Source organism: Tachypleus tridentatus, chromosome 9 (assembly GCF_004210375.1).
Source record: "Tachypleus tridentatus isolate NWPU-2018 chromosome 9, ASM421037v1, whole genome shotgun sequence".
In the NCBI taxonomy this organism is placed as follows: domain Eukaryota; kingdom Metazoa; phylum Arthropoda; class Merostomata; order Xiphosura; family Limulidae; genus Tachypleus; species Tachypleus tridentatus.
Genome location: NC_134833.1, coordinates 107,587,433 through 107,835,745, shown reverse-complemented (window position 1 = coordinate 107,835,745; position 248,313 = coordinate 107,587,433). Strand labels below are relative to the sequence as shown.

Below are 248,313 nucleotides of genomic sequence, written 5' to 3'. Positions count from 1 at the left end.
AAATAAGCTATTTAACGACAGGTTGATTGAGCACCGTTTGTAACGAGAATGATGAACAGAGATAAAGATATAGGTTTATTTTTAATGGAATAAAGTTCGCCCTACGAAAAACAGTAATAGATGTATTTTACTACTTAACACAAAAAGTCAAAACCTTCGGTATTATTCCAGCCTAAAGTAGTAATGATAAATAACGTTGAAGATGATTTATATCATCATTATAAAGTGCAAACAATATGTTAAGTTTGTTGTGAGACAACGCAAGAGTTAAAATTAATAAGTTACTATCATAACACTCACAAAGCAACAAGTAATGAAACGTTGACAAATTACGTAAAATAATGAAAGGTTAGTTAATTCTATTTGAGCAACGGTACAAAAACCGAAGCTACGTTTTTATTGGTTTTTTAACCTGTGGAACTTGAAAGAGTAGATAAATCCTATACAAACAGTGAATATGCTTAGGAGTGTTACTTAAATTCTCGTCCACCCACAGAAAGAAAAAACAAAATAGTCGTGATGCGAGCCGATACCTGCCTGCTATTTGCTTACTTTGACGCCTACTTTTGGTGTTCGTTGTCATGTTTCTTTTTAAAGCTTATCACCTTGTGATTTGTTATACGTTAATCATAAAATTAAAAACAAGTTGTTTGAATACTCCGTAGAAGTATAAGAACTTTAAGTTAAAAATCGCATTCAAAAAGAAGAAACAAAAGCAAAAAACTGAAGCTATATATAACCAGTATAGGGCCGATTTTACAATTTTTAATTGCTTTACTGGAGTGGTAATTGATCCTACTGCTGTGTAAGTTGACTAGGTACAGTAACGCAGCTTGCAAGTAACAACAATGAACTATGACAGTGCATATACAGTTAAAGTAATATTTTGGTTACAATTAAATGAGTTAGTACGTCACAATTATTTGAGGATAAAACTGTAAAATAAATATTAATGTGTTATTAAAATCATATTTACTGAAACACATAAATAGAGTTAATTGTATTAAGATAAAAAATGAAACAATGAAGTAAAAAAACGACGTAAAATTATAAGTTTAGGAACAAGACTTGGTTAGATGTTATCAAAGAACATGATCTAAAATCAAAAGTACTAAAATATTGTGAGAAGAGTAGCCGTACTCACATTTACTACAGTTACTGAAGTGCACAGTTAGAATATTTTGTGACTTATATCACTGCAGTCACTATTTTTGAATTGCAAAATGTTTAAAAATTCGTAACCATAACAAGAATTTTAATTCGTGATAACGAAAACCCACTTGAAGTAAAAATGTAACTCAAGACGACTGGTATGGGTATTAAAACTTTTATTAAAATAAAGGTTAGCCTAAAGATGACCTAAGAAGGTCGAAACGTTGTTTTCCACTTTATTTTAATAAATGTTTTAATACACATACTCGCTGTCTTGAGATATAAGAGTTCTAATTACCAAGTCAAATAATAATTACCAAGACGCCAACCTGAATAAACCACTGCTACAAAGTAACACAAATTGCTATTTACACACTTTCCTTCTGAGGTATCGAACCCCGGTTTTAGTGTTTTATATTCTTTAGCTGAACCACCCGGGAGCTAAGAATGGAGTGATAATTACTGAAAGACAAGACCTTGATCTCAATAATCAACTCACTAAAACACAACTGCAAGGTTGAAGTTATAATTACAAAAGTGACGACTTAACTACCAAGTCACAAAACTGATTGTAGTGCCCCCATTGGCACAGTTGTATGTCTGCGAACTTATACCACTAGAAACCGGGTTTTGATTCTCATGGTGGGCAGAGCACAGATAGTCCTTTGTGTAGCTTTGTGCTTAATAACAACAATAAAAAAAACTGACTGTAATTACTGAGCTTTAAACTGTCAGCTATGATTTTAAAAATGCAAGGTATAGTCTTCACTAAACAAGTACAAATTATTGATGAATAGAAACCCACTTAAAGTAAAAATGTGTCTCAAAACGATTGGTATGGGTATTAACACTTTTACTAATAAAGCAGAGAACAACGTTTCGACCTACCTAGGTTAACAAAGTGCTCACAAGACTGAAGTCCATATTGCTTAATCACAAATTTGGAAGCTGCAGTTTCTAGAACTGAAATAGAAATAACCAAAGTAAAAATATTTTTTCTTTCTTCTGCGAGTGCTTTAGAGACTGTTTATGTGTGGTAAGACGATCATCCACGTCCTGTGGACTATTTCACAAGTATAACTTTACGAATATTCAAAGTGTAAGATGAAGATTACAGTATCTGAATTTCAAAATTAAAATAACAATAATCAAAGTACAAGACTGGCGTTACAGTTACTGAAGTACAAAGCTGGAGCTACAGTTACTGAAATACAAGACAGGAGTTACAGTTACTGAAACACAAACTGGAGCTACAGTTACTGAGATACAATACTGGCGTTACATTAACTGAAGCACAAAACTGGAGCTACAGTTACTGAGGCATTACATGTTAGAGTTATGTTTGAACTACAATTCTTGACTCGATATTTGTCAAACATTAATCGTTCACATTCAGTAGTGAACATGATACTAGAGATGTAGTTACTATTGTTCTTGTTCTTAACGCAGAGTTACACAGTGGGCTGCCTGCATTCTGTTCACCGCGGGGAATCGAACCCTGGATTTTAGCGTTGTAAGTCCTTAAATTATCACCAATCCACCGGAAAGTTAGTGAAAGCAACACATATGTCAAGGCCATTCTTTCGGATGAACTCAAAATTATAAAGTCGTGGTTGCAAATTATGAAACTGGTTTTGAAATTTTGAGGTAATACATCAAAACGTTATCAAGATTGTAGCTTCCTTACTGGCTATAAAATATTTCGACTGATTTGCATATGATATAATTTCATAAAAAAACAGTCTTATGAGCGTGTTGTTTGAAACATGACACTGTTTTATTCAATTAAAATCCTAAGTACGTCATTATTGTATTTTGCACATGCTCCTTGAAGCGTGTGCGCGCGCTAACTTCCGCGGGCTGGGCATGTGCACGACAAATGACATTTTCCACCCACACATGTAAGTACAACATACCATGCTATATAAATCAGCGTTTCAGAATTGCGTACAAAAGAATCCCAAGAAGTTTGAGACCACTCTTGGTAGGTTTTGACAGAGAGAGAGAGAGAGAGAAGACCAGAAAACAACTTTAGAAAATAAACTACCGCTAGACCACTGCAGAATATATATATCTACATATTATAAAAATAAGGGAAGACATTGCTGACAACACGTTACTGTTACCGAGTTTTTACGGTAAGTTGTTTTCTTTTTTTTTACATTTTCTCGTTGCGACACATACCAATGTCCCCTAAGCAAAACATATTTCCAAGTTTATGAAATAAACTAAATCAATAAGAACCAACTTCAAGACAACTATAAGTCAGAACTAAAAAGGAACGTATGAAAAATTAATAGAGTTAACTTTACGTAACATTGAGATTTACTGTTCACTGAATCTTGTTTCGCTATGCTTCTGTTTGAACAGAATCTAACTTCACACAAGTAAAAATACTGGTTTTTACCTACAAACACGTATTGTATTGGAATTTTATAGACGAATGTAATTAACAAAAAAATAACAACATACTATTTAAATAAACTATTCTCGGAAATTGCGACAATGTCCAAAAGAAAAATGAATTGTTTCGCCTTTGATAAAAGTTAACCTATATATAACTTTATGCTCTACAGAACAAAGGTATTTTTCTTTTTTGAAGATTTTTCCCATATGGTATTGTAAAATATTATTCTGTGGTAACTGGAGATTCGTGTAGCACGTGTAATAGCATTAATGGTTCAATCAACCAATTGTTTTGTTTTGTTTTTTACTTTTGCGTAAACCTACCAATGGCTATCTGCGCTAGCCGTCCCTAATTTAGCAGTGTTAGACTAGAGGGAAGGCAGCTCATCATCATCACCCACCGCCAACTCTTGGGCTACACTTTTACCAATGAATAGTAGGGGGGGTTGACCGTTGCATTATAATGCTCCCACGGCTGAAAGAGCGAGCATGTATAGTGTAACGGGGATTCGAACCCGCGAACCTCAGATTGCAAATTGAGCGGCCTAACCACATGACTAAATCAGCCAAAAGCGTACCATATATTGACTAAAACAACTCCAGTGGAATAGTGGTATGTCTGTAGATGTATAACGCTAAATATATGATTTCAATACCCATAGTTGGCATAGGAAAGATAGCCTATTATGTAGTTTCGTGCTTGACTGCATAAAAATTTATTATCTGAAATACGACAATATATATATATATATATATATATATATATTTTATAAGATATTTATCACTGGCACACATAAAAGCAATAACAAGGACTGCTATGCAATGTCATGTATTTAATGGTAATGGCTAGATAAGAGACTAAGAAATGATAAATGTTATAGCTCTATAACAAAATGATGTATGGTTGAAAAATTATAACATTAATATCATGGTAGTAAAAGACGCGAATATATCAGAATATATCATATAAATAAAATTGAAGAAGAAAATATAAACTTGTATAAAACCATTTAAAAAATCAAAAATGGCAACTAAAATGCTTTAAGACAAAGATGTAGTATGTTTTTGTATTGAAATTAGCAAGAAAAGTCTGTGTTTGGACCTAAGTTTCACCTTTATGCAATGTAAGGACGATTTGCAAAAACACCGATAAGAATGTTAAACAGTAGCTACGGTTACGTCTGGTATACGCGCTAGTGATAGATGAAATGAATTACTAAAATCAGAAGGAAAGTAACAAGAAGAAATATGTTCTTGCTAGGACTTAACAGTCTTGAATCTATAATGATTTCATTTAACAGTTATGACAAAAGGGTTAAGGCAGGTAAAGGAAGGTAGCTAGCCATCATCATTTACCGCTAACTCTTGGACGACTCTTTTAACTAACGAATAATTGAACTGACCGTCACTTTATAACCCCCAACGGCTGAAAAAGCGGACATGTTTGGTGGGACGATGATTCGAACACGTGACCCTTAGATGGCGAGATGAGTTCTTTAAGCACCTATCCATGCTAGGCCTTTGACAAAGAATTTCAAGGTTCCTTCTTTTATTTCCATTTCTCTAAAACACTAGAAAACAATTTAATTTTTCTTAAGTTAGCCCATCTTTCTGCTTTTGCAAGAATTATAGTTTATATACCCAGGAACACTATAAATAGCTAGTTTTGATGCATTCAGTAAATATCACGATTTTATAACATTATTGTCAGTCAAAAACTTTGTATCAACTTTTCGTTAATTTTCAACATCTGAAAGATTTGTTTGTTTTGAATTTCGCGCAAAGCTACTCGAGAGCTATCTGCGCTAGCCGTTCCTAATTTAGCAGTGTAAGACTAGAGGAAAGGCAGCTAGTCATCCCACCCACCGCCAACTCTTGGGCTACCATTTTACCAACGAATAGTTGGATTGGCCGTCACATTATAACACCTTCACGCCTGAAAGGGCGAGCATGTTTGGTTCGACCGGGATTCGAACCCGCGACCCTCAGATTACGAGTCGAACGCCTTAACCCACCTGGCTATGCCAGGCCTCATCTGCACGGTCATTTGTAATTTGTGGATATGGATATCTCATACTTTGATGACCACCATGTAATAAGTTAGGTACAATATATGTACTAATAATTCAGATACAATCCATATACTGACAGTTTCTCCTCCTAGTAAATAACTTACGCAGTTAAATAATAATTTGCATCTTACGCTTTAATTTAGAACTTTAAACGAAATCAACTCCGTATTAATTAACAGTATATGAGATTTGTATTGAAAATTAATTTAAATTATATCTAACAGAACACTTCCCTAGACACGAGTTTAAATTATTCTTTCCAGCACAGTGGAGCTATCATCAGATTTTACTCTATATAACTCGAAGTATGACAAAACCTATGAATTAAACTTTCTTTTCACTAACTATGATTGAGATGTTTAGTTCATAATAGTCAAAGCAGGGAAACGATTTTAGCTTGCTCCATGTAACACCTGAGTTTTAAGCAGAACTGACAACGATACTAATACTTTGCCTTTAACGTTAAATTAATATTTAATTTTTCGTCTACCACCTGGATTTACAAAGCTAGGGCATGCAGTAAAATTGTAAACTAATTTAAACATATTAACACTTGATTTGTGCAGTTAAATTTATAATAACATTTCATCCTTAAGAACGAGAAACATGAAATTACACTGGCTTTCAGTTTCCTCTTTTTACTTCGTTCTGTTTGATGTCAGTAGCATTTACGTCTCCTAGTGCTACAGGGCTGAATAAAAACAAGTGGCTCTCTCTGAAAAGTTGTTAAATTGTTATATCTTTTATTGGATAACAGAAAAATATGTAAAACTATATGTTTTTAGAACGCACTCTACGAGATCTGTTCAAATATCAGGTCATCCTTTATGTAACGTCCAATTTTGGGTCAGAAAAAGAGAAAGGATTTTGAACGCTTTTAATGTTATTTAATCAATAATGTATGTTCCATTATTATTAATTACTTCATGTCATCGATTCACAAGCTTCTGAATGCCACTTCTATAAAATTCTTGTTGTTTGGAAGGAAAAGAATGTAGAGAGAGTAGTTTTGATATCTTCATGTGTTCCAAGCTCTTTTCCATCAAGATAGTTCTGTAAACTTCAGAATAGATGATAATCAGATGGGGCAAGATCTGGAGAATAAGGAGGACGTGGAAGTTTTCCCAGTCTAGATCTTCAATCTTTGCAGATGTGATCCTTGCTGTATGTGGCCATGTATTATCCTGGTGTAACACGACACCTTTATGATTGATCAAAGCAGGCCTCTTTTCTTTCAGTGCAACATTCCAGCGCTCTAACTGTTGAGAATAGAAGTCTGATGTAATCGTTACATTGAGTAGCAACAACTCAAAGTGGATCACACCAACAATATCTCACTAAACGCTTAACAAGATTTTCCTAGGGTGGAGGTCCATTTTGGGCTGTGCTTCAGCCAGTGTATCTACACTGATCCATTGTCTGCGGCCCTTAACCTTTTTTATAAAATATCAATTTTTTCATCTTCAGTCACTAATCTGTCCAAAAAAGGTGAGTTACTTTACGAGAGTGCAGAGAAGTGCAAATGTCCACTTTTGCTCTTAGGTAGGTTTCTGTCAAATCATGAGGGACCCATTTTCTAAGTTTCTACACCTTTCCAAGTTGTTTCAGATGACGGTGAACTGTCGGATCGGTTGAATTAAGCTTCTTTGCTAGTTCTTCAAATATTACAGCACAATCTTCACCAAGTGCAGCCAGCAGCAAGTGATAATTAAACTCAACAGGATGATCTGAACGTGGCGCATCACTTAAGCTGTAGTCACCTGATATGAAATTCTGAAACCACCTTCGACATTTTCTTTTATTGAGAGACTCCGCACCATAAACACCTTGAATGTTTCGTGTAGTTTCTGCTGCACTATTGCCTTTTTAAAACTCATAAAGCGTTATATGCCTAATGTGTTCCTCAGACACATCCATCTTCATAAGGGTTTATTTGATTAATGATCTGAAAACAGTAGTGTTGGGTTAGTTTCTTTCATTTATATGAACATTTTTATACACGTCCTACTGCATATTTTAGTCACTAAGGTCTTCTACAAAGACAAAAATAATGATACATTTCTGTATTAAATATTCAGACATTACTTATGGGATGACCTGATATGATCTTAATTAAGTCCTATTTTTAACACTGGTTTTTTTAAATACCTCAAGTTTTCATGATTTTAGTTACATTTTATCCTAAAAAGTGTTGTGCACCTGCTGTAGTTTCTTAGATCTTGTTATTCCAATAAACCTACAAAATGAACAAGTTTCTCTGCAATAATCGAACAGGAAAATGAAACTCAAAATAACACAAACCAATTTCACAAGTTAATATTTAGTCGGCATTCTCTTGGATTTCAGTACTGGTTCACATCGACGTGGTACGCTGTCAATGAATTTGTGCAGATATTCCTGAGTGATTGACTGCTATCTTCTTTGAGTACTTCAGAAAGTTTATCTTTCGTGTTTGGCTTGAGAATCTTTCATTAATCGGTTTAATTCAGTCCCTAAATTTTTTATCTTATTGATATCAACTGATTGATCCAACCATTTCATAACATCACTTCTCTTATTTCTAAGCGAAACTTATGTAATCATTTCGTAGGCTAATTGGAACTAGAAGATCTAAGACACTACATTAGGTCCACAACACTTTTCATGAGAAATTATAACTAAAATCATGAAAAGTTCAGGTAGATACAAAAGTCAGTGCTAAAATTAGGACTTGAGATCATATTTGAACAGATCTCATCGAGTACGTTCTAAAAACATATAGTTTTACATATTTTTCTGGTTTCTAATAAAATATATAACAAAGTAGCAACACTTTCGGGAGGAGGGCTTTTTTGTCCACCCCTGTATATGTCCCGAGCTCAGAAGTTGAACTGATAAATAATTTCTTTTTATGTGGCCTCAGACTTATACGACTGAATCTTAATCAGCTTAGATGGAACAAAAATATTGTTTGAAGTTATATAAAGTTGGTGGAAAAAACAAGAGAATGTTGAAACACTGTTAGCAGTTTTCTTCAAAATAAGCATGTGCGTCATCGGTTAATTGCTATCAATAAATAACTTACTACTATAACAACGATTTTAAGCACGTACTGAACTTCGTGTTCTGGAAAACTGTGTGCAACGTTCTCTGGCTGGTCATTCAACTCCGATTTACTAATCCTATAATTCACTTGTTTTTATTATATACTTGTTAAAGCATCCATTATTTTTGTGACAATTGTTTTCGAAAGGTGAGAGTTTAGAAAGTTTTTGTACAAATTTCATGTGCGTAAGTATTTCTATCAAACAAAATCCTATCGCATTATAATGAAACTGTTAAGGATGAAAATAATCGTAAATTTAAGTGGTTTGAATGAACACCTATTCTGGCGTCAATATAGTCTTAACTTAATTCTCTGAAAGATTTTTTTTACAAGTAGTACAATGAACTGTCTCTGTTTATAGAGCCTCTAAGCTGACGTCTATTGAGCTATTGTCTAACGTAAACTTGTAAATGCCATATATTGAAGCGTAAGCTTTTATGAACTACATAAAACATTCTAGTACGTAAGGTTATGAGATGCTATAGTATGGAATGCATGTATTAATGACAAGATAAACCTGGAAAATCTGAGAAATGTCATGTATTTTTCTCTTTGTTTTTTATTGCTGTTGAAATATTAATCTAACTGATTGTTTTATACATCAATCTAAAGAGAATTGTAATTATGATTTTATCATGTATGTATGTTAATCGGAAGGAAGTGGCGCAGCATGGCCAGATGATTAGAGCGCTCGTCTCGTAACCTGAGGGTCGCGGGTTCGAATTCCCGTCGCACCAAACATGCTTACCCTTTCAGCCGTGGGAGCGTTACAAAGTTGTAGTCAATTCCATTATTAGTTGGTAAATAGTAGCCAAGGAGTTGGCAGTGAATGGTATAAACTAGCTGTCTTTCCTGTAGTCTATCACTTCAAAATTACGGACGACTAGCGCAGGTAATTCTAAAACAAACAAGTCATTTACTTTTTCTGAATATGATACACCACCCTAGAGATCATTTGCAAACACAGCGATATTTATTTTCGTCTCAAAATTTTGTATTAAAGTTTGTTTGAACCACAGAGAATTTCGTTTGTTTTGAATTTCGCTAGTCATCACCACCTACCACCAATTCTTGCACTACTCTTTTACCAACGAATAACGAGATTGACCGTAACATTTTAACGCCCCACGGCTGATAGGGCGAGCATGTTTGGTGCGATGGGGATTCAAACCCGCGACCCTCGGATTACGAGTCGAGTGCCTTAACCACCTGGCCATGCCGGGTCACCACTTGTTGCTTTTAAGAACTCTTTAATTGATATACTGGTTGACTTAAGGATTATCTACGCAGCACTGTTACACTGCTATAGAATAAAGTGAATCTATACGCAAAATTCAACATGATTTGAAAAGTACGAGTGTGGAAAATAATCAAGTATTACATTCTTTAACACAACATTCTTCCTGCAGTCTTTTAGCAATTTTCAAGAATTAGAAGAGTGTATAATAATAGTTTTCTAATCACATTATATTTGTCGTACACGCTGCCGATAACGCGTTTCGCTCAGTCCAGAGCTCTTCAAGCCGGTTGGAATAAACAAACACTGCAGTGGTCGGAACACTATTTATATAAGCCATTTGATGCCACAACAGTTGTTACGTTGTGTACGCCTTTTACAAACTGGCGAAGAAAAATTAAAATTATACATGTCTAATTCTGTAACCAAAAATTTGCTTATTAAAAACCGGTTTAATATAGCATATTCAAACTACGTAAGCTTCAAAAATGCATGATCCAAGTTTATCCATATGAATAAACTGTCCTTCTATTTAAAAAAAAAATGCCCCAACTTTCTTCAGAAATGTTTCTGTTTGTTAAAAAGTATCCTATCCATAAATCTTAGAGTAATCTTATTAAGACTCTAACCTTGAGGGCAAATAGCTGATCTAAGCATTGCAATGAAGCTGTAAATTCTAAATGCGCCTCAGTGCACTCAGGTATAGATTAGATAGGTTGAATAATACGAAATTGTTTTTCCCTAACCCTTACAATGAAATTAACATTAACAACTAAAAATTTGATACGTTTTCGATTTTTTTTCTTAATTTGAACTAGCACCGACACAAAAAGGAGGAAATGTTTGGGTTTAATTGTTCAGCGTTGATGAAACAGGTTTTGTTTTCTTTGTGAAACACCAGGTTTTGTATGAAGGTGTTTAGACTAAAATTACGTAAGTTTTTTTTTTCTTTTCTGATATCAATTTTTAACGGAATATTACGAAATGTACAGCTACAACGAAAACCTCATAAATAATTGTACACGTAAACACAACAATTATACTTTTATTTAGATTATATTATATACATAAATATCTTAAGTGTTATTGTTTTTTTGTATTAATCAATTTATACAGCATGAGTTTATAATTTATTGTACAAACCGAGTGTTAAAAACGTGAATCCAAGCTCACTTAATACCGAATTATCTGCTAGACAAATGTAAAAAGTTGATGTTTACAGAGCCTCCGGTTTGTTTTGAAATGTTAACATCGAACAACGAGTGAAATGAACTAAATTAACCTCGATTTTAGTTACTTTTGGTAAACTTTATGACTGAATGAAATCTAGACATTTTACTATTTATTATACTTTGTGTATTTTATGTGAGTGATTTGAAGAAATATTAAAATTGCCAAGATGATGTGATCCCAACTTTCGTTGCGTATTTTTAATGTACTCTTGTGCATCTAAAAATAGGGATTTAAAATGAAAATCTCAAATCGATGCAACTCTCTAACGGAAACAAAATAATTTCCCTCCCCCAGTGAAACATCGGTATGTCTGCGCTAAAATCCGGGCTTTGATACCTGTGGTGAGCAGAGCAGAGATAGCCCTTCGTGTAGTTTCGCACTTAGTTACAAACAAACAAATAAATACAAGATAATTTTGAGATGGCAGTAGCATAATAACGTGGCGAAATAATAGCAGAAATAATATTGTTGATGACTTGTTCAATGTATTTCTTTCTAATTCCATGCATTATTAAATAGCATTGCGAAGAAAACCATTTAATAGCCATTAATTAAAGAATAATATTAAAAAGGATATTACTTTCAAAGAAATGGAAGTATATTCAATGTTCACGGTAGCTATTGACAGAGAGCACCATCGTTAGGAACTTGCTCCATTTGTTTTGTTATTGAGCACAAACCAACACCATGGGGTAACTTTGCCATGCCCACCACAGCTATCGAAACACAGTTTTTACCATTATAAGCGCTCAGACTTACTGCTAGCTCCCCAGTGGTTCAGCGATACATGTGCAGGCTTACAACTCTAAAATATAATTTCGATACCCATATTACACAAACAACTCATTGTTTAGTTTTGTGCTTAGTTACAAATGAATTTGCCGCAGAGCCAATGGGAGGTGGGCTCTTTTATTTTATTTTTTTTTACACGAATGCTCTGTTGTTTAGTTTGATTTTTTACGAAACATATTTAAGTTAAATATTAAATGAGTGAAACTGTATAACTAACAAACTCATTTTGTTTTTCTAATACCGCTATACTAGCTTACCCACTTTTGGGTTGTTAAATTAATCACATTTGGTCCATACGGAGGTTTCGTAATTAAGTACAACGCTACACTGCGTTTTGCCCACAACGGGTATCAAGAAACCCGGTTTTCGAGCTAATGAGAAGGGATATATCAATACATAAGTGTACAACTTTAGTGTTTTTGTGTTCACCATAGTTTTATGTAATAGTAAACATATTTTCATGTTTTTACTTTTGTCAGTATTCAGCCTGAACTCCTAATATTATTACTGGATATGACTTCTTAGCTTGTTGCGCGAATAGAAGTATTACTTGTTGGAGCTTGGAAAGCAAAACCTTTCTACACAATACGACGAGAAAAACAGCTAGTTTAACTTAATTTTACCTAGACGTTATCAGAAATACTGAATCCCATTAAACTAGGCTTGCTGTCACCAGTGGCACAGCAGTTTGTCAGCGAATTTACAACGATAAACCAGTTTTCTATAAACGTAGTGGGCAGAGCACAGATAGCCTGTTGTATAGCTTTGTGCTTAATTCCAAACAATCAATAAATTAATCAAGACTGGCTGTTACGTGATAAGCATACTAAAATAACAAACACCAACAAATTCACATGCTGATTAGAAATAGAAAAGAAAACACCAGATAACCTGATTCTCACTGAGTTTTTCGTTATGCCATCATTTCTTTGCAGACAAATATAAAAGACCCTCCAATGATTTCTCCATATTCACAAAATCTATATTGCAACGCTTCATTCAGTGTCTACAATAATGCAGATACCAAACAGTATTTGATGAGTAAAAAAAATAACAACAGCTCCTGCTTTTACCATTTAAGAGCTGTTTCATACCAGTTAGGTTAAATAACTTGAAACCGATAAAACTCAGAATTTGTATGATGAATAAGTATCAGTTATAATTCTTATAATAAAAGAACTGACCATGACCTTTGAGCCTTGTGTTATTTGAAACAGATTTAATATTCTACATTTATTTTAGTGCCTACGTTTGTTTGTTTGTTTTTGTGCGTGTGATATATATTGTTGGATATGTATTGCGCAAGTCCTGCTTGTTCTCTAAACTTGTAGATTTTCAAGAGAAAGAATCAACAACATGTTGTTTACGAAAATACTAGCGTGTTTTTGAACATTGTTGAACGTTCGAGAATCTCGCCTAAAACTATATAAACTAATGCGCAAAGAGATATTATTATTTTATCAGGCACAGTGAGTATACTGTAAGCCTTGGAAAATATAATTGCGATTAAGGCTTATAAATTAGAAAACTACAGAATTTGACCATTAACATTTATAGATTTCGAACAATACAATTTGTTCAACTTTAGTTAATTAACTTCGGACGTTATTATTTCTACAAGGACATTAAATACCATCATCGGTAAAAGTAAGCTGTGTAAAGCCAATTAAGCTAGCTGGTTTCCACGAGACGCGTAACAATATCAACTCAGAATTAATTTGCTTGTCATGGATCTGAATCGTCGATAAATTATTAAGCTCTATATCAGGTAGAAAACTGAGTATTGCTTTAGAACTCTTGTATACATAGCAATATTTTAATAACTATTTGCAATATCTATTATTATAAATTATATTGTTGTTTGTACATTAAAATTATTTATGTTAAGAAAGAAAATTGTGTTCCTCAGTATTGTTGATAAAAATAAATTTGATACATGTTGATATTCAATTATAAATTAAAATTAAATTTTCCGGTTATTTGAAATCGTAATACGTAACGTATGGAACATAATAAATCGAAGAGTTATTTGAAATAAATTATAATACCTAACATATTTTATTAAGGCTATGGGTTAAAATAAAAATAAAATGAAAGACCTCGCCTGATTGTCTAATTCACCAAACCGTAGTAGCAAACAAAATGGAAATACGTGTCATTGTATGTGATAGAGTTCAACAAGTATCTGCTTTCCTAATTTGATTATTACTTATCCTAATACGTGTTAATAATGGTTATTTGTATTTTATAACCATCTCTAAAAAGCCTGAAAATTCTGCTTATTGAAGATATTTTCCAAATGCGAAATGGTCTGTGGTTAAAATTTTTATTAATTAATTTATATATTTATATTGAATTCGGCATTGCTTTAGTTTGCTTTACAATAATTTTCGTTGCAGGTTACTGAAATATATATTTTAAATGAATTCTAATGCAAGACAATAGGCCACATTTGTCCCAAAGACATGCACGTTCACATCAAGACTGGTAAAACAACAATGCATATACTTTTGTGTATCATTATACAAGTTTAAATACTTATAAAAAACAAAGCAAGTTTACGAATGAATATTACCACGATAACATATTAAGGATTTTGATTATTCTAAGCCGGGAGTAGCTACCGGTGGAAAACAGTCCACGACTTACAATGTTCTTAAAGTCCTTTGTTAATCGATAACCTGCTGGTGGTTTGTTTGTTTCAGAATTAGATTCTTTGCGCAAAGACACACAAAGAGCTGTCTCCAAATAACCGTAGATAATATTTAATTGATGAAAGGTAGCTATTCAGTAGCATTTAACGATACCTCTTACCTGAGTTAATATTGGGATTTGATTACCACCTCAGAGAGTATCTACGGCTCCTTGGCAGGGAACGCATTTATGTGTCAGTAAACTATGAATCATTGACTTTGGGTCTCACAAGCCAAGCGAGCTTAGTCACTTTAAAATACACTGCTTTCCTGTTTGTTATTATTATCTTTATAATACTTTAAAATTGGAGATATATACACACAAACCCAACCATTTGATGTTTAAAAGAAAAAGATAAATTATATCACTCATAGTTGTCACACTATCAGGTATCATTCGTGATGACGAGAAACCCACTTGAAGTAAAAATTATCTTAAGACGACTGGTATGAGTATTAAAACTTTTATTAAAGTAAAGTACAGAACAACGTTTCGACCTTCTTAGGTCATATTTAGGTTGACAAAGAGAGAGTTTGCAACTGACCGTTGCTGGGCACATGTCTTAGGGATGAGGTTTTAAACGGGTACGGGATTGTAGGGTTCGTTGCAGTTACATGATGGGTTAGGAATTAGTATAGGTATAAAGGTGTTTCTTTATATTGGTTTTAATTGTTGTATAAGTAAGGGCTTGTTTGATTTTGCGTTTGTTTATGTTTATTTCTCTACTTAGTATCTAGGTGTTTTCTATAGTTATGTTGTGTTTATTTGATTTGCAGTGTTCAAAAACATGTTAAGGTGTTTTTGTTTCTTTGAATCTGGTTTCCTTTTTTCTGCTTGTTTCTCCAATATAGAAGTCGTGGGAGACGTAGTTTATAAATAATGTTGGTATTGTGTTTATCATTGTAGATTTGTACTTGTTTTTTGAATTAATTTGGTGTTTACTAGAATATTGTGTTTTGTTATAAGTTTTTGTTTTCCAAGTGTTGGTTATTTTTTACCTGATGTCGATAATATATAGTATGCAGTAGTATAAGGTTTTGCAGTTTGTTATATCTTGGGATTTATTGTTGTTCGTTTGTTGTTGATTGTGTCGTTGATTTAGATGTGTGTGTATAATTTGTTCAACGGTTTTTGTAGGAAATTTGTTGATGTTGGTAAGGTATTGTTTTATTTTTTGATTTCATCGTTAATTTTATCGGGTGAACGTAGTTTTATGGCTTTGTTTATTTGATATCTTAATATGTTAAGTTTTTGTTTTGTTTTATGTGCTGAGTCCAATATGGGTGATTTTTCTGTTTTGAATTTTGTATCGGTTTTGTGATCTTCAGGTTAAGGAATGCTATTTGGTTAGTTTTTCTTTTCTTTTCACAGGTGATCTTAATGTTGGGTGATGCGGTCCTGCGTAGTTAAGGATAAAGATTTTCTGAGATTGTATTAATCAAGCACACCACAACTATACGGCATCCCCAAACCTCACTAACCCGATTGTTTACTACGACCCATAATGTCGTTTAACTACAACTTTGATAAATATATAGTGTGGGCTTTTCTAAATATGTTACATCAGCTGGCTCGTTCATCAAAGACTCTTTTAACTTTAAATCTATTCTTAATCAACTAAATCATAAAGCCTTAATGGTCAGTTACGATGTAATTTCCCTCTTCACAGAAGTCCAAACCACTGAAGCTTGCAAGACAGCTTTAGAACTTTATATTGAAGACCCCAACCCATTGATGCACATCCCAGTAATCAATTAGCAACTCTTATGGAATTCAGTAACACCAAAACTAACTTTAGGTTTAATGACCAAAACTACCTACAAATAAATGGTCTAAGTATGGGCAATCCCGTATCACCAGTTCTAGCCAACATTTCTGTGACATAGATTAAATCTGAAACGATCAATTCAATTTTACACCTACCACTATGCTGGTATAGATATGTTTATGGTAAAATTCTGGATTCACATCTGCAGATTTTTTTTAAACCACGTTAACTCTAAACTCCCCAACATTAAGTTCACCTGTGAACAGGGAAAAAACTAACCAAATAGCATTTCTCAACCTCAAGATTACTAGAACCGATACACAATTCAAAACAGAAATCTGCAGAAAAATCACCTATACTGGACTATACATTCCCTGGGACTTAGCACATCAATCAAAATAAGCACAGCCAAAAAACTATGTTCACCCGATAAAATTAACGATGAAATCAACAAATTAAAACAACACTTCATCAGCATCAACAAATTTTCTCAAAAAACTGTGGAAAAAATTATACACACACACGTAGATCAACAATACAATCAACAACAAACAAACAACAAATCCCAAGATATAACAAATTACAAAATCTTACACTGCTGCATACCATATGTTCCCGACATCGATGAAAAAAATAACCAGCATTTGGAAAAAAAAATTATAACAAAACACAATATTTTAGTAAACACCAAATTAATTCTAAAACCAGGTACAAAACTTAAATCCATACTACAGGGTGGCCCGTAAGTCCCTACCCATCCATATATTTTATGTATCCAGTGTATCTGTGTGCTGTCCCTCATTCTCGCTGCATAATATTATGCGACGCCATCTTCTGTGAGACATTCTCCTCAACATAGCAGGTGTTATTGTTCCAAATGCCGCGGTAACAGCTGCTTTCAACTCATCATTAGTATTATAACGTTGTTTAGACACAATGTGGATGGGTAGGGACTTACGGGCCACCCTGTATGTAAAAACTACATTGACAAAGATAACACCAACAGTGTTTATAAAGTACAATGCAACACTCTGCCACGACTTCTATCTTAGAGAAACAAGCAGAAAAATGGAAACCAGATTTAAAAAACAAAAACACCTTCACACGTTTCTAAACACTGCAAATCAAATAAACACAACACAACCATAGAAAACACCCAGATACTGAGTAGGGAAACAAATACAAATAACTGCAAAATCAAAGAAGCCCTACTTATACAACAACTAAAACCAAAATTAAACCAATATAAAGGAACACCTTTATACCTATTCTAACTAATAACTTAACATCTAACTGCAATGCCCCTATAATATTGTACCCATTTACACTCTAGTCCCTAAGGCATGTGCCTGCAACGGTCATTTGCACACGCTCTCTTTGTCAACCTGAAGATGACCTAAGATTTTACACAGCTTGTTTACCAACACTTTAAACTCAGGCTCATAAAGAGCCCTGAATAAAATGCTGTTTGTTGTAATAGAAAATTATGGAAGATTATTTGATGTAACAATGACTGTTGAAAAGTGTTATAATGGGTGTTGATAAATTGTTATTTGTGGTGTAATAATGGACGTTGATATGTTGTTACTTGGAATTATAATGAGAGTTGATAAATTGTTGTTGGTGTTGATAAAGGGACATTGATAAATGCCATTTGAGTGTTGCTAAATTATTACTTGGAGTTATACCGAGCACTGATAAGTTATTTGTTGTAATAATAAATGTTGATAAATTGTAATTTTGTTTGTTTGTAATTAAGCACAAAAGTACACAATGGACTAGCTGTTCTCTGCCCAGCGCAGGCATCAAAACCCGATTTCTAGCATTGTGAGTCCACAGACATACTTCTATACGACGTAACTGGGTATGATAAAAAGTGTTTAAATTGTAATTTCGTGTGACAATAAGCGTTGATAAACTGTTATTTGGTGTGTAATAATGGGCGTTGATGAATTTTACTTAATGAGAGTTGATAAACTGTTATTTGGTGTGTAATAATGGGCGTTGATGAATTATTACTTAATGAGAGTTGATAAACTGTTATTTGGTGTGTAATAATGGGCGTTGATGAATTTTTACTTAATGAGAGTTGATAAACTGTTATTTGGTATGTAATAATGGGCGATGATGAATTTTAACTTGGAGTTATAATGAATGTTGATAAATTGTTATTTGGTGTGATAAAAATGTGGATAAATTGCTACTTGGTCTGAAGAAAAGCATGGAGGGTCTGTTATTTAGTCTCATAAAAGGACTAAATAGGCTGATATTTGGTGTTACGAGGTCGTGAATCGATTCTTATTACTGTGATAAAGAGTATGAAAACGTGTCATTTTGTAATAATAAAAGGCGTAGAATGTGTATTATTTATTGTCATTAAGAAAGCGGATACAATGTTATGACAAAATACTTGAATAAACAGTTTTGATACACATAGGAAAGTATAAGTAAGCTGTTACTTAGTGTGGTAAAGGGCTGCTGTTTGTTCTAATATTCAGTGTGGCTAAGCTACTATTTAACTACATAAATAACATGAATAACTGTTATTTATATTGTAATATTTTGGACATATATCAATTTAACTTTTATTTCCTTAGGAAGTACAAGTTGACATTTTTGTTTTTGAAACTAATCCTTTTAAGGAAAATAAATATTTTCTATGATTATCGGTGATTTATTTTCCGGAAAGATCAGCCGTTTCTTTAATCTGTATAAATAACTTTATATGACTGACATTCCGCAAGCCATTCAGATGAACTGTGAGAACACATCAACAGGTGAGATTCCTTATATTTTGAATGAAGGTTTTCTTTTTTATTATATTTTACGAAAAGATAACTTAAGATATTTTACTGTCGTTTTAACGTTAAAATTATTTCGTTGCAGTATTCATGTTTAAAATTGTGTAACTTTAACGAAACCTCACAGTCAAACTTAATAAACCGCATAAAAAGTAAATATATTGCGACATGGTACAGTCTATATGCACACTTTTACATATTGTGTATTACGTAAATATATCACAACTAATAGTAATAATAATCCACGCGTTATAAAAGTTAGATTAATCATAAAATAAGAATCCCGACAATCCCAGTGTAATCGGATAGCGGACAATTTTTTGAGGGGTGAACTGGAAATAAATAGGATGCGCAAAGTTTGGAAATTACTAAAATGACCTTTAGTAACGTCATCCATATGGTTTAGTAAATTACCATAATAACCATGGCGGTTCCAGAGGGCGGATTTATTAGGCCTTCAAATCGTTTTAAAACAATATTTACAAAAACTATTTAAAAAGTATTAGCAGTTATATGTGAACTATAAAAAAGTATTTAAATAATCTAAACTCTTTGATTTAGCGAGTGAAAATTTTTGAGGTTTTACAATTTTTAACATTTATTTAAAATAAATAAATATAATATAATATATCAGAAAAAGGGTTGATTTATCAACAGTAAATAACTGTCACCGTTTTTTTAAAAAACAGATTACACCAGGAGATAGCTTATAAACATTCAAAAAAGGCAAAATATAGTCTACTTTTAATGGTGGACAAGTCGTAGAATAACATTATATTTATTTGGAAATATATTACTATGTTACTTGAAGTCGTTGAAATAGACGTTTCACATCTAATGAACCATAGCACTTTAATAATTATGTAATATTTGCGCTTCTACACAGAAAAGAACGCCCAAGGGTAAAATTTCACATATTAGGACGACTTCCAATAATTCCCGGAAGCAGTAATTCACATTATAAATACTACTATGTAGAGAATTTCACATAGGTAGAATAATTTGAACCAAGTTAAAAGATGTAACAATGAAGTTTAACCTTTTATGATAAATTGGAAAACTATATACTTCTGTATGTACTTACACACACACAAATAAAAAAAATTCAATCATGTCCTAATTTACCATTTTAAACACTTAGTGATGCTTCGTGTAATTAGGTCATGTCCTTCTACAAAGTTTTGAATTACCTAGACACAACATGCGTGAAAGCAGACTGTTTTCGGATTAGATTTTATCGATTCCAGTAACATTGGTTGATTTTTTAAAACATATTCAAGAGTAAAAGTAATACAGGCTTGCACAAGAACATCTGTGATTACTACGGAGACAGCCGCTGAGTCAGAGCAAGCTTTTTGATAGAACTGGAATTTTCAACCTAGACGACACCGTATGGGCACATGAGTTAAAAGGTCAGGTAAGGAATTACTAGTTTTCAGCTATAGCTGTTGTAATTTTGAGCTGCTGACCATATCACACTAACAGACAGCTTATAAATAGGCCACATCTAGCCCATTTTCCTGTTATGATCAAATTTTGTCTTACCTTGATTTGGTAATAAGAACCTTCGTTTCTTGTTAATTACTAGACAATACAAGTAAGATATAATGGGAAAAAATCATAATTTATTTTTATGTATAGACTAGACACTGCAGTTAAGATATAAATGAAAACCTACCTAATCTTATTCCTAAAGAGACTAAACGTTATAGTTAAAATATAATGAAAACCCATCTAATATTGTCCCCACATGAACTAAACAAACTACATAAACTAGTAAAGATTTAATGAAAGCTCACCTAATTTTTTTCCTGCAGAGACTTAGACACTATAGTTAATATATAATGGAAACCTACCTAATTTTATTCGTGCATGGACTAGACATTACAGTAAAGATGTAATGAAAATCCACCTAATTTTATTCCTAAATAGAATATACACTAAGGTCAAAGTATAATAGAAATTAACCTGATTTTATTCCTGCTAACCAATACGGTAAAAATATAATTGAAATATATTAACAACCTAAGTAACATGCACACGCTAGACAAGTCTGTTTGGTTATTATTCACAAAGTACACAAAGGACAATCTATGCTCTACCCACCATAGATAGGTATCTAGTAGTAGACATCCACAGACATACCATTATGCCATTAGGGGCACACGCTAGATAATACGGTGAAAATATAATTGAAATATATCAATTGCCTTAGTAGCATGCACAAGCTAGACAATACAGTAAAGGTTAGATAGGAATTCATTGAGATTTCTCTATTACTTTGCACAAAGGCAAAGTACTTATATAGTACCTTTTAAAGAGCTAATATCTGTAATAAATATGAAAAATGAGTGTTAGACGTAACTAAAAGACAATTAATCATTTAGTAATCTCAGCATTATTATTTCTCGTGTGTTCAATTTGTTGTTTATTAGTAGTAAAGTTCAAGAAGACGATTTTACGTTCAGATAATTATAACGTTTATTTTAACCGACGTTTCTCCTTTTGGTTTTATGTTTCCTAGTTTAACTAAATTTGTTAAACAGAGCAGAGTTTAAATTGACGTTAGAATTTCGAAATATAGTTCCAAAAAATAAAATATCAACTTAACAGCAGCTTATTTTATAAGTTATGGGCCTACTGGTTAGTTACTTACAAAAAATGAAAATGGCTTATAAAAACCTATAATAAGGTTACATATTTGCAATATACTAGTTAGAAACCTCTCTCGTTAACTTGTGAAACTTGCGTGAAATTCGAATTAAAAAACTACTAGTTTCGTTTTGTACAACAATTCTGGCTTTCTTTTCCAATCCACAATATATTATAATACGATCTATTCTGGAAAGTAGGCAAATTTTGTAATTCTACAACACATAGAAAATAGTTACCACAAAATGCCACGTTCAGTTTTATTCAACATTTCTTAATACTTTCTATACTCCCAATTTAGTCGAATGCGTATTCATTTTCAGCCGAATTCAGTTCCCACAAATTTGAACTATAAATTATTTGTTTGGCGAAGCCAGATGGTTATGGCGCTCGACTCGTAATCTGAGGGTCGCTGGTTCGAATTCATGTCGCACCAAACATTCTCACTCTTTCAGCCGTGGGGACGTTATAATATGACGGTCAATCCCACTATTCGTTAGTAAAAGAGTAGCCTAAAAGTTGGTGGTTGGGGGTGATGACTAGCTGCCTTCCTTCTAGTCTTACACTGTTAAATTAGGGGTGGCTAGCGCATATCGCCGTCATGTAACTTTGAGCGAAATTCAAAACAAACGAACTCTTTGTCGTAGCATCTAATGCAAAATAACACAATCTTTTTTTCTTTTTTTTTGCCAGTGGCTATTGAAATCCTCTGTGGCTTACAACTATTTAAAACGTTCCACAGTTTTAAATACTATTTCCGGTAAAAGCAGAAATTGCGTGTGTGCACTCTCAACTACGGAAGCGTGAGTTTTGAGTCTCCGTTTTCTTTCTTTCAAAACGGTCACGACTAGCGCAGTTGCATTTGACCAGAAAAACTCGATACACAAGAGGCGACAAACAAATGGGAATAGCAATAAAAATTTGAAAGTTATGATCACAAATCCCTGTCACAATAAACATCCTCACTATTTCAGCCGTGGGTACGTTATAATATTACGGTCAATCCCACTATTCGTTAGTAAAAGAGTAGCCCAAGAGTCGGCGGTGGGCAGTGACGATCAGCTGCCTTCCCTCTAGTCTTACACTGCTAAATTAGTGATGGCTAGCACAGATAGCCCTCGAGTAGCTTTGTGCGAATTTCAAAAAACAAACAATTAATTTTGAGGGATGCAAAAAAGACAACTTTTTTATTCTTATTAACATATTTATGGATAAATAGATCAAATGGAAAATTTGGGAAATAAAAATCAAAGTTTTGTTTACGGATAGAACAAGTAATATGTTTTTAAAACTTGCTATTGGTTTGATCCATAAACAAAACTTTATGTAAAGAATTTATATTTACAATATCCAAGGTTTTGTTAGTTATTTTTCATGAGATATATTCTCATTTATGAGAAAAAAACTGTTGATGACATATTTTTAGTAATTATAGAATTATAATTATAGAAAGAAAATATAGTTAAACTAAACTAACATTCATAGACATGTACACTCATTAATATAAGTCATACTTAATTTGTGGCACGTTTATAAAAAAACAACAACACCTGTTTCAAGGTACAACGATTTTTAAACGACATACATCATGATGTCAAGGTTTCTCCACAGATAAGAAACCTAATAATTCCCTTCTTGAAATCTGTGTATTATTTAAATTCTTTTTTCTTCTAACATTTAAAGCTTTATTGAAAGTCACGAAGGTCGGTGATAAAACAAATCTTATTCCTTCCAAGAATTCAGAAAAGTTTGACATATATACGAAAATATAGCAGAGCGTATCTAACGAAAAGTGACAGCCTGTCAGTTATAAAAAGCAAAAATAATTAATTATGATATCTTCTATATAGACAAAACACATCCAGTAGAACTGCTGGGACTGCGGACTTCATTTCACGGATTCAACTCGTTACGTTGCATTTTTTCTACAGTAATCACACTATAACGTATCAGAAGAAACCCCATGTTTGACTATTGTGTAAAACATCACCCATTCCCTGAAATGGAAATGTGTTACCATTTGTGAAAGGTTAGATGAGCTTTGTCTGTTTGTACACTACATTAACTAATAAACCTTTCAGAAAGTGTGCTTGTATATCACATTAACTAATAAACCTTGAATAAAGTCGATTTTGATAAAACATTATATAAAATCATCTTGAAGAAAACTAGTCTTGTAACCACATTAAACAACAGAACTTGAAGACAGTTGGTTGCGATACCACATTAAACAATAAAATGTGAAGAAACTTGGTTTTCACTTAAGATTACTTCACTAGCTTTAAAGAAACATACTACGTTAACTAGGATTTTTGAAAACTTTAAGGATACCAAACATCCCATTCACTTTATAACCTGCCTTTATTTAAATCTGAACACTAAAACACAAACGTCTGCCTCTCCCTTTACAAGATTTATATTAAATATCAGATAAAGTTTTCATTTTTTGCAAAATAAATCCTGAAATTTTCTAAAAGTCTGTCTTTTGATTTTAAGACAGTCTGCCTTTATAAAAAAGAAGTGTTAAACTCAGAACGTAGGAGCGGTGCTGTTGGGACTAATAACAAAATATTCAACAAATTCTCAAAGTTGTGAATTGCGACAGCAAATATTTAAATAATATTTTAGAAGTTTCTATACACTTGATGGATCTGGCATAGATCAGAAACACTAATCATGAAAACAGAGCCTTCTCACATAATTAGCAGCTTTAGCAAGAGTCATAGAAGAGCAGTCGAAATTCTTGCTGTAGCTAGTATTAGGAGAAACACAGCAAACAAAATTGTATCCTTAACGCATAGCGATGGAAAGTGGATGAATCTTTAGTCACCTAAATAATCGAGGAAGGTATTTAATTATCAATGCAATGGATTAACGTTTAATTAATGATGTGTCGTGCCTGCATGACTTTAAACAAAGATGTTACTATCATGTTAATTAATCATACTGTAGCTTTACTATAATTTATTTAATTCACCAAACATGTAAACATGTCTAGGTTATATTAACTGGTTGATTTCACGACATTGAACTTTATTTATCTTAACTACATTTTCTATGTGGTTTTGGTCAAGAAAATAAAAGCCTGGCATGGTCAGGTGATTAGGGCGCTCGGCTCGAAATCTGCGGGTCACGGTTTGAATTTCTGCCACATCAAACATGCTCGCTCTTTTATTCGTGGAGGCGTTATAATGTAATGGTCAATTGTTGGTAAAGAGTTGTCCAAGAATTGGCGATGGGTGATGATGATTTGCTGTCTTCCCTCTAGTCTTACTTTACTTAATTATGGATGGAGAATGCAGATAGGCTCTCGTGTAGGTTGGCGCGAAATTAAAAAACAAACAAACCATTAAAGTTATAAAATACGTTTATATTCGCATTCCATACGTTCAACCAACACATGTGTTAACTGCTAAAAATTGGGTTTCTATATCCTCGAGGGAGAAAACCAAAAAACACGGACAATCCATTGTATAACTTGGAGGTTTGGCTTAGTTTTGTTAAGCACAATCTTTTAACATCTCTTTCAATATTGTTTCTTCCTCAAAGATGTTTCTTCTCTATTACATTTTTTTTTCATAATGGGTTAAAAATAAAAAGTTCAAATGAAATATTTTATACCTTTTAGCACAAGTGCTAAGTGCTCGTAGTAAACATATATGTTTACTACACATATCTATACAATTATCATAGATGAAAAAAATGAAGTTTGAAAAAAGGAAGTCTTTCATTTTCAGGTCAGCTTCCATTTTTCATCTTCATTTCGGTAAGTATTCAGCTTGGACACCAGGGGTGTTCAGAAATTATAAGTTTTATCGACCATCTCTTGCTGATGATTTGAACTTTTTTTTTTATCTTTGTTTTGATTTGACCGTCAGCAATTTCTGAAGGACACTAAGACGTCCGAAGGGGCGAAGACAAATGTTGGCACAATTTGATTTTCTTTATTGGTTGAATCTTTCTATTGGACGATCAAAACGACGACATGAACTTCCCGACGTTTTGATTTCGTGTCTGTGCCAGCTCTAAGTAAGCTTTATATTTTTCATTCAAAAAAGAAACAGTGATAGCAGAGCTGTTGCTAATTTAATTATTAAAAAAACTCGGATGATGAATAGTAATACTAAAATAAATGGAATCTGAGGACCCTACAAATTGTAATTATTTATTAATTTTGTTTTGAGTTTGAATTTGGTGTGTGTTGGGGGCAATATGTGTTCCCCGAGAAAAACTGGTCGGGTGTCTAATAATCAACTGGATAAGTAGGTGCCTGCAATACCATAAAGAGTCTTCCTTTTCACAGCTCCTCCAGATTTATTTGTTTGTTTTTTAATTAAGCACAAAGCTATACAATGGGCTGTCAGTGCTCTGCCCACCATAGGTATCGAAACCCAGTTTTAGCAGTGTAATTCCACAGACATACTACTGTGTCATCCTTCAGATACCTCGTCAGTTTACATTTCTTTTCCTGGTAGGTATTTGGATAACTGAGAACCCGGAATGCTCGAAGATTGAGCGATCCTCCTTCGTCCCGATCGTAGCTGAAATTAAGTTATTAACTAAGCAAAAAAAAACTTAAAAGTTTTAAAAAGTGTTTTCCTGTGTAACTGAAGAGAGATAGGAGACAAAAAAGCAATTGTAAGAACAAAACGAGAAACAGCCTTTCTTGCTGTGAAGGGAAAAAACGGAAACACCGCGAGAAAATCACTTTCAATGATCGGGTGCCGAATATTCTACCCAACCACGTCCCGTGTTATGTACCTAAAAGCGGATAGAAGGATTATTAATTACAGTCACGTAAATGGTGCCCAAAGAACTATCTAGTCTTAGCAGATGGAAACAAGGAAGCTTGAAGAGTCTTCATGGTCATTCAGGAAGGAAACCTATATACTAAACTCCACTTCACATGGGTAAACGATGGAATAACACTTTGTCGGTGACTCTTCCTTCTCATGCTGACTGTGGTCTGCGGCTGCTGATTTAAAGTTATTGTATTTTTTGCTAGTCGTTCCCATATATTTTGTTTCATTGGTGTGTTTGGATTTGTTGATCCTGTGCTTGTTTCGTCTTCTTGATCTGGGTTTGTGTGTGATAATCCTTCATTGTTGTATATGTCGTGCAATGCCAGGTGTGGTGTGTTCTTTTGTAGTGTCGATTTCTTACGTGGTTTCTCTGTCCTAAAGGGAAAAAGGTATTAAAAAAAACAACCATTAGTCAAAATGTGATCTTTAGTCTTCCTAGATGTAGTAATGACCTTCATGTACTGTACATGTCTTGTTGTTTTACTGAAATGGACTCTATTAATTGCATGGATTTTGATGTTTGTAGAAACCTTTAGAGACTGTTGGATATCCTCAGCTGTAATGGATAAGTTCACATTCTTAAGTAATACAAAGATAAAGGTTAGTTTTGCTTCGTGGCGGTGAAAGAATACAAATAGTTGAAACCTTCAAATGTTTGGAGCTTCATTAAAGTTTCATCCCAACGAAACGTCCTGGGTTTGGTAGGGTCGATGATGGCATTTGGTTCAAAATTCAGTGTGAAGTTGTAAACTTGCCGTCGATGATCATGGATGGGATCGCCGGCGTCAACGTTAATGGTGCGCGGAACTTGGTGATGTTCTTCTCGTCGTGGTTGAAGTGAAACAGCTTCGTGGTCAGATGCACTCTATTACCCGTGGTAGTTAACCAAATAATTTAATTCAAATTGTCAAACCATGGATTGTGAGTGGTTGTTTGGTCTCTTTTCTCCTCGCTTGTGGGTTTTAAATTTGCTGAAATGACTCCGTGATAAAATATTTTTTTCTTTTTACCATGATGATATGGTATATTTTTATGTGAAAGAAAGTCTGGAAGGACTGTTGTTTTCATCTTATTGCTATGCTACCTCATGAGTTAAATTCAATATAGATAGATTATTATGATAAAAAGTTAAGGTGAATGTGATAACAGGATTCTACGCTCTAATGGTTAAAAAAAACATAAAGGTTTATGGAATTAAGAATTTGAAATTAACGTTAAATTATTAAATGATTAAGTAACTAAACGATTTCATTTCAGGATGGCAGGGTCTAAGAATCCAATGCTGTCTGTCCGATCTGTGATAGTTATTCAGATTAAAATATCTTTCATATACAGAAGGGGTCTGAAATAAACCACGGAAAACCACTCATTCAAGAACATGTTGACTCGGGCGGCGTTGTAGCGGAAAGTAAATCACACGTCTGGTCAGATTGGCTACTAAAAACCGAAGAAATCCGATGCCAATCCAATCCAATCTTACTTGTCAGTCGTTTATGTTTTTAATTTCACAAAACCTAAAGTGAGTTGCGAGACAACCAGGGGCGCTCAGAAGTAAATCCATTGCCAAACGCAAACTAACGTGGCAGGGGTTTAGTTTAGAGAGGGATAATCAGGAGGATAATCCATTGTCTAATTTTTTAGGTGTTTGTATACTATCTGTAAGGATTGAGATGGACGTGACGTGATTGGTTGATGGTTCTTGTACTGTGATTGGTAAAAGTAAATGATGATTCGACCAATAGTAGCCATAAACTGTTGATTTTTAGGCGTGACTTTCTGTTTAGCAATGGTTCCATCATGTTGATGTAAAAGTATTCTTTGATTTTTCCCTTTTTTTTTAAAAAAAAGGTTAGTCCTTCGTTTTTTATCCACAAGTTTCACACTGTATTAGCCGTGTGCTGTCCTTTTCACCTTTTATTCGTCTTTTTTTTTCTTTTTTTAGTAAGTATAAATGCACGTCATGAATGGTAGTTAGTTTTCGTATTGGATAGATATTGAGCAATATTGATATTTTCTTAGTTTATTGTGTTTAATGTTGAATACGAGTTAATTCGATAAAATGATCCAGTTTTCAGTAGTGTTGGAATAGGTAGAGTAAATAGAGCAGATACCCTAGGACCAAGACGTACTGGGCTAAAAAGATCCACTAAAAATTATAAACTTTTATCTTTATTTTGTTAATAATAACAAGTAAAATGATACAGAACCATTTGGAAATGATAAAACGTAATGATGAAGTTTTTATTGTGTTGTTCAATACTTAATGAACAAGCTTTCAACTCCCCTCTTGTAACCGTCTTCAGATAAATTGGTTCATAACACGAAGAAATATTATAATTAATAAAGTATTAAGATCAGTAATAATAATATATGATTTGACATTAGACAATAACAAGATCGATGAATTTACTACAATTTGGATGTATTTATAATGAGATTTTTCGACAGTAATGATTACTTACGTATAGAGTCAAACTCACACAAGGATGTAAAGCATATCTGATTACGTATTGGGAATAATATATGCACAATATAATTTTTTCTAAAGTCACTAAGTTTCGATGCAGGAAAATATCTCGCCAATTTATTTTAGTATTTAAACGTCTTTGTGTAACTGAAGGGTTTCAAAGTTAAAAAATGATATTTAGTCTTAAGAATTATTATAGATAATACGTGTTGGGTAGGTGATCGTTAAAACAAAGAATAACAAAGGTTCAAAAGTTAATCTTTCTTGAAAATGTTCAGCTGAATATAAATATACTGGGGACTGGTCATGAACTTTACTTTTGTGTTGGGGCCAATATATACTACGTCACTGCAGTAGGTCAGTGTAGAGGTGAGTCGCAATGAACACCATAAACCTAAAATAAGTCGTTCAGTTTTACCTTCGCTGTATAGTTTGAATTTTAAATAAAACAACAAATCGAATTATGGGGCTTAAAATGTAATCGTGTGAATTTATTGTGGAATCTTTTTCTAAACGTATAATTAATATTATAGACGTTTTTTGGAGGTTTAGATCGAATTTTGAAAAAAAAAATCCTATTTGTTTGCTAATATCATCATTAAAATATTTTAATTATTTATAGATTTTTAAAATAATATAAGTTTTTGAAGGATATAACAGCAGGGAAAATTATTTTTATCGGTTAATTTGTGATGTTTTTTTTCCGTTGACGGATGATTAAACATGTCGAATGAACTTGTGGTTACATTGTGGTTTCTCTCTTAGGCCTTGAAAAACAGGTGTTTACTAAAAGTAACTCCTAACTGCAGTGGTCAGTTCGAGTGCGGTCAGTCTGAGCTTCGCTTGTCCATCTCGTGTACTCACTGATAATTAGTGAATTTGAAAATTCTCCCACTTAAAAAAAGGGGGGAAGTGAGTTGGTCAGCATCGAAGTTTTAAGATATTATTTTGAAGGCCTGAAGATCAAGAGCCCAGTCGCTAAAACAAAAGTGGGAAGTAAGCTAAATAAAACATCTCAGAAAACACAAGACAGAAGAAAGTGGACTTTGACATCCGTGACCTTGACCTGCTACAATAGTAGCCATGACAACCAAAGTTACAGTTTTTGTAGTAGCTGGTTTACTTTTTCTCACAAGCAGCGTATCCAGCTTAAGACTTTGTGGAACCCATCTGTCAGAAGCTTTGGCTTTGTTGTGCAGAGCTCACGGAGGCTTTTATTCTCCACAAACAAAACGTTCAGGTAAGCTTTTAATTTTTACTTACATAATCCTTTTAATGAAAATGTTGTGAAACGAATTAAAATTAGTAGTAAAATAATGTGACACGTTAAAGGGAAATTATTAATATTAGTTTAGAATAATTCGTATTTTGTAGAATTTAAAATGAATGTTTATATAAAACTATTTATCATAAAATTTCGTCTCTTGAAAATCCAAAGTTCTGTTTGTAGGTGAAATGGGATGTATCATACTTTTCTGTCCACTAACATTGATAAAATAATAATTAGAGTTAACGTAAAATGTGTTTAAAAATGTACCTGAATCGAACGGTTTTATTGAAAACACTCAGTTTTATTTGTTCGTGTTTCAGGGTAAATCGCAAGCCCAATTTATATGTAGTATAAAACATTTTGTTATTTATCTTTACCTGTCTTCATGTTCCAATAGTAAAATATACAAAATTACTAATTCTAATGGCCTTCTCGTTGTGAAGAGTGTAAGAAATATTTTTATCATAAAACTCTCTTTTCTTCTTTCTTTCATTACAATTAAATTACTGAAAATAAAGAAAGTAGAAAACACACATATAAAATATAAGCTCTTGTTCATTCTCAAGAAACAACAACTTATTTCATTAATGATTCCCGGTCCACCTTTCGAAAGCGCTCGAGTTATAGGGTTTTTATTCATTTCTATCAAGAGTACTTATTTTTCTAACATCATGAATTATTTCAATAATGTTAGACCAACAGTATTTTAATAGACAAAAAATAAATATTTTATTATTACAGCTATTTCAAGGTACATGTGTTAGGAAAAAAGTACTGACTGTAAAACTAATGAAAGCAGATTATCTTACAAGTTTCAAATCCATTAATTAAAAAAGAAATCCTTAATATTAAAACTTTGTTGCATTTAATATTACCTAATTCATTCGTTGATAATAGGCTATTTTTATATTCTACAGTAAGCTCACTAGAGTCTGTGTAGTCAACATCGCAATTGAACCCAAAATTTCATAGACCTTAAAAGATCGAAATATAATAATGACGTTTTCTCCAATATTTAGCAGCTGAAACCGAACAGTTTAGTTTAGTGATAACTGAGGTCATTAAACATCGTTTTGACCTTTTTTTTTTGTAAGTTCCTAGAAGAGTTTACCAGTTACCAAGGTCACAACCATGTTTATTCTTGTTCGTTCTTCATTCTTGAATGATATAGCGATGTTCACAGTTTGGGTTACTGAAGGACACGATTTTGTAACATACATCCTAATAACTACTCAATACTTTAAACTGTAGGCCTGACTGAAGTATAGTTAATACACATGGACTGTAGGGAAAGGAAAAAACAACACATGCTATTTCGGTATTTCAAGAGTTGATACCCTACATCAATACGCGTGCTAATCAAATGTTTCCATTACAGATATAATACCAAGCTAAAGCTAAGTACTTTGTTATTCTATGTTTTATCAGTAAAACTTTCTGTATCATTAGAAACTGACAATCATGACAATCATATAAACAAGTTTATCGTATATTTGCCAGCAATACGACACCTTTAACAATCTAATTCATGTTGAACTTCGCAATTTTTAAATGCTTTGCGGCCTTTTTAATGTTGGTTTGATTTGAATTTAGTGCAAAGCCACACGAGGGATATCAGCACTAGCCGTCCTTAATTAGGAGGTGAAAGACTAGATGAAAAACAGCTATCAACACCACCCACCGCCAACTCTTGGGCTACTCTTTTTCCAACTAATAGTGGGATTGACCGTCACATTATAAGACTCCTATGGTTGAAAGGGCCAGCATGTTTGGTGTGACGGGGATTCGAACCCGCAACCCTCAGCTTACGAGTCCAGCAACCCTAACCATCTAGCCATGCCGAGCCTCCAAAATGTGTAGAATCACTTATCTTCGACCCGGCATGGCCAGGTGGGTTAAAGCGTGCGACTCGTAATCTGAGGGTCGCGGGTTTACATCCCCGTCGCGCCAAACATGCTCGCCCTTTCAGCCGTGAGAGCGTTATAATGTTACGATCAATCCCACTATTCGTTGGTAAAAGAGTAGCCCAAGAGTTGGCGGTAGGTGGTGATGACTAGCTGCCTTCCCTCTAGTCTTACACTGCAAAATTAGGGACGGCTAGCGCAGATAGCCCTCGAGTAGCTTTGCGTGAAATTCAGAAACAAACAAACAATCACTAATCTTAAGTTAGAGGACTAACAGGAAGAGAGCTAGTCACAACAACTGCTGCAAAGTCTTAACTATTTTTGTGTGATTGAACCTTACGTTTTGACTGTCACCCTACTAACGCACTCATGTTTCTGCAAAATGCGTTATTTTCAGCAACTGGATGTGAATCATGAACATTCGGATACACAGTCCACCAAGCTAATTTCTAGTATGCGTCCGACCTTTCTTTTTAGTGTTTTATATAATGCGTGCTTGAATACTTTAAAGTTCTGAAATAACTAAAAATAAATTAAAATTGCATTGTTGTAGTAATGTTTTGTTTTTGTTCAAGAACGATACCCCTCTCCTCTCCAGTATGTGTGCAAACTTATACCGCTAGAAACTGTGTTTCGATATCCCTGGTGGGCAGAACACACATAGCCCCTTGTGTAGCTTGTTTGTTTTTGTTTTAATTTCGCGCAAAGCTACTCGAGGGCTATCTGCGCTAGCTGACACTAGTTTTGTAGTGTAAGTCTAGATGGCAGCTAGTCATCACCACCCACCGCCAACTTTTGGTCTACTCTTTTACCAACAAATAGTGGGATTGACCGTCACATTATAACGCCCCCACAGCTGAAAGGGCGAGCATGTTTGGTTCGACTGGGATTCGAACCCGCGAACCTCAGATTACGAGTCAAACGCCTTAACCACCTGGCCGTGTAGCTATGTGCTTAATAAGAAACAAGAACGATATTTTCGTCTGTTGATTTTTGCTTAACTGACATATGCGGAGGGTAAATACTCACCCTTACAAATGGTAACCCGGACTTAAATGTTTAAGAACTTCTCACTCACCTAAAGGACTATTTTATTGATGAATGTATTGATAAAAGAAAAAAAATACTTTGTTGATTAAAAGGAAGACAAAAAATTAGAATTTAACAACTCGCTTGTATTGAAGAATATAATGGGTCCATTTGGTAAGTAAAAGTGGTCTTTGTATTAAAAACAAGTCTCACGTGTGATACGTTTATTGCTTACTTAGAACAGTCCTGTAGTAGATCAATAAATCAGCACAGGTATATCTAACCAGTGGTGCTCTAATTAAATTCTAGAGTGGATTTCTGTCGTTTTCCATATTATCGAATCTCACAGGCGGTCTATACTCCTATCCTATCGCTATTCGTTTTGAGTTCTGACCATCTGTGCTTCTATGAATGCTGATGCTCTGATGAACTTACTTTAGATATATATATATACCACAAACATTATCCCGAAGTTCCTGTAACATTTATATACAATAATAATCACCTCGTTATACACATATATTTAGTATTTGAATCAGCACGTGCGCTGTTCAAACACAGTATCAATCAGTATAGTCCTATCGGCCATACTTAAAATACATAATTACAAAAATATTCATGAATATTACAGAAATTTTCTTGAACAGAATTATTTACACGAAGAGCATATTTTACAAATACAACACTGAAGTTTAACGATTAATATAAACTTTTTTTTTTCTCCAGCTTCTCTGTCATTCTTGGAACGACTAAGGCGAGACTCAGCAACTGTTGACCAACAAAATACTCTAGTGAACAGACAGTTTGGAGTGGCAAACGAGTGCTGCAGAAGAGCTTGTTCTCTACAAACTCTCACGAGTTACTGTGCTTTCCCTCATGCTTCGGAAGAGTCTTCTACATTACGTCGTATCACCAATGTTGGCAGGCAGACTGGAGGAATTCACGTTATTGTAAGTACTTCTGAACGCTAGTGTCTTACTATACGTAAGTGTTCGTTTCGAAAGACTTGGGACTTTTCTTTTTCTTTTATAACGCATAAAGTAAATCTCGTAATACATCTGTGCATCACAATGTCCGGTTTGGTTTGTTTGTTCTGAATTTCGCGCAAAGCTACACGAGGGCTCTCTGCGCTAGCCGTACCTAATTTAGCAGTGTAAGACTAGAGGGAAGGCAGCTTGTCATCGCCACCAACCGCCAACTCTTGGGCTACTCTTTTAACAACGAATAGTGGGATTGACCGTCAAATTATAATGCTCCCACGGCTGAAAGGGCGATCATGTTTGGTATAACGGGGATTCGAACCCGCGACCCTCAGGTTACTAGTCGAATGCCTTAACCACCTGGTCATACCGAGCAAATATGTCTGGTGTCTTACAAACTTCTTAAATGTTTTTTATTAATTTACTTTTAAAGTTTTTATTCGCAATAAGATGCGTTTTTTTTTTTATTTATCAAAAATTTTGTCTCTACTTAAAAATGATTTACGGTTACTGGAAATTGGATGTTTGTAAGACGCACCTAGTTCAACTTGGAAAATTGGAATGTTTATGGTTAATATTGGTTTCACATTATATCAGTTTAAAGTTACTGAAGTTCTCATTTAAATACCAGGTTAAAAATATGGCAGTATAAAACTAAGAGACAGACGTTTTAACGTCTTCAACGAAGTTTCGAGGATAAGTTCTTCAGCAGTTAATGAAAAACCATACTTTTTGAATGAAATATTAATACAAAAACTGTGAAACTAGCTTAGACACTTTCATGGCATGTTTTATTAAATAGTCAATTGTGAATGTTTGTGGCACGCTTTATGCGAACTACCTAAAGATGTACTATGATGAAAGAGGAAAGGTTTGTAAGACTAGGGTTATGGAACACGGAAATATATTCTTGAGGAATTGCGCTTCATAATCTATCTAAAAATGCTGTTGCTAATTCTAACAATAGTGGCATTATAACTAAATAAGTCTTCGGTTTGTGTAGAGCGTTTTGATAAATTTCTGTATCATATAATAACGTGAATCATAGTCTTAGAGTACAGATTTTTAAAGAACGTTGCCCTCTGTTATTTCACGTCAAGCTTACGGGAATCAATGGATGGTCGTAACTGAAATGACCTGCCCTTTGGTCTTAAACATTATGTTTGTAGTCTTAGTTTTAGGTCAGCATGTCCACAGTTTTCAAGTTAAGCGCCATCTCGTCCCTTATATTCTTTAATTTATTAAGATTTATGTAGATGGTGGGGAAATTAGCTTTCGCTTGACTTAGTCAAAATTATGAAAGCAATTTAAGTATGTTAATTACAGTAAAGCAATAAGTTATAAATTGATTAACGGAGCTAACCTTATACAACACACTGACGAACTAATATTTCACGAGGTTCGGTTAGCTTAGCATACTTAGTTCCTCATCAATATATTAAACTAACAACAGAGAATAACCTTTATAGATATAAACATTACTCAGAAAATATATTAAAATTCATTGTTAACAATACAATTCTTAAGATTTAATGAAACTAAAAGTAAAGAGGAATGAAATAGGTTGGCCGTTGCATGGAAAAAAACACCAAATATTAATTATTTTTCTTAATATCCACATAGCCTACTAAGGCACGACTTGTGAATGAATATATTTGCAATTGTACGTATCCTATAAAACATGTCATGGAAGAAAACAACAACCTAGCCATGTTATGTAAACGTCCTAAATATAGTAAAACGTATCATGAGAAAAGAAAGATAATGAGACTTTTACGCAGTAACTTACTGGTTGTAGTCCTAATAATGTCACAAATAATGACGGACCCAATGCTTGTTAGAAAAAACATTTTTGCTAATAATGACAGTTATGGCTCCCAATGCAAAATTATTCCAATTGTTTAACTTCATATTTTATACTATCGTAATTCGTATCTAACGCTTTTGTGTTCAGATACAATATAGATATTTAAAACAATAAATTATTCTATTAGAAATGTGTAAGAATAAAGTTTAACCAGTAAAACTAATGAGTTTAGTGTTAAATAATTAAAATAAACTGTCCTGGAATACACAATACTCAGGTATGTATAGAGACACAAATTAAAATGTAAATGTACAGAAACACAATCTAACATTTATATGTACAGAGACAGTAATTAAAATTTATATATAGAGAAACACTAGTTAAAATTTATGTAAATATCACTGTCTGGAAAAAAAATTACGCCATAATGCATGGTTAATTTTATTTGAAAGAAGCAGAGCATTTCACTATGAAATTACAACATGGAGGCTTTAATAAATTGAAAGTTGAAACGTGGTTTTGAAGGACGTTGTGTTTTTGAATTCGATGTTTATTCGTAACTATTCACCTGTCTTCAAATAATCCTTAATAATATTGTGAAAACATTAGAATCTGTCAGGGCTTACTCCCTGCTGATTTCCTAACTAGATGTCTGTTGACAGCTGTTATTTTTGCTACTCGTTTCTTGTTATGTTTTCAGATGAACATGACTTGTTGTTTACACCTTTCTTTTACTGGTTTTGATAGATTGCTTATGTCATAATGGTTGGTAAAACATTTTATAAATTACGTTGTATTATTGTGCCAACTCAGTTAAGAAGGTACTAATCTAGCAAGTATGATTGTCACATTGACAGAAATGAGAGTACACTTGGCTGTTATGGATATCAACTTTATATAAAATATACAGTGATTAATTTGAAACGTTACTTCTTCAAAAAAAAACAATAATAAAATGTATTTCATTATCAAAGTTTGAGTTTTAGGTTTAGCTGCTGATTCGAAAGAAGTGGAACTTAAGATATTGTTTGTCTGTGAGAATACCCACACCACAGGAGAACCAAACCTTGGTATTAAAAAACAAACTATGATTTTTGGAAATAATGTTTTTGAATGTATAGTTTATTAATCGAAATTTATTTTTAAAAGCAATATTTATCCATTTCTATAGGAGCATTCTTCTCAGAAGATGGCCTCACAGATCACTTCCTCAGCAGCAATGACATCCCAGAATGATAAACCTCAGAGATTTGTACAAGCAGCACAACGTGAAACTTCGGGTCTAGTTGTAAACCCTCGGACTGAAGAGTACATCCTGGTCTAAACTACTTTATCTTCCGAGAGTGAAAAACTTCACAGCAGACTTGGTGTTTATTTAATTTCGGTTTTTAAAATAGACATTTTATTTACAAACAAAAGTGTTTTCTGTACAGATGTAAACGCTGTCATCTGATGTAAGTTTTATTACGTATGCTTCCTGAATAAGGTTTTAAATCCCTTTTTTGTATATTCCAAACAAAATTTGTTTCTATTACTCTGGATAAAATACACATTTAAGTTGGTGAGTTTCATCATATTCAGGAACATCTTTAGCATGTCTGAAACATGAAACTTTTTATATGCTTATTTGATTTCTTAGAAAAATTAAAGACGATGAAAGTTTGTAAGCACTAATATCTTATAATGATTGAACACTGTGTTGTTCAGATTAGTTGAGTGTAAGACGAAACATCTCAAAATCAAGAGTCTGATTTATATCAAAGAAAATGTTTGCATGCTTTACAAAAACAGAACATTCCTTCATGTGATATAAGTTTGTACAGATGAACCTACTTTGTGTGTGTTGTCTCTTCGCAAGAGATAGCCTGTTTATTTATTATTAGTTGTATGATAAAAATCACTAATTGTTTTTTATGTTTGACCAAACATGGAATGGAAAATATAAAAAAGATTAAAGTCCGTTACATTTGTTGTTTTTTGGAAGTGTTTAAGGATTTATAGTTATGCCCCCGGATCATTTGTTACATTTTTTTCTCTATATTACAATAAAACGAACTTATATTTAGGAGATTTTGGTGGTTATTTCTTCTTATTAAAATTTCAAATCGAAGATTTGAAAAGCTATAGCTTTTATATTGTTATTCGAGTGCCTTCATGAACTCTAAATGGCCCAGCATGGCCAGATGATTAGAGCACTAGATTCGTAATCTGAGGGTCGCAGGTTCGAGTCCCCGCCACACCAAATATGTTCGCCCTTTCAACAGTGGAGGGTGCTATATGTGATGGTCAATTCCACTATTCGTTGATAAAAGAGTAGCCCAAAAGTTATCGGTGGGCGATGATGACCAGCTGCCTTCCCTCTAGTCTTGCACTGCTAAATTAAGGGCAGCTAGCATAGATAATGCTGATGTACCTTTGCGCGAAATTCAAAACAAGTAAACAATACATACTTTGGTTTACGAAAGTACAAGCTGTCAGCAACAGCAAAGATACTATGTCATAGTAGAGTTTTGACTTTTAATAAACTTATGTACACTTTTCTAACGTTATGTTGGTATTATTGGATGCTTCGCACTTTCAGCATTGACGTGTTTTTAGACAGATAATTAACTCCATGTCTCGGTTAAAATTAGCCCATCTGAAAATTATAAATGACGATCATTGTTGTTTTTTTTAGCGAAAGAAATTTATCAGGAAAACAATCAAATGTAAATGATTTTTGCTATCGAAACCAAGTGTTTAGGAGATTATTTCGTTATTATGATCACAATATAACAATTACTAACTTTGTTCTGCTTTTTTAAACTTTGCCAAACTATTTAAATTTCCCATTTCCTCAATGAAGTTTTGTGAACTATAATTTGACAGAAAAAAAACAAAAACAACTCCACCTCTACTGCACAAAATTAGCCTTGAGATTTATGACTCTACTTTTATTACAATATTTGAACCGTGTACTAGAGAGGAAATCAAGTTGTTTGACAGGAACAGGACTTAAGTTGATTCTATTCAAAACTCTACCAACCTGAACACGAATCTATAAGAAAAAATGCAAAGCAAGGCAATATAATATACTTAAGTAGTTGTATACCATGCAACCTATTTAATCAGTTGTATTTAAAATTTGAACTTTTACAAATTAAACACTGGTGGAATTCTTGTCAACATTAAATGGTCAGGTAGTTAAGGCACTCGATGCGTAATCTGAAGGTCGTGGGTTTGAATCTCCGTCGCAGCAAACATGCTCGCCCTTTCAGCCGTGTGAGCGTTATTATGTGACGGTCAGTCCCACTATTCGCTGATGAAATATTAGCCCAAGAGTTGGCGGCGGGTGGTGATCACTAGCTGCCTTCCCTCTAATGTTACACTGCTAAATTAAGGCAGCAAGCGCAGATGGCCCTCGTGTAGCTTTGCGCGAAATTCAAAACAAATAAACAAACCAACACTAAATAAGTATAATTATAACAGTTTCGTTAAAGTAGCTTTAAAGTAAAGCTCTAGCAGATAAATAATATATCACTGATAAAGATATCGAAATGGAATAGCTTTTACTTTCGCTAGTATGGTAAAATTATGTTTCCAAGTTTTCACATTTTATGCATATTTTCTAAAAGATCTATACCACTCAGCGTCAGTTGTAAAACCCTTTATTAATAACATAACTTAATACTGTACTATGTCTGGTGGCATTTTCAAGTCCTTTTTCCGTCAAAAACATCATTTCTGTACAAGGAGGTGGAACATAAAAATTTAAAGCTAATATGTCAAAACGAAGAGTGACCTACGTCAGGTGTAATTGATGTCCATGTTGTTCTGTAATTACAGAAACACTAAAAACAAGTTGTATTGATTTGGGACATAAAGTGTTTTCATTCATTTTTAAACTGTTGTTTTTTAACTCAAAAACTGCTACGCTTATAAAATGAAGCTTGTCTTAGGACAAAATAACTACAAAATACATGAACTAAAACAAGAGTTACAATGCCAATAACTACTGCAACAAATATTAATAAACACAGGCCCGTACGCAGAATGTTTGAAAGGATGTTTTAATTTATTAAATTAAAAGTTAAAACATGTTTTTCAATGTACAGTTAGCATGCTAATGCTACGTTAATCAAGAAAATATGTTTTCCATAAAACTGTAAAAAAATATGTTATGAGGTTAAACCTGAAAGCAAGTTTGCATTAAATATAGCATAAACAATTGCATGGATGTTCATATAAAGTCCAGAAATATTCAATGAAATATCAGCAAGTCATCATTCTGTTGTATCACTGTGTGGAGGCTGGACTTAAATTACATAAATACGTATTTTATATTATAGTAAACGACATCTGTATGCAGAGTAATTGTTAAATTTTATTACTGATTTAAACAATTCTATACAGTAATAGAGACCCGGCATGGCCAGATGGTTAAGGCACTCCACTCGTTATCTGAGGGTCGAGGGTTCGAATCCGAGTCACACCAAATATTCTCGCTCTTTTAGCTGTGGGAGTGTCATAATGTGATGGTCAATCCCATTGTTCGTTGGTAAAAGAGTAGATCAAGAGTTGGTGGTGGGTGGTGATGACTAACTGCCTTCCCTCTAGCCTTACACTGCTAAATTAGGGACAGCTAGTGCAGATAGCTCTCATCTAGCTTTGCGCGAAACTCAAAAACAAACACCAATAAAATATTAATATTACCTATTTCAATGAGTTATGTTCGTATTATAATTTGAAATAGCCGGAAAATTGAAATTGAACTTAGAAGTTAATTGAATGTCTATATGTATAAAATTTACAATATTTACCAACAAGATTGATACATACAATTTTCTTTCTTAGCACAAATATATTTTAATATACAAACAACAATAGAATTTATAAAACGGTTAATATAAATACTTACTACAAATAATGTTATATATACAAAAGTTCTACAAACGTACACACAATACTGAGTCTTCTATCTAGTTTGGAACTGAATATTTTATCGACGGTTCACAATGAGTGAATTAATTCTGAGTTGGTATTGTTATACTTCATTTAATCTCTAGTAAGCTCTCTATTCTTAGCTGGCCTCTCGCTGTTTAGAAGCTGACTTTGCTCCGACTAAAATATCTAATGTTTTCGTAGAAATATTAATGTCCAAAGTTGATTCATTAAAGTTAAACGGGTTTGTAATTGCTAGAAATCTATAAACGTTCATGACCAAGTATCTGTAGTTTTCCGATTAATAAGCGTTAATCACAGTTATAACTTACGAGATGTATTGTATACTAACTATAGCAAACTAACAATACATTATTCTTTCTCTCAGCGAAGGGGATTTACTAAATTTTAAGGCGAGGTTCTCGAAAGTTCAGTCACTAATAATACTTAAAGATACGCTAATGCTTTCGTGAAAGATATATTGCTGATTCTTACACTTGAAAATCTTCTACAAATTTAGAGAAGAGATATAAATCACAAGCATTTCAAATACATATCTAACTCAAACAGGCACGAGTATTAAAATGAACAGATTAGTAAATCCATTGGATTAGCTATTATATACACTCTGCACTACATCATACACTCTTACATATAGTTTCAATATTGATGGCATTGTCTGAATAATTATGTGTTAAAGCTAGACCACTCAGCCTTTCTTCAGTTTGTGCACACCTAAGATAATTATTCAGCAGGCGGAAAGCAGATTTCGAACGTTCACAGAAGATTAAATTGGTAACAGTATTTTATTACATCATAAAAATAACGGGTTCAGTTGAGCCCCCTCACCTCACCCCACCCCTGTGAAACATATGGCAATTAATTAAACTTCGTACACCTCCATGTAACAACGAAGCAAACAAATTGCACTTTTATGGTTCATGCAAATGCCGTTAAAATCATTAATGAAGAGAGTATTTAAACAACATTGAAAGATGAATTAACTGTTTTTACTTTTCTGGAGAGTGAATTATAAGCAATCGGACGTGTGAAATTACTCTATAATCCATAACCCAACTTATCTTTGCATGGCTTGAAATATTTAGCTTTACTGTATTAGAAGTATTTTATATTTAGATAATGCCGTATAAAAAATTTCAATACCCCATATATTCCAACCTCATTTTGTTATATTCCATAAATATAAATAGTCATCATGACATAACAAAGAAATGAGTGATATAAAAAGCCTCAATTCACGTTGTTTACTCTATCTTACTTATGTTCAAAGAGACCTTAAACTATTGAAAACAAGTTCATTAAATATACATTTTACATATAAACTCAAATGTTTTAAAGGAACACTTTACAAGAAAATACAAATTCTTTAAATGACTTTTTTACAACTAAATACAAGTTACATAAATGACTATCTTACAAATAAACACAAATTCTTTGAAGAAGACACCCAGTGGCACAGCAGTATGTATGCGGATTCACACCGCTAAAAACCTGGTTTCGATACCTATGGTAGGCAGAGCACAGATAGCCCAATATGTACCTTTGTGCTTAATTCTAAACAAACAAAAAATATTTAAAGAAACACTTTACAAGTAGACATAAGTTCTTTATATGAATACTTTTCAAGTAGACACAATAACTTTAAATGAACGCTTTACAAGTAAACCCAAATTCTTTAAAGCACCACATTAGAGATAAACAAAAGTTCTTTCAATGAACAATTTACCAGTAAAATCTCTTTTACTACTTATTCTGCTACGATAATTTGAATGGATGGTTAACATCTGAAAACAAGTAGGTTGAAAAGTTTCTTAATAATTACAAAACAAGATCTAATAATTACCTTACCAGCACAAACAATTTATCTATAATTGATGAAAAGAAGTATGTTAAAGGGGTTAATTGTTTCGATTTTGCAGATTTTAAAAATGCCAGTGATTGATGTTGCTATTGGCCTGTTTGTATGGCACATGTGATAGATTAAACTAGTGAACAAGAACTTGTAAATGTTTAGGTAGTAAAATAGGCTAATGTATAGTGGTCTAAAGAAAGGACACATTGAAAACTGCGTAATTATGCGAAGAAAAACACGAAGAAGGCTTTAACATTTGATTGCCGTTTATTGATACCAAAATATACTATAATGAATGAGATGAAACGCAAAACAATGTTGAGCAAAGCGATTATGAATATACAATTATAAACTTATAATTTAATTGCTACATAATTATAAACATAGTAATTCAATTTCTTAGCAAGCTACCTACAGGGCTTATAGCCCTAAACACAGAGGTTCGATCACTTCGATGATCACAGCGCTAATAGCCCACTGTGTATTCTTAGTATGACAAAAACTGTATTCATCCTACTTATGAAATATTCTAAAACGTTATAATATACTTTAAATCAAAGACAAAATTGAAAATCCTTAAATATTTAGTAACTTTTTCTTAATTAACAAAAAAGAGCGTTATATTTTTCTGTTGTTGTATTATTATTTAGAAACTGAAGAAAGTAGTCTAAAGATATAAACACATTTTAACATTTGGACTTGAATACTGGTCATAATGTGTTATATACGCAAATTACATTCAGAACGAAGTATTTTGTGTTTGAATAGATAAACAACCAACTTATCTAAAAACACCACCGTGAATTTATTTTTCCGAGTTACATATACTTTGTACAGCATATACATAATGTGGAGTCTTCATACCTATGAAATGTCTCCTATTTATTTTTGTGTGTTATGAATAAGTTCATATCTCATTGATAGATGCACGAATTTTGTTTTCTATATATGTCAAATAATTTCATGTTTTCTATATATATCAAATTATTTCATCAAAACTTAAAAGAATGACTTTTCCACGCAAAAAATGTAAATCTAATGTTTTATTTATAAAGAAAGTTGCTGTACGAATAATAGAAAAATCGAACGTGATATACATGTAATATGATTTTTTCTGACGTCTGTTTTGCTGTGGGCTTCAATGGTTTCTTGTCATATTTGGCATGGCCAAGCGCGTAAGGCGTGCGACTCGTAATCCGAGGGTCGCGGGTTCGCGCCCGCGTCGCGCTAAACATGCTCGACCTCCCAGCCGTGGGGGCGTATAATGTGACGGTCAATCCCATTATTCATTGGTAAAAGAGTAGCCCAAGACTTGGCGGTGGGTGGTGATGACTAGCTGCCTTCCCTCTAATCTTACACTGCTAAATTAGGGACGGCTAGCACAGATAGCCCTCGAGTAGCTTTGTGCCAAATTCCAAAACAAACAAACAAACATATTTCTTTCACGAGTGTCTATTTTAATTAAACCAGTAGTGCTTCTAACATTTAATTTAAATAAAATCTTATAGAACTCAATATGCAAGTCATAACTGTTTCTTCTGGATTTGAAAGAATATTACCAGTAAAACAATTTCCTAAACAGTGCAGAAAGATCAATTTAAATCTTAACATGTACTCTCTGTTTTCTGTGCTTTTTTTGTTAGCTAACACTGTCATCACAAAAAAATTAAAAGAATGAAAGGTTATGAAATGTACACCCAACTGCAATTCTACAAATCAATGTGCGTTTAGTCAAGTGCGCGTTTTTCATTTCTTATTGTGAAATTGCCAGCGATTTCGGCGCATTTTCCACCTGTTACCTGTCTTAGAAATCGAACTTCCCTCTTGTTCTTCAGATTTGATAATCTGTTTAACTGTTGTTTTGTGATTGCTTCAATCTTCATTATTGTTTCCATACAAAAGTGTAATATTTGTTAGTTGCCGATGGCAACCATAACTAACTGTACATCGTGGTAAATATCAACTAACATTATGATGGTTGAAACAATCGTGAATTTCATCCTCCTGTTACTAGTATATAATGTAGTTTTATTCAACTAATATTATATTTGTTTAAAGTTTCTTCTATTTATTCCATGTAATTAATCACATCTATGGTGACCGGATATCTCAAGGTCGTAAACATATGCTAACCCTTTTACACAACTAAAGGCCACATATTGCAACCTTTGTTCTTGAACCTTAAGCTAGACTTTGGCATTCCATTCCAAACTTTACAATGGCATTCAGCGTTGGCTCGCCCTATTCCTAAACACAACTATGGCGATTGTCGAATTGGGGCATTGCTTTAACGTTGGCTCAACACATTTAAGGCACCGTTTTAAAATATATATTTTACTGTATTTATCTCCTAGCGTTTTGCGAATTCCAATTTCTATAGATTTTTTTTCTCTCTTTTGCCTAATATGCATCTTCAACATGACAATAAATTCAAGACATTGTTGCATACTGTCATCTGGAGCATAAATAGCTTTCAACTTTTGCAACAGATTATTTGTAGATTCTCACCAATTACAAGATGCCTTACTTTGCTTATCACATTTGAGGGCTATGACTTGTAACAGATCTGTTTCTGGATGGTCTTGTTGCCTCAAATTGATCCACACCGATTTGTTTTCCAATACTATTAAGTATAACGAATATAAACATCATAAAATATATATTATAAATCACAGATCTGAACCTATCTGAGTGTACGTGTATTTTGCATTAAAAAGGACTGTTGCATACCTTTCAAAAAAGTAATCAGTTTTCAGTGGCAGCATATTACCTACGTGATGTCAAACTACGTCAAAGTGTAATTTTGATATACGCTATTCCATGTCGAATTTATATCGGTTGTGGTTGTCATCTAACTTGCTGATTTCTCGATATATATGTGTTTATATGTATGCGTGTGTATATGTGTATATGTGTTTTATACAGCTTTCATTTAACGTTTTTACAGTTTTCGTATTTTTCATTAGTCTTCGGCTTTTTCATTTTAAGCTTAAAAACAACACAATTTAGATGTTGAATCTTGTCCATTAAAAATTGTTTGATTTAAAATATATAAAAATAGAAGTTAGCGTCACAATAAATTAAATAATCTTTAAATAAACTAAAAATTGTATATGGATTATTTTATAAAAATGTAAACCCTATGTAATTCTATTACAGCTCTGTAATATACTTAAACTTTGCGACAAACTACAATGTTAAAAATTATCGTTTACACAGATATTACAACATTTGATAAAGTTCTTATTTTGATGTATTGGAAGGTTCAATACTGATGTAATGTACAATAAAACGTTTGTTTAAAACAAGAAAGAAATATTACTTCACCTAATAAACTCTTTGTCTACGGATTTAAAACGCTAAAATCAGGGGTTCGATTCCCCTCGGTGGACTCGGCAGATAACCCAATGTAGCTCTGCTCTAAGAAAATCACATAAGCACACCCCTAATAAACTCCATCTGTAATTTAACACTAACTATTTTTTCGAGAAGGCTTTAGAGTGTTTGATTTAATACCTTTCATATTTCATACTTAGTATTTTATTGTTACATGTACAAAAATAATACATTTTTAAAATGTTATTTTCAAATTTTAAACTGTTTATTAAGAAAATGTTAAGATGTGCTTTAGCTGGTAACAGGATTAAATGTGGATTTCTCGGGTGTTATTTATTTAGATTTAAATTTTATGTTTCCCACACATATATTTTTCTACACGTTATACAATGTAGGACGTAAATAATATATATTTTAAATATAGTTGAAAATAGAAGTTAAAAGTGAAATTTATGTGAAAATCTTTCCAGTGCAATCTAAGGTATACATTTTATTATCTACATACCCTTTACGGAATAACTGATACCTTCCTTCATTATATGTAAAGATCCTTTTTTTTTTCATTCAGATTATTATTCATTGTAGTTATTATTTTATATAAAATTTAGATTATTTTATTGATATAATCACTTTAAAATATTTGAATATTTTCTTCAGCTTATTGGTCTATGTTGAAACATGAGTTTTATATAGGAGATACAGTTAGAGATTTATATTAGTTGTTCAAACATACTTGTTAGAGACTGGTTTCATGGGGTGTAATTTATTGTAAATGATTAAGCTAGACACATAATTATCTGACGTTTGATCTTTCGTCTGAAAAAAGTGAATTATCAACATAAAATAACTAAGTATCAATGAACTCAACTTGAGAATCGACGTGATCTAATGTCATACAATATTTAAAACAATATATTACCATTCGAGTGCATACAAATATAATTCATTGTATAATGAAATCGCAAATTTCGTACATTTCACACGACTCTCAAATTATGTAGTTTTTTACTATATTTTATGTTGAAAAATATTCTAAGCTATTATTTTCCCAGTATTTGTAGACTGATCCTGTCTAAATTTGACTAATTTCTGTATGTTGGCACATAAAATGCTTTTGTTGTAAAATATGGTTGAAATACAAATGCTTTTTAGTTTTCGAAATACATTACAACGTATATCGATGACATTGTTCAAATCTTTCTAGATTGTGTTACTGACTCTTCACAGAAGTTGTGTTCTTCCTGAATGAGGGAAATGTTGTGGATGTAGTATGTGGATGTTCTTGACTGTCTATTAGATACCGAAATGTAACAGGTTATATCTTCATTACTTTCCGTTTTATATTATATATGACATTCCAGTTAATACCAAATTTATTCAAAAACCAGGCACAAAACTGAGGTCTATACTATGTAAATACTACAATGACAAACACCACACCAACATTATTTATAAAATACAATGTGATAACTGCCACGACTTCTATATTGGAGAAACAAGTAGAAAAATGGAAACCAGATTCAAAGAACATAAAAAAGTCACCTTCACACGTTTTCGAACACTGCAAGTCAAATAAACACAACATAACCATAGAAAACACTCAGATACTAAATAAAGAAACAAACATAAACAAACATAAACAAACGCAAAATTAAAGAAGCCTTACTTATACAACAACTTAAGCCCAAAATAAACCAATATAAAGGAACGCCTTTATACCTATATTAAATTTAATAAAATAAAATTATATATTTAAACATCTAACACCGCCCTCTACATTCCGACACTCAGTTACACAACCCCTTCCAAACATGTGGTCAGCTTCCGGTCAGTTACCTCTTTCTTTCTTTGTGAACCTGACGATGACCGAAGAAGGTCGAAACGTTGTTCGCTCTTCTATGTAAAATATTTTCTCAACCCAAACGAGACGTTTTTGCATACATATTTCTCTTCATTACTTTATTCTCAGGCAATAAACGGTTCTACATCCCTTGCTGGCCAACGCGGTCGAAGCCTGATATATTGTTGGCTATCATTTCTTTGGATACTGGGTTTAATCGTACCATCAAACCATCGAAATACTTGGAAGAATTTGTAGTAATTAGACTGAAGTGGAAAACTTAGACACTGATCACTAGATGAGGTCTAAAATATCTAGTGTAAATAAAAGTTGATAAAAGTAAGTATCAATGCATCGTGTATATGTCGCAGTGCTGATACAGGAAACACATTTGAAACATGGTATATGCTACCAGACAGTTGCTTTCTCTGCAGATCAAATTAGTGACAGTGACAGATAGATAGCCTTTCATGATGTGATAAAAACACGTAGGTCCAAGAAGTCTTGATAAAACTGAAATAGAAACTCTTATAACCAGAGCGCTTTCGAAAGGTGGGCCTTTCTTTTTCAGACTGCCCCTGAAAAAGAAAGATCCACCTTTCGAAAGCGCTCGGGTTATAATGGTTTATATTTCAGATAGATAGCCTTGGTAGCTTTACTATAACAAAGAAAGGGTGAGTAAATTTGGTAACAGAGAAAATTGTGCACGAAATCCTCTCCGTCGATTCGCCAAAGATGAAGAAACTTGAAATGAAGAGAACAACTTCTAGGCTAAATTGACAAAGCATAGATGGTCGATTACGTTGCTTTGAGCTAAACAATAAACAGTCATAACACTAGTATTTCGATTACATGAACTTACATAAAACTCAAATGAATATTAATCGGAAACCTTAATTTCTATTACATACTTATTTTTGTTACAATATGTATGACTGGAATTTCAATTAACTAATTTTGTAATAATCGGTAAAACTAGTTTCAAATAATTTATTAGTTTATTTAACATTTATCAATATTATCGCTATTGATAGGTAATCCATAGAGTCACTCGGCTTTTACTCAGTGCTTATTTAAAAAGATGCTAGTACTTATATATATATTTAAAGAGATGAAAATATATTGAATTGACTTTTTACAGAAAATTCCAAATTCTCGTCATCTTTTCATCTGTTCCTTGCTTTTGGTATCTATTGCTGATCTTTTCATCTGTTCCTTGCTTTTGGTATCTATTGTTGATCTTTTCATCTGTTCCTTGCTTTTGGTAGCTATTGCTGATCTTTTCATCTGTTTCTTGCTTTTGGTATCTATTGCTGAGTGACGTTTTCGGGACAACCATGTTTCTACGTTTTTGGTTTTTTTTTATAAAAACGTGGAAGATTCGGTCCAAAAAACTTAAACAAAAGTGCCGAAACGGTTTTTGTCAACACTGAAGCCCCAGTTGAGATGACAATCACATTTACCTGCGAAAACCCTCATTCACATTGACTGAAAGAAACAGGAATAGTACTCAGAACGTTTTTCAAATGCTGCGATTTTTTGCGGAACCGTCTTTTTGATCAAATACTAACAAAATCCAAGAACTGTACCTCTTTCATTTAGCTGAAGTCTTATTGATAGCTTTCTGACCTCTTTCTCACCGAATATTTAATGAGCATCAACATTTTGAGGCCAGTTTTTTCTTCCAGTCAAGTATGCATATATAACACTGTGCTATATCACCATCTTCATTGTGAAGCAACCTGTTTTCTATCGATTTTTTCAGAAAATTTCTATATTAATTGCAGAATACTTTTTACAACTCTCATTGTGAAGTGAAATTCTCCGAGAGTGACGATTTTCGACGGTGGTACTTTCATAATATAGTCTGGAATCATTCATCTTTCTTCAACTATTTGCACAATAGCTTTTATCTTTTGACCCACCTCGCACAAGTCAATATCGCGCTCTTGCAATTCCAAACTCAATAATAATTCCTGAAGAGCATCACACATCAATTGTAGATCCAATAGAAATTATGTGCTTGTAAATTTTCGTTGTATTGTTTGTTTTTTATTTCGCTCAAAGCTACACGAAAGCTATCTGCTCCAGCCGTCCCTAATTTAGCAGTGTAAGACTAGGGGTAAGACAGCTAGTCATCACCACCCACCGATAACTATTGGACTACTCTTTTACCAGCAAATAATGGGATTGACCGTCACGTTATAACGCTATCGCGGCTGAAAAGGCGACCATGTTTGGTGCGACGGGGATTCAAGCCCGCGACCCTCAGATTACGAGTGGAAAGAAGGTAAAATTCCAGTTCAGTTTGGTAAAAATCCTCTTTGAATAATCTTGGAGAAAACAAGAAAGGTCATTACATTGTGTTCCGTATATATCTAGGCCAGCTCTGAATACATATTTGATATGAAGGTTGAAAGGAAGAACATTTGCTTTCAGGGCATCACTGATCTCATTCCAAATAGTTTTGTTCGAATTTAGGCCACCACTTGAAACATTTATAAAAGTCCTCAGATGAGTGACTATTTGTTCCCTTAAAACTGCATTAATTTTTTTTATGCTTACTTTCCTTAGGTATAACCAAAATGAAAGGTTAAAATATACATCTTCTGGTAATCTAGTGTTGTGTTTCTGACCAGCATCTAATAAGCACATTTAATTGTTTCATATCTTAATCAACGGTGAGTTAATTAGTTTGTTTGTAGTTAAGCGCAAAACTACCCATTGAGCTATCCGTGCTCCGCCGACCACGGGTATTGAAATCAGACTTATAAGCACTATATGTCCGCAGACATACCACTGGAGGGCAAGTTTAATCATACAATGTTTATTCTTAATTATTTGTCATTACATTATCTTCCCGATTCTTTAACAAACGGAATTCCATACGCATCACATGAGATGACAGATCTTCTGCTTCTGTGACTAATAAATAACATGACTAGTTATATGTATGGAATGTAAAGGCCAAGGAAGCAGCCAGTGATGGTACATTCCAGTCGTTGTTGTTTCCTCTTCGTTGTTGTCTATACGTTTTACCAGATAGAAAAAAAGATTGTTTAAACAATTACCAAGATTTTTCATATTTTTATTTTGAGAGAATGACGTTTCGAGTTAGTGCTCTTCTTAAAATGCTCAGCTTTCAACCATTTCAATACCCCCAGTGTCACAGCAATATGGTTGCGGGCGGACTCGCACTGCTAGAAACCAGGTTTCAATACCTGTAGTGGGCTGAGCACAGATAACCCATTGTGTTGCTTTGTGCTTAATTCCAAGTAATCAATCAATCATTGATATCTTTGTCACCCATGTGGCTGATCATATATTTCTTTATATGTATTTTTTACTAGAGGTGGTTGAGACTTAACAAATATTAACCTTTTATACCTACGTGAACCCTTAAATATTTTATTTTAATACGGAGAGTATTTTTTCAATTGAAAATTTTTTGTAACAAAGTACGTAAAAAACCTTCAGTTTTCTTGTTTTGTTTTGACACTACACTACTAATGTCCATCTTGTCTAACCAAATCTTGAAATATACAATTCATTGATGAGAAACTGTTTAAAATACAACGAATTACTGAACCCACGTTTATACATTTAATTTATACTTGTAGTGATAACAAAATAAACAAAAAACTTTAACCTTTAAGAAAAGCTAGTTAGATTAATTTCAGATACCATAAAAAATTTAGCAGATATATCGTATCCTTCTACAGATTGTCATTCAACACGATATTATGACTTTAATGTAAAAGTTATTAACACTTTATCACCGTACGTTGTTGATTATTCAACAGTTCGTGTTAAAGAAGGCGTGCGACTCGTAATCCGAGTGTCGCGTGTTCGCATCCCCGTCGCGCCAAACATGCTCGCCCTTTCAGCCGTGGGGGCGTTATATAGTTACGGTCAATCCCACTATTCGTTGGTAAAAGAGTAGCCCAAGAGTTGGCGGTGGGTGGTGATGACTAGCTGCCTTCCCTCTAGTCTTACACTGCTAAATTAGGGACGGCTAGCACAGATAGCCCTCAAGTAGCTTTGTGCGAAATTCAAAGACAAACATACAAACTAAAAAAAGCTTTTGGAATCATGTCAGAGGGATTAAATATCCCCCCTTTTTTGATAAATAAAAGAAGGTTTTACTCAAGCTACAATTGGCCAAATGAGCATCTTGACGAAAATTTTATTTTAACAAATTTTATTAATATTATAAGGTAATACAAATTTTATTGGGTTGATGAAAGGTAAAAAATTATAAGGTTTTAAGAAAATGTATAATATTGTTTTGCCTTCCCTCTAGTCTTACACTGCAAAATTAGGAACGGCTAGCACAGATAGCCCTCGAGTAGCTTTGTACGAAATTCAAAAACAAACAAAGAAAATATCAGATACAATATACAAGGGTGCTGTTAAATATGCAGTTTGGAGGTTACGCAAACGCAATTTACAAACCGTACGATTTCAACATCACGTCCACTTCAACTTTTTAAGAGACAAAGTCAATCTAACGTCGCCGTTTCGTATACATATTTATAAAATAAAAACTTTCGTAACGCATCCAACTTTTTACGTACAACAAACTCATACTGTTGGGTAACAAGCTCGTTACATTTCAAGAAGATATATTTTGTTGATTTAAAATTATAGCCAACATTACTTCTTCAATACACAATCAATCTAACAGACCGACTTCCCGCACATTTATAGTTAGACATTCATATAAATTAACCCTTCAAGTTTTAAGGAAATGACAAAAAAACACAAGAAACAAAATGAAAGACTTAATAATAAGCCATTTTCATCTTTTTTGTTGTGTTGTGAATATTTAAAGTGCTGTTAGTTTAGTAACCTCTTTAATCAAATTCATGTGATATCAAATGAAAATAATTTCAAGTTCATAAGGTCTTCACGCGAAACCATGTTAGACCCAAATCAATATTTGCTTTCACCAAGACTGTTTCAAGTTTAAATCTGAATTTAAGCAGTTTCATAAATGAAGTTGATGTCTAAAAATCTTTCACATCCCTTGTCAGTTTTTCCTCACTTGAACAATACTGATTTACCATTTTATTAAGAACTTAGTTCAAGTAACTGGATTTATCTTCATTTGGGCCTCAATTAACCTACTGTCCTATTGATAAGCCAACATACTTTTTTCATGTCCTCAAAACATATTCTAACTTAATGCCCATAGCTCTGGAATGTAAGCTTAAAACTGATTCATTCTAAGAAATATGGCAAGTCTTGAGACAAAAAAATGAAAGATGTTCAAAATAAGAAAACCTTTAACTTACATGTTCATACATTTCTTGGGTCCAGTTTACTTTGTTTTTTGTATATTATTTCTTTACATTAACGAACTTAAAAACTTATTTAATATGTAGTTACTGAACACACTTTTTTCCTTTAGATGTAAAACTGGTTGCAAACAAAAGTTTAAGTTACCCTATCATATTACAGACATTTTATTTAGGAATTTATGTAAAACGAGATAAATTATGCGTAGAAGACTTTTCACCCAACGAAATGATAGTTTCACATTTGTGACAGGTAACCTAAATGGTGGACAACATTTTTCTACAGAAATTGAGCAATCCGAAGCAAACACGCGACTAAGGGTCATGAAGAAATGAAACACATTTACTCGTTTCATATTTTGGTTTTTCACCCATCATATCTGATTACTTTATTGTATCTAGATAAACAGTTCAAGCTCCTGTTTGGCTTCTGTACGTATCTGATAAAATCTATTCATGATTTTTGTCTGGGAAATTTTATTTAGCTTTTGAAATATTTGAAAGCTATCACATTTTGTTTTTTTTAACTACTTGTAAAATCATGTTTGTTTTTGATATTTCAAACCACTTTTAACTAAGTTATCACTTGCCCCGTGCTACTACAATGTACAGTGGTAAGTCTACGTATTTACAACGCTAAATTCAGGAGTTCGATTCCCTTGGTGGGGCTTAACAGATAGCCCGATATGGCTTTGCTGTATGAAACAAGTTGTCACTTAAATTAGTCAAGTTATTATTTTATTAGCACTTTACTGAATGAGTCAGCAAAACAAGTATTCATCTAATCACAAGCATTATGCTATTTTTTGATATAATAAAACTTTTTCATTGACAATATGGGGCAGGATTCACGCAAAATTTTTCAATAATATTATTCATTCAGAGTATTTTTGTTATTCTAATATATTATTACTTAGATCATCACTAAGGTGTACCTATGGTTTAATTTTCATTTGTTTTTTTAACCTCCTTTCTTTTTTAAATTTCATTACATTAGAGAGACAATCAAAATAAATGTTTTTCTGAACACTACCACTTGAGAAGAAAGAAAATATATATAAATGCAAGTATACCATTCACCTTAAGCTTTTATTTCACACATGAGAAGAGACATACAGTAGTAACATTCACTCTGCTGATGAGAATGATGATGGAAATCTTGAATGAAATTCTTCTGCTGTTTCAGGTAAGGTAAGGTCAGGTCAGCAGAGAAAGTTAATACTACTTTGAACAACTTGAAGAGTCAGAAGAATAACTAATATATGTTTGGCAACTCTTTTCTTTTGAAAGTTTCAAAATATAGATATATCTGATTGTAAGTTGTTGTTTGTTACTCCACACTCTACATCATAAACTTTTATGCCCATCACATTACAAGTTTCATACCCCATCTTGCATTTTTATTTTTTTTATAGTGAAACGTCCACTTACTCTGTTCAAAAACTGACTTAATAGTACTGATAATAAAAAAATTTAAAAGTGTATATTAAAATGAACAGGAAAAATAACTAGTAACAATTAATGTATATTTAAGGTATAAAAAAATGTCAACTGTGTTGAAAAGAATTAGCACAAACTGAAATTTTGCATCCTTGAAGTAAACATTTTTAAATAACGTGACATTTAAAACAAAACAGATCAACAAAAATAACAGGGATTATATACACAGGATTAATCATTTAGAAAACTTGTATATGTATACATTAGTTATATACAAGGCACAATAAAACGAACGCTAAATTAAAAACCATTTTTCTATTACACAAAATAAAATCTCCAGCTCACCGGAGAGACATCTACAATTAAAAAATAACTTCTTTAATTTTAACAACCGTCTTTCAACTGGTATAATTTAATATCTTCCACAAACACACAACCTTAACTACTCTTACTTCTTAAAATGACTGTACCTATTACTAATATTTTGGTGCAGTAAATCTTTTGAAATAAACTCTAAAAATAGCTGCATTACCCTTCGATTGCTTTGTTTATGTTAGATGTGTGGTAGTCACACAGCTACTTTAATAATTATAAGAAAACTGTCCTTGAAACTCATCACATTTGTCCTGAAAATATTCTTCAAATTCTTATTGTTGTCAATTATTATATACTTACAACTCAGGAATTAAAACTTTTCCCACTTCTCTGAAGATTGTTCAATTTCCTAATATATTTCAGATACTGTGAAAGTTTTTATGCCTTTTATATACTTCTGTTTAAAGTTAGTCAATGTGGTAAGTCGTACTTTTATCGTTGTAATTTCATATTTCTTTATGAAGAAATCTTATTCAAATATTTGAAATAACGTTCTATACTTTATCAATGGCCTTACACTACTTCATGAAATTAAATGACCATTTTAGGAAACTAGTTGTGGTATCCATAACAGTCAACATTCATGTAAGTAGATAATGTTATATTGCTAGAAAACAGAAAGTAGTAACGAATAAATTCAGATGTTCTGATGAGCTAAGTATGTAAATAAAACATTATATAAACAAATCAGCGATAACATTACGATTAATAAAACAAAACGGAGTGAATTACTATGGAATACTGATGATAGTATGATACAAGTTCTGAAAGCACTTAGCACAACATGTGTGTATGAAGGCATAAGTTGACTAATTTGTACAGCAGCATTACCAACTAAAAGAGATACTATAGTATTCTCTATACTGAAGTATGAAAAAAGTGTACAGCAAACAATATATGATTAATTACATGTATTATTACCTTCTTTCAGTAACTCTCAAATGTGACAACATTTTGAACCAAATAAATCAGTTTGCATATAATCTACTGATGATATTTGATATTGTTCATTTCAATAGCAGAAACAGTGTACCATGTTTCCAGGCCTATAGTTACCTTTGGTAATCTTAACAAGGATTAAGATGCAACTGTAACAAACAAAGATTAGGTCAAAACTATAGGCTTTGAGATGTTAGAGTAGCAAAAAAAATATAAAAAAAGAAGAAGATAGAAAGGGATGCCTATTTAGTCCAATTATGCACACACACACACATTAGGCTAAGAGAACATGCTCCAGAAGATGGTAGCATATGCTCAAAGTTTTTCCTTTGCTGTTATCCATATGGTGGGACCAGCTTGTTCTTCAATACATTGTTTCACCTTTGCATAGATCTCCTCAGGTGTATCACCCTGAACAATAGCTGAAGAAAAAGAACAGAAATATGTAATGAAAGAGTACTCCAGAAATTACTAAATAAAATCATAGTCCAAGAACAAAATAACACTACCAACACTTATATTGAGAGCCATGATTTTGAAATCGCTGGGCACTTTTATCAGTACTATGCAGATTTCAATTTTATGTTAGTTTAATGTCTGAAGGGTATGAATTAATGGGATTGCATGACCATTTCAACTGCAAACACAATTTGAAAAGTAGGTACCCCACTCTATGATTGGAGACTTTTGGTATCAATTCATATTTCAAAAAATATTTTTAACTAAAAATTAATTATAATGAGCTGTTAAAAAGAAATAAGAAATTGAAGCTTTAAGGATAAATTTACATGTACTTAGAATTATCATATTAAAGAGTTAGTAAGACCACTGACAACCTTTATAACTATTTTTTATAGGCTGGAATCTACTGAGCCAAAATGGCCACATTTGAGGATGGAATGAACAATGCTTCCAATATTAAGCAAACCTCAATCTTATGTTAGCTTGTTGTTTACAGGGGAAGAATTAATGAGCCTGCTTGACCATTTTGATTGCAAGCACATTGCAATCACAATTTGAACATAGATACCCTATTGCCAAATTGGAGATTTTTGGTATCGCTTAGTTTCAAAAAAACATTATAGACTAAAACAAAATTAAACTAGACAGGGGAAGGAACAGGTGGTGTGTCTTGTGGTGATCTCATTTTTTACCACTGATGAAGCTAAAAATTGAAAATGGGGGTCAAATTAGCCAAAAAAGCAATAAAATTGCTTTAAAATAAAATCTGAGTGGTATTAATGAGTTGTTCTCACTACTAAAGGTCTGTTATAAAATTGAATGTATGTTTATGCAAAGTTATGTCTACACCAATAATTAAACAAATCTGACATAGGCATGTGGTCTCATTTTGAAATAATGAAGATTTGAAAGAGATAATTCTAAATTAGTGAGATTCATAAAACTGTTTCAACAAATAGCTGAAATTTGACAAAAGTACTTTCTATATGATCTAGCATTTGTACGAGTAAATCTTGGAATAATGACAGCCTACCAATTATCTCTAACTTCTGATTTCTCTTTCAGAAATGTACCGTTTTATGTTGAACCATATGATTACTCTGTTACATGTGCAGTAAATGTCCGAGTACAGAAATATGACTTGCAAATATCCACTATGCTCATTCACAACAACTAATTTACTAAACATCTGTGTACATATTTCTTACAGGAGCTAGTTCTCCACTCAAGTATTTAAGTTTTCTGTTTTAGTACAGAGATGGAGTTGTTGCATGGATTAAGACATCCATAAATCCTGCAATTTTTTTTTTATAATAAGTTTTTTTGTTTAAAATTAAGTAAACATCTGTAGTTAGAATAATTAAGCTGTTAATTTTAATGGAGGATATATATACGAGGCATTTCATAATGACGGATTTCTATTTCATGTTTTCAGACATTACCATTAATCAGCACAATGGATGCTATAAACAAGAGAAAGTAAGTGTACACTAACTACAAGCATTGCATTTTGTACCAAAAGTCCTCGTCAGAAGTACTATATAATGTCACAGCAAAATATCTACCAACACTTATATATGTGGCTAATCATTGTATAGATGATGTAACAAAACAAACTACAAGACAAACAATGGAGATCAGCAGTTTCTTACCAAATCTCTTCCATATCACCTGAGATGTCAAAAGTCTTACACACATATATATGTCAAATGCATCTGAATGAAATACAACGGGTCCTTCAGCAGTTTCTGTTAGGATCCTGCATAGAACATCTACTTGTAAATCTACAGATCATAAACATCAATGTTTCATCTTTGAAGGGGGAAAACTAGCAAAGGTAAATACAAATTACTGCTAGTGTCCATGAAGGAATGCCAGAAAGCAATATGGGAGAAAACTAAAGAATCTGGTGATGATGAATTGCTGTACCATATATAAGGACATGAGGAAATTTGCACTGACATGATTGCCAGGAACTTAAGGTATCATAAATTATGCCTGAGTAGTTACTTGACAAAGTCCCATTTACTTTCAAATGATACATTGGACAGTGCAATTGATGATGGTAAGCAGTGGTTCACAGCATATACAGATTAAGTCTCAGTTGAAGACCCAATCAAAATCATCTTTTAAAGTTAACTTCATGTGAAATACAGAAACTGGTTATTAGAGCATGATCCCATGAATAACACTTTTTTTCCAGTCAGATTTGTCACGAAGAAAAGTGAAATCCAATGCACAGCACATAATACAAGGGCCACAAGTGTCACAAAAAGGACAACTCTCAATCATCTGCAGAGATGCCAACTATTTCAAATAACTGAGCGTAATGATTGTAGACAGAGCCCATACAGATATCGTACAACCACTGGATACAGTTTTGAGTCATCCATGTCTGTGGATCCATCTGTGGCTAAACTGTAAACACTGTTAGTCACTATGCTTGAAATCATTTTGTCATCTTCACAACCCAACATTTGTACAATGGCTGTAGTTGTGGTTCTAGCACAGCCATATCTTTTTGCTATATCAGAGTCTGGGAACATTTTTCTGAATACATGTCCTGCATGATTGGCTACAGCTAGGGGTAAATTATGAGCAATGACAAATTGCGTGAACATCACTTCTGCATTTATGGTTTCATATTCTGAATTCTTACTCATAAATGTCGTTATCTGCATCGTTTTTGTCTTTGCCTCAGCCTTTTGTCTGTAAGATGCCAATTTTGTATGTCTGGAACAATCGTTTATCCCACCATGCTCCACACAAAAATGGATGTAACAAACTGTACAAAACACATGACTTTTGATGCAATGACTGGATATTTTGCATTATACTCTTTCCTAAATTTTTGACTCACAGTTTTAGCTCTTTTAGATTTGCCAGAAACAAGACAACCTGGTGAACGAGGCCTCTTTTTTTTCCATCTTGTGAACGATCGCATTGGTGTTTCTATGCCGCTTAGAAAACGAGAAATACCCATCTACGCAAGCGCTGATTGGCTGACAAGCACTGATGATGTAACTATGGATTCCCCCACGTACCCAGTATGGAGAAGCACCTCACTCAAACTATTGGTAGACGTCAGAGATACAAATATTTTTTATTATTTCAAGCACAAACATGATTATCGCAAGTAGCCATTTGGACTATCTCTTTTATTTATTATCAAAATTTATTTGTATCTCACTAGAAATTTTCTTTTCACCCCTTTCAAACCCTGGGGGAACAATTTTAACTTTATTGTATTGGCCTATATGATATATAATAATTTGGGAATTTCAACAAGTCGTCATATTTGTCTGTAATAGTGTATAGTATAATGTACACACCAAAATCATAATGATTACGCTCAAATCGTAATGGATGGCATCTCTGCATCTGTTCAGCAGATATGTCAGTAGATTGTCTTGCATCCAGCATTTCTTGCCTGAAAAGATAGATAGCTACAGAAGAATATGCAGAAGAAAGCAGAAGTACAAGTGATCAAGTAAGAACTAAGAAAACTTCCACTTTCTGAGAATGCCTTCAAATTTTACGTGCTTTAAGGAATTTAACAAATTGCCATATGCAAGAAAGCTCAATGTGACATTTGCCTTTTTCAATGTTACTCAGTTTGACAGATGACTCTGAGATAAACAGTTAGTCCTTATCTTAATGGAAAAGCCATCTAAGCCACCAGCAACAACAGTAAAGCATTACTGTCAGTACAAAGAGAGCATTTGCAGTGAAAACTGTCTTTGTACTGCTGCCAATATGTCATGTGTCATCACTTGGAAATGTGCAGCAAAACTCACCAAACTGTTCTCCCATTGTCAATGGCAGTGAAAGCAATGAATAAACAATTGCAATTAGATATAAGGCAACAAACAAAGTGGACCAAATTTAATAACAATTTCCTTTTGCAATTCCTTTTAGCTTTTGTCCATTATGAAATGATGTTTGTATTGTAAATTGTAACTAATATGCATAGTATAAGTACAGTCATTTTCAGTAACAGAAAGTTAACAGCATAACGTAATAACTACACTGAAAAGAATTTCACTCAGGGATTGAGTGGCTATTTATCAAACTGCACATAATATTTATTAGAATTTTTACAACATATTCATTAGGCAGTGCTCCTTTTATTTAATTTCCATTTCTTTTGCATGGTAAGCATTACAAATCACAAATTGGTCTAATTTTATACAATATTACTGGTGTTTGAATCATGATTACAGAATAATGAGCATTCATACCTACATCACATTTGTTTCAGTATTGTTATGAATACTTCAATTTAACAAAAACAAAGATTTTATTCTAATAACAAACCCTTAGTAGTAAGAACAATTCATTTATACCACTTTGAGTTTGGAGCAATTTTAAAATTAATTTGACCTCCATATTACAAAGGACAAAAACTGAGATCATCACAAAACAAATCACCTAAGCCTTCCCCTGTCTGGTGCATAGCACCTGGTTATTATTAAGTTTGTTGTAGTTAATGAGATATTTTTGAAAACTGAGGGATACCAAAAATCACTCCAATTTTACAATAGGGTGTCTATGTTCAAACTGTGATTGTAATGTGTTTGCAATGAAAATGGTCAAGCAGGCTCATTAATTCTTCCCCTTTAGACAACAATGTAACATAACATTAAGGTCTGCTTAGTTTAGGGAACAGTATCTACTCCATCATCAAATACAGCCATTTTGGCCAAGTAGATCCCAGTCCATAAAAAACAGTTATAAAGATTATCAGTGGTCTTATTAGCTCAATAATTTAATAATTCTAAGTACATATAAATTTATCCTTAAAGCCTCAATTTCTAAGTTACTTTTAATAGCTTTCAGCTACATTTTATTTTATTACCAAAATATTGGTGTGTGGAATTAATTTAATTTTAAATTAATGTACAAGGAATACACCATTCAGAATATTTCATGCTTAGCTGCTGCTGAGTAATTCAATATTTAGAATATTTTCACCTTAATAAGCTGAAATGTATGTAGAGGTTTACAAGATTTTACATTCATTAACAATACTTGAAAACAGCATACCTGTAAAATATTCTGCAAATTCTTGTTCAAGTCTGATTGTTCTATCATAGGTTTTACTAGCTTGTTCTTCTGTCATCCTTTTGTTCATTTCCCTAAAAGTTAATTAAAGTGAGCTTCTCTTCATAACAGTTCAGTTATTAAATATACACTTCTTATTTTCTAAGTAAAAGATTATGGCTTTTTTTAGTAACTGTATTTTTATTAACATGTTAATATAACTAAAAAATTAGAACATTTTATACACTTCATTTTAACTTGTCTTGCCATCCAGTGAAAAGTAAATTAGAAAGAAGATGCCACTGTATGTACTTTTAATCATACCTTCAACTTCAATATCTATAATTAAACACCTAATACACTCAAAGTTAATTCCTTAAAACCAACAATAAACATTGACTCTTTAAAAAGAGTTTCTTCAAAATGAAGTAAAAAAAAAGACCATTTAACGATAATTTCAAACAAGTTTTTCTCTCAAACACTAATGGGAAATGAGAGTCAACACATTTGATAAAGTTTTGAAGATCATAATCGAAAATTTATTGCACATCTTTCATATCAGTTTGTGAACGTTTAGTTAGATATTTTTATGAACATGGTTCCTCATCTAACATTGTAGAAACAGAAGAAAATAATTTTACAGAGGCTTCACATGCATAATTTACAACAAATGCATTCAATTAACTTTTATAACATGAAAGCAAAACAATCTATACAACTAACTACTAAAAAAAGAAAATTTGTAGGAAATATTCTCAGTCATATCAAAAACCATTTTAATAATAATGTTCATTCAGAAGAAACTATTGGGACAAATAAAAAGAACATGCTTTTTGTACACTATTGTAAAAGTAATCTACAGAAATATTCAGTTTATTACGTATGCACAAAATTCTAATTTATGGTCTTATCTTTTTCACTATTATATTAATAAAAAGTATCCCAGTGCCAAGTTAATTTTCAGAAATGCAAGAAAGAACAAACAGACATATTTTAATACTTTACTATTCATCTGAAACTTCAACCTGGTAAACTCTAATGTTTTGAATGTAAATACTTTTCATGGTGGGTAAAAAATTCCAAAATGAGGATGTGTGTATATTCATGGTAGTGAAAGGGTTGACAGGCAAAATATATAAAACATTCTATAAAAGTCTGAAACCATCCTTATCTTCAATGCTGTTTTTTAATTTTTTATAGTAATGAAGTCTACTTAATTAATATTAACAAGGAAAATATGAGTTTTGGTCATAACAACCATGAAACACTCTGACAAAGCAGCAGTTTGGTTTTACTCGAATATATTAACATTACAATCCCATATTTTTTAAGACAGCAACTGACCATGGAGCAAAGTCAACAACTTACAATATTTTGTGTTTCTGCAACTAAGATTAAATCAAAATCTAAGGAAATCAAAAAAGAGGTGTTGGCATAGCACAAAGAACAATTTCCTAAAAATAAATCAATGTCTCAATGAATAGATCATATGGCTTGGAAAACTCGTTTCTATTTATTGATGACAAAGTGCTGAAGTACTGCTTACCACATAAAATGACAGTATTTTAAGCAGTAAGTGTTTTAATGGAAAATTTGTAATTAACAAATAAAATATTAAAATCACACTTTCTAAAGAAACATGATAATTTTATAACTAAAATTCTGTTTTCATAAAAGAGACTGTCATAAGAAGTTTGAGACTTTGTGCAAAAATTTAAGTTTTGTTTGTTGTAGAAACATTATTTTTTTTATTACTGATGTACACAATGGCTGATGTATAGAATCCAACACAATGACATATTAGCTAATATCACTTTCATATACATCAGGTAATGTATTCTGAAACCTAGAAATGCATCTTATACGAAGTGTCATATCCTAAAAATGGGTATACTTACATAATAGATTCTACTGATTTAGGTTTAATGAATATGGCTACTGGGTGAAGCCCTGCTATCTGTAGCCTCCTAATGGCATTACCACTCACATCTAAAATGCAATGTTTACCCTGGATTAAAAAAAAAAGAAATCCTTATTAGTTCCCATTCACTCTGCAAGTAAAAATCTGTCCATAGCTTGTATATTCCTAACAACACATATACTACCTAACTCTTCCATGCTACACATAAAATTTATTAAATAATTGTATGAAATGACTGATTAGGTTCTACTTATTCCAGCAGTAATTACTCATAAAAAGACACTTGTCCAGTAAAAAACTTCAATTTTGTACAGTTCTGGAATAATGTGTCACTCTCAAAATTTAAACAAATTTATGGGTTAATTTGACTGTTTCTTTCTTTCTTTTTGAATTTCATACAAAGCTACACAAGGACTTTCTGCACTGGTCGTCCCTAATTTAGCAGTGTAAGACTAGAGCAAAGGCAGCTAGTAATCACTACCCATTGCCAACTCTTGGGCTACTCTTTCACCAAAGAATAGTGAGATTGACCATCACACTATAACACCCTCATAGCTGAAAGGGTGAGCACGTTTGGTGAGATAGGGAGTCAAATCCACAACCCTCAGATTACAAGTGCCTTAACAACCTGGCCATACCGGGCATATTTATGAATTAATTTTAGAAAGACTAAACTAACTCAACTACTTTAATGATATCTTCATAAATCATATATATATGTTACTATAGTAAATACAAATAATAAAAAAGGATGATATCTACAACTAAACATTGAACTTCTTTTATTTACATGAATTCAAGTTCGAATAAAAGCACTGAAACTGAATAATTTTACAATGGCTAATCCCCATAAGCTTGTAACATTGATTCAGTGACTATTTATGTAGAAATTTTTGTATGGTTTTGTGTATACATTCCTAAATTATTTCTATAATTTTTGGCATTGTAATCCTTAAATATCATTATTTAAAAAAAATTATTACTTGTTTTCCATCTTTTTACAAAAACAATACTAATTAATATCTTATAATGAAAGACAGTCACTATGAAGGCAGCAGTTTTAGACAAGCATGATGAGTTGTGTTGAAGTTGGTAAAATGCTATACTGCTTCTACACTCCCCAAATGAACATGCAACATTTTACTGTATGAGTTATCACAACAACTCCAAACATTCGTGAGCCAGCCCTTTTGATGCCAAAATCACAATAATCAGTAGAACATTTGGCTGTGTTGCTTGCTAGTTTTTTACTTTAGCAATGTTTTTTTGACTATATTGAAAGTTTCAATAGTTTTTGACAACCTCAAAAGTTAACATTTCCTTAAACTGAAATTGTATTTCTGATAGACACTTACTTCCACTCACAAAAAAAGCTTCCTCAACTTATACTGTCCTTTTATTAACACAAATGTTTGCTTGCCACTTGCCTTTAATACTCCCACTTATCTCTGCCTCCTAACATGCAACTGATTATGCAGCAATCCTCCTCCAAAAGAAGTGCAATACAATCCCTATCGTAACTAGTGCTCTTTCTCTCTATAATCTTAGAACTGTAAACTACTTGAAGATTGGTCACATCACACCAACCAACACCAGAAGTGTTGAGAACAAGTGTGAAATGTAAGTGGAGGTATGTATCTATTGGAAATATATCTTCAGTTTACAAAAACATTAACCTTTGCTACAATATCTTACCTCCCCTCATTTTCATAAAAAGCTAGAATCCCATAAATAACAGGTGGAAGACTAATGAGAAGATGATCTCCTTTAAGAGAGTGCCTAAAGGAAAACCACGGTGTGCAAGAATAAACTAAAAACAACATACCTGTGGGAGAATGCACTACTTCTGATCCAGGTATATTCATATCCTGTTAATAATGTACTGGTAAAATAGCAAAAACAAATGAGGAACCTCAAGGAAATTTATAGAAACAGTGAGACCTACCTAATGTAAGTTGGCTAAGACGTGACAGGCTGTAAAAGGGAGTGTGACTAAATACTTGATTAAGACTAAATACCTGGTCAGGAAACACCACACAGCTGGATTCATATATGTAATAAATGCCACTGGAATTTGTACATCAGTTTTGCAGTAAGAAGAAGGCCCTCTATCTTTCACCTAAAGAACAAGTACCAGCAGGGAAGCAGAGGTTCTGCACCAAGAACCTACCTCTAAAGGTATACACTTCCAATACAACCAACACCAGATCCACTAAGAACTAATGTGTGGCAGATGGTAAGAAGTGGGAAGGTCCAGGTGGGTGTTCATTCCCAGTCAAAATCCTGGTGGCATTTAGAATTTTTCGTTTAATCCACAATTAGAGGAGGGTAATCAATTTTTAAACCTATGGGAATTCATATGGCTCGTCCAACTATATGCAACACCAGATTCACTGGAAAATGAAATGGAAGAACAGCTCTACAGTGTGCACCTCCAGTCCAAAATCTGGCAGCAGGAGAAGAGTAACAATCCAAACACGTGAGAACTTGTGTCGCCGATCCAGCTCCAATATCTGGTCTCTGTGAACCACTACCTGGCAGACAGTAGGAAAGAGAGTATCTCAGTTGGAGGGGTGAATTGCAATAATATAGTGGAGTGCTACATCTAACAGCATCTGGAATTATACATCAAGTCCCCAGTAAAAAGGGTATCACACCATCTACACCAACAGAATGTCTTCCCCCAACTCTCATCTGAGTGTTATTGTGCTCATTCAGAAGGGCAGGTTTACATGGTCCACCATTCCAGTAGCTAGAAACTGATAAGTGACAAAGATTCACATACTATATTAGAACAGAAGGATGTAAATAGTAGAAAAAGCTTCAAATGGCACAGATTATCAGAAATGGGTAATAATACCTGTTTGCTTTACTCATGCTAGTCCATGATTGTGCAATCCTGGACATACATATAAAACAAAAGACTACACGATATACCTATGAGCAGTCTTGCAGAACACACCATCTCAATGATAGGTGTAATATGACTTGGATATAAGTCATTACATCATATTTTGAAAGCATAGAGAAAACCTTGACAGTTTTAATCAACAAATACCTGATGAAATTTGGAACTGTACATCAGGTATGTGATAGGAAGAGCCTAAATGTTAGCCATCTAGCTCAATATGTGATCACAGGTCATACAGTGCAGATTTAAGACTAAATACTTGGTCAGGAAACACTCACCACACAGCTGGATTCATATTTGTAATAAATGCCACTGCAAAGGAAAAAAAATTGGACAAAGTACTTACCACTGATGGATAAGTGAAGATGCAAATGTGCAACCAGGTATATGGCAAGTTTATAGATATGATGGAAGGAAAGAATGAAAAAGGCAAAACTTTTAAGGAAAGAAAAATGCCAGGCAAATTAACTGGAGAATTCAATCTGGCAAGGTAATGGGAAATAAGTCATGGGGGAGGTTAGGATTTCACGGAAGATACAGATGTGCTTAAGAACAATGGAACAGAGAAGTATGCATCATATACTATCAGAGAGATCTGACATGGGAAAAAAGGCAGGTAGGATTAGAACAATCATACATGTGGGAAATGGAGATAAGGAAAAATAAAATAGATGTATCATCTTGTGTGCCAAAGTCTTGAGCATAAAGAAATGACCAGGAAATAGGACATGGGAATAAAGAAAACAAAAGTGTGGCAAATATCAATCGTAAAATCAGAAAAACAACAATCGCATACTATCAATAGTAGAAACTACAAGGAAATATGATATAATGAACATAGAAGCAAAAGTCCAATGAAGGACCACATACGCATGCTAATTAGGATAGGTAGCAGAGCAGGGAGAATGGGAGAAGTAAAAGGAAGAAAATGTGAATAAGGCTGTATCAACTGAAAAACACAAGCAAATTTAAAAAATGTTAGGTAATGCTGCCCTATAGAGAGAAATAACTACTTAGAACAGACCACAAGTAATGAGTATCACAGACATTGATAACTTGCCATTGAGGAAGGATGAACAGGATGGGAAACAGAGAAAGTTACATGCAAAAATCCAGTTATTCATAAGCGGGACCAGACAAAGCCATGCCTGAAAAAGTGCAGATACAGGTGTACGATGCATGCCAAAGTGACTGAAGGAGAAGTGTTGGAAATAAAGGAATAAAAAGGGGAAATTACACCAAAAATCAATGCAGCAATGAAAACCAACCACTAGGCAAAGTAGTCTGAAAAATGACAAAAACAAGTAGAGTAGCAGGATATGAACAGGAAAATATTCATATGGATAACAATCCTGACCGAAAGTATCGACTGCTCCTGACAGAGGATGGGGAACAAAAGATCAAAATTGAGGAAGTGATGTACTAAAAAGAGTGGCAAAAGTGTCCAAATCCCAGACACCCCAAAGAGCACACAAAACCTGAAAAAATATCTGAAAATCATACCACAGTAAAAACCTTGTTGGAATGGGATAACTGATCTGCAAGCAGTTTCAAAGCACCCAGATTATAAGATGCCACCAAAATGATGTGATGGCAGTGGGCTCAACACAGAGGATCCAATGTTTGAAAACAGAGGTCTGTTTAACTGAGAGCCCTTTACCCAGTGATGTGTGAGACTACCACAGAAAGGTTGAAATGGACCATCACCAACTGGCCCCAAAGTGCTCACAGGAAGTAAAGGTAAGCGTTAATAGCAGCAATAAGTTATAAGAGTCTGATGTGGAGAGAAAACTCTGAAAGAAACTATCACCATATCAGTTGAGAAAGCTTTTTTGTGAAAGGAAATATCATATCACAAACCCAAGTGAGATGCTTATAACAGTTTCTTAGATTATTGTATGAGAGGTATCTATATATGTAACTAAAACTTCTACATCATCTATTGAGTGGCACCACAGACAAAAATATGTAAAGAATTTTATACTTTGGGTATTCTAGATTCAGACAATTATTGTAATACACCTATAATTGTGATATCTATGATTTTGAACAGAAAAATATGTATGATTTGAAATTTTTTCATCAGCACAAAATCTAAAGTACAGTAGTATATTTTAGATCTTTGCATGTATATTTTACTATGTTCTAAGTATTCAATTTTATTATCTTTTTTTTTTCAACATAATTATTGATTTTACCTTTTCTGCAACCTCCTTTACTGATGATACACTTGTTCCATACAAGTTATCATTGTACTGACCAGCCTCAATGAACAAGTGATTCTGAATGTCTCTTTCCATCTGCTCTCTAGAGCTTACAAAGTGATAGTCTCGACCATCAACTTCATAGTCTCGTTTTGGTCGAGTGGTATCTGTGTGATAAAAGAAATATTTACTATTAACAACATATGCTAGCAGTTTAAGATATAAACAAAATTCATGTATTTTATAAGTTATTAAAATATAGGCCACTCAAAATAAATTCTGTCTGAAACTACTTTATGAATTAAACTATGAATCAACATTTATTATCTTATTTCAAGCACAGTAATAAAATGGTATCTGTACTGTTGGCATTATGTACAGAAATCATGATATTCTTTCAATGAAAATTTTCAGGCAGTTATGATGTCCAATTTTCATCATTTGACAAGCACTATCATGGAAAAATAAACATAAAACACATTTGTTTTCAGATAAGTATTTGAGAGTTTTAATTTCATATACCTTGTAGCATGCTAGGGCAAAATAATAAAGTTTCATACATAATTTCAAGTTCAGTGATTGAAAAAAAAATTATTTTTATTTCTGTAAACTGTTATACACCTGTAATTATTTTTTAGTTTTAAAAACTCAATACATTTTTCAAAATATCGTATTTGAGAATAATGAAAAACACTTTAAATTTATTTTCAAAATAAAAAAAATCTATTTTCATTTTTTTTTTCAAATCTTGAATTAAAAAAGGTTTTACATATTAAAATATATATAAATACAAAATACACTTACGAGGTATACAACTTCCAAACTTATCTGGGTGTTCAGAGATGAGATCATCATTAATTCTATCTTTTAATGGTCCCAAAATAATTACTGGTCGTGCATAAGTAACTAAAATGTAAAAATCATATCAGACATTATATATAGCTTGATTAAATTAACTAATTTACATTCCTAATATACTTGCACACACGTGCCACAAGTAATTTATAAATTCAAAAATTTTTATATCTCAGACACTCCTACACAGTACACATTTCACAAATGACTTCTTTAAACCTGTCATATTTTTATTTAAGCTACAACCATACAACTGTGTCATATAAACATTATGTGGTGAGGGAAATATTTTCATACACTGACTTCTTAACACTAAGTTGTTTTTTTTTACTTTATATAAAATGTTTTGATAAAAAGATACTAAAAACAAAAGATGATGTTTTGGAAACTTCTAATGAAGGTCTATCTCTCTTTATAAGAACAAAGTTCTAAGTTCCGTGCTAGCCTTAGAACAACTTTTCTAGAATTTGTGCTCAAATCTAATGGTCAGAACACACTAGTGTCAAACATTATAATTTCCACTGTATCATTCTCACCAGCTCTTCTTTCCATAGAACCTTCATTGGAAGTGGATACTGGCTTCAAGTATTACATTTTAAACACATCATTTTACATACTGTCAAAGAATCAAAAATTTTCCAAACCCCAAATATATATATACACTGCTGGCCAAAATCTTAAGGCTAATGAACATAAAGAAAAATTATGCATTTTGCATTGTTAGACTCAACCACTTATTTGAGTAGAGCTTCGAAAGATGAAAATAATAAAAGGGAAAATAAAAATAAAGAACTTTTTAAGTATTCAATAGGGAAAATGTGAACACCATGAAATTAGCCTAAATACCAGCTGGTCAAAAGTTTAGGACCATATCAAAAAGAAGTCCTAAACAGGGTAGGAAATGCTCAACAAGAAGTCTCAGTAGTGAGTTGCACGGTTGTCATTGCGAATAACTTCAAACATTCCCTTTGGCATGGTCGATACAAGCATTTGGGAAAGGCTGGCTGGAACGTTATTCCAAGTGGTGAAGATGGCTTCACAAAGATCATGCATTGTTTGGAACTAACATCCATTTCTATAGACTTTCCTTGCCATTCACCCCAAAACATTTTCAATGGGGTTCAGTTTGGGCGAACACGCTGGATCACATTATTTGCCATGAAAAAGTCCTTTGTCCTGCAGGCATTGTGGATTGCAGCATAATCCTGCTGAAAGTTCCAGTCATTACCAAACAAGTAAGGGCCTTCATTCAATAAGGATGCTCTCTCCAACATGCCAATGTAGCCAGCTGCTGTTTGATGCCCCTGTATAACCTGAAGCTCCATTGTTACATGGAGGGAGAAAGCACCCCAGATTATGATGAAACCTCCTCCACTGTTCCATGTAGAAAATGTCTCATGTGGGATATCCTTATTGTGCCAGTAATGTTGGAAGCCATCTGGACCATCCACATTAAATTTTTTCTCATCAGAGAACAAAACCTTCTTCCACTTTTCTATGCCCCATGTTTGGTGCTTCTCAGCAAAGTTTAACTGAGCTGTTTCGTGGTGTGGAAGGAGGCGACCTTTAAAGACGTTTGCGGATTTTGAAGCTTTTCTCTCGCAGATGCCATCTTACTGTTCTTGAGCTGCATTCTGCGTCCATAAGGACCTTAATCTGGTTTGACAATGGGCGAAATTTTCTTGGCCGACCACTTGAAATTCTCGTTCCGTATCCCCTAGGGTCTTTTAAGAAATTTGCAATAGCAGTTTTACTATGCCCAATCTCACCAGCGATGGCACGTTGAGAGATACCTTGCTTTTGCAGGTCGACAATTCTGCCACATTCAAACTCTGTCAACTTTTTAGCCTTTGCCATGTTTTTACCCAATGTAACACAGGAGATGTCAGTTGGAGATGTTGACAATGCTAATGCTTGAACACAAATGACTAAATTTTGTTACGTGTTTACCGATTAATGCTTCATTTCAGTATGGTCTTAAACTTTTGACCAGCTAGTATTTAGGCTAATTTCATAGTGTTCACATTTTCCCTATTAAATGCTAAAAAAAGTTTTTATTTTTATTTTCTCTTTTCTTATTTTCATCTTTCGAAGCTCTACTCAAATAAGTGGTTGAGTCTAACAACACAAAATGTATATTTTTTCTTTATGTTCATTGGCCTTAAAATTTTGGCCAGCAGTGTATATGCCAAAAATATCACCTTTGGTGTCATAGCCCTACTATATACACATGTGCAGCTTGTTCTTGAATGTAATGCTATCTTTCTGTAAAAAGTGTTTATTAGGCAAGTTCCAGTGTCTGCAAATAAACTAATAAAAAAAAATATGAACTGTCACCTCTTAACAGATTCAAGATACTATAATCATATATACAACATGCACAACACAAGTATGTACAGGCTTTTATAAAGAGGATGGATTAAACATAAATGACTTGAAAGTAACATTGTATTCATAAAATACAGAAAAAATCAAGAAAAAATAAATAAATTTTCAAACAAAAAACATCATGGAAAATCCATATCCTACCAACTTTTAGAAAGGAAGAAAGGTAAAATAAAAAAACTTACTTTCTTGCTGTGTAACTGCTTCATAAGAAAGTATATGTTCCTCATGTCCTCCTATAGAGCATCAACACAGTTAATGTATGTATTACAAGCCAATCAAGCATAGTGAAAAAGGTTTTTACTAGAAATGCACATAGATTTTTATATACAATTAGGCCTTCAACACTGAATTTTTTTTAAAATATGAAAACAAAAACGTTTTAGAAACTGATTTAATCAATCTTGAAAAATACTGGATATTAAATCAATAATGAATTGCAGAATAATTATAATAATGAGTTTCTAATCCAAAGAAGTATCACTATTGCAATACTATGTTGAAATAATGGCACAAAGCTTAAATAAAAATAAAAGATATGGAATATTTTGTAATAAGAAGTTAGCTGGCATCTTAAAAACCCTTACTTTGAGGTGTTGGCTTTATAAAAATGAATGCACAGAATACATATGTGTGTGTGTGTGTGCAATTCTTATAATTTTGAACAAACACTAATATTCATGATTGATCTTTAAAAATATTTGTCAATTTTAATTATCAAACAACCTAACTTTTCAACGTTGACTCACGTGTGCATGCGTGTTCTTTAAATTTATAACAATAGGATTTTAAGAAATGGGTTGAATAGAGTTTAAGATTCATTGAATCTGCTGTATGCTTAGAATTCATACAAGCCAAGCCAAGCCATGGCTGTAAGACTGGTATCAACCTTTAGATATCAAGATATATTTGACCACATCTGCTTTTTACTGATAAATCGTAAATTCAAGTTAGTCAGTAACAATCAACAACAGTTTTCAAGTAGGCATATTTCCAGTGATACAACTTTCATCTTAATGTATTTTACTTCTCTGAAGCTAAAATCCTTGCCTATATTTACAGCAGTGTCAAAATCCCTATTTAACTCTCATCCATCAAGTGAACAACACAGTGAGATACTTAATGTCGCTTTGAGAAATTCTGGTTTTTTTCACCTCAACCACTTTTCTTACATTTCCAGTTTCAAGTACCTTCTTCAGAGTTTTGCATACAGTTCTTAAACATGGAGTATCTTTGACCATCCAAAACTTTGATTTGCACACTTGTCACATGTTATTTAAATCCAGTGAGCCACATCTGGATTTGCATTAATATTACAAGAAATATTACTGCCCGTGCTTTTGCAAATTTTATAATAACATGACACTTACTGATTGGTTTGATGACATCCAATCACAGTGTAAGCTGTCAACATGTGACTGTACTCTGGGGCAGTTCATTTTTGTACAGTAAAGGGATTGCATTCTTCTAACATTTTCCTTTCTTAGCCCATTTTCATAATATTTTCAGTATTCTACCAACAGACAGATAAATGTGGTAATAATTTACAAGCTCAGTCACCTTCTCCTTGGCTATCATCATAGACTGGGTTTACACAAGTTAAACGTTTTGGCAGTATTATTGTAATTCAGTTATGATGTGGTGATTTGAAGTTCAGATGAAAAACAAATCCTCACCTCCTTCAAGGATTACATTTCAATAAATCAGTAAAACAAGAATGGAAAGGAATTCACCAAACTATTCTATGATCAATTAACACTTGCAGACCACAAATTGAGTGTGCTCAACTTGCTTTCAACATATCAATGGACAGACATATTAAATCCATAAGCACTTCTGCAACTGAAATACTGTCCATCCTCTTATATTCCATTAAGAAATTTTGATACAATCCAAAAAATATTTATCAAATATCCTTTTATGTATACCTATTTATTCTAGTCACAATCTAGCTAGTTTTGCCAATCAAAGCATTGACACCAAATTAAACTTCAAAAATACAAATGATGCAAACTGCATTGAAGAATAATCTCTAACAAAGTATTGCATCATAACAAAAATAAAAATAAGAAAAATTTAAATTACAATTAAAAAATAAAAATAAAAGACTACTTACTAATGCTACTGGCCTCACTGTCACTAGTGTTTGTAATACTGACTGGATCTACACCAAGACAAAAGAAAAACAAAAATCTGTAGAGTTATAACACACAGATTATCGGCACACATGCCTACACATAGTAATTACACAAATTAACATAATCACTCATCATTAATTTATCAAAGATAATGAATTACAATTATAATAATGCTTCTCTGGGCCATTTTATACATATATATAATTTCTTAAAAACTAACCTTTTGTTGGGGAATAATCTCCTTCAAAGCATGAAGTGAGAAAAAATCAAAATTAGCACACATGTACAAATAATTAAACAGTCAGAAATCACTATTTTTCATATGTTATCAGCATATTCATTACGGATACAAATTTTAAAATTAAAAAATGAACAAAATAAAAATATAAATTAGAAATTTCGTTAAAAATAATGAGTTTACTGTTTGAGAATAATTAAGTTAGTGTTGAAAATTACAGTAAACAAAACAGAAATTATTTAGGTTTCAAAAGTTGTTTGGAATACAGGTAAATATGTAAAAAATTTATACAAGAGGTCATTTTTAATTTCATTTATGGAGTGTAAAAGTTACTTTGGGTCTTTTGCTGTTTATGTGTATCAAAACTCATAATAAAAATTATTTTTCTAAATATTTAGACAAAGTAGAGGTTTGTGTCATAAACTAATTGAAGATATACAATTTAAAATGCTTAGCCTTTAGAAAACAAAACAAAAACAATTCCTTCAAACACACACACACACACACACACACACATACATACATATAAACACACAAGTTAAGCTCAATCTCTGCATTCAGTCAATGAGCGAATAAATTGTCATTTTGTGATTTCAGCATGTTGAAATCAAAGACCAAAATGAAATGCTATTTTAATATTTGTGTAAATTATGCTTAGATATGCAGTTCCTCATCTGTACTTTGTTTAAAATCCTTTTACACACAGACCTAAGTAGTCTCATTTTTTTCTGTTATTTCTTTACATATTTGATGTTCAGTGTTCTGCATCTTGAACAAAATAGTTTGCACAAACATCAAAATGATATTTAATTTGAAGCCTTCATGAATTTGAATGATGGGAACAACATCGTAATTTCTTTTGGTCAGCAACCAAATCTTCAGATAACTAACTAAAACAGAACTTACAGGACTATAATAATCATAATTAAACCTGTGTTAAACTTCCAGTTTCTACTAGTTATTTACATAGTTCCTAATTAATATTAAACAAGTAGTTTTTCTATTCTACAAGCACATTCCACAACCAAAGGCCCAAAGAAAGTTTACTTGATATCAAATTCAGAAAGTGAAACTAAAGTACCATTACAATGTCATACAATGGAAAAAAAGAATTAACATTTGGTAGATATTTTAGTTGCATTTGTGTTATCTGACACTTATTTCATATTTAAAAAATATATTTTGTTACCAATATAAATTATGCCTATCTAAGTAAATAATTTTTAATAGCCTTATTAGCTATTTCTTTTTTGTGAAGTAAGTACCAATGTACACAAAACTGTGGAGCTTCATAAAATAATTTGAACCATGTCCCCAGTAACAAGTCTAAAGAGTACTTACTTTCTCCATCACTGCCATCTTCAGCACTATTGTCTCTGTTTTTCATAAAAGGAAATTTTCGAGAAAATGAGAAATTTTTTTTCTTTCTATCTAGTGTACTCTGCAATAAACCACAAAGGTGAAGTCAAATTTTATATAATGCTGGGCAGTCTCTAACTTTAAATATACTAAACTATTGCATCATGTAAAAAATGTTCTAGATCCACATGCAAACAACAGTTGATTTATAAAGCTGTCTTCCAAAATAAAACAATCAGCATAAGAAACTAAAACAAAATTTAACTCCATGGGTGACAAGGCTATAATTTCTTTCTAAAGTAAACTTGCATGTTAAACTTACAAATTTTGTTGATAAACAAAATTCTAAAGCTAGTGATATACTTGTGAATTGACAATATATTCTCAAGGTAATAAAAGTTGAAGAAACAGAGTTAGCTACAACAGTCATCTGAATTTGGAAAGATCCAACAATTTAATTTCTTTGTTGTAATAGTCTAAAAGATTCTAAATTTAACTAAAGCAACTTAAATACTGATGTACAAACTACAAAATACTTGAAACTTAGATGAAATATGATGTTAATATTATTATTTTATTAAAAAAACAAAATTCTTAATTATATACTCAGGAGAATAGTAAGTACATAAAAAATGTAGATTATTAATCTTTATATAATCTATGTAAAAACTAAAGATGTATACAGTTACTTCTATATGATCACTAACTGTATTAATACCACTTGTTGAGTTTCACCAGTGAAATAAGCACACTTTTAAAATTATCCACACATACTAAATTAATTCTTAATTGTCACTTATTTGTAGAAGCTGGTAAACATCTCTTACCTTCCCATCACTAAAACTATTCTTTCCCTGGAATTTCACTGACTTTAGCCGAGCTCTTTCCCTCCTCTCAACTCTGCAAAATAATTAAAAATATCACTTTGAAAAACTTGCAAGTAAATAGTACTTAAAATGAAAGAATGGTAAGAGTAATTATAGTAAACTTTAATAATTGTATATTAAACTTGAAGTTGTCTTGTTGCTGTTCAAAACTCAAGATCTATTAATAAAACATTTTGAAATTACCAAACAGAACATTTTCAGGATTTACAGATTCCTAATCCTTGTAGCAAATACCTTCTTATTTTATTAGAAACACACTTTTTATAGTTGAGATCAATACAAAAAGTGCACTACTTATGAATAAAATCTACACAGTTATAATTTCTCTGTGATGAAAATATATTTCCACTAGGTACTTACCACTCATCACACATATAAAGCTATTGCTGTTCAGTGCTGCCCTCCATATTTATTTTTTCCCATGTTACAAGTCTTGCACTCCCATGTACCCCATGATTATTGATTACTGTGGTTTAACTGTGTCTCACACTCAAATCACCAAAATACTACCCTTCACCAATAGGAGTGTGACACAACCTCTTGACATGCAACTCCCCCTCTTTGTTTCTACCAAACTATCATTTTGAATTTAGGGAGAAAAGAATGCCAGTTTTCAATGAGGATGATAAGTGGGAAGTGTGAGATGAGGTAAATACCTGCAGGTAATATATTTTCAGTATAAAAAAAATTATCACATTGAAGAAATGGAGGAACTAGTGTGAGGGATAAAAAGAAGCATCTTTTGAAAGAGTCCAAAGAATATCCTATACTAATAATTTTCTTAATAGAAAATCATATGTGGCAGACTACACCACTTCTGTACCAGATATACTCTTTACACAGTGTAAAGAGAGGTGTCACACATACTGGCAGAAGAAAATAAGGACCACAATCAAAAGGGAGAGAAAACAGTTGGATTGAAATTTAGAACATTATATCATACTCTCTATAGAGGTTTTACGTGTGACGTCACTCTTGACCTAGTTACTGCTGACCGCCATGATGGGTGGCACGCTCGGCGTGTTTATATTCCAACACAAGGATGATTCATAGTCAAAAGTGCATGATGGTACACTCGTGTTATGCATTTAACTGTTCAAATCGACATGGACAGGTGGAAAATGTGTCATACTACAGATTTCCTAAAGATCCCGAACAAGAAGACAATGAATTGCAGCTGTCAATAGGAAAAACTGGACACCCACAAAGCACACCAGACTTTGTAGTAAACATTTTGTGTCAGGTATGTATAATTCATCTATAGCCAGGCTGAATAAATTGAAACTTACATGCATGATACATGTACAGCAGAACACACTGCAGCACCAGTCAAAGAAAGTTTTTTGCACACTTTTCTTTTACTTTTAAATAACTGAATAGTAAATTTACTGAAGGAACAATATCATTCATAATGAATAGGTTATATAGCCATTTGTACATTAAGACAAAATGTTAATATCTCTTAAAGGACCAATTTAAGTGATTCATCAGAAAACCACAACTGACACAAGATTAAAAAGTGTGCAAATAATTACTTTGTTGGCTGTACATTCAGTTGTTAAACAATGTTCAGCATATTCAGTTATATATATATTCAGTTAAAAGTGCACAGTGTATCTGTTATATATATATAAATATTATCTGATGATGCCTGTAGATCTATATCTTAACAAAATTATTGTACTCTGTTTCAGGGACGAAGAGTGATGATCCCCTATCACCTGACTATGTACCTTCCATATTTCATTTTACACGTTCTCCCCTGAAGAGAAGGAAAGCTGCTGAATTGTGTAAATATGAAAACAGGAAAGAAGTGACCAAAAGGAGAAAAGAACAACAAAAGAGACATGAAGCTGCTGCTGGGCTGCTTGACCTTGCTTTCATAGAATCTGCTGGCACTGCTGCCACTGATAGCAGCTGTACTGATTCTGCTGATAAACTTGAAGCTACATGTGATAATTTTGACTTGTGTACATCACAATATACAACTGAGACATGTATGCAGATGGAAATATCATTCACAGACTTAGTTAGACTTGAATCTGAATGCCAACAGTTGCGGAATGAAGTCCTCCACTATAAAAGTATAGCAAAAGCGAACTGTTTCGAAGATGCTACTTTTGCAAATGACAACGAGAAGGTCAAATACTGTACAGGTCTGCCGTCATATGCAGTGATGATGATCATATTCAACCAAATTTACAGATATTTCCGAGATACACAGTCAGTCTCTATATGTAATATTTGGCAGATCTACTCCAGCAACAGTCTGACTCCGAGAAACGTTGTCTTGGCTGGATATTACTGGCGTAAATACACGTGGCGGGAGCATATACGAGTCTCCTACACCCAGTTCCTTCACTTTTTCCTCATACCTGGCCTTATCAGCACCTGTCAGGTGTGCTACAAGTGATGAAAAGCCAGCGGCAGCCATTTACATGTGAATAGTACTGAATACAGCAGTTGTTAACTTGTTCAGTCATGCGGGACACTTGCCACCCAATATGGCGGTATGTTTACAAACCTCGTTGTGGTCACGTGACACTAATAGGTTCACACAAAACCTCTATTCCACTGAAGAGTGATGGTAGGTGAATTCTTTACAACTGATGTGTAGAAAAACAAAACTGGATAGGCTACAAGGTCTAGAATGGCTAAGGCATGATGAACTGTATATGGCAGGTCAACTTCAGTCCACAGCCAAAAGGTACCAGAAATATAATTTCAGATCCATGGTAGGAGGAGAGTCACACTATTTTCACCTCAAGCTAAGTAAAACAAAAGTATATGCTGTGCAAACTGATCTATGAAATGGGATCATGCATACCATCCACAACTAACCACATGTATAGGAAACCAACAACTGAAGGAAGGCAGTGAGAGATGTGCCACTGTGGGAGGTAACAATGTATTAAAACTCAAACTGACAAGCACTTAACTACCACATAGCAATATCAGGCCATAAAAACTCCATGGGGTGAACTGCCAGAGACTAAAATATCACCTCCTTCAACATTATCCCCCTTGTTTTGTGTGATCATGAGGCAAATTGAGTGAGGAATGGAAAAACACAGGCAACATGTGTGACAAGTTATGTTGATTGATCCTGCTCTAAATCCAAAGCCAGTCACCAGGACTGATATCCATGTACTGATAGGATGAGGAATCCCAACTGAAAGGGTGAACTGCAATGTGACACATTAACAGCAAAGCAGCAGCATCTCCCTCAACAGAATCATACAGCAATGGAGTGCATCAAGAACTTCTGAATACCGCCACACTTAAGTGGATTGCCTTTATAAATGATATGCAACCACATCCTCTGGACATTCAGAGAAGCTGGGTGCAACATCAACCCACAGAGCCCACTGTACAGGGAAGAAGCATCTGAATGAAGGGACAGCATCATCTACACCAGCTGAACACTACTGTCCTACTTTCAAATGAATATACATATATTTATTTATTAATGTATGATCATGAGGGATAAATCATGGTGTAAAATCCAGAGGCATGCCAGCACTAGAAACAGTAAAATGGGTGACAATAAAATCCCTATTTTGAAAAGCAGACTGCCCCTGATTTACTCAATCAAAGGAATGGCAGAGATGCTTTACCCAGGTAAATCTATGAGTTAATACAGTCTGAAATGAGCATATTAATGAAGCAAATATATTGCAATAGAAAACCTACTAGCAATCTTGTGGAACACTCCATCTCAGTGTGAATTTGTGATATATTAAGTACACCTGGACAGACAATACTTCCCATGAAATAGGATCCTGACAACTAAAAAAAGGGAATACCCCTGAAAGAAATTAAAATGTATATAAAAAGATAATTTACTCAGTCACAGTCTCACCAAACTTTGAAAGATGGCAATAAATAGGTAGAAGACTACCCTGACCAGAAAGAAACAGACACCCAATTCAGATACTGAGATATGAATGTATGAGAAGTATGCCACATACCAACTTCAAGAATTTCTTCCAACAGACAAAAGGAGTAAGACACTACATAAAAGGTAAGGTGATGTGATAACACCTGGAACAGATTTCAAAAAGGAGGAATAAAAAGCCAAACTTAGCTAGTAAGTATTGAAAGAGAAAGGTCATGAACATAGGATTTTTTTTCCAAGAAGTGAAAAAGCAGGAATAAGAGCCACAGATGAAAGCTATGCAGTCAATGCAACAATGAGGATTATGTATGATACATAGAAGCTTATCTGGATTAGAGTGAGAATAAAGGTGTGAGATGAAGATAAATCAACAAGGAAGAATTATCTTCATAAGCTACTTGGGAAGAAAAGATCAATTCAAATAAAAAAGAACATATGGGATAGCACAGAGTGTATGAGATGTCAATGACAAATTTATCTGACCAATGACATCCACAGGCTTATAGTGGTAGGAAGTAGGTCATAAAGAACAAATGAAACAAATGGACAAAAATTCAATTGGAGATTGAGTAAAGCAGTGGAGAACCACACTGACATTCCAATCTGAAAGGACTGCTCAATGAAGAGGTCTACAAATCAGGAAGGAGCAAACCAAAAGGGAGAAGGTAAGAGAGGTAAGCAGAAAACAGTACCAGGAAAAATGGAAGGTGTGAGACAAAGCTGCTTGGTATCCAATGATGGATGAGACTGAAGTTCTATGATCAAAGAGCCAAGTGAGGAAATCTGTAATAAAAGGAATGGGGGGAGGAGTATGGAGGGAGAAAAAAAAAGACCAATGGCAGAAGGTGTTCCACTTGTATTGATAAACTACCATTGAGGAAGAATGTATGAAATGAGCTAAAAAGGAAATGACCTTCTGAAACAATTTGGATATCTTTGCCAAAGACCTGATAAATTCTTGTTTGGAGGGTAGGAAGATTAGAATGAAATACCTGTTTGTTTTTTGTTTGGTTGGTTGTTTTGAATTTTGCACAAAGCAACATGAAAGTTATCTGTGCCAGCTATCCCTAATTTTGCAGTGTAAGACTCTTGGACTACTCTTTTACCAACAAATAATGGGATTGGCCATCACTCATAACATCCCCATCACTGAAAAGGTGAGCATGTTCAGTGTGAAGAAGATTCAAACCTGCAACTCTCAGATTACAAGTCAAGCACCCTAACCACTTGGTCATGCCAGACCAGGATGAAATACCTATGGCCAAGGTTAACATAAAAGGAATGAAGTGAAAGGAAGAGGCAACAGACAGACAGTAATGATTTGAATTGGTGAAGGAAATCAGTGTTGTTCCAGCTACTAAAGAACAATCAGAAGAATATGATACAGAGTGGCATAGTTGATCAAAATCACCCACAGTAGAAGTAACATGATTGATATGAGAATAAAAGAGAGTTAAAACAAACGTAACAAATTTTTATTTTTAATATCAAAGTTATAATTATTCATCATATTTAGGAAAAAAATTACAGCATTAGCAAAGAGGACATCATTTTCTTTTTTATTAGTTTCCGAAATAAAATGGAGGGGTTCAGATCCCCTCCTCAATCTGCATCTACTTATACAACATCAAATAGTACAGTTATTAATTTCTCAAATAAAATGGGTGCTGCACCTAAATTAATGTCTTCTTATGTAACACTAAACAATACAGTTATTAGTTCCTCAAAAAATAGAGGGCATGGATCCCTCCCCTAGATCCATGCCTGCCTATACAACATTAAATAATACAGTCATTAATTTGTGCAAAAAGTGAGAAGAGGGAATTAAGCCCACTGTACCTCTTCCCTATATCCATTCCAACTTATACAAGATTAAAGTTATTTATTCCTAAAAACAAAATAAAATGCAGGAGGTCCAGGCCCCTAGATTTGTGCCTGTTTATACAAGTTAAATAATACAATTATTTCACTTATAAATTAAAAACAAAACATAATGTAAAAAACAGTAGATGTAAAACTTAAGTAGCCAAAGGGAAGCCAGTGGGTGCTGCCAACCATTTGTCTTCCTTCTAGTCAGCAATTCAACCATTGTAACATTGGCAACTAGCTTTAATAAGTTAGGATAAGCAAGTTTAATAGCAATAGAAACCAAACCCAGGATCCTCAAATCATGAGGAATTCCACCCAATTATGTTGCTTTATGATGAACAAATAAACAAATATTACAAGATTATTTTGATTAATCAACTGTTGTAACAATTTAGAACACTAATGACTGAAATAACAAATTTTGGTTAGTTGATTATTATTTTTTTGACAACCAATGTAATTTTAAATTTGAACAATCTGAAGCACTAATTATTAGTTGATTCTTTTTGTGATATTAGTTGATGTAATCATTACTTATAGATACTCAATTATATTGAGTAAATCACAGAGTTATACCTATAATGAACCAAAACCCCTTACAACAAGAACTGTAAAACAACTATATCAATTCTGTTGAGCAACTGAAAACTATTCACCGTAATACAGTGAAGTAACTTCCAACCTCTACAGACACAATCACACACAAGTAACTCTTTTATCTTGATATTATACTAGATTATTAACTTGGCTTTAAACAGATACTTAAAGAGAAAATAAATTGTTTTTATGAGAAACAAATAAAAGTTATAAACCTTTCTACAATATAAAACTGAAGCAAAAATAATTTGTTTTTAATTAAAATAAATAAACCTTCTGCTTCAAAGAGATATTTAAACTATTTAGATTGATTTTGCATTATTAAGCTACAATATAATACTTAAATGAATAAAATCAACATAATTTTACTTGAAATAATTTTATATCATATCTCATTATATGGTTTTGTCAAAAATACTCTTCCTTTTTACTTGGATTGATTACAGATTATAAAATAATAACTAAAATACTATATAGTTGTACAGAAAAGTGTTTGCAAAGTAGGGATACTTAGCAGCTGCATCCAGGAAGGTTTAAAGGCATACTCCCCCAGAAAATTAATACAATATAAAATTGCTACATACATCAGATGTGTAAAAATGGAGGTGCTATAGCACTCCCAGTCTTGATGCCTCTCCTACTGCTAAATGGCATGAATATAAAAGACTAACTAACCTTCTTTTACTTGGAATGATTCCTATACCTTCCTCCTCACCATTTGGAAGAATTTTTCTTGACTGCCACCACTCATCATCACTAGCATTGATAACATGAAGAATTTCACCAAACTGAAAAGGTAGACCTCTGCTAGGAAGGCCACTGTCTTTTGAGGGATCATAGTCAAACAAGGCCCTGCAATGAAGTCAAAACATATACAAACAACTGTATATTATTGTCAGCTTTTTACTATGCAAAGTATGCAAATAATATTACTGCACATAACTGTTTCATTCTCCTCTCCCTTGAAAGACAATCATCAGGACAGAACAAACAAACCCACCTAACATAGAGGGACCGTTTCTGAGAAGTACGCAGGCTTCCTGATGTGTTTAACATTTGTTCTCGCAGATCATGAATCTTTGCTTCAAATTTATTGTACTCTGAAAAAAAAGACATATATAATCTTCATTTGACATTGAAGATTAAAAAAACATATGGCATCTTTACCTTAATCACACAAAAATATTTGCACTTCGTGTTGTAAAAAAAATTTAAATAACACAAGAAACCCTCCAGTAGGTTATCCAAAAAAAAACTGAAGAAATTTACATTTATACAGGTGATATGAAGATGCAAGAGGCTTAACAAAGCAGGAAATGTTAGAGTTAAGCCTAACATAAAGAGGCAAAGCAATTTGTGTTTTAATGCCAGCTTCTTGATGCTTCAACTGTTTTTGAATTTTGCATAAAACTACAAAAGGGCTATCTATGCTAGCCATCTCTAATTTAGTAATGTAAAACTAGAGGGAAGGCAACTAGTCATCACCACCCACCACTGACTCTTGGGCTACTCTTTTACCAACAAAAAGTGGGATTCACCATCACATTATAATACCCCCACAGCAGAAATGGCAAGCATGTTTGATGTGATGGGAATTTGAACCCACAACCCTCAGATTACAAGTTGAATACCTTAACCACCTGACCATGCCAGATCTTAGAAGTTTCTCTTGTAGTTTAGCAGCACTCAGAATGAGTGAAAACCATTCCAAACACAAAAAATAAACTGAAACAAATGTTAGACAGTAAGAGTTTGATATATATCTTTTCAGTTTAAACTCATGAAGGAAATGTCAAAATATTGGTTCACTAACTGTTTACAAATCAGTAACTCCACATGTACATACCACTTAACTCTGGGATGCATGCAAATATCTAAGCAGATTTTGATACAGAAACATGTGAAAGCACAATGATCAGGTTTTTAATAAATACTGAAATTATATTTCACTCAAGTTATTTTCTTCAAGAAAACTCCATTTCAAAGTGGTTCAGGCTCATATACAGAGGAAATTCCATATAATTTAAGCTTACTTATGTTAAACATTCCAAGATTAAAGAATGTATGAAAGAATTAAACACATAATTAATTTTCCTCTAGACATATGAACAATAAAGAAATTTACACTTCACTTCACACACCCTTTCTTTTAATTTCTTACAGTTCATTATCACTATCTCAACTTTGTTTACTTGTTTCTATAACAAATTATTTTTCTTTGCATCTGAATTTTGTCAAGTGATTTTTTCCCATTTTGCTAAATCCACATTTGATCATCTTCTGGTACACTATGATTAATTTCAGCTAAACAATATTAGTACTTGTAATACACATTTGTTATTAAAAACATAAACAACAAAATAAAAACTAACTTTATAACGATGAAATTTTGATGCACCATTTTTTCCATTAATATGTAAATATGCACCATTAGACTATATGACGCTGGCTATAACGCGTAAAAAGGTTCATATATTTTGGCTTTATTAGTTTTTACCATGAACGGTGGCTTGAATAATATTATTATTCCTAATTCAGTCTTAATGAATTGCCTGGAAGAAAGACAACTTCATTCAGCCATCAATACTGGCGGTTATTCTCCTCCCCCATGTCCTAATATTCGTGCAAAACTACTTATGGGTTATCTACCCCAGTCGGCCTTGATTTTAAATGTTAAACTAGAGCCTGCCTGTCAAGAGCATCCACCGCGAACTCTTGGACTGCTGTTATATGAAGATGATTTTATTTCATGTTTTGTTTTTTTACTGAGGTAACGGGGCGTGAACTATTGACCTGCTAATCCAAAGTCTGGGCGCTATTTTCTGGGCCTTGTTCAGCCTAATACCGGCAGGAAAAACAGGCAAACAAACAAAACAGAGACCCTTTACAGCTGAGTCACTTATCAGGAGATAACACGATGAGTCAGTACCAACTAACGCGTGGCCTGAGCGCTGAAAGCTTTCGCAGCTTTGAAGACAAATACACAAAAAATGCACGTAATGACTGATCTAATTACTGTTTGTTCGTGTTTGTTTTGAATAAAAAAGGCTTTACCAAAACGAGCACACTGTTTTGTGTAATTACTGAAATAAATTTTCGTCAGAACTAATTCAAATATATCCAACATTATTACCATACATAATATTGATGTATTTACACGTTTCGTGTTTTAATAATGATGTTAAATAATTTATACACCAATAAAATTAATAAATTAACAACCCTAGGTTGTATTCTAATAGAACATCAAGGGTAAAACTCGCTTAGGTGTTAATTCAAGAAGTTGAATTAGATTGAAAATGAAGTTGCATTATGAAAATTTTGTACAGTAATCTCCGGAAAACTCAATGTAATATCTTCATTTTAACTGGTTTGTCCATATTATAAGAAACTAAACATACTGTTCTGTTCAAATCTTAACATCACTCGCATTCGTTAAGCATTAAAGAAGGAAAAAAACCCAAAAACACTGAATTATAAAACTAAAACAAAGTCTTGTTTGTTTGTTTTTGAATTTCGCATAAAGCTACACGAGGGCTATCTGCGCTAGCCGTCCCTAATTTAGCAATGTAAGGCAGATAATCATCACCACCTACCGCCAACTGTTGGGCTACTCTTTTACTAACGAATAGTGGGATTGACCATAACATTATAACGCCCCCACGGCAGAAAGGACGAGCATGTTTGGTGCGACGGGGATTCGAACCCGCGACCCACCTGGCCATGCCGAGCCTACAAAGTAGTCATTTATGCATCGACATCAAGAGGTCAAGATTACCAAATATTCCCAAAGTATGTGTGTTTACTTCCATTAATTGTAATATATTTCTGGAATATTAGTCAACAATTACTGGCTAAAGAATTTGTTTTGGTTTTTAAAATGGATAACTTTTTATTGCAGTAAATAAAACTTCTCAGCCACTATAAATTCTTGGACAGTAGTAACGTTTTTAAGAGTTAAAGAAAACACGAAATATTTTAATATGAATAACAGACACGTAGAGTCAACGTAGAGAAAACTACTTCCAGTCAACAAACTTGAAAAATTAAAATGGCTGATTTGCAAAAAACATTTCATGCACGTGTTGCATGATAACACCTTATATTAATATTAGTAAATTCAAGTACACTAGAAAATCTAATTAGGAAAACACAAAACTTACAAATTGATTGAGAAAGTTCATAATTAAATATTATGTTATAAACATCAAATCGTATTAAAATAACTTGTACATATATTTGTTTGTTTCGACACTTTACGCAAAGCCACACGAAGGACTTCTGTGTTAATCGTCCTTAATTTTCAATTAATAGACTAACTAAGGGAAAGCAGCTAGTCAACAAAGCCCACCATTCTAACCGTATAGAAGTACCTGGTCGTCATTCTTATAACGTATACCATGCCCTAAAGTTTGCGGTAATGGAAAGCAGCGAACCACCACAAGCCTTCGAATTTACAGTACGGAATGCCCCAAATCACAATAAACAAATAGGAAAAAACAACAACAATGAGATTAAATATACGTGTCAGGACCAACTGACCAAAAATAGCATATGCATATGGTCATGTAATACCTTACACACTTCAAAACCAGATGGCTAAAAAATACACAGAAATGTATGAATATCAGGAAAGTTACTGCACAGAACTTAAAAACCGATGTAACCTTTAAGAAAGTCACACATAGTGAGTACCACTGTTACGCACATTTTACTTAACACTTTGTTCCTAAAGCTATACAACAGGCTATCTGGTGCATGTCCACAGCAGGAATCGAATGTGAGCGTTATAAACTCTGAATCTTATTGCTAAGCTATCGGAAATATACTTACTTAAAAACAACAGGCATTACAAGAGGCCCGACATGACTAGGTGGTTAAGGCGCTGGACTCGTAATCCGTAATCCGAGGGTCGCGAGTTCGAATCCCCGTCGCACCAAACATGCTCTCCCTTTGAGTCGTGGGTGCGTTATATTGTCACGGTCAATCTCACTTTTTATTGGGAAAAGAGTAGAGCAACACTTGAGAGGGTGGCGATGACTAGTTGCCTTCCCTCTACTCTTAAACTGCTAAACTAGGGACGGCTAGTACAGATAGCCCCCCAGTAGTTTTGCGCGACACTTAAAAACAAAGCGTTACAAGAAATTGAAAAATTAAATATTATGTCAAACATTTAAAAGAGACGTATGAGAAAAAAACAAGTACAAAATACGGATTACCTTACGTCCTAAGAAACTAAAGCATACGCAAATCTAATTACTGACGAAGTTAATGCCAGTTTGCTTTATTATGGCCAAAAATTGAAATGTTTTTATAGAAATAAAAAAGGTTTTAAGCAGAAAATTAAAGTTAATTTGTTTCGAATTTCGCGCACAACTAAACGAGGGCTATCTGCGCTAATCGTTCTTAATTTAGCAATGTAAAACTAGAGGAAAGGCAGCCAGTCATCATCACCTGTCTCAACTGTTAGTCTACTCTTTGTCCAATAAAAAGTGAGATTGATTGTAACATTATAACGCTTCCGCATCTCAAAGGGAGAGCATGTTCGGGGGAACAAGGATTCGAACCCGCGACCCTCGGATTAGAAGTCGAGCGCCCTAACCACCTGACCATGCCGGGCCATAGGCAAATTTGAGTTCACCAAGAAAACTGACTCAACAAAAGTGGTCGTACATGTGTATACTGAGAATAATAAAGATTTACTATTAGTTTTAGAGCGCTCCAAGGTAAAAGATAAGTTATAAAAATGTACATACAAGATAGATGTTTAAGGATTTAATATTACGAACGATAGTAATGAAACTAACTCACTCATATTACACTCGACTTGAAATTTTAAACTTCTTATGCGTAAGTGGACTAAACTCAGTGACATATATGAAGCACACAAAATAATTAATTGATAAAAATTACGTTAAAACAAATACATAATTGAAATTACTTATTTTTTAAAAAAGATGAATATATGCAGAACTTTACTGATTAGATCTTACTTTGCACGTAACAAGCCCTAACATTTATTTTTATTAACTTTCCTTGAAGTAAAATCAACTTATTTTTTTTTACAAGTAATAAAACACATATATACATAATAATAAAATTATATGCACGAGAGCGCACATTATACGAAGGAAAGCGACAACAAACTGCACCGCTTCAGTTCATAATTGATATCCTAGTGGATAGTCACTTTATTAGGTCCTTCCGATGCTTTTGTAGACGACTTCATTTATTCATATGCAAAAAAAGCTGGCCATCTGATGTCTCACAATTACTACTTGGGCATTTAAATGCATCGTGGTAACTGCGCAAGACAATTCTTAAGAATAAAAATGTCTCTAGATTTCAATGAAAGCATGAAAATCCGTATGTACGAAGCTTCGTTATCAACACGGTTTCTCTGATAAGTTGTTATTAGTCACAAAAGAATGCATCTGCTACTGCTAGTGATAATAACCGTGAATCTAACAACTCTTAACTGATCAAGTGAAATGATTAACTCCGATTTTCTAGCGTATCAAATGCTACATGATGCCCCCCCCCCACATTAACTCATTCTTCCAACAATGCAAACGAGTGTCCCCAAGGTGACACTGTCTGTTGAAATTGAGACACATAATTCTTTCTGTATTCATTCAGCACAAGTACGTAAATTTTCAAGTTTTTATTCACTTCACTATTTTACACTGATAAAAGTCGCCAGTTTTCTCAGCAGCTTTACTTGAGATCACTGTATACTCACCGCGTAGCTAAATATTGATAATCATCGTTACCACGGCGGCTTACAGTCCCTTCCCCCATATACTTACCGTGTAGCTTAATATTGATAATCATCGTTACCACGGCGGCTTACAGTCCCCTACCCCATATACTTACCGTGTAGCTTAATATTGAAAAACGTCACTACCACGGTGACTTTCAGTCTCCTCCTCCTCCTCAAGTACACTACCCTGTAGCTTAATATTGAAAAACGTCACTACCACGGTGACTTTCAGTCTCCTCCTCCTCAAGTACACTTACCCTGTAGCTTAGTATTGAAAAACGTCACTACCACGGTGACTTTCAGTCTCCTCCTCCTCAAGTACACTTACCCTGTAGCTTAGTATTGAAAAACGTCACTACCACGGTGACTTTCAGTCTCCTCCTCCTCAAGTACACTTACCCTGTAGCTTAATATTAAAAAACGTCGCCACCACAGTGATTTTTAGTCCCTCCCCCATATACTTACCCTATATTTAAATACTGAAAACCGTCGCTACTACAGCGGCTTCTAGACCTTCCACACCAACCCCTACCCCGCAGCAAATTTCTAGGCATTGGATTTACAGATCCCCGCCAGTATCTAACCCTACGAAAGGGCCGTCAAATGAAATGTTAAGAGATTTCTGGTACACCAGCCTGGACCTTTTGTTTTGCCTTCTTTGTGTTTGCTTCCGCTTGTTCAACTCAATTTCTATCCCAAACAATTCCCAATTAATTTTTTTAAACAGTAATTAAAGAGACTGATGTGATTTTACCGACAACCCTTAGGGGATCACCCTATTGCCCCTTCTGGTAACAGTGGCAGCAGATTACCAAAGAGAATGATGTAGTCTTGTCGTTCTTACCACACATTAAAAATAAATGCCATTGAAATATTGTACCTTATGTAAACCTCAAATTACTGTATTCATATAAGCAGTTGTTTTATATAAGTTGAAATTACTCTGCAGGGTTAGGAACCTAAACAAACAAATCAAAATTTACTTTTATAGAGTATATATAGCTGGAAGTCTGCTGTTTGGCTTCACCTAACCTTACAAATATTAAACCCATCAAAACTGACTGTGGGAGCTTGCCTATTCTCTTGACTGTAATGGAAAAACTCTGAATCCTGAATGTGTTCATTGATTTTGACACGCCCACAGAAAAAAATTCTGTGTACGTCCATGAACATAAAGAGCTCAATTAGCACCAACTGTAAAATGCAAAGGACATTACAAAACTTGTGATACGGCGTATGTAATCAGTTCCAGAAACGCTCGAGACGGATACAAACATAAAAGGCACGGCTTCACCAATAATTGACTCTGGTAAATGACAATTTGTATAAAGTTTTCTTTCTTTGCTTATTTTTGTTATTTTACGATCTATGTAGGTTGTCATTTAACAATCCTATATGTAGTTCTAGTTTTTTTTTTAATATTTCATAAATGCACTTATTTCTGTAAGATGAAATATTATTTCTGTCTATTTTAACCCTTTTTGCTTTTTCCGAATATCTTTAAAGATTCATTTAGAAAAGTAATGTTTAAAATCACTAGAATGAACTAGCATATGCATAAATACACATACAAATGTGTCAAAACAGGAGCTCAGAAGTTACTCACCTAAATACATTTCATTTTTGATTATAACATTCAAACCTCACATAAAAACACGTTACTTCGCTGCATTCAATGCGAAAAATGCTAAAACATGTAATGAAATAGTTCTTTTGTTTTATAATTAATAAACAATATTTTTAGCACATGACGACAATACGCGAAACTGATTCACGGTTATGAAAACTATTCCTTTCATTTAATCCTAGATTTTCCCTAGGATTAGATATATATATATATATCTTTTCGCTACTGAATGTCTAAACTATAATTATTAAATAAGTTTGAAACACGTATTTTTTTTAATGATATACTGATTTTCCTAATTTCAACGAATTGTTTGTTTGTTACTTCCGGACTATCGTTTTTACTACGATTTGTTTTCATTTTCGAAAGCATTTGGCTTACGAGAAAGAAAATATACAGGTGAGAAACATGGCTGATCAGTAGCACAGCACACACTGCTTGTCACTTACTAGAAACAAGGGCCACCCATACAAATCTGGTTCCACCAGCAAAACATATGGGCGCTCTTTATCTCTCTATATATATGTATATATTTTAGAATGTTGTCATTCAATACTTCCAAGTGCACTCCCATCTATCTTTCAAAGTAAAAGAAAATCGGACAAGAACTAACACATAACGTTAGCCTTTTTTTAAAGAATAATTATTGTGTGCAACACTCCTTTTGCCTTTTACCTATTTATTTAGATCGTTCACAAAATAATCCACTCCTTTTATGCATCAAAAGGAAATCCTGAATGATGATAGTTATAGGAAACACGGTTTTAAAAACTAATGGCTTATACTACCTATTTACAAGCTGTCGAGTACTTGCATCGCACTAGTCCGACGCTGCATCACAAAAATTCAAGAGTTTATGGATATTGCTGTCAGTTCCTAAGCGCTGTAGTCAAAAAATCGATAAACATGGTCTGCACCCACGACTGATTGCTCTTTCTCAACTACACCGCCGCGAAAGCGCCATCTATACATGAAGACAGCATACTAAATTATTCACGCTCATAAAACCAAACAAGGATTAAGCCTACAAGTGGTAGCACCACTTATTATGATTTGACTTTAAATTAAGTACTTCTAAAGTGGCCATGAGACAAATGTACTATCTGTGCACTTTTTCCTATAATAATCCGTAACATAATAACGTAAATAAATTAATATTTAATGAAATAGTAATGGCTGACAAACGGTGAAACACCGTGAATATTTCCACAGTAATTTAATACTCTACCTAGAATACAAGACTAAAATACTATGCTACAAATACAATAATCGTTGCTACCTATTGAAAGTGCTTCATTACCGTCAGTAAAGACGTTCTAGCTAGGTGCAATTCTCTCAGCGTTCCACTGCCGTGGAAGGGTAAGAAACGTAGGCGGTTCCTTGACCCATACAACCATACGAATTAACGTGACTTCAACTACTAGAAATCCTACAGCGATGTCCTCGCAAACATAAGCATCACACGCCGAAGTCTTTACGGATCGATGCACACACGCCCAACGAGTTGTAAAGCGCATGTCCAGTCAATAAAGTGGCGCTAAGGGAGTGACTTATTTTAACTTTTTCGATAATGTTACATTATTTTTTAATAAAATAGCTCTTTACAAAGCTAGAAATACACTGTTAAAGCTGAAACTTGACCTGTAGAGTATGAACTGAACAGTCTACATTATTCGCTTTTCTTTGGATTATTTTAACATAAACGGAACCTCTTTTAATCAACTACCATAACTAAGAGTTCTTGATTCTATATCCTCCACATATTTCAATGGAGAAAGTCGACGGAAGTGTATTAAAGGGAAAACTTAAGGAAATTGGATGCACGTATCATTTGATATGTGTACAACCGTAGTATATATAATAAAAATTACAAATTATTTCCTAAATATCAGTGGCACGCAAAATATCAAGATTTCATTCATACCTGAAAAAGGGGCTTAAGTTATCAACACAGAAACATTTACAGTTTATCAGAGAAATACAAATCCCTGAGAAAATGGTAATCTTTAAAATACAATTCTTCATTCACTTTTCTGTAATTCCTTATTTGAGATCAGATTAATACCAATATTATTCTCTCGGTAGATGGCAGCCTTAAAAGAGCAACGTTATACACATAACAATGAAAATTGGTTTTAAAGCAAAGGCACGTTAAGCTATCTGTTGTGCACACCACGTGGAATCGAACGCCGGATATTAGTATTGTTAATTCACCACTTTCCTTCCGAAGAACATATGATACTGTATGTCTTTGGTTACGTTCTTGGCTTCCAACCCCGTTACTACCGTACTATACTTAAAACGTAAACAAACACATCTGTTTTTATTGGGTGATTTTTTTATACGTGTTAAATGTGAATATCAACTTACGCTAAATGTTGCCTGTTGAATTTTAACAAATTATAATTTAAAACAATAATAATAATAAAAGTGAAGAACTGGAACTGTGGCCGAGCGAGTTTCGTAGCGTCCTTAAGTACCATATATTTTTTATCACTGAGGGATAAATTATTCGAAAGCAGACAAATTACTCATTTCTGTGTAACTTGGCTCTGAAGAAGTGAGTCTGATGATTGTTATCTCTTCCTACACACTGTCGAACCTTAACAACTTTCTAATGAACGGAGTTCAATGTATACGTCCTTATTGTCTTATGTATAGCAGTCTTAAGGCACGCCTCTTGAAATCACCCAACCTTAATTATTGTTAAACAAAAATTTTTAACGATAGTCCAATTAAATAGTTCACTGTAATGGATTTTTTGCCAATTTTAATGTTAAATTTATATAAAATGTGTCTTTAAAAAATTTAGCAGATGTCTATTGAAAGTCGTAGTTAAATCACACAAGTAAATGCTTGCAATGAATTACGTTGCAAACACTGAGCTGTATAAATATAATATTTTAATATAAGCAACCTGTCTATATATATATTGCATCACTTCGAATTACTTGTATTATAATGTGTAAGAAACCAAATATACCTCGTCTTATGGAATAAAAAATGAGTTATTTGTTTACCACGTCTTTTACACTGCTTTGCTCACGTTAGAACGCAAAGATAATGGTCAGTAACAAGTTATTTGTATGAATTCTACATACGTTAAGGAGATCCATTATTTCACAACACAAAACTTCATTGATTACTTATTTACTGTAAAGGATTCCCGTCCACCTGAAATGGCATCCCTGTAATTACAAACTTCCAAGGTCCAACTGTTTCAGTTTACGAACTATGATCACAAGAATGTAGCTTACATTCTCAAGTAGTGTGATGAAAGATTTATATCACTGATATTCGAACTAGAAATTATCTCTTATCCAGCACTAGTGAAAGAACCCGTCTTCTGTGACGAGAAAAGTTAAAGTCAATCCATCAATTTAACTTACTTCACGGACTTTATAAAGGTTACCTGTATTGCACTTTTGGTTTCACTCAGAGTCAAAGATCTGAGCTATTTGTATCACCCACCAACAAATAGTAGCTGTTGAGCATTTCAGTGATGCTAAGAGCCATTCTACAATAACATACGGTAGGTCTATATGGTTACTCTATAAGTTAAGTCACATTTTGAACAGTAAATAATAGTGTGATTATTTCCTAAGAGTTTAGTGTAAAATAACCTACTTGCTACATAAAGTTTGGAATTAACATTACTTATCTCTATTCTTCAGCCATTTAAAAAGTTAATGTTAAGTTTGGCCTGCGTGCGCAAGTTTCCAAACGTTGAGACAGACAGACGAATGTTCGGACAGATAAACAGTTTGCAATATAAGACAAAAACGTGTTGACGCCATAGCAAGTTTTTTTATTATTATTATTATAATTTCTTCGATCCAACGGCACATAGAACCATGCCAGTTTCCAATCGGCAAAAGCTTACTATATATAGCGGGAATATGCTTCCAAACCTCAATTTACAGTAAACATTAAGTTTAGGTTACAGCTGAATATATTGTTAACAGCGAGGGTACGCAACTACTGATACTATGCATTCTAATCTTCATAAATAAGAACGTAAGAAAAATACATTCAATTAGCTATAATCGGATAAAAACGTAAGAAAAGTATATTTATTTGGCTACACTCACTCGTACAGAAACGCCAGAAAGGTTTATTTAGTTAGCTATACTCGTTACCAGGTTGGTTTTTAGCTTCACTCTAGGTTGTTGATAGTTTACTTTCATCGGAAGATTCACCTGATTACAACATTTTTAATACATACACTTTTGTTTTATATTTATTCTTACAGTTTCTTATCTTGACCGAGAACAAGGTCGGATCGCTTTTTGATTACAATTTCGACAACCTTGCTACGTTACACGAGGGAACGTGCGCCAAATCAGTTTTACATCAAAATAATAATTAGTCATCCTGTTTTTGTTTATTTATTGGATTAAGCGCGAAGATACTCGAAGGCTGTCTGCGCTAGTCGCCACTAATTTTGAAGTGATAAACAAGGAAGGAAGACAGAGGAAGAGCACCACCCACCGACAATTCTTAGACTACTTTTGTCAGACAGGACGCTGGGAAGTGGCTGTTACTCTTATCGCACCAACGGCTTGAAATGTTAAAAATATAATCAAAGTTTACTTTCGTGTTTTAAGTCGTGCTAGATGAATCACAGTGAAAACCCTGAAGGTAACATAGCATTAAGACTTTTGGTTTTTAACCTAAAGCTGTACAACTGGCTTTGTGTTCTTTTTACCAACGGAAATCGTGCCCTGGGGACTAATGTTTAAGGCTACTAAAACACCACAAACTTACCAGTGACCCACTGAGGACTAATGTTTATAATGAAACATTTTCATAAACAAATGGTAAACGTGAAGGTGTTTTAAACAAAAAAATAAATACATGAATGATAAAATACATTGTCAATACTTTGTAAAATACATATACAAAAACAGAAAGAGAATGCTGACACTAGCGGGAAAAACAAAGGTGGTTATCACAGTACTATTAACCATACCAAATATTACAGTCCAAGCTTTCACTTACCCTCTGGTCTATATTGCACTATCATGCTGACAGACTGTCCCGCCCCCTTCAACGCTAACGCTGCCTCCTCGTGTGTCGCGTGCCTTAAATCTACTCCACTGACCTAAGTTAAAAAAAAATTTTAGACAAGCCATCACTAGTCAGAATATATTCATAAACATGTTGTGGTGTAAAATTACAACAAGTTTGTAAGATTCTATGCCCACGACCTTCCCGTTGTTTTTGTTTCTGTATTTATGCTAGAAAAAAAGTACGTATACTAATAAGCTCTGTCTTTTTAAGGCTCTGGAAGTACCTGTTCTAAAGCATATAACCTCAGATTTTGGAATTAGTTCCAGCAACGTCACAAATAAGGGATTTTGTCTGCAAAAAAAACATGCGCACAAGTTTCATTGTATGTACGTGGATAAAGCGTGGGGAAAGGTCCAATACAGTATGCCTAAAAATCCGAGCGACTCTATGGATCCCATGGTAAAACAGTAACACCTGGTGAGCAAAATGAGGTGACACTAGATATGCCTTGTCTTTCAAGGCTGGAATTACAAAAATAATGCTTTTCGTACAAATGAACCTCACGATTTTTGCTTAAAATATGTAAAAATACAACTATGTATTGTATAGCACTTCATCTGGTGAAAAGTGGGAGCTTTCAGTCTAACAGGTGTGTTGAAACATCCTAGTAACAAGTCAATAATTTTTCTGTACTGATCAGTTGATCAGTGACATTTTCAACTAACAAAACTTTACCAGTATATTTAGCACTTTAACAGTATGCTATTTCATTCCCCTACGACAAGGTATATTTTAATATGACATACTGGTATTAACAACCCCTCTTTTTGTTATAAGCCGTTGCAACATTTCTTATAACTTCAAATCAGATGTTCGTACAAGTTGCATACCATTTTGTGATTATCGAACGCAGATGATTGTGTTAAATATATTTCACAAAGACAAAAGCGGTATAACCCATCTGATCCTTACCACTGTTCCATCTGCTAATTTTCTAACTGGTTCATAATTACAGAAACTGAGAACTATATAACAGTCTTCTCAAAGAGTAATCCTGTTCAAGAAATGCCTAGTGTCTAGTGGTGATCACTCTCTATAATCCAACCTTACGACTTTGGTAACTGTGGCAAAAACGTGCGGATGTTCTAGGGAATTGGTGGTTGGAAGGCAAAACTGCAAAATGGTTATTCTCTCAATATTTAAAACGATATCAACTTTCATATTTGTTACCAATAAATACGCCATCTATAATAATTATTTTTCATTTGGTATTTTGTATTCATATTTTATTTCTCACTTCAAATAAAGCAGGTAAAGTTGTTTTAATTTCAAAAACAAGTAAATGCTTAGTTTTGTTAAGTTACTAAAACTCCGTTGCTGAAAGAAATGAAGTCCATTGTATTGAATGGCTCTACACATATGTTTGTAAAAGTAAATTTTGGTTATTAACAAAAACTAAAGAACGGTAATTTATAAAACATCCCCATCATCCACCTACCGACAGTCCCCCAATGACTCAGCGGTAAGCTTGAGAGTTTATAACCCTAAAAATCGGTTTTCAATTCTGGTGGTGGGCACAGCACAAATAATCCAATGTATACTTAACTTTGTGCATAAAAACAAACGTACACTTACCGACAATATTTGATCACCTCGTATGAGCTCACCACTGATATCAGCAGCGCCGCCTGGTAGGATAAAAGAAATAAATATTCCTTCGTCTTCTTCTCCTCCAACAATATTAAATCCCAGGCCCGTCGCACCTTTATGTAAGGTAATTTTCCTTGGTTCTCTGTAACAGTCAACAGACTTAAACGTTATATACACAAAAGGCAGCAAGAAGCAGATTGACGTATAATGTCGAAGGTTTTATTGTATTGAAATGTTTATATGTTCTAATGTTATTCCTGTACGTTAAATCCGAAAATATCTATTTTTCTCCATCAACTGCAAGGTTTTTGCAAACGTCATATGTACTTTTACATAAGTGAATCATTTTCATTGAAGTCGGATCACACTGTATTATGTTTGTTAGTAACCACTGGCTATAGACTTCTCTAGACCAATCGCGAAGTAAGAGTCTTATCAATCATTCTTGACCCCAAGAATAACAAACATAATACAAAATGTTCATTGTGGCAAACGAAATAGCAATTTGATCTAGGGTTTTTTTCTTCCCGATTTATAAAAAAATCCAAGCGCGAAACAAAAATTGAAAATTATTTTCAAAATATATAGAAGCTGAAATATCAAAATTTCACTATTAAAACCTGAACGACTTTTATGAAATTTAAATTCGCAGGCCTGTGTTATTTTTAAAAGTAAGCACACGGTCTTAAGGGAAACACACTTAAAAAATCTGACATCAAATACCTACCTATGTACAGCAGAGATAATAATAAGGCTGAAAAATTTTGTGAAAAAGCTAATTCTATTCTCACTATGACAGAAATGTACTTCTAGTGAGTGTAAGCCGTTTTGTTCTCCATTTTCCTGACGACAAAGTTCCGATCACTTGAAGCTATGTAGCTTAGTCACCGTACTGATGTATCCACACACTGCTAATGGTGTATAACAGTTACGAAACCTTTCTTCTTTCTTTAATGTAGGTGTATTACATATATAAATTACAGGAAAGTTTCCAAACGTAACTGTCATTAACCGACAAGCTTGTTTCTGATTACTTAAAACATCGTCAAGTAAATAAATTACTGTTATAGTTTTTAAAGGTGATTTTTTTTTCTAAAACTGAGACTAAAACACGGTAAAGCCTTCGAAAACCTTTTATCAAAAAAACTGTATTGGGCGGTGCATATTATATGAAGTATTATATAACAAAATAAATCATAACTCATAACATTCTAAGCACCAAATAAAGTAAAAGTCAAGTGTTGAAAATAATAGTTCTGAAATTCATTTTAACTGTAAACTTACTGTAAAGAGACGCTGAAGAAAAACAAAAGTTTAATACATTGAATGACCCTGTATACACTGATATGAAAACCCCGTACAGAATTCATATGAAAGGTTTTAGGAATTAATTAATAATTTTTGAGATAATTAGTAATTTTCACACTGCATATGTATCATGAACATTAGCAAATATTTATAAATGAGAGTTGCTGGCCAAAGCAAAGACCTGGGGCTAAGGGCAAAAACAAAATATAATAATGTTAATAAGAGACGGGTGGTAAGTATTCTGTACTGGGAGAGAAAAGGTTGAGTTAAGAGATACCCATTCTCGCATGCCCTAAAACAGCGATGCATTTGTTTGCATATTATTCAAAATCAAATACACAAGTAATAAAACGTCCTCTATTTGTTTGTTCAAAGCTCTAAAGGCCAGTGTTTAGTGTATATCCAACACAATCTGTATACACGCACGCTCTAACTCTTTGCACTTAAAACGGTGGGTCTAAAATGTACCACTTGCAGCATTGCTGATTTTACTAGAACGCTTCTACCCCCCTTTGAACTCAGCAAATAGCCCGATGTGACTGCTATAAGAAAACGCGCGCGTCCTTTTCTTTTAGTTACCAAGGGTTAACTAAACCTGATCAAATCTGGACATAAAAAAAAAATCAAAAATCTTTATAGATTTATACTTATTTTAAACATTTTAGTTTAAAATATTATTATTACTGAAAAAAACTTCCGCAATCCAAATAACTATAAAGTGATTTGTTTTCTTTGTCAATTTTACGTCAAAACAATCCTTTTGTAGAGATGTTATCCCCTCAGTTACATAGCAGTATGTCTACGGGCTTACATCGTTAGAAATCGGACTTCGATACACGTAGTGGGCAGAAAACAGATAAGACCACTGAGTAACTTTGTGCTTAACTTCAAACAAACAAAATTAAATTATTCCTTAACTTAAAATCGGTATACTTTCAAAGTATTTCTTTTGCTAAGGTAATATTTTCGGACATTTAAGAATTCATTTTTGCTGAAATCACCTGTGCTATCAAAATCTGCTGTTGTGTTAATATAGAACGAATCACTCTTGTCTTCAAAACTGTTCTTTTTATCATTAGTGGAGGTCAGTCTGACTGTAAATGAACTTGTGGTTTTAGACAGCTGATTACTGAAATTATATCGCATATAATAAAAGGTATCTTCAAAAATGCTGACCTTAATTAAGTAAATTAGCAAAATAAGGGAAATTCTGTCGGCTGAGCATACATGTCGGTATTACACGATAGTCTTGTACAGTTTTGTAAACAAGACTGGCTATCAAGATCTTTTGTAACTCACTGACATACACTGACCTGACACGTTAGAGAAATTGGTGGGTTGGGACAAAGCTGACTGCACTCTACATAAACAGACGAATAACATCATAATAAACGGTAAGCGATTTTTACTGTAATTTTAGTGAGAACCCACAACAGAAACAAGTCACTTTTCTGTGACGATAGCATTTTTATGAATATTTAGGCGTAACTACGACAAAGTTTCCTCATGTAGAAATTTCGTTATACAACACTAAGCCTAATTATGGTAAAGCTTATTCCTGTTGAAATTTTGTTACACAATTATAAGCCTAATTAGGGTAAAGCTTCCTCTCGTGATAATGATGATAATTCATGAGTGACCACACCTACCCTTTAGCAAACCGACATTGTCTTACGTAATACTCAACTAGCAACCATGATAACGAGATATTTTACGACAACCGTTCAATCCAACGCTAATTGCAAGATTTTTTTAGCTGATTCGCAATAATTCTGATTCATAATCAATGAAAGACTAGGAAACCATGAGTAAATAATACATTTTTACTACAACATGCACTGCAATTAGCGACCTTTACATATTACTACAGATTAAACAAACCTGTTAAAGTTACTATTAAAAAACTCTATATTACAACTGGTTAACATATGAACGCGTGTTATCCGTGACTTAACAACATGGGCCGAGTAAAGATCACTGAACGTTCATTTTAACAAATGTTTCTTTATTTTTAGGTTTGATTTGGTTTGTTTTGAATTTCGCACAAAGCTACTCGAGGGCTATCTGCGCTAGCCGTCCCAAATTTAATGGTGTAAGACTAGAGGGAAGGCAGCTAGTCATCACCACCCACCGCCAGCTTTTGGGCTACTCTACCAACGAATAGTATAATTGAAAGGGCGAGTATGTTTGGTGTGACGGGGATTAGAACCCGCGACCCTCGGATAACGAGTCGAGTGCCTTAACCACCTGGCCACGCCGGGCCTCTTTATTTTTAGAATGATCCAAGTAAACATAGTAGAGAGAAAAGAAGAAGAGAGGTTATGGTTCAAAGTTCATTTTATACAATAATCATGACCTACTTATATTTCTGAAATAAAAACAATATATTTAATATCTAGGTTTTCGATCATTCAACGTGTTTTTCTATACGGAACACAGAAAGTGAATGTGGTTACACTGGTCGTACCAATCAGCTTATAGCGCTTTACGTGCGTCACTGCAAAGTTCTCGAGAAGACAGAAAAGGTTTTGATTTGAATTTCTTATATCCTTCGCTCATGAAGGTTGTTATCTTTACATCTATAAGGTCACGTTCTAAGTGTACACCCCACCTAAGAATAAGTAAGGAGCGCTCACACAAATAGCTGTTTTGTGTTAGGGTTTCTAGGACAACACGAAAAATTCGCAAACAAAAAGAAAAGTGTATCCCTACACATCAGCATGTGTACAAGGTAAAATAGCAACAAACACACGTTTACAATTCTGAAAACATAAAATTGCGGATGTAAATGGATGAACGATCGCCAGACTTATATAATACTCCGAAATAACAAATGGCTGGATTTGTCTCGAGCTGATAAACTAATACTAATTGCATGCCTCACAAAAACTGAATAACTTTTCTTCTATCCCTTTAACAAAATTATAACGAGTCTTTTAAATTAATGTTCCTGTACCGATTTAATATTTAAATTATTATACGAAATGTATGAGAATAGATACTTTTAAGCAATTTTGTAGTCTTAAAGTATCAGAGACCTATACATTTATAATAAAACAAAATGTAACACACTGACAACAGGAATTCAAAAGTTATTACACAAGAGACGTGCACGAGAAGGAAGACTAATTATTTTTAACTGGCTTACAGCACATCAAAAATGACGGTGCAAGTACTACCATTCCTACCCCACAGTATACTATAGCCTCACATTTCATTGCTAACCGAAATAAATAAATATTGGGAAATCAAGCTTAACAAAAAAAAAAATAAATAAAGGCTTCTAGAAAAGTGAAGTCGAGACAGTTAGACGTTCATAAATTCCTGTGAGCTAATTAAAATAAAAATAATTCAAGAACTAAATTCGTGACGTATTCAAAGAATAATTATTGGTAAAAATCAGTCAGATTAACAGCTTTTAGTACACCTTGCGTTCCAATAGTATTTTTACGTCATGTTGCTAAGGGACAAAAGTATGGCCTAATATTATTATTAGTTTATGTACTGAAGTATAAAATGAAATGTATGGGCAACAAAACTGGAAACATATTTGTTGATTTCGTAATTTACTCTCAATTGCTTAAAGAGGTTTGTTTTTATTAAACACGTTGGTGATATAATAGAAATTAGCTTATTGCAGAAATGATTTAAGTTCAAAATTGAATCGACGCTTTGAATTTCATTATAAATTTTATGCACTTGCCTTTGACTAAGTGATCCTAAACTACATCTTTATTTTAGGGTTTTTATACCAACACTCACTACACTTTACAAGGTTTCAAAGACTTCCATCAATAAAATCGTAACGGCCAGACAGTAATCGAACTATAATCGATATGGATAAATGCATTTTAGCTTTTATGACTCCTATTCCAATAAATCATGAGAAATCAAGCGTGACGTGACACACACTGGCTTACATATATATTAGATCCTTCTTCAGAGCATAACATACACAATAATAAAATGCAAACAGTAATGAGTAAATACAATATTTTCTTGATAAAACTGTAGCTGTCATTTGTAAAACGTTCAAAATCCAGCATTAACAGCTTTATAAATACAATGAAAATTTGGCATTAGTCATAATTTATTCATACTTAAATGTATTCTTTCAGCATTATAAATATGGAGCTTTTTTTATAATTGGTGTGCTCTTTTAGCCTTGGAACAATCTCCTAATCATCCCTAATCTTTCCTAGCACAAGAAAAACTTCTCTATCTGTGGCCATTCAGAATAACACTTCAAATCCTTCTTAACCTATGTAGTCTTTAACAAGTAGCACAACTCTTCCTACTACGTTCTTTCTCAGTACTGTATCAGTTATATTTTCCCCATGTGCCTTTTGTGCTAAAAGAACAGTTCCTTTCACACTAGTATGTTCTTAGCGCTGAGAGAGCACTGTGGTCTTTCAGCACTGTAATAGCTCCTTCTTTATCTATAAAACCTTTCAGCACTAAAAACCTGCTTCCTTTTCACTCCAATTTATTTTTCAGCATTTAAATATAACCTCTCCTTCAGTGATGTTGAAACTAAGACTGAGAAAACTGACTGTCTTTTAGTATTATATAAATCAAATTTACTATTAAACTCTAGACTTTTACCTGTATTATACCAGGAAAGAACTCCAACTTTTCATTATTACAAAATTAATATTAGTTGGAATAGTTTTAGTTTTGACCTACAGGAACTGAAACCTCCTTTACTTTTAATTGTAAGACTATTTAGCTCGTAAGCAAATTTTGGAGACTTAAGACTAACCTCACTTCTTTCACACCCTATTGCAACAGCAGCTAAGAAGTAATACTGGGCCTTGTCTAACATGTCACAATAGCAGACACAAACTAATGCCAGCCCAATTTACTTCACCACAAGTACAAAGGTAGTAAATAACAAATGATGATCTTTTCTTAAGTACAAAGATAGGTTTCAATTAATATTAAAATTTGGCAACTTACACCTCAAATTCCAAAACTAATATTTCAAAGAAAAACTAGAGTTTGAGTGAAAGGGTTCTGAATAATGTGATTTACTTTTAATATATGCACTACTCTGAACCATTTCAAAAAATGTTATGACATCCAGTCTTTACAATAAAACTAGAAAAACTTTTGAAATCAACACCTATGTAGTTTCCAGAATCAAAATAATGTAAGCACAGAATACTTCAACATCATAAGTTTTCTTCTTTTAAATATACATCACAATAATTTTGGTTATTTATATACTGGTGGAATGAGAAAGTAATTTCATTTGAATTTTAATCAAATTATATGTAATTTACAGAGATGGACAAATAAGTGCTCCCAATTTAAAATGTTGTTAGTTTGTTAGATCTTTTATTAGATAACAGAAAAATACACAAAAATTATATGCTTTTTAGAATGCACTTGATGAGATGTGTTTAAACATGATCTCAAATCCTAATATCTGTCTCTCACTACTGCATGTAATTAAGGATTAAGCAATAAACCACATTTTAAAACCAGACAACTACTGTAATGTTTAAATCATTAATCTATTAATGCATTACCTCTGTAGAAGGAGAACAAGTCATTAAAGGAAGTTACACATTAATCTACCAAAACGCTTGGAGTCAAGAAAGCTTACATTATAGATATTAATCCACAAATTAATTTTCTTATAGTAGCATATTATTACTTAAAATATTAAAACAACAAATTAAATTTATAAATACACCTTAACAGATAGTTAAGCAGTTCTAATTGTAAAATGCACAGTTCAAGTTTCTAAATATATTTCAGTAGAAAAGGAACTAATATAAAGTATCAACCTCAAAAAAAAGATAGCATATTATTGCCTTATGATGATATTATGGTTCTACAAGTTTAAGTAAATCAAGTTAACACAGATTACTAAAGGCATAGATTAATATTCTAAAAGACTTATTGGAAATATGTTACCTCATTAAATATTTGACAGCAATGAAATTTTATGTGGATACAGGAAGAGTACTGACAAAAACAAATAGTTTTTGTAAATGTTCTAAAACTGAAATGTTGAACAAGTAGTAAAGCCTTTAAAACTAGATGAGGACATGCATAGTTTTCTTCACATACTAACTAAACAGTTAGTGAAGTTAAATTTAACTAAATATATATTTTTTTGTGTTTGTATGACTGAAAGAAGCCCCAATTCTGTAAAAGATGAAATTTTCCTAAGCATTAGCACATTTATGATACATTTTTTCTTTCAGTGAGCATCGAAATAACACATTCAACACTTAGGTTCTCAGTTCTCAGAAATCTTTGCAAATTCTGTCTTAAATTTACAATTAAATTTCAGAGTAGCTCAATTCAATATACTCATGTTAAGTATTGAACCTTACTAAGAAATTTACTTACTTTTGTTTTATTTCTGATAGCTGTATTATTTTTAATACAATCCACAATCTTACCTAATTATATCTTCATCATTTGGCACCTTGGGTGTATTTATATCCGTTATTAATTCATCTGGATATTCAGTGACAGGGATGTTTACTAGGAAAGAAATGAATTAATAAGCTGTTGCATAATCAATTTTTAAATGTAAATACTAACTTATTTTTGTCAATTCTGTGTAATGAAAATATATTTTAAAACCAAAGTGCTTCTTTGAATGTCCCTGCAACATGCACCAATGATAAAGACACAAATATAAGTGCAACATTATTTAATGATGGTTCTATTAATTCATAAAGTTTTCTCAAAAATTCATCAGTAATTTTACTGAATATAAAGGAAAAATTAAAGGTCTGAATAAAAAAAAGAAGAAAACTTTAAATTTCAGTAATCTTTATACTTGTCTTTCAATAGATAAGATTAAAAAAAACCAAAAAAAAATTTCATTGACAATACCAAAATCCTTTAACAATTCTGGTAAATGAATGTTTTGAATTAGTAACATAAATATTTCTATAACAACATTTGTTTCATGTTTTCTCAGTACTGCCACGTTTGCTTATTCACCAGAACCCATTCTGGAAAAAGAATTATTTTTCCACAAAGAGTGCATATAAATTAAACTTAGATAGAAGTGTCATTGATCAAAAGTTTCATTTCAAAACTTTTAATAAAACTAAACCTGTCAATAATAATTGTTTTAATTTTTGGAAAATATAACCAAATAATAAAGAACAACACAACATAATTATATGAAACATGCAATAAATGTTTCAAAATCTTCATAATTCCATTTTCAGTAAGAAAGATACAATTGTGTATTTTTGTCTTCAGGTAATTGAAGATGGAATTCTGAAAACTCAAAAATGATTAACTGCTTCATATAATTATGTTTGTGATATTTCCATAACAAAACATAATTTCAAAGTAATACATTTTCAGTGTCTTAATATACATATCAAATACTTTATGACAAAAAAAAATTCTATTATTTTAACGTTATAATTTCACAGATAGAGCTTATAAACTGGCAATTGTTTTTTAAAGAGAAATCCATCATGTTTTGAATACCAACTCTGTCCAGTTGTGTAGCAAATTCAATGTTATATTTGCCACTTTTATGGCACTAAAAGTCCTACAGAATGCCATGACCCTTTCAAAATTATGACTACACCTTGATTCCCTCACTTTTTATTTTCATTTTTATTTTTAATGAGCACATTACTTTTATAAAAACAGACAACAATTTGTGTTAACTTTCTCTACCTATTGTAAGTTATATCTCATTTTACAGCTCAGCATCACACCTCATTAATCTTATTAGAATTATTAGTTATTGTACTTTATTATTTATTTAGTCAATTCATTTGTGTAATCATATGTAACTAAGCATATCTTATTTGTTTTGACTAGTTTTAAAGGTTTGACTATTTATCTACTGTTTACAGTTGCCTGCTCCCTAATTTAATCATGTACACTTTGAAGTGTGCCTGATAACTTGTTCATACATGCTGCTTATAGTGAATTCTGCTCTTTCTTATCATTACATCCTTTGGTTAATTGAATTATAGGATTTATATTTTGCAATTTATTGAACAACATTTTCTATTACTTTCTATTGTAAGAACCAAATATTGCATGTTAAACAGTGATAAAAAGTTGTACAATGTATTGAAAGTACTAAAGATAAATATATTACTATCCACTGGTAAACACTGAAAGCATTCATAACATGTTCTACGTTTTGTAAATGATGAAGATAAGTATAGTATTCTCTACTGAGAAGTACTGTAAATTCACAATATTTTGTATCAGGTAATTACTGAAAAAAGTGTAACCAATTAATAACAGTAACAACTTATTGATTAAATGATAATCTCTGAAATATTACAATAAGATTCAAAATGTTGAAAGTTTAGCTGTAGAAATGTAAAGACAAACTCTAATAAAGCAGATATTTACACATTTGATAAGTCACATTTAGTACAGACTACCTAAATTACTTAGATACTTTTCCTTTAAAAAGTTAGTCTTTTTAAGACAGTCTGTATTTATCCCTTTAAAATTAGGTTAACTGAAGTACTCAGATTCTCCTACTTCTAAATATTTTATTTAAAGTATTTTGGGTAAATTCTTAAGGAGAATTTGTGTAATTTTTCTAAGTCTTGCACTTGTAAAGAATGTCTACTTGGCAGAGCTTTATAATGGTAAATATTCTAAAGGATTTTTATAAAGATTATCTTTAAGGATAATCTATTCAAGGTTTTAGATATTATCTTTTTAAGATATTCCATTACTGTTTCTCTAGAGAACAGTCTAACTTGAAATATTATGACCCTACTCATTTTAAAGAATAATACATATATAAGCTAATTATAATAACAAGATATTTATTTAGTAAAAAAAATACACACAGCAAGAAGATAGCAGCCAATATTCCCTTCCTTAAGAATCTTAGAAGCAATATTCTCCTAATTCTTACAACAAGGTTTTTGCACTAATATTTAACTTAAAAATGGAGATGCTCAAAAGATTGTGCAGAATGAAGTATAATTGAGTTATTTTTGTGCTTAATTTATACATAAATAATGATGGCATTATGTATTTATGTTACAATGGCCTCAATTTTTTCTCCTCATTTATATTTATAATTAGAAATATATATAGCTTAGTGTTAAATCTGTATTGTGAAATATCCACTTATTCACTAAAGTTTTAAAACATTCTAAAGTGTAAAATCGACAATACATGTTTGTACCCTTTACTCTCTTGAAGAAGAATAGTCAACTATTCAAAAGCGCTAGAGTTTTGGGTCTCATTTTGAAAGTGTAACATCTTTTGTAGGTAGATCCTGTGTGCTAATTACTTAACATGAATTGCTAATCCTATTGTTTGAAGTACGATATCCATCTCATATTTTTGGTTTATTTCTCTCTCTTTTTACTATGCAGTAGTTTTTCAGCAGCTACACATCCAGAGGTTACTTCTTGCTAATGTGCATCTTACTGTTCCAGAAGTAATATTCACACCAGTTCTTTAAACTAGGTCATTGGAAAAATTTGAAGTAGGTTATCATATATAGAACAAATTCTGAGTTATTCAATATCACTTTTTAAAAGTATGAGCTTTTCATCTCAGCCACTTCTATTATCAGTAGTTCTAAGTTCATGCAAGTTTTTCATGGTTTTGCTGTTTGCCTGGATATTACAGCTTGTAAAATTATTTGTAAACCAAAAAGAGATTTGTTTACACCTCCCTGAACTCACCTATAGAAACATCTTTGATATATGGCTTCTCACAACTAGGTAAAATAATGCCTCTTTAATATATGGTACTATTGAAAAATAGTAAGTTAATTCATTTACGGTGATAAAGTATGGAAATGATGGTGAAATATATACATAAAATACTTTTGCAGAGATAGAAGTCTATTAAAAATCTTAAAATGTACAGTTATTGAAGATAATCTTTTCATTTGTTTCAAAATATTTTACTTAAAAGTCGTCCTTACAGATAGTGGTAGAAAAATTATTAACTTCAAACTTGGCATTGAACAAAGCAGCAACAGATTAGTTATTTACTTAAGTTATATTTGAAGCTGATCAAAATTAATAACAGTTTGGTTATCTATTTAAATCAAATTTGTAACTGATCAAAAGCAGTCACAGTTTGTTTACCTACTAGAATCGTATTTGAAACTGAATGAATATTGAAACTGTTTGGTTATTCACTTGAACAACATTTGATACCACATAAATACAGAAACAGATTGGTTATAAACAAAACAATGTTTGATAATGACTAAATAAACACAAATAAATATAGTCAAAACCACATAGGCAATGAAAACATCAAAATTAAATAATAGGTTGAACAATCACCAAGAATGTTTATATTTTTATTTGAAAAAGGATGATATTTCAAAATAGTTCTGTCATATTACAGGGTTTACAGTTTTGAAAATAGTTTTAATGCTTACAAAGTTTCCTACTTACATGAAGATGGAGTAGCTGTGCGAGTGTTTTCTTGAGCAGGTTCAATGGGAGAGGGTGTTGGGTTTGTTAATGAGTGATTCATGTATAAAGATGGTGATCTTTTCTCTATTGTAAGAACCACATGGTTAGCAGTAGCTTTTAATATAGCTACAGCCTCTTCATGCGTTACACTTTCCAAGTCCCTATCATTGACCTAGAAAACCCCATGGAAAAACACACTCAATAATTCATGAATATTTAGTCATAACACTGTGTCAAGTCATACAATTAAAAGAAAATCAAATAGTATAAAATTCCAAGAAGCAGGAGGTATTATGCAACAGTATCCAACAATTGGATGAAACTACATCTATAAAGCATGCTGTAAATATGATTTTTTTTAAATTCCAGCTACATTACTCATAACAAAGAAAACAGCTAATAAAAACATTATGAATACATTTTCTTACATATTAGAAAATAATAAATTAGAGAAATTATAAATCTGAGAAAATATTAAATATGAATTATATTTCATTAAAGACCAGAAGACAACAATAACTAATTTTTTCAATAATTTTTATTAAATGTATCTCACATGAATAACCATGGTAACAAAACAAGACTTACTGCAATAAGTTTATCTCCTACTTCCAATGTACCATCTATGTGAGCTGCTCCTCCTTCCAGGATTTTAGTAATGTAAATTCCATTGTCTCCTACTACATGCTGGTTACCTATTCCCCCTGCAATACTAAATCCAAGGCCTCTTTTTCCTTTAACTAATTTTATTGTTAAAACATGACTGTGATGAAGTCGTCTTCTCTTCACAAACTGAAAAAGTAAAACATTAAACTTGATTCTTTAGGAATAACAGATTGGTAATTTGTCTTTTATAAAAATATTAGTGTTCAAAGGATCAGGTTTTTCTGTGGGTATAAAGTTCTAGACTAAATTTAAAATATAACCATACACCAACTTATGTATTGGTTACATTTTAAAGAATACAACTGCATTTTGTTTCTACCAAATAAAATTTACATAATACTGCATCAGAAATACTGAGAATAAATTATAGTATCACATGAACTCTATGATAAAAAAGGATAAAAAATGATATTTAGAATATACAAAAACATAGATCTACATAACTTCAATCCTAAATAAATGTTTCTGGCACTATGCATACTTTCCAGAAGATGCCCAAGACTTCTGTTCATTATATTTGAAGTTTATGAAAGCACAAAAACTAATTCGTAATGGCAACATCTATAAAACTGAGTAATAGTTTGGCAGGTTCAATCTCTCTTTTTTTATATTATTTTATGTTCTACATAGATGTTTTCACATTTATTAAATATTGTTAGTTTTTATAAATATCATAAATATTTATTATACTTGAAATACACAAGCCTAGTTGTTACATACCAACTGTACTGTATTTCCTGCTCTTTTTAATGCATCAACTGCTACAGAGTGAGGCACATCAATCAATTCAACATCATTAACTTTAAGTATAATGTCATCAACCCTGAATAAAATATAAAATACAAGTCTTAATGATGTATGTATATATTACAACCACGTAATCATATGTTTTCAAAAGTCTAAGCAGATAATTGAAACAATCTACACAATCCCAAGTTTTACCTACTGGATCTGTGATTTCTTAGTGTAATTTCTTCCCCCTGTTTTTCTAATTTGAAAAAAATAAATAGTATGCATTAACCTGCACCTAAATTAGGAACCAGAAAGTAAAACTACAACAAAAAAAAACAATAATTTTAGTAAGAACATCTAATTCTGAATCCTACTTACTAGTGCCATTCTTCAGATTTCTGTGCATACAAATTACACAAACACTTCACAATATTTAATTACTATATAAAAGGAGTACATTACATTAAATTATGTTAGAATATGACAATGTCACTACAACCCATGTTGTCAAATCCAGTCAGGCTGTATCTGACAAGTTGACGATAGTTCAGCAACATAGCTTCCACTGCAAATAAGCATCACTATAAAGACTGGAATGGTATAAAACCCTTTTCATTCATTTTCTAGCTGCTTTACATGTGTGACATATCTGAAGAAATACGTCATGGAAGTAACCTTTAAAAATGTAACTTCTGCCCATTTTCAAAGCAAAAAACTTTACTAATTATGTTGCATACTGTTGACTGGGAAACATGGACAGCTTTTGCCACTAATATTTGAGTTTATGGATTCTTATCTGTTACAAAATTCCACACTTTGTTTACTAAAGTATAACTTGATACAGGCTTGGTTGAGAATCCCCAAGATGATCCATATTCCTTTGGGTTCCAGTGACATTAAGTATAAGAGATATCTTCAACTTGGAAATTCTAAACTCCTGACATGAATACCTGTTGCATTGGAAAGAGCTGTTAACTATCCTTTCCAAAAATGGTTAATTTTTGGTAACATTATACTGTCACATTACGAATGTCACACAATGTCAAAATGTAGTCCTGATATGTGCCATTCCATTATAACGTTGTAACAGTTGTGGTTGTCACATGCATTGCTATCACACATATCTAAAATTATTTTAATATAATGTACTTAACACTGTACATCTGTATTAATAGTCCAGTAAAGCCTGGGTGCTCTTATGCATACAAACTAAAATATCCATAAAGATGTCTTGTGCACACACTACAATCTCAACAAGCTTGAATGCTCATATGTCAGCTCATTAACACCATAGCTTACATACAAGTGTGCTACTATCTATCTCAGCACACATTTTTATTGGGTTATTTGTCTATTATTTTACATATCAACCGGCTTATACTACAAAAAGTTTGATGCTTCATATATTTACCTAGGAATACTACTGCCTAGTCCACTGACCTAGTATTTCTACAGAATCAATGTTTGGTAAGATTATCTGCTGAAATAAATAATAAATTTAAAAAAAACTTCCACAGAAGCCACAGTCTTATTTTAATAACTATAATGACATATAGTATTCAAGGTGTGATCAGGTAAAAGGTACATTAAAAAAAGATAACTCTAAAGGAATGCTACAAACTTGCAATGGTGAGAACAAGTTTGCAGGTGGTGTTAATTTACCTTTTTAAAATAAAATATGATTTGTTTCTTTGTTTATAGTTAAGCACAGAGCTACTCAACGGGCAAGTTGTGCTCTGCCCACCACAGGTATGGAAACCCAATTTTTAGTGATGTGAATCTGCAGATGTACTGCTGTTTCACTGGAGGCCATAAAAAAAAAAGTGTTCCTGAATATTTATTTAGTGTCTTTGATGACTTTACCAGTATTTCTTCAACTGTTTTCTTCTTTTCATGTTTGATTATCTTCAGATGATTTCAACATTATTTTCAGTGATATGTTTTGTTTCTTTGAGAGATTCAAAGACATCCAAGGATCCTTTAAGGTGCTCCTTCAGTCTGAGGTTCATTTCTCCTCAGTTTCTCTGATATAAACATGTTTACATTAATTGCATTTTATATTTCACATGACTATGCTATTTATATTTTCAGGGGAAAAGTGTTAGTAATAGTCCTTGATCGTAACCAAATACTTGGCTTTTGTATCATTACAGCAATTCTGTTGATGTTGAGTTTTTTCATGAATCATTTCCATTATCCAGTTACATTTCCTCTGATGTTGAAGTTATTTTCATGTGTTTGATGTCTTTATTCTTTTTTTATGGAAACATCTTTTTTTTCACAACTTCTTACAGATAGTTATTTTTTGTAATGAATATTTCAGAAATCCTTTACAGTTCACCATTGGAAATGTTTTCAAAGCATATATTAAAAGCTATTTGCCAATAAATTTGAAGGTTCCTTATTTTTCTTTCATGAAGTGTGCAGATTTCCAATTCAGGCATTGTTCTGAGTTTGTTGCTCCTCTATGATGGTCTCAAATTCTGATTTTCTTCTTCTGATGTGAATGTTTAGAGAGTTTATGGAAAAAAAAATTTTTTTCAGTCATAAAATGAATGTTAGGATACATGTTATTGATTTAAGAATCTTTCTTTCTTTCTATAAGAGTCAAATCAGCAGAAAACATTTTCAAAATATCTCAACCAATAAAAGGGTCTGAAGATAGCTGTGTTTAAAGCCTTTTTTAATTAAAAATGTGTTTTCTAGTGAACTAGTCAGCATATTAACCATACAAACACCATCAATCTGACAACATATAATGTTATTAAATTTAAAGCAGAACTTAGTGAGATTAAAAGGTTTGATGGGGATGTGTAAATTCTGAATTTCAAGTATTTTTATAATTACTTCAATAACAAGTTTATAGGATTTGTCTTTTGAAATTTTAGTATATAGATTTTGTACATCAAAATTTGTCATTTTGTGTTTTAGATCCAATTTCTCTAAAGAGTCAGTAAAATGCGAAGAGTTTTTGATCATGTTATCTGAGTTGTTGTATGCTGATATAATCCCAGTCAGATATTTGCCAAGTTAAAAGAAGAATAGTTTGAAACTACAAAACATTTAAATTGAGGTTTCATGAGTTTTCAGCATTACACAATGTTGAGGAATTTTATCACTGGTTACATCACTGGATGGTAGATCTCCTCAACTCTGCAGATATGCTAAAAAAGGCATTTGAATTCTTAGCAAACTCTTGTCTGATGATAACTATGTACTATGGATTAAAATGCTGTAATTATCAAAATTAGATCTTGGTTACTGTAAAAGTTGCTGTTATATTATTTTGAATTAATTTCTACATAGCCCATTAGCTTAAATATGTGCTTATTAATGCTACAGTAAAATCTGCTGGCTCATCTTTCTATATATTAAGACTCCAGTGAAGCCTGCTATTAATACTATAAAAGAGCTTGCTGACTCATATATGTTTTACTCATTAACACTTTGGAAAAGTATGGTGGCTACCATATCTATCTAGAGGTATTACAGTAGAACATCTGTCTACTGATAAAAAAACATATTGTTCTGGCTGTAATATTTCTGTGCTTATTACTACTTAAGCAAAGCCAGCTAGCTCACATGTGTATGTTATAACTATTTCTCTAGAAATTCACAACTTGACTAATACATTTTCCTAATTTAAGTAAAACACATCATACATACTAATGTCACAAATATTTCAAAAATCTTTTGATTCACTCATTGTAGTTGTGTTCATCAGACGGAATAACATCTGACATTAAATTCCTACAACTAAGCAAAATTTCAGAAATATTATGTAGAGAGTAATCCTAATACAACAGAACAAACAAAATATTTGTTTTACAATCAGAGTGAGTGAGAGATAAAACACTGAAACAGGACTAAGTAAGTACAAGTCTTACTGAATAATCTTCTCTAATTTGGAGGATTATCATAAATTTATGACCTTTGTACACATGTTTTACAAGGAGATCATTGACAGTACATGAAACATCTGATTAAAAACTAAGCAATACTTTCCAGAACATATCAAATTAAATATATATTATTTATTATAGAAGGGTAAAACATGATAATCTTTCCAACAATCACACAGAAAATAATGCTATCTATTACATCAATCTACTATTGAGATAGTGATATACTGGATCATTTGTTTATCTTCTAAAATTTTAATAAATTGTTCTGGTTCACATGATTACTTATTGATATATGAGAAGTTTAGTGATTTTTGACTGCCTTTTAACTCTACAGCAAAGCCCGTTTGCTAATATACTTCTCTATTAATATTCCATCAAAAGAAATGTATTGAAATACATCCAAAATATACTTAATAAAACAGTTCTTTCTATACTGTCATGAAGCATAAAAATCTTAAATGATTATATGAGAATGGTTTAGTTTCTTTTGAATTTCGTGCAAAGCCACACAAGGACTATCTGTGCTAGCCATCCCTAATTTAGCAGTCTAAGACTAGAGGGAAGGCAACTAGTCATCACCACCCACTGCCAACCCTTGGACTACTCTTTTACCAATGAATAGTGGGGTTGACCATCACATTATAATATTATAATACCCCATGGCTGAAGAGGCAAGCATGTTTGGTGTGACGGGGATTCAAACCCACAACCTCAGATTATGAGTCGAGTGCCTTAACCACCTGGTCATACTGGGCCAATTATATGAGAAAGGAAATTAAATAATACAATTTTTTTCAATAGCTAACACTGTTTTCTGACTTCTTTCTTTATAAATTACACAAGTTAACAAAGTACAAAAAAGTAAGTTATCTTTTCAAATTATCTAACTGTAAAGTAGCAAGGATTTATTAACTGGATTTATCTTTAATTTTGAAATTATCACACAAATAGCTTTGTGTATTTTTGAAAATTTTACTATTTTTTATTAAAAAATTTGAAATCTGATTTAGTAAATTTATCCAGATACTTATTTAGCTTTAAAAAATCATGTTCAAATAGCATTGTATCTGACTTAACCATCAATTGTTCTTATATAGAAAATTTCAAAATTTCAATCCCTATCTAAAACCTTTACATATCAAGTTTCTATAAAAATTTTCTAAACCCAATATGGGCTTTTATTTCCATAAAATAACTTACTGTAACCTTCCATCTGCTGCTGCAGCCCCTCCTGGAATAATCTTAGTAATGTACACACTAGGATCACCTTCAACATGTGGATTATTTATTCCTCCAGCAATACTGAACCCTAGCCCCGCTCCTCCCTAAGACAACAGACCATTACTGTTTAAATCTAAAGCAATATATAGCAGTAGTTTTCAATCACATATCATACTAACAAGTTAATAACTAAATTTAGTAATAATTATTTATGTATATCACAATAAATTTTAAGGTAAATTCTACTGTATACGAATTTGGAAGGACTTTCCATTTTCTTATTTTTTTCGTTGCTTAGATGCACGATAATAATTATATGTTTCCTGATAAACAATATTATTATTTTCATCTGAACACATTTAAAGAATGATAATGATCAACAAATTTTCAAGGTTTTAAATTTGAAAATATTCCTTTCATTGCAGTCTACTGTTCTTTCATGTTGGTACAAAACGTGGACAAATTTCCATTTAGAACTGAGACTAATGAAGAAACAAACACAACTGTACAAATTTGTCTTGTTATGAACAGCAGTCTATTGATACAATTAACTAACACATTACAAAAAAATAAAAGAGTAATATTACATAACTTGAAGTAAATAAGTCAAGTCTACCATTGGGTATTTCTTAACATCTAAATGTATTTATTAATTCACACTTTGTAAACATTTTCATTTGATTTTACCAATGTTATACGTTATTTTCACTTGACATCAACTGCCTTATTTCCTTTCCTATATGTAAAACACAGACTTGATTTAAGAAATTATAAAAGTTTGATTAAATACAACATAACTAATAAAACAAGAGGTAATCCTCAATACCCATGGCAATTGAAATTCTTTTAGGCAGGACTAGAGTAAGTTAATCTATGAAACCTTTGTTTCCATTTTTATTAGCTATATCTTTGTGTGCCAGCAATACTAAGAGTAAGGTACATGTATAACCAATTTGATTTTATTGCTCATCAGGATCTCTATCACCCTACCCTCAAATTGAAATTCTTTTAGAGAGTATTAAAATACATTAATCTATGAGACCTTAAGCATTATCAAATACATCAGTCGAAAGGGTGCGACTTCCTCAGTCCTAAATATAATAAGATTTCAAAGTAACCAAGAAATGACAGAGCTATGAGCTAAAGGTTCATGCTTGAAAAAAACAAACTCAGAGCCATTCAATGAGCTGTTCTACACTAGCTAAAAATATTAAATGTCTTTTAGACTTCAAGACTGTTTCATTAATTTTAACAAAACAGCAGATAACCAAATAGTTTTAAAATATTGCCAGCTCAGTTTTTCCTGGCTTTACTTAAATTCCAATTCTTTCAGGGATTATTATGCTCAATAAAATGCCCTAGTCAATTTGCTGATAACAATTTCTCAAGAATTTTGAAGAAACATTAAATGAAGATGAGGGAAGAGTTAAAAATCACACATGCTATTTTAGTCTTGGAATAAAATTATCTGAAGATATCTGGTTCAAGAAAATATAGAAGGCATACTCTTTCCAAGGTTATTTCTTCATATTCCCAGTCCTCTTCACCATTTGTCTGTAAAAGAAAAGGTATAATTAAAATATCTGTTTTTAAACTATGTTCTTAAAAAATCTGCAGGAAGAATATAGATTTTCCAAAGTTATACAAAACTGTGTTAAAATATGGTTTAAGTACCAAGAACAGTAATAGTAATTTGTCAAAAAAATATGACTTTATCAATATTAACACTTTGAGAAAAACTCCAATAATAATACTTTTAAGAAAAGTGATTTGCAGCTCAAATGTTTGTGTGATTTTACATTGCAAACACTACTACAGAAATTGCAACATCACATGTACTGCACAAAATTCTACTTCAAACAAAAAAAGTTTCAAATACAACTCAGGTATCAAATTTAGTAAGTTCTAGAAACAGGATTAAAATATTCAAAATAACATGATCAATTTGAAGTCTTATTATGTAAAAATTTAATAACTTTATATAAATGAGGAGTTTGTAATAACACATGGTAAATCTCACATTGGTAATGATATATGGAGTTAACTATTTTAAGTGTAATGTTTACTTTAAATCATAAAGAGCAATTTTTTTAACCTTGTTAACATTACACATACATGAAGATCTTAAAAACATGATCAATATGAAATGTATGCAAATAAGAATAACATATCCAAAGGTCAAAATGACTTATTTTTCACAACAAGGAAGTAGTCCTACTTGTGCATGTAAATTTGATGCAGTGTTGAAAAATGGACTTAACCTTATATGCATATGTGAGGGCCAAAGTGTACACACCATGGCCTTTTTATAGAGTACCATTTAATATTGTATGATGTATATAATATCAGGGTTATCCACCATTAATTTTACCCTGCACTGTTGATTTAGCAATAGTTAGCAGATACAGTATAAGGAGATGCTCAAAACAAAAAACTGCAGGTATGTATTTCAGAGGTTCTAGAGGTTATACAAATGCAATATGTAAATTTTGTAATTGACAAAAGTATTTTCATTCTTACACTGACATCTCTTTGTGCTCTAGCTTCAAAGTCCAAGTTAGATCACAACATTGTCAATTCACACAAGTCTTGAATAAAGATACATTTGTAAAACATCTGATTTCTTTGGTAAAATAGACTTGTACATTTAACTAAAACTTTGCCACACTTTTTGTAGTCAAATAAGAGTCAAATTTTTTCTCCAATATGTGGGTAATTCATTAGACCAATCCCATGTACATTTGTTTAAAATGAAAACCTGGCTTTAAATTAAAATCACCATTAAAGAAATTACTATTTTACTATTATGTGCATTACACACTGTCCAGTATAAATCGATCTTACAGATTAGTTCATCTGCTAACTATAACCTTCAAAGAAGTGATACAGTCTTTGCTGGCAACCATACAGTACATCACTAAGTTAGCCCTGTTTAACCTTGACATTGCAATACATACATCACTGGCTATATTGCATTCTTAACTAAGTTAACTTTATTTATACTTGCTTAAGTAACATGATGTTTAATTGTAATATATGCTCAAATGCATTAGCTCTATATGCATATATTAATACAACATAGTGTTATTATAGTTCATTCATACTGGAGGTTTCTCATTTTAATTTCAATCTGTGCAGTATACCTTTCTAGATAGTTCTAATAAACTAAATTATTTTGACAATTAACCTGATTATTTTTCCATTATTCATATCATAGCCACACAAGTTTATTAAGATTATTAACATAAGAAGCTTAAATTGATGCATTATTAAATCTTTTACTTCTACTTACACATTGATTTCTGTACTCATAAAATACCAGTTTGTTAAATCTATCAGCAACTTAATGGCACCTAAACATTATGTGGTATATATTCCCTCATTTAGTTTAAGACTAATTTCAGAAAAAAATACTTTACGTGTTTCCAAGATATTATATTTTAAGCAAACCATAAAATAAAGGCAGCAATTTTTAATACATAAATGTACCTTAATTACATGTTCATTCAACAAACATTTCCACAAAAAAATATCATAGGTATTTATAATATCAGATGTATAATTATTTTGCTTTTAACAAATATTCATTAAATTTTATGAAATATCCTTTACAGTTAAAATGCCTATGAAGAATGTTCTCATAGTTAAATGTATATCAAACATTTTACACATAACAAATGGCTGAATATTTGAATATTTTGTAATAAAATTAACAACTTACATAATAGCTTTCATATGGATTTGCCTGAGCAAAAAATAAACTTAACCATCTTCGTATCATTTCAATTTATAAAATGTTCAAACCACAAGTCACAAAAACTAAAAAAATTACAAAAAACCACTTCAGGTAAGCAATATGGCTATCTTACAGGAGGAACGATACTTTTACACGTACCTTTATAATATCAAACAGAGGTACAGTAAGCTAACCTTTGACTTCTACTTTAATACAGATAGCATTACGTATCACATAAACAGAGCTGATATATGAGTGATAATCACTATGGTAACCACTTTTATGCATTTACTTTACAAATAATATCAAAAACTAAGACAAGTATTTTTATACATTTAGTTAACTTTCAAAACCAAATAATCAGTTACATGTAATTTTTTCTTGTCTTGTATCAAGTAAAAAGGCTGGAAATAATAATAATACCTTACTTCAGTTCCATAGGTCTTGAACATTTAAATATGAATAAAAGCTACATCAGTTACCATTTATACATGTGAAATTACAGAAAAATAGCTAATTATATTATTCAACAATAAGAAAAATTAGATATTGATGTGCTACAACAGAAAAACTAGGTAGAGCTATATTTATCAGTTAAATTAACCCCTTTCAAACCTGTATAAATAAAAGTAGATTAAGTCAGACCAAAAGTCCATAGACAATTTCTTAATAATCCCAAAATACCAGCACTTGATATAATATTTTTAAAATAATAAATACTTAAAGTACAAAATAATTTATTAGACAGTCTAATAATCACAAGTATTTCAGATTTTTATTAGTAGCTATGTAAGAGGTTCATGCCATAATAAAACAATGTTAGATTTATCTTTTCCTGTGTGTAATCATGTGAAATTAATTTTTCTACTTATTTTATGTTAGTTATGTTTTTAATCTAAAATGTTTATCCAAGAAATAACCGTTTCTTTGTAGCATATTAAACTGCATATGGGTTTATAATAGTTTTATAAAATATTCTTCAAAAAAGTAATACTGTCTTGTGTAAGAGATTGATTTATGGTACTATTTTCTATGCATAATTTTCCAGTCAAATAGTTTATATAAAATAACAAAAGCCAAACATTTGAAAAATGGAATACAGTGCATACAGTTTGTGATATTTTTTTTTGTCTAATATAATCACTTTCCTCTATAACACATGGCCATGACACTTTTGTGAGAAATAGGTTCATGGTACTTTTCCTTTCAATATAGGATAATTTCCTAAATATAAAATTGAATGAAAACACTGTTTATAATAAAATGACACTTTTCTGTCAAGATATATTCATTTATGGTAATTTTTGCTTAAATAATGCTTTACTCTGTAAGACTTGGGTTTATGGGAGTTTTATCTAATAAAATGACACCTTTCTGTATAAGAAAAGTAGTGTATTTCTACAACAAACTTTACTTTCTTCTATATGCTGTGTGTTTATGCTTGTTTCTAGCAAAATAACTATTGTGTACATAATGAGTTTAGTATTCTATACTAATTACGACTCAAATTAATTACTATGTGCAGTAGTTTTATTTCTAAGAATTTCATATATTAGTGTACAAAAGTACAGCTTTGTAGGGCAGTGAAATGAAGAATATATACAAACATTGTCTCACAAGCAAGTTCTACCCTTTTGCAAAAAATATTTCAACAAATAAAATTTAGGTAGTAATATACTATATGTATGAGCACTTAGAACAAACATGAAAAATTCATACGTCACAGACATTCTATTCCTCAAATATAATCATTATTACACAACGTATTACATTATAGAATTTTCACCAAAACAAATTATTTTCTGTGTGGTTCATGCACATCATATATAATTACCTGAAACCAATTATATAAACTTTATATTCACATTCTATAAATTTTAGCTTTCACTTTTTTCAGTTTTTTAAAACATTATTTAGATACACAATGTTCTTACCATTAGACTTTTTTTTTACTATTACCATGTATAATAAAGTTTTTATTTTGGAATAACTAACTCACAAAGCTGATGAGACATAATTACTGTAGATTGAAATATAACCTTTGAGTGTTCTGTTCACAGGTTGATAAGTTTTTAAGATAAACAGTACTCAGTCTGTTTATGCACTAAGTATACGTTACATAGATTTAACTTTCATGTCCTCATTAAATTTTAAAAATTACAGAAACACTGATTTTTCTTTACTTCACACATTTAAATTACAATACGTTTTGAACAGATTTATTTCAAAATATCTAAGCTTACACAGTTGACAAAATACATTAAAATAAGGTTTTCCACACTGAGTTAATATCACCTGGAGTTATATTAGCTACATATACACAGACATTTTTTAATAAACTTCTTATATACCATGAATTAATTTTCAGCAGACATTTCAATATCTTCATTATTAACTGATGTTTAAATGGGAGTTGTCAGATGACTAATTTAAAGAATACATGAACCATTGCCATTGTTCAGAAAGATTTCATTTCCTTGGAAATTGTGATATCATGATTTATCTAATATAGGAATAACATATTTAGTACAGGAAACATATAACTAATTAGTCTTTCAGAATGTAGATGTAGATATTTTAACAACTTTCATGTTGATAATTTAGCTAAAGCCCACTGACTTAGATCCATTGATGAAATGCATTTTACATGATACAGATAGGCAGTAGCATCTCCTGTAAAATTTGTAAATTTCACTTACATATCTTCCTGCACTACCTCCCATTTCAAACAAGTGTCTGTACCAAAAACAAACAATTACTTACTACTCCATGTAGCATTAAACAATTGTTCTGTAAAGAAAAAAATAATCAGTTTTATTGTTGAACCTATATAATTGTTATGCACGATTTTCTATTCCTGTATATAAATGTACCGTTAACAATTACCCAAGTTGGTGATACACTTGTGTCTAAATTGTCGATAGATGGCAGCACATAACATTTTCAAAATAAATCCATACTTTGTGGCAAAACCATATTATTTGGAATTGAGCACAAAGCTACACAATGGGCTATCTGTGCTTTGCCCACCACGAGTATCGAAACCCGATTTCTAGTGGTATGATTCCACAGAAATATTACTGTGCCACTGGGGGCGGGGCCACTTATCCATCTCGAATATAATTCGTCAAGAGAAAATATGCTCCGGAAGACCAACAGCAGAATCTCCACAAACAAGAATTCTAAGTTAATGTTAAATTGGAGTATTAAAGATTTCCTACTGGTACTTCCGAGTTAGTAGGTACCGAAAAAAGGTATTACATGAACATAATTCAAGTCTCCTGGTAAAATTAACCATTAACAAGCCCAACTGGTAGAACTTATCACTAGTAACCTCCTTGTTCAGTGTCACAGCGAAACTAACGCAACTACACGTCACTTCCAAAGCCCTTTCCTAGAAACTCGTCTCCCATCTCATTTTGTAACTACCCATTGGAGTACAGATTTGCTTAAACTAAATTTTAAGCGGTTGACCTAATATTAGAAGGAATTCTCAGAAAATTTAACTTTTAGGGCAACGTTTACTCTCGAATATTAGTGTAAGCGCCTTTCTCAAAATCTAATAACACGTAACGAGTTTCAATGACAATAAGTCTTTCAACAAATTCCATAAATTGTACTGGACCTCAGAGGGCCATAACATGCAGCAAACAGGTTTGTTGAACATTTCTAAGAGCTACTTTATTATTAAGCTATCAAGACAATAATAGGAATGATTATACTATTCACACACCAAACCACACTTGAAATGACACTCTCCAATTGAATTCCATAATAAAGTTTTGAAATTTTGTACAATGAACGAACTTTTGATAGCGATTCACAAGATTGTTTCCTTCATTTAAACTAAATACTTGAGAAAATCCTATACGAGTTCAATGGCCTATACAATAATTCACAGTTTCAAATTGTTTGTTTGTTTTGGAATTTCGCACAAAGCTACTCGAGGGCTATCTGTGCTAGCCGTCCCTAATTTAGCAGTGTAAGACTAGAGGGAAGGCAGCTAGTCATCACCACCCACCGCCAACTCTTGGGCTACTCTTTTACCAACGAATAGTGAGATTGAGCGTAACATTATACACGCCCACGGCTGGAAGGGCGAGCATGTTTAGCGCGACGCGGGCGCGAACCCGCGACCCTCAGATTACGAGTCACACGCCTTACGCGCTTGGCCATGCCAGGCCGAACACAGTTTCAAATACAAGAATTGTTTATCGTCATTTTCACAATATTTACAAATTTAAATTTTGGTAAATGTTCGAACTCCATAAAGAATTTTTAATATTAACATTTTTGTCAGAAAACATGATGTCCACAAAATATGTATACCAGTACCTATGACACTCCAACCTTTCATGACAATGTCCACAGAAGATATATATTAGCACCTATGACACTCCAACTTCTCACGATGTTCACAAAAGATAGATATCAACACTGTGACACTTCAAACTTCCACAACAATGTCTACAAAAGATATGTACAAACAGCTGTGACACTCCAACCGTCCATGACAATATCTACAAAAGATGTATATTAGCACAGCACCTGCGATACTCCAAACTTCTAAGCTGAAGCGAAAACAAAGTGCATACCCTTTATCTTTTCCTTCCAGCAGTTAAGAAATACAATTTTACTATACCCAAAGATCGTCTCAACAGCTGAACATAATACTAAACTTCTGATAAAAAAAAAAAGGAGACGTTGTATATAAACACTGTTCTTCCGTCTTTAAATAATACACATTATTTACTTGATTTAAATACACTTTAATATCGCTTATTTCTTTTATTCATTTTCTCCCATTCTTCATTTTTGTATTTAAATTGTTTACTATTGTTTATTACAGATTCTATTGCATTGGTAGTGTAATTAACATTATGTATTTTGGTACTACTACCTTACTAAAGATGGAAGTCTGAAGACTCCGAAACGTCTAATAAATGGTTAATGTAATTAGGTCTGTATATTTCTTTATTATTAACTTACAAAACAAGATTAATGATATTACAGTTCCAAAAAATGCAGCACGCAAAAATATGGAACACGGAAATCAGTACCTGATACATAGACGGTAACAAGTTGCAACCTCTAACTCAAATAACATATGAACGCTTCGTTTTACTTGTATATATTTATTGGCATTTTGAAAGCAGATGGTATATGAAGTAAATTATGCGTTCAAACCTGCGTTACAAAAAATGAGACAGAAACCTCAATAGCCGCGGCTGTAATTATACATCGAATCAGTCAAGATATGGAGCTACGAGTTAAAATGTTTGATTACGAACAAACAAATCTGAGCCACCATATGAGCCGTTATGTCACGACTTGAAATTGCAGAAAACAAAATCCAAGCGATGACAGCGTGTGCTATTAAAAAAAGTGGAGGAAACCTGAGAATTCAAAATATATAGGATAGACGTTTCCTCCTTTTACAGTAACAACATTTACACAAGAACAAAAATTTATACTTCATTACTTAAAATGTTTGACCAAAATTTCCAATAAAAATATTTACGCTAACGCTATTTCTCATACATCATAATTTTGAAATGATGATACTTTACTTTTTAGGCTAATGATTATCTGAAATGATCAGGAATGACTAAGATCTCAATTACCAGCTTTAATATACTAGCTTTTAAAAATATATTGGTTTTAAATCCTATTAAGTAAGGAATATTATAACAATTCTTTCTTGTAAATGTGCACACAAATCTGACATTCTGTCGTAAGAAACTGTTGCAATAGTAGTGGTGAATTTATATGAACTGTCTTACATAAACTTGAGTAAGAGAATCAATCTCCATACATTTCTTTAAAAAATGTGGCAGTACTTCACATAAATGGGAGTGATCAATATTAGTTTCTTAATTATTTTCCAATCACAGTTTGTGCAATTAAGTAGCTCTACCCACTATCCAGTTGAACCACCTTTCACTAATATACCAGCCATGGTCTATCGTGGCAGAGACTCCATAAGATACCAAATAAGATATCAGAACTGAGATTTTGTAGATTTGTTGGTCAGTGTTATAAATTTCGTACAAATGTGATGAATTGTTGCATTACTCTTTTAGAAGAGCTAATGTCTGTTAACAGGAAAATACAGTATTGTGGGATGGACATAATCGACAACAGTGTTCAGGTATGCTCTGGATGTTATTCACCGCCTGCCAGAAAACGATCCCAGCATCATTACACCATGCACTTCCATACAGTTGGACTACCGGTACAAAACAAATACGATCAGTTGTTTCAAAGTGTTTTCTTCATATCTTTATTAAGCCAATACAGAAAAGACCAAAACGCGAATTATCAGACCACATCACAATATTTCATTTACTGTCCACAGCATACACTCTAAGAACCACTATACGCCGCACTTTTCTGTTTATTTGTGTTAAGCACAAAGCTACGCAATCTGTTATCTATACTGCGTTCATCACTGGTATAGAAACCCAAATGCAACCTTTCAGTGGCTCAATAATAAGTCTGAAAGATTGCATCGTTCAGTTACTACACAACAGATTTCACAATATTCTTCGAATTATACTGTTATACATTGTTAAATCTTAACCATTCTTAAAGAAACACGTCATCTGAGATACAGCCCGACGTCTGTGGCACTATTCAAGCTTATGATTGGTTTATGTAGCAATAAGTGATGGCCGTACTTTTTCCTAATGGCAGGCGCATTTCATTTTGACTGTCAGTCTTGATACACCCTAAACAAATATTCAATGAACGTTTTTAATAACGGCACTAACAAATCCCTTTTTGAAAGTAAAAAGAAATCTTTTCTCTGACCTCTTCTCTTACAAACTAATCATGATATGTCTACAGTTCAACATTCGCAAGGTTTGAGGAATCACATTATGAATGAATAAAACCTTATAACACGAGCACTTTCGAAAGCTATTAGGTTATAGGCTTTTTATTCATTTTTGTCAAGATTTGCTTCTCTAACATAATGATATATCACATTACATCTCCATTCTGCAAATGTTAATCAGTGGAATGTTCTACATGTGTGGGTGAAGGGAAGAATTCAACAAAACCATTACTTCAGCGCAGCTACGATTGTTTCGTATGACGACCATGTTTCTGCATAAATCTACACAATGGTCGTCTGTCTACCTACGAAGAATCAAACTCGGAATTTTAAGTATTGCCAACCCATAAGCTTCGAACTAACACACAAGGGTTTTTCAGCAAAAATATAGTTTTTTTTAACATACAGGTCCAAACCTCCCCCATCCTCTTATAATTTAAAATATCATAGCCTACAGAAACTTGCTCACACGATTTTATTATATAATTCACATTACTAGCGAAAAGTAGAACATAAATGTTTTCTGTTACCAAATAATAATATAAAACAGCGTTATTTCCATGCCTTGTTGGAACAGTTGGCACAATGAAAACTTTTATACTACAATGCTGTTGTAGCTTTGTCTCTATTAATAAGTATGACAGTAACAGTGACTATACACTCACGCAGTTATAATACAAGTTTTCTTCCGTTGCTGTAATTAAGAATTATATTACGAACAATGTTTATTCGAACTTAAACAAGAAATTGCGTATCATGAAAAGTGAAATGGCTAAAATACAATACAATACAAATACAGGTAAGGTAATAAATAGTTATTAAAACTATATATCTACGCGATTTATTCCCGTAGTTTTCTTGGACTGTTTTTCCTTTTTTTTTTTAAGGTTTCGAATAGGCTCGTGGTTATATACAGTTCACTGTTTCACAAAACCAAGACTAACTAAGGTATAAGGGTATCAAGAAACATGATCCGACTGCTGACACTACACGTATAATATAATGCACGTTCGGAATCTAGTGAAAATAAAGTAAAAACATGCTTTATGCATCTGATGCACTTTTTACGTAAAACGTTGATAAAATTCTGAAGAGGTTAACAACACACGACGGCGACGTATGGACAAACATCTTTTGGCACTTCTTCGCGTTTTTCTTCTGTGTGGACATGTGCAAGCGATAAGGTTTGGATGAAGAGGAAAACTGGAACCACGTGTCTTTGAATCGAATGTGCTGCTGCTTCACATTTGTGTGTGTGTACAGGGCCTACTTCAACCTCTGTCTTAATCTACATAAAAAGCTTTGGTTTAGAGAAGAGTTAATGCATTATAATCATTCGAAGCGGTTCTTATAAACACTTAAATGTAAGATCCATGAATTAAGCATTTCGTGAAAATTCTTGTAGTGCTATATCCTTCGTAAAGGTATTTTCGTATACGTTTTTAGGTGATGCAAAAGTGGATGGGCACTCGTGTAGTAACTACACGATTACATAATCACAATTAGGTTATTTCTTATAACTTCTATTACCACAGTTATTATGGAGATAATTTTATATGTTATTTTTTACACAAATCATGATGAAAACATTAAGTTGAAATTCATCAGATATAGAGACAGTTTCAGAGTAAGTATTTTGTGAAGATTACACCAGTGGCGTAAGTTGTGGGAGAGCTTTTTCAATCTCTTCCAGTAAAAATCTACCAAAATTATGTAACTTACTCTCAGGAAAAGCAGGATAATTCTTAAAACATAATCCAGAATCCAAGATTTTCCAGGATCCTAAGGTAACCTCTGGACCACGACCATAATATTTGAGTCTATGACGCAAATTCCGTTGCTTCGCTTGATCAAATGAATCTTTTCCATCATCCCCATCCAATTTTAATTTCCCTTCTACACCTCTTGACGCAATTCGACATAGAACGCACTTTGTAGACATTTTCAAAGTTCAATAAATGTAGTTTCTTTTGTAAAATTCTCAGGTTACAGGGTCGTAACAACCATACAGTATATGGATAGAGCAATTTAATAAACACGGGCACTTCACTCTGAGGAATTTAAAAGTACAAGGTACTGATAAGACAATTGTGATAAATTACAAAACTTGACATAAATTAACAGAAGCTTTTATTAAAAAAAAGATATGAAATTAAAAGATGTAGAGGAGTCTGTTTAATATGAAGAAATCGTAGCTAAATCAGACAAGGTATAAAACACTATTTCTATTTCACAGACGAACTTGCTCAGTTTTTCATTAGCTACAATAAGCATTATTTATTTTTGGAGCATAAATGAAAGGAACTGGTTGATAAATAATTCTTCATTGTTTAAAAACGTGGGGCAGGACAGCAACAGATTATCAGGAAAAACACACGATAAAACTAATTAGTATCTTGTAACTAAAAAAATACTAAATATTAATAATTAGAGTTAGGTGATAATGTTAGCTACTAACTGCGACAGCGATTGAGTTCATTATAATTTTATAGTAATCGCTAATTAACAATTAATATACATATGAAGACAAAGCATGTGGTTGCTTGCTCAATTCCTTTAAAGCCTATCGGGCAATCTCATCCAAAATGCGTACGTAAACACTATAAACTATTAGGAATTTTCTAAAGGGGTCAAAACTGAACTTAATCCCATCTATACTTTGTAAAACCTGTTGGTTAAGTACTCCCAGCCTAGAGGGTCGATCGCGTGAGAAACAAAATAAAGAACAGCAAATCTCTTTCATTACTTGAATAATTACTTTTATATTATTGTTTAATTACGTTTTTAAAATATTAAGCACAAAACTTTTTGCCAAGTTTGAAACAAAGATTATTGAAATTATGAAAATAGTAGTAAAATCGTATGGTCCACATTTACAGGGCTGCTTTGATGCAAATTTAATGCTTGAATTACTGTTTTGCACTTTTTCATGTTAATGATCATTGCCGCTATAATGTATATTTAATTTCTTTAATCCAGCTACGTAATCTAATGCAAGTCAAAATTAAATTTGAAGTCTGCTTTCGGGAAATCACTGTAAAAGTGTTTTTGCGAGAAACCCGAGTTCCCTGAAAGGTTGAGATGGAGAGTTTGTTGTTTTTTGTACCTCTGGACCGAGATGGGTTGTTTGACACCATTCTAAAGTTAGCGAATCCAGCAGTTCAGGAGAGGGTTTTTTGGGGGAAATTCACAGGTTCCCTGTACTTGATGAAAACCTTGGTAACAAGACGTTTTGTACCACTGAGAAGCCGGTACAACCAGCGATTCATGAAGAGTACGTGACAAACAGACATCGAACCACATTATACAGACTAACTGGAGTACCCCGTCCCTTTGACGGAAGTTATGTAAATTCATGATTTATGAAAGGTTATCTTAGGGCATAAAGTTGCTCCATTATATGTAATTGTAAAAAAAAACGGAAACTCGTCCATAAAAATACCAAACACACAAAATTTCAAACTTATACGTATCATCCCTTGGATCTAATTAACATCCATACAAAATTTAGTGAAAATCCATTTATAGATGGGTATTTGTAAGAAACTAAAACACGAATAAAAAAACAAAAAAGTAATATGCTAAACTGAAAATTTTTATGTATCCCAGCATGAACCTAATGAACCTCCATACCAATTTGAGTGAAGATCCATCCAAACCCTGCAAAGTAATTACATGGTTATACAATAGACAGTACTTTTTATATTTATACATATAAGAAAACATTACGTTGCATTCTTAAAACTCTGTTTCGTGTTTTAGGCTTATCTTAATAATCCGCACCTCCATCTAGCGAAAATTTAGATTGCATCATTAATCATATTCTAATGGAAGAAAATAAAGTTCTCTGCGACGGAAAACGAAAGCAAAACAGGAAAATCGTGGATCCTATTACAAATCTACATACATACAGTATAAACATTTCGCAAAGTTGATGTTTGCACATCGCGTAATAAAAGGTTTTTTCCAGTATCACGTAAGCATGAGTTCCATTATAGTATGATCATGATGATTAAAGCAACGTCAAAAACAAGCTTTAAAGTACTACATAAGAGAAAAATGAGGTATATAGAATGCACATAGTGTGATATATCCCATCTTAAGCCACAGGTTACAATTCAAGTAACTCTCAAGTTTCCAGTTTCAGAGAGAAAGAAAGAAAGACAAAAACACGTATTAATTAACTTTTGATCAAAGCAAGCTGCCTACACGTAACTAAAAATTAACTCTATAATAAGTATTGCTAGTAAATATACTGCTCTTAGGTTCTTTGGTTCAAAGTAGATTGGTTTTTGTTAATCACATATTTGTGCTCTTCCCACCATGGGTATCGAAACTTAATTTTTGGCGTCGTAAGCTTGCAGGATTACCACTTAGCCACCAGGAGTGTGCCTTACGATCTTACTTATAAAGGTTAAATAAAAACTCATTGTTTCATCAGTCACGTAACATTGCTGCTTTCGATATTTTTGGCTGTTATCTCAATAACATATCACGAGGTTTCGTCATCTCAGACAGGTTAGTCCTTATTTTCTATAATGGGTTAAAAATTCCAAATAACTAAGTGAAAATTTTTTTCTTGCTAAACTACGTAATATCAGTAAAGAAAGAATCCACGAAGGACTTTTACGAAATCGTGAAAAAATGTAAAATAATCTTTCAAATAAAACTACAACAATAAAAAACTTAATAAAGATAAATACAGTAACATTCAAACCACTATTGTTAATGAAAACAACATTAAAGAAAAAACATAATATATCTGGCTACAGGACATATAAACAAAAGATTATCAAACAGAGGCTCATAAACTAACAGAAGAGGATCTAAAAACTACTAATACAAAAATAACTCCGTAAATTAAACAGAAAAAGAAATTGTTTAAAACAGGAAATTGCGACGTAACAGACTTGCGTGAATGTACAGATTCTACACTTTACAAAAACCCATTAATCATGGCCTAGTGGTATAACTATTTAAACTTAAATATTAAAAAATACTAGTAACCTTCCTCTTATTAAAAGAATTAATTTCAGAATTTAACCGAAAAGTCTGGCGACAACAGTGTGATGTCTTAACATATTTTACTATTATTATTTTTCAATACGAGATGCTAGTCTTGGTTAACTGCATAAATGATGTTAATAGAACCAGAATAACAGCTTTGTAAATAATGATGACATCACTAGTACCAGTACAAGATGCAAGCCTTATAAATAATGATATAACCGTTATTTTCAGTATAAATACTAATCTTATATAAGAAATACAGATTACCATCATTGCAGTATAGTTGCTTCTTTTAAATTATGATGTAATAACGTCTGTCACTACAGTATAATATCAGTCCTATAAAGCAACTAGACCACGACTTATACTAATTCAGATCAAATCATTCTTGGAAGGCACTATACCTATAATAAAACTAATGTATGTTTGTAAAGAATAAAAAGAAAATAAATAGCTATCTTACCGGAACGTTATCTTGAGCATGGAAGCTGTCGTTGCTCTGAAAAGAAAGACTGAACTTACAAAGGTGCATATTTTTAATGAATGAAATTTTTATTGAATTAGTCGTCTTAAGAAAAATCAAAGCACGTAATAAGACTCTTCAGTTTGGTCCCTGCCCCAACAAATATGGTTCAGATTTTGCTTAAAGGATACAATAATACCAAACGAGAGCAAGTAATTAATAAAATTCAGTTGCAATTAAATAATCACGCATGATACAGAAATAAAATAATTATAGGGAAGAAAGTTACAGAAAATATTCATGGGTGAAGAAATAAATGCTACAAATAATATGTTCCGTAGAAAAAATTAATGTCTAAGAGATATTTTTTTCATTAAGAAATTAACGCCGCATAACTATTTCACCCATTACAAAAAAATTCATGCACAGACTATTTCATTCCATAAGAAATAAATGCCACAAAGATAATACTTTCCCTAGAATATTAATTCTAAAGACATTTTTCACTGCTAAAGAAAACAATGGCAGATATCTTACTTAAAAAATGGCTACAACAAAAACAATTCATTCTTTAATAAATGAATGTCACAGAGGCACTTCAATCCTTAAGTAACGAATGACATAGATGTTTTGCTCTTTAGGAAATATATACTATAAAAATACTAAAATCCTTAAGAAATGTCTACCACAGATATGTTTCCTACTTTCAGAAGCACCTACCATATGCATTAAAAAAGTGCGACAAACTTTTATGTATCATGACGTTCTAATTACTTAAGAAATCTAATAATTCATGTTATATTAAAAGCATGAATTACTTAAGAAATCTAATAATTCATGTTTTATTAAAAGGATGACACAGATATTTTATGTTTTATAAATGAGTCACAGAGAGATACTTCATGTTTTTTGAAAGAAATAGCACATAAATTCATGTTTTTTATAAAATCATTAAGAAATATATTCGATAATTTCAGAAGCAAGTATTCACTGGCACTTGGAAAAGAAACCATTATCTTCGCCAAAATGAAGCTTCAGAATTAATCCTATTTGTTTATATTATCATCACACTTTCTTCGGTTTCCAATATAGCTAGTAGCTTCCCTCGTCAGTCGACGGTGACGAAGTTCGTTTCTCAAGCTTTATAAGCTGTAAGTTCATTCGGATGCAAAATTTTAATTAACTTAAAGCGAAAATTGTACTAAACCAATCACAAATACGGGAAGCAAACGATATGAAACAAAAAAATACCAACTTCAGATGAGCCAAGCACAATCCCGCGGTTAGCGTGCCTGAATGTGGTTCGCGTCCCGTTACCGCTACACTTAGTAATAAATCTCGCACTACATTATAGGGCTGTGGATGTGTTATAAAACTAAAAGGCAAATCATATTATTCGGTGTTAGAAGAACAGTCACAGAATTAGTGTTGGGTGGTGTTGACTTCCCCCAAATACATCACCACAACATCAGGAGATGGTTTGCACACACAACATAAATTTAACCGAAACTAAACTGGATTTTACTGCTTTCCTGTATTGGAATAATAAATAAAAATAAAATGTGCTCTAAGAAAATACCTTTTCTGTCTCCTTCGATCATAAAAACAGACTTGTATACCTTTTAACTTTACTCAAGTAGATTTATTTTAATTAATAACATACAATCAAGTTCAATTAATAGCTTCAAAACAATAACACTTTCGTTTGTAAAATGTATTAAGCACTGTGCTTACTAATACGTTTAACCTAAATTATTATTACAGAATCATCGACTGAATACCACAGGGTATTTAAAAATGTTTTTATCAATTACCATGCATCAAAATAACTTGTTGATTAGAGGATCCCTTAACAATGTACGAGTCGCAAACACACACAAAGCCTGTGGGGATTTCCTATATATGAACTAGGAAACTTTACCCTTATTTAAAGCTGTTTTAGAACCGTAAATTTAGTACACCCCAACAGTATTTCACTGTTAAAAACTATATTTTTTTAATTACATATATCGAAAACTATATTTCAGTTTTGAGGCCTGTGTTCCCACTTTGTGTACGTATTGCAGGTTTAGAACACATAAATATTTAAAATTTATTATTTTTTGTTCACTGTTTTAACGTTTCAGGTTTTAATTTATCACTAACGATTTCATCCAATAACACTGTTTTTCTCAAATTAGCATGTTAAAACAATACACAATATCTCGCAAATCACGTCACAACTATGAGTTGGGTTATGGAAGAATTTCAATTTGCGATACTGGCTAATCAAAGAAATAAAACACCCAAAAACTGAAAAATATAGTGTCTCCAGTGTTTAAACGACACATTTATTGGAAGTCGTTATTCCATGTTGTTGTTTTTTTTTGTAGGTGTTAGTGTTTGTAATTACGAACAAAGCTACACAAAACATGTTGTTTTGTAATATTTTGCAGATATAATCCAAAAATCTCTGTGTGTGCCGTAAACAATGATGGCGAGATCAAATTTATAAAAAAGAAAATTCCTTCCCCCACCAAAGACACAGCGGCGTGTCTGAGGGCTTACAACTCTAGAAACCGAGTTTCGATACACCTGGTGAGAAGAGCACAGATAATTCGGTGCATGTTTTTGCGCTTAACATCAAACAAACAAAAAAATTGCTTACCTTACAGGGTAGTCTTATTACAAACGTAAAAGTTACGTTAGAGCTTGGTCGTTCTTTTAACCGATTGGTTTGTTTTATGGAGTGCGTTTAATGAAGCTTAACTGACTGGAGAATTAGAAGTTGAGGAGGGTTGAGAAGGGGTTGTAAGCAAGAAAGAAAAATAAGAAGAAACGAAATTACCACAAACAACGGAGGAATTTGTATATGTAATGCAAACTCAGTAGAAAAATGTATTCGACTTCAAATTGTAATATATAAAGACTGATGTAAAAACAATCTCCCTGTAATGCGAATTTATTGTATTTTGATATAAAAACTTTGTTGTTGTTATTTTTAAAAAATCCATCTAAAGTTATATAGATGGCTATCTCTGTAGAGCCTTTCCTAATTGTGAACTGATAGACTAAAAGGTAAATAAATACGCTGCAGTATTCACCGCTAGGTTTTGAAGTTCTCATGTCCGACAAAATTATTGGACTTCACCGTCTCTCTTGTAGCACACTCACGGCCCCATACTGCAGAGTACTTTTTTCGGCAACATGGCGCAAAACACAAATCTCCAGATTCATAATACGGGCACGCCTAACTACTGGGCCACACATGGCCTGCGTTAATATGAAAACGAAAATCCAACTGATGTGGCAAGAGCTACAATATACCGAAGTTTTAGAAGTACATATATAAATTACTTTACAAAAGGTAAGCCTGATTTGAAAGTAAAGATGGTTTAAAAATGTGTCTTGTGAATTCACGATATATCTAAATTATATATCAAAAACTATAATTTGTTTATAAGTAACCTGTTTTACAGTTTATATTTTTTTTATTCTGGTGTTCGTGTAAACATTTAGAAATGTTATGACATAATTTACATAATAAAATCATACGTATTCCCTACAACGCAAGAAAGTGTTTGTTTGTTTTGTTGTTGTTGGTTTGAGGGGGGGGCGTCAATATCTCACTCTAATCTATAATTTATTAAAGATCACGTGGTAACTGCCCAGCACAATTATAACTCATCATATCTTCAAATTTGTTCGGACAATTTAGCTACATCGCGTTCACTGTTATTTCATCTTTGCATTACCTGCAGTCTCTCCCCGGGATCTCTTCCACTTCAGATGAGTGTTCTACCAACTGAGTTAAATGTTTATTAATAACCATTACTGATAAAACAAGACATCACTGTAACTAAGTCACTGGTGGGCCAGGCTAGTGAAAAGGTGCCATCTATGCTATGTTCAATAAGTATTGTCCCTACCCCACAATGGGGTCAAGACTCCCAAGCCTCTTAGAACAATGAGATTACCCTGCCACACAGACACTCATTAAAAAATAGCATACCATAAAAATTATTTCCGTACAAAAATATTTTACTCCATCAGTATAGCCTAAAAATAATTAGTAGCGGGCTTATCTCAGGGTTGTGAGTATATCACTAAGTGGGCGTCCTTTTAGTTTTTAATAATATTATTATTTTAATATATCGTGGGCAGGATTGAACGTCAGACTTCTCACACACGTGGAAAAAGTTTTGCCAATTGAGCTATAGGGCTAACGCTAATCTAACTTATTGCTATTAAGACATTTAACATCTCAAACTATTTATTAGAGTAACAAGAATCTTAACATCACTGCGTTAGCTACTGAGAACCAATATCATTCTCCACACACATATACATTAACCTCTTTCACAATTACTGCGTTCATATAACATTCTACATAACCATACGTGTAAAATTAATTAACTTTCTCTGTTTACCTTCGGAGAACCTGAACACTGACAAATAATTCTCTGATGAAACTGTGAACAAAACTGAACATTCTATCTCAGTAAATATACTTTATGTTATGCACGAGTGTTTATGGTTCAACATGAGTTTGCAGCTGACGACAGATTAACTACCTAATCGGTGAGACACACTTATCTAGATATTTTCGAACTCAAGCTTCTGCCTCTGATTTAATTTTCCACAAACTAAACAAAGCTAATTTTAAGTGACAGAATAAATCGCTCGGCTTTCTTACATGACATAGTACAGCTATTAGATAATTAGAAACTGTTCCAACCCGGAGAAGAAAAGGCGTTCTCACGCCAGCCATAACTAGGAGAATGGAAATTACCGAATACAACTTTAGCTACTTTATAGTCATCGCAGTATTATACTAGAAACATCTGGCCACGATGCGGAGTTTTCAATGCATGCGAAATGCTTTCAATACATGTTGAAATAATTGCATCAAGTTAACACTGTAGCTGTATTTTTGCAGGTATAAGTGAAAAGTACATGCTTTCTCAATAAAGCTTACTGTTCTTTTATTTTTTAGAGTATACAAGAATTTTAGAATTTACTAAAATATACGTTGTTGTTAATTGGTTTGGGTTGAGTTTCGCGCAAAACTACACGAGAGATCTCTGCGTTAGTGTCCTAATTTGGCAGTGTAAAACTAGAGGGAAGACAACTGGTCATCATCATCCACCGCTAACTGCTGAGCTACTCTTTTATCGTCACATTATAACACCTTCACAGCAGCGAGCATGTTTGGTGTGACGGGGTTTCAAAGCCGCAACTCTCAGATTGCAGGTCCAGCGCCCTAACCACCTGACCATACCAGGGTTGTTGTTGCTAATTTCCAGTTTTGTTTTTATCCGCATTATTCTAAAGAGTTACATAAAAAAACAGAAACTAAATCATAAGCCACAATAATAATCTTGTGGAGATATTCAGATTGAAAGGAGGTTTATTTATGAATGATATACATTCATCGCATTTAATTACTTACTAGAAAAAATAAATTATATTACCCATCTGACTCGACTTTCATCTTACCATGATGTTACAAGTACTCACGTGCTAAAATGTAATTTATATTGTTTCTATTTTATCGTTTCATTTTTTATAAAATGAAGATTCAGAAATTCCATACAAAATGTTTCAAAAGTATAGTGCAAGAAATAAATGCTTAAGGTTTAATAAGATTCTGATTCATAATGAAGCATATTCGAAGTACGAAAAAATCAACTTACAACACAGCTATAAATTGGTCCACAAGGGAAAAATACGTTAAGATCCTAAACTTCATTATTAGACACACGCGAAAGTTTGCAATTACCTTAAAATGGCGTATTCCCGATTTTACACGTAACTGATAAATAATCTAAACTCAGTCAGCATTAAATTGTAATTTTATAACAACTGTTTTCACAGATAAGACTAATGTGTTGGAACTTCTAACATTCTTGGCAATCCAGCTCGTGCTTATTATATTCCATTGTAGCTCAAGCCACGCATTTTCTATTAACGGCAAAGAAGGGTATGCTTAAGAACTTTTTAGACTTGGTTGATCCTGGAGTTTTCCAAAAATTACATTGTAAATTGATAACATATAACTTCAAACACTCATTCGTAAAATATTTAGTAGCACTAAATAACTTTTTTAGTATTATCAAACAAAACATTACTGTTTTCCTGTTTAGTCTCATTAAAATAAAAACAATTTTGTAAAGTACACGTTTTGAAATGAAAAACCAACGAGGTATAAGAACAAAAGTACTTATTTATTGTACAAAAATCTGCAACTTCATTTTACTTGTATTTTATTGTAAAAGGATTAAAATGCTGGTGAATATATATATATGTGGGGGGCGTTATTTATATATATAATAAAATAAATATGTCACACCCAAGATATCATATGCCACGCTAGCTGCATTAACAGCTCGTCCGGATATCATACACTAGATACCCAAAACTCAGCTAAGTAATTTCCAGAGATTTGGGTCAAATCCGGAGTTTCCAGATATTGCTATCACAGCCAAGCCTAGTTTAAACATGTAATTAACATCATTAACGTTTGTTCTACACATTATGAACTAAACATGTGTATAAAATGGAAATTACGAGAACAATTTTGCAGTATCAGGAACCACTTCTTTTCTGGGTTTTTTTTCGTTAACTTGCTTCCTTAAAAAGATGCGCACGTTTATAATAAAACCCAAAGGCATATCCTCACGATCCACTTAGTACGACTGCAAATTTTCAGGTTTCAAGGTTCTTTCCTCTTGAAGCTATGGCAGCCACATTCTTTTTCTGCATGGTTTTTCTTGAAGCTATGGCAGCCACATTCTTTTTCTGCATGGTTTTCAGTTAGCTTGCCTCATAAAAAGATGCACACATACGTTGATAATTATTAATACCCAGATGCACACCCTCAGGATCCACTTACTGTGGGTGCAAAATTTCATGTTTCTATGTTCTTTCTTAGCGCTATGGCGGTCATACACGCGCCCTTTTATTATTACAGATTAGATCTAATTGTCGATTTTTGGTTCTGTTGGAAGCTGTATTTAGATGTAATATTATTGCATTGTTTGCAAACCACAGAAAGGTAAAGAATTAGCTTATTTTGTTTCCTTGCATGTCAGTTTATGTTAATAAAGTAAGTGTTTTTAAAGTTATTGTTATAAAAATTGTGTTTTGCTCACACAGAACAATGCACTTTAAACGTTTAGTTTCACACTTGTGTAAACGTAAAATTACCACTGTACAACCTATCGATGTAACAGTATTTTTGCCAATAGTGTTTTAAATCAAAATTTACATAGATATCATAATACTGTCTGTTGCACGTCCATGTAACTACTTCGCAAAATGCGAATTGATCTTCACCAGATTTTGGCACGAAGGTTTGTTGGTTCCATGTAAAAAACACATGCAACTTTGCGGTTCCAAATTTTGTTTTGCAATTTTTAATAGAGTTTTTGCGAGTTTTAAAATTACACATAAAGAAAGCAACTTTTCATGTCATAAGATGAATCTACACAATTTTTGTCCGGGAGAATGTTTCTCCAGTTAATAACTTATACCTAAAAAATATAACTTACTGAAGTTATAAGCTACTTTAGTTACGCACATTGTTTGAATATGATAAACTAGGAAATGACATAATAAATAAGAATTTGAGTCATCAAAATATTTTGCCATTGCTTATCGTAACCAGTGGCGGATATAAGATTGTGTGGGCCAAGAGTCTAATAATTTTTGTGGGCCCTACATTCCATGTAATTTTACATAAAATAAAATTATCAATGGGTTCCCATAAAGACCATGGTTCCTGGGGCTGAACCCCCTTTAGCCCCCACCTAAATACGCCACGAAACGGAACTCATTAAATTTAAATGAAGTATTCTCAACAAAAAAAAATTAGTTTCAAAATAGATATAACCTAACACGTCAGCATTTTCACAAACGAGCAGAACATTCAGAGACACTATAAATACTTTTATTATGACGTGAACACCTTTTCCAAGCTTGTGAAGCAAGTAATTATATTAGTCATACGACATCAGTACTAGACTTATATTTTTCACACTGTATTCTCTATTTATTCACTTAGATATTTTAAAGAATGGAAGAGTGTATAGAAATACTATTCTAATTACACTATTTTCTCTACATCCACTGCCAACGATGCATTTCGTTCAATCTAGAGCTTATCAGGCCGTTTCGGATACAACAGAGTAATGGTTGGAACACTTTGTACAAGCCATTAGTTACAATAACAACTGTTATAGCACGAACGCCTTTACCAAGTTGGCGAAACGCGAGTATAATTAATTGTACTTCTGTCTAATCAAGTAACTTATTAATTCACTCTTCTAATTCTTGAAAATCCCTAAAGAACTAGATAAATAATGTAGTGTTCAAATATAATATGCCTATTACTAATGTCTTATAACAAGAAAAACAAAGCAAAAACTATCAGAAATCAACAGAATGAGGCTAAGACTATATAACATTACTGGTAAAGCATACCCCGAACTCTTAGAATGAACGTCTTCGACTATTCGGTTATGTAAAATATCTGGAAGGGCAGTTTAGAAATATGGTTAATACTCTGAAATGTGCACACATTCATATACATTGTTTTCGCCTATTATCAGGCTGTTGCATATGAAAATATGAATCTTAATTTTTAGTGGCTGAAATTGTTTGTTTTTTGAATTTCGTGCAAAGCCACACGAGGGCTATCTGCGCTAGCCGTCTCTAATTTAGCAGTGTATGATTAGAGGAAAGGCAGCTAGTCATCACCATCCACCGCCAATTCTTGGGCTACTCTTTTACCAAATAACAGTAGAATTGACCGTCACATAATAACGCACCACGGCTGAAAGGGCGAGCATGTTTGGTGTAACGGGGATTCGAACCCGCGACCTCTCGGATTACGAGTGCAGTGCCTTATCCACCTGGCTGAAAGAGAAGCATTACAGTAAATTTGTCAGAATAATATAGTATACTCACTTTATTATCTTACTTCAGAAACTAAATCATTTATATTGCTTTGTGTCACCACGGATAAAATTAATATTAGTGTAATTTTCTTGTACGAGTTTAAACTCAGTTACAATGCGGCGATTGCACTTCCAATATCAAACATGCATTCGTTGATGGCACAGCTAAAGAGCGTACAGCACAGCGTTGGTTTAGCTGGTAAAACAAACCTTGAAAAATGAACCTCGAGGCTGCCCTCAGACTGCCACTAATGGGGAACAATTGAAGGCACTAGTTGAAACAGATACCCATCAAACCGTGAGAAAACTTACCTTTTCTTTCACTTACAAATTGCTTAGCTCCGTTACAAATTAAAACATTCGGTTTTATTACAGATTTAGTTACATATGTGTATAACAGATCTCCGAGATCACTGCAGTTTTCTTAACGTGTTGTAATACATATTATCTACGATAAATTATCCAAACCTTTCTGAGAAGTGGGGACAGATAACCTTTCACTTTAACACTCATCATGTAGAAACTAACATTAACACGTCTTTTGATTTACCATAATCACAAACCGGTCGAATTCATTTATAGATATCTCGATATGTTCAAGTATTTGATTTGAATCCACTTATAAATAATCTACACTAATAATGGTAAAACTATGTTATGATGAGCAGCACAAGTAGGTTTTGTACTACCAGCCGTGAAACCACAGTAACGAAACGTTGGCTAAAATAATTTTTTATTATCATCTGAAGAGTAAAAGTCATTTCTTTAACTATTACCAAAATGTCCAAATCTCTCCAGTATCCATTAACAATTCTGAAAACAACAAATATGTTATGTTGAAAACGTTAATGTTTCAAAAGCCCGTTTTTCTTTAATTACAAATTTGAAACTTTACAACGGTATGAAATATTCATATGTTTAAAATGGAATAAAAATATTTTGTGGTAAACATGATCATTCAATGAATTATATTTTTCGGATGTTACTTCAACACTGCATTTTGTTACCTAGCGTAATATATATGAAACATATGTTTAAATACCCATAAAGAAATTACATGTCCGTTTTACTAAAATAACTTCGGACTCGTATAACTGTTTTCTCAACGCATACGTATATCAGCAACACTTAAATAAGTTTGTTTGTTGTCAACCGCAAAGCTACACAAAGTGCTTCCTGTGTTGTGCCTATTTAGGGTATCGAAACCTGATTTTTTGTGTTATGTATTTTCATACTTATCGCTGAACCACTTGAACAGAGTTTAGAACACGCAATAATACCAGAACCGGTTTGTAAACTTTACGTTCAAAAACATGTTAACATAGACACAGAAAATAATAATAATACTTTATGGTTTTATTATAACAAAAGCTTAAATTACAGAATATCAATAAGTCCATTATAAAATTTAAAACTCTAACGAAACCACTGATGTTTGGTTGTGTAATTAAGTTTTATTTTCTATTTTAGCGCAATTTTGTTTGTTTTCGGTCTAGTTGTTTATATGTATATCCACGGTTTTTCAAGTAAACACATTAAATGGCTTTTAACAAAATTCCTATTGAAGAGATTACAACTAATATAGGAACAGGTGTTAAACGATAATACTGTAGAAGTATGTACGTTTAAATGACACTTAACATCTCGTTCATTTTAGTTAAGATTCATATACCAGTACTGAGGTACAGTTTAATGTATCAAGGGTAAATCAAATATTCACATTCCTTCGTCTAAAATTCGGGTACCAGTGAGAACAAATACGGATATAATTAAAATACACCTATAACACATGCAACTAGAACTGTGTCTTCCATATCATACTACACTGAACTGAACTAAGTAACAGAACTATCATCATAAAATATATCCATATCTGCTGGGGTTACAGCAACATACTTGCATACGTTAAGACCATGACCATCAAGACATTATATACATATATGAAGACATGCATTTTCATAAGCATGTCCATGTGTATTCACGATCAGTTAAAATGACGATTAATATATACTGTTGTTCTTGACTCTGAATAAAAAAAGAACATTATAACATCTTTCACGCCAAAAGCCGTAAACAGTAATAAATACAGCACTCAACGACAATTTTCTTATAAGCAGTATTTCGATATCTTATTAACAGAAAACGTTTTAAATTGGTTAAATTCTTAAGAGACTTACAGCTGTTGCAGTAAAGATGTTATCGCTGTTATAAGTTATTCTTAATCAAGTTTACTTACATATGCTTACAATATTATGAAATGGGTCAATAAATTGCCGAATTTAAAGAGAGGAAAACATAACTGAAGTAGCTAATGTTAATGTTTCAGGTTTTTATGTATATATGGGGCCGGATTCTTGAGGTTGAGTATCTGTAACTTGTTGGCGATAAATTTCAACAACAAACAAACACTACACAGTCGACCCGATTGAAAATTATATATTAAAACAAGTCAAACGTTCACACACATGTTCGTTACGCAGTTAATTACCACAGTTATATCCATAGCTTTAAATAATCGTTTCTTTTTGTCAAAGTCCACACAGGATGGTTCAGATACCTTAAAACCCAATCGAAAAGACGAATTATTCTTCTATTTTCCGTTATTACAATAAAACTGGTAATAATCTCATTTATGTTGCATTATTGGTTCCCACAGTTGTACCCAGAGTTTTAATTAATTCTCTTTCTTTGTCAAATTCCACACGTGTTAGATCAATTACTTTAGAACACAACTGAAAAGATAAATTATTTCTTCCCTACTCTGTAATTACAATGCAATCTGTGATAAATTTACTTTAGAAATTACAATATGAGCCCTTTACGGATAAACTCACAATCATTCAATCTCTCTCTCTCTGTCTTACTCAAAATTCTTGCACACACATTCATAGTCTGACCTAGGCCTAAAACGTTTTATACAAAACAAGGAGAAAACCTAATCAGTGACGAGACATTATAATGCATCGTTTGGGCTGAAAACACTACATAGAAGAGCGAATTTCAAAACAAGGAGAAAACCTGGAAATATATAGTAACGTGACGCAATAATACAACAAACGTTGATTTACACAAGTCGAACTGCACAACGTGATTTGCATTCAATTACGTTAACAAACTTGCGATAAACTATCGTTTTTAAAATAAATCAATTTAATACTAGTACTATACTCAAACCATCTAAATCATACACTCGCATTAAACTTAAACTGTCGTGTATATCTAACAATATGTCACAATACTATATCGTTCAGTCTTCAGTGTAATGGATTTACTGTTATACGTTTAGTTTAATAACTACGTTCGTTTTAGTATAGTTTCCTTTTTTGCATGTGACGTATAATCTTGACTGTGTATTGCGTAACTCCTGTCTGTTCTCGAAATGTGTAGAAGAATCCTGAGAGCAAGAATCAATAATAATTGTTTTACGAAAACGCTAGCGTCTTCAAACTTTGGTGAACGTCCAAGAGTCTAGTGTGATTGTATAAAAACAACGCGCAAACAGTGAAGAATATTACTGGCCAGCTACAATCAGTGTGCTACAGGCCTCGAAAACTATAATCGTGAGTACCGCCTATTAAACTACAGAAATGGACCAGGAACGTTTATATATTTTTGCATATTAACCGGTGAATTAACTTAGGGCATTATTTCTACGAGAACATTAGACAATTGTCGTCGACAAAGCTTACGGATGCTCCAAACTAATTAGCTGTCAAAAGAAATGTACAAGTGTATCAACTACAAATTAATTTGCGTTCCTTGAACGTCAATAAAAGATTCAGTTCGAGACCAGATATAAAACTCAGTATTATTTGTAAATTTGTAAAACTTGTATATAAACCATTATTTGTAATAACTATTCGTGATAACCATTATTATAAATGGTATTGTTTTGTATTGTTGTTGTATATTAAAATATATTTGTTAAAAAAGAAAACTGTATCAATCTTGCTGGCAAATAACATTAATTCAATATATATTAACATTTAATTAAATTCTATATTAAAATTAAAATTTCCAGTTATTTGAAATAGTAACACATTATAAATCGGAGACTTGTCCGAAATAAATTATATGTAACAACAGCCAATACTAAAAAGTAAATCTTGTTGAAACAAAGAGGATTATATTATTAATGGATGAGTCAAGAAAAGGCCCATTATAAAAATTCTATAATTGTGAAAATGCTGTAATAACAAGGTAACAAAAACTTCAATAAATTACAAAGTTGTTTTAAATATATATATAAAAGATAAATATATGTGTATGTTTTCTTTCAGCAAAGCTACATTAGGATATCTACTATGTCCACCGAGGGGAATCGAACCCTTGATTTTAGTGTTGTAAATCTGAAGACTTACCGCTATCGTAGCGAGGACCATTATTTATACATGTATCACTAGATAAAGTAACTTTGTATGACAAGAATGGAATTCGATTCCCACTCTCATCTCACACAATCGTTATAGCAGAATGGTTCGAATCGTGGAGTCTTCAATTCTTCTTTAAATTGAAGTTGTACATGGAAACTATATACTTAATCTTAAAGTTGTCTAAAGAAATAAATACTATCACATACATCAGCACCTGGAAACTAAAAACTTAGTTTGTTAATCAAACAGTAAATATGTATATTTATTTGTATATTTTACATGTTAAGTCTTTACAACTTTTACAGAAAAAAATGTAATTATATAAATTAAATTGTTATGGCCAATAAATTAGTTTTGTATTGAAAATAATGCTTTCCTTCTAAAGAATACACAGTATTCACACGGCAAATTAGTGTTCCATATAATCCAGTTTCAAGATTAGTTTTTTTTTTTATTATTCATATAATAACAACAATTATATTTTCACAACAGTGTTCATACACGAGACTGCAGGTTTTACAAGCAAACCACAGATGAACTTGTTTGAAAAACTGAAAATATTTCACCGTTCTCTCCCACAGAACTTAAAGAAATTTTTGTACACATAAATATTCCGTTTCGAATAACGTATTTCGAGTTATTTCAAATGCAGATGTTAAGAGTATATCTCCCAGCGAGCGTAAAGTTCTACTAATTGTTTCATGAAACATGATATTTTAGGCAAGTATTACATATTCTGTATTCATTTTATACGAGTTTAAATATGCATGTATATAACAAAATCTTCGGTTTATCGAGAACTTGGTTTACTTATGCAAATTGAAATAAGTCTAGCAAATCATATACAGAATGTATATTTTATATTATACGTGTTGGTACATGTGTACGTTCATGTACAAACTCAATAGGATACTTACGACTGTATTATTTATTACTAATATTTCTAATTTAAGATTATCAGTCATATTAATTAACAATTAACAAAAATTAACATATTAATTAACAATACATGCCAATACCTAAACAACTCGATCACGTTTCAGATACATGTGTATTATTGTGCGTGGGGTGTTGATATAACTATTTGTTACGTAAGCTTTCACTGTCATTAACGATTATGTTGACTGGGTTGTACGGTATCTGTCGTTTTACGTACAACCTTAAATGGAAGTACTCTCCGTACTAGATAATTAAATCCATTAACTTTTCGGTAGGTATTTTGGATCATTATGAGGCAGGCAATACTACATACGTTATCTAATAGCTGTGTAACATATAAACTTATTAACAGCAAATATCCAGTATCAATGCAGATGTGGCTTAACGCTGTAGTGGATCAACCACATGCACTCCTTATATAATCACTAAACACCGATTTTCAGATATGAGGTTATGCTACTTTTTTAAAATAAACTGATCCACGCACAGAACGACTATTAGCTAATAATTTGTGTATAATTTATATTAAAAATAATTCTAAAAACGCTTACTGCACAACATGTACAACCTTCATCCGTAGGTCTGGCATAACATGACTCAAGCAGTGGATTTACAGTACGTTACAGCAAAAAGACTTACATTCTGTAAAACGTCTGCTCAATTACAGTTCACTGCTTATTGAACACATTTTGAAAGTGATCTTATAAACAAGTGGTTATAAATGTATACATTCAATATCTCTTGGGCAACATCGAACTTAATACCCTTTAAAATGAGTACTTATAACTGATGTCCAACAATTATTGAGGAAACCTTTACAGTTAACACTATTAGAGCATTTTACGTTTTACAACTATATAGATCCAATAATTATTGAATATTTATTTATTTAACATGCCTGGAAAATAAGTTCGAATCGCACGTCCATCCAATAATGAATTTTTTTTACATATTATTTGTGTTAACAATGCACTTCAATAATTACTGAGACTTTCGTTTAACACTACTATAATAGAAAAAGTTACAACGGCTAATTCATTAACCGTTGGGACACTTTTTACTTAGAAATTCTGTAAAATAAATGTTTACAGCCGCAAGTATGACAAATTCTTCTACTTCGACTAAAGGATTTTGCTCTCTAAGGTGACGTTTATTGCAACGCTTTCTCCTTGAAAACATCAACAACACCTGTGTAACAATGCACCTTACCCGGCTTGTGTAAGAAATAGTATCCACAAAGGAGTCAAATCGAACCATCTTAGCAGGCTTCTTCTTAATAGGACAAAACGAACACATGGCCTTCTATAAGTCATACCTGCAGATACGTCTAAGTCAGACATGTGATGCTAGATCACGAGGGTTATACTTAGTAAGGTGGCCTAGATTTGTGACATTTCTCTCTTCACGCCAAAAGTTTAAGACAGAATCACACTAATGCAGCCACTGGTTGCCTTGTAAGTAATGCATTTTGTCAGTTAATGTTCACCATGAACAAAGTTTGTTGTGTGGAACTCGTGCATTTTGATTTCTCCAAGAAAAAAATGGGGTTGAGGTTCTACAAACTAAAACTTTTATTAATATTTGAAATCAAAACCGCAGAGCGCCAAGATAATACATTTTTTCTTTTTTCGTTTTCATCCTTTTAGACAGAACATAAAGCCTGTGTTTCACATACACTAGAAGCTGAAAGCTCGAGTTCCAACTGGGTGGTATTAATCATTTCAATTTACACTGTTGTCGCGTTGCGTAGGATTTGTGTAATGAAATGCGGGAAGAAAACACAAGATTCAGTTGGCAAACACGACACAATTCCATCTACAAATACTATCAACTCCATTATCTAAAGCCATTCATAAACTTTCCCATTTAGAAACTGGTTTAACATACACCAATACATTATTTAATGTCGAGGAAAATGGCACAAAAGAGAAAATGAAATAAAAATCATACACACACAAACCTTCGCTCGTACTAACTGACTGCATTAAGTTTTACACACACTTAAACGTGTGTACTGAAGGGTATGCACATTAGCGAGAACTTGAACGGTAACTACATTATCTGCTGCAAAACAAATCAATAACAGTAAAACTGCCAGTTGACAGCACAAGTGCTAAACTCTGCCAACTCAACGGCGCCAGACTTGGTGAGAGCATCGAGTCATGTAGGAGTGGACAATGCTAGGGACCACTAAAATAGGAACGACTAGTCCATTTCAAATCATAATTCAGTAAGATTTACACTAACTTTATCTACTTCAAACCAACACTTGTTTATCAAGCAATTTGCTAATATAAGGGTCACAGTCACTACTGTAACTGTCACAGGTGGTAGAAGCACTTTAACTCTGGACCTTTTGTATTTCAAAAAGAAATCCCAATTTAAATCCAACCAGCCAGAATACTATCAAACACAACCCACATTACATTTTCAGGCTCTACATGCTGCTTTACTGATTAATTATATTTTTAATATTATATTTTATTCTTAAAGATGGACACTTTAATACTGTGCAAAAAAAAATGGGGATACGTGTCTCAAGTGCGACTCCCCCCCTCCCCACAAAGTATTATATCCATTTTGAAAAAAACTCGTATTAATGACAAACCTTGTCGGCACCGAATATAGCAGATATGGAATGGTTGATTTTTTTTTCGCTCGCAGTTTGTTATTAAGAATTAAGAAACATGTACCTTTCTTATACAAGAAATACCACTGTAACGATCGTATAGTCACATTCGTTTCGTAGAGTGATAACATGAAACTATGTTCATCTTCATACCTGGCAGTAAGTATGGAGTCTAAAGAGCATCTGTTGATTTGCTTAAAGGCTTTTACTTGGATACATTGTTACTCGTAAAGGCGATTTTCACAGTACTAACTGAACATTATGTTATCTTGTGTCAGTTTTAAAACCAGCGCAGTTAAACTGAATACATGAAATATGCTAACATTTGACTGTTGATTATACAGACAATAATACACCTAAAGCGTGTATATATATATATGAATAAACAAACAGTTTTATAACAAACTCTCAAATATTTACATACATATTGGCAAGTATGAGATTTGATTTGAATTTCGCGCGAAGTGTAGCGCAGAGGGCGATCTGCGCTAGTCATCCGTAATTTAGCAGTGCAAGACTAGAGGGAAGGTAGCTAGCTATCATCACATACCGCCAACTCTTGGGCTACTCTTTTACTAACGAACAGTAGGATTGAACATCACATTCTTATGCCCCCACAGCTGAAATGGCGAGCATGTCTAGTGTGACCCGCGACCTTTGGATTACGAGTTGAATGCCTTAACTACCTGGCTACCGGGCCTATGGCAAGTATGAGATACGAGTGCCATTATCCAATGAACAATGCCACCAGTGAAATGGTACTGCTTTACTTATTCACAAGTTGTTTGTGAATTTAATGTAATTTACATCACACTCCATTCTGATACTCGAACTTTTATTCATATCTACTTTAAATATTATGGAAAAACTAGATATCCTTTCAGCTTGAAGTTTTGAACTGTAAATATACTTAGCAGTACAGGCTTGAGACAACCATAAGACACAAGCTGCAGCTATAGCTAGTAATGATTTTCAAATCCAACCGAATGTCAACGTTTGAGACAATAGGTAATGGTTTTGTATAATTATGTGTTTAAGCACAAAGCTACAGAATGAGTTGTCTCAAGTTTACCGCTGAGCTATCACGAGGCAATAAGTAAGAAAATACCACTTCTTGACTGAAGTGAAATCAAACACTCAATTGCCTGGACATAAAAAATGAAACTGAGAGTTGGTAATCAGCGGGTATTAAGTTCGTTTAAAACAAATGTCACTGAACCTACAGTAATTTGAAGTTATTCATATTTCAATATACTTTTATTATTTTTTCATCAATTTGTACCATTTTATTTTTCTGAGTAACATTTTTTTGTGTTGTGGCATGGACAGCAACAGTTACACCAGTACCTTGTTAAATCCCGATCTGAAAAATCGTTTCATAAAACAACATTGTCATAGGTATGTGGGTCAGTGCGATATGCCGAATATTATCTATCCTATTTGAAATCAGGGAATAAATGAACAGGCTGCGAAAATACGATATACACTCGAAAGTCGTGATATGAATATACAATACGGTTATTTATTGCACTTTTACATTATTATTTCCAGAACTGGTTCCGCAGAGATATTTTCTTTGAACAGTATTTTGAGAAAATTTTCACAATCCCATAAAGATTGTACGACAAAAAAAACAAAAAAAAAAACTGTTATATAGGCATCGTGTAAAATATGCATTTCTTTACATGACATACATGCATGGCACTCATATTTGTGACAAGATCACGACTAACGTATACATGAAGATTCAAATTGTTATACAAAAGTACACTGCTTAACGCATCTTATAATCAAAATTCAACCAAGTTCCATTAACTTGTGCTGCCAATGTAAACCCGCTGTCATATTAATGTACGTTTTTAGAATATACTTAAGTAACGGGTTGATTGCGCTCTATCTATCACAAGGAATCTAACCCCAGATCTTAGCGATGTAAGCCTGTAAAGTTACCAATGAATAACTGAGAGACGTCATATACAATATACACATTCGCGGGTATATACCATTCGCTGTACACGTGCTGATATTTTAATTGTGTCAATATAAAGATTAAACAACACTGGAATATTCATATTTAAATGCTCTTCTTCACTATTTTCTCCATTAATTCTTTAACTAAAAAAATAAACGAACACCATATCAACACTAGTGTTACTTTGTTTTCTTTATAAGATTATTTATGAACATTTCGTTTTGATTGATCCGCCATTTACATTTCCATGTATCACCTTTTCATTTCAGACGTTTATAAAGACTTCCCATAACGTTAAAAAATATTTTAGTTTTCTTTGTTTGTTTTGAATTTCGCGGAAAGCTACACATGGGCTATCTGCGCTAGCCGTACCTAATTTAGCAGTGTTTGATTAGAGGGAAGGCAACTAGTCATCACCACCCACCCCCAACTCTTGGGCTACTCTTTTACCAACGAATAGTGGGATTGACTGTCACATTGTAAAGCCTCAATGGCTGAAAGGGCGAGCATGTTTGGTGGGACTGGATTCGAACCCGCACCCTTCGGATTACAACTCGAACGCCTTAACCTACCTAGCCAAACCGGGCCAACATTTCAGTTCCATATCTTTTGATCAAGATATTTTATGAGCAAAACTATTTAATCAAAATGACAATTGAATATAAGAGTTATATCACACTTGAAGTACACACATTCTTTATATCAATACAAATAAATAGAAAATACTGTAACTCAAGATTGGGTTTCAACATTTTCCAAGATATTAGACGTTCTTTTCTTTCGTTTTGATTGATCCACCATTTACATTTCCATGTATCACCTTTTCATTTCAGACGTTTATAGACTTCCCATAACATTAAAAAATATTCAAGGGATCCCCAGAAAGCTAGAGGATTCACTCAGAGATTGAAATAATAAAATATTCTTTCACGAGACGTAACTACAACTATGGTTTTTAGAGGTAAAGTGTTGAAATACAAGTTTGATGCCAAGAGAAAAATTTTAAAACTTTAACTGGTCCTGTTGGGCTATTTTATTTTTTTATTTTTTGCTATTATAGTTGGCCTTGAAGCCTCCTAAGCTGGTCAGATCAGGGTTTGTTTGTTTTGAATATCATGCAAAGCTACACGAGGGCTACTTGCACTAGCTGTCCCTAATTTACCAGTGTAAGACAAGAGAGAAGGCAGCTACTCATCACCAACCATCGCCAATGCCTGGGCTACCGTTTTACGGCTGAAAGAGCTAGCATGTTTGGTGTGACAGGGATTTGAACCTGCAACCCTCTGATTGCAAGTCGAGCACTCTAACCACCCAGCCATGCCAGGCAGTCAGGTAAGAGCCAACTAAATGATGCGAATTTCAAACCCTCATGTAAATATATAAATATACACACATTCATATTACTTTATAAAACCATTAAAGTTTTTGTTGTTCAGTTTTTAATATTTTTCCTTATGATTTCAGATACTTGATATGCTTACAAAAAATTCCAATGTATCATAAGATACAAATAAGAAGTTTACAAAGGTTTGGTTTTTTAGCTTAAAACTAACAATCACATTTTTGACAATAATATTGTAACAAATGTTGAAAAGAAGTTTATCAATCCCCTTATAAACCTGTGATTATTCATGAATAAAACATTACCCTAAATATTTTTTTAATTTCATTAATCACTTCTATTTCAATTTTTGAAAACAAATCTTCAGTTTCTATTTCAATGTGTGAAACATTTTATAAAATATTTCACGTTTTCAATACATATAAATATTTATCATCATCTATTAAAACAAGGAAAAATATGAATGTGCAGCATTAGGATAAAAATATTCACAATATAGTTTCGGTATCATGCTACGAATGCTGAATTGTGTGTGTGCCACCCTCATAATGCTGAAATATGCATTTCTTTTTGCCTTCTTCCTTAATGGCATAGTGGTAAATCTGATGGTTTTGATAGCCACAATAAATGGAGCATCACTTTGTGCTTAACAAAAATAAAATAACCCTATTTCTTTAAGAATTTCAGTAATTTTAGCATCTACTACTTTCTGATGTTCCAACTAAAATTTAGGTTTACAAAGGTCAGTTGATCAGGAGATTCAAAAGAATTTGACTGGTAGAAGTTTACTGAAACTAAATGGATCAAGAAACAGCTCACAACAAAGCAAAATATTTTACTTCTTTTGTAAAAATACTGGTTGAAAATGAAACAAATAAATACTAACAACTGTCTTAAAGAGTTGGCTTTCTGTCTTGTATTTCTGAAACAAAGAAATATGACAAGCCAGAAGGTGACCAAGAATCGAATCAGTAAAAAAATGCTTCAGCTTCAAACTTAACTCCCTGAAATTTGTCAACCTGGCCCAAAATATTTTATCTATTCCAGGCATCTACCAATCGCAAATAAAATTTGTGGCATTCAAATCTTCTCATGTGATGAAGGAATCTACAATCCTAGAAAGCCACCATGGTAACTAACATCGATAACTTGTTTAAATACAGAAACAATCTAAGATGACATCCACCATTATATATGATGGTGATAAGGAGTCGAAACCCCTCATTTTTGGCATTGTAAATCTCAAGATTTAATGCAGTCCAACCAGAAAACAATGTATGGCAGATGCAGGAACTTGTGAGTAAATAAATTGTTTTAAATTAATATACACATGTTCATAAAAAAATATAGATAACACAGAAGATCAAAAATAACTGACTTATTTAAGGACAAAAACAAGAAAACCATAAATAACTTCCAAAGTTTAAGACTTAACCTGACGAAATAAAAAAATTTTTTTTTACAAAACTACCAAAATTTAGTTAAATGAAAATCAGCAGATTAATAATGTTAGAACTAACAACAATTCTTTGTTATGTAATAATCAATAATAACTTTTAAGAGAAAATAGAGTTTATATTAATATACTATAATAAATCCAACAATATCTACTATCTGCAGTGGAGACAAGGTCTTTAATCCAATAATAGAGCTTTTCAGGCAGATTAGGATAAAGCAGACATAGTATGGTTGAGTAGCTAATTACATTATCAAACTACTTAACTAACAACTGTTCCAATGTGAACTGGATTAATTTCGAGAAGTGTAATTTTTATCTATTTTATTTAACTCGCTAAAAATCAGAACCAAGGTAAAGTTAAATGGAAACTGTACTTACAAAAGCAAATTTCAGCAATACTTCTGACTTTAAGCACTCTATGAGAAATGAATGATGCAGACACTAACTTCTTGGTACTAAAAAAATCAAAACCAGAGTTTCAAAAACAGTCAAGTATTAGGTAGGAAAGCTTCATTCCATTTTTGGTAGACAACAAAGAGTGTGCATGCAGCTGTTAATGTTTCTTCTTTTTCTAAAGCTGGTGATAAGGGTCATCCCAAAAATTATAGACCAACTGATGTTATTTAGTAGCAGGAAAATTCTAGAGAGACTGATAAAATTTGCAAAATTATCTACTAAGACATCACATCATAAAAAGAAATTAAAATGAATTCACTTATGGGAAATTTCCCTTACTGTTTTCAACTTTTCTTTTGAGGACTTCATGCAAAATCTGGATAATAGAAAGTGTGGAAACTTAGCGTATATTTTACAAAATATCTTCATAATAGAATTGCTTTATATTTTTAGGTTTACTTTTCACTCAATCTTTCCAAAAATTTAATTTTTATTCTACCTAATAAACTATTTCCATAACTTAAAACATAATGCAATGGAAACTTCAATGACCTCAACTATACAAAGTTAGTCATATATTTTCTTTAATTAAGAATTTATTTTTAATAAATGAGAAAATTCTGGTAATAGCCAACAGTATATTTTTTGAATAATTATACTTATTATTGCCCTTCTGTAAAAATTACAGTTATAACTATGAATATTTACAAATGCTTTCAGAACTGTTAGTGAAAAGTGACATTGTTCTTACTTATAAATTTTATAAAGAGTTGGGAAAATTAGTTTTTTTAGATATTCCTATTTATAAAAAAAGAGGGAATCATCAACAACCTCTGCACTGGAAGTTCTTCCAGACAGGATTAAAGAACATTAATCTTAAAGACCTTTCTTTATACTTATTTATTAGCTATATTTTTGCGTGCCTGTAATATCAAAAGTGGGACTCGCACATACTAGATTCAATTTTATTACACATCAACTTCTCTACCAGCCTAGCCTCATACTGAAATTAATTTAGGCAGTTGATAATTCTTGTGTAAATGATGTTACCATTATCCCTTCAAGTTAGTTTGTTTTTTACAGAAATGCAAGTAGAAGATGAAACAGAATGTATCAGCTAATAATATATAAACATTAGTTGACTGTAACATATAGAATACTCAATGCTTCACAATTTGCATCTTTAAAGAACCAACCTGTATTTTAAAAGGAAGTGGAGGAGTAGGGAAAAAATCCATGCACATAATATTTTATTACACACATTCATATAATATGCTAACTTTCACTTAGAAGAAAAAAGATATCGCAAGTAATCTGTATAAATATAATAGTACTGTCTGTTGTCTGTCCATGTAACTACTTAGTAGAGTGTGGATTGATCGTCACCAAAACTGATAAGGAGGTTAATTAGGTCCATACAAGGGTAAATACATATTTTCAGCTTTGCATTTTGTGTTTTTTTATGAAAGTTCTTGTTTTACCATTACTTTGCCCTACATTGTTAAATCTTCACCAAATTTGGTTTATTGGATCCATGGGTAAATATATATAAACTTGCAGTTTCATGTTTTTCCTTTTTCAATTTTAAGGGTGTTTTTTGCTGGTTTTTTGTTTTTGTTTTTTTCAAATTAAATAAGAGAAGCAACCTCCATATCCTAAGATAATCTTTCATTGATTATGAATCCGCAAAACTTTCGTCCAGAGGATGGGTGCTTTAGCTAATACATAATAAAAAAAACATTTTGTAAATGTAAAACTATGTAAGAATGGCAACATAAAAAATAATGCTAAGAATAATATGGGGATGAAACAGCTATACATGAATCATCCCTAAAATTTAATGTTATTTTGTAATATGTATAATGGAGTTTAACACCCCTGCAGTTGGAAGTTATATATTCCTAACAGTTGGCATGTAGTTTGTTTACAATAATATCATGGTCATTTCAGGGTAAGCATCAATGTAGTAAACATAATAGCCTAGAACTTACGTACAGGGAAAATCAAGTTGAGTCAAAACTTCTTTATTATTAAAACACTGGCTACAATGTCAGTCAAACTGACCAACTTTGTGACCATTTAATGCACATGCATTTTACAGTGTAACATTAAATTTTAATATTGAAAGTCAGTGTATCATCTCTATATTCTTGATTGCATTCTTATAGGATGTGCCACCTTACACCATTTTACATTTGTAACATGTTTTTATTACTTGTAAAACCACAAATGATTGTGCTTATTTCCATTTCACTTGTAATTAATCTTGTCATATTAAAAGAAATGTTCAGCTTAATATAACTAAAATAATTATAATAACTAAATTATTGTAATAACAGAGAAATGATATTAACTACATTAAAGATATTATAACGTAGTAGAAATTATATAGAAGAAATTATAGATGTCACCTTTGTAAGCACGAAACAAATTGAATAAAAAAGTATTAGTTAAACCTTAATTACTTTTTACTATATCTTAATACTTGAATGTGGCATCTGATAATTTTAATTATGATAAAGAAAGCTGTGTTAATTCAAGAATTGAAGAATAAATAAGTACTTTTAATATGATTAGTATTTCCATGACTCCAAAACAATTTAAAAGGATGATTTTCAACTTCTATTATGATACAAATTCACAAACTTGAATCCTCACTTGTATCAATAAAGATGTTGGTTATTCACTTCAGGTAATAGAGAAAATTCTAGTAAAATAACAAGTAGATATGGAAATTTGATTTTTATTATTCCAGAATTTGAGTACGTTATAATAAAACAATTTTGAAGTCTCAACACATTATCAGGTTTGGTAATGTTCCATTTGATGATCATGCTCTTTAAGAATATCCCTGCAGCATATTATCCTCTACAAATGGTTCTTATGTCAGCCTATCATGTCCAAACCTAACTACTACTCCCTGCAAGGTTTCCATTATACAAATAGCGTTGAAATACTACAGTTTTCCAGCAGTGGTTTAATCGCGCATAAATCCAGAGATGCTGAGACTGGCGTATAGAACAGCATGAATACCCTTGTCATTCATTCTCTTGTTACATGAGGGAAGGGATAATTGAACAGATACGTCGCGGAAACAACTTATGTTGTTTTTTCCAGGGAAAGATTTTCCTTGATTGCTTTGCCTGAAACACGCGGAAACATTTTGCCACAAACACTTGTGGGCATAGATTTTCATCTGTTACAAAACGCCGCACTTTGCTTACCATGGCTATGGTACAGCTTGTTGTAGGTCTCTCTTTAAGTTGGTCTTTCTTTCCCCAAGTTGAATCGTATTCCTTTGTTTTCAAATGCCATTAAGTACAAATACCCCCGTCTTGGAAATCCTAAACCCTCAATCTGAAGACATCTTTATGATCTGAATATATATATATTTCGCGTTAGAAAGCGCTTTTCAATATCCTTTCCCAAAGCGATCAGTTTTCGGTAGCGTCACACTTTCTACGAACCGTCGTCATACGATGTCAAATGTACGTCTAATACATTCCGTTCTACCACGACCTTATGTCTGCTGTGATTGTAATGTGAATTCCTGCTTTGCATATTCAAATTCGTTTTAATATTACTTATTCACACTTCTGTAAAAACTCCTTAGTCGTGATTCTAAAAACTTAATTTACAAGTTAATGTCTCCGGTTTGTTAGTACTTTATATCTGATATCGCAGGTTAATATTCAACTTTCACAAAACACATGTAACAATCTCAAAATCTCAAGTATCCCCAACATTTCTACAAATGACTACCTTAGACAGCCTTTCTACTCTTGTTTCCCATTCAAGGAATGTAAAAGTAATTATAATAAACACACTAATTTACAAAGAATATTTTGTCAAAAATGCTAAACACAACTAACTTTAAAAAACAGTAGGATTCGAAAGCTGGATTTGTGACATTAATAAAAGTTTATTTACTCACTTATTTAATTGAATAATATATTTTCTCCTTTACTTGAATAACAACAAATGAATTACTTACTAAGGCATCAATCTCTTAATCTGCAAAACTAATTTACAATTCTCGAAAGTTGCAATTCACTGCTGAAATAAACCCCATCTTTCAGAAACGAGCCAACCTAATACAAACTAGTTGTTAGATGTACACATTCGGCATAATTTTACTAAATTTCATCTTTATACGTAGCCTCATATGACTATTACAACGAGCTGCAATACCTGCTTAAGTGAGAGTAATTCAAAATAAGCAAATACACAACCTTTCCACGATATATTTATTGTATGCGCAGCTGCTTGTATACCAAACTTAAAACATACTTCATCAAAAATGTGTTTCCATTAGTTCCTGTAATTTCAAATGTGAAAGTTTATGGCACCCGCCAGTGTACAAATACGTTACCATTTCCGAGTGGAAGTAGATTATCAAAATATCTTTGTTTTAATTTGCACGATTTAATAAAATTGGATTCCAATAGAAACAGATAGCATAACCAGAACAAAGCATCTCTAAATGTGTTTTGTCTTGTTATTTTCTAAAGTAAACATTATCAAAAAAACTGAAGCTTAGAAAGTTTCACTGATGTAAGAATAACTGGTCACTGGAAACTTAATAATGTACACCCGCACTACTTCCGACTCAGAAAAAAACAAATTGAACAAATGAACAAAGATATACATATATTCTTGGTTAAAATAGGTTGGATATATAACTAAGCCTAAACATTCACCATCAAGCAGAGCATAGTGTTATTGCTACAGGCTTCAAACAATATTTTTATAATGAAAACTATGTATCCATCTTCATTCAGTATAATATCTAGAAATAAAAAAAATTAAAAAATTGAGATCTATATGGTTTAAAAGCCTTCCCTACAGTTTTATATATGTATACCCATATGCAAATAAAACGTATCAAGTCCATCTAACACGTTAAGCAGCTTACTCCAACAACTCGTCTGATTAAAACTGCCATTGTGATAAGATTCTCGACAACAAGCATTAGCAAGATTAACTAAATCGTAAACCAGGAAACCGCGTACCTAAAGTTACAGAAGAAAGAGGTGAGAAAAAACATCTTACATTAGAAACAAAATTTAATCAATCTCGTCAACCACGAGATGAACCTCTCCTTATCTTCCATGACAACGAAGAGATAGACATGTTTGTGGAAACATGTGAAAAACAAAACACGTTGTTTTAACTCTGAGAGGGTGTGTGTGTATATATACCTGCATGAGTTTCAGCTGTGTGACTCAGAGTGTATGCTTGGACGACACACATAAGCCGATAATACACCATAACACTTTAAACACGACTTAACAGTTACGACACACCGCACCAATTATTTAATTGAATAGCTTCAAATACTAGCCGCAATTCTAGAAACTTCTGTATGGCCAACAGCCAATTTTATTTTTGTCCCTGATGTAATTTAGCAAAAGAGTTCCTTTTCCTACCATCTTATTGGACAAATGTATGAAAAATATTGGGGCACGACCACTAATCTCTGGAAGCTTTAACTTCGGCGATATTTCATCTTTTACATTTTGCTAAAATCCAAACTAAATGGAAGTTCACCAATGAAGAAACGTTTACTCTCATTCACTAATCTCCATGGAAGAGTGAGTGACTGAGGATACCCATCATTCAGGGTAACGGATGGTCACACCCTTACCGTTAACACTATATGTGTTTTCACGGTTGGTTGGCGTTTTATGGCGCAAAGCAACTAGACTATCTATATCAAACCGGTAACAATTAAATAACAGTAAAGTTATTATAAAACGCAGAAGTAAATAAAGTTAAAACAGTGGCCCAGATAAAAACTTAAATGAAGTTTAAGTGGCCAATGACCTCTAAAAAAAATTAAAAACATTTGTAAGGCGGACAGTGTCACAATCGCCAATAACACTATCCAGTGACCGAAGAAGGCCGAAACGTTGTTCGCTCTTCTATGTAAAATATTTTCTCAACCCAAACGAGCCGTTTTTTGCATATAAATTTCTCAACAAGTGGGTTTCTCGACATCACTGATTACTATCCAGCACAGTGTACAAAGCGCCTAAAATGGTGCCGTCGTTCAGAGCCGTAACGACGGTACAACAGTAAATTGTGGGCTATTTTAACTTGAGTATCACACAGACTACACGTGCTTTCGTGACCACTGGCCATTAAATCTTGCTGTTGGCGAGAGATGAACACTGACGGGAACTTGTACCTACAAATAAGCCGACCTTAATTTAGTGATATTTTCATAGTATAGATACGTCACATGTACGGACGATATGCTGTACAACAATCGACTGCCAAATACAATTAGTTTTTAGTTATTGTAGTATTTTATTATACTGACGTACTTACATTATAATCATTTAGTACATAATTAAATACTAAAAACAAGTCACTAAGAACCCCCTTAATGGCCCCAGACAATGACAAACCGAAGAACTTTTGAATATATACTTTTAAAAACGCCTTGGAAGTTTTGTTTTCGCATAAGCTTAATGGAAGTTCAAAAACCGATACGGTTTTTTAATTTTTTAAAACAAATACTGGTTATATTCAATAACATAAATCGCATTCGTATGTTTGTCTAAGATAGATCTATCTAGACTGTACACACACTGCTTTTCTAACATTGAAAACAAATGAAAATTAAATGTTATATTCATTCACCACCAACATGTACAGCAGATCACACTATTTTAAAGGTTACAGAAAATACTTTCTAAGAATTACATTAACCTTTTTGATAAATGTTGGTCTCTCGTCACTTAGTAACGAACATAGTTCAATGTCTATCTTCAAGTAAACGTGTACAGCAAGTAAATACGTGCAATAGCAATGTATCTACCAACAGAAACCTAGTTCTTGACAAACGTTACAGCTTCTTATTATACAGGGGGGCCCGTAAGTCCCTACCCATCCATATGTTATTATGTTATATTCAATTACGCATGTATTATAAATTTGTTTCTTTTTTCTTCAGAGAAATATGGCCGATGTAAGTCCACTTATACTTGAAGAGCGTATTGTGGCAAGTACGTGGGTACATGAGCGCAAGAATACTGATGACAGCACACAGATACACTGGATACATAAGAAATACGAATGGATAGGGGCTAACGGGTCAACCTGTAAATGCAAATCAACCATACTGTTTTCTCCTAAAGTAAAGTGCTTATAAAAATACATTTATATTTACAAAAGACTAAAATAAAAACAACTAAACACCGTGACATGAATTTCATTAAAAATTAACAGACCCGTTTTTAAACGCGATACTCCAATAAACTAGATAAGTAGCACACAATATAAAATCATCTTTACATACTATACTATATAGCCCGACGATACAATGACGGTGAAATTAGTTTTAAAAACTTAAACAAAAATAATTATAGGAAGTATCGCTGTGCATTCAAGTACAGATCAAAACGGATACTCTGTCCTGTATAACCAACAAGTATTAACGTTTTTTGTTAAATTTGAATTTATTTTCAGTGTATAAATACCGTAAAGAAGTTTCAAGGTTTTAAGCACGTGAAACTGCACATTATACAATTCCTTCTTGCTTATATTACAACAAGCAATAATTAACAAGAAGCCCATTATTCAATGCAATTTTATTTTATGATTCTGCATTTAGATATCATAGTTAAAATGCTTGAAGGAAATTTTGAAGAAAATCATTACATTCACCGAGACTTTCTTGATATATATGAAACTAGGTCATGGAGCATTAATATTAATCTTACACAACACCACTGTAATATCTCTAGGAACAACACGTTTTCAGTAAACAGTATTGCTTGTAACACTATTTTATGAAATACGCTGTAAAGATTTTTGCTAACAGAACCTTACACTTACTTTTCTGGGCGAGTCTGACACTTTACTACAGAGGTAATCAGACACTGACAGCGCCCTCTCCGTTAAAGCTCTGGGCAGTCCGTCAAACTCGGAAAAATCTTTGTGATCACCAGAAGCTGACGAGATCGGGAACTCTTCCTTTCTGTACATCCATTTCTGATCAGGAAATAAAAACATTTTCCTATTATGTTTGTTCTTTAAATAGCATATCCATTAAAAAAAAATTCATCTTAACACTTTTAGCTGTATGTAAATAATCTTTATTCTCGAATTATTTTTTGATTTATATGGTAGCATACAAAATATGCATATATATACTCATATTTTATATAACAAATGCAAAGCTGAAAAAAACGAATTTAAATCCAAGGAAAACTCGCCTCATTAAACTGTTATAACTCAGTATGATTTTGTTGTTTTATTTTTTTATTAAGCCATAAAGCGCACGAGCACAAACAAACACACACACAGATATAGCATAGTCATAAAAACCACGTGTTGGTCGGTCAGTCAGTTACACTTGATTTTTCCGAATTTCGTGAGTTACACAAGTCCAGTTCCATTTTTGTTCTATAATACTTCCTCTTTTCATTGCCTTTCCCCATTTCAGATAAATTCAACACACAAGTAGTTCCTAAATTTCGTCACTTTTCTGCTACATAAATGTCTATCCAAGAGGGAGTTTTTATACCACGGTTTTATTTAGTAGGAACTAAAATTAGTTTGCTGCTATTTGTCATGAAGAGAAGTATTTGAACGATGATCGAACGTTTATAAGAAACGTGGTTTTAAGAGAACTACTGTAATAATACAACTGATGTGATTATAAAATAACTGTGACCGATGACTGATGCTGATAACAAACACTCTTTAGGTAAAGATACTGGTGATGATATACATCCACTCATTTTATGTGGGGGGTATGGTGCATACAGTCACCCCCCCCTACAGTTTGGTTTGTTGAATTGTTTTATTGCATTACAGGCCTACAAATTGTGTGTTTGTTCTTGTGATTCTCCTGTTCTTACCAATCGAATTACATAATCAGGCCTACATGCAGGCTTTTTCAAAAGCCGAAATGTACATTTTAATATAGGCGCGTGCTTCTAAGCTTTTCGATCTGAACGATAGTTCGTAAGTATCAGTCAATAGGCCTAAGTATACATGCAAGGCTTGCAAGCACTATCACAGAATCTACCTACGTCTTGTACGTAGTGTAAGATTATGTAAAATTTTCATCACAACAGATTGAACAGAGCATGAAATTCGAAAATATTACTCCCAAGCGTAAATTCCTGTGATCTAGATCTGACAGGCCATTTGTAGCTTGTAGCTGCATCAATCTTATGTGTATATTGTGCGGTTTTCCTACGCCATTTGTTCTTATGCATGTCTAGCCGGTTTTATTCTCGAACGCCTTACTCTAATTAGCTACTGAAGTCGCTGACCACAGTGTATGTTCAGTGTACAGTTAACGACAGGTTCGGGCCGCTCGGATCCAACGCGCCCCACATCATCTACCCCCGCTCCGTTTAGTCTGAGCCTCGATTTTACAACAGGGCTCATTAGACCTGTGTTTGTGGCCCTCATTAATCCATGAAATTTCAAATTATCACCGCCCTCTAATAAAATGGTGATGCTTTATGGTAAAAAACAATATATTCTCTTATCATAGATAGTGAAAATATTGTATTTTCTTGTATAATTAGAACACAAAAGTAGCGATTTTAATGTCCTGAAGCCTCTACTCAAATTGTATTGCTAGTTTTTGTTTAGGTGTTTTTATTTAATAGACGTGCTTATAGACATTATATCACAACGTGTTTGCCTTTTGATGAGCTTTAACAGGAATATAATATATTTGTGATTGTTTAAGTATTTTTCGAGAAACTTGCAATCACTTGTGTTGTAACTAGCACATATTATTGTCCCAGCGATGCCCAGGCGGTCAGTCAGCTCGGTCGTCACTGATAGGTTCGCGCGTTCCACTAAAATACATTGTACAGTTCAGTCCTACTTCCAATCTGTTCTATCTTCGTTCGTTGTACGTTAGATTTTTTCAATAAAGACTGTATTTTAGCCTGTTGAGTCATTTGGGAAACAGATTCCAATTATGACAAGCAAGCGTCTGAAACTATCCAATATTAGACAGTTCTGCAAGCCAGTTACTGGTACTACAAGTGGCAATGCAGATACTGATAATCCAACAACCTCAAGCAAAGGAATAGAAACTTGCCATACAGAGGAAATACCATGTTCATCAGAGAACGAGTCTGAAAATGCTTGTGCAACTATTGCACATCATGAACCACCAGATAGTTGCGAAACAAGTTTGTGCAGTAATGAAAAATCTGACACTCCACAGATACAGTGTGAAAAGCCACATCATCCAGACGCACAACTAATACCACGACAAAAATCAAAATCGCAAAATATCAACTTTCAGGGCAAGTGGTTTGATGAGTTCCCATGGCTGCACTTCGACAATCAGACTCAAAAGGTCATATGCTTTCATTGTGTAAAGGCAGAAAATAGAAGCCTTTTTACAGGGAAATTGGAGAGTCCAGTGGAGTATACCTTCATATCCACCGGTTTTTGCAACTGGAAAAAGGCAAAACAGAAATTCAATGAACACCAATCCTCCTCTCAGCACACATTCGCTATATCTCCAGAAGGTTCACTTGATGTAACTCCAGTGACTGTCCAGCTACATGATGGAAAAAAGAAGCAGCAGAAAGAATGCAAAAGAAGTCTAACCAAAATATTCAGAAGTTTACATTTCTTACTGCGTCAAGGTTTAGCATTACGTGAACATACTGATACGGAGGGGAACTTCCTGCAGTTAATGAAGCTCCTGAAAGAGGAAGATCCTGAGTTGACAGCCTAATTGTCAAAGAAATCCACATTCACATCACCCCAGGCTCAGAATGAAATAATGGAGATGTTCAGCCATCAAATACTGAAGGACATAGCACAAGAAGTGCAGTAAAGTAAAATCTTTGCATTAATGGTTGATGGCAATCAAGATGTTACAGGTGCCGAAAAGGAAGCAATATGTGTACGATATGTAGATGAGAACCTTGACGTTCATGAGACATTTTTTGGTTTGTACAGTGTTTCCAATACAACTGGTGAAACAATATCCTCGACTATACTTGATGTACTGACTAGACTTAATTTACCACTGTCAGGATTAAGAGCACAAACTTATGATGGAGCCGCTAACATGAGTGGTGCGTACAGTGAATACCAGGCAAAAATAAACGAGAAGCAACTATCAGCTTTGTTTTTTCACTGCGGAGCACACAAGGCTAATTTAATAATGCAACATGCAGTTGAAGTTTGTGAATGTGTTCGAGATTCTATCCAGTGGGTACATGAACTTGGTGTCTTGCTTCAGAGGTCAAATACAAGACAATCATTAAAAATACTGTATCATGAGACAGCCACAATGGTCCAGTTAAATACATCCGCCCACTGTGTCCAACATGCTGGTTGTGCCGCCTATCTGCAATTACATGTGCTAATGATCACCACAGTGACATTGTTGATTCTTTGTCTGAATTAGTAAATGAAAAATCAGATGTAGCAGTGAAAGCATGAGGTCTGCTGGACAGATTTGACAAAGGATAGACAGTTTTAGGATTGTTGATGGCTCAACATCCATTAGCTGCATTAGAGGAACTAAACTGTGCATTCCAAGCAAAATCAGCGACAGTATCTGGCATGATTGAAGCATCTGCAATGACAGTTGAGCAATTGCGAGTATTGCAAACAGAGGAAAATTACAACAAGATATTTGATGAAGTTGAGAAAAAGGTAACTTCTCTAGATCTGGTGCCTATTGAACTACCACGCATTCGCAAACCCTCCCAGAAGGACCACAGATGATGGCTCAGCACACCATTCTGCAACAGCTAGAGATTACTACAGAAGCCAATATTTTGAATTTGTGGGCACAGTCATAGAACATCTGACCACTAGATTCAATGCAGACAACAATGACTTGAAGCAATATCTGGCACTTGAGAACATGATCACATCTGGCAAGATTGACAACTCAGTTATAAACTTCTATCCAGAAATCTTTGCACAATGGCTTGATTTTCAGTTGCCCATGTTCAAAAGAACAACAAAAGCAGCATCTCTGAAAGGTGCGAAGGATGCTTGCTGTAAAATGCATGAAACAACCCAGCAGATGTTTAGTTAAGTGTTTCTTCTCATGAAAATTTTGCTTGCATGTCCAGTATCCAGCTGCGATATGAACGCAGCTTTTCTGCATTAAGACGGTTGAAGAGGTGATTAAGGTCAACTATGTCTCAGTGCCGCCTCAACCATGTGGCAGTTTGTCACACTCACAAAGATGAGGTCGACAAGATAAATATAGAAAAGCTTACGAAAGAATTCATAAACAGATCATCACAAAGGAGGTCTACGTTTGGGAGCATGTAAACTAGAGGACTAAATGAATCTTACTTCAATGAAAAGTATGAATAATTATGTGCTACATATAATTTTCAAGAGTTCGCAAAGATATTTTAATTATTTTTATTAAACAACATGAACAGTTTTTCAGTAGATATAAACTTATCAAGGGTAATTACTAATTTTATTAATATTTTAAAACGTAATTTATGCAATGAATATTATTAGTAACCTTGTCAAGTATAATAGTCATCTTTCATACTGTGCAGTGTGCAGGAATAAATTCATGTGGCAGTTAATTTGTGACACATTTGTCTTTATTCTATTAACATTTTGAAAACTATTCACAACACCTCACTTATACAAACCTATATGGAAACCTTGAGGTATCGTCGCAACAAGATTACTCTGACTGCATGTTTACAGCTTTCAGGTTCACGTAATAAGAGATTACCAATTTGCAAATTGAACAGTCCACATAAGTGGTTGCAAAAATCATCCCCCCCATCAGGTGTAAAAAATCTACGCCCCTGCATTCAATGTACAAGAAAATCATTACTAGATTGCAACGACTCAGAAACATAACAATGGTATAATAAACAGAACGAATAAAAAGTTATTCTTAATATCAATATACAAAAATAAATATCATAAACAGAAGTATATATACACCTATAGATCCATACACATAGATTATCAATATTACACAGGATTAAAATAAAGTGTATTATAATGTGTTTTAATACCTGTAAAACAAGTAAAGTAAAATCACAGCTTCTTCTTACTATATACGACTGTACCACATCCAAGATCACTAATAATGTTTTAATATTAGTAACAACATTCAATAAAACTCATTACAACAATGCATGTACTAGACAAACTGATTCTGATGGCGTGAACATGCAGCATGTCTGATAACATTATTCGATATACTGAACAAACTGCTTACACCCAAACCCACAATTATTAATCAATAATTAATGTTATTTACAAATCACTGTCATAAGAGGCCTAACAATAATTTCTTTGGTTTGGCAGTACAAACTGTGCTGATGAGCCTCGAAGAGCCGCAACTGCAGGCCACAGCAGAGGGTATGTCCAATCAAAGAAAGCATTAAGCCTCTACGTCACAGATTCCCTTTTTTTTCGGTTTTCACCTTTGTTGAGAAAGAAAGGAAATTTGTAACACATACATCTGATCAATAACATACATACTGAACAAACTGCATCCGTTAACATAAAAACACATGATGAATGACGCTGATACGGAGAATAAATCGCAGTTTATAAAACACTTTACTTAAGAGTTATGCCACTGTATACAGTTATGCATCGCATCAGATGCAAGCTGTAACATACGTAGCGCCTTTTTATTATTTGGTTTAAGAATTCCTCTTGCAAAGTCGCCATATCGGACTAACGGCTGAAAAAACAACAACTAAAACTACTCTTTCAAAAGAAAATTACTATTAGCAAGGCTATTTATTACACAATATGGGCTGAGAAACACTTTTCCAAAACGGGAATCTTAGTGTTCAAAACACAACAACAACAAGAGGTTGAAGTAGGCAAAGGCTCAAGAGCTTCTATTAAAACCAACGACTGTTTTCACGAGTAACATAACCAAATAAACTAACTGCAGCAGCCGTATTATACCACATAACTTTCTAGCTTGTCAAAATCCGTGATTTTAGTCTGATACTGCTCTCTTTACCAGAACTTTATTATACACTGTAAAACTTATCATAAAAGTGACACAGAAGGTAAGGTGTAAGATGGTATTTAATCTAATACTGAGTAGATTTACACTTTCAACAGGGTAACTTCTAGCTTTATAAATTACACAGAAGGAAAGGTGTAAGATGGTGTTTAGTTTAATATTGAATGAGCTTATACTTTCAAAAGGGGAACTTCTGACGTTAAAGGTCTGGCAGAAAGTTTTTACAGTCCAAACTTTTCTTACACAAAACTCGTACAACCTGCACTAAACCTATGAGAACTAACACAAAAAATAGCCCCTTTACTGTAGTTATTTTAAAGGTATGAGCCAATAACGAAAAAGTGTTACTCCACAACCTTGTTATAAAGTTTTTTCAATTTTAAAACGTTTGTTAAAATTAAATACTGATGCAACGATATTTTCAGAATCCAGTACTTACGTAGCACTGCTTAAAAAGATAATCAATCATAAAGAAAACACTGGCGTAGACTGTTATGACTAAATAATTATTTTACCTGTATGTAAAATACAGAAACTGTTTTAAAAAAAGAGAAAATAAGAAAACACAAAATATTTTTCTTAATTACTATTCCTCCAGTTTTAAAATATAAGTTAAAACGATAAGTAATAAATAACAGGACTTACTGCTATCGTACAAGTCTTACGCGTCATATTTGGCTTTCTGTATTCAAGTAAAACTACAATATAACTTCAAGTATTTAAAACATTAACAAGAATAACGTCTTGCATTGCAGTTCCTAATTGCAAATTACGTTACTTTCATATCTCATCAGAGAGACATGATGTTTTAATAGTTTCCTCTCCGTCCAAACTTTTCAATAGACTGCCATCCCATCATTTCTCACCGAGTTGATGTGAAAATTCATACATGTATATCTTCGTCCAATAGGCCCCAGATTCCTTTTTAATTCTTTTCTTTTTATCTGGGTCTTTAAAAGGGTTTTATGGGGTCAGAGGTAAAACAACTGAAAAGATGTGTATTTTGGACTCCTGAGCTATCATATTTACAGCAATCAAAACAATATTTGACACGTATAATTTTTTATGCACCCAACACACAGGTACACAAAAAAATAACTCTCACAAAAAACAACATAATTTTGGGTTTTGATCAATTACCCAGCAGTATTCTAACCTTGACAGATAAATCTTGAAAATCCATATCTAAAGTTTTACTGTATACAAAATCAGTTATTAAACAGTATCACTAAAGAATTATGCTAAAACATTTCTCTAAAACTATTAATATTTAAGAAACAAAGAAAGGCATAACAATCTTGTTTGCTTAGGCCTAAGTAACAAACCTTTTTATTTCAAGTCATACATTTCCGTAATTAACAGGATATCTCAAGCTTTGTTTGTCTGGAATTTCGCGCAAAGCTACACGAGGGCTATCTGCGCTAGCCGTCCCTAATTTAGCAGTGAAAGACTAGAGGGAAGGCAGCTAGTCATCACCACCCACCTCCAATTCTTGGGTTACTATTCTTTTACCAACGAATAGTGGAATTGACCGTAACTTTATAACGCCCCCATAGCTGAAAGGGCGAGCATGTTTCGTGTGGCGGGAATTCGAATCCGCAACCTTGAGATTGCAAGCATAGCCACCTGCCTTGCCAGGCATATCTCAAGCTTCTGATCTAGTACAAGGTTTGCGTGAAGCCACCGAAAATTCAATGTTGACCATAATGTCGATCTCAAAAAACAACTTCCGAGCGTAATTGATTTATGTTTGTTTTTCTTATAGCAAAGCCACATCAAGATATCTGCTGAGCCCACCGAGGGGAATCGAACCCCTGATTTTAGCGTTGCAAGTCCGTAGACTTACCGCTGTACTAGCGGGGGGCTCGAGCGTAATATTGTGTGACATTATTTGATTACAAAAAAATCGCCCTCTGTAAACTTTCGATCCACATTACTCAGAATAAAGACTTGATAGAAATGGAACACAGAAGTTATATGAGGCTGACATCTTAATTAAAAGTTACGAATCACAACAACAACAAAAAAAAAACAGTGGGGTTTCTCTGCTGTGCTTATCACGAGTACCGACTTTTTTTTTTAACGGTGTGAGCCCTCAATCTTACCATATAGCCACTAAACGGGGGGGCTGTAAATGTTAACCCTATTAATCTTATTGTGTAACAACATCCGTGTAACAACTGGTAATCACCTAATTAATTAAGCGGGTTATTAAGAAATATGAGAAAATTCCATAAAGAAATATTCTAATAAACAAATACTCAGAAGTGTCCGGTTAAGAAACTGCACGCATCTTCTGCTGTGTTTATGATTACATGTAAATTAAGTTTGTATTTTTAAAACAACATATACTGACAGGTAACTTTGGCTAAACATAAATATTAATAATTTGTCTAACTGAATATAATTAGTACAAACTGTGCGCAGATACTCCACTACCCGTATAATTAATTATACCACAGAAAAACAAAACACACTCCACGTGTCAGAACGAAATGATAACAGCTCTGTTTTCCAAATACTTTGTGTTTCTCTATCAGTATAACGGTAATAACTAGTAATCAATCTAGAAAGTCTGCATACACTTCAATAATTTCTATTTCAATTTATCTTTCCTACTTTAGCAGGTAACGAAGAAGTTTCAGACACTGGCTGCTCAGATGTAACTACAGCATTTAATGAACTCACTAGCCTATTTAGCTGTCACAGATAGAAGTTCACGAAAAGCATATGTACAACAGTAAAATTGGCGGTTTCCTAAAAAGGCAAACATAGCATAACAACTATTTATAATGTAAAACCTAAAGAAATAACATACGTAAATAAACACTACATAATAAACCTTACTCTTAGCCAGCTCGGTAAACAACCGCAGTTTTTTAGTGACACGCGCTTCAGAGGAGGTTCTACACTTTTTAGCTTTCTCCGTCGACAAACTTGATTTGGTATGATATATACATAGTTTGAAATTCGATGTCTAGATAAATTTATAATGGAAACCCAATCTATCATGACGTGCAAGAACACCGTTTTCTGCTAGCGTGTGGTCCAGTGAATATGTGGAGACGATCCGATAAGTTGCTGGAATCTATTTCATCTCTTCACAAACAGATGAAACAAAGCAGATCAAATCTTGTTTCCTTACAACCAACACACATTTTACCGTTGTTACAGATACATATTTTGGGTGAACTTGGGCACCATGATTGAAACTCTCATGCTCTAAAACATCAAACAGATAAGAATATTTGTTAACGCAAGCATAAAAAGTAAAACAAAACTGTTTACTGAATTTCTCACGCAGAGAAACGTGTTGTACAAATCATTTAACCAACTAACAAAAACAAAACGCAGCTTAAAATCACATTGTTAGGAAAGCATTGGTCCTAAAAGACGTTATTCCGCCACGAAATCAAATCACTTTCCACTGACTAGGAAATAGCTGCGATAGATGATCTACACTCAATGAAACAAAGTATTCACTTGCACAATAAACTCCAAATTACTAAGATACTATAATGACAGTGCTGCTATTTGGATAAATAAGATCTACAGATGACGTAAGATGTGTAAATGAAAGCCTTGGCTGCTGAATTTAAAACTTCAGGGAATTCCAGGAAATGATTACCATTCTTTTTTGTACTACAGAATAGAGACAGAAGCAAACTGGAGGGGTAGAGCACATACAAACCTCAACAATCCAAATACCTACTGTACAGACGCAGTGACTGGTACTTTTTCTCCCGTCCCTTGAGCATTCTCTAAACAAAATAAATCCTTATTGATAATACTGGTAAGCCTGTTCTTCACAAAGCGATTAATAGACTGTACCACACTCAAACAGAAACAGTTCACCCACGTGAAATTTCGTCACCAGTGTTTATTTGTTATCTTTGGTTGAAAAAGAAATCAGTATTCAAAATAGATTTTGATAGACATATAAACAAAGAATAATTATACGCATGTGTTTTGCGTTTTGAGCACTGTTTTTACATTATTCTACACATTTATATCCAATTTCACACGATACTATAAATTCAATGCTTATAACATATAACAAACGACAAAGATAACGTTTCGTTTTTTGCCCCCATCTATACATATGCCATCTTTCTATGTATACATACACATGTAAAAATTTGCTTTTGATCTATGTAAAACAATAGATCTATAATATAGTTGTCTATACGCTACAATCATTGTTTTGAATACTATATCAAATGATGTATTTTGTCTCGGAGTAAACCTCAAAAAATATCAAAATCCACATATTTTAAATACCGTACGTTCAGAGATTATTATTTGACGAACTATTCTTATCGTTAGAAAAGATTTTACCAATTCAAGCAAAACTGATAAGCTGCATGTCACTATGGACGTCGAAGTGTTCCAACATAAATAAATATCAGAGAAAAACAAAATGTTATTATAAATGTGTATAGAAAAGACAAACAACGAAGTTATACGAGTAGTGAGTAATGGTACGAAAAGATATTTCTAAAAGGACGATAATGTTGTACGCAGGAACATATATTGCAAAAAATAGAAAAATTAAAAGTGATTATGTGTTGAATTAAAACAATGAAAGGTTTTATATCATACATATAACAAATATTAATTTCATACAAGATCGAAAATTAGTTTGGTTTGTTTGGTTTGAATTTCGCGCAAAGCTACACAAGGGCAATCTGCGCTGGCCGTCCCTAATTTAGCAGTGTAAGACTTGAGGGAAGGCAGCGAGTCATCATCGCCAACTCTTGAGTTGTTCTTTTACCAACAAACAGTGGGAACAAACTTAAGAAAAACGGTTACGTATCTTACTACACAAAATGTGAACTAAAATTTGGGCATAAGTTATAGCACATAGGCGTAGGAACAAATAAACAAATTGTAAAGCTACAATAACAAGTGAGTGTGTAATGAGGTGTATTGTAACTCTAAATAACGATATACATAAAATTTCCAAATTTTAAAAGGGTTATACAAAGGGTTATCAATATTTAAAACTGTTTTGTATATTCAAATCAATAAGTCATGTGACAGCATCTACCGAAATAAAATAACTATGGAACGGAATGTTTTAAAAGTACAAGAAATGTCCCCGTCTTGGAAATTGTAGGTTACCAACCAATTTCAGGTGATGTCAGACTACGTATATGAACTGCAAAATAAGGAAATATATATGTATCAATGTGGGTTACTTGGCCCATACGAAAATAAATCTGTAATAAGTCGTACCTCACACGTAGTAAGCAAAGTGTTATGTTTTGGAACAGATTAGAATCAATGAACACAAATGTCAATTGCAAAAGTCGTCCTTATGACCCCGGCAACAATAAACGATACAACTAAAAGTATCTCCATCTGAAAAATGTGACACCGAACCCAGCAACTTCGGATTTTTGTGCGATCGGACTATAGAAACGAGCGCTGGGAAAACGTCTACTTCGGACGCTTAGGACACGATAGTTTTTTGTTTTTTAATACGAGGATTTTTACAGTTGAAACTACTCAGCTTGGATATCGTAAGGATGAAGGATCGTCTGATATGGCACGACCGAACCTGGTGACGAAAACTAACGATTTGGTTAGTTTCCAAGATTGTTTTAATGTAACATGCTCAACCTCTGAAACCCGTATAGGCCAAAGATTCTACGCTGTACGTTATATCACAAACACACATAATATGCTCAACTTCACTAGCTAAGAATACACTAAAACCACATACGCATACACTGACACATCACTGCTTTGGGTTATAAAAGATCAAAAGTTGACAAAGACATCCAACTGAAGAAAAAGTAATTTTTTGAAGAAATAATTACTGAATGCTGAGTAAAAGAGCGAATACGGTATTTTCGTCACCTACTAATAACCAAATCTACTGCGAGTAAGTCAATGAAGAAATGAAAATCACTGAATCAACAAGTGTGAAATGGCCACCTGGGCCACCTAAAATTAATCACTCCTTCTATACATTTGGCAGTGAATTAATTCACCTTTCGAGTTTTAATAAGATATCAGGCTGCAGCCAACATGTGCATTCACGCGTTCTAATACGACCCGTAATTAATACCACCCACTCTCACATTATACCCACGAAAACAGTGTCGGCTCTCATCACGTTTTGAGACTCGCAGTTTATAATATCCTATGGTTTATTGTAGATACGACTACATGTATCGCCCCTATACCGAGGCTTTGTGCATACGACTACATGTATCGTCCCTATACAGAGGCTTAGTGGATACGACTACATGTATCGTCCCTATACAGGGGCTTTGTGGATACGACTACATGTATCGTCCCTATACTGGGGCTTAGTGGATACGACTACATGTATCGTCCCTATACAGGGGCTTTGTGGATACGACTACATGTATCGTCCCTATACCGAGGCTTTGTAATATTTATCTTCCGTTTTGTTTTTCTGATCTTCAACGTTTCCTCGTAAACTTACCGCAAGTATAAACAAGATATCTATAACAAAAACTTATATAAATTAATCTATAAACTCCTAACGTAATAGCAAAAACGTATATAGAAGATACAGGATATATCTAGCAGGATTAAAAAATCCTTTTACAAGCAAATAATTCAAAAATAGATAAGTATAGAAAAATAACTGTATGTGTGGTCCTACCTCATGACAATATGACCAAGGTCATGTCTTTCAGAGATTTTATTAATAGGTAGCATGCATCCAAAGTATAAATTACAAAGGTGTACAATAATAAGTCGAACATATTAGAACAAACTGTGCCCAAATCGATCCTCAAGAACACCAGTTATATAGGTATAAATATAACCCTTTCATGCTTATGGTGATGTACCCGACCACAGCAAAGGTTGTTACACAGCAGTAAGGTAAGAATTTGCATAAAGCAGATCACTGTACTTTTAAAGGACCTAAAATGTTTCAAAAGTACTAAAAACAACATACATATGTTAGGTGGTACTGGAGTGTTGATATGCAGCTATTCCCAAATCCTCTAAAAAACATCGGTATTCAGTTAGAGAACAGTTTAACACATTCCTACACTGGGTTCATATTCCTGCTTGGGCTTCTGCCAGATTTTCCTCTTGAATGATTTTTAAATGTGCGTTGTCTCTCATATCAAATGATAGGAAATGTGTATCAACGGCTAGATAAAATAGACTCATTTATGTTTATGCACAAGGCAGGCACATCAGATACAACCTATATTGCCAACGAAACCGTTACATTTTGGCAAACTATAAATATAACTATTCATTGTTTGCCAAACTTTCGTAATACTGTTACTACATTTCATTTACACCTATAACTCTTGTTGAAATGGAGTGGTTTCGTGTTCTTTCGTTCTACAATGTGTTATTGTCTACGCCTTCAATATTGTAGTTTTTGGTGTATGATGCATATAAGTTTAGAAGGATATGACCTTGAAATCGACAGTAAATGACATCCTTGATATTATCACAGGATGGGCTTACAGTATGTCATTCCATGCACTTTACGATTATTTTCTTATACCCTTCCACTTTTGAATTGTCTATCAATAGACGTCTGAAACTATTGCACAAATGTTGTAACAAGTATCAATACTTTGAAAAATACGATAAAAACATCGATCTTTGACGAATTCAATAATCGGGTGTATATAAAATTTTGCAACATCAAGTTGCGAAAGTGTTGTCAATTGAAATACAAATTTTGAACTTTGTCTTGTTCTATTACTTGCGTGCTTAAAAGGACTTTAAAATAACGATTAAATCAATATTATATATACACACACATACACGATACACTAAATCATAATGTACAGAAGTTACCAACTTCGACAGCTACTAAAATCATATTCTGCACGTTGGATATGGATCAGAAATAAAGTATTTTGTGAACACTGAAAACATTACCCAAGTCAACAAAATGAAGTATGGACTTCTTGAAGTATTTTATGTACAGAATTGTTATCTATAATGTACAATATTTAGTGAATTTAGGTTAATAAATAAACAATTAAAAAATAAAACCCAAAGTTGCTGTCACTCTAAGACACAGTAACAAAGGCTTTCAAGTTTTGGGCTGATGAGGAATATGTCTATGAAGGTTCAATAGATCATTGTTTCATGCATTAATAACTACGTTATAAGACATGAAAAGGCGCTATCTTTGCAACTTCGCTCCTCCATCTTTGAACACGATCTATAATGGGTCACTCTTTACGACCCATCAAAATGTGTTTGTTACATATTCTGCGTTTCTGCGTACGTGACAGAAACCATGCACAAAGCATATAAACGTTAAATGGTGTTTTATCGTTTCACAATAGCTACATAGAGCACTAGATAATAAACTTACAAGACTATATTATTGCAATTTATTTTTAAGCACACTGTGCGACTAAATTGTAAAGCAAAAAACACACAAACCGACATTTTTGGCACAATGAAAGGTAAAATATTCGAGTTAATCCCACTAGTCTTAATAATACATAACCATCATCTACTTTAGATACTAGACTCGATAATAATTGTGTAATCGAAACTAATTAGCTGTAGCTAATAATAAATATTTTATTTTATATTGTGCCAACAAACTTTGTTTTTGTTGTTTATTTTACTATTTTACTGGTTCGCCAGTTCTTGTGGATGGCACAACATTAATAAATAAAGCTGTGCTATTAATTTTTAACTAAAATATGATTTGTAAATGGTTGATTAGTTGATATGGTGTTTTATGGCACAAAGCAGCTATGCTATCTGCGCCAGATTTGTAAATGACTTAAGTTATTACAATGCACTTGCTTAATGTAATTCGCAACCTAACAGCTGTTATTCATGAAGACATGTATGTGTGTGTGTGTGTATACATACATACACACACATATTATATAGACATATATATTTCGTATCCAAGCAGACCTGGTATTTAGCCCTGGTAATGGGCTTTGAAAGATATATCAATACTAGATATAGCAGATATGTGATTGGCATATACAACACATTTTCCTTTGTTTTCACCCATGGTTTCTTAGAATTCCATTAACAGCAAAATAATAAACATGGACCACCTACTTTAGTACCTTGAAATCATGTTTGATTATCTAGATAAGGAAAGCATAAAGGATCATACGATATCTCACTTTTTGAAGTATAGTGCCTATTTCAACCTTTTGGTTTCGTTATTTCGGTTTTGATCAGCTACTTCACGTTAATATTTATATTACTGTTCTGTCAGTAACATTCAGTACAACCATAGTTACAACTAGGTCACTGATGAAATCTGTTGTACTGTCGTGTAACCGGTAAAGAAGATATCCTGTGTCACATGGAGCAAATTGCACCCTTACCTGAATACATTACAATTAACAATACCTTTATTACTGCAAAGTTTTAATAACCTTTATCTACTTTTAAACTACATATATAATTTATAGTCGTTTAATAATTAGGAAATTACGCTTTGTTCATTCTTGGTTATACCCATTATGGACGTTTGGTATTCCAATACATACATACATACATACATACATTTATTTATTTATTTATTACAACGATATACAACTATGTCTTTTGCAGTATTAGTACACAAACTGCTTGTTTTCAGTTGATGATGATGCAGACCACGTGCTTTAAAGCTGGTGATTTTATAATATAGATAAATTAGAATAAGTTGTTTATAACTGATGCATGAGCAGCGTTTTAACGAAATAAATTAAAATAAGCCTTAACTTACGGCGCATTCAAATGAAAGAAGTGCCAACAGATTCGTCATTTATCAATATTTATTTACTTCAATTTCAGTGGTTCTGAGAAATATTTCTCTTCAAAAGATTCAAACTTTTGTGTTTTGCTTAAAAGTGAACAGTTTATTCACGTACCCTCTTCAGAATCTCAATGTAGAAACATAAAATTTCGCCTTAAGTCGCATGGAGTGGTCTTCACCAACCAAATTAAATATTCTGTACATAATGATAACATGGTGAATACATTTAGCAAATCCAGATATTGTTCACAACGTTTTTACAAAGAACCAGAAAGTTGAAACAATTTCGTCCTCTGGTACAAAGCAAAGGCAATGAAGAATGAGTTAAAATACTATAAATTTCCAGATAACTTTAATAGGATAATACTAGATGGCGCCACAAAATACTAGATGGTTTGTTTGAAGTTGAAGTTGAACACAAAACAACACAATGGGCTATCTGTGCTCTACACTCCATGTGTATCGAAAAACGAATTCAAGCATTGTATGTCCACAGATATACCGCTGTGCCACTGGGAGGCACAACAATTTTGTTCATTGTTATTGTGGGCGTTGATAAATGTAAAATTACTAGATTTTAACAAATACTTTATGATAATTGTTTCCAAGAAAAGATAAAACAAAGTGGAGATACGTCGTTTTTCAATAAACCTTATGTTAATACATTAATAATTGCATTTAGTTACGATCCTTATGGGAACTGGAATGTTTAATTTGAACAACAATTTATGAGCACGTGCGTTAAAGGGTGGGGTTATAAACAACGAGGTATCTCGTACAACCGTCCATAATTTTGAAGTACTGACCATATGAAAAACAGATAGAACCCAATTAACAAGACGAATTACACAGGCCTGTAATGGTCTTAATTGTATTGAAATGTTTATATGTTCTGTAGTTATTTATGAAAGAGTCATGGTTCTAAAACTTAGTGGAAAACCATTTGACATCGGCATTATTCAAACTTACGTTTGAATACTTATTGTATTTCTCATGACAGAAATTGAAAGATTTTATGAAGACATTGAAAAGGCAATGAAACAGCTAAAATCACAAGATATTAAGATCATTATGGGAGACTTCAATACAAAGGTTGGAAAGAACAAAATAGACAAAACAGTGGGACCATTTGGAATCGGAGAGCTAAATGAAAGAGGAGAGAGACTTGTTGATTGGTGCAAAGAGCATGATATCGCTGTAATGAATACTTGGTTCAAGAATCATCCAAGAAGATGTTGAACATGGAAAAGCCCTGGAAACAGAGTGAGAAACCAAATTGACTTTATCTTGATGCAAAAACGATACCGTAACTCCACAACATCATGCAAATCTATGCCAGGTGCAGACTGCAGCAGTGATCACATCCCAGTCGTAGCAACCATGGTAGTCAAACTGAAAAAGTTAAAGAAATCCAAAAAAGAACCAAGACTACAACTGAACCTTCTAGAAGAAGACGAAGAGCTGAAGAAGAAATACATCGTATGTGTGAAGAATAAATTTGATATCCTTGACAGTTTGAATACTGCTGAAGAAAAATGGCAAAAAATGAAGGAAAGCATCCACGAAGCTGCTAAAGAACATATTCCTACTACTAGAAAAAGAGTAAACAAAAAATGGATTACTCCAGAAATCCTTAATCTAATGGAGGAGAGAAGAAAAGCCAAACCTAATAAGGAAAAATACCAAAAAATAAATAGACTTGTGAAGAAAAAATGCAATGTTGCCAAGGAAAATGGATTAACACCCAGTGTACAGAGATTGAAAATAACAAGGTAAAAGGCATCAAATGTATGCATAAGAAAATTAGTGAAGTGACAGGAAAGACTCCATCAGCAAAAACAGGATGCTTAAAATCTAAAAATGGAGAAATCTTGATGGATAAAAAAGATATACTTAACAGATGGTCAGAATAGATTGGGGAACTATACAACGACAACAGAAGCCCAACCCCACACATAGAAATAGACACAGAAGGCCTTCCAATTATGCCTGATGAAGTGGAACATGCAATGAAGAAGATACATAAAGGCAAAGAAGCTGGTCCAGACGACATACCCATTGAACTTTTATTAGCCCTAAAAGAAGTGGGAATCCAGGAAGTGACAAAACTACTGAACACTATTTATGACACGGGTGAAATACCGGAAGACTTTAAAAAATCAGTCTTTATTGCATTGCCGAAAAAGCCCGGAACAACTGACTGTGAACAGCACAGGATAATTAGTCTAATGAGTCATCTTACCAAAGTTCTTTTAAGAGTGCTCATGTCTAGAATGAGGAATAAGATGAGACCAGAGATTTCCGATACTCAGTTTGGATTTATAGCCGATAAAGGCACTAGAAATGCAATTTTCGCTCTAAACATGCTCATGGAAAGATCACTGGAAGTACAAAAGGATTTATATCCATGTTTTATCGATTATTCTAAAGCCTTTGACAAAGTGAGACATGGTGACCTATTCGACATGTTGTCAGACCTGAACATCGATGCTAAAGATCTAAGAATCCTTAGAAACCTTTACTGGCAGCTATCAAAATTGAAAATGAATTGAGTGAATATAGACCAATTGAAAGAGGGGTGAGGCAGGGATGTGTATTTTTTACCAGATCTTTTTAACTTATACAGCGAAATAATCCTACGAAACATCAATGAACATCAGGGAGTCAAAGTAGGCGGATGCAATATCAACAACTTGCGCTACGCTGATGACACAGTCCTCATTGCGGACTCCGAACGAAATCTACAGACTCTCCTCACAACAACAGTAGACGAGAGTGAAGAAAATGGCTTGCAGTTAAATGCAAAGAAAACAGAGTGCATGGTTATCTCAAAACAATCAATTACACCCACATGCAGCATAACCGGCAAGGACGTGAGAATAAAACAAGTCGAAAGCTTCAAATATCTTGGATATACTATAACATCAAATGCAAAGAGTGACACAGAAATAAAGAAAAGAATTGCAATGTCCAAGGATACTTTCAATAAAATGAAGTCCATATTCACAAACAGGAACATAACAAATGTCACTAAAATTAACACCTTAAAATCATATGTATGGTCTGTTCTCTTATATGGCTGTGAGAGCTGGACACTGAACAAAGATACAGAGAAGAGATTAGAAGCTGCTGAAATGTGGTTCCTTAGAAGGATGCTAAAAATATCATGGACTGAAAGAAAAACAAATGTGGAAGTCATGGAACTGGCAGGATACAAAAGGTCACTCATGAAAACTATAAGAAAGAGACAAATGGAATTTCTAGGACACATCTGTCGGAAGAATGAGATAGAGAAACAGATGCTATGTGCAAAAATAGAAGGGAGGAAAAGCAGAGGGTGTCAAAGAACTAAATACATCTACAGCCTCAATAACTATGTCACCAAGAACTCAATGAGCAACATCGAGTTGATAAGGAGGATTGACAACAGAGAACAGAGAAGTCTGGCATGCCATGGTTGTCGATGTCTGCCGCAGATTTGACACATGAAGAAGAAGAAGTTATTTATGTTGGCTGAATCTGAGAATGAAGTCCATTTTTCTTCATCTCACAGATTTTTCACAAAACAACATGTATTTTTACACAAATGAATTATTTTCCAATGAAATCGTGTCACACTGTATTATGGTTAAAATATTGAAACCACTGGCCATAGACTTCTCTAGACTAACTGCAACACAAGTCATCTCGATCGTTCTAAAACCCAAACAAAATAATAAAAAACATTCATTGTAATCAACTAAATAACACTTTAAGTAAGAGTGTTTTTCAATTCTCGATTTGCAAAAAACACCTTATGTGATAGAAAAAAAATTACTATTTTCGAAATCAGCCTAGCTGAGTTAAGGAAACTTCGTTATTAAAACCAAAACAACTTTAAATTCGCAGGACCATGTTACTCTTCTCTATACTGTTGCCACAATACAATGAGTGATAAATTCACACAAGTTACCCCGTGGGTAACCAAAGCTGTATCCAGAGCTTTAAATAATTCCACACAGTCTTGTTCAATTACTTTAGACCCAAATTGACAAGGCAAATTATTCTTATGTACTCTGTCATTACAATACAATATATGATTATTGCGCTTTAAAAGTCATTATACGCACTTCATGGCTAGGCTCGTGATAATCCAGTGTATATTTATCTATATATCTTTCACTAACTTACTTATTTGCACTAACTTATTCGCATATATATATTTTTCCGACAGAAGCCTAGAATTGTCTACAAACTACGAGATGTTATGATAAAAAAATACTCACTAAAAGCAACGAGAATTATTCAGAAGGTTCGAGTAACACAAAGTCAATTGATAAGAACTGATCTACACAACAAATGATTCGTAAACAGTCATGTAAGCAAGCCTGTCGTAATTAAAGCTTTTAAAAATAATTTACTTCAAGGCTAGCACAATATAAAATAAAAAAGTACTATCGTATTAAACTTAAAAGGGACAGTCATGTACACCTAAAAAATGTTTTCAGCAGCATCACATCTCGATCCCTGGACCATCCGATCTGCATACAAATATAGTAAACTCTAGACTACGACCAGTCCATAATAAAAGGTCAATGGAATACATACTATGAAAAACTGAAGTGAGAAAAAGTAATTTTTGACGAGATATTTCTTAGTAATACCTGAACCAATAATTGCGCTATATTTTTGTTTCATTTTAAACTTAATGTATGTGTTTTTAAACATCAGACACATTTACAAGTAATAAAACAGCAATGCATCAGCATCATTTAATTAATAACTTTTGTATTCTTTGTCTCGTAATATCATGATTTTTATTACTATATACTGACCTGGATACACCTGGATACCCATTTTATAAAAGAGATATTGAGAATATACTTGTCATTTGGCCAAATTCTGCTTCCTAAACACTACAATACCAACAAACATTCAAGAAACAAGTACAAAAAGAGAAAACAATTTATATTATAAATATAATATTATTTATATTACAAATACTCCATATTCAGTTTTTGCATGCTTGTGCTAATTCCTTACTTACCTCATTATTCAAACCTGCAATAGGGGGACTATTCTCCCACTTACAAGCGATCTGTAAGGTTTCTGCTGTCTTCTGCTGGACACTTTTATTATCATCTAGAAGAGTCATTTCATAGAATTCTTGGATGTCTGAGCGGAGTAAAAAAAAGTAAACAGAAAATCAATAACTGAAAGCCCAACATGCCACAGAAAAGCAATCAGGTGTCTACTGTTCAGTGAGCTTAAAGTAAATTAACGAACATGTCTCCTACCCTCCCCTCCCTGATCTTCACTGGGTTGTTTTCAAGACAAGAAACTAATACACTGATGTTGCTGAAAATAAATAAACCTCGTATACTGGACATGTGTTCATGCTTCATTAATAATTGAACAGTATCTACACAGGAAATGTTTTATATTAATCAAAGAGAATATTCCTGAGCTACCAAAACATGTATTAATGGCAAAAAGCAAGAAAATTTATTGTTAACGATGGGAAATTTACTATCTTAGACTTATACATACATTTGACTTTTAGTTTGTATTTGTTTACTACTTTTACAATTCATGTAAAGACAAAAAGTGATATCTTATAGGTTATTTGGGTACTGTACCGTAAAGGTAAACGTTCGACTTTTAACTTACTTTTACTAATCTCACTAAGTTACCCTCAATTTAGTTCAAACTCAAGTTTTTTTTTGAAAATTGTTTTATTTTTTAAATCACATAAGTAAAGAAACATACTAAAACAAGCAATTATGTTAAGAAAGTTGTACTCAAGTTCAAAGATAAGACAAATTTATGTAATTTTTTTTAACAATGCTAGTATGTGTAATACAAAAAATTAAATTTAATACAACCAGCAAAAAACTGGGAACATTTTGATCATTTTACAACTCACCGTTATGATATTTTTCAGAGATTATAAACTGAAGCAGTTGGATAACACTAAGAATCCTGACTGAAAACTTTTTTTTATTAATGGAAACGGAAATACCAGCAACGAAAAACAATCAAAATCTTAAAGAATTATTCCACAGATGAAAGGATATTTATTGTCGAAGTTTTGTTGTTGTTTCAAAAGCACAAAAAAAAAGAGTTAACTCTGTAGGAAATGGTACTCATTATAAAATGATATAAACCGTTCACTTATGTAGTGATATGTACTATTTACAAATCACTTCACGTTGGTGAAACTGAAAATGCATACATGAACGAATTTGTACACATTACACAATAACCATGTTTCGAATATTCGCTATGAGCAATATTTTAATGGCAGACTATAAGGAAGGCAGCTATTTTAAAAGCACACACTGCCTCTACACTAAAATGAACAGTAGGATTTGATTACTCTTATAAACCACCTAGAGTACCAAAATGCAAAGTACCATTTTATCCAACAGAATGCAAACCATGGACCCTTAACTTTACGGTCCTCGCTCGATCCATCGCTCGATCCATCACACAATAACAATATTTTCGTGTCCATTAATTCGTATCTACATAATTGTTCCAAACGAAAACTGTAAATAAGACGTGCTTAAGTCTATCTTTTCCGGTTTGGTGAAAAGAAACATTTATTTTTTGTTTATAAAATGTTATTTATGAAAATAAATTTTATTTTTACAATATGTTTAAATAATAATAAACAATTACTACAAGTGATGACACTGTTGAAAACTCCATAAAAATCACTGTGCACAAAGTTACTTAAAACTCGTAGATGGTTCGAATGGCAAAATGTTAAACCCAACGGTTTGCAGCCAGTTGTGGAATGCAGAGATGCCAACCATTACGATTTGAGCGTAATCATTACGACTATACGCTTATACAGACAAATATTACGACTTGTTGCAACTCCCAAATTATTATATATTATATAGGCCTATACAATAAAGTGATAAATTGTTCCCCCAGGGCTTGAAAGAGGTAAAAAGAAAATTTCTAGTGAAATATAAATAAATTTTGATAATAAATAAAAGACATAGTCCAAATGGCTACTTGCAATAATCATGTTTGTGCTTGAAATAATAAAAAATATTTGTATCTCCGACATCTACCAATAGTTTGAGTGAGGTGCTTCTCCATACTGGGAACGTGGGGAAATCCATAGTTACGTCATCAGTGCTTGTCAGCCAATCAGCGCTCACGTAGATGAATATTTCTTGTTTTCTAAACGGCATAGAAACACCAATGCGATCGTTCACAAGTTGGAAAAAAAGAGGCCTCGTTCACTAGATTATCTTGTTTCTGGCAAATCTAAAAGGGCTAAAACTGTGAATCAAAAAATTAGGAAAGAGTATAATGCAAAATATCCAGTCATTGCATCAAAAGTCAGTGACAGTCATCCGTTTTGTACAATTTGTCATATCGACTTTTCTGTGGTGCATGGCGGGATAAACCATTATTCCAGACATACAAAATCGGCATCTCACCAACAAAAGGCTGAAGCGAAGACAAAAACAATGAAGATAACGACATTTATGAGTGATAATTCAGAATATGAAAAAGAATTTCAAAAGAATTTTTTAAATTTATTTATTAAATACACAAAACACAGTCATAAATAAGCAATATATAGCAGTAATAAATAATAATAGTTATAATAACAATATAACAATAAACAGCTTAGAGACATTGGTCAGGCCTAGTAGCCGCAAATGATAAAAAGCTGTGTCTACAATCATTACGCTCAGTCATTTGAAATAGTTGGCAACTCTGAGAATGGTTAAGTACGTTGGTATTTTGATATACTAATCATAATTACTAAACGAGTTATATATATGTTCTTAATTATTTTTTTATTACTTCAACCCAATATGTTGTAGGCCATTACGAAGTCTGTGGTTCGGCATGGCCAGGTGGTTGAGGCACTCGACTCGTAATCTGAGGGTCGCGAGTTCCATTCCCTGTCACACCAAACATGCTCGCCCTTTCAGCCGTGGGAGCGTTATAATGTTATAATTAATCCCATTATTCGTTGGTAAGAGAGCATCCCAAGAGTTTGCGGTGGGTGTTGATGACTAGCTGCCTTACACTGCTAAATTAGGGACGGCTAACACAGATAGCCCTCATGTAGCTTTGCGCGAAATTCAAAACAAACCAAACGAAATCTGCATGACACCTTAAAGTGACTAGCTAACCTAGACCACCAGTAGTCTGCTTTCTTGTTATGTCCGTTTTTTCCAAAATAGCTCGAGAAAGTGACAGAATATTTTTACTGTGATGTTTTAATCGAAATATTAATAGTAAGTGTCTCACAATGCACATTTCTACTAACTATACACACAGGGCGCTCTTTTCCTTTAAAATATAATTAGCCTTTAAATAAACTCAGATCTGTAATATGTAATTCAGATTAAAAGCATTAGCAACTGCAAAATAAATATAACGTGACATGTGTTGCCCTCTTACGGGTGTTTACAGATCACGCACAATACATATTTACATCAGTAAGTAAACAATTCTAACACTAAATTACATCAGTCGTACACGGTTGCTCAGATTGGAGCTATATAACAAATGATGAAAGTTAGCACACATACCAAATCCGAGATATCTACGATAAGATTCTAGCCTAGAAAAAAAATATACATACATTGTCCATTTTCAGTAATTCACTATTTATTAATATCATGACGAAAAATGCCTATGGACACAGCACCCAAAAACGTTAAGGATATTCCATCTATCAGACACGGTCAAACTTTGTACACATGTCAAACTATATTTTCTTAGCCAACTTGTCAACTTTGTACCTTTTAACACTGCATACTGAGATTAGGAATATGGAAACAAAAAGTAACAATACTTAACATTCACTCATCTGTCTAGTAACACAATATTTTCCCCATGTGAGTAAAACAAAAAACTTGTTTTATTTTCCCATTAAAGGATTTTCAGAGTGTAGGTAAGGCTTACTTAAGCTACTAACTAAAATAGTTTATTGTTGTATTAATATTTTCAAAGCTTGTAACACTAATCTTGTATAAACTATGTTGGAAAACAACAATATTGTCACTCCTTCCTCCGTTTCACGTGGAGATTATATTTGGCGAATTCGTATACGTTTCGTATAGAAGCTTCATTTAACTTACTGATGTGAATTCAACAGAAGTACACTAGACTAAAACATGCAAGACAAAAGCAAAAGGCCGTATAAGTAAAACAACAAATCTGATGACAGCATTTTGTTTATAGTAAGTGATAAAATATCACAACCGTATTTTTTTCTAATATTTAGGCTTCGAACTTAACTTACTGAACAACTGCTTAAAGATTCATTCCAAATAATACTTAGTTCATAACCAACTTTGGTATAAGAAAAACAATAGTGTCGATAATTTATTGTACTATTCTCGATGGAAAATTGTTTTTACCTGTTAAAAACTATTCTTTAGTAATATTTCATTACACTTTCTAGCTTAAAGGTTCTTTCTCTTTTATGACTCATTAGGATCTCTACGAGTCTACTCTCAGGATTAGGATAAATTAATCTATGAGACCTTGGACACGGTCAGATACATCAATCGAAAATGTGTTTGACCTCAATCCAAAACTGTAACCAAATCTCAAATCTGTCGAGAGATGGCGGAACTGTGAACTAAAAGTTTGTACTTTAAACAAAAAAAACTAAGACCCGTTTGATGAGCCACTATGCCGCTGCTAAAAATGGTACAATTTTAGCTAACTTACAACGACTACACAGACACGAGCTGGTAAGTTAAAATACGCCACACCTGTCGAAAAGCTGCCTGCTATACAGATTCTAAAAGCATTCTGGAAGAGGTATCACTAATCAGAGAAAGACTGCTACTGTTATTGAATGCTAACGCACTTTACTGTGTGAAACTTAATTACCACTAATTCAATCGTGTGCATGGCAACAGAATACAACAAATCTTTAAAAACAGAAAGCTAACTCTACCATGAATCAATCTAGCCTTAAACTGTCAAAAAGTAATTACACTAAATTACACAATGTAGTTTCTTTAAAGCACCGAAGTAACTGTTTTGCCAAGTTACCCATAAACCTAACAGAATATCCTTCAATCTACTTCAGTAGAGGTCCAGATTTTCAAATGTACTTGTGAAAGAAATCCCAGTGAAATATGAAACAAATAAAATTTTATATTGCCAAAATCTTCGAAAGTTATTATAATGGAAAGCATTGGAGCTCAACCATGATCAAAAACTTCTTTAAAATTCTGGTCAGCCTCTCCTCATACATACATACATTCTGACCGACTTAACATTGAATTACTACACACAAAAAACAGGAGGCAGTCAAGACCACCGAACTTTAAAGAATAATTACTGATGTCCAGAATGAAATACTTTTTTGATATACTGCGTCTATACTTCCTTTAGAACATGTTTCGCAGCTGTAAGTCTACAGCTGGATTTTCAAACTGTTATTCAAAGTGAAGTTGAGAGAATTATGCAAAGTTCACTTCATGTTCATCGATTTGTTTTGAAGTTAGCACAAAGGTACTCGAGAGTTATCTGCGTTTACTATAGGTTTCAGTTATTTTTGCTCGTTTAGAATTAAGCACAAAGTTACACAATGAGCTATCTGTGCTCTGCCCACCACGGGTATCGAAACCCGATTTTTAACGGTGTGAATCCGCAGACATATCGCTGTGCCACAAGGGGGCGATTTGAGTGAAATGGAAGCACTCTCGTAATTCTCTGGAAACTTTCTTACGCCTCTCAACAGCAATTTAAATTCTTCTCCCCCCCAAAAAAAAAAAAAAAAGAAAAGAAAGAACCATGTATAAAAAATTTGATGCAACTTATTAAAATATCGAAATATAAATTAAGATGTTTCCATGCAAAACATTTATATAACCCTGACTGCAGAGGGAATTAAACAGAAACGTAAATGTCTACATTAGATTTGCTAGTTCACGGCTGTTGTTTTAAACATTTGTAACTTATTTATCAATTATTAAACTCAAACCCATAAACCGAAAATATACGATATTGAACAAATTTATAGGCTTGTTTGCAAAATGTACACAAGAATGGCAAAACAGAAATATATTTATTTGTAGTTCAAAAATTGTACGTAATGTTCGAAGGATTGAGTACATTATATTAAAACGATTTTGAATAAGCAAATAAATAAGTCAAGTAGCAACCATAGCCAATATACAGCCGCTGCGGAACGGAATAAATTAGAACATATTAGAACTATATTTTGACATTCTTTGGTCTTTCGTTGATCACTTTCTTTTCTTTATTTTTTGGGTGGTGGGTAATACATGTAAGTATCTCCTAAAGCAAAATATTCATACACTCAGATCATACAAGTGTCCAGTTCGGGTATTTATACTTTCCCATATAAGGATATCGCTTATCCTTTAATGGCATTAGAAAATAAAGGTGTGTGTGTGTGTGTGTGTCGTTTTGGGGCACCAATACCGAAACAGTTAGAAAAACAAAAACAAACAGCATCGAGCCGTGATAAGCAAAGTGTATCTTCTACTAACAAATGAGAATCCACGAAAACAAAAGTCAGTTACAAAAGCTGTCCACGTACCCCACACAACAGTATGAAATGTCAAGGATCTCCATAAGAAAAAAACGAGGTCGACAGAATATGGGTTCGTCAAAATAAGGCTTCCCAATCATACCTCCCCTTCAACCGTTACATACGTCAACTAGTTGGAAAATGAAACGGGTATTCATGCTATTCCATATAAAGACAAACCGGTCACGTCGAATTGGTGCAGCCACATTACTGAAACCGGCGCTGGGAAAACGTCATCTTCATAAACTAGATAGATTGTGGAAAGCAAGCAAGGAAGTATGGTGTGATTTGGACATAACAGCCTCGCGACAGCGTCTTTTGCAATGGAAATAACATTGCATCGTTAGTGTAAGATGCACTGTCGTCAAATGGTCGGACATAGCGACAAGTTCTGCAACGATGTAACCAGGTATTGTTTTAACAGAATGTACTAAAGCTACATAGCATTATTAGCAAGATTACATTACGCATGCTTAATGTCTTTTTGTTTGTTTAGGATCTAACAAAAAAAAATGTCATGTGAAAGATTCGATTTGTGTGAATTTTATAACTTATACGTGTTTAAAATAGTTTCAACTATTAAAATATTCATCCTTGAAAACGAATTTTATTTATTCATGGGTTGTATACTCGAGGACAGGCCTACATCTCTTATTATAATGGAGTTTGCGATGTATATGTCCAAAACTCGGATCTCGGAAACTACCGCACCAATTAATAAGCTTTTATCGTAGTCGCAACTTAAGAGGTTTATAATTACCAAAAGTGGCAAACCAAAATATTTATAATGTGTATTGGTGAGTCGGTTTATAAACATTTAGGCAAGGTTCTAGGTATTTCAGTTTGCCCAACAATACTGTGTGTTTTCGTATTGCAAAGCCATATCGGGCTATCTGCTCAGCCCACCGAGGAGAATCGAACCCTTGATTTTATCGTTGTAAATCCGGAGACATACCGCTGTACTAGCGGGGGCCCCAACAATACTGAAAAAAATACACTAGTGCTTTCGTAAAATATAAATTGTTGATTCTTACATTCAAAAACGTCTACAACTTCAGTGTATAGGCGGGAATTTCGCAATACCGATTTAACAGCACAAGTTGCATGCATTTCTAAACACGTATTTAACTGAAACAAACAGCGATATCAAAATAAACATATAAAGTAAATCCATCACAACGAATAAAAAATTATTTGCCTAAGGAAATCAACAAAACATCAATAATTCAAATCGAGTAAGTCCTGGCAAAAAAACCAACTAATCATGCATTGCATTAGATTAAAGTGTTCAATAAATTAATAATCTGGCATCTTCTCATGTATCTTGGTAACGTTAGATGTACGATTCATCAAAACAAAGTTCTTAGATATCATATATAATTTCCGAGATATTTACAAGGGGAATTATTATTAAAACGTAATCGAACTAGAAAGGCACTCAGTGCAGAGCATACCTCTGCCACGCACAGTTGATCGTGTGCGTGTTTTTCTTAGATAAAAGCCACGTTGGGCTATCTGCTGAGTCCACCGAGGAAAATCGAACCCTTGGTTTTAGCGCTGTAAGTCCATAAACTTACCGCTGTACCAGCAGGAAACGAGTTGAACATATTCGACCCTCAAAAAATATGAAAATGCGTCCTTTGTATATCGTTATCAACGGATCACTTGGGGCTGTATAATGAGGAATAATATTCTACATATGTTCGCCAACTTTCACCAAAATTCAATCATTTTTGACTGAATCACACAGCAAAAAAATAGTGTTAAAAATAGGTCCCATGTTAACAGATGTAGAGTTATTTTTTATTATTTTCGTTACTTTGGCTCTACAAAACTTGTTACTTGTAAATTGGGTCATTGTCAACGTTCGTTTGAATACATTCAGCTGTTTTCGAGAAACCTTACTGACAAACACACAATGGAGGTGAAAACATGACCTCTGTTCACTTTGGTGACGGAGGTAATTAATTGTAAATGGATTCTTTTTCTATCCTTCTCCGATTTCGACTAAAAACCACAAGTTTGTCTGTTTGATTTCGCGCAGAGCTACAAGGATTATCTACACTAACCATCGCTAATTTTGAAGTGATAAACCAAAGGAAAGGCAGCTATTCAACATACTGCTAACGTTTAGACTACTCAAAAAATGAGACTAATCGCACATTATAACCCCCCCCTCCAAGACAAAGATGTAACAGGATTCGAACTCGCGACTCGCAGGTTGTAAATCGAGTGTCCTAACAATACAATCCAACGTTACTCAAATACGAAATATTGATTTAAGCCTGAAACTACAAACATGCTAATATTAATATGACTTTAAGCATGCCAGTCTTCAGTTTCACTCAAATTAATCACAAATACTGCTAATAGCTTGATGAAATATTTTTTCCGCGGTGTTTCGTTACATCAACTTTATCAAGGAACAATCTACATCATACTACAAGTATTAAGGAAAAATGTATCGCTAAATAATAATAAAAAATGTACAGCTGGCTACTCAATTTGAAAAGAGGAACCAAAATAAGATGGGCATAGAAGTGGACATATCATTTAATTCGGCTAATGACCATAAAGTAGACTAAGTCACCTCAAACTTTACAAGGAGAATAAACTCCCCACGTACCAGCTTTTCACTTTGTCTATCCAAAACTTGATGTTTAAAAAGAATCACAGTTTTCATTATTATACCTTTCCTTTAGAATGCTACTTTTATTACTCTTTTACAATAGGGTAGCATTTTACGATAAGAAATTGTTTCGATTTGTTTTGCCAGTGACATATGTCCAGTTACATCCTTATCTTGTTTGGTCCTTTTCTCTCTTTTTTTTTTTCAGTTCAGTAGCCAGCCTGAGATAGCTTTTTTATTTAGCGAAAATTTTTTTCCTAATACATAATTCTTTACCTTTTTTTTTTTTTATAAGATGGCATATGTGAATTAAAGTCACTGAGTTATTCTAAAGATTTATAAATTTTGCATGGAATAATAATACAGTGGGTAGTTAAATATCGTAAAGACTGTTTTGCTCTATCATATGATTATAAAATTATAGTTACTACTGGATCTAGACAGGCGCTAGACCCGTCGAAGAAAGATGATGATGAACAAAAAAATAAGGAATCTCGGTTTTGACTATCGCTGGTTATCGACTTCGGGTCGCTCCGGATAGTTGAAAAGCAGCATAATACATCGGTGATATGGCGACTATGACAGGTAGTTCTCCATATTTAGCCTTTGATGATCTTTAGAAAGGAAAATCTAGATAGCTTTTGTATTGGTTTAATGGAAGCATCCGTGCCATCCCTACATACAGAGTGCTAACACATTCTCCGACAAACCGTAGCGCTTTCGAAATGTGAATTTCTCTTCTCAACCCTGTATAACTTAAATTTGGTTCACCAGACATTTCTACTACTAACTTTTTCTGTTTTATTTCTAATTCTATACTGTAAAATGGCCTTGCCATTCCATTTTTAGCTACCTATCATGTTGCATGCAACAACAACGATAACAAATATATAATAGCCATACAAAGTCCCAATACAAGGCGATCGATAAAACTATGTTATCATTACTTTTATGTGTAACATTAAAACTGAAGAACCCCATTCTTAAGTCATATGCTCATTCATTTTTAGGTATAATTGATTCGTTTTCATTTATTGTTGTGTTTTAACATTAACCTTAAAACATCAATTACTTCTAAAACAATTATTCTCTGCCATCCATTAAAAATGATTATGAGAACACTCTTGATGTGTTTGTAATTCAAATATATTGATCCCATCAACACCCTTATTCCTCTTGTGGACTGATGTTCGGTCGATGTTATTGATCATTTCTTTAATATTAAGAAAGATAGCAAATGTGTCCTGCCCCACAATAGGAGAAAAATCAAAAACAAATAATTAAAAACTTGATATCTAATTAAAAAATATTTGTTTACGACTGTGTCCCTATGAAAAACGTCGATTTTATTCGTTTCATTTAAACTTACTATTTTGTAATTTCCCGTTACAACGTTCTGATGGCTTGTTATTTCATAAACATTTGTTAACTAATTTAACAGAAAGAGAAGCTGGCTAATTTAATGTAGCGGTGAGAGAACATTCCGCAATATACTGATGTCTGATGAGTATTTTTCTTAAACTTTTTCCACTTATTAGGTTTAAACACGTCATTATTAGCCAAATAAAACTGTTCTCCCACAAGTATAAAACCCCGAAAACGTTTAATAATTTACAAATAAATTTACGCTCTAAATGCAAAAGATTTCATAGACTTTAATACCAACTTTCTTATTAATGTGCTACTTAACATTAAATTAATAATCTTAGCACACACACTGATGAAACATGTTTTGCACATTCGACAATAACATTTTATTCACTGCCACTATACTATATAATTGTTTTATAACAAAACCACTTTAGGCTATCTGCTGAGTCTACCGAGGAGAATCGAAACCCGGATTTCAGCATTGCAAGTCCGTAGACTTACCCCTATCCCACCGGAGGACTATATTAAATGCATTCAATGACTTAAGAGTTTGTTGCAATTATTAAAATGTTCAAAGACGTACGAAACCTTCGTTAGACCTTTCATTTGGAATTTATACAGGCGTTTTATATTCAAGTTTAAATGATACATTTGTGATGTAACTCATATCAAATACGCGTTCAATTTTTTTCATATTATGCGCAAATATTCTGCTTTGTAGAATCTTTAGTTTTATCTACTATAGTTGGTCTTTTGATACAGTTTATAGAGCAAAATGTTGTGAATTGAAATGTTTCAACTGGTAAAAAATTAAATTATCCATTAAACGCTCCAGTATAAATTTTAAAATAAAAAATTTACCCGAAAGGAGTTCATAAGCCGCTTGAAGGAATCACCTGTTTTATAACCACTCGCACCGCAATACAGTAGTAACTTGTTTATAAGTCGGAACACATTAAAATGGCGTCACATTAGCGACTCTTATTAAAGTTGAAATCTATACTGTCGCAGCGCTAGTAAAACGTGCGCATGCAATGAATCACGAGTGGAATATGCACTTTGTTCACTATAACACAGAATGACATATGAACGTAAGACAGAAAGAAATATAAATATCTCTTACTCTTAATTTTAGTTTTATTTTCTCTATAAAGAGATCACTTTCGGAGACCTTGTTCAAGCATATTTAGCGTGTATATAAATATTATACTTTAATGTTGTACAGATGGAAACTGATAAACACTTTTAACAATTTCAGGTCCCCAGTGGCATAGTGTTGTGTCTGCGGACTTTAGGGTTTCGATACCCGTGGTGAACAGAACACAGATAACCCATTGTATAGTTTTGTACTCCAAAAACACCACCATCAATTCCAGTCTTTCATATAATACAATGGTAACAAACAACAAGTCTATAATATGCAAATTTTGCTCAGTCTTCGATTTTTTTCATTTACATAATATTCCCCTTATTCCACAAATTTGGAAAACATAAAAATTACCAGAAAACATTTTTTTAATTCATCCATAAACCGCCCATAAAAAAATATCACATATCACGCACTGTGCAACAGTGTCCATGTACCACCTTTGTTCATTGATTCAATACGCAACGTCATGATTCCGTAACGGCTTCGTGCTTAACCTTTGACCCTACGTTCTTTACGTGGTTAAATCCCAAGTATCACACTGATACTATGTGAGTAAGCATCACACAACATACACACTACTGGTTCACTGTGACTGTAATGCTGAAACCGAAAATAGTATACTTTATTCCTCAGGCAGATGTTATAATGTGTCTTACTTCAGTCGGTATATACATATTGTCAGTACAGACATTCAGAGAACTGTCAAAAGTCTAAAGCTGCATCACCTGTTTCAGTCTATTTTTACCATAGAGATATCTCTCTTGTGTTAAACCTTCGGACTCTACCACCTGTTGGTGTGTAATGGGTTGGTTTACCATTTGAGGCACGCATTTTTCGACAGCAGAATCGACTCTTTGGTTCTGTATAAGACAGGCTGACAAGAGTTTCTAACAGCACTGACATTTTCCACGTAACTCTTATAACAGCAATCTGTAGGTTAGTTTATGCTATGTCCAGTAGTTTTCACTGTTTTAAGTACTACTTATTGTTCCTACTACCTAACGAACTTTTGTTACAGACCTTGAAATAATAGATATCTCTCATGGATGATGATGATGGCAGGGTTTGTTGTTGTTTTTTTTGTAAAACTAACGACAGCTTCATCAATTCTATCAGTTTCATTGTCATTCATCGTGTGAGCAGCAGGAGATCGGCGTTTAGATTAATAGTGCTATTTTCTTCTCTGGTTCTGTATATGTACATCTTCTTAATTCAACACTACGTTATACTGATGCGAGCCTTTTCACAACTGCATTCCTTCCGCATGACTGAATATATCGCTAATATTATAGCTCAGTGAGAAACTTACAAGCAACTTAGTAAGCAATATGTAGAGCATTAATGGTTTCATAATTGCAAAGGTGTCTCAATTTCATTGTATAATCCAATTTCCAGTATGTAATCATGCGACTGGCACTGCTGAGCAAGTTGCGACTTCATTAGCTGATACGTAAAGTGTGCAGAAGATAAGTAGGAATTTGTTTTGTAAATACCTTTCTATATTGTACATTTCAAACGCAGAATAACATTATGAAATGTGGCAAAAGAATCTTGATACTCACGCATCAAAAACAGGTTTTATAACAAAACAGTCACCGCCATCTTTAAACGACATATCATAAGAATAAGCAATACACTATTGTTTAAAGAGAGCGCTCATATTAATATTAGACGCAAAGTAAGAATTTTGTTGAAGTAAAGCACATAGCTATACAATGGGCTATCTATGATCTGCCCACCACGGGTATCGAAACTCTGTTTCTAGCGTTGCAAGTCTGCAGACATACCACTGTGTCACTGTGGGGCACGAAATAGGAAAACTGAACAAAACTGTACAAGTGGGCAAACGTAAGTTTCTACACACATGGGAATAAATAAGTTGTGGTAACAGACAATATCGTATCTGCAATTATGTCTTACGGTACATTGTTCTATTGCAAGTGAAACGACTTAATAGTAAATGTTTATTTTTTTAGCCGTCACTTACAACAATATTTCTTTCTTACAGACACTTGTTCATATTTTGTTTTTAATTCACTTAATGCTTAACGCGGATTGGCAAACTGTGGAGTCCCGGATTTCTGAATTGATAAGCTGGGTTCGAATTCGCACAACATCACGAAATATTTTTCACACTTTAAACTATGGTTGCGTTATAAGGGTGGCAGTCGATGTCGATCCCTTAGTGTGAGCTGTGGACAGGAGGGTTATGCTGACTGGTTGTCTGCTCTGTGGTTCAAAATTAGGGGCAGTGCTAATGTCCTACTCGTTTTAAAATACAACTCCATACACTTGTAATATGTTGGACATTTGTCTTTGTTTGCATATATAAATTACTGATTCTAACTTATCAATAATTAATTACAGCAACATTGGCCAAAGCGTTGATGTACTAACAACTTTATAAAGAATCAGTAGTTTTTAAATCCAAGCAACTGTAGCAATCTTTGTCTCCACTGCTCTGCACAAGACTATAATGATATTATAATTTTATTAATCACCTGTTTCTGAACATGATTCGACACATCCGAAGTAAAGATATTTTAATATTAAGAAAAAATCTTCATACTTTCTCACTTAAAAGAGAAGCTCTTTCTGTGAACTATTGAAAATACAGGTTTCAACAGTACATTGTAGAAGAAAAATGTATAGCATTTTAGAAATGCTATAAGAGTCAAAACACCCAAGGAGTTACAAAACTAAACATGAAATTTCGAAATAAACTCGCAAATACACAAATACATAAAAAATGTAGAATTCTACAGATAAAATTTACATACAAATGCAAGGTCCACAATTCGGTTAGCTGTATTCTGCCAATCGTTGGTATCGAAACCACATGTTTAGTTATAAACTTTTATATTTATCGCTAAGTTACGAGGGAATGGGCTAGACAACATGTACTAAAGTTCAATTTAAATATCAAATCCAATGGAAGTACCATTTTCTCCAGTCAGTGAATGCCAAGTACTTACTTACACCTGTTCATCATACTAGTTTGTACATGAGAGAAAATCGCATACATTTCACCAGTATTTTTCCAAGTCTTTTGAATATTTTTTATACTTGTTTAAAAAAACTCTAAGGTATAATATCTATATATATAGTTTCTCGATTAAAGTTTAGACTTAAGTTTCAATCGGACGTTATATGTATACACACACATCGAATTTTAATTTCCTTAGTTAAAAGAGAAGTGTCCGTTCTTCCTCTTCTAGATAATATGGACAAGGATGTAAGACTATATAAAATTCGTCTTTGTTTTTTCTAGCAAATATAAAAGAAAGTATATTTTGTTAATTTTTTCTCATTGTTGAACACCTACTAATTCAGCGATATGTTACAGTGTGTGAATTTCCTGATAACTATATCATTTTCATGCTTTAATCCTCAAACCATTTTGAGAAAAAACAAATACTGAATGTTCGACTTTAACCTCAAAGTACAGAGCGTTAAAACTGTTCCCATTTCTTCCCTTTTTTAAAAATACTATTAGTTTTACAAAATGTTGAAGTATCTTGGTAAGGGCGTATTTTCGATAAACTAATGATTTGCTTTCGAAAGGAATTAGAACCTTTACTTTCCTTGTCGATTAACATATGTAGGAAGTTCAAAAAGGTTAAGTCTTCCATTTCAACTGACAATTCCCTGGTGGAGGAAGTTCGTAATATATTGATGAAAGTAAACCTATAACCTCAAACAACAGAGGTAATTCGTATCTCTAACCAAGAAATGTGGATAACGTAAAGCAAAGTAATGTCAGAACGCTACAGCCTTACATACAAACTGCTACAATGAAAAATGTATAGAGCCCATCAATGTGTCGTTTCAACACACTAAGTTTAATGACTCCAGCAGTAAAAACACAACTCTCTCTAAAATTTCACAAATTTGACCAGACAATCGACCCTTAGTTTTAAATTAATGACAGGAACTTGATGCCAGTCAACGTGTTCTTACTTATACTAATTGCGTAAGTTATGGATATTCTTACCTGGTCATTGTTAGCATATAAACGACCTTTATCAAGGAAATTATTTAAAGCAATCTATGAAGTTTCATAAAAAGTAAAACATTAATATAAGCTTATATGACACAGGATAACATTACGTATCAGACCGATGAACTGGAGAATTAACTGCATGATGTGATTAAAGCTATCGGACCCACTGTCCTAGTCTTGTATCAATCACAAACAGACTATGTGATGTGCAAATAATTACAAGTTACATATCACAATTCACTATTCTGACTATAAACATTTTTAATATCCCTAACAATGATGTTTCATTAACCACATCTATTTGTGGACAGTCAACGCACTATTCTTCAGAAAATGTTTCATGTTAGAGTAGTGATATACATAACACATGGTTTGCAAACGACGTTAAGTGTGATTATTATGCTTTAATTGGTGCTATAAAATTACTATTATTAGTCAAAAGAAAATTACTTGACTTTCCTCTTCTTTTTATAATTAGACATAACTACAAACTTTTGGCCATTATAACATACCTTTTAGATATAAGTTACACAGAAATAGTTGAATAGTAAGTTGGTACCTTAAAGTATATGTTATCTTTGTTTAAGATTCGTTTCAATTTAGAATACGTCTTTAACGCAAAATGGAATTGCTATAGTTTTTGTTGTTGTTGTTGTTTATTAATTAAATAAACGTTCGAGCAGAATGTCGATCTCGAGGGACCTCGAAAATACACAATTTATAACGTGGTAAAGTTTCAAGAAGCTTCATTTAATCAAAAACGAAAGTATTACGACTTCTCAGTTTCAGTCAACGGATATACTGCTGCGAAGAGCAAAACCAAAAACCACAATGGGCTATCCATGCTGTGTCTGCCACGACCACAGAAGTTCGGCATTTACCGGAATGAGCCCTCAAGTCTTAACGTCGAGCCACTGGAGGGCACATTACTAGTAGTGTTCGATCAAATTACTGCTTCGGTTCCGAGATTACGACAGTTTTAGTTCAATGATACTTCGTGTTTAATTATATTAACATATATCAATTAGTGTTGTATTCCACTGATTCTGTTATGGTTACAATATATTTATTTATTCCGATCGCCATGCTTCGAAAGATGCACCTTTGTAGTATGCCCTATTTTTCTGATGTAATTTGAGCTGATGTCTGCTGAACAATTTACTTGTAATGTATTTATAACCCTAATCTCTACTTTTATGAAAGTATAATTAAAAGTCTTTTGGTTTTCCAGTGAGCTCGGGCTTCTGACAGTTTCTACCAACTACTGAAATTGCTCAAAATTTCAGTCCTTGGCCTGTTACTTAACAGTACCATATGCTGCATAGGTTAGTAATTTCTTGTACAAAAATTAGATTACAAGGAGCTAAGGCTTGTCTGCTTTGTTTAATCAAGATCTATTTTGTGAATACAATGCCGATAAAAACACAATTCTGACAAATTTCTTAGCGTCTGTTTTGGTACGTGTGTATATCACTAAAGTTATGTTCTTTTGGCAATGTGCTTCTTACGTTTTTGTTTCCGTTGACTACATGTAAAAACTTTCAATGAAATGTAGGTAGCAGTTTATCTGTTTCGCTCAATGTAAAACTAATACTTGACGTGAATTGATATTATAACAATAACAGTACATCAAATGCCCGCAGAACACATGTAACCTGAAAAAAAAGCGATGGAATTAATCGCAGAAGGTTAAAATTGCGCTAAGCTGTCGAGGAAATCTCGGCAATTTCACTTCTGGGAAAAATTTGTAAAATGAAAAATCCAACTCATGATTTGGGCACCTGTTATAAGAAGGAATTGTATTTACGTCGGTCAGGTATACACTTCCCCTGTATATAGCTCTTGAAATTTATTTACTAGGTAAAAACATGAGATATCAACTGAATATTCCAAATCACTGAACAGGCACGAAAATCAGCAAACTGTATACCAAAAAAGACCATAACGATACTATGATAAGATAATATCAGAAAACAATGCTATTCGTGGCACTCTCCGAAAACATCAAATTGTAGCACTGCAAATATTGAATCTTTTATTTTAAGCAAAGCCACATAAGGCTATCTGCTATGTCCTCCACTGAAAATCAAACCTTGAATTTTAACATCATTGTAATTCAATAGACATACTGCTGTCCCGTCGGTAGAAACATATAATATACGAATCTCACACTCAATATATATTTTAAATACGTAATTCTTAAACTCATAAAAACGGATATTAAAATTAACAATTTTAAACCAAAAAATTCAAAAACTGAAAAGTTTTGAAAAATTGTCACCTATCAGCAGATGTAAATATAATACAATCTACAATGACAAAAAATCTCACAATGATTAATTTAAGTTGCAACACTTGACTGTTTCAGAAATTCTGTGCAAAATAAAAAAGGCTTATTGAAGCATCGTTGTCCCTAATTTGAAACCCCCAGTGGGACAGTGGTATGTCTTCAGATTCACACAGCTAGAAACCAGGTTTCGATACCCGTGGTGGACAGAGCACATAGAGCCCATTGTGTAGCTTTGTGCTTAATTCTAAACAACAACCAAACCTGATATGAAACCGATAAACTAGATGGAAGGCAACTAGTCAACAATTCGGGGTACTCTTGTAACACCAAATATTATTAGGATCTTGCTATCACTGTTATAAAACATGCACAGCTCCAAAGTGCGAAGCACGTTTTTTGAGACATCAGGCAGCCAACCATAACCCTTCATGTTCACATATCGGGCATTATAACCACTAGGTCACACCGAACTGTAAAAATAAAGAATAAATTGTAATCTCGTTTAAAAACTAACTAATAAATGTGCATTTTAGGATCAACTACTGTACATTGTTTCGTAAGAGTGGTGCTTTCATGTATCATAAACATCCTCCCTTACTACCATTAACTTAAAAAGCTAAAGCTTAGTAGAGGATTAATTTTGCAGTATCACATCAATACGTACGTGACAAAGCAGTGAATTACATGCCAAGAGAACCTAAAGCTTATACCGTTTTTTTGTTGTTGTTGAGTATTATAATTTATACTAGTCGAACCCCACCCCACTTTATTATGTTACGTGTTACGATTTCAAATAACCTAAATTAAATTTTAATTTAAATTTACAAGTTAATTAAATGTAGAAATGTGTAAAATTTATTATGCTACCAACAAGACTGATACACACAATACTATTTCTTACACACATTTTTATATAAACTATAATACAATTTATAATAATGGTTATTACAAATACTGACATATAGAAAAGTTCTACACATTTACAAAACATATCGAGTCTTCGATCCGATCCGCAACTTCCGTTATACATTATCGAGGGTTCACGACGAACGAATTAATTCTAAGTTGATATAGGTACAATTTGCTTAATGGGGAGCTAGCTCGCTCTTCCCTGATCACACACGAGTTTTTCACACCTGAAGTTACACAATGTCTTCGTAGAAATACTAGCGTCTAATGTTAATCAGCTGAAGTTAAACAGTTTGTAATATTCAAAATCTATCAACTTTCCTAGTCAAGTATCTGAAGTTTCAAGATTAATAAGCGTTAATCACAGTTATAATTTCCGAGGCTTATAGTATACCAACTGTAGTGAACCAACAATAGATAATATCTCTTGGCGCGTCGGATAAGGCGAGCGAGATTCTAAAAATTTCAGTTGCCCCAACAATATTGGCAAAAATTAGTATTTACATACACACACGGAACATTGTTGATTAATATACTTGAGAATCTTCTACAACTTAAGTGATAAAGCATAAATTTCGCGATACAGATTTAACAATATAAGTTACGTACATTTCTATATATATATATATATTAACTAAAACTAAGTATATATAATTAACTTTAAACTGAGACAGTTATCGAAGCATACTTAACCCAAGAGCAATTACTGTTTTATTTGTGACCACATTCGCAAGTGTCGCTTTTATATCTAAACTTCAATCACCAAGCACAGGACTAAATCATTACAAATGTTTTCCTGTTGACCACATTGTTGATTTTCGATATGCTGAAAATTTTCAACCAAGACATACTAAAAAACTCAAAACTTTGTGTGGAATTTCCTTCTAACTAAAAAGTTAACTTTTGCTTCTTAAACTACTTTCACCAATAAATAGAAAATAATAATGTATTTCAGGATGGTTGGTATAGTTATTAACACTTTTATCAAAATCAAGCAGAGAACAACGTTTCGACCATTTTAGGTCATCTTCAGGTTAAAAAAGAAAGTTTGCAATTCACTATCACTAAAACTAACTTTATGTTCAATGTTCAAATCTACCTATAAATAAATGGCCAAGTATGGGGAATCCCGTGTCACCAGTTCTAGCAAACATTTTTACGACACAGATTGAATCTTAAGCGATCAGTTCAGCCTTACGCCTACCACTATACTGGTACAGATATGTTGATGATACAACTGCTGGATTCACATCTACAGAACACACATAGTGTTTTCAACTACGTTAACTCTATACACCTTAACACTAAGTTCGCCTGAGAACAGAAAAAAACTAACCAAATAGGACTTCTTAACCTTAAGATCACAAAAACCGATACACAATTCAAAACAGTAATCCACAGAAAAATCACCCATACTGGATTATACACTCTTTGGGACTCAACACATGAAACAAAAACTTAACATATTGAGAAACCAAATAAACACAGCCACAAAACTATGTTCACTCGATAAAATTAACGATGAAATCAACAAAATAAAATAACACTTCATCAACAAATTTCCTCCAAAAACCGTGGAAAAAGTTATACGCACACATCTAGACCAACAAACAAACAACAATAAATCCCAAGATAGAACAAACTACAAAACCTTATACTGCTGCATGCCATATGTTCTCGACATCAGCGAAAAAATTACCAACATTGAGATAAACTTATAACAAAACACAACATTCCAGTAAACACCAAATTAATTCAAAACCCAGGTACAAAACTAGAGTCCATACTATGTAAAAACTACATTGACAAACACAACACCAACATAATTTATAAAATACAATGCAACAACTGCCACGGCTTCCATACTGAAAAAAACAAGCAGAAAAATGGAAACTAGATTTAAAGAGCAAAAAACACCATACGTTTTTGAACATTGCAAATCAAACAAACACAACCATAGAAAACATCCAGATACTAAGTAGGGAAGCAAATGTAAACAAACACAAAATCAAAGAAATCCTACTAATACAACAACTAAAACCAAAATTAAATCAATATAAAGGAAAACAATTTTACTTATACTAATTAATAAGCTAACATCTAACGGAAACGCCACCTACAATATCGTACACATTTACATTCTCGTCCCTAAGACATGCGCCCGACAACGGTGAGTTGCAAACTCTTTGTTAACCTGAAAATGATCTAAGAAGGTCGAAATGTTGTTCTCTGCTTTATTTTAGTAAAAGTATTACTACCCATAACAGAAGTCGTGAGATACATTTTTACTTCGAGTGGGTTTCTCGTCATTGCGGAGAAAACAAGAACGCTGTACAAAATTCAAAATTTTTCTTCTGAGTTCACCTTATTAAATCAACAAATAGGAAACAATAACATTAAGCATGTTTTCCTCCTAATCATGATTCCAAGTTTAAAACCTCAAACCAACAAATTTGCAGAATTAAACCAGTGTACAGGTTTTCCACCTGCCATGCTGCTATGTTACACTTCTTAAACCACAATGAAACTAGCAAATATAGAACTAATCCTTACGCATGTTTTCCACCAGATCGTGCTGATAATTTACACATTTAAAACCATATTCAAACCACAAAATACACAAAACTAAACAATTAAACAAGTTTCTTCCTATTCACATTTGTTTCTTAACCAATATTCAAACCAAATGCTTTAGAATTCCATAAACTTCAATAACGATATATTTCAAGTATTGGAAATTCATATTATTTGTCTTGAATTTTTCCCCATATACTTGGAAAATATTCAACAACGCAATACGAAGTATTCATAAAATGAATATTATTGAGTTAGTGAAACGTGGCGTAAAAGATGAACATGACAAGGTAAAAGCTATAATTATTCGTGTGTTTTTAAAAATAAAATCTCTCTTTACTGTAAAATATTACTACAAATAAATTTCTAATTTTGACCAGTAATAACATAACTCCCAATCCAAATGAAGTCTAGATCACGTGAAGGGTGTATTTGACGCACTTTCAGTATTCCAACTGTACATCTTAGGTTTATTCGCCAACTGAAATCACGCAAAACGTTTAAGACACTCGTTCGTTTACCCGATTATATCAGTTTTGTTGATAAACGCTCTTAAATTCTGAAAAATGACAATAACGACATAAAATGTCAATCAATCAAAGACAAATGACGCACTTCCAAAAAAAATTATGTACACTTCAAAACAAGCTAATTGTTAACCCTTCTACTTTATTACGTACAGAAGAAACTTTGCAAACTATCATTAGTTATTAAGTATATAAATATTTGTTTTCCTACACATATACCACGATTTTCCTTATTTTTATTCTGTCTCTTTCTTTCAAATAACTTAATCCAGTGATACAGAGTTTTATTGTGGCTCTTACAAGATGGTGCTATTAAACTTTATGGTATTTGAATACAAAGAACCTCTAAAATTAATTTATAACCTACAAAATGTAGGCTTGAAAACTGCATGCGTTTTTTGCACCAAGGAAACTCAGCTTCACTTTCTATAACATTATTAATTATTCAAAAGGGAAAACAAATATTATTAAATAACTAATTAACTAAATGAGTGTTAATTCTATTATACGTTCAACAGAATTGTTTCGATGTAAGTTTACACTAGCTATATTAACAACATACAAAGGGAAAGCGTTACTGAAGTGGCAATACAGACGCAGCCAAGAGCAGCAAAACAAGAGACTACGATAACCTAAATTTACCAACGAATTTTTAACAAGATCGTTGTGCGTTTATATCATTACGTCTGTTACAGTTTCCTTAGTTGAGCACGTTTGATACAAGTGGTCAAAAGACGGTGTTCTTTTCAAACCCCTAAAAAGTACAGAATTATACAAGTTTACAAAAAAGTAGAAGAATATTAAAACAGTGAAAATAAAAAACATTCATAGCATGTAAATAATGATAAACAATAAACTTTAAAATAAATACCGGAAAAAGTTTTGTTTGTTTTAAGCACAAAGCCACTTAATTGGGCAATCTTTGTTTTTCGTATTGCAGATATTGAAACAAGATATTTAAAGTTACAAGTCCACAAATTTACTACTGAGCCAACGCTTTTGGGAAAAAAAAAAAAAAAAAGAGGAATTTATGTTTGCAAACATAAACGGATTCTTTAATAATTTACCAGAAATTTGTAATATTTTAATTACAATAATGTAACTTATAAAGTCCCAAGATAAATCTGCAGACATGCCGCTGTCCACTGGAGGCAGGACTCTCAAGATATGTAAACATTTTATATAATCACAAGCACGTGACACATTTTATATTATCATAAACAAATGACTGTGTATGTATAATGTAACACCGCATGTTTTACACGAGTGAACCATCCACATTCAGTGTTACAAATCAGCAATACAAGGTAGTTTTGAACCCTAACCGTTTACTCACGAAACTAAACTGTCAATTACCACTATCATTTAATCTAATTTAAAACAAACTTTTGATGGAATAAAAGAAATTCCATCATGATTAGCTTTGTATCAAAGTTCAACCATTGTCACGTTCACTCAAGCCTTAAACGACAGGTTTGCTTTCTTGCTTATTACATCGGCCACTGGCTTTAAATAAATTAAAATCTGTTGATACCCAGACAACTACATATAAAATGCGTTACAGCGTTGACAGTAACACTGTATAAACCAGCGAATCCCAAACCTTCTCGGTCCACGACGCCCCTAGGCAAAAAGGAAAACCTAACAGTTCCGTTTATTAAGTAGTTAAGTCCAAACAAATTAATACTTAACAAATATTTATTTCCTAACAACACAGTAGCCATTTGAAAGAATAATACACGTAAATTGAAAGTAAAAACAATATTTTGTATTTCATTTTTAAATAACCACAATTATTAATGGGATGTGTGCGCCTGTTGGGCACTACACAGCTTCTCAAACCTTGGAATCAGACTGGACACCGCCACCCTCATTTCCTGTTCCACATTAATTTTCGCGCGATATTTTTTTTTACCACAGCAACCGTCGAAATCCCAGCTTCACAGAGATATGATATCGCAAATGTAATTAGGATTCGCTGAGCTTTAGCACTTTGCAGCAGATATTCATCTTTTACTGATATCCAAAACTCATTTCCATGCTGTTAATTTTGTATTTAAAGTCTTGTCACAAGACTGCTCTAACATTTTCTTCTGCAGAGGTAAATTCAGATGGGGCCTTAGCCTTGAACGGGTCTTGGATCCATGCAAATTTCTCCATATCTTCTGGAAATTAATTTTCAAACCAGTCACTGAACTGTGTTAGATTCTCCTCAAAAACAATTTTAATTCGTGCGTCAAATCAACTTCATTGGATGTAACAAACTGTTACAACAGAAGGAAACAGTCATTGCCACCATCTGCATTCATTTTTCTTCTCCATAGTAGTAACTTTTTTCTAAATGCTAAAACCTTCTCTGCGAGTTTTAGAATGTGCATGTTTCTTCCCTGCAAAGAGAAATTCAACGCTTTCAGTTTTTCGAAGAGACCACACAGAGGTATGCTAATTTTGACAAAAATTCAGTATCCAAGAAGATTTTAGCACATTCGTGTCCTTCTTCGAGATAAGAGTAGAGTTCTTGTCGTAATTCGAACACACGGGACAGTACAGCCCCACGGGAGAGCCATCGCGAGCTACAGTAGTATAGCAAAGTTGCGTGCTCAGATCCCATACCATCTCAGTTTTTTTAAAAACCTCGCCTTCTGTGGCCGAGTTTTTATAAAGATCACCACTTTCAACACATTTTCCAGGACTAGGTTCAGTGGGGGACTCAGGTGCTTTGACGCAAGAGCTTCCCTGTGAATTATGCAGTGGGTCCACAGTGCATCAAGAGTTTTGCTTCGTACGAGTGCCTGCAATCCTCCGTAATAGCCAGACATAGAGCGACCACCATCGGTACAGACGCCAACACACTTAGTCCAGTCTACGTTGTTTTCACACACAAAAGTGTCAAAGATTTCAAACAAGTCTTGAGCTTTTGTACCTGCAGTAATACTTTTACAAAAGAGGTCATCCACAATTTTGTCACCATTCACGAACCGTATATAGCAAATCAAATGGGCATCCTTCTTACTATCTATCGCCTCATCTGGCTGTAACTCGAATTCCTTCCATTTTTTCAATTAGCTGATCGTTGAGGTCTTTGGCCATGTGTTGGATTCTACGACTGATAGTATTGTTGGATAAAGGCACAGTCTTTATCCAATCTTCCCGCAAATCCACCAACCATATTCATCATATCCTCTGCAGCCAGTAAAATCAGTTCTTCTGCGATGGTGTGAGACTTTTTACATTTCGCGTCTCTTTATGCCACTTTGCAGGAATGCTAGCAAAGCATTGCTTGGTATTGATGCTTGTTTCAAAAATGTACCGTTTTGTTCTTTCAGTTCTTTTAACTTTCTGGTAAAATAATCACGGTACTTACTAGCCATGTTAGGATGATTGGTCTCTAAGTGGCGTTTTAGTTTACTAGGAAGCATGCACTCTGGAGCCAAAACTTTTAGACAAAACACACATTGCGGACACTCTTCATGATTGATATCTACTGAAGTAAAACCAAAATCTAGGTAACTTTCGTCATATTTCCGATATTTCCGTTTTTTCACAACTTTTCCACTGGTCTGTGGATCGCCATCCTTTTCTTCACTCCCATACTTCTTACTAATGTTAAAAAATCTTTCCATTTTTATGCACAAGGACTAAAAATCAACAAAATAATTCACTGAACTTCGCAAGACCTCGCAAACACTTGATCATAACACCCTTCAGTTATTTCGATTACTGACGGACCCGGAGAGTCGACAGGTATTTATATGAAAAACCTAATGAACGAGAAAGTTCGAGAAGTACGAGTAAACAAAAATATCTCTCAAACATTCGAGAACGTGATCGAAAGGAATGTAGCACGATCTAATGCTAAATCTGTGAACTACCTCGAGCTAGTAATTCGCACGGTGTCCGACAGATGTCAATATCACCATGTTTCCCTCGAAAATTTGAAATATCCCACGGCGCCCCAGCGAACAGTTTGAGAACCACTAGTATAAACAGTGTTTAACAAAAGAAAGCTGTTTCATCATTAACTTCAATGAAACATATTTTAGATACAGCATCTAAAAAATGACACAAGAATGCCAAAGACAGAATTTCGGAGTGCGGACAGGCAAAGAAGAACAGTTTCCCATACTTTATGCTGATGCGATACAGTGTGGTCATAAATTCCATCCGCGAACAATACTATTTTGTTTCAATTAATTAACATAAATGTATAATTTCCTAGTATAGACTTTTAATATAACGCTGAGATTTCAAAACTTTTTCTTGTCACTGATTGTTGTCATAAAGAAGTTGTAATAACTTTCAAATATTAAAAAATAATAAATTATATAGCCTAACAGACCCTCAAATAAAACGAAATAATCTAAAATGTGCATTCATTATAACCAACAGACACAGAACTGTCATATCTGTATGAAACAGTAACTCGCTCATTAGTAGCAAAACACATACAGAAACACATTGTACAAACAACTTAATATTAAAATCATTTCTGTTTCTTCCCCAGATACGATCTCCGAAAAATGTTTATTCGTAGTATATGTGTGGTTGGGTGTTTGATCACACACACAATCAATCAAAAGATAGCCAGGATTTGTAATACTGTGCATAACAAAAAACAAACTGTTTTGAAAAATTCTAGGATGTCACTGATTGTCATTCTAACAGAGAAATAAGAGGTATCCCCAAGGTACGTACGCAATCCGACCTAACTTTTATTATCGGTAGAATGTTTTTGTCGTTCTCACAAATTATTCTAGTTCCCAAAAATATCATTGTGAGAATGTAATAGCAATATATACACAACAAAGAAGATCCACACACCATAGTAAAGTTCTTTTCGACCACTGTTGTGATATATACCCACGCCTTTTACATCATAATAGGCCTAATACTATTAGTGATGTGAACTGAAGTAACGAAGTGAACGTTTTATATAATTATAGGGAGTGATCTACAAGTTATTATGATACCAAATATAATATGCTAAAAATTCATCGTTGCATTAGTTATTTTATTCGATATTGATTGAGATTCAAAAATTGTGCCATAAGCTTGAAGTTAAACACAAAGATATACAATGGAGTATCTGTGCTCTGCCCACCACAGGTATCGAAACCCGCTTTCTAGCACTGCAAGTGGATAGACATACCGCTCTACTACTGGGGGAAATGTGCCATAAGACGAGAAAGTTTGAAACGAGTATTTCAACTTTCACGCCTTGCTGAGTCAATGGATATCGTGCAATGTTTTAATGTTAATACCAAAACACAGAAATTGTCCGAACTACCTGTGTTGTAATTACGGACGAGCACCAGCGTTGCGTAATAAATAGTAGACATGTCCAAAATATAATAAATACATAGAAGATGCGCAATCACACATTTCATATAACACTGTCTTAAACAAATTCCAATACTCATCTCATCTGGTCCAGTAACACGCATCTTAAATCTTCATCATGGATTTTGTAGGATCATATTTTAATTACATCGCGGTGAGCACACCTCACCTCTGTGACTGTTTGAATTTTCAACACATTTGACAAGCATACATGAACAGAACGACTGTTACATTTAAAGCCTGAATTCTACAAAACCAATAATCTCTACTCGGCCAAGAAGTGCTGCCTTTAATTAATTAATACATCTATCAAACGTGCTGCGCTGGCTGGAGGTACGAGAGCGCGGCACAAAAAGGTATATCCATACAGCCGGTACTTATGGCCGTTTACTACAGGCTTCACAAGGGTATGTGAGAATGATGCTGACAATTATGTTGACTCTTCGAAACTAAAGTAATGTAACTAATTCGTTAGATAACTCTTGTTTCGAAGAGAAACGGATGATTATTTTTTTAATTTCGCGCAAAGCTACACGAGACTTATCCGTGCTTCCAGAGGGAAGGTAATTAATCATCATCACCCACCGTCAACTCTTGGGTTACTCTTTTACCAACAAATAGTGGGACTGATCGTGCTTTATAACGCCTCCACAGCTGAAAGGACAAGCATGTTTGTTGTGACGGTTATTCGAACCCACAACCCTTGGATTACGAGCCGAGTGCCTTAACCACCTGGCCATGCCAGGTACAGTACAGGATAAATGACCAATCACATACATCTTATACCACGTGGTCAACAAAACGAAATAAAAAAGGAGACTAATAGTGGAATGATTGAACATTACAAGTGTTTCATTGGTTGTTTTACATTCACACAATTATATATACATTACAAATACCGACTATCCTTCATACTAAAAACATATCAGGTTGTTCGAAAAATAATGGTGGATTTTTATATTAAAAGTATCACTTATAGGGATAAGAAACCTGTCATTTTTACAAATATATACATACCATTGAAAAGCTAAAGCTTTCCTCCCTTCATTAGTCATTTTATTATTAATTTTTAACTTTATTTCCAATATTTCAAACTGTTACAATTAATGATGGAAAAACAAAGTTGGGCATTATTTTTTGTATGAATTCAAACTTGGTCATAATACATTGCACAATTTGCAACATCAACCAAGCATGGGGCGAAGGGGCAACCTCCGAACGCACAGTACAGCGTTGCTTCCAAAAGTTTCGTAATAGAGATACGTGTTTTGAAGACAAGGATTGTTTGTTTGCTTTTGAATTTCGCGTAAAGCTACAGTAGGGCTATCTGCGTTAGCCGTTCCTAACTTGAAAGTGTAAGATTAGAGAAGGCAGCTAGTCATCATCATCCACCGCCAACTCTTGGGCTACTCTTTTACCAACAAATAGTGGGATTAACCGTCGCATTATAACGCCCCCACAGCTAAAAGGGGCAAGCATGTTTGGTGTGATGGGGATTTGAACCCGCCACCCTCAGATTATGGGTCGAGCGCCCTATCCACCTGGCCATGCCGGGCCTGAAAATAAGGAGTGTAGAGGACATCCTTCTGCTGTTGAACAGCCAACTAAGAGCATTAGCGGAAAGAAACCCGAGTCAAACTGTTTGAGAAATGGCACAAGAATTGGATGTCGGCATTTCCACAATTTCGAACCACCTAGAGCAAATTGGAAAAATGAAAAAGTTCGACAACTAGGTTCTATACAAACTCAGTGAAAATCAGAAAAATTGCTCTTTTGAACGGTGTTCTATGGTTATTTTGCGCAAGAGAAATGACCCATTTCTTGATCAAATTGTCACCTGCGACGAAAAGTAGATCTTTTAAAACAATCTGCGCAATGGCTCAAACGTGAAGAAGCTCCAAGACATTTCTCAAAGTTGTACCAACAGAAGATTATGGTCATTGTATGGTGGTCTACGGTCGGTATTATCCATTACAGTTTGCTCAATGAGGGCCAGAAAATCATTGCGGTGTTTGTTTGTTTGTTTGTTTTTTTATGACGAGAAACCCACTTGAAATAGAAATGTATCTCAGAATGGCTGGTATGGGTATTAACACTTTTATTCATAATGAGAAAACAACGTTCGTTTCAACCTTCCAAAGTCATCTTCAGGTTAAGAAAGAGTTTGAATGCAACCGTTGACGGACACGTGTCTTAGAAACCAGAGTATAAACGGGTACGGGTTTGTAGGGGGTGTTACAAGTGGATGTCAGGTTATTAATTTGTGTAGATATAAAGGTGTTCCTTTATATTGGTTTAATTTTAGTTTTAGTTGCTGTATAAGTAGAGCTTCTTTGATTTTGCATTTGTTTATATTTATTTCCCCACTTCATATCTGGGTGTTTTCTATGGATATGTTGTGTTTATCTGATTTGCAATGTTCAAAAACGTGTGGTGTTTTTGTGTTCTTTGAATCTGGTATTGAAAAACCAATATAACTTATAAAATAAAATGCAACAACTGCCACGACTTCTATATTGGAGTTATGTTTGTCAGTGTAGTTTTTACATAGTATGGACTTTAGTTTTGTACCTCGTTTTTAAATAAATTTGGTGTTTACTGAAATGTTGTTTTAAGTTTTTTTTTCCAAATGTTGATTACTTTTTGCTGATGTCGGGAACATTATATGTAGCAGTGAGAGGTTTTGTAGTTTGTTATATCTTGGAATTTATTGTTGCTTGTTTGTTTTTGGTATAGGTGTGTGCATATAATTTTTTCCACGGTTTTTTGAGGAAATTTCTTAATGTTGATGAAGTATTGTTTTATTTTGTTGATTTTATCATTAATTTTATCAGGTGAGCATAGTTTTATGGCTGTGTTTATTTGGTTTCTTAAAAGGTTGAGTTTTTGTTTTGTTCCATGTGCTGAGACGCAGCGAATGTATAATCTAGTATGGGTGATTTTTCTGTGGATTTTTATTTTGTGACACAGAATTAATCTCAAGCGACCAATTCAACCTTACACACTTAGTTTTTTTCAAATACGTTAACTCTATACACCCCAGCATCAAGTTGGGAACAGAAAAAAAAATAATCAAATAGCATTTCTTAATCTCAGAATCACTAGAATTCATACACAATTCAATGTCTGTCAACGGTCGCATTCAAACTCTCTTTCTTGACCTGAAGATGACCTAGGAAGATCGAAACGTTGTTCTCTCCTTGTCAATAAAAGTGTTAATACCCATACCTGCCGTTCTGAGATACACTGCAGAGGTTTGCTGCCAAGAACTGGATGAAATACATAGAAAATTGCGTGAACGAATGCCAGCATTAGTCAATCGAAGAGGACCAATCTTGCTTCGTGATAACATTCATCCACACGTTGTTCAAATGACGCTCTAGAAGCTCAAAAAAATATATAAAAAATTGGCCTACGAAACATTGCCTCATCCTTCTTACTTCCCAGACCTATTTCCTACCAACTACCATTTTTCTCAAGCATTCAACGCACAACCTAATAACTTCGTGGTGTTACACGCGCGAAAGCAAATAAAGTCCAAGCATAAAATAATCTTGCAATATATTATTCTATTAATTAACATTATAATGACGCTGTATAATGTGTTACTTCAAGCTTACAACCAATTTAAGCGAGTTGGTTCATCCATAATCTGAAAAAGAAAACTTTTGCATGAGAGCATGAAATGACAGTTCGTGTTTTGTAGGCGTTCATCACCAGACTGCAAGAGGTTCCAAAAGATTTGTATTTTAACACCTAACAAAGTAACTTCTACTGAAAATAGTTGTTTTCAGCATTATGAAGACAATCTTATTTCTAACAAAACGTAACATATTTTATTTTTTCTGCTCCATTTATATGCTCCACCATATAAATAACAATATATATATAAATTTGTAGTTCTTTTTTTATTTGTTTGTTACCTGTTAAATGGCTCTATAGTCTATAGCAAATAAATAAAAAACCGTTCCAGTTTAAACGTAAAAAAACACAAGTTCATAACGTTTGTAATTTTCACTAATCATTTTTTCTTGTTAAGCACAAAGCAGCACAGTGAGCTAATCCAGTTTTTAGCACTGACCCATTAGGGAATACTAAAATAAGTTGCAAACATAAACGGTTTCTTGTCTCCAGATACTAAAGTTTTGTGTATATAATCGTTCCTCTCTGTAAATCTACCTTGAGATTCAAACACTCTAACTTGAAATTTATGCTATTTTCACAAATGCTGAGAAACAACTTTTATAAAATGTAAAATACCTACATATGGGTTATATAATATAATGTAGTCTATAATTAAAGAAATACAGATAAATGAATAAGGACACTGGGTAATGTTATACAAAAAATACAAGTTGATACCTGAATTGTCAATGGTAATACGTAATGTTACATGAGGTACTATATTGATAAGTCATTTACTACGTCATTTAGAGGCATATCTAGTGATAATTGGTAATCGCCAAAGCAAGTGCACCTCTAGAGAATTAAAATACCAAAGTGTCAGTACATAAAACCTGTTTACCAAGTAAGATGGGCAGTACAGCTTACTACTGTACATTTGAAATCAGTATATAACTAACAACTACACAGTAGTAACATCTCATATACTACTCTACTTTGCTATGTATGAAGTTACGTATCATGATAAGTGGAAAACACGGCAGACTTACAAACGTATATTAATTACCGTTAACTGTCTATTAAATTGCATAATAAGATTTTCATGTAAAAATGTTACACATACTAGTGACTTGTCATATGCAGGTCTTTTAAATTATCTCCCATATGACTTCCAAAATAATTTCTGTACGTACAGCTAGTGCACTGCATAACATTTTCAGAGGCTCTCTGACCCCAAACTCATTGCCATGACAACATCTATAGTAGAGACACGTGACAAGAGAAAAATCGCAGACAAATCGAACCATGGTAAAGCTATGGGTGTAATCAAGTGATTAAGCGAACAATGTTGATGGGTATAGTGCATCAATTCCACAGAAGCCAACTACGATAAAAACGTTTCCTGTCTGCTAAGTACAACTGGATATTTTTACACTTCAAATGAAGTTCCACAAGGTCCTGCAGAAAGCACGACTCCAGCCTGCTATGCACTCAATAGGCTGACAATCGATCAGTACATTCCGCACGTCGTCCTTACTTGTAATCTCTAACAACACACAAATTCCTCTTCCAGCAGAAGAATTCACGTCGATGACCAATGGTTAAACATAATATTACACACGCAATACAACGTTTGATATAACAGGAAAACGCGTGCTCAATTCGTATTACACTCTCGCATACAGCCCTCAATAACAAAATAACAAACATTATCTTCTGTGCCTCTTCTTTTTTTAATGCCTGTTCGAATTATAACTTTCTATCACTTCTGTCTTCAGGTCATTTTTAATAGTGTGTTACTGGAATGTAACAATTATCCAACTCCTTACACGAGGGAAAATAAAGTCGAAACTCGAATATCTCACGGAGGCGTGATCACATCGATCGCAAGTTTACCGATTAACATCTCCATATCTGTAGTGACTTTTTCTGAATAACCTCGTTAGATCTCCTTCGAACAATAACTTAAAACTACATAGACGGATGTTTCAAATGGTATCACATTTTTTTTTCAAAATTAAAAGTTATACCTTAGGTCGTTACATGCGCCTTCCAAGCAATAGTTTACCGACTTGTATTGAGAGCTAATACACACAACTGGCAGGTACACGGAAGACGTTTATATGCAGTATTCCAATTGATATTTTTGCTCGTTTGTTGCGTGGCACAACTAAAATATATTATAGTAAACATTTTTATGCAGATAATTAAAAGTAATGCTAAAAATAAACACAAAGTAAATTGTTTACCTTACCAATCAATACTGATATTTAGTCTTATAGGACTCAACTTCAAACTTCACTCTAACACGTTTTAAAACTGTTGAATTTCTACTCTGGTTGCTTTTGCAGCAGCTATTTGTGGTTCCCGTTCCATGTATGAACTTGTAAAAACAAATCCATACTATAAATATTGAAATCGATGCAAATACAATCATAGTTTGAATTTCTTCTTAAAACTAACAGAGTTAACTCTTAAGTACAGTAAAATCAGCTAAGTTCTTTACAGTAGTCTCTCATACTTTGTCATTCTAGAAATTTGAAAATGGCATTAGATATTTAATATGACTTAAAAAATTTAAGACCAACAAAAAATATAAAGTTATAAGTTACAATATGAAAAATAAGTATGTTCTCCATGCTATAAAATTAAAATCTAAACACTGAAGCACCATTTCCAATTATTTATATACATGCATTTGTTTGTTATCAAGTTAACACAAAAAAATTATTTCCTACTTCCACAATCTCTAAAACCTAAACACAGAACTACAAGAAAAACTACTACAGAAAACAAATATGTCAGGTAAAATCAGAATAAATATGAACAGGTACACATCAACATATATTCATTACTTTTGTGTACTTAAGAAAAAACTAGTGCAATAATTTTCAGACTTGTATTGGTAAAGTAAAACTTCATGACTTAGGTTTGAACAAGCTACACGTTCATTTTGATATCATTACAAAAGTATATGGAATATTTAAGATCACAATCTTAAGAATAATTAAGAAATGGCTGTAAAAAATGTACAACATTTTATGTTCTTCTACATTAAACATCTTCAAAAACACAGTGTTGCTGAATAAAAGTTTAAATCTCAATCTATATACTATAAATTTTATATTTAAAAATAATAACCTCCCCACCAAAAAACAAAAAATTAAAAGATGTCATACCATTAAACAGAACAAAAAATTTACTACTTGTAACAGCTGAAGTTGTTTGTTCTGACCAAAAAACAATTTAGATCAACAACTCAATACTCTAATTTTTTAGTTTGCTGTCACAAGAAAATATTTTCAAAATTTTATAAAATGCATTTTAAGTCTTTGAAAATTTATTCACACAACAGAGAAAAGAAGAATACACACTACAAAAACACAAATAACTCTTAAATTTTAAAATTCTTTAAATCATATTTGCATTGAATAAAACCTTAACTCACAGAATCTATTAACCAAAACATACATTATTTGTTTGATTGTAATGTAGTATTTTCTTACTGCAATTTCATTACACATTTTCTATAGATATCATAGGACCAATTGTGAATTTCAAAATGCAAATACTTACAGCCACACAGCATCAACAATTCTGTATATCAGTCTATATGCAAACACATCCTTTAAAAGTACATGTATTTTACAGTAGTCATAAATTCAGCTACATATTACATTGATAGAAGACTCAAAGTGACAAACTTTTTTGGCCCATTTAGATGCCATTAACACTCCAATAGCAACTCATGTAAATGCTACCCTTTCACATTAATAAATCAAATCATTAGCAAAAACTTAACAAAAATAAAGCAAGCATAAGGTTCTGTTGAGTTTTATTAAGTCAAATTTTGTTACTGAAACACTAACAAGACTACAGGTGACAAAGTTTTGTCTCATTAAGATGCCCTTAATATTCAAATACCAACTCATGTAAATGCTACCCTTTCACATTGAGGCTACTCTTTAAATAAAAATACTAAACCACTAACAGAAAAGAAAAAAAAAAAACATACTAAAGCATGAATAACATTTTCATATACAGTAAAATATATCAAATTTAGAACTCCCCTTCAAAACCCATGGGATATTCTTGTTTGATCCTGATGTTTTATCACTTTTTAATCTTTCAATCTTTCTACTTTCCATCAAAAGATTACTACCTACTAGCTGCAAGTTAATTTTAATATTTCCCATAGAACGCTCAGGTTCAGAAATGTTGCTAATACCTTCTCTTAAAAACATTTGAAGGCTAAATCAACTCACAGTCTTCAATGTAAACCTCCTCACCCATATCCCCAAAAGACCCATTTTGTTTACCTTCAATGTAGTTAAAAAATATATGCTGTTAGTTTTCATATCATTGCCTAGCTATTTTTCACATCTTTTAACTCATTATTCCAATTAACTAATGATATATCTTATTCCATGGCCCCAAAATTAGGAGCTGAAATTTAATTCTTATCAAAACAAGAAACTAATCAATAAACCTAATCGTACAATAACCATTCTTCTTCAAATGTTCTTCCCCACTTCAACTTTTGTAACCATATCCTCATTAGTAGTTAAGAGTAAACCTAAAATGCTGTTATCTTTCTTGATAATTGTATGAACAAAAGCATTCTACATCACTTCAAAAAAAATCTTTCAACTTCACTAACTGTCTCTATACAATACAAATCAACACAACTAAAACAAATTATCCCATAATTATTATGTTAGTAATCTTACTGGTGAGATCCCCAATTTCAACACAGTTTCTCATGGATATCAGTTGTCTCATCATGTGGTTTACAACTACCAATTATAAATTTTCTATCCTTGATGCCCCTAATTTCACTCCCTTTAGTTATGTCTTGAGGACTACTTTTTCTCATCCCCAAACTCAACAAGCTGAAATTTATTCCTTATATAAACAGCCATCTCACCCACCTCCATTTTTTTTTTTAATTCTATCATTATATAACTTATAACCTGGAATATCAAAATTACTTTATATCTGAAATGTTATCCAAGTCTAAACAAGCTTCAGTGAGTCCCATTATATCATAAATATCCATTTCAACTAGAGTGCTGCATTCATTCATTTTATTCTTAACTAAGTTTGTTCTTAGTTATGATTACAAGTTATAGACAAGTAGAAATTTCAGCATCAGCCAAAGCACAGCATTCAAAGTGGCATAGTGTCATTTTTGTCAAACCACCAGCCAAAAAGGCAATGGTTAGCAGTAACCTGCTACTAATTTTCTATATTTATTACTTATTAATTTATTTACTTTATTTATTAAGTGCCATTTTTTACACCAAATTCCTAAAGTAAATAAGAGGGCATTGTACTTTTAAAGAATAAGAATGTTAATCACTGCTTGACACTATAGCAACAAGAAAAATGAACACAAGCCCAATATAGCATATAATTACAAGTTAACACAATTAATGTAAGTTAACTATTGTACTCTCAAAATAACACATTTTTTATTAGTATATTTAAAAGAAATTAAGGACATATTCTTAATTACAGTCATTTAAATTCAAACTTAAAAAGGCTTATTCAAGCAAATAATTATTTTGAAGACAGTAAATTTGGGAATTCTATTTAACAATAATCAGCTCTAAAACTTTATTTTCATCCAACCATACCCTCGGGCATTTATGTCTTAACAGCTAACAAATAGGCCTACTAATTTATTTATCTAAGTGAGAGGAACATTGCACTAGCTAAAGCACAGCCTCTCCTCCAACCAGTTGTATAGTCCCATTACAGCACATTTTAAGTGCATAGTTCAGATAGTTTCACACTTTACTTGATTCTGAATCAATGATCACAGAAAAACAAACAAGTAACAGTAAACTTGTTTTATACATTATTACTGTACATAAATTGTGTATTATTATGACACTTTTAAATATTAGGTGCCAAACATAAATGATTTTAATATTACTTCAACTATTTTAAATACATGTGGAATTTGGCACTAGTCTTTATAGAGACTCTCCTCAAGATTCTCCTAGTTATAATGCCCTATTTAATTTAGTTTAAGTAACTTCTCATACCCACATACTTTTAGACTCACTCAAATTCCATATATTTATCTTCTTTCATCCATTCTTCCAGTTCATTTACCAGTATAACCTCATTTCCATCTTTTCCTGTTCCTTCAATCTAAACAATTTATTACTGAAAACATCAGATATCTTACCAGGTTATCCAAGGGCTGCACATTACTACTTTCCCATTAAATGGTACACTGCTTAGGGTATACAATTAAAGCTGAGCCTTCAAGTCTCTAAAAGATTTTTACCTAAATTATTTAGCCAAAATATATCTCAGATTTTGTGATGTTTAGGGAGCATGTGTCAAACATATGATTTTGCCATTATCATAACTGTTACTGGTTATCCACCAGATATGTACATTCTTGTATGTTTCACATTCTTCCCTTAATGAACAGAATAGTCCAGTTTTGGCTATTGACTCTTCAAACACTAGATGCCCATCTTTCCACATGGCACCTGCCCATGCAGTCACATCTTTCCCGACTGGCATCCATTTCTATGATCAGTATTCGCATCTGTTCATATATATATTCCCTGACTTTGCCTATGTTTACCAGCCTTAGATTTTCCCTCCACATCCTGCTGTCAATCTTCATTGTGTTTAACTAACTGTCATCCCTTGAACAAACTTAATATCTTTAATGTTTTCCAGTGAAAATATCTCCTCAGCATTTTTCTTTGCTTAACTGCCCTATGACTACACCTGTTTCTGTGTCTGCTGCTGGTTCTTCTGTCCATTCTGTGAACTATGAAGTGCTGACATAATGGGTGAGATACTGTTGTTGTTCTGAGTAGTGCTTGGCTGGCTAGAATCCTTTGTCTTGTTATAACATTTCTCAAGACAAACCAAAAGTTCCAAGTGTTACAGACTGGGTTATTCTTCAATTGAATATGCTTATCATTAAATGTGATAGTTTTTATCCTTAAAGCTATTATTTAACTTGTTACACTCTAAATATTCTATTTTCAATATCCTTGTTGTTTCAGTTTCCACTGCAATGAACTACATCAACAAGAATAATCTACTTGTTTAATAAATCATAATTTTTATCAAATGATAAGAAGATTAAAAACACCTCCTTCTAAACATATACTGGATTATACAGTATTTCTCATGCCCAGTTTAGAAAATGATCCCTCACAACAGATTCCACCAACTCACAAACACCATGCATTCATTTTCCACATTATCTAATAACTACTTCTTTTATTATTTTAAAAGATAGAATTAACTTTACTAATCTTTAAGTAAATTCCTCATTATCAATAAATTTCTCAAGGATAATTATTACAACTCCCACAAGCTTCTTAAACAGTTTATGATAAAACTTTTCATCTGTTCCAGAAGTTCACACTTTTTGAATTTTTTATTACGCCAACCTCTTTCACTAAAATCAAAATTAAAAAATTTCAACTTATTAAATTTATAAAAAGTCATCAATAACTACAAGCACTTGACAGACTTCAACCTAAAAATATTCCTCCATTAAAACATTTTCAGCAGCTATTTATAGGCTTCACACATTTCATAAATCTTCTCATAAATTGCCCTCATAGCCATCAAAACATCACAAAGTCAGATATAACAACCTGTGCTAAGATTTGCACAATTTTATAGTACTCTTTAGTTTACAACAATGATTATTTCATCCTGTTTCTGTTTACTTTTCTGGATTTCTCTCCACTATATTGTTTTGGGCAAGTCACAAAATCTCAAACTTTTTTTTTTTATTTACTGACATTACAACTCAAACATATTACTAAGTATCATAATAATGACAAGAAATTTGCCATTTTCAGTTCTTTAGAAAGAAAAGCCAAATTGCTTCATACACTATTTTATAATCTTTACTCTACTGTTTATTCTAAATAGTCTAGAAGCAACCCTCAACATTAGAACAGAATCATTAATACATACTCATCTTGTATATATGTGTCCTAAATTATTACATCTTTCAATTTTAAACAACCACACTCAAATATTAATTTAAAAAGGATATCATATATATAAATATCCACAGGAATTCCTTACCTAATAAAGCCAGAAAAAGTCGACTTTTAAAGATTCTGATAACTCGTTCAATAGCATACCTCAGCTGTTTATCTTCATGTTTAATTAATTTGGAATGGTATTCTTCTAATAGCTCCAAAGCTCTATGAGCCTCTACAAAATAAATCAAGAATCATGTCATTCATTCAACAAATCATCTACACATTCTATATATACAATACCTACAAAGTATCTATAATAAACATGTACATGCAACTTAAATTAAATCACATGAATTACAAAAATAAACTAAATAACAATCTACCACATAAAATGGTTTTCTTTTTACATGGATCTCCAAAAAACCCAATCAAAGAATACAACTCAAGTATTTAAAACTAAACTATCAGCTGTTAAACATTTTTTGGTTAAAAGTTAATTCATTTATTTTTCTTGTTTACCCTAAGCCTAGTAGATACAGGGTTAAAACAATATTTAAATTATATTTATGATTACTGGTGCATCTATTTTAAATTTATACTTACAAATATAAAATTCATTCCATTATAAATATTCACTAAAAAATTCACATTACTGCAGTGAGACTGCATTTAAAATATGTTTTTGTATTTGTTTAATGTATATTATTATTTCCAATGCACAGAATACATTAAGATTATTCTGTTCAATATCACTTATTAAAACATGAGATGTGCATTGTGACTACAGAGCAAAATTAAATATTTAATTAAAAACATGTTTATGAGAACAGTGATATTATGACAATAATGTCAAGTTGTCAAAAATTTCATAATCATGACTACAGTGTAAGTGTAATACATTAATGTATACTCAGTTTAGAGAGAACTGAAGAAACACAAGTATAACTCAGTCTTAAAACTAAAACTATGGCATGTATTGCTATAATTATATGATTATTGCGATGGATTTATTTTTTCTCTATCAGTATCACTAATCTTTAGAACAAGTTTCATCTTCATGTATTTGAAACACTTGTTAATAATAATAAGTATATTCTCTTGAATATTTATACCTGTTATTGTCAGCAATTTAACAAACTTAATGCTAGTAATAGTAGTAATGGTACTACTACGAGCACTAGCAGTAGGAGTATAACTGCGAGTTATTAGATCAATAGGCTAAATTAATACTAATCATATAAAAATAATTATAAACACTTAAAATAATACACTCGTTTTCCACTACAGTATAAATAACCATTGTATTTTACTTATTAGTCCTAACTACAAACCAGACATTCATACTATAACAGAAATACTGGCAGTGTCAGTATAACTCAGTAACTTGCAAGTGCCATTGACGTCTGAACACAGAGCGACGTCACTGTCAATATGCCTGTTTCGATAACAGTATAGCATAAGAGAGCTAAAAAATACGCCTTACCAGAACTAATTTTAACGTTCAAAATGAAATGATCTTACCACCTTGTCTACGAACAGGCATTTCAAATGCCAACGTAGGAGCCACTGTGTGCAAACGTTAAAGCTTTTTTTCACGCCGGACGCCACTGTTGATCTCTGCCCCTTTCGGTGCGTAATTTTCCTTTACCAAACGTTTCAGGCATATAATCTATTAGTTGCAAAAATAAATCAACCGACACCCTGGTCTTCCAATTCCCTTAGTAATAAGCTCTCGCTAGTTCTAAAAAATATAACTTAATATTACGTTTTGCCACTGTTTATGTAAAAGTACACCTTAATTTGAAATAAGGTAAATTTATCTTAATTGCATTTACACTTTTTTTAGCTCTTTAAAACAGAACTGTACATCAAACATGAACTCAAGCTATGGTGCAGTCCAGCCCACCAACAGGGAAATCAATATGGCGACGACATTTTTTTCTTAAATCACGTGATTTCTCAAACCACTGAGGACAATTTGCACCAGCAGCAAGGAATTCCATTCGATCATTTTTATCGACGCGGGAACAACAATGCCTCCTGACCTGACACAGTAATGGTTGATCCAGATGTCTGGTATCCGCACGTGCCAATCGCTGTTTGAGTAAATAGATAACTAGACGAGAAGCTGTGAAATCAGTTTTGTGACATTACTAATTTTAGCAAAATACATTTTTGGTCATTATAATTTTAAACCACTTAATAATTTTAAAATTAAATAATTTTTAAATGTCCAAAATTCAAAGAATTGTTGTTTTGGGTTTTTTGGAACGTTTCATCAATTTCAATAAATTGTTGCAGTGTTCACAATCTAAATATGGGGCAAGTAATCCTGAAACCGAACAAAGAGGCCACGCGTAGGGCAAAATTGGACTAGAATAATTTACACCCAACAACATAAGCAAGAAATTAGTTGTTGAAAGTAAATGCCGATTTGAAATATTTAAAAAAGAAAAACTTGTGAACAAAGATTCTGAGAACCAATGGTTTAAGTGCAAAAAGGCGTTACACAAAGCAGGAGAGGAGATTGTGGGAAAGAGAAACAAATCTGAGTAAATAGCAAGACAGAAAAACAAGACAAAAGAAAACATCCATTAATAGAAAGACAGTTATTGTTGTTGTTTCTGAATTAAGCACAAAGCTACACAATGGGCTATCTGTGCTCTACCCACCACAGGTATCGAAACGCGGTTTTTAGCGTCGTAAGTCCGCAGACATACCGCTGAGCCACTGGAGGGCTAGAAAGACAGAAAGATAAGAAAATGAAATGTAGGTAAGCATCCGAACAAGAAATGTACTGAGACTAAGGGATGTAAGGCAACATATAAAATTTGTGAAACGCATAGAATATTAAAATGCTTGAATAGAAGAATAAAATATCTGAACAGAAAACCTACCTTTAATTCCAGTTTAACCATCAAAAGTAAGAACGACTTTTTATAATCGGCGATGTTATTGAGAGGTGGACGGAGAACAATAGGTACAGTACAAATAGCCCATTGGACCAATTTATTTTTAACAAAAAGCAAGCAAATTTTATATCGATATAATTAATAAAACACGTAATTTGTAACAATATAATACAATTTAGTAAACTACGTACTGAGCAATTAATAAAGACTAGTAAATTACTGATGAAATTTCACAGGAAACAACAATACAAGTACTTCCTTTTTGCTTTAACGGCTGTTTGTATCAGTTTCCAAGTAAGTTCATGCATCTAATCCTGAAGAGAAAAAAAAAGTAAAAAAACAAAACGATTTCTGTTAGAAGACTTCAGTATAAAAATTTCGTAAATCTCATTATGTAGGTAACATATAATTATGTTGGTAAACATAGCAACAGTACAACTAAAAAAAACTCTTTAAACAGAACTAGAAAAATAAAATAAAAATCCATTTAATGTCACGTATGTTAAAATACAATAATATGTAAAAATTCCTTACCAGAGGCGTGGCTAGGGAATTTTTGGCGTTTCAGTATGATATCGATCATGGTTTTATATTCCGTATATAATAAGCATTTGGCGTGCTTTGATAAGACTTTTTTAGCTTTGATTCTAAATTACTGTAATTAATAATACAAACTTTCTTATTAATTTCTTCTAAATATTCTAATTAATTTGTGTTATTCGGGGGTGGTTGTGGATTCGTAGTACTGTCAAATAGAATCAGGACATGAGCTCTATGTGCTACTACCAATGCTTAGCGACGCCTTTGTACAGTACAATGGATAATTATTATTAAAATTGGGAAATTATTCCTTTAATGGATTGGAACGTCCGCACTTTATACAATACAATGAATAATTATTATTAAAATTGGGAAATTTCCCCCTTGATGAGTGAGCGTGTTATAAAGGTGGCGATCATATCTTCCATCCAATATTCAGTTAGACAAGAGAAGCATAAAAGTTGACAGTGGGCGCTGTTAACTAATTACTTTCCCTTTAATCTATTAATTCAAAGTTACGGATGATAATGTACAGATAGCCTTTTGTTATGTGAAAATTCTAAGTTAAACAAGCAAGCCTTGCTTTCATTATAGTTTAAACCCTGAAAGCTGGCAAAGCACTGCAAAATAATAGACATAATATCTGTGCAACATATTTTTTTCTTACACATTTTTATTAAATTTGCCATTTCATATTTGGAATTGCAAGTGTGCAAAATAGTATATGTGATCTGTTTTTTCTATTCCACATGTTACTGTCCTGGAGTATTTTCATTAAATACCAGAACTCATCAACAAGACCGAACGATGAGAGACGAAAGATAACTAAACTAAACTAAACTAAACTAACGAAGTTCTATTTAGGAACTATATTCCTCTTCGCCAGTTTTACTAAACATTTCAAAATATTTGTGTGGTGAAAAGTATTTCCAGGGGTCTTCTAATTCTCTTTCATATTAAGTTTGGAAATTCTTGAGTCTCAGATTTTAGGATTACTAACTCAGTGGAATATCTGAAGCGCCATACTAAGGGCTCAAACCTTAAATTTTCAGATATACAACCGGGTACGTTGACCACTAGGTTTACACGCAGTTCAAAATTATTTCAAGTTATAAATAATTTTTATAGCTATAAATATTTGAATTATTTTATTTTTGAAAGACACGCTAACCACTAGACCCACCTGTAGTTTACAATTGGAATTTATAGATAGTTATGAAATTATATATAAATAATTTATTTTATGGTTACAAATATTTTAATTGTTTTATTTTTGGAACGAAAAAATCTAATTAAAAAAACGTACAAGGTAGGAATAATAACTAAAAGAAACAAAATTACAAGAATAAATTGTGTATAATATTGAGAAAATAATAGTTCAGATAAATTTGATTAGATATAAATGAGATTAACTTAAATAAAGATATTTTTCTGTTCTCACTTTACACGTAACATATTCTGTTTAAAAATTTGTAAGCTTAAAATTTATTAAAAATCGTGCCAGAATATTAAAACGATTTTGAATATGAAACTTTCCTCTCGGTAGACTCAGTAGATAGCCCGAAGTGGCTTTGCTATATGAAAACACACAGAATATGAAACTTAACACGTCACGTGACAACTGTACCCAATGTAAAACCTAGATAGGACAGGAAGTACCAGAACTATATTTTGTCATTATTTGACGTTACGTAAGTTTGATTATGCTACCAAAAATTAGGAAGGGTATGTAATAGCCTTTCGCAACGCAAAGTGTACATACACTCAGATAATAAGAATGTGTTAAACTAGTGCATATAGAAATTTCAAGTCAGGGATATCCCTAGTATTTAAAAGCATTATAAAACAAAGAGATGTGAATCAACATAGGGCTCAAGGACCATCTAGAAACAGATCTACAAAACGCTGTACCAAAACTGTGGTTAGTAAAGTATGATGTCTTGTAACAAACAGGCCATACACATTGCCAGTAGAAATAGCTCTTCACGTTTTCCAGGTAGGCAAGAGAACAAACATAATCAAGAAGGTTCTTCATCTGGAAAAGTGACGCAAGTCACTTGTACAAGCTGCTTCCACAAATTATTCATTGAATATTTGCACACCAAAGCAACTTAAAATTGTAATGAGTATCTATACCGTTCCACACAAATTTGATAATGGATTTCCGTACGATCAAATTGTTGAAATAAGTGCTGAGTAATCATCGTCTTCATATATTGGGCGGCTGATGAAAATTCTTAAGGAGGAGAGGTGTGCTTCGAATATGACAGCCTTTTGCAATGGAAGCTATGCTGTAGTGCTATATTTAAGAAGTTCCGTTACCAAACAAAGAATAACTGAATTTAGTGACATGGAATGTAAAGACATATTGAAGTTTCAAAATTGTTTTAATATAACATAAACAATTTCTGTGTCACGTTACGAACTTATAAGAATACAATCGAACAATAATGATATTTGAGGAAATCAAATTTGAATTATCTGTTATAACAGTTATAATTATATTCTGTAGTAATGTTGATTAGCATACTCGTTCATCACAGTATAATGAAAAGTATTTCCATAATATCAACATTTCTAGAAAAACTAAAACCACTAAAACTATTCACACATATAGCATTTGTAACTTTCAGACTTATAAATACATGTTTGTATTTGTTATTAGTAGTACGCTTATTTTCAGAATAAATGTATATACTAAGAAAAATAGTATTACACATTGAATATTATATAAATTAATATTATTACACTAAATTTAATGCCTTCCATCACTAAATCATTCCTACTGTATAAGAAATAACCTTTACGAAAGTAGTGCCATCTATTAATTTTAAGTTACATTGTTTTTCATTCATATTCTTAGTCGTAATTCTTTTCTAATGGTTGAATATGCTTCACAATTAAACTTTTGAAAATTAATATTGTCTTTTGTTAAACTATTTAGTCATCAATAAAAGATACAGAGCCGGACTAAGACCTTTATAGGTCTGAAAAGGTTATAGTGCCATATATATATATATATGTAATTTAAAATAAAAACAATATTAATCCGCAAACGAAATTTTTATTTTTCGAAATGAAACAAATTATAGGTGTATGCTAAAATTAAAATAGCTTTTTTCTAGATTTTCTGATTGCAAAATCGTAGATAATTTCATTGAAGCTGAAATAATAAAAAGAGAACAAAAATGGAAGAAGCGTATGTAGAAGAGAGTAATGAAGTCTGACAAAATTTTGATTTTTCTGTGATGACTACTTCTATGCTTTCTTTGAAATATCAATTTTTTTTAATTATTTCTTTTTTTTTCGTGCTCCTGCTTTGCTGGTGTCTTAAGGACGTGCGTAGTTTGCCTAATGGGTAACCCCGGAAGAAATCGATAACATCACATCGTTAAAAGTGCACATTTATATATTACCGAAATGTGAGTGTCCACTTTAAGTTTCACTCTTTCAAATAGTATTTCAGTTTGGATTGATTGTTTAGAAAATGTATGTCCTTTTCGTCCTTTTTATCACTGACTGCTAATTATTTGACTAATACGTTGATATAATACGTTCCTTGATTGTTTCTTATTTTGTTTCAGAAGTTTGACGCAAAACTACACAAAGAGCTACCTGAAGGGAAGGTAGCTGCCCAACTCTGGAACTTTGCTGTCTAACTTAATAACGAGATTCGCCTGCCAATCTTTGTGCACACCTACAACTTCAAAATGCACATTTTTGCGATAACAGCCCACATATACTCGAATTAGCAGGCCGAGTACGGTAAATACTAAACCGTGTCTATCCTCTAATTTTGTACCTATATTAAGTGTATATGTTGATTAGCGAGTTCTCATTGGTCAAGAAAAAGGGTGTTGAACAATTTTTAATAAGCTCAAATAAATACCTAAGTATTGAATGTAAGAAAGGCCAACAATATATATCGTTATTAGATTGTTGTATTTCAGATAAAAAGATAAATTAAATGGATGAAATAGTTTGGGGAGTTAAAATTTGTAGGTATTTTTGTCCATATGGTTAATAGAGAAAGTTTATTTGTATTTGTCACTGGTCGGTTTAGTAAGTTAGATTGCTCGGTTACATTTTTCTTTTGTCTGTATTTTTTATATGTGTAACATTATTTTCAGGTTAAGGGTCTTAAGAGCAAGTACATGTATTTAATGACATCATAAAACTGTTTAGTTTGTAGTGGAGGTCTCGCATAGTCAGGTAGTTAGAGCGCTCGACTCCTAATCAAAGTACCGTTCGTTCGAATCCCCTTCCCACCAAACATGCTCCCTCGCCCTTTCACCCGTGGGAACGTTATAATGTTACGGTCAGTACCGCTATTCATTGGTAAAAGAGTAGCCCAAGAGTTGGTGGTGGGTGGTGATGACTATCTGCTTTCTTTTAATCCTACACTGCTGAATTAGAGATGCTAGTGCAGACAGCCATAAATAAGGTGAGTTTATTACTGAGTTACTAGGGTCCACAACGTTGTAAAAATGACGCAATACTTGAAAGGTGCATGATATACAATAACAAAATTATTAGCTTTAAAGTAAAAGAAACCAAAACTATTTTGTTAACTGTTTCACTACATATTACCTGTATCTCGTGTCATTCATTCATTAATACTCTTCATGACTTTGCAAAATAAATAACAAGAATTGTTAAAGATTTTTATAAAACAGAATTATTTATAATGTAAAGTGTTAAAACATTTTTAAAATGGAGAATTTTGTATTTTAACATAAAATTTAGGAACATTCACAAAGAAGGGATATTTTAACTCTTTTTTAACTTAAAATGTTAAGAATACTTTAAAAATGTAGGCTTTTAAAACAAGCTTCACCTGAAGACAAACAAAATTATTCAGCTGATAGTTAAAACAAATTCGCTTTAAACCACGTTTTACATGATAAGGAAATTAAAAACTACCAGTTTCGTCAGTATAAATACGTTAACATTTAATTTTAAAGGAACATATCACAGCTTAGAATGATAATAAAAATTAGAGTTCATGTAAAAAAAAAAACCTCATTCGATATTTCCCGTCGCACCAAACATGCTCGCCCTTTCAGCCGTGGGAGCGTTATAATGTGACGAATAGCACAAGAGTTGGCGGTAGGTGATGATGACTACCAGCTGCCTTCCCTCTAGTCTTACACTGCAAAATTATGGTCGGCTAGCGTAGATAGCCCTCGTGTAGCTTTGCGCAAAATTCAAAACAAACCAAATCAATCATTCGATAGTTCTGTATACTTGCTTTCAGCTTGGTCTGAAATAAGCACAAATTCTTCATCTATTTTTCGTACACTTCCGGTTATTCAATAATTAACTTAAACTTTCGTAAAATTTTGATAACAATATCTTAAAGTCAACAAATAACTAATTTAATTTATTGTTAGTAGTTGATAAAGTTACAACTGGAAAAGGTTAGCATTAGTGCAGGGTTAAAAGTTACGTGTTATAGAAAAGGAAATTATTCTCCCAATCTGTCAGATTACAAGACCTTGTTCAGCAGTATAGATTCCTTTTGATTTCTACAGAAAGATCGTAAAATAATAATAAAGCCTCATAGTTGAAGAAATAGAATTATTCAGTGTTTGGTAAATGTTATTTCATAGCTGCAGAGATGGAAAAAAAAAAGGTAATATTTTAGTTTATTTGGTGAACGTCCAAAAAAACATATAAGAAACTTTTTGCAACAATAACACTTTTCTTTGAAGCATTTGATTGAAAAGAGGATAAATTACATTGCGTTCTGGAGAATTATTTTACAGATTCAAAAACAAATGGCATTAAAAAGGCCGATATTAATTAACCGTGCATAACAGAATACAGGGAGGAAGGTTTAAAGGAGATTAAATAGTGAATTATGACCGTATTAAAGGTATGTTAATCCTATACTGAATAAGGAGAATTTTGAAAATATTCTTGTTTAAATGAAATTCATTTTCTGGAGAAATTTAAGTGTTGTGAATTTGTGTAAACAGCTTACGCGAAAACTGCTTACAGAAAATCTCTCTCTTTTTCAAAATGAAATATTTTTAGTTTTATGAATAAAATATCAGAAAAAAAAACGGCAAACAAAGAGAACTTTTGTATTAATTGAAGAATTCAAAATTCTACCTCAGAACCACAGAATAAGGTTTGAGACAGAATTTAAATGTTGACTTTTGAACAAGAAACTTAGAAACTTGAATTGACTTAGACAATATAGGAATTAAGGGCAGTTTAAAATGAAATTTTAGAAATTATTAAATTAATTTACAGATGAAATAAAATTCTGCACATACTTGTAGAATTTAAGTAAACATGCTTACGATTAAAAAATAAAATGCTTACTGCAGTCTAGGATATACGTCATGTGTAACATTATTGGAAGTACAACTAATTTAGAATGAAACAAAAGGAGAGTCTTAGTGTGTGAAAAAAATTGACAGAAATCTTCTGGTAACAAAACAGTTGCCCCGGCATGGCCAAGCGTGTTAAGGCGTGCGACTCGTAATCTGAGGGTCGCGGGTTCGCATCCCAGTCGCGCCAAACATGCTCGCCCTTTCAGCCGTGGGGGCGTTATAATGTGACGGTCAATCCCACTATTCGTTGGTAAAAGAGTAGCCCAAGAGTTGGCGGTGGGTGGTGATGACTAGCTGCCTTCCCTCTAGTCTTACACTGCTAAATTAGGGACGGCTAGCACAGATAGCCCTCGAGTAGCTTTGTGCGAAATTTAAAAAAAAACAAAAATACAGTTCTAGCTTCCAGCAATATAAAAGTTAAAGAAGGTACTTTTTGAAGACATTGAGGACCTAATGGTATTTTGATGCTTTTGAATTTGAATAAAATAAATATTAATGTTGTTATTTTGAATTAAGCACAAAGCTACACAAGGGTCTATCTGTGCTCTGCCTACCACAGGTATCGAAACCCGGTTTCCAGCGTTGGAAGTTCACAGACATACCGCTGAACCACTGGGGGGCAAAAGTATTAATGTAAACAATATTATACATTTTCTTAAAACCTTATAATTTTTTACCTTTCATCAACCCAATAAAATTTGTATTACCTTATAATATTAATAAAATTTGTTAAAATAAAATTTTCGTCAAGATGCTTCTTTTTGGCCAATTGTAGCTTGAGTAAAACCTTCTTTTATTTATCAAAAAAGGGGGGATATTTAATCCTCTGACATGCTTACAAAAGCTTTTTTTAGTTTGTATGTTTGTCTTTGAATTTCGCACAAAGTTACTTGAGGGCTATCTGTGCTAGCCGTCCCTAATTTAGCAGTGTAAGACTAGAGGGAAGGCAGCGAGTCACCGCCAACTCTTGGGCTACTCTTTTACCAACGAATAGTGGGATTGATCGTCACATAATAACGCTCTCACGGCTGAAAGGGCGAGCATGTTTGGCGCGACAGGGATGCAAACCCGCGACCCTCAGATTACGAGTGGCACGCTTTAACACGTTTGGCCATGCTGGGCCACTTTTGTTGTAACCAAGTCCTTAAATGATAATGTTTGTACATTAAAATTGCAGCAACAAATACCAATGAAATATTTGACTTAGCTATAACCTCCGATGACTTAACCTTAGGGCCTGGCATGGCCTAGCGCGTTGAGGCGTGCGCTTCGTAATCTGAGGGTCGCGGGTTCGCGCCCGAGTCGCGCCAAACATGCTCGCCCTCCCAGCCGTGGGGGCGTTATAATGTGACGGTCAATCCCACTATTCGTTGGTAAAAGAGTAGCCCAAGAGTTGGCGGTGGGTGGTGATGACTAACTGCCTTCCCTCTAGTCTTACACTGCTAAATTAGGGACGGCTAGCACAGATAGCCCTCAAGTAGCTTTGTGCGAAATTCCAAAAACCAAACCGACTTAACATTAAACTGTACTGAATTCGTTGCCAGACAAAATCTAGATAGTGATCACTTTCCGATATGGAATATCTTCGATCTCGTCCTCCATCAATCTATTATCAAAATTAGTAATATAACAAAACCGATTATTCAAAATATAAAACACAAGTGGACGATCTACGAAATTCAATCACGACAAGTGTCTCGCGTACGTCTGATTTAGACGAATGCTGTCATGTGATAACTGAGTGTATTACAAAAGGAGCAAACAAAGCTATACCGAAACATAATAAACACACCTGAAATGACACATGGATACCACACAGAGGTATCATGGATCCAATTCAAAAGAGATGTATACTACACTAATTATACAGTAACACAAGAGATATTAGCTTAAAACCACAAATTAGCACACTTAGAAATAAAATACGAAATGAAGTCAAACAATTAAAACAATGAAACTGGGTAACTTTCTGTGACAAACCAAACGAAAAGGACGATTACAAACACTTCTGAAAACAATTTAACAGATATACACAGAATCGTAAACTATCAAAAATGTATCCAAAATTTATATATAAATAATAAAACTGCACTTTCAAACCCACAAAATACTAAAGTTTTCAAAGAACACCTTAATAACAACTTTAAAACACAAAACGACCTTACATGGATGAACATCACCAAAGTCAGGTAGACTCTACAACTAAGTAAAATAAATTGACTTTCACACCAATATTCCCTATAACAATATCTACATAAACACAAGAAACAACGTTTACAAACACACCAGATACGCTCATAATAAAGACAATCCTAACTGTATTAAAACAAACAAAAACGAAGCACCCAGGAAGGTTGACACACACGCAATTTAAGTCAAAAAGGCACTCAACTATTACATGAAAACTTAAAGAAACTTTTTAACCTCTCTCTGACATTAGAAAATATCCCCGTCTCTTAGAAGCAAGATAATATTATCGTGTTTTTAAAGGAGGAGAATCCAGCAAGCAAACCACAGAGCTACAGACCAATCAGCCTGACCAAATGTGTAGGAAAAAATTTAGAACGAATAATTAGTAATAGATTAAACACATATTTAGAAAGAAATTCAAAATTACCAGAGGTACAAAACGGTTTCAGAAAACTTCAACAAATAACAGGTCACTTAGTCAGATTAACTGAAATCGTAATAGATAGCTTCAACAAAAATGAGTTTACAGTTGTCTGCCTATTCGATCCAGAAAAGGTTTTCAAAACTATCTAGTACTCAGGTCTAAGATTGTGGATGTTTCAGATGGAACTGACGCTATGTATTATTTGTTGGTTAATGTAGAGGGCATTTACACAAAGTATTTTATTCATGTAGCGAGTGTTCCTCAAGAAGGTGAGTAGTTAGCTCCACACTCTTCATCATGTATGTAGCGCCATTAACTGATTCAGGTTTTTGTTATACCTCACGATTTGCAAATAATGTAGCAATTTAGAAAAGTTCCCAAACACCCTTCATAGCAACCTTGAACTTACAACAACCTGCTCTAAACGAAGTAGTAGAGTTTTGCTAAAGGAAGAAGAAAGAAAATTAACATACCAAAAATACAAATACTTGTTCTAAATAAAATTAAAGAAATTCCTTAAAAACAACCCAGAACTCTATCTTCACAGAACCCTCCTTGTCTAGATCCTACTTATAATTCAAACTGAACTTGACAAAAACAGAAAAAAAAACAACCTAGAGAAGAGTCAACCAGGGTAGAAGTTCGTCTGGAAATAATGCAAGCGCATCGCCAACAACATACCGAAGATATACAAAAATACATACCACCAATAAGAGAGTACGCCTTTCCGACATAGATCAACATAGCGCCAAATAAAATAAAAACTAGAAAACTTAAAAAACTCAATAGTCTCAAATACGTACAAAGTCTCATGTTCAACAAGTTCTCGCTTCTTACATAACTATGCCAAGATATAACCACTCTATGACAGATTTATAAGCAGATCGTAGACTTAGTTCCAGAAGAACCTCGTAAAAATGAACTACTACGCACAGTGGATCGTTATGTCATACATGATAGAAATGAGCCCAAGTAACTGTCATCCATAGATATTTACAATAAGTATAACAAGCAGCCACTTGCTGCTAGATTTACCTAACATCATTTATATGGTATATTAATTGTGTATTGGCCCGGCATGGCCAGGTGGTTAAGGCACTCGACTTGTAAACTGAGGGTCGCGGGTTCAAATCCCCGTCATACCAAACATTCTCGCCCTTTCAGCCGTGAGAGCGTTATTATGTGACGGCCAATCCCACTATTCATTGGTAAAAGAGTAGCCCAAGCGTTGGCAGTGGGTGGTGAAGACTAGCTGCCTTTTCTCTAGTTTTACACTGCTAAATTATGGACGGTTAGCGCAGATAACCCTCGTTTAACTTTGCGCGAATTTCAAAAACAAACAAATCATTGTGTATTAGAAAGAGTTATACGTATAAAATATGCTACAAAGTGAACAATCACTAAATATATGGGACTGTTCTAAATATGCATGACTTTAGTAATCAAGTAAAGCAGAATGTACATCAGTGTAAATGATGAAAGTTGAGCAAGAATGGACATGATCCTGATATGGGCATTGAAATTATAATAGTGACTTTAAGTGATATCAGCAACCTCTTTTGTGTGATGTTCATCATTTAAATGTGCAACTAAACACCAGTTCAGGAGGGAGGAAAAAGTGTAACATTATACCTGACCCGCTCAGACCCTGAAAATTATATACATTCCAATAAAGTCGAATCGAAATTGAATGAAAAGCTAAAGGGTCCAACTTGGCACGTGTTCAGGTAGCAAACGTGGATGCTCTAAACATAATTTTTTTTTATGTGTGCTACCCCCTCCTTTGAGTGGCTATATAAATAATTGGTGTTTAATCGATACCTTGGAGCCTTTGTGAACCACAAAGAGCACATTATACGTGTTAATAAAGTTAAGGAAAACAACTTTTCTGTTATACTTGATATTAAAAGTATCTTATTTTACTTAATATTAAAATATTTTATGTTTTATCGAAAAATCATATTTTTTTTTACAGAAACATGATGATGACAAGGAAAATTATTTATGGTTGAAAAAGAAGTTCTAAATGTCGTGTTGCTGGGCGCAGAGAAAAAATGTTTATGGTTTGAGGTACTACAACAAATTTTTAGATGTCGTACTGTAGGGTGTATTATTAAGTAACTGAATCTTTTAATAATTTGTCAGTATTTGTTTCAAAAATCTGTGGTTTTCGTTGTAGCCAGATTAACGCCAGATGTCGTAAAGATTTTGTAAAGAAACTAAAAATTAACTTACTATTTAGTTTCCTTTTGCTTTTCTGTATTTATATTCTGTTCTTCAGCGACGAAATGGTCTGGGGTTAACTGAGTATGTTTTCTGTATTTATAAAAAGTTATTATTCCAACAATTTATTAAATATATAACGAATATAATGTTTTGGTGTTTTCCAGTTTCAGTTAAGTTTTTAAGGTGATATTTATCAACAGCTCCCAGAAATGGCTCTAAGATGGTCCTCAGTCTTATGTCGTTTGCTAATTTAATAATAGTTTGCATGTTTGTAATTATGCACAAAGTTACACGATGGGATATCTATTCTCTGCCCGCCACGGGTGTCGAAACCCGATTCCCAGCGTTGTAAGTCCGCAGACATGCCGCTGTGCCATGTAAAGGGACTTCCGACAAGGGAGATTAGTAGAGGAACTTGTGAGCTGCTCTGTGCATAGATATAGGGAGAATGTCTGTGTGGCGCAGCTAAAGGGAAGGGGTTGCAAGAAAGTTCCACAGCAGATGAGAGTCATGTTTTTTAATGCATGAACCAACAGAATCGTTGACTATCGTCAACAGCTCTTAAAACAGCATGGCAGGAAAGTTTATGGTTCACTTGTCACTATGCACTGTATGGTTTCATCTGTGTTCAACCAATCTCCTAAGAAAGAAACCATTCCTCACGAACAAGATGAACCAAGAGTATGATGACTGGACTGAATCAATCCGCACAGGTATGATGGTGAGCACAACGTTGATTTGTAGAAGTTTCATTCAACGTGCTTTAGATGCAACTGTTAAGCCTCCATTGGATCAGGTGATATAGAGATGCATCTCTGGTCAGGGTGTGGAGTGCCTGCATTTTGTGAAAGGAACTGTCAATGCTGACAAATACTTCAAGATTATCAAATTTCAGTTAAAGCTAACGTTTCGAGATCATTCCTTGGAGCTGATCAATGTACATTCCAATTACTTTGCTCCATACCGGAAGGCTATAAAGGTTGGTAATATTCAAGTTCCTTATGCATTAGACTTGAAATAAAGAGGAAATTTTGCTCTACATGTATTGAAGATAGCTTAGAGAATCAAGACCCTACACTGGCCAGATTTCAACCCTATCAAAAACTGCTGGTGAGAAGCGCGTTTGAAATGCTGGAAGTTCTAATCCATGTGTGGCATCATGAACTCATCCTTGCATTCGCACAATCTATACCACGACGATTTCAAGCAATTATCAAAGCAAGAGGGACAAAACTAAGTATTAAAACACGAATCAGCTCTGTAACCTCTTTTTGTCAATTATATTAGTGAAGTTACCTTTAAATCTAGGTTTTCTTACTCAGAGAACATTTTCTTATTTACCAAGTATTTGATGATCATCTGTCGTAATAGGTTTTTCATGGTTAATTTATTAAAAACGACGCATGTATGTGTTTGGATAACTGAAATATGAGTGATCTTGCAACACACATGTCCATAACCATTTTTCACTTGTTCTCTCACACTTTTACAATGTTCAATAAAAAATCAAACAAGAAAATCATGAAATACTTGGGTGATGCAATAGTTTTTACCATTACTTTATATAATTACAACTAACCCCTAATAGTTTATACCCAATTTATTTTAATTAAAAACGTGAAATAAAATCACACAACATTTTTTATTAGAAAACATATCGCTAGTGCATTAGATCACTAAAGTTTATACTTTTATGATCAGAAACATGTCACAACTCTAACTTTTATACACCTTCATCATTAGAAAGAGCACACGGGAACAGTACACTACTAGAGTTCACACAACATCCTTGATGAAATTATATTTTTGCAATATGTTGAAGACATCATAAGGTATGCTTTACTGCAGAGATAGATCAGATCATTCACATAAATAGTCGGTTTTTGGTTGTGCTACTTTATCAAGCCTTGAACTGACCCAATGGATTGCTTGATTCTTCCCTGGATCGAATAATTGATGCAAGCTAGCCATGATTGTATCTCAGACTTCAAGTTGTATAATACCAAGATGTTTGATCAACTCTAGTATTGCCTGTCCAAATTCAGGATCTGAAGAAGTGTCTACTCCTGAAACCAGATGATCCAGCAATTACCTACCTGAAATCCTTCAGAAAATGATTACGATTTTCTATTGCCGTACTTTTGAATATTAGGGAAACACGTGTGGTTTCATTCACACAAACTTTTGGTAGTGGCCAAAACTTCCCTCGAGGTTTTAGATATTACCTGGTTGAAATGGCACTGATTTTGTGGATATGGTACAATAAGCATGCTCAGAGGCAATAATTCTTTAACGACCAGTCTGTTCTTGGACCAAGGCAGTAGAGCTGTGCCCCATGATTCAAGGTCTTCTCAGAATGGCGTTTGGTTTATCACTTGCAGAGGAAGTTACTCTTACTTGTGTATTTCATCTATCAGTAGCATATCCATTCTTCCTGAACTTGTCTGGGATAGTCCTGATAAGTTCTGCGGTGTTATTCTGGCTAAATCCCCCAATAAAATTTCAGACTCTCCAGATGCTATTTCTCTTCAATGAACCCTGATTAGTCGATAATTCCCTTGCACTAGAATTGAAACTCAGGAGCAATACAAGACATGATCATTTTGGTTACTTCACATGCTGGCTGACCTTCCTGAGTTGTAGTTGCGTAGAGAAAAATCAAGGACCCTTGAATCATCAACAAAAGTTTAATGACCAGGAAAGTTCTGCTAGATATGACAATTGTCTCTCCTAATTGATTAATCTCCCTCTTGATTGTGATTCCAGTGGTTATCACCCCGGAATAGGCATCTGAAAATTTGTTTTGTTACCATAAAAAATCATGCTCTACACCTTGCGGCTTTTCCTTCAGAGATATCAGATCAAGATTAGGAAAGTTTCACAAAGGTAATTCTAAAGCAAATTTGCACGAATATTCAAAAACGAACAAATCTGTAAAAAACATCTTACTGTTCAACAGATTAAAATATATGCAATGATAAATAGTTGAACAATATAAAACGGTTCATTAAAAAAAGGGCACAGACCTGTAAAAAGAGAGTAGGCGTATTGGTGTCAACCTATACTACTTAGACGTGTAATCCTGTTAGTTTTTTAAAGTTTGTCCCATGTTCTTAAAAACTATTTATTGTGCACTTATTTAATGTTGTATATATTTTTAATATTTGACATATGCACTATGCCACGTAATTTATTTACCTTACTGTTCACCTTTGAAACCGAATCTAAAATACATTTCCTTATGCTTTCCATTTATGGCAAGGTTATATAAAAACTATATAAAACTTTAACTATCAATGTATGATAGGAAAGATAACAGCAAATGACAAGCTTTTATTTCACTCTATACCATGTAATGATATGTTGAGTCACTGGTAACTGAGCTTCCCACACTTTAAAGTGCAGTAAAGTAGGTAAGACTACTAGCTAGAACTGTTGACTCAGCAGGTGCTAGAGAACCAACAGTGCCCATACTTTACCCAATAGCAAAGTGGGCAAAGTTATTGGTTTTGACTAAACATTCAATAGGGCCATAAGAACTAAAAGCAAGAAGTAAACATTGCTTCTACAGCTCAGGAAAATTAATGTAGCACAAATCAGGTATGGGCATTAACCTGTACAGATAGTAAACAGCTTGCACCAAAATGTTTGGTAGCCAACCCAGCTCTCTCATAACTAAGTGGAACTTGGTAGATAAGTGTGAGGGTTCAAAAATGAGAGTTTTTCACTGATACTTAAGTTGCCAAAATGCTGGTAGATCTTACAATGTATTTAATTCTCCAAGTATGATTATCACTCCACCCATTGGATACCAACTTTGTTCTAACAAATGTCAATAGACTCGATATAGTGCAGAGGTGAACCACAGACTTTGTCTAGGAACTTTCGTTCATGGAACAAAGGTACTCAGCTCTAGCCTCAGTTCTGGCATTGGCATCTTCAAGATGGTTATACTGCAGAAATCATCACAATTTCACCTGGGCAACTTATGAAGCTGATATTTATGGAATAATTATGCAATATTGATCAGATCATTAAGTAAGGACCAAGGAGAACAATGTCTCAATTGTCTCCATTTATGTAATTTATTATTTGTGAATCAGTTTGGTAACAAGAATGTATACAGGTGTGAAGTCATATGCATCGTAAGGTCAGCCTGCCTACTGTATTTTCCCTATTATCTTCTTTCACAGTTCAATGAAATTCTCTCTGAAGAGAATATGTATATAACCTACCACATGATAGATTATGCTTCCAGAAATATACATACAAATCAATCTTCAGTACAGAAAAAGTATTCCATGATATTACATTAATCTAACACAAACTTGATATTATCAACATTATCAGTTCTTATGAGGTATCAAATGACACAATGGAGGTAAATCTCTACGTGTGATTGAAATATATGTCAAAGTCAATGAATTCCTTACAGTTGCAATGGTAACAGAAGACTATACAATACTCTGAAAAATTACTGGATAACTCACTTCTGAAAAAGTCTCATAAATAATGCATAAACTTTTGTCTCAGATCATATCAGAAAACTAAACTCACAATAACTCAGAAATAAAGATAAATCAATGTCATCTCTGCTTCATGTAACTTTTTGGGCAGCTGGTAGGTCAGATTCATTTGTTAACACCCAGGAGAAAATATCTAAAGTTACAAGGAATAAGCTTTCACTACTTACATATAAAAATACAATAAAAATGCTTCATCTATTACAGTTGACACAAAAGTAGTTCTCCAACGAAGGACAGAGCCATCTTCTCATGAGGATGAACTTGATAAAGTATGTGGTGTTAGATGTTTGATTGAGACAAAAGAACTTATGTGGTTACTTTAAAAAATGATTAATCATGGTCTTTTTCCTTTCTCATTAAAGTATTACAAATGCAAATCTCCAGTGTCCCTTTTTGGTTATGCTATAACAAGCAAAAAAGTAAGGAAACCGGAAGAGTCAATATTCTACTGAGATCAAGTTGAGGTTTAAACCAGAACTTCCAATTATATACATGTGTGTTAAGTGAATAAAAACAAAAACAACCAAGGACACAACTTTGGTATCCTTACAGCTAGTTATAGTCATGTCTTTTATACACCTTAAGACTTATGATGCAACACCTTCTTACTGTAATCCTGAATACTGTGGATAGAAAAGACAAATATCTAGTATTGGTGCATTTCAGGGTGAAACAGTTTATGAGCTTTCAGATTGACTAGTAGTTCATTACCAAAATTACAGCTTATTTCCACAACACAGATATTTGAAATCTATACACATTCAGCTTTAGAAACAATGTATGTTGTGGTTACAGTGATTACATTATTGAAATATTTGACACTCTTACTTTGGCTACATACCTTTATTAAGAAAGTTTTCTGTTAGTTTAACCTTAAATTAAAATATTGAAGTTTGTTTTAGCTGATGACCATTTACATTTTAATAAATTCACCAAGTTAGAATTCATAGTTTTTACTTTATTTTATAAGTACTCTGTACTGGGAGGGAAGCAGCAAGTTTTGAATATCTGAAGAATAGTGGATAAACTTTGAAAAGGAACAAAAAATACTTAAGATTTGCTATACAGGTCTTACTTCAGCTATCTAGGCCAACAAACAGTTGAGTAATTGAAGCCTAAAAATATGTAACACTACAAAATCCTTTAATTCCCAAGAAATGTAGAACTCTTAAAAAGTATAAAATATTCTTAGTGACTATTAACAACTTATTATTGAACTGTAACTTAGTATTAAAAGAAAAAAACTTAAAATATACTTTGTAAAACTTGCAGATTATACATGTTCCTAAGGTAAGGATCTGACACACAAAATTTTAATGAAAATTTCCAAAGTGACCATGCAAATCATTACCTATCTAAGCACTTTCTCGACGTTGAAATTTGGTTGATATATGTTTCAGAATGAAGTGTCTAAAAATATCACTGTAGTATGCAACCTGAAGCACATTTTCTAAATTACATACATTGCTTCTGCACAAAAAAACAGGATAACATTTTAAATTGATATTTTGGTAAAACATCCTCTACCAAACACAAATGTGATAAAAAGACTAGATTTGTGTACAATTATAAATGATAAGAACTGTGACACAAAAAGAGGAAAATAATAATTATGATTTGGTGTGAAAATTTAGTGTGCACATATACACACTTTACACAGGTTATTTACATTTGCTAGATGTTCATTTCCAACCAAACTTAATCATAACAGTTTTCTGTTTAATTATTTAATTACTAAACCTATACAAGAAAAAATGAAACAAAAAGGCAAACTCACCAGCACTTATCCTGTTAAGACTTACTCAAGTTGTAATATTAAGAAACTCGTATTATACTTTATTCAAGTAAACCTTTTAATTCAATGCACAAGTTGAAAACCTATTTTATTTTTAAAATATATACTACAAATAAGCTATCAAATAATAAAAATAGTTAATAGAAGTTTGTAAAAAAGCACCTTTACTTGTACATTTACTTCATTTACATATAGCAATGTCAAACTAATAACAATATTACCCAATAGCAAAGTGGGCAAAGTTATTGGTTTTGACTAAACATTCAATAGGGCCATAAGAACTAAAAGCAAGAAGTAAACATTGCTTCTACAGCTCAGGAAAATTAATGTAGCACAAATCAGGTATGGGCATTAACCTGTACAAATAGTAAACAGCTTGCACCAAAATGTTTGGTAGCCAACCCAGCTCTCTCATAACTAAGTGGAACTTGGTAGATAAGTGTGAGGGTTCAAAAATGAGAGTTTTTCACTGATACTTAAGTTGCCAAAATGCTGGTAGATCTTACAATGTATTTAATTCTCCAAGTATGATTATCACTCCACCCATTGGATACCAACTTTGTTCTAACAAATGTCAATAGACTCGATATAGTGCAGAGGTGAACCACAGACTTTGTCTAGGAACTTTCGTTCATGGAACAAAGGTACTCAGCTCTAGCCTCAGTTCTGGCATTGGCATCTTCAAGATGGTTATACTGCAGAAATCATCACAATTTCACCTGGGCAACTTATGAAGCTGATATTTATGGAATAATTATGCAATATTGATCAGATCATTAAGTAAGGACCAAGGAGAACAATGTCTCAATTGTCTCCATTTATGTAATTTATTATTTGTGAATCAGTTTGGTAACAAGAATGTATACAGGTGTGAAGTCATATGCATCGTAAGGTCAGCCTGCCTACTGTATTTTCCCTATTATCTTCTTTCACAGTTCAATGAAATTCTCTCTGAAGAGAATATGTATATAACCTACCACATGATAGATTATGCTTCCAGAAATATACATACAAATCAATCTTCAGTACAGAAAAAGTATTCCATGATATTACATTAATCTAACACAAACTTGATATTATCAACATTATCAGTTCTTTTGAGGTATCAAATGACACAATGGAGGTAAATCTCTACGTGTGATTGAAATATATGTCAAAGTCAATAAATTCCTTACAGTTGCAATGGTAACAGAAGACCATACAATACTCTGAAAAATTACTGGATAACTCACTTCTGAAAAAGTCTCATAAATAATGCATAAACTTTTGTCTCAGATCATATCAGAAAACTAAACTCACAATAACTCAGAAATAAAGATAAATCAATGTCATCTCTGCTTCATGTAACTTTTTGGGCAGCTGGTAGGTCAGATTCATTTGTTAACACCCAGGAGAAAATATCTAAAGTTACAAGGAATAAGCTTTCACTACTTACATATAAAAATACAATAAAAATGCTTCATCTATTACAGTTGACACAAAAGTAGTTCTCCAACGAAGGACAGAGCCATCTTCTCATGAGGATGAACTTGATAAAGTATGTGGTGTTAGATGTTTGATTGAGACAAAAGAACTTATGTGGTTACTTTAAAAAATGATTAATCATGGTCTTTTTCCTTTCTCATTAAAGTATTACAAATGCAAATCTCCAGTGTCCCTTTTTGGTTATGCTATAACAAGCAAAAAGTAAGGAAACCGGAAGAGTCAATATTCTACTGAGATCAAGTTGAGGTTTAAACCAGAACTTCCAATTATATACATGTGTGTTAAGTGAATAAAAACAAAAACAACCAAGGACACAACTTTGGTATCCTTACAGCTAGTTATAGTCATGTCTTTTATACACCTTAAGACTTATGATGCAACACCTTCTTACTGTAATCCTGAATACTGTGGATAGAAAAGACAAATATCTAGTATTGGTGCATTTCAGGGTGAAACAGTTTATGAGCTTTCAGATTGACTAGTAGTTCATTACCAAAATTACAGCTTATTTCCACAACACAGATATTTGAAATCTATACACATTCAGCTTTAGAAACAATGTATGTTGTGGTTACAGTGATTACATTATTGAAATATTTGACACTCTTACTTTGGCTACATACCTTTATTAAGAAAGTTTTCTGTTAGTTTAACCTTAAATTAAAATATTGAAGTTTGTTTTAGCTGATGACCATTTACATTTTAATAAATTCACCAAGTTAGAATTCATAGTTTTTACTTTATTTTATAAGTACTCTGTACTGGGAGGGAAGCAGCAAGTTTTGAATATCTGAAGAATAGTGGATAAACTTTGAAAAGGAACAAAAAATACTTAAGATTTGCTATACAGGTCTTACTTCAGCTATCTAGGCCAACAAACAGTTGAGTAATTGAAGCCTAAAAATATGTAACACTACAAAATCCTTTAATTCCCAAGAAATGTAGAACTCTTAAAAAGTATAAAATATTCTTAGTGACTATTAACAACTTATTATTGAACTGTAACTTAGTATTAAAAAGAAAAAAAACTTAAAATATACTTTGTAAAAACTTGCAGATTATACATGTTCCTAAGGTAAGGATCTGACACACAAAATTTTAATGAAAATTTCCAAAGTGACCATGCAAATCATTACCTATCTAAGCACTTTCTCGACGTTGAAATTTGGTTGATATATGTTTCAGAATGAAGTGTCTAAAAATATCACTGTAGTATGCAACCAGAAGCACATTTTCTAAATTACATACATTGCTTCTGCACAGAAAAACAGGATAACATTTTAAATTGATATTTTGGTAAAACATCCTCTACCAAACACAAATGTGATAAAAAGACTAGATTTGTGTACAATTATAAATGATAAGAACTGTGACACAAAAAGAGGAAAATAATAATTATGATTTGGTGTGAAAATTTAGTGTGCACATATACACACTTTACACAGGTTATTTACATTTGCTAGATGTTCATTTCCAACCAAACTTAATCATAACAGTTTTCTGTTTAATTATTTAATTACTAAACCTATACAAGAAAAAATGAAACAAGAAGGCAAACTCACCAGCACTTATCCTGTTAAGACTTACTCAAGTTGTAATATTAAGAAACTCGTATTATACTTTATTCAAGTAAACCTTTTAATTCAATGCACAAGTTGAAAACCTATTTTATTTTTAAAATATATACTACAAATAAGCTATCAAATAATAAAAATAGTTAATAGAAGTTTGTAAAAAAGCACCTTTACTTGTACATTTACTTCATTTACATATAGCAATGTCAAACTAATAACAAGTTAAACATTAATAAATGCTTTATAGAGTCTTAAGACTTTTCTTACACATTTTATATAGCAAAACTTTTAAAAAAGTATTAGAACTATAAAATGCATATTATAATTCTGAAATCTGTAATAAAGATTTTACACAAATGGCTGATTATATGCTATAAACACTTAGAAGCTTTTTGTTTTGTTTTGTTTTTAATTTTGCACAAAGAAACATTAGGGCTATCTGTGCTAGCCATCCCCAATTTAGCAGTGTAAGACAAGAGGGAAGGCAGCTAGTCATCAACACCTACTGTTAACACTTGGGGTACTTTTTTGCAATGAATAGTGGGATTGACTATCACAATATAATGCTCCCACTGCTGAAAGGGTAAGCACGGTTAGTGTGATGGGGATTCAAACCCCAAACCCTCAGACTACGAGTTGAGCACCACAACCACCTGGCCCTACAAGTTATTGTTTGTTATTAAACACAAAGCTACAAAAACAATCAACTGTACTCTGCTACCAGGGGTATCAAAACCCAGTTTCAAGCACTAAACGTCTGTAGACATATCACTGTGCCATTCAGAAGCAACATGAAAAGAAGCTAAGTTCTAAGTGAAAACCATTTTACTGTTCTTGTTTCACATATTTATATATTTGATATCAGACAATATCAATTATTATTGGTTTATTCACATATCTTGAGGCATTTAATTAATAAAAGTAATACACCTTTTAAACTACAATTATTCATCAAATGCAAAACAAATTTTGCTACATGTTTCAAACACATTTATTCAAGAAGAATGAAAGTAGATAACAGCATATATCCATTTATTTATCAACATTTGTAGACAACCATGTGCTATTTTAAAAGACTAGCCATCAGGTCAGTCAGTAATTCAGTAATTTCAGCATCATTTGAGATGAATCTTCTCCAGTATACCACTAACCACACACCAGTTTCCCTTGTCAGATACAGTTGCTAGTAGCTTAATCAAGTCCACAGCTACATTATTGAATGGCTCTTCTATGAGAGATATCTCCTCTAATTGCACCTTGGTTACCTTTACTCCAGGTATTGTTTTTTAACAAATGTCACATAACCTGCAGAATCTACTCACATCTCAAAAGATTCTCAGCTAATTGACGTTACTGGTGATGTTAGCTGCCATTTTCTTTTTCCTAGGTGTTTTGCCACAATTGGTTCATAAGCCAATTTCATCACTTCAGATCAGTATTCTGTTGGTACTATGATCTGTTTAATTTCTCCAGAATAACTGCCTCAAAAGATTTCATATAGCACTTCCTTCAATACTCTATTCCATAACTACCTCTCCCCTATGTCCTGTGCAATTTTCTGTTGAGCATTGTCCCAGAGTTTCTGCAGTGAAGAGTTTTTCTTCAGTGCTTCCTTCAGTTCCTGCAAACCCAAATTTGGGATGTTGCCTTTTGACATTTGCAGGGGATTGAAATCTTGTTTGATTTTCTTTCCTTGAGCTCTGATTGTGACAGATTCTTTATTAATCTTCTTTGTATCCAGTCCCTCCAGATTTCTGTTACCCACTATGTTTCCTATTACCAAATCTTGTATTGGTACCTCGACAGGTATGGCCCCAGTCTCCTGTGTAATATAAAAGTATTCACCATTAAATTTTGTTAAAGAGAACTTTCTCACTATCCCATCAATTAGTACATGCAGGAAGGCCTTGCCTGTCACCTGACCTTTGGATATCCTAGACTGGTCGTCACTGCTGTACTAATGCATGCAGCACTTCATAGTACCTTCCTTTTTCTTTTTGTCTCTGACATAGCCTTCATATACTAGATTACTATTATTTCTTGGCACCACTTGGTATTTGTTGCACAGTCCCATCGCTATTGGTACTGTTGATCCATTTGCTAGCTTGAGCTGACCATTAGTTGTGCAGTAATCACTCATGTTTTCTTGTATAGAATCATAGTAGTCTTGATTTTTTTTCTTTTCTTCTGGCAGCAACTTCCACAATGCTAATCACTTGTTTCTTACAGACAATATCTTTGTAAGTAGCTTCAGTTACTTTATGTT

At 33.0% G+C, this 248,313-nt stretch overlaps 3 protein-coding genes across 16 annotated transcripts; 2 read left to right on the top strand and 1 right to left on the bottom strand.

The window, feature by feature from the left end:
- The first annotated feature begins 3,101 nt into the window (after positions 1–3,101).
- On the top strand, positions 3,102–38,219 carry LOC143226008 (insulin-like). 3 transcript variants are annotated; one of them, XM_076456365.1, is made up of 4 exons: positions 3,102–3,290; positions 29,927–30,401; positions 34,091–34,314; positions 37,323–38,219. In XM_076456365.1, exons 2-4 carry the CDS (start codon positions 30,245–30,247, stop codon positions 37,473–37,475), a joined length of 534 nt encoding a protein of 177 aa, XP_076312480.1. In that variant the 5' UTR covers positions 3,102–3,290; positions 29,927–30,244; the 3' UTR covers positions 37,476–38,219. The 3 variants fall into 3 exon arrangements, with proteins under 3 accessions (XP_076312480.1, XP_076312481.1, XP_076312479.1); XM_076456366.1 differs by lacking the exon at positions 3,102–3,290 and adding an exon at positions 20,220–20,652; XM_076456364.1 differs by lacking the exon at positions 3,102–3,290 and adding an exon at positions 20,220–20,657.
- Positions 38,220–54,490: 16,271 nt separating this feature from the next.
- LOC143226005 (disks large homolog 1-like) lies at positions 54,491–224,058 on the bottom strand. 12 transcript variants are annotated; one of them, XM_076456350.1, is made up of 26 exons: positions 223,144–223,163; positions 222,132–222,263; positions 216,298–216,426; positions 183,111–183,238; positions 162,189–162,344; positions 132,295–132,330; positions 117,754–117,801; positions 116,227–116,351; positions 111,110–111,212; positions 110,312–110,515; positions 109,703–109,895; positions 105,722–105,806; positions 97,980–98,136; positions 96,333–96,435; positions 83,942–84,041; positions 83,617–83,793; positions 76,518–76,590; positions 75,673–75,772; positions 74,314–74,334; positions 74,072–74,119; positions 72,141–72,191; positions 69,520–69,621; positions 68,710–68,882; positions 63,578–63,687; positions 61,683–61,774; positions 54,491–56,596 (listed from the first exon to the last, which is right to left on the bottom strand). In XM_076456350.1, the coding sequence occupies exons 4-26, from the start codon at positions 183,216–183,218 to the stop codon at positions 56,490–56,492; spliced, it is 2,472 nt and encodes an 823-aa protein (XP_076312465.1). In that variant the 5' UTR covers positions 183,219–183,238; positions 216,298–216,426; positions 222,132–222,263; positions 223,144–223,163; the 3' UTR covers positions 54,491–56,489. The 12 variants fall into 12 exon arrangements, with proteins under 12 accessions (XP_076312465.1, XP_076312456.1, XP_076312457.1 ...); XM_076456341.1 differs by lacking the exons at positions 216,298–216,426; positions 223,144–223,163 and adding an exon at positions 223,553–224,057; XM_076456342.1 differs by lacking the exons at positions 216,298–216,426; positions 223,144–223,163 and adding an exon at positions 223,556–224,057.
- Positions 77,200–78,990, top strand: LOC143226932 (uncharacterized). Its single transcript, XM_076458491.1, has 3 exons — positions 77,200–77,215; positions 77,755–77,820; positions 78,272–78,990. Exons 1-3 carry the CDS (start codon positions 77,200–77,202, stop codon positions 78,988–78,990), a joined length of 801 nt encoding a protein of 266 aa, XP_076314606.1.
- Positions 224,059–248,313: the final 24,255 nt, after the last annotated feature.

Bases quoted from the DNA above. Each gene is read 5' to 3' on its own strand.
- LOC143226008 (XM_076456365.1), top strand. From the start codon at position 30,245: ATGACAACCAAAGTTACAGTTTTTGTAGTAGCTGGTTTACTTTTTCTC. The intron at 30,402-34,090 runs GTAAGCTTTTAA...TTTTTTCTCCAG, and splicing joins TCCACAAACAAAACGTTCAG to CTTCTCTGTCATTCTTGGAA. The intron at 34,315-37,322 runs GTAAGTACTTCT...CCATTTCTATAG, and splicing joins CTGGAGGAATTCACGTTATT to GAGCATTCTTCTCAGAAGAT.
- LOC143226932 (XM_076458491.1), top strand. The intron at 77,821-78,271 runs GTATGTATAATT...ACTCTGTTTCAG, and splicing joins TAGTAAACATTTTGTGTCAG to GGACGAAGAGTGATGATCCC.
- LOC143226005 (XM_076456341.1), bottom strand. From the start codon at position 223,574: ATGCCTGTTCGTAGACAAGGTG. The intron at 109,896-110,311 runs GTAAGTCTTGTT...GGGGTTTTCTAG, and splicing joins TAGGAGATAAACTTATTGCA to GTCAATGATAGGGACTTGGA. The intron at 84,042-96,332 runs GTAAGTGAAAGC...CTTTTTTTTCAG, and splicing joins AGTGCAATATAGACCAGAGG to AGTACAATAAATTTGAAGCA.